General features: G+C 44.3%; 6 protein-coding genes and 1 long non-coding RNA gene across 9 annotated transcripts in view; 3 read left to right on the top strand and 4 right to left on the bottom strand.

Annotated features, from left to right (window-relative positions):
- Positions 1-5434, bottom strand: part of LOC142767281 (uncharacterized) — a 19711-nt gene extending 14277 nt beyond the window's left edge. Inside the window, exons 1-2 of the mRNA XM_075868668.1 lie at positions 5248-5434; positions 272-474 (exon numbers count right to left, since the gene is read on the bottom strand). Coding sequence (XP_075724783.1) covers positions 272-474; positions 5248-5434 — 390 coding nt within the window. The remainder of the gene's footprint in view (positions 1-271; positions 475-5247) is intronic.
- A 104893-nt stretch (positions 5435-110327) lies between these two features.
- On the top strand, positions 110328-111937 carry LOC142817387 (uncharacterized). Its single transcript, XR_012895206.1, has 5 exons — positions 110328-110450; positions 110690-110734; positions 110901-110935; positions 111095-111151; positions 111905-111937. It is a non-coding gene; the product is annotated as an uncharacterized LOC142817387 (long non-coding RNA).
- A 3655-nt stretch (positions 111938-115592) lies between these two features.
- LOC119188037 (ribosomal protein S15) lies at positions 115593-117811 on the top strand. Its single transcript, XM_037436049.2, has 4 exons — positions 115593-115732; positions 116003-116094; positions 116454-116688; positions 117671-117811. The coding sequence occupies exons 1-4, from the start codon at positions 115724-115726 to the stop codon at positions 117782-117784; spliced, it is 450 nt and encodes a 149-aa protein (XP_037291946.1). The 5' UTR covers positions 115593-115723; the 3' UTR covers positions 117785-117811.
- Positions 117812-124220: 6409 nt separating this feature from the next.
- LOC119188022 (long-chain-fatty-acid--CoA ligase 5) lies at positions 124221-189395 on the bottom strand. The gene is made up of 21 exons (XM_037436047.2): positions 189043-189395; positions 185870-185966; positions 174070-174137; positions 164246-164344; positions 157517-157616; positions 155580-155752; positions 152686-152718; positions 151257-151308; positions 149816-149889; positions 148246-148320; positions 145263-145397; positions 144138-144220; positions 140763-140913; positions 138557-138629; positions 138015-138103; positions 137157-137273; positions 133908-133961; positions 130868-130957; positions 130500-130607; positions 130282-130353; positions 124221-126933 (listed from the first exon to the last, which is right to left on the bottom strand). Exons 1-21 carry the CDS (start codon positions 189196-189198, stop codon positions 126784-126786), a joined length of 2049 nt encoding a protein of 682 aa, XP_037291944.2. The 5' UTR covers positions 189199-189395; the 3' UTR covers positions 124221-126783.
- A 441-nt stretch (positions 189396-189836) lies between these two features.
- Positions 189837-190639, bottom strand: LOC119188009 (mitochondrial ribosomal protein S7). The gene has a single exon (XM_037436042.2). It carries the CDS (start codon positions 190598-190600, stop codon positions 189902-189904), a length of 699 nt encoding a protein of 232 aa, XP_037291939.2. The 5' UTR covers positions 190601-190639; the 3' UTR covers positions 189837-189901.
- Positions 190640-190974: 335 nt separating this feature from the next.
- Positions 190975-214274, top strand: LOC142817334 (protein PRRC1-like). 3 transcript variants are annotated; one of them, XM_075894371.1, is made up of 8 exons: positions 190975-191108; positions 191435-191542; positions 194433-194802; positions 196301-196342; positions 197839-197983; positions 199945-199999; positions 200953-201226; positions 209605-214274. In XM_075894371.1, the coding sequence occupies exons 2-8, from the start codon at positions 191440-191442 to the stop codon at positions 209903-209905; spliced, it is 1290 nt and encodes a 429-aa protein (XP_075750486.1). In that variant the 5' UTR covers positions 190975-191108; positions 191435-191439; the 3' UTR covers positions 209906-214274. The 3 variants fall into 3 exon arrangements, with proteins under 3 accessions (XP_075750486.1, XP_075750492.1, XP_075750490.1); XM_075894377.1 differs by lacking the exon at positions 209605-214274 and adding an exon at positions 207443-208447; XM_075894375.1 differs by lacking the exon at positions 196301-196342.
- LOC119187993 (NADH dehydrogenase [ubiquinone] 1 alpha subcomplex subunit 2-like) lies at positions 214263-216519 on the bottom strand. Its single transcript, XM_037436041.2, has 3 exons — positions 216400-216519; positions 215865-215971; positions 214263-214430 (listed from the first exon to the last, which is right to left on the bottom strand). The coding sequence occupies exons 1-3, from the start codon at positions 216492-216494 to the stop codon at positions 214339-214341; spliced, it is 294 nt and encodes a 97-aa protein (XP_037291938.2). The 5' UTR covers positions 216495-216519; the 3' UTR covers positions 214263-214338.
- Positions 216520-288358: the final 71839 nt, after the last annotated feature.

Here is a 288358-nt window from a genome sequence, read left to right as displayed (position 1 = left end):
GTACGATGTTCTGCTGTCGGGCTTGCTGCTCAAAATATGGCAGATGGCTCCTTGGGAACTTATGCCTTGATTGCTTGTTTGTTTTGATCCATTAAAATGTGGGCCTTTCGTCCCTCGTGCTCGGCTTATCTTCGCTGGTGAGCGAGATTGATAAATTTGTGATAAGCAATGACGCGCTATAAGCAGCGGCGCGAAGAGTCTTCTGCGGATATTCGGCGTTTTACCTCGAGCTTCAAGAGCTCCGCTCTTAAAATACCACGCTTCCGCTTACCGAGTGCTGCTGCGGTTGCTGGTGGTGGTGTGGCTGCGGCTGCAGTTGTCCCGGCAGTCCTATGGAGTGCGCGTTCGCTTGTACGGGAGCCACGGCCGATCCCAGGGGTCTAGAGGCGGCCTCCAGAACCTGCAGGGTGGTGTGGCCCTGCGAAGGTGGCTCCACCGAGGGCCTCAGGGGCTCCAGATCGGCTGCCTTGACGGCTGCGCCACCCGAGCAATGTCCGCGTGAACACACACACACACACACACACACACACACACACACACACACACACACACACACACACACACACACACACACCGCACACACACACACACACACACACACACACGCGCACGCACACGCGCGCACGCACACACACGCACACACACGCGCGCGCGAAAAAAAAGTAAAAAAAACGCCAGGCCTGCGCGGAAGACGCAGCACAATCATAGCGAAAGCTAGAAGAGCGGCTTTGCAGAGCCTTTTCTGAACACTCATTATTTCTAGACACTGTACACTCATTGGATAACTGCTGCAAGCACACTTGCTTGATACCCACTGGGCATTAATAATAAGACAATTGTGTGTAGTAAACTGGCATTCGTTATGCTATTTATCGTCATTCTTCTGAGGAGCATTGTATTCGCTAAACACAAGCAAGGCATTTTGTGCCAATTGTTCATGCAGTGGCTGATGATGAGAAATTGTGCCTGAAGTGGGTACGCGCCACAGTTAGTATAGGTGAGCAAGAACAAGGTTTTGTAATGGGTTGGAGGATTGGACGACCCACTCGTTACGCTATTCGCATTGTGTGACGCCTCGTTGTTCTTTCGCTGTTTTAAAACGCTTTATAAATCGTATTAACGCTATTGCTTTCCCGACGTCAAGCCTGCCTAAGCCAAGTTTGCCTACAAGTCCCAAGCATAAGCGCGGCTCAGTGGCAGAATACTGGTGATGATGATAATAATTCCTGGAAGAATGGCACTACCCAACACGGGGGATCGGCCACGAGGCGTGCAGCAGTAGAGCTTGTGAAACATAATAAAGCAAAATAAAAATTAATAACAAGGAAAAAAATAGGAAAAAGAAAAGAGCGAGTATATGCGAAAAAGATAATCTAAACAAGGACAAAAATATTCGCTATAGTTTTGGTGTCCTTCAATGCAATGCTACCTAAAGATATGAACTAATTAATTGATATAATTAGGGTGAAAGGATAGATGAAACATTGTTTTAGATGTCCCGATAGATTTAACATGGCATCGTCCTTGAATTTTTTAAATAATTAAATATAGCCTCGTGAATTGCTCTGTCACAGTGCCCAACTGCTGACGACCCCAGGGAGAGCAATGTCGATGTCGACGGTTCAAGGTCCCCCCCCCCTTTTTTTTGTAAAGGTAGTTTTATAAATCTTTGCCTTAGGTCCTGATATCTTTGACACTCCATGAAGGAGTGCTCGATGGTTTTTGCTTCATTACAGAAGATACATTGGGGGTGAGAGGGGGGAATGTAACAAATCCAGGCCTGTGATTGATGCGAGTTTTTTTTTTTCTAATTTCGTGCATCATGGTTGCGGACACCGGTGGCGGCGGACAACTACGGCAGCACGAGACCTGAGTTTTGATTGCATAACAGCTTTCGCTGTAAAAACGCGTCCCCCCCCCCTACATTTGAGCAAGCTTTGTCTACCATTCTATTTGCTGGTGGTAACGTCCAATGTGATTACAGGCTAACTCCCAAGCGCCCTCATTCCCCCCCGCCTCCTTCCCAACGGTGAAAGATAGTCGGACAAGATTTAGAGCGGGCCCTTGCTCGGGCCAACATTCAAGATGGCACCGTAAAAGCCAATAAGAATAAAGAATGCACACCTGTGCTTCAATAAAAATGTTTTATGGCACGCACATTAATATACTGTTTTTACTGAACCGGCGAGAGTCCTCGTGTAAAATTTTATGCGTTATGACAACGGGAATATACATTGTTCAAATGTGTCGACAATTTGTGACAATTCAAAATAATACCCCCAAGACACCCAACTGTAAGAACTCCAAGAAACTGTCCACATAGCTAAAGGCACTCAGAGCTTGGGTTCCTGCTCCCAGCTGCTGCAGGATTCTGCACAGAAGGACGGGTGAAAAAAAAAAATGAAGGGCAACGGCGGTGGGGGGGGGGGGGTGGCATGATCGAACATCGGACTTGCTCAGACTTTTACGGTATGCACAGAACACTCTTCTTCACAGATCAAGTATGCCTTGGGTTCCTGCACTAAATCTTCAGAGAAGATGACCAAGTTGCGCTTTACATTCAACCGTGTGCCGAAGCATCTGTTATTGCGCGTCGTTATGCGATCCTTATTCGAGTGGTGAAATCCAAAAGTACGTAGCTCTGCAAATTGACATTAACTTTTCAATAAATTTTGTTATTATAAAGGGACGGCAAATAATCGAAAAATGATGACACTGCTTTTTGAGACTTTAGGGTGCACTATGAGGTATGCCTTATTAGGTGGCCATATTTGCAAAATTAAGTGCACACATTATGTATAGTGCCTGACGTACTGAATTTTACGTATGAGGATGTTATAATATATATGTATGTACCCTTAGTGTACTCAAAACATTAGTTTTAGTGATCCTTGACTGAATAAGCGACGAAGCAGGAGAAGAGGAAAAAAAAAAGATAGAAAACCCCAACGGGTGTGGCCTACAATAGGACAATCAAAATCAAAACACTAAGCGTCCATGACACGTGCTGGGATTTTATATCTGTGTTTCTCGCCATAAGGACTTTATACAGTGCAGGATAAATTAAAAAACGCTTCAAATGTAAAACACTTGTACGCTTTATAAAGACCAAGGCCACACCAAAACCACTAGCGATTTTCCATGAAGTGTGAATTAGTTTTCCAAAAGTATTCTCATCTACTTAAGCACACCTGCTTTTTGCGAGCCCCTCGATGAAACACACATAAACGTGTCCCACGTGACCAGCTGGAAGCGTTCGTTCCTTGGCAATTGACACTAACCGTCTCACATTCCAAGGCGCTCAACGAAAACCCCGCTGCCACTCTCGCAAGCCCTGAAACAGTATTATGCCTGATACGAGGCCGGGCGTCTTCCGACGCGGGACATAATGAGCTTTGCTGAGCACTTCCTTTTCTTGCTGGCTCGATTTTTTTTCTTCTTCCCGAAGCTCGGAGGAAAGCGAGCCGAGAGAGGGGAAGGGGCCTTCCAGCGACCAATCGTGCCCGGAGAGGGAACCGTTGCCAGGGCAACGTTGGCTCTGTTGCCTTGACAACGATTTCGAAGAGGGAGAGAGGTCGGGAAAGGAAAACGGTGACGTCACAGATGAAGGCTCCACCCACTAAGCCGCCGTTGCAGAGGTAAACGGGAGCAGTGGTGTGCTCGTCACCAGGCGAAGGCGCCCGGACTCGGAAATGCACGCGACAGCGAAGAGTTACGCTATGAGCGACGAAACAGGGCGTTTGCGAGACGCGTCGCTTGGTGGTTTTCGCGCGATCGCTCGGTTTTTCAGAAAACTTCTTTGCCAAGTAGGTTAACGCAGATTGAGTTGTCCTGGTAAGGCCGCAGGAAATTACGAACGCATTGCTTATTGCATAAGGAAATGCGAAGAGCAGAGCTTTCCCCGAATAGTGAAAGACAAAGCTGTGTTTCTTATTAGTAAGTTTTTTTGTTGTACGCGTGGAATATATTGGTTTGAGAAAGCAGGCTTAGAAAACATTTCCTCAAAATTAATTAGGTCGATCATGTTAGGCAGACGCTGTGTCTACTCAGCAACACGGCAAGTCAGCAATGTTCCTTCTATTTGAACGTTTACACGCCATCAACTATAATATACATGCATGTATACATGCATATATATAGCAAATGCATATATGCATATATAAATAGCAAATGAGCAACGCAGTTTTTATAAATTAATATCCAACTCAAATAATTTCGTACAGTATTGAAAAATCTCTGAATATTCTACTTGGAAATTACTGCTAACAATGTATAGATGTAATATAGACGCTACTACTTTTTATGGCACATGAGCGTGTTGGAAAATTTGGCTTGTGACGTATTCTTTACGTTCAATTCGTACTAGCTAATTATTGCTATACGTAAACATCATGTCATGTTTGTCATGGATCCTCAACTAGCTTATACTCTCAGTCCAGTGTTGTCTGCATCCATAGGCACATTAGCTATGGATGTATATGCTCTGTTTATTCGTATTCCAAATTAAAGAAAAAATTACATCTTCCGCTAAAGGGAGCCATGTGTTGAAAGAAACCTGGGGAGCGATGGAAAGAAACCTGTGGAGAAGCAAATCACGCAGTGATGGACCGTTGGGCAATGATAGACAAAAGACTCCGTTTGCACACAGAGTCCGCTTTTAGTTAACGCGCGCGCTGAGAATATTTACTGTTCAACAGCGCACAAGAGCCCTCTAACCAGCACTACCATGGAGGTCAAGATCCAGCGCCTATATATACGGGGTGTCCAGTGAATGGTTGTACAGCGTAAGCAGTGGGTATTTTTTTAAATCAAGAAGCTTGCTAGCAGACGCTGCCTGCGTTGCGAGGCAAGAGAGGTAGCGTAGGAGAGGAAAAGGAGGGGGGTCGCGCATGCGCAATGGGGGTGTGAACGCCACTGGGAGGGACGCCAGAGGACAGAGAGAGGGAGCGAGCGTCACTTAGCAGACGCTGCCTGCGTCGGCGTTGCGAGTTGAGAGAGAAGGGCGAGCGTAGGTGATGAGAGAGGGGAAGGACATGCACAGTACGGGTGGTCACGCCGCACACCGGATTGAACTCGACCATAAGATACATCACATCTCAAAAGTATTCTTCTCAAATATAACGGCTCACTAACTAGTCCATCATTGCATATTATTTAAGTAAATTCATTTTTCTTAGGACATGTACACAAAACGGATCGTATCTGGACGACAGAAGAGTCTCGTGCAAGAGAGTTGTGCATGTCTACCTTCGTGTGGCTGCTGCTGCAAGCCGGCGTTGTAGGAGTACTTGAGCAGGTGCAAGCTGAGCTGCTCGAGGGCCCGTTGTCGGCCCCCGTGGAGGTCGGCCATGGGGCTGCGCATCTGCAGCGGCTCTGCTGCTGCTATGGCGGCCGGCTGCTGATGGTGATGATGCACGGCTCTCCTCACGTCCATCGGACGAACGCCGCTGTCGTGCGTAGGACATATGTATACGTCTCAGAGCAAGGGCGCAAGATTCGCATTCATGCACTGACATGGACAAGGTACTCGCATGCTTTAAATGGAGCAGGCGTTAAAAAAGATTGCTCCCGTGCTGCGTGCTTCGCTGCAAATGTCGTCGAAAGACGGTCTGGTCTTCGGCCGGTCGTCTTTTCATGCATAGCGTCGCATTTTTAGCGCAGCGTGAGAAACACTGTAGGGTTTCGAGAATTACGCATACCTATGTATATTTTAGTAAAGGAACACACCACCTAATACTTGCGTATTGATGTTGCGCCTCATATAGGCATAATATTTGCTTTTTGATCAACAATGTTTACAAGTATCAACACAGTCACTATAGTTCTAGATGTCTGGGTGTCAACAAGTGCTTAAACTTTGGCCGAGTGGCTGAAGTTCGGCCAAGTGGCCACATACACTTGCCGAGTAGCCACATAAACTTTGGCCGAGTGGTCACATACATACATACATACATACATACATACATACATACATACATACATACATAGATACATACATACATACATACATACATACATACATACATACATACATACATACATACATACAGAGCTAAAATTCTACACGCAATTATCCCAAGAAAGACTATCGACTAACAAATCAGTATTTATTGATTATAGCCTTGAATCCGTAATTCAAATGTGTAATTAATAATTAATCAAATGATTAAATATAATGAAACACCTAAATACTACACGAAGTACGACTGCTGCACGATATAAGAATATATGCTCGTTTGCAACGTAAAAAAACATGCCCGTTCCGGCTAGTTTCTCCGTTACTATATACCGAAAAAGTCGTTTACTCAACGACGACGTCAGGGCCCCATCAAAATTTCCGAGGACGTTCAATTTTCGGTCCTTAATGAGCGACAAATAGGCTTTCTGCAAGTTGGGAATTAAACAATCTGGAATAATTGAGAAGTGTTTGACGTCACATAAATACGTATTACAGGGTGGAGCAGTTATCGAAGTTCCCATTGGGAGGAACAGTGATGGCTGGAAGTGAAGCTGAATTGTATTTATTAGCTTGTAATCCAGTATAGTAGCTGTATACAGGGGTGACGTGCTTCCGCTTTCCGTTCTCGAACTGCGAGATCACTTGGACAAGTTATTGACGGTGAGCTGTAGCCTACATCGCGCTCAGCTGCACTTCAAGGGACCGAATTGTCGGCGATCTGTAGATTCCCTGTGGCGCGTTCACACTTTCTAAAACATCTTGGCTCAAAACTAGATGAAGAAACGAACAAGGTCTGAAGTAACACAATCAACAGAAATAATCAAGACATTAAATCAATAATTAACCTAATATTGCCGAATACGCAAGTGGAATCGGTTGGTGCACGCGTGTTACGCATATACTCGAGTTTCAAAGTCCCTGAAGTTTCAAAGCGTGAGACGTGGTCAACGAGCTGTGATACGCTGGAGAAACGTGGACGCAAACTTTGCGCCATCTGGCGGGCACTGAGTACACAATTTTCCGCGCCGCTCACGCAGCTTTGCGACCTTGGCTGGGCTTCAAGTAAGTTTCCTTGTAGCGGCACGTAAACAGCAGGAAGAAACGAAGGCACATGCAGACGGACAGAACGCCGTGATGGCGCTATCGTCTACATGCGCCTTCATTTCCTCCTGTGTTTTACGTGCCGCTACAAAGAAACTTACTGAAGATGAGCTACCGACAAGCCCGCATCGCATCTGCCGTGCACGCTTCAAGGTCACATTTACGGAAGCCAGCGTTTTTCGGATTCTCGCCACCCGGAGGAGTAAAATCTTAAAGTAACTTCTTGCTGGGCGTGTTGGTGCATGTCTGTGGAATGTAACGTTGATAGTTTGCGCTCTTTCCATTTGCGCATCTTTACTTTCTGTGTTCGTCCGATTGTATGCGCAACGTTACATACCAGAGGAGTAAAATTATCGTTCTGAAACCCGACAGATCTTAAAAAAAAGAGAGAGAGAGATAGAGGAGAGATAGAGAGAGAGAGAAAAGAATTAAGAGATATGCGGGCAGTTTGCGCTAAGTCGCTACAGTGAAGCACAGGCTCGTTGCTGCTTGCACAAGTCTATAGCTTCGAGATGCGCGACTTCCTCGGTGTTTACTCGCTCCCATTCCAACCCCTCCCTTTTTTTATTGCGATAGCAACTATGTGGACACTCTCGACTGGATTTCGTCGCCGGCGTTGGCGTCGATGTCATGCACCTATATGTATACGTATCTATATATATGAAAGCACCAGAAATAAAGAAGTCCAGAGATAAAACTCTAGCGCGCGGTATCGAACGTGAATACAAGGCGTTTACCACTGAGCCACCGAGGAGTACATCCTTCGACGTTCAAACGGCGCTCTATTTATATCTACCACTTACCGCGGTTGGTGGGCGTTTCGGAGGAGGGGGGTAACTGTCGTGTTTTCAATATTAACAGCAAGCTGGCGCAATGAGCGCGCGGTGGCTCTCATCTTTCACGCGTACTTTGGCCCACAAAGAGGAGGAGAGTGGATGATTTCTCGTGCGCCTTTACCTCCCGGTGGGGAGGATCGTATATGCGCCTTGGCTGGCGTTGGGCTTGCACTGGAACGATTCTGTTGTAGTTGCGGGGCGCACAAAGGTCACTGCAATCATTGCACCACCTCTATTTGCGAAAAGAGCGTACTTTTCAGACACAGCGAAGTAACAACTGAGACGCTTGTTCGAGTTAATCTGTACATGTGAGTACGTTTCGTGCGTGAGAAACGCGGGGCACGTTTCGACCTGCCTGTCATTCTGCGCGTGACCTTCCATTTTGTTGCTATCGCGTTCATTGCTTCACCTTCGTGGCGGACTTTTTTTTACACCCCTAAACTATTCAAGACTAAGCTATGATCTGCTAGCGTGCCTGGATAGCCGACTCTTGCCTTCGAATCGAGGGTAAGCGGGTTCGAATCCCACCTCGTCAACAATTTTTCTTCAGTAACTTTCCATCTATACCTTATTTTCAGTCTATGTTTCTCTTTTTCTCTGTTCAAGTTCCGATGGGTTTTAATAAAGTCACGCAGTGGCGAGTACTGCGAGATTTCCTGAAATTCTGTGCCATGTAACCGCTTATGATGATGATAGCTTTCACGCATGATTACACACACCACCTCTACGCCAAGATGGAATAGAAGTGGTATTAGCATGCGTGTTACTTACGACGGATGCATCGCGTTACCTATATCCGCCAGTTGTTTTTTTTAACGTTGCTAACCCGTCGAAATGAACAAACTGGTCTGCAGCTTTGTACCTTTAAAAAAAAGGTCCGCCTCGGTGCAACAGAGGTCACGGAGCGCGGCTGTTGACCCGAAGGTCGCAGGTTCGATCCCGGCAGAGGAGGTCGCATTTTCATGGAAGCGAAATGGTGGAGGTCTGTGTACTGCGCGATCTCAATGCACGTTATACAGAACACCAGATGGTCAAAATTTCCGGAGCCCTCTACTACAACGTCCCTCGTAATCATTTCGTGGTTTAGAGACGTAAGAGCACAGGTATTACTGTTACTTTAAAAAAACAGAGAAACTCATTTAAGAAGTGCTAGTGTGCTAACATACCTAATTAAATTAACAATGTTGAAACAATGTGGATAAATGCAAAATAAGGGCTGAGATTTAAAGTATGCATACGGAACTTAAGATATATGCGCTTGCCGTTATGTTTAGCGTTCCCGTTTTTGTTGGTAAATACCAAAGTATAAATCAATGAAGCAGTTGATTGTCATTTATTGGCAAGGGCTACCGCTTATCACTTGGTGAAAAGAAACAAAATTACGCACATGATTGAGTTCAGTCAGTGCTCATCACCTGTAGCAGTGCCTTCGAAGAACCGTTGAAGGACTTTACCCGTGTGTGTGCGCGCGTGTGTGGCAACGAATGGGCCTGCAGTGTCTTGGCTAGTGAACAACATATATCTCCAAGTTGTCATTTGAAATAGTTAAAAATAAAGCGTCGATAAGGCGATCACAGGACTGCGTTACGTGTTGAAATATGTTGTGTTTGATACGCTGGAACACCGGCTTCAAACACCTTGTTTTTTTTTCTTTTTTACTTTGCGCATGTTTATGCGCACGGCTATGGTCCCAAGTACACAAAAGCAGGCAAACTAGAGAGCACCGACATATGTATATATATATATATATATATATATATATATATATATATATATATATATATATATATATATATATATATATATATATATGACCATGACATAGACTGCAATTGAAGATGCGTACTCCCACTGCTCGAGATTGACAGGTTTCATAAATATACAGACGCTATATCTAAGTAGCGTCAAGGGCGATTGTCCACTGAAGCAGCGTGCTATCTTTCTCTCTCTTTACAATGTTTGGAGGGTGAAAAAACAATAATAAAACACGAATATCTATAGCTCAATTATTGAAGTCCTCGAAGCCGGAAACGAAATAAAGCAGTGACGATAACTGCTTAACAATTATCGTGTGAATATTTGTTCTACTAAGAAGTAAGAGAAGAAACAATTGAGAGAAGTGTGTCAAACTTCGTGGCCACGTATTATTGGTGAACATAGCCGTGGGTGGCACGATTTAATGTGATTTTACAGTAATTGCGAGAGCATACCCGAGTTCGCGACATCTGTTGGCATACGACGCATTTTGCGTGGTGGTGGTGGTGGTTAGAAGAGGAGGAAGGCACCAAACCTCCGCAGCCCGGTAGGGAGCGCATGCATCGCGCGTCGCCGCCGACAGGCAGCCCGGTAGGGAGCGCATGTATCGCGCGTCACGTGACGCCGCCGACAGGCAAGTCGGGGGGGAGGGGACTGCCCTCTTGTGTGCATACGCTGCTGCGCTGAAGAGGCCGCTGCCTTTTGAAGTTGTACGACGGGGGCTTTCGTCCGTTGCCTCCTGGGCACTTTCGTCGGACATTCTTGTAGGGTGGTTCTGGTTGCTTCGCCTCAAGTATAGCGTAGCGAGAATCCATTCTTTTTTAGTTTGTTTGCTTTTTGTCTGATGAGTGACTTCTCCGACGGTGAAGTGGCAGCCGGGAAGCCGATTGTGTTGCTAGTGTTCATTTGGCGCCACTGTGTCGCCGTATGCACTACCCCTTTACTGCTCTCCTCCAAACAGACAAACAAACAAAAAAAAACATAAAAAGGTTCTCCGTAGAGGCGCCTGCCTTTGTACTTCCCTACAACAGTACTGAAAGGGGCTTCGTGCAATCGAAGAGAGGAATTTAGGCTGGAAAGTCGTTCCAGCCGACGTGCTTACCCACGTCTCCATCTTTCCCTCCAGGCACTGCACCGTGCTCCCGACCGGGTTGCAGAAATGAGGTGCCTCTTCTCATCTTCTAACCACTACCACCATCTTTCCTCCACCAAGGTCCACAATCCCCCAAAACTCTTGTAAAACTCCACCGTAGTGTAGCACTCGTCTCTTGGCGATTTTGGACATGCATTTCGAAGTAACGCGATAAATTATCGTGTTCACCGGCACCGGAATTAACCACGTGTTACGTTAGAACATTTACGATTACAAAAGAAAATGCTTGACTGTGAAGGGATTAATCGTTGGAAGAGCTTGAAAAGGCGGCATTCAGGAAGTCGGCAGCCAGAGGAAGAAAAAATAGGTAGGAAATGCAATAAATGAATGAATAAATAAATAAATAAATTAGTCGCACGTAGGAGAACGCCTTTAGCTATGTATTACGGAGCCGTAAAAATATCGGTGGTAAACTTGTCACATACCATGACTTGGGTAAACATTACAGAGAGGTCTGTCTAGTTGGGTAAGTAAACTGAGAAAAACTATTCTATTTCCCGTAAAAGACGTCCGAAAGCAACGCGGTAACGGCGTCGACGACGTCCGGAAGCTGTACAAAGAACGCAGCGGCGTCGCCGAACATTCTGAGACGTCTGACCACAAGATAAACTTCAACGAAACGAGCATCCCAGGAAGCGCGACGAGCCAGAAGAAAAGATTACTATACTCGAGTCGCGGCGAACGGCTTAAACGTTACCTCGGAACTATCTCGCTCTTCCAGTGTATACATGCGCGCGTACTACGCTCCACGGCACAACGCCGGGTCGTCAGCCACCAAGCGAGCGCCTTCAAGGCGCTGCTGCAACGTCGCCACAGTCCCCCCTGAAGAAGGAGCCAAGTCGGCTCCGAAACGTCGGGCTTTCACGTGTTTTTACGTCTTCCCTTTGGTCGGTAATGAAATAGTTTTTCTCTGTATGCGATGACGTTTGGCTGCAGCCACCGGACACTCATCTGTGCAGACTCCCACGAAAATTAACAAGCGCTTTGTCTGAAAATCGTCAACGTCGTCATTTTCGGCCTGTTTACGTCCACAGAATGACCAACACCTCTCCCAATGATCTCCAGTTCACCCCTTATCATGTACAAACTGCACGGTTCCATCTTATCTTTGTAAACTTCTACATTCCGCCTACCTCACTGCTTACCTCGTAAGCGTTTCCCATCCCTTGGTGAATATTCTGTTGTTTCGTATACTATCAATTAGTTGTATGTCCTACGGATGACGTGGCCAGCCCGTACCCATTTATTTTGCATTATGTCAACTAAACAATATTCGATGCCCCTGTTTGTTTCCTCACCCATTCTTCCCTCTTTCGACCTCTTCATGTTACTCCTACCATTTTCAGTTCCATTGCACGCAGCACGGTCCTTAACTTTTTCTAGTTCCTCATTATCCATGTTTCAGCTCCATACGCTGAACAGGCATTATGTAGAGATCGTGTACACTTTTCGCTTCAGTGACAGTGGCAGATTTTCTGTCATTATTTAGGAGTGCCTGTCAATTGTGCGCCATCCCCTTCTTATTCCATGACCACCTTCCTTTTTGTTATAATGAATTCTGCTTATAATAGGCCTTCCGGTTACACTTTCTTGAATACTTGTTTAGTTTCTAAACGCGCATTATTTTTCTCTTTCGCCAGATTATTCAAAAGTACATTTTATTATTTTACGCCTAGCTTGATACTTTCCAAGTTTAATCCCTCAATTCATTTTTCGAATTGCTGCTCTCTTTATACTTCACAGCACAATGGCATTGGAAAATTGCGAGTTGCTGAGATATTCTCTGTTAACTAAGGTGTCTGCCTATATTTCCAGTAAGTTTTTAAATACCTAAACATGATGTGAAAATATGTGGTTTATATATCGGGACACAATCCTCCGACAAGTATTAAAGCTATATCTTCAACATGAACGCCTCTAATGTTCAACCTCTCACAACGACTACAGCCCTTCACTAATAAAAATAAGCCAATTAACGACCTACTCGTATTCAATCTGCAGTAAAAGACCGCTCTGCTGTCATGGTTTTTTAAAACTTAAGAACCTATTTATACATTCAAATAGCCAGACTGACGTGGTTTCCGTACGCGTACGATCGTCCAGACCACTGTGGCCTCAATGGAGTGTGTGGATGATTACGTCACACTCTTTCTCAACGGTAACATTTTACCGTCACTTCCGGTGACTTCTGCCAGTTCAACCTCCCTGCATTTTCTCTTTAATCTATTGCTTTCTTTCTCTCTTTAGCGTCACTGCTGATGTTATCACAAGGAAACAATGGGAAGTAGCCAATGAAGGATTTGAGCATGCTGGAGAACACGTGTGAAAAGTTGCAGAGGAAGCAGTGGTATTCAGTAAGTATTAGACTATGTTTACAATCTAAATGTAAGTCTGGAGGAACTTATAGCGTAAGAATTAAAATTTGCTCTTTAGCAGCTGCTTAATTGATTTCTCGGCTCGACGCGGTGCCCGGCAAACGGCAAATGTAATCAGATGCATTACTGAGGCAAGTATCTTATTTCTAATTGATTGTTGCAACGTGCGTAAGTTTTATTCAAAACCATAATTACCTTTATGTTTGAATTATTCGTAATACAAGGACTCGACGCCAACTCTCTCGGGTGAGGGTTTTTTTTTAATTGAATATTATAAATAACTTTGGCATATCTAAGATTAACAAAATGTTTACCAGTCCTAAGATGATAACACCAAGTTACATAAAAGCCGTTTCCGGTTTACACTGAGTTTAATAACAACAACAACAACAAACATTAAGTGCGCCCACGGTGCCTGAGAGTCAAAGCCGTCGTGTGTTCGAATTCGAACAGTGCCGTAACTTGGCCACCAAGCTTAGCACGTTTCGCAAACACGCTTAAACACAGAGTACAGAAAAGTGAGAACCCAAGAAAGAACATTGTAGTCCTTTATACAAAACGTGCATCAAATGGATCAGTTTCACCAAGAGCAACATAAATTTACCCACATCCTCTACACGGTCACACGCAAAGCCAAGCAGAGAAACCCCCCTTTCTAAAGCCTCACTCCTTCGTGGCTACTGAGAAAGCAGGAACGTTTCTTGAAAAAAACGATAGGAAACAAAAAAAATAAATAAAATAGAGTTGCAGTGTGGTGTGGCAATGCAGAGCTCGTGCCTGCCCGACATGCGCGGGTGGCTCCACTTAGCCGGCGCCAGGCGTCTTCGGGTTGCCATGCCAACAAGTTTTTGTCATTTCCCGTCCTTCGGTGGATAATGGAGGCACGTATACGCGCGGGGCCCCTTCAAAGCAGCCGCGAACAACGTCGCTCTTTCATTCAACAACGACGTCTCCCATGTCGAGAAAGAAGCTTCAAGTTTGTAAGTGTGTAGGGATTAACTACCTCGCTACCTTTGACGATGGTTTAAAAATATGAAAAAAAAACGAAGAATGGACGCCAGAATGACGCGAAGGTTTAGAGTGTGATTGCTTTGATCGGTCAAGATGAATATAAACATGCAAATCGGACATAAAAGCAACTTTTGTTTTTTGATGTTTGTGAGCGCTTCCGAACACACTGATCACTGCAGCCCCTGCTGATACCTCGATGTTTTGTGACCTGCCCATGTTTTTGTACAATTGCTTTCATCGTTCAAGTTTTTTTTTTTCACCATCATCTTGTGATTCTGTTTTTTTCCACTATGTGCGATATTGCCTGGTTTGTACGCGACTGTGTATATTTGCTCACCCCCCTCCCCCCTGTATGAGCCTGAGAAAGGCTTACAGTATTAAATAAATAAAATATATAAATAAATAATTTTAAAAGAAAAACCGTAAGAATGTCAGCGGGTGTTCGGTTATCTTGTTTGGGAAACAAATAAGTACTGGTTTCCACTTCTATCGATCAGTATCAAAATGAGAAAACACACAATTGGTGTGGCAACAAGATAGCTAAGCCCAGATAACAATAAGTAATCCACTTATTTCCTCGATATGTCGCTAACTTAACACACGTATGTTAGAACAACAAAAAAAGCTAGATATGTAGGCAAATGATGATAATTTCTATAGTATATAGTTTCGCGAGCCAAAACCACCATGGTATAACATGAGGCACGTTGTGGCGGAAGGCTCCGCGTATTTCTAATATAAGCTTTGGGTAAAGTGTCGTTTAAAAATTGGAAGGCATTATCATTGTGTTCTTTTACCGTATGCATACCGTATCGCATGCTTACACGCGATTCTGTAAGCACACTTACGCCTGCCCTTATGTGTGTTGTACGTTTTAAAATTACGTCAAGCAACACTGATGTATTGTCAAGTTGTATGTCGAATTTCTGTCAATATATTTCTTTGTTTTCACTCCTGCATGGGCCCGAGAAGGGGCTGCACTATCTGTAAATAAAAAAAATTTCGACCATCAGGTGTGTTCTTTAATGTGCACTGACGTAGCACGGTACACGGAACTATATAATTTCGTGTCCGACAGAAAGCGACCGCGCAGCGCTGCCTAAATCCAATTAGGAGTTTCTGGTCAGCACCGGAGCACCGTAACTACTTGATCCCCAATGCGAACAAAGCGAAGGGACACTGTACTGAACATTAACGCATTCAATAGGCTGTACACATAATTTGAAACCAAGCAATCACTTCGGAACACTTACGAGAACGTAAGCGGCTGAAACATTCAACGGCTGAAGCTTCCGACAGAATATAAAGTGTTCCCCTTATTGTTCGACGAGTCGCAAGCTCGCCTGTTGTTGATAGAGCTTCGCAACAGAATATAACTTCCGATGAAGATATATTGAATAAAGAAAGTAAGACTCAGTCTCCATTATATATATATATATATATATATATATATATATATATATATATATATATATATATATATATATATATCGTTCCTACCAAAATGGCCCTGCGAATTCAGTCTTCACACGACAAGTGCGCAGTTGCTCTTTTTTCTTTCTCGCTCCAGCTGTTAATTATATCTGATAAGGCAAAGGGCCGAAATTTGTGTTCTACACACACATACGCACACACGCAAACACATTGAAGAGGCGCAATATTGATGTGCGCGATAAAAGAAACAGGAAAACAAAAGTCGCGGTAATAAATTCAACAGTATAAGGATGCAGACTGTATACAGTTCTGCTCAGCTCAGAATTATAGCGAGCTTAACATCTTTAATGCAACTAAACCTGAAAACTTGATCACTTCAAGCGCCCCAACAGCGGCGGTCCTGATATGCCGGCAAATCGCCATATATATAAAATCCTCCGTTGGTCCTGTCAACGGACGGATCGGTCTTCACTCTTTCTTGCACCCGACTGAAGGAACAAGTCGGCGCGTGGCCATTCAAAGAGGTTCCCAACGCGCACAACGAGGGACTATTGTGCTTTAATTGCCGGAATTTCATGGTCGTCACAGCGTCGTTGCAGCTTCCTTCCTAGTCCTTTAGGCACAACTCGACGGGCTTTGGGCTCTTTTCGGAGGACAGACGGGGTGGCGGCAACCGCTTTCGCCGTTTCAAGTACCATGGACTTCCGTTCACGCTGACGTCACCCTCTCTTCTTCCCAGCGAAGAAGACGAGAGCCAGACGAGCGGTCTGTCTGACCATCACGTGCCGCGGTGCCCGCCGGTGGCACAAACGAGAGTGGACAATGGCCGAAATGGTCAGATCCTTAGAACGGCGGCTCCAAACTGGCGCCAGTCGCTGGTAGGACGTGAAACCAACCTTGAGGAAACGAAAAGGCGACGCCGGCGTCTTCCGACATAAGTCACGCAGGAGAAGAAAGGCACCGACGCCGTGTAGGTGGCCGGCCTTTACACGCACATATGTTCGTACAGGCAGGATTTTCGGAATCGCGCCCCCCCACGCAGAGTACACATATGGGTTACCTTCTATACAGACTGCGGGCTGTAGCACCGTCTTTCTCTCACTTCTTAAATTGTCGGCGGAGCTAGAGCTAAGGAAAGAGATAATTTTCTTGGTCGTTTGCGAGCTGAAGAAAAAAATAGCAACGACCCGCACGGAATCTCGTCCGGGACGATAGCGCGAGAACAGAACGAGTTGGAAGTTGGCGCTCGTGTCCTTCGTGTCCTTCTTGCCCCTGTGTCGTCGTTCGGTTCTCGCGCTATAACTATCGTCCTGTCATACCAACTAGCCCGAGATACCGCTGCTCATCTGGGAGTTTAGTTGAAAGCGTTTGCTGTTAATGACGTGCTGCTTCGTAGCCCCATGCTGGGTTAATGCTTGAACCCACACAGCCGCTAGATACGGTATATTCCTTTCATGTTGTATAGGGGCATCGGCAGTGCACTCTTCGTTTCACATGACGGACTCCACTATGACACGTTTCTATTTCTCTGCGCTGCATCCTACCCTGATACGTTGTCCGAATTTGTATTTCAAGTTTTCTGTTACAATCTCAACCTGCACTGTACAAGAGAGTATATTATTTGCAAGAAAGAGCAGAGTTTAAATATCTATTTTTTTATTTTAAGCATTTCACGGGCCCTCATGGGCTCTGCTAATCAATAACAAGGAACAACATAAGCAATATGCATGGCTTGTGGCGGCGATAAAATGTGAAAAGTAGAGCACTTCCTAGGAAGGCCTGGGTAGAACTTATCGCTATGGCTAAATAAGCACCCCTCCCGGAATGACATTTAAAGCCGACATAGAGATTTTGTACACGTAAGGATCGTTTTGTCTTAGCGCAAGGTTAATGCGCAAGATGCCCCATATACCCTATGCAGCATTCTCTGATACGTTGATTTATCATGGAAAGCAGCAGATACACATCTTTAGGGTATATGTAAAGCCTATAAGATTGTAACAGAAAATTGAAAACATAATTCGGAAAACGGTCTAAAAGACAAAAATATAAGATTAACATGCAGAAAATGAGTTACCGAAATATTATATAGTGTGTACGTGGTAAAATCACATGGCAAAAATTAAATATATCGTTAGCAAAATAGGTGTAAATATGGTTTCGTGGTTTTCAACTCAATCGAAAGGTGGTATGACGGTATAGTTATAGCGCGAGAACAGAACGACGACGAAGGGACAACAAGATATAGCGCTCGTATCCTTGTGGTCCCTTCGTCGTCGTTCTCTTCTCGCGCTATATCTACCGTCATGTCATACCGACTCGCCCAAACCACCACACTCGGAAGGTGATCTCACGAGTGGGCGAATACTTGGACCTGGATCCCGTAGTAAGGACATTGCGTCTGCGTATGAATGGGCCCGCGACACCGTAACTCGTAACAACTGCGGCATTGATGAAATGGTTCAACGTATTTTGTGCTACGGTTCGCACTATACTGTTCACAAAGACAGCCGCTTTGAAACGCGCTAGATAAATCGGACGACTGAGCTCTTTCAGAACGTTAGAGAAGAAGGCTGTGCAGGGCGCTATTGCACTTTCGGCGCTCAAATGGTTTTCATAACAGCTCTTATTGGGACGTCTACACGCGTTTGGGCGCGTGGTAGTTTTATTTTTTTTCCATTTCTCTCTCTCTCTCTCTCTCTATGTGCTCTTTTCGACTCCTACTTCTTCCCCCCCTGTGCCGTGTAATAAACTAGTCACTCGTACCAGTCTAGCCTCTCGGCTTTTTCCCGTTCACATTTTTCTATCTTGCTTTTTCGTCGACCGTAGTTTCACTTGAGGATCATTTTCATTTCTCTAAAAATGTGAAGTACTTTCCTTTATGCTTCGAGGTTGCTTTTCGTTGTCTGATGACTTCATAAGTGTTCGTGTGTGTTCTGGATGCCGAACTGTCTTCATGCATCGAGCTTCTGAAATAGCTTCTATACAAACTTGTAAAGTTCTTTTACCCATCTGTGCAGCTGCAGACAGATCTTCGCCAAAGATACTTACATTTAAGTCTGCACGTGTCTTGCCTACGTACTATGTACCCGGCCCATGTCTATTTCTTCTTCTTGATTTCAACTATGGTATCCCTAATCCCGGCTTGTTCTCTGACCCACTCTGCTCTCTTCTTGTCTTTTAAGGTTACGCCTGTCATTTTCATTTCCGTCGCTCGCTGCTTAATTCTCAATTTAAACCAAACCATCTTTGTAAGCCTCCAGGTTTTCGCACCGTGCGTAGGTAAGTGGCAAGACGCAGCTGTTACATACATTTCTCTTGAAGGATAGTGGCTATCGACCAGTCACGATACGAGAATGTTTGTCGGATGTGATACACCCAATCCTTATTCTTCTAGTCATTTCCCTCTCATGGTTGGGCTCCGTGGTTACTATCTGTCCTAAGTACATAGACATATTCCATTACAACTTCCAACACGTGTCCCCCTATCGCAAAGCGCTGTTTTCTACCGATACTGTTTCACATTACTTTAGTTTTGTGCATATTACTTTTCAGACATACTAGTTTGTTTTCCGCGTGTCCAGTTCAATAATCATGATCTGTAATTCGTCCCCTGAGTTACTCATCAAGGCAATATCAGTGAATCGTAGATTACTAAGATACTCTCCATTAATTTTTATCTCTAACTCTTCGCAATCTATAGGGCCGTGAAACCTGTAAGCACGCGATGAATAATATTAGAGAGATCGTGTCTCCCTGCCTTACACCCTTATTTATTGGGATTATGTCGTTTACTTTATGGAGGACCATGGCGGATGATGCTCCACCATAGAGTTCTTCCAATATGTTTATGTAGGCTTTGTCGATGCCCTTATTCTGTAGTACCTGCATCACTGCCGATGCCTCGACTGAGTCAAACGCCTTATCGTAATCTATGAAGGCTAATTACAGGGGTTAGTTTTATTCCGCGCATTTTTATATTACGTTGTTGATAGTGTGAATATGGTCTATTGTGCAGTAGCCCGCATAAAATTCTGCTTGGTCCTTTGGTTGATTGAACACTAATGTTGGCTTGATTCTATTAGCTATTATTTGTGTAAATAGTTTGTAGAGATGCACCTGCGAAGCAACTGTCTAAGAAGGCGGTAAGATCTGCGACGCAGTGGAGGGTGCTGTATAAAAATATCTAGGTCCGAAAAGGCCACCATTGGATTGTGAACTTGGCTACGTTATAGGTGCTAGAACACTATCTGGTATAGCTAATCTATAAATATGCTATTAGAGGAATTAGAAGATGTTAAATGGAGACTAATAGGGCTAAGTGAAGTTACAAAGACACGTGAGGCTTATACAGTGTTGAAGAACGAACACGTCATATATGGTTCTGTGGATTAGTTGACAGAAAAGAACTATAGGGTGGGGTTTAATTCTTATACACAAGAATATTGCAACATAGAGGAATACTATAGCATCAATGAGAGGGTGGCAAGTATCGCAAATAAGTTTAACAATGTACAAAATGAAGGTGGTATAGGCATTTATACACGCCTATATCGAGCCATGATGGTATTTTGGTTGAACGCTTCTATGAAGATGTAGACGTCAGCCATTAATAAAATACACAGTATACTATTCTGATGGGTGACTTTAATGCCAAAGTAGGCAAGAAACAGGCCGGAGACCACGCTTTGGGGGAATATGGCATCGGCTCTAGAAATTCCAGAGGGGAGTTATTAGTAGAATTCACAGATCCTAATAATTTACGGATCTTGAATACCTTCTTCAGAAAACGGGCTAACCGTGAGTGGACGTGGCAAAGTCCTAAAGACGAAATCAAAAATGAAATAGACTTCATTCCGTGTGCACACCTAGGTAAAGTAGAGAATTATTTGGTAAGATCCGATGCAGTGACCATAGAATGGTAAGAGCTCGCATTCTCATAGATTTAAAAAAGCAATGACAAACTGATGCGCAAGAAGCCAAATATTGAGCTAGCGGCGAGAGTGAAAGTATACAGAAATTTAGAGTTTCGCTTCAGAATAGATGCGATCTAGGCTCGAGATTTAAACGAGGTAACCGACGTTAGCGTAGACACAATGAACGATAATCTTACCAGTATCATCAAAGAGCGCAATGAAAAGTCGGAGGTACATAGTCACTAGACAGGACACCAGCAAACTATCTCAGGAGACAAAAATCTCATTAATAAATGACAAACCATGAAAGCCTCAAATGCAAAAGACAAAATATAGCTAGTAGAGCTTTCGAAGTTAAAATGATAGAAGTGAGGTAGCCGACATCAGAAGGTTCAACATGGAGAGAATTGAGCAGGCTGTAAAAAGCGACAGAAGCCTAAAAGCTGCGAAAGCAAGCTTGTACATAGGGCAAAATCGAATTTATGTATCAAGACACAAGGAAGGCAATGTCACAACCAGATAGGATAATTGAGGTGGCGAATGAGTTTTACAGAGAGCTCTAGGAAGCCGAAACAACCAAGGTGATATCGTAAGAAGCAATAATGACCCAGAGAACATACAACTCCTTGATTCCAAGAAACATACAAATCAAAAGATCGGGCATTCTTCCTTGTCCTTTTCTTGTACGGTGTTGCGTATCTTTTTCTGGTTTGTTTGCTTGTGTGTGTTTATGTGTGTGTGTGTGTGTGTGTCACATGTATGCGAACAAGCTTTAGTATACGGCTTATTTACTGCTGCTTCAGACTCTTATCGCTGCATCTTGTCTTCACAGTGTTGTAAGGTTCTAATCAAAGGTATACACGACAAAGCATTGTTATTCAAAGCGTAGCAACAGACACGTATATAAGACAAAGCATTGCAAGGACTAATTCCTCATTGGATTCAACCTTCGCGAGTGACAACAACACTGGGTCAAGCGCCGCCGTAATCTCAGGTATCGGGCACTTCGATACCCACGTGGTCAATTCGGTACAACAGGCGGATAAAAGTTACTTGTTTAAAGCAGCGAAGTAAGGGTCACCAAGAACTACAATAAAATTACGAAAGTCCTTCAACGCTTTTTTGAACTTTACTGCATCACGCACTTTCAATGGTTGTGTGTGCTCACCGTAAGGGGACAGTGCTCAAATGAGAACTTGTCGATTGACAGATGAAAAGATTGTATTTTTCGTAAACATTATATTATTCCTAATAAGCGAGTGAAAGGACGTAGCGATCGCCAAGAAATGGCAACTGCTTCATTTATTTTGGTTTCAATGTTAAAGAAATAGAGGGGCGGAGGAACGCAAATCGAGGGGCCTGTTTTTTTGTTCGAAGGTTGCGGCTTCCGTCACCACGGGTGGCAAGTGTTTATATTTGTCCACTTTTAATTGATGTTTCATTCGCTATAATTGCTAAACGTCGACGAAAAACTACAAATAATGCCACATAAGCTTCGTAACCTTTTTTGGCTCCATGCGAAATCGGGAAACAGCCGGCAGTTGCTCGATTAAAACCTCGAAGTGTGGCAGCTTGGGCTAGTTGGTATGACATTGCGATAGTTATAGCGCGAGAACAAAACGACGAAAAAGAGACAGGAAGGACACGTTAGCGCTCGTGTCCTTCGTGTCCTTCTTGTCGCTTTGTCGCCGTTCTGTTGTCGCGCTATTACTAGCCCAAGCTGCCACACTTCTATAACTATCGTCTCGAACCCTCAAGCTGTACGTACAAAAAAAAAAATAAACGCGAACGCTAAGTGTGTCGCATCGCGAATGCACAGACGTGTGCATGATGAGGGGGGGGGGGGGGGTCAGGTTGGTGGCTGCCTCCTGTAGTTACTTAAAAGGGAGGGGGGGGGGGGCGGCGCCATGTCTGCCCCACGCACTGACTTGAAAGGGACCATGCATCGCGCCCCCGTTCCTGGGGGAGAGACCTGCGCGCGCATATGGTCGCATGACATATGAACGCCGATCCCAAAAATCTATTCTATTCTTCTTATCCCTCCTTCTCCCCACCCCTATAAGGCACTGCGTCGTATCGCCTGAAGGCAGACAGAAATTAGGTGCCTTTTTCCTCTTTCTTCTAACCACTACCACCCACCACCATCCCAAAAATCTATCTCTTCCCGCGAAGAAACGTGTCACGCCGCGTGGAAAGAAGTGCAAGGGCCACATCGACAGGAAACGACCACGTCGTCGTTATTGAACCTCCCGACAAGAAGCGCCGGCCAGTGGTTCGCGGAATCGGCGCGACGATTGCCCGCGGAAAAGGGTTTCCTCAAGGGCGAGAATAAAGAGAGACCGGAAAGAACGAAGGCTCCGATGGCTTCGAGACGAAGACGTGCGTGTCGGCGGCATACGGCAACGTTTGGCCGCACCGCCGCCTATCTTGGGAGACAGCTGCAAGCAGTGACGCCGAAAGGTGCTGCATTTGAGTAGCCCTTTCGTGCCGAGCGTATGTCTCTCCCGTTTGCTCGCGGAAAGGAGGACGGGGTTACACTCGGGCGTTAGCCACCGCGAACGGGGAAGCCGGGCTGTCCATTCATGCATTGATAGTGAGGCCCACAAATAAAAATGCAATTGTGATGGAATTTCGCAATGTTTCTTTGCTGAAGGCACGTTCTCATCCTATTCACTATAACATGTATAATATTACACTCAATTTTGTATAGAACAAAACGCACTTATATGAAGGCTAAGGTGTTTAACGTTCTTAGAAATTAGAAGCTAGCGCCTCCCCTTCCCAACCACTTGTTGACTTCTCTACAGTGGCGGCTAACCGGAATATGCTCTATACATTGAAATGTGCATGCTTCTTTGGCATGTTCCATTGGAATTTCCGGATAGGTGAAAGCGAGCTATTAAAAATAAACTGAGGCGCACGTTTTTTTTTTTTTTTTTCATGTTCAAACACCTTCCTTTGTCCTGCTGTGAACCTCCCTCTCTTGCAGCCACGCCACAAGAACCTTACGAACGTAAAATAAAGAAAGATGTGTCGTGTTGTGGTTGCTTCCTTAATTGGTGCAACGGCTGTAATTCGTAACATATATAGGCAATGTAGTGGCCATTAGCTATCTGCAAATGCATTGCGGGAATCGAATTGTCTGTGATGTAAATCATTCGTGATATTGTGTTACATGCATGCTTACAATGGAGATAAAGACGACCTTTTCATTCAGAGTATTGTGTTCACAAACTGTCTTCGTGAACGCGGAAAAAAAAAGATCACCCTGACCTGCTTTATTTAGGAGCACAATTCTGCAAGTCACACGTAATATCATTGTCATCGTTGGCTGCTGTCGCCGCGCTATCCCCGTTCATAAAAGGGTCAATTGACGCATCGTCCTACACCGCCGCTTCACTAGATACATGGTGCCCCGCCATGGTGGTCTAGTGGCTAAGGTACTCGGCTGCTGACCCGCAGGTCGCGGGATCAAATTCCGGCTGTGGTGGCTGCATTTCCGATGGAGGCGGAAATGTTGTAGGCCCGTGTACTCAGATTTGGGTGCATAAAGAACCCCAGGTGGTCAAAATTTCCGGAGTCCTCCACTACGGCGTCTTTCATAATCAAATGGTGGTTTTGGGACGTTAAACCCCACAAATCAATCAATCACTAGATACATAGTTGCGCGGAGTATCGTATTCTGAACGATTACGTCCGATGAACATTGCGTGCAGCGCTTAAATGCAAGGGGTGCTCCACTAATACAAATATATAAAGGGGCACCACCAATGCATAAATATGTATAGATATATGCAATTAATCTTCCAAACACATGCATACAAACAATCGACGTGATCTGCCTCCTCCCCCCTTCATGCCCTCGAGCAAAATTGGGGCATTTTTGAACAAATGAAGCCATTGGGCACTGTCTGGCGGTTATCGAAGCCATCGTTCAAGAGCCAAGTCAAGGATTGTTTGGTCTGGGCGACACGATAACTTCTGGATATTTTTCAAACAGGAAATGAAGGTGTTGTCAAGACTGCTGACAAGACACATCTCGTAGAAAATCTTAACACCAAGAGAGGGGTAGAGAGGAGGATAATTGACGTCACCGATATCGAAGAGTTCAAAGAAAAAGCTGTCGACGTAGTCACGACAGCATTGAGGTAGCGGGAGGAACCGAGGAAGGCGAATTTACATGAAATGGGAACACACGGAAGTTGGTGGACAATATAGAAGCAAAGAAAGCATTTTAATTGGTCTTATTACAAAAATCACCGCAAAATCGCAACAAAAGATAAATACATAAATGATCAAGCTTTGCAACTCATTTTATACTTGTATATACAGGGGTATCTTTAATGTTACGCTTACATTCGTTACTACGCGTCTAAAAAGAAAATAAATCTACGCAAAGCTAAATAATGGTACATACGTATACCGCATTCTCACGGCTGACAGATGTAACTCTCCATTATAAAAATTTGATCATTTAATCAATGTGCAGAACTCTCGTTTCTTGCTATTCTATGAAATTTGATTGTTATGTGAATGTACAAAAAATAATGCATGGAAAATTACTAACTGCACCGACAGGTATGCATATGCTCAGATAACTAGGATGACATTCAGGAAATTTCACGCATGGTATACCATATTTGGGATATATAACATATATATATCTAAACATTTATGTAGATTAACGTCAGAAGGTCTAAATTTACGCGTATATGTGTTAAAAGAACAATCTATTACTGCCGTTCAGGTGTTTCTTTACATATTCTTTAGTGTTCCATTGCTGTGTGTCACTCTTCGCTCACGCCATGGTGTTGGTGGTGTTTTTGTTGCCACTTATTGTGCATATAACTAACATGAAGGAGGACTGCAGCAACTTAGCAACATGCACACACCTCGAGTAATTTTTTATGGCAAAGTTTGCACCGGATGATTAATCCAAGGCAAGGTTTATTCTACATCCCTTTTCTTCATTACATCTTATGATGTGCATAACCCTGATGCACCGCTTCAAAAACTACTGATAAGTTTTAAAAAGGTGAATACCGCATGACAGCATGAGAAGAAATATTATATCTGTTTTCATAAATCTGTTAGTAATGCTCAAGACCTAAAATAGGAAAGTATATAATGGTGCATTCAGATTTACTTTCTCCAACGCATTTATTTTGATTAAAGTATCAAAAACAAAGCAGAATGCTGAATTGTTGGCAAGAAACGGGTGTTTTATGAATACGGCGCTGTTAATTCCTCGAAACAGAGGACAACCCTTTAGAACAACCAGAATGGCTACGCGCGCTAATAACATGTGAGCACACACCATCATTACTTCCACCTAAATCTCAGTAAATGGCAGTATTCGCTGAATAGCAGACAGAACGACAGTCGAAACTTCAAACGTGAAACTTATTGAAATCTCTATCGCGAAATATAACCATGGAGTGAACAGAACCAACGGCAAGAAAAGTACTCTTTATAAAGGCGCGTAGTACACAACACAATTGATTTCTTAAATGCGATTAGGGTTCTTCAAAAACTTTTTGTTGCAATCTAAATCATCTCCCCGATTAGGGTAATCTAAGGCAAAAAAAAAAACAATTGATTTTTTGCATAGTCATTCACCATTTTAGAGACAGTACTTGAAATAAAAGCATATTCCAAAGAAACATCCAAAAGTATATCTTCATCATGCTTCAAAGTGAGATCACGTAGTTATCCACATATTCCGACCTGTTAATGTTTACTCAATGGGCGAGAAAGACTGGTTAATTAGGTGGTGAAATAAGCACACTGTGTATGCTGATTGAAAACGTGTCCTAGCTGGGCACAAATCATGATTATTGACAGACCGCTGCGAATACATTGCGAATAACACTGTTTCACTTACACTTTAAATAAAACGTGCGTCTTAAATTCGCTTCCGATTTAGCCCTTGACGCCAACTGCTTCGGAATGAAGATGAGCGTGCCAAGGGGCGGTGAAAAGTGTACCCTTTTAAGGGAAGAAAATCGTCAGAAGCGGCACTTCGAAAGAAAGCGAGAGAAAAAAAAGAAAAAGGCGAGGATGCCCATTTACGATGGGATGCAGCAACGGAAGCGGAGCAAATAGGCGCATTTACGGCGCGCGAATGCGTTAATCCAACAAATTTAATCAGTTCCTCCCTTTCCCCAGCTATCAAACCTAATCAGCAATTAGCGGGGCACCCCCGACCGCCTTCTTTCCCATCTCCTCCCCGCTTCCCCGTTTGCCCCTGTTGCAAGAGTGTGAGCTTCTCCCTCCGACTCGGGGAGATTCACAAAAACGAGATCGCTTTCATCGCTCACCTGATTTCCAGCGTTGCTGACCGCAGAGGCGATCCGCGTCACGTTGCATCGTGAAGGCGTTCGGATGTTTCACGTGATGGCTGGACTCCCGGACGCTTCTCGAGACCAGCTGGCGGCAGCCACGACCGACGGGGTGAAGCTGCGTGGCGAGGCGTAAAAACAAACACCACTCCAGGCGCTTGGTGTCGCGGTGGCGGCCGCCGGTGTGCGGGAGTGCCTGCGATCGGTCAGGTTCGCTATCCGGGCGATTGCACGTAAAGGGGAAACTGTTAGCGTTTTAGGGATCGAGCTGCTCAAGCTCTTCCTTCCATACCGGTCCCGATGGCTGGCGTTGCTGGAGGAGGAGGAAAGGGGAGAACGAGCGCGCGTCCTCCTTCCTCCTTCCGGCCCGGACCAATCGAAAGCAGCTTGCCGCCTCGCTCCGCCCACGGTTGCCCTCGCCACCTGGCTCGTTTCCTTTTCGGCAGACATCGCGCGGTCCTCTCCATCTCGGGACACCCTCACAATCTGACGGAGGCGCCTGCGAGGATTTGAGCGCGGGCGAGGAATGCGCGGGAGACATCCAGACGCCGAAGGGAGAACGTTTCAATATGGCGTCGACTGCTGTACTCGCCGCGCTCTCTCCTTTGGCACGAGGCGGTGCAGGAGCATTGTTGGCGCTTGTTAGCTCCAGCGCGGACCTCGGACAGCGTGTAGGCGCTTCTTCCCGGGTCGCCGCTTTCCTCCTGCGTGTTTCGGGACAGCAGCACAGCAGTTAGTACGCCTGCCTGTTCGCAACTGGACAATGGAGGCACTTGCATCGGGAAGAACAGCGAATGCAAACCAATAACTGACAAGAAAGGGGGGGGGGGGGGTTCGCAAAGCAATCAATCATTGGCTGCTATTTTTTTGTTTTTTTAAGCTGTGAGTCCTCGTATTTTTTATACACTTTGAACCTAACCTCACTATATATAGCTACTTCCGCGAGTGAGCGCGAAATTTCGCCATCACTATTTGTCTCTCCCATACACGCGTGGGCAAAACATCGGCTGTCAATTAAAGGCTGTGCAGAAATTTCGTATTAGCGTCTGCCTGGAAACTTACCAGTAAGCTCAAGATACGAATATTTTGATGGGTGTTCTACTCATGCAATCACATTATTACGGCTCAATTGACACAATGCGCTGCGTTCACTAATTTGCGATGTTTCAGTTGATTTATGCTTAAAATAATGTGCAGGTGCTACTGTTTTTCCGAAACGTACAGTTTGAAACACCACGACTTGAATTTCGATGAACAAAACCTACATAGCTTGAAAATAAACGAAAATAAAGTATTGTAGCGTAGTATGTGTTGTTCACTACATTTATCCCTCTGGCTTAAGGTGAAAGTGCACTGAACTAGAAAGTTTGTACACTCTAAGAAAAAAAAAGAAGAGATATTTGACTCGATTTTGAAAGTTACAGCTTGTCATGTATATGACTTAAAAAAAAAAGCACGTGAGCTCTCTCCTGGGTAACACGTCTCTCAGAAGATCGCATAATGACCCCCAAAAGGAGTTGACATTTCTCTTTAAAGGGAGTATATACGCCGCAAGCCAGAACTCTAAAAAAAAAAAAGAGTTAAATGTTCTTTTTTTTCTTACAACGTACGACATTGGTCGCTGTGCTAAAGAATGAAGGGCAATAAACGCATCGATCTGCACAAAACGATGGCTCCTCCTCATATTTACTTTAAAAAACGACATAAAAAACCTAAGCTTTCTTCCAGGAAGGAACAAAAAAGAAAATTTGTGGTAGGAAGGAAGCAGGGGCGCTTATGTGCGTGTGAGTATAAAAAAAGATTTTAAAAAAGAAGCAGGCCCGAGAGAGGAGACGATTTGAGTCTTGTCTTGAAAGTGCGTATATAGCAAAGTGGGAAGTTGCGGCAAAGTGGGAAGTTGCGTAGCAAAGGTTCGGGAGTCACTCGGCGCTTCGAGACAGAATGTCAATTCTGTCGGTTGACGTTTTAATGCATCTCAGCACGCCGCTCGTCGAGCTTCTTTCTTTCACCGTCTCGGCGCTGTCTTCCATACTTGCTTTTTTCTTTCAAACCTCACTGGGCTTTTCAAGACTTTTGTTATTTCATGCTCAGTAACTGCACTGCGTTCCGCTTTCGCCGTCTGTACTTGGCAAGAGTGAATCTTGGTGCTTTAGACTAAACTACTCTTTTGAATCTTAAGCTATAATATTTATCGCCTTTCTTATTTCTTCCTTGTTTCATTCTACAGCTGCAGTTTCTTTTTGGCTGCATTAGATTGCGTGAGCTATATGTGTGATACATTTAGTTTTTGTGTGTAATTTTTAACCATACAAAAGTCTTCATATTTATTCAGATTTTTCACTGACTACGTTCGTCTCCAATGAACTTCTTGATCACATAGAACTGAATAGTGAGAGCGATTTTGTAAGAAAAATTTTGTTTAGCTCGAGTGTGAAGCATCCATTAGGTAGGGGTCATTTGCATATTATGGTATTAATTTTTTCAATAACTGATCAGTTATTAATTCAGCACCCAGCCGCGATTCTGCCAGCACTGTACGAAAACGCAGTGTTTTCTTCACAGGTATTGCGCGACCTCACCCATCAATTAAGAAGCCTAATCAATAGTTTCCACTAACTCCTATAGTGAAAACTCTTGACTAGGCTTCTTAATTGACGGGTGATGTCACGCAATACCTGTGAAGAAAAAACTGCCGGTTTTCGTATAGTGCTGTCGGACAGATCGAAGCTTCTTTCGGTATGCTGTTATCTCCTCCTGATTTATCTTAATTTTAGAACAGACTTAAATTTCAAAAAAGACTTAAAAGTAAACGTACACGTTTCGTTACAAATTTTGCAGTTCTGTCCTGTTCTTTTCGGGCTTTCGTGTGGCAAGAAACGTTTACAGTAATGGGCCTTGTTTACTGCACGCTCTCACTAAAACTACGTGAATCAGCTTCAAAGCTTCTCAGGTCATTAATAGCCCGCCTAGGTGTCTGACATTACGTAGGAAGATATGAGCAAAGGGAACACCTAACGAGCCTAACACGTGCGAATGACTTGTGAGATCATGAAAAAAAATGTATCTATACATATCAATCAATCAAATCAATCAATCAAAGAACTTTATTTTCACCAAAAACAAAACATTCATGGTGAAAAAAGGTGGCCGAGAAAAAAGCTGTCCAATGACAGCTTGACAAAGCCCCAGCCACCCATCGGCGGCTTACACGTGATGTGAAAGGTTGACGTGAAAGGTTGATACGATGTGAAAGGTTTCACAACAGTAAAAAGATGCACGAAATTAGAAATGCTGAAATGAACATACGTATGACGTCATTTATCTGCACGTGTAAGCGGAAGCAATAGGCGAACCCGGATAACCGCAACCAATAATAGTGCAGACTGGTATTTAAACTCGGCGTTTCGTCATGGTACACTCATTTCTGAAACATACTGGCCAGTGATCGGAACTTTCGCAATGCTCAAATGACCTCGTACATGCATGCATGCATGCATGCATGCGCACACGCGCACGCACACGCACACACAAACACACGCACACGCACACGCACACGCACACACACACACACACACACACACACACACACACACACAAAATGTTCACGCTCGCGTTAAGCGAAGCACAATTAACTTCACGAAAGTGTATTTAATTATCAAGATTATTTTTGCAGCGGATGCACTGAGATGAGCGCGACTGCAGAACAAAGACGCACCAGGCTGAGGGTGTGTCGTCTTACGCAATTAAGCAGTATCATTTGCCTGATAACTACCTTCCCCCCCCCCCCAAAAAAAAGTACTGTGCGTCTCGAAAGTTTCGTGCGCGGCGAAAAAAAAGAAAAAAAAAAGATCAAGAGAGCGAGAAGCTTCGACTCAGAAGCAGTAAGCAATACCTTAGAAAAGAGAAATATACACAACAAAGAAAACACGAGAAGTCAAGCTTCAAGCTCATGCAGCCTGATCGCGGGGCACGAGCAAAAAAAATATTCGAAAAAATTAATGATAAAAGAAAACGGGCGATAGGTCTATACAGTCATCGTTACCAAGATTCAGAACAAAAATAAAACCGTAGGAATCAAAAAGAAAAAAAAAAGGTTGACATGGTATAGCAGCACTCTTCTCAGACTCTTCTGGCCAACACTCTTCCCATTTTGCCTCGACTTGCGAGTCGCGGAGAGCTTTTCTTAAAAAGCAAACGATTAGAGTGCGCGATCGAAGTGAGATTGAAAGGACGTATAAAGAGAGACAGATCTCGAGAAAAAAGAAAGAAAGGTAATTCAAAAGGAATTCGTGTCGCGAGAGAGTACAGATGGCTCCAACGTACGCCGAAGGGGAGCGAAACGCGCAGAAAAAGTGTCAAGCTGCGCTGGAGCTGCTGCGGAGGCTCTGGTGGTTTGCGTGAAAAGTTATCTTCTTCAGCGCATTACAGACTCTTCCTTCGTTTTATTTCTTTTTTTTTAACTTGCACGAAAGCACAGGAAGAGAAAGCTGTATGAGGAAAGGGAGTGAAAGTAAAAAATGGAGAGGTATACCTTGACACGATATGATTCCTTAACGAAGATAAATGGGTGTGAAAAAAAGTTTGGCCTTCTTGATTTAGGTGTGAACTTTTAATTGTGTTTTTTTTTCTATTCCTTCACTGCTCTTTTAAATGATACTGGGGTAACTTTTCTTTTTTTTATTCTTTTGTTTCTCACGTGTGAGTTTTATTTCAGATTTCTTTTTGTTCGTGATTGTTACCGCCAGTTTGTGATTGTTACCGCCAGCTTTGAGAAAAAAATGTTCCTTTTTTCCGGGCTTTGACGCTAGAATCAGCTCTAGAGAGGGGCAGAGAGGGAGAGGGAGGAGAAACATATTTTCATGCCAATTTTACATACATCGTCCGTGCACGTCTCATCTCTCCGCAGAAGTTCGTCAAGCATATGTGCTTGATACAAAGCACTTCATAGTTACATCTTTATATAGCCAAAATAAAATTAAAAATCATCCTTCTCTTGGATGGCTTTTTTATAGTTTGAATGCTCTTCGAGTGTTTTATGAAACACTTGCTTATGCCAACGTAAAATCAACTTCCGCCTTCATGCGTTTTTCTGTCGTGGGGTATACAGCTTTTCTGTGACGTAATTTTTTGTCCCTTGTTTCTGAAGACGGTGTTCAACTAGCATCAGTAAACTATTTCTGCCTTAGCTTTTTTGTTGGTTTTTCTCTTGTTTTTCAGTGCTGAATCTAGAATGAGATCAATATTGTACGAATTAATGAATATAAAGTTTTGCATATTGTTGGCAACATTTTTTCCCCCTTGTGATTAAAGCAGAGGAGGGGGTGTTTAGTAAAGTCGCCTTGCAAAAGCGGAAAACGCTCAGTTTATTCAGATGCCACTGAAAAACCGTAGTTAAGATAATTGTGATGCCTTAGTTGGCCTTAAACGCCTTCCTTATTATTCATTTAAATATATAACTTGTAATTTACCTTCAGCGGTAGCGAGTAAGGACGCCATGACGGCCGATCGTAATTACATCGAGTGTAAAATCAGTACTTTTGCACACAAGCTTCACAAAGCTGAACTCCTGGAGACTGGAAACAACCTGGTACTCGACCACTGTGAAGTCAGAGGCAATGAGCTCATACCTCCGCCCGAGTTCTCTTACACCGGAACCTATAACTTCATTGTAGGGCGGTGGACCCACCTAACCGCGTGTAGTGATATATTACAAAACTGATGACTTGCGCGGAAGAAATATCCTTTTTCCCCATTACCAGCTCAGTAAGACCGCACAGGTAGCCTGGCACCACTTACAAAGCGTTATCATATCCCACGTCACACGTACCCTCGAAAATAGACCCTGCCAAGTGCCCCTCACCAACATGCAGGCTATACAACGCTAACCCAGCTCCAATCTACCGCATGTCGTCGGTGTGCCAGAGCACTACATCCAAAACAGATGTCTTCGATGATTTCCGTTGAGATGGGTGGGTGGTGACACTGTCCTGCCCGGACTGAGAGGCCCAAGAGGCTAGAGCAAAGACCAGAGCTGTAGTCAATGGGGCCCCGGACTGCGGACTCAGGCAATTCATCAATAGATATAATAAGCGTTTTACAACGAGCCAACCAGTGGTGGCGAGTCAACAATAGAAGTTACTAATGACTAAAATAGCCCAAGGTTACTCTGCTACCAAAAGGATATTCGTGGCCTGCGCGAATATCAGAGTTCCTAAAGATAGTCAAACGACTTGAATAGTCTTCGAAATTCGCTTCGGCGTGAATTTAAATTTTCAAAAATTCCGAACTATTCGAAACTAAAGAATTCACATATCTATAGCTGCAGCTAACTCACATGTAGAGAGGGTTTCACTGTATGATAGAATCGATGTGCCACGAAACTTTCTAATTAACAAAAATATGCACTGCTGCGGAGCTGAGTGTTATAATAATAACAACTTTCGGAGTTAAACGTCCCAAAACCTTGATGGGATTATGAGAAACGCCGTGGTCAAAGACTCCGAAAATATCGGCCACCTGGAGTTTTTTTAACGCGTACCTAAATCCGGGCCTCGAGCCTCCATCGCAAATGCGCCCACCACCGCGGGAATTCGATCCCTCGACCTTCCAGTCAGCCGTCATGCACCATAACTGCTATAGATAACCGGGGCGATTGTCGCACTTTATCAAGTGTGCATATTATAGCTGCAGCCCGAATAATCTTTCAAGTTTCCAGTGCTTAAAAGCGTGTGATGCGGGCTCAATAATTTGGTTAAGTACATATGGCAAATTGATTAAACGTAATGAACTTTGCAGCTTATAGCGGAAACTTTGACCGTGTAACAGATCTGCTATAAATATTGGCGTTGTCCGTGGGTGAATAAACTCGATGGGTGCAAATAATAGAAATCGGGGGTTCGAGCAGGAATCTAACCTAGACATTCCGCGTGCCAGTCAAGTGTGCTCCACCACACAGCCGTGCCAATGCTCGAAACTGCCTTCAAATTTATTTATTTATTTATTTATTTATTTATTTATTTATTTATTTATTTATTTTTTTATTTATTTATTTATTTATTTATTTATTTATTTATTTATTTATTTATTTATTTATTTATTTATTTATTTATTGCTGTCAACTGCCGTTGACTAGCTAAGCCAGCTAATCACGCGCTCTTTCTTACACCCTCTTTACTTACCCCTTCTCCTATCAGAGATATCGTCGAGGTTTCTCTTGCCGAAACCCTTGCATTCCTGCGCTATATATAGTGCATCGATGCTATAAATAAATGATGTTCCACCACCAGCTAGCATGTTGCTTACGCTGCTTGTCACAGCGGGTTACTACAGAAAAAAAAGCACTGCACACGTGTCACTTTGTGCGAGGAAGCACGTTAACAAACGCAATATTGCGTGGCAGAAGCGTACTACAATCGCACCAGGTGTCATACCGTGGGAATTGCGCGAAGAACGGGTGGCCTAAAGGCTTAGATTTGTGGGGTTTAACGTCCCAAAACCACCATATAATTATGAGAGATGCCGTAGTGGAGGGCTCCGGAAATTTTAACCACCTGGGGTTCTTTAACGTGCACACAAATCTGAGTACACGGGCCTACAACATTTCCGCCTCCATCGGAAATGCAGCCGCCGCAGCCGGGATTTGAACCCGCGACCTGCGGGTCAGCAGCCGAGTACCTTAGCCACTAGACCACCGCGGCGGGGCTAAAGGCTTAACCCACTGCAAAGTGGTCAACCATAATTCTTCTTCGCAACCATCCACAGAAGCAACAAAGTGTATACAGACACTTAGGTACGTGCGCGTATTTCCTCACAGACGCGGAGCGGGTACTTTATTACTTCGCAAAATGGCGCATAAGGTGTGGGGTAGTGGATGGGTATATTCTAGTGGGCACTAGTGTAGTGCACGGGTAGCTATTGCACCAGGAATGCTCACAATAGTAATTGTTTCTTCTCTGATATGAAGAATGAGGTACCCACTGAGAAGCATAATCGTGCCATTCAAATGAGAAAACGATGCGAGCGCAGTAAGAAACGTTATCACGTTCCACTCTCAAATGATAAGCTTGAGCATCGTTGAATGTTTCCGCATGAACGTACATAGAGCTTCGTTGAATGCTGATCCATCACTGATAAACTAGTCGTTATGTCTAAAAATGACTACAAATGAAGGCCCCTGTTGTTTGATAGTGACATTCTATAGCGGCGAAGCAGTAAACTTAACCAACCTGTTGAGAAATCTTATCACGACTACTTGTTTGTACATCGCAAAATAACTAAATGGTCACTAAGGCGTCAAAACGCAGTGGAATCGTTAAGAAGTCTAGAAAATCAGTGACTTCCTCGTAGAACACCTTTTCAGCTATATGGAATTCATGTATATAGCTGAACAGCGTAACATTACTGAGCGCCGTGTTTGTCGGCAAAATTGTCAAGTATTTTTGTATGCTCTAGTCACTCGTTTCTGTTCAACCCCAATGTGTGAACGTGTACGTCTAACACGAGTTGAAAGTCACCAACACTGGCAGCTTTTATCAACCTCTTCATTCTGAGTACGCCAAGGGCTCGGTAAGTGCATTATATCTCCCATGTTCCGCAAATCAACCAGGTACATGTGGTTGTCTGCCACGTTATACCAGCGAATTTCTCAATCTCATCGGCCCACCCAACTTCCTGTCTCTTGTGCATTGCTGTTGTAGTAAAAACAACTCACACAAAATTCTGGCTTTCATGAATTCTCCCTTCCCAACATTTTCTTGCATGGACCGACGTGACCAAGAAATTTTGTTATATAGAAAGAAAAAAAAGAGGGGGGGGGGAGACGGTGCCTTTGTCTGCATGAAAAAAAAGGAGGGAAAGAACTGCGTTACATCTCGCTATGCAAATCTCCATATTGTAAGAATAATTTTCCCGTCCCCTTCTAAACAACTTGACCTATTATAGTCGAATACAGCTTTCAAAGTCAGTGGCGTTTCGCTCTTCAAAGGCGGATGCATACATCATCATCATCATCATTACTACGCCCACTACGTTATACCTGCGAACCCTTTAATGCCATCGGCCCACCTAACTTTTTGTCTCCCCCTCACCGTCAGTCACGGTTACCCTTAAAGACCAGCGGTTATCCTGCCTACGCCCTACATGCATGCCAGGTCTATTCCCGTTTCGTCTTCTTGATTTCAACTATGAAATCCTTAAAACCCGCTTGTTCCGTGACCCACTTAGCTCTCTTAAAGTTATACATATAATTTGCATGTAATGTTATAGATATAATTTTCCTTTCCGTTGTTCACTGCGTCGTCCTCAATTTAAGTTGAGCCCTCTTCGTAAGCCTCCAGGATTCCGCTGCGTAGGTTAGCACCGGTATGATGCAGCTGTTTTATACCTTCCTCTTGGCCTTGACGTGGCTGAAGGCAGGAGACTGGATGGTCAGATCAAATTGTTTATTTGGGTGAACCTGTGCCCGGTAAACGGAAAGTCAGGTTACAGTATAGCAGACTTGCACTGACAGCGGCGAACGGAGCGTCGGCCGTCGATCAACTGACAAACGGCGAAGCATGTCGGCATTTATACACTTGCCATCGAACATGCTAACGTTATCGCTAGCTGTGACGTTAGCTCCAGAAAAAAAACTGTACTGTTCACGAAGTGGGCGTGATCTTAACAAAATGATCTACTGCCGTGCCCAATCTTCTCGAACAGTCTATAGGCGCGGTTCGCGCTGAGGATGGCGTACAGCGTAACGGGGTGAGAAGAGAACTTGAAGGAACGTGACACTCTGGCTACAATTCGTGACTTGAGAATGCTTGCCGAACGTGCTCCACCTCATCCTTATTCTTCCAGTTACTTCGCTCTCATGGCTCGGCTCTATTATACGGTTATAACAGACATTATCCTTTACAACTTCCAGCGTCTTTCAACCTATCGCAAAGTGCTGTTTTGCTGCGGATACTGTTGAACATTACTTTAGTTTTGTGCATATAAATTTTCTGACCTACTTTGCTGCTTTCCGTGTCCAGTTTAGTAAAAATGAGCTGTCTCCTGAGTTACTCATCAAGGGGAATGTCATCAGCCAATCGCAGGTTACTAAGATACTCTTCATTAACTCTTATCCCTAATCCTTCCCAATATATAGCCTTGGAGACCTTCAGTAGACACGCGGTGAGAGGCTTTGGGAAGATCGTATCTTCCTGACTTACAACTCGCTTAATTTGTGTAGCACTTTTAGTGCAATCATAATCAGTACAATTTGTTTGAAGATATTGACTCGTATGTGGGGTTTAACGTCCCCAAACCACTAATTCATTATGAGAGACGCCGTATAGTGGATGACTCCAGAAATTTGGACCACATGGGCTTTAGCAGCGTCCCTTTAACAGCAGACGGTACTGTACGTTCTCTTTTACAGTAGCATGGCTTCTGTGACTCGTAAATTATCGAGACCAGTTGCGCAGAGCAAAGTTAAAACAATTTCATACAAATGATTTTACTCATCACTGAAGTTAAGGGAGACTTTCTGTTCTTGCTACCCCCTGCATCTCCTCCGCTAATGTGGTCTATTGGATATGTCGCAGACCCGAAAGCCAGCGGGATCGAATCCCGGCGGCAGCGGTTGCATTTTCGATGGAGACAAAAACGTCTGAGGCCCATGCACTTGGATTTCAGGTGTATGTTGAAAATACCCATGGTCAAAATTAGCGCAGCCCTCCACTACGGCTCATATCATAATCATATCGTGATTTTAGGTTGTTAAACCCCAGATCAGATATTATTATTATTATTATTATTATTATTATTATTATTATTATTATTATTATTATTATTATTATTATTATTATTATTATTATTATTATTATTATTATCATACACAGCGTCTGTAAGGCCTTACGCTTTATGCTACTGAGAGGTGAAAGAAGAAAGTTGTTTCTGCGTACATTGTCTGCGGGGATGAACGTCATAGTGAGTGACATCCAGAATATGCGAACAAAATAACTCAAATTTAATTTATTTTCCAAGTAACAGAAACATTAAAAGGTCTTTGTATAAGTGCTAAAATTAAGGTGGCCAGGATGTGTACAAAGCACAGCCAAGAAATTCACGCTGCTGGATTATCTTAACCATAAAATATGGGCCTAATGGCAGTTCATCGTGAAAGTGGTCATAATAATAGATTTATTGATATGTGGGGTTTAACGTCCCAAAACCACCATATGATTATGAGAGACACCGTAGTGGAGGGCTCCGGAAATTTAGACCACCTGGGTTTCTTTAACGTGCACCCAAATCTGAGCACACGGGCCGACAACATTTCCGCCTCCATCAAAGCAGTCATAATAAAGCCTTATAATTGAGGACACGCACCATGGACGAAAGTCAAGCAATACCCCAAAAAATTAATATTAAGAAATAAAAAAATGGCAGCATATCTACGGAGTGAATGATGGAGAGTGGGGCGAAGCATTCGTCCGTCCATGCGTCCGTCTGTGTGACCGTCCATGCGCATGTTTGTGCGCCCGTCCCTGCGTTCTTTCGTGCATCCGCCCCTGCGTCCGTTCATGTGTCCATCCATGCATCTGTTTGTGTGTCCGTTCGTTCATCTATTCAACACTCCAAGTCCCACCATCTCGCATCTTTTTATCACATATTCCCCATATAGAAGCACCGCCATCCAGCGGACATTCGAAGGACTAAACGAGAGGTGGCACACGCACACTTTCTTACGGCCTGCGCTTTGGGTCCACTTCCCACCTTTAACCACCTCGAGTTCATGGTATATTCTAGTTCACTGTATTCATGGCACTGCGACCAAACGCTCGCTAAACCTTTCGAAAACCAAGGAGGTTACGCCCAGCGAGTATAACGTAGCAACCTTTCCCTGTCAGATAGGGCTCAATTTACATGCCAATGGCTGCTAATGAGAAATGAGAGACAGCAGAATTCGGCTTTTACTTTCTTACGGCTTGCGCTTCGTATCTACTTCTCATTTTTAACCACCTTGAGTTCATACATGGTATATACAAGTTCATTGTATTCATGGCACTGCGGCTCAACGCTCGCTAAACCTTTCTAAAGCTAAGGCGGTTACACCCAGCGAGTATAATGTAGCATCCCTTTCTTGTCCGATAGTGCTCAATGTACATGCCAATGGCTACTAATGGGGATCGCAGCGTGCGCGTTGACTAAAAGCCGAATGCTCATGTCTCTCATTCCCCATTAGCAGCCATTGGCATGTACATTGAGCACTATTTTTTATTGTTAAACAACGCACAGAAGAAATCTCTCACTGGCACCACCTTGGAGGTCAACTGTTATACCTATTTCGGGTATGTGCCACTGGTGTTTACATACGAGGGACGCCCAAGCCACGCCATAAGGAGCTTCGTTCTTAAAAGAAAGCGGAATTAGGCAAGAACAAAAAAAAAAAGAACGAGAACGACGTGCAGTCAGTCGTTCACCTAAACACATCACGTGACCGATCACGTGAACACATTGAACGATAATCACGAGAAAACCAAGCGCGGGAAATCGTCGTCGACTGGAATACATCTCAGCAGTTCTCGAATCGCGTGGCAGGAGCCGGCAGCAAATCTTTCCGTTTAAAAAGAACGTAAATAAAGCTTAAAAAACGAGGGCCAACTCCACGTGGGATGGCGAGAAGGTTGAAGTATCAAGAGACGGCCAAATCTTCCCGAGGAGTGCACTAATCAACTCGATAAAGTCGTCGACGCGCGCGGTAAATAATAGCTGCCAGACCGAGTGACACTTTGGGCGAGCAGCGGCGCTTGCTGTAGCGCGAGCGGCCGATGGCTGTCTGGACGTTGGCGCTGTCGGTTAGGGCTAGGCTCTCTGCGTCCGTGTCTGGGATCGTTTCTCACCAAACTCGACTCGCGAAACGACGAACGCAGAGGCAACTAAAGACACATCACGAAACGAAAAGATACGCTGGCAAGGGAATCCAAGTTGGGGGCGGCCGGGTTACACGCTTGCCGCTCGCTTTACTTTTGCGGAACGATTAATTTCGATAAACGCGGCTTAAAACTCCACAAAGTTTGTAAAAACGGGATCTGCCGAGAGCGGGCCTCGCGCTTCGGCTCCGTCTTTTGTTGGCTTTTTGAGAGGAGCGAGATAGAGGGCGCTTCGCGCGGTAAGATACGAACGAGTGACAAAGAAAACGGGCATCTATACTGACAAATTACTTTCTCGGCTTCCTCGTGGGTGAAAGCTTTTGTTAAGAGCCGCCGCTGTTTTCAGAGCGCGGTGATGGAGCTATCGCTGCAGACAGTTCTGTAGCTGTCGCTTCTGCCTTCTCACTTTTTTTCTTTCACGGCAATCGAAGCGCTCGCATCGTCGATTGCCTTTGCGCTGTCAAGAACCGGCGCTTTGCTGCCGTCCGTTAGTACACGGTTCCAGTTTTTTTTTCGGCCATCAGAGAAATAATGGGTCCCACTTGATTTGGCGCGAGTCTTACTGCCCTTCCTTATAAGCCTCGGCGGAGCAGCGATTTGGCGTCGTTCACTCGACAGCTCGTGACGTTTCCTTCTCGGCGTGTAGTTCAACGATCGGCGCTCTGCGCTTGAAATCCTTTGTTCGCGGAAGAAAGTAATAACAGAAGTACGTTGTCGATATAGTGTTGTGTTTATTCTTATCTCTGTGCTACTGAAATGTCACAACGCTTCAGTCAGTCCGGAAGTCAGTCCACTACACAGCGTTACCGCGTCCGCCTTAAACACTTGCGAGACGAAGACAAGTTCCAGACCTCTCTGTTAAACTCCACATAAACGAATTCGTCCAACACTTTAACACTTGCTCAGTGTATAGTTATGAGCAATTCGGTAAGCACGATAAGATAATATAACACGCTGAATGATTCATTGTTGCTAGCCGTACTGCAACAGAGTACAAGGGGCAATATTAAGGGCCCTTAACCACCTAAGCCACTCAGATTTCACTGGAAGAGAGAGTGGTTTCTTTGTCGGCTTCAGTACTCTTCCCATAGGTGCTATTTTCTCCTCGCTATTCCTTTTTTCTATAAACGTGAAACCCCAGATACTGTTAATAATAAATCTAATCGGGGGTGTGTATCTACACGGTACTGTCGTCGCAATGGCCGGTAAGCTCGAACGAAGAGACACAATCTTCCGGACTAAGTCGACTCAGCCAGTCACTCACACTGTGCACGCTTTGTTAGCTTGCAATGGAACGCTATAGGCTGGGTCAGCTGTCTTCGGTTGACCATCACGGATTCCATGTCAATCCGTTCTCGATGAGCCGTCACAATAAAATTCCAATCGTTCCGCGCTCCACCAATCTGGTTCTAAGCACAGGGCTACTACGCTATCCCAGCTTAAACTGCACCACGAGGCCATGACAAAGCAACGCAAAAAGAAAAGCAACGAAGAAAAAGAGACTTCATCCGGGTAATCCACGTGCTACGCTACCGTAGCATCTGCACAGCCTCCCTCCCTTTTCCTGCTACACGTGTTGTTCTCGGCGCACAAGTTGGCCCGCACCGCCAAGCACACTCGGCAATATAGTTGCGCGCTGTTTTGTACGTTACGTTCATATCTTACTTCGGTACTATCGTCCGCCTCCGCCCCTCGTCACCGGGGCTGCGCGACACGAACTCGTGGAATTTATTCAATAAAGGTTACCTAGCTGTCGCGAGGAGGGCGGATCGAGAGGTTTCGAGTGCGCGGGAAGTCCGACGAGAGAAAGGCGACCGGCTCTCTCTCCTGTTCTCGGCGTGCGCGCGAGTTTATTACGAGCCTGGAATGTGCTTCGCCCGCCGCGCATGCTCGGCATGCGGCGCTGCCTTACTCGCAGGAGTTCCGACGGCGATCCCGAGCTTCACTTGCGCCCGCCATATCAGCGAGCTGAGCCCCCACAGACGGTTCCGAAACTGTTGCTGCCCTTTGCTCCTCGCTTCACCCTCCCAGATCGAGATATTCCTCGCTTCGGCCCTCTCGTATCGCTTCCAACTCTACAGTTCGCTCTGCAAAGAGAGTAGCCCGCATGCCGCCCAGCACTGGACACGGTAACTGTCGTATCCAGGTTCTAGCAGTCGTTCGTTGTGTACGCATAGAGCGACTAAAAAAGAAGAAGCGAAGGGAACGGAATGACCTCGTCGCCACCATTTCACTGCGTTCTCCTCTTCGTTCTTTAGATTGACTTATTTTCTGTCTCTCTTAAAAAACAAAGACAGCGTGCCCAGCAGCTCGCGCTGGTGAGGATAGAATGCGGTGAGAGGGAGAGTGAACCTTTAAAGAATACAATACAAACTGAGAGACGTGGCAATATTACCCGCTAGGGAATTCAGCGAGTTGCAGCGCACCTTAGAGTAAGTGATCTATTTTTTTTTTGAAGAATGCATTTCTACTTTCGAAACGCAAAAATGAAATTCATAACTATTTCGTTTCATAATCTAGCCGGTTGAATGCAAGAATCTCGCGCATGGTCCGCAGTTTTGAACTGTCACTTGGGAAGGCAATCGGGGATGTGCGACAGAATTTCGGGGAATCTTCACAACGCAAACGAACTTCGCCATGGCTTTTCGGGAAGTGTGTAGGAGGTTGTTGAGGAAGGGGGAGGTACTGGTGCTTTTTTATTTAACGCGGTGCGTTTAAAAAAGGGGTATACGAAAATTAATTGTAAGTCCAACAAGAAGACTACAATAACGCAGGCACAATAGCACTGATAGTGATATCTTGTGTTTTACGTACCAGAACCACGTTTATAATGATGGGGCACACGGTAGTAGACGGCTCAGGAAATTTCGACCACAGGGGTTCCTTAAGATGCGCTGACATCGTACAATACTCGGGCCGCAGCACTTCGCCTTCATTGAAATGTGACTACCGCAGCCGGGTTCTAACCCACGACTCTCGGGTCAGCAGTTGAGCAGCCTATAACCGCTGTAGCATCATGGCGGATAACAGGATCGCATTCACGGGGACTAAAGTTGGGGTACATGTTTGTTCCGCTTTCTCGTGAAATTGTATCGCGCCGTTTTTACGTTCTTTTAAATGTCGTTCTGGACAGGCGACTGGTCTTCAATCGAGAAGGAAATGACGTGATTTTTCAACCCATTCAAGTGTTTTCGCACTTGAGATAGCACGGGGCAAGGAACAGGGAACCTATAGACGTATTTTATGTTTGTAAACAGGGGTAGGCGCTGTCGACATATTATGGCGCTTGTCACGGAGCGTGGGCTCCCCCGATGCGCTGTGCTCGGAGGCAGCTTTGCAGCTGCTGTGCCCATTGTCGCATGATGACAGAGGGCGGTGGCGAGCTTTGGGTTGGGCGGAGTCTACCAACACCACCTAGACTAGGTGGTGTTGAGTCTACACACCGCGATGTCGCCATGCGCCTCAGCATGTCAACGGCACCTACCCTTGTTTACAAACATGAAGTAGGTCTTTAAAAATCGAGATGAAATAGCACCGTTACAAGTTTAGAGGAGAGGAAGAACGAAAAAAAAGAGGATTGCTTCCGCCGATACTTGACAGTAGGACTGTGAAAAGAAAACAAGCTTATGGTATCTTTTTTTTTCATTTACGCTGTGATTTTCAAACACTGTTTGATCAATAGGCACCATGTGCATTGCAGAAAATAAGAAACTTGCTAAATTCTCCGCCTTTTTCTCTCTCTGTGTAACAAAAAAAAACAACAACAAGACTAATATCCGTAAGAGCATTAGTAGCAGTTACAGATGACAACAGAAAGTTAAGCAGGGAACAATAACAATAAAATGTAGTGAAGAAGATGAATGTTACTGAAAAAAGCAGTGGGTATGATTCATACAAAGAGGAGGACGTTTGCTTGTCTCCTTGCTTAGGCTGAATCCGCCATTAGACTAATTGTCAAGACTGCTGTTCTGTTTTATAAACCAGCGCTGCTCCTTCACACATTGTTTTAAAAGAAACAGATGTTCAGTTTTGCATTGGTCCTCGATTTTTCAAGTGATGCGCAAATAATATTTATCGTTGATTTTCAAAGAAGTGTAGCGCACCAACGTGCCCCCCCCCCCTCTTCTTTTTGCTTTTCGGGCGCCTTGCTTCATTCCCCTGGCTTCCGAAATTTTACAGACATTGCACCATTTTTTTTAATTGTTTGAAACAATAAAGCGGTCTGAAGCAATCAACACCAACTTCGATTTGGTGGCGCTTTTCCTCGAGCCACTCGATTAGATGTGACCGAGTAGTTGATTTCCGTTTATTCTAATGCAAGTCAACCTAGCTTAGTTCTTCAAAACGACTCGCTTCATTGCCGCTGAAAGAAGACAAGGGTAAGAATGAGCTTGTGTCGTAATCGTACGTTGGTTTGACAAAAAGAGCTCGTTCATTCAAGCGTCTATCAATATGACTACCTAAGCGTATGATTTCATTGTCCCGTTTCAATTTCGATCTCTGTCTATAATGCGGTAGAGGGGCGAGAGGCATATCTAATAGACGCGCGTAGCGAATCAAATTTCCTGCACGCCCTGGTGCCCTCGCATAACCGCATCCGAAGTTCACCTATATCTGCGTCTCTTGTGAGGGCGAGCTTGTTTTGTATCTCACATTCTTGGCATTTCAGTACGAAGCAGGTGCCTCGTGTAGAAAGCGTACACGTGCACGACCGCAGTGAACGTGCCGCCACATTTCCTTATTGGGCACGCCCGCCCGCATGCACCGGACACAGTATGGAAATAGAAAGATCGAAAAATGCGTGAGCGTTGTCGACGCGAATGGGTATTCATAATTCGCGTCGAATTTCATGGAAGGTCCCCGTCGGGAAACACGCGCGCTGTGATGGAAGTGCGTGGTTTCGTAAGAATTTCGTTAAATCGAGTATTTTGTTTTCATGATGTTACGAGGTGAGCATTTTTAACAAAATCACACTTAAAACAAGGCTACTGTGTAGAATCTACAAGCATTCGCTGGCATAACGATTGATTGATTGATTGATTGATTGATTGATTGATATGTGGAGTTTAACGTCCGAAAACCACCGTATGATTATGAGATACGCCGTAGAGGATGGCTCCGGAAGTTTAGACCACCTGGGGTTCTTTAACGTGCACCCAAATCTAAGTACACGGGCCTACAGCATCTTCGCCTTCATCGAAAATGCAGCCGCCGCAGCCGGGATTCGATCCTGCGGCTCAGCAACCGAGTACGTTAGCCACTAGACCACCGCAGCGGGGTCCGCATGTGTGATGGAGCGTCATTGAAATAAAGAAGAAATAATAACAGTGACAACATACGTATTTGTGATCGGTTTGAATGCTATTAGATAATACTCTAATTTATTGGCAGTCTCTAATTTAGACTGTGAAATAAAATAGATAACGAACGCTGCAAGTGTGACGTATAGCGTCCATGACTAATAATGGTAAGCGGATTAAACTGATGAAATTAAGTGCAGGGAGCAATGCACAGTCGTGAAGGTAATTGAAGTGAATGCTTTTTAACCGATTTCACAACTCATGGCTACTCAACGGTCGACTAGTTTCCCCGAAAGTAGGTTTAGTTGGCGGTTCATTACATATTAGTTTGTGCATTCATCAACTTTCGTGAGCCAATCACGATAAAGACGCTTTCCAAGACGTGCGATGCATACGTGAAGTACCAAGTCACAATTCCACAAGTGTGTTCCTTACGGTTCATGTGGTTACGGTTGTCGTTCAATATACGGGCGTGTGGCAAGCGTGCGCATCGTGTTAATTGCTTGCTGTAAAACGACATTATACGGAGTTGTTTACGATACATACGACGCGTCAAGTAAGGCGGCAAAGATTCTTCTGTTTTATCCCGTTCTCAGCTGATGTAATTAAAACCAACTCGCCATATAGTGTGAGGTTCCCGATTCAAAAATTTAATTACATCTGCAACCGCTCACTTACACTCCAGCAATGAACGGCGCGTAGAGCTCTTAAGAAAAGATAACCATCACATAGATTCCAGTGTATTAACTTGAATCGCATTAAAACCTAGAGGATAGCATTTTTGACTGACTACACGCATACCACCTGCGCAAACTGAATGCAGGCACAAACCGATGTCCCCCCCCCCCCCCCCCCCGCCAATGCAGTGCAACACGGTATGTCAAACACAGCGAGCAAGAGCAAGTATCTTCCGCCCCTCCGTCCTTGCTCAGCCCGCTTGTCGCGCACCGTTAGGATGAAGCACAACCGCCCCACCTGCACTATGTAGGCGTGGGCAGAGCGGGAAGCATCCATCAACAGCGACTAGTGGTAATAAATAACGCAAGAAAAAAGAGAAAAAAAAAGAACGCTGGGCCTCGGCCTTTCGGTCAGCGCTTTCCGCGGAGACGCCGACTCACGGGTGGGCCGGGTTACATCCGGGTTGCATCCGATATTGCTGAGTCACTCAAATGGAGACGACTTTATTAGACTACCCGTAGCGCTGGCTTGGCTTCCCTGCGCCCGGAAAGGAAGCGCCGCGCTTGCGTCAGGGGCGCCCCGCAGCGGCTGGCGGCTCAATTAAACGGGAACCCCGTTGCACGCCTGTCACGCTTCCGCCGCCAACGCGGCACGGCAAAGGTCGTCGCGTATCACGACACGTGACCTATTGCGTACGCATCGCGGGACACCACGTTTTCCCCCAAAAACGGTTTCGCTCGGCCGTGCCCCGCACTCGTGTGGTCTATAAGCTGCTGCGGCACCTGCATGTCGACGAAATACGCCAGGCAGAGGGCGCCACCCGAAAATAATGTGCGTCCAGCCGTCGGGGAAGGCAGTGAAGAAGGAGTTGATATTCAAGTGATCAGTGCATGCCCAGGAGGCTAGAACACAGTATCGTGTTTTCTTTGGAGGCTTATTCAGTCGCTTGGATGAGAGCGAGCACCCCACCAGAGGAAAAGATCCTGAGGCCTTGGCCTGCGCGTAGTTGCATCCACTGTAGTACGAAGTCTATCCGTTTGTAGAGTGCACAATTTTGGAAGGGAGAGAAAGCAATACAAAAATAGCGATAAAGCGAAGAAAGAAAAAAAAAGTAAATGCCAAGCTCCGCCCGTCTGCCAGGCTCGGCTCCACTAGTGCAAAGCTGCCAAAATTATTTTTTTACGTAGCCTATAGTTGTATAATAACTTTTTCTCTCCCCAACTCTATACAGCCTACCAGCCCATCCTTGTTTAACAAGATGAATTTTTTTCTCTTTCTTCTGGCATGGTGCCTGTCACAAGGTGCTGTTTTCTGCCGAGACTGTTGCATGTTACTATAGTTTATGCATATTAATTTTCAGACATGCTCGTCTGCTTTCCGCGTGTCTAGTTCAGTAATCACGAGCTGTAATTCACCCTTGAGTTACTCTTCAAGGCAATGTCATAAGAGAATCGCAGGTTACTAAGGTATTCTCCGTTAACTCATATCCACGACTCTTCCCAGTCTAGGGTCCCGAATACCTCATGCAAACACGCGGTGAATAGCATTGGAGAGATCGTGTATCCCTGCCTTACGTCCTTCATTATTGGGATTCTTTCGCTTCCTTTATGGAGAAATATGACGGCTGTGGATCCACTGTAGATTTCTTCCAGTATGTAGGGTTCGTCGATGCCCTGATTCTGTAGTGCCTGCATAACTGCTGATGTCTCGGCTGAGTCAAATTCCTTCTCATAATCTATGAAGCCTTGTGTATAGGGGTTGGTTGTATTCCGCACATTTCTCAATCACCTGATTGATGATATGAATATAGTCTATATTGTGGAGTAGCCTATACGAAATCCTGCTTGGTCCTTTGGTTGATTGAAATGTAATGTCACCCTGGTTTTATTAGCTAATATTTTTGTAAATGGTTTGTAGAGAACGGACCTGTAGCTGATCGACCTGTGATTTTTCAAGTCCTTGACGTCTCCTTTCCTATGGATTAAGATGATGATGGCGTTCTTCCAAGATTCTGGTGCCCTTGTCGTTCGGAGACACTTCGTATATATATAAGTAGGCCAGTTTTTGTAACACGTACCAGGTCCGTCGTTACCTTATCCTCACCAGCAATTTGCCTCTTTGAATTTTCAGGGCTTTCATTACTTCCCCTGACATTACCAGTAGAACGTCAAATTTCTTTGGAGTATTATTGCTTCTTACGATACGATCCTGGTTTTGTTTCAGCTTCTGTACAGCTCTGTAGAACTACAGCTCTAGCCTCTCTGTAGAACTACAGTATAACAATTTCTGGCCTGTTTAGTATCCACTCACGTTCTATCCCTTTACGTTGTAATTATCTGTTCGACACTCCGCCATCACTAAGAATGTCCAACTTTTGTTTCTTCATGAACACAGACGCATCACTTAAAATGAACCATCGATATGTGTCAGCTGGCCGGCTGCCTTTCTCGAAATCTGGCATGGCGGCGGGTCAGTGGTCATGGTGCCCGGCTGCTGACTCGCATGTCGCGGGTTCGACGCCGGTCGTGGTGGTCACATTTCGGTGGAGGGGGAAGGCTAAGAGGCCAGTGTCCTGCGTAATTTCAGGGCCCATTGAAGAACACTAGATGATCCGAAATTCCCGGACCATTTCATTACGTTGTCTCGCATACATATATCATAATTTTCAGAAGTAAAACCCAGGGGATTAATATTAGTTTTTAACGAAAACGGCTCACCAGTTTTAAAGTATATTTGTCCAATAGTGCTCAAGGGAACAGTGTAAAAAAACGGGACAGAAAAAGAATTAATTCTCCGCCCAGTTTTTGTGCTGTTCTCCTATTAACTAGGCCTTTAAGGCACCCTTGTCTTATAGTTTTAGCAGTTCTTTCCTGGTTGTCTGGTCATAACATTTTTGTTCAGTGAGTGCCACCACTGGATCAAGCATGAAATGTATCGGAGCTTTTAACTTTTGGGCAGTCGTGGGAAGTCGAATAATTTCTTTTATCTCATATGGCGCGCTGAATAAATGTGTGATCACTAAACAAAAAGTTCACCAAGAAAATCGAGGATACGTAAAAGAGTGTGCTTGCTGCAAGCATAATCACACAGTCAGTACCGACATTATTCGCTCATTCCAGCGACGCAGGCGTCGCCATGTAGCCGTGCTCCGAAGCTGTCACGCGGTGATAAAACTGTGACGCAGTTCAGTCTTTCAGTAGTCATAAAACCAATGAACGCGTCTTCACGCTCTTCGACGCTGACGTAAACGCTCGCGATATCGCCGTCTCGTCCGCCATTTTGACCTTCCGCTGCGCCACCTATGGTCGCTGAAATGACCGAATATGCAGCCTCCCTGCCCCCGCAGTATGGGTGCTGGGCACCATAGAGTTTCTCAAAATTAACTAGAGGGCACTTTGGCGCTGCTATCGTTCAGCGACCTTGGGAATGATGGGTAGTACGCACATTTGCCTAGTCTTTGTACTTGCGGGCGGCGAATTGTACTTGCGGCTTCGTTTATTGCTGTGTTTTGATTTTGTTTTGAAAGAAAGATTCAACCCTTTTAAACTTCCTGACCCATTTTCAAAAGGTAACTAAAAAATAGGGTGGTGAAGCGCAATCGCTGAACATTTGCCGATTTTTGCTTCATGAGAAAACAGCTTCAAGCCACACGAACACACACGGAGTCAAAAGCAGGCCAGAAGTACGAAGTTTAGACAAATGTGTGTACTATACCCATCATTCCCATGCTCGGTGAAGCGCTGTGTGTTGCAGCTCCCATAGACACTAGCGCCAGAGTTCCCTCTAGTAAGTATTGTGAGAAACTCTATGCTGGGCACAACGCTGAAACGTGGCATGTCCCGCGTGCCGTTATTAGTATGAGCGTCGGGGTTGCACCGTCTATAGGAAGGTGGCACGTGTCGCACACGTGTTTGGCGCCACCGGCGCATGTCGCGCGATTTTGTCCGACACCGGCCTACACGATCAGTCGAGCCGACGTTCCAGACCCTCACGGGCGGGTGGCAGCGAGAGCGTAGCGCGCTCGCTTAGCTGCGGTTTCGTCGCTTCGATTAACGCCGATCGTATTTCGCTCGCTCTCCGGCCCGATCACATGTTTTCCGCGAAACCGCGAAGAGATCTTGATTTCAGCTGAGTTGGCTCACGAGAGCACTGTGGATTTATCCGGGAGTGGAGGAATCAAATAACACTACAAAATGTACAAATTACAGGTGAAAGCTGTGGATATTATGATTCCGGAAGCAAGTGCTCGATTAGCCTTTGGTTCATAATCCAACCACCAGTGCTGAATTAAAAAAAATCAGACAAACAAACGCCAGACTTGCGCGGAACAAGCAGCACAGTCACAACGAAAGATCAGCCTTTCAGAGCCCTTTCTAAACATTCTTCGCGTAACTGATACAAGCGCACTTGCTGGGTACCCACTACGCCATAGATAATCATCATCTTTTTTGTAGTACGCCGGCATTCACTATGCTATATACTTTGTCATTCTTCAGAGAGCGTTGTTGATTGATTGATATGTCAGGTTAACGTCCCAAAACCACCATATAATTATGAGAGAGACGCCGTAGTGGAGGGCTCCGGAAATTTCGACCACCTGGGGTTCTTTAACGTGCACCCAAATCTGAGCACACGGGCCTACAACATTTCCGCCTCCATCGGAAATGCAGCCGCCGCAGCCGGGATTCGAACCCGTGATCTGCGGGTCAGCAGCCGAGTACCTTAGCCACTAGACCACCGCGGCGGGGCTTCGGAGAGCGTTGTATCCGCAACACACTTGCAAGAAATTTTGTGCAAAAATTTTTTTTTATGCAGTGGCGGACGACGATGAACAGTTATGCCTGAAGTGGGTATGCACCACAGTTAATAGGTGACCAAGAACAAGCTTTTGTAATAGGCTGGAGCATGGGAAGACCCACTCGTTACGCAATTCGCATCGTGTGACGCCTGATTGTTCTTTTGCTGTTCTAAAACGCTTTATTACTCATATTAACGCGATTCCTTTCCCGACATGAAGCCTGCGCAAAGCAGGCTTGCAGACTACTGACATGCACCTGCGTGGCTCAGTGGTAGAATAGTGGGTCGGCACGCAGCGGTCCCGGGTTCGAATCCCATTGTGTCATTGGTGTGTTTAATTTGACGAGATTTTTTGTATTTTTTTGTAATACTGGTTATGGACACCTGTAGCGGCGGCGGTGGACAACTACGGCGTCGCACGCGAACCTTGTTGTGACGATTATAGCTTTCGCAGTGAAAGGAAGGTTGCTAATCCGCAAGCTCCACAACATACTATATCCCAGTAGCTTAAATGAAGTGCATACTTGTACGCGAATCTTGATTGCCTTCCGGTTTAATATACTGAAGAATTCTTAACATTCCACATTTCATTAGATTTCGGGCTCGAGTGCAACGAACCAAACTAATTCAAACAGCCGTAACTGAAAATCAAGATTTTTTTTTGACCAAGGCGGTTCGCATTAGTGGTGCCAAGCCTGAACCAAGCGTGGAACTGAGCAGCCTTCTTTGTTTCTCTTCGTTTCTCTCTGTCACTCCTCCTATTTTACTTTTCGTTTATTTTTCTAGTTTATTACAGTTAGTCCATTTATTTTTTTTCATTTTTAAAATTTTTATTCCTATCGCTTCCTACTTTTCTCTCTCTCTTTCTCATTCTTGCTTTATTGCCCCCAGCTTTTTTTAATACGTCGCTTTGCCTGCGTTACGCCAAACAGCAACAGCATACGACTGCCAGGACCCCCAAAATGTTCCCCCTATTATCATGATCAAGTTATTTATAGTGAGCGGATACGTCACGTAATCATACATTATCCCGATTATACGTGGCATTGTTTTTCGACTTCATTCAAAGAAATTGAAAGCTATAACGTCACAGTGGTATTAATTTCCGGGGCACGCTAACATAACTTGTCTACTGGCAGTTACCATTCTCACAGATTTAAATGGCGTTCGCGCCAACTAAGCTACTGTAACACTGTTTGCTGAAGTTGCTAAGGACATACAAAGCCATAGAGCAGGCAGTCTCTCTTACTAAAACATATTCTTACACCATGGTTAGTAACGACATGCTGTCGAAATTAAGTGCACTAACTACAGGAATAGCGTAGTCACACTACTCATGTGTTTATCGAGTTCGTTATTGGGTATAATAGTGCAATTTTCTTTGTGACGTAGAATAAATGTTCTACTTATATATTATCTGAATGTTGCACGTTCAGCCCCTGACACGGGCAGGTTGTCTTGTCGTCCACTTTACATTCCTAAGATCGATATCACAGTAATATTTACGGTACACATAAACAGTAAAATTAACGTACCATATACCTTTCTTGGCTTCAATAAATGCCTGTGTGTTTTTTTTTCATCTTGCACACACAAAAAAACAAGCCCTCGATATCCCCTTCCCTCCTCCATCTTTCTTTATACGTTTAGATGCTGCACCTTAGTACTACCATGCTTGTGAAAAAGCACGCTTTACAAGCAGCAAGCCAGTGGTGTTTATTATGTTAGCGAGACGTGAACATATATAAAAAAATCAAGTGGTGTCGAGCGCTATAGGAAATAGAACTGCAAGTGCACCTTGATAGGCTTCTTAGAGTGAATCATATCAATGAATGATAAACTCGAACGAGCCCACGCAGCCCATCGTGGTCTCGGGGTTTGCGTGGCGTGGCGCATGTCTCGGAGGCGGGGTAGCCGACTGCTCCGAAAACAGCGCACGCCCCCCAGGAGGCAAAATTTCAGGGCAGAATGCGGATTCCGCGCGGAAATTGGGGCCAGCGCCGTCGGAAGTCAGGACAGGAAACGGGTGGATGACGACACCGGAAGTAGGCGGAAGCGCCGGCGGGTGGCTGCGTTCGGTTCGGGAGTTAACAGCCGCGCCAGGCGCAGTTCGAACGACACTGCGCACTCTGCGGTTATTTGTCCGGACCTCGTGTTTTAATAGGAAACCACTGGGGGGCGCTGACAACGTTTGTTACTTTAATTAAGTCAGCCCCTGCACGGAGGAATCTAACAGCACACGACCGGCAGAGGCTGTCATTAAGTGGCTGCGCCCTCTTTCGCAACTTCTGCCATTGCCCTATTTGTTTTCATCTGCGCTTCCTTTCTGTTTGGAGATGACCTATGTACGTGCAGAAAATCGGGAGCGATAATACACCACCCAAAAAATAAACGCATCGTCCCCGTCCATTGAGCTGATAAGCTTCAGCAACTTGACAACGAATGTTTTCATTCCTCTCTTTGAAAAAGTTGAAGCGCATATCCTGACACCGTTGTATGTTACGCCAGCTCTTCAGTGAGCGAAATGGAAGCTTAGTCGACCGGTAAATAACAAACGAGTTCATAACGTTTTAGGTCGATGTTCTCTGACTTGTTGAATGAATTTGAAATTGTTTTATTTATTGTAGTCCCCGAATGCATGGGACGTTCAGAAAAAAAAATGAGCTGTGAATTTTTTTTTGTTTATGCTAGACATATAACTGCAAACGAATAATAGTTAAATCTTCAATAAGGCTAATATTTTTAACTAACTTGTTTATGTTTCAAAACTAAAGGTGCCGCATCACTCATTCGTCTCCCTGCACTGCTGACGAGCCGAGTCCATCAGGGTTAACATTTGGAGAGATTAGATACATACTATGCCACTCGTTGATTAGTTCGGAAAAGATATTTCGAAGTTGAAAAAGTTTAAAAATAAAACTTGGCGAGGTCGAGCGCCCAGATTGAGTCACATGCAAGGAATATCTGACGAGAAATGAAAGGAACAAGATATAGGTGGCAAACTCTAATGAGAGGTTGAACAGCTCGCGCCCGCGCCTGTCAGTATTAAAAAAAAAAGAAAGCGGGAGCTAGGATGTGGAGTAAATGAGAACGTATGAAGTGGATACAACCCTTATACGGCGAAAGTTTCTATGGCGCTGCATGGGCGTCGAGGCATGTCGAGGCAGGCTGGGTTAGCTGGGAAGCTGACGCCCTCCGGATCGAGCGATGGCTGTGAAATGTGCCAGAGCGATGCGAGAAAGTAAAGTACGTGAAGTTATTCTTCACGCTGAGAGTGGAAAAGTTTTCCGGCTGCAACCTATATTCTGAGAAGTTCCGCCGATGAACATTGAAATATACTAATTCATTGATTGATTGATATGTGGGGTTTAACGTTTCAAAACCACCATATGATTATGAGAGACGGCGTAGTGGAGGGCTCCGGAAATCTCGACCACCTGGGGTTCTTTAACGTGCACCCAAATCTGAGCAAACGAGCCTACAACATTTCCGCCTCCATCAGAAATGCAGCCGCCGCAGCCGGGAATCGCACCCGTGACCTGCGGGTCAGTAGCCGAGTACCTTAGCCACTAGACCACCACGGCGGGGCTACTAACGCATTGACAACGTGACGTGTTAGCTTTGAGACGCAAAAAAAAAAAGCTGTACGCCTTGTTTGGTAAATGTTTGCCTCCGGAGAAAAAAAAAAGCGGTATTTTACGCATGCGGGATACGGAAAGCGAAATGATTAACTTATAGAGGGAAGAGAGGCATATAGATGGCATACTTTCCTTTTGAATCCTCTGGATTTATTCTTACACCAGTAGTAGTATTTGCGTTGTTCCGTAGTTCGTGTCATTTAGGACATCTACTGCTGAAATTAAATTTTATGTTTGCTTGATTGCTAAAACAAAATGCTGTGCGCCTGGGGTGTGCAAAACACAAGGCCTAACCCTAAGCCATGCCTAGATGTTCATTCTGATATTTGGGCGGCCACAAATATCGCAACCAATTTTTGGCAACAGTTCATACATATTCGTACCATACGTAAAAGCCCCCTCCCCCGACACACGTTTTTATATATTTATGCTTTATTCTGTATGAACCAGCGTACAGTTTTTTTACTTGGAGTTCTCCTGATGTGTGTGCGTCTCAGTTATAGAATATTTACTGTTACGGCAAACATTAGTCAAAACTGTCCCCAGTAATCGTAGGTGTAACACTGTTAATGCTAATGTACTAGGCATCACGCACCTCACGTGACGAAATGAAGAGGTTAAAAATTCCGGAAAAGCGTATGTTTCAATACTCAATGTAGGCGGCCAAAAACACAGCCATGTGGACAGCAGTCATCTTAAGTACCATTCTAGTTTTCACTTAGAGAAAACGACAAGAAGGAAGGCAAAGACTTTAACTAGATAATAGTCCGGATTGCTATCCTGCACTGTTGATAATCGAATAAAATTTAAAAAAGAGAAAAAAGGGGAGATAAGTGGAGCAGTGTGCATGCAAATAAGTACAATCAGTCAGTTTTCACTCAGTCGTAAAAACAGACAGCTACGTGAAGACTGCATCGAAAACGACTACGATTTGGGCTTCATTGTTGCCCAAACAAAATGGCGGCTCAGGAAAATGCTCGGATCTCGCCGGTATTGTCGTATGCACGCAAACAGACGCCGTTGCACGCGCTGAATGTAAGCTAGGTTTAGTTTCTCCCACATTTGAACCTGAAAGAAGTTAAATAAATTACAAGTATGTTTGTTTTGCCTTAGCTTTCTGTTGTCGATGCAAGGTGGCGCCATGTCGCGCTGACATTAATGGCTGTGTTCCGATTCTTAGACAGCACGTAGACAGTCTACGCAGACTGCTTAGAAGAAAGCACCAAGCCTATGCTTTCCGAGAATGGGAACACGTCTGGATGGCTTTTACGCGACGATGCGCCACCGCACGCCGAGAAGAAAAAGCTTAAATAAACAAACGTAAAAGTTGCATTTCCTGGCTTATTTACTGTTGAAAGCAAAAACAAATAAACGTTACTCACTTTGAGCGTCTGGGGAAGCGTCTGCTTGTGTGCAGACGACCGATTCAGCGAGATTTGATTTATTTTAGCTATTCACTGAGCCGCCATCTTGTTTAAACAGCAAAGTAGCCTGCATCGTATTTGTTTACGACGCGGTCTTCTCGAAGCCGTCTAATTTTCCGGCTACGGGAAAAGTGGAATTAGACTTAAGATGGCCGCTGTTCATTTAGCTGTCTATTTAGTCGTCTACGGTGAGTATTGGGACACACTCATTGAGACGATTTACATTTCCTGGGGTACTGCAGGGCTCGATGCTGCCTTCTAAGCTGTTAGCGTAGACTGTCTACGACAAACTCCAGATTTATAACGCAGCCTAAAAAACAAAAATTAACGACATGATGACGATGATGCTCGAAATGTGTAAGAGTGTAAGCGCGCGCATTTCAAATCTAACGGCAGATTAGCGGCATCACGTGATCTTGCTAGCCAATCACACACACTCGCTCGCTAACAGCTACGCTGTTCGAAGAATTTCTCGGCGTGGCATTTTGGCTGAAATATTCCTTTTGTTTTATTTTCGTAACGCCAAGACTGAGTCGATTACTGTGTGTTGTGCTGATAATAAATTTATTATTATGCGACCACAACCATGCATTAATCGCATGTTTGCACACTTCTGAGTTGTGACTTCTTTATATTTGTGTTTCCGGTTCTGGGGTTGCACTAGAAAAAACTGCTCATGCATACGTTTGAGCAGCACAGCACGTAGTCAAGAAGCGAGATCTTTCAGATATACAGACCACGCTATCCCTACCCCGGGGCTATAGTGCACTGTACTGCTGTACAGTTGAATCAAGCAGTGACGTCACAAACACTTCATATCACTTTTTTTCTTTTTTTACACACTAGGCAAATTATGCTTGGTCAGTATCGCCGAAATGTTTTATCCGCTTTGTGAATAAGCGGTAGCAAAAAATCTTCGTAGATGCACTATAGTAATTGATTGATACGTGAGGTTTAACGTCCCGGTTGATTGATATGTGGGGTTTAACGTCCCGAAACCAGCAATTGTTATGAGAGACGCCCTGATGGAGGGCTCTGGAAATTTCGACCACCTGGGGTTCTTCAACATGCACCCAAATCTGAGCATACGGACTTGCAGCATTTTCGCCTCCATCGAAAATTCAGCCGCTGCATCCGGGATTCGATCCCACGACCTGCGAGTCTGCAGCCGAGCACCTTATCCCCTGGACCACTGACCGCGGCGGGGCGCGCTTAAGTCAAGCATGAACCATTGAGTGAAGTGATTCTTAAGAGGGAGAGAGAAGGAATATAAGAAAGAGGTTAACTATACTACGTCCGAGTTCGCTACTCTACACGGGGGGAGAGGGAAATGAGGCAGTAAGACAGAGAGAGAAGGAAATGCGCATTGCAGACCACAAACACATTGCAGGTTTTACAAAAATATACAATTATTTCTAGGTGCGCGCGTGCCACTGTGTACGCTGTTGTCTCACCGCAGAAGTGCTGTGTCGATAAATTAAGCAAAAGCGGTCTTGATCCTATGCAGTGTCTTTTTCAATGTACGGCAAATTGTGAATTTTCAAACACTGTTTCTACATAATCAGTCCACTTCGCTACTATAACAACGTATTTGCCATCAGTAACACTTAACCCTAGCGCGAAGCAGACACTTTATACGCTAAAGAATCCGAGACAAAAAAAAAAAAATTGAAGGAAGGTTTGTTTTGTGTGCGACAATGTACAATAAAGAGAGCATGCTTTATCACATTGAAGCTTTTTAGGTTGCATTTGTTGATTTTCCCAGAATTCGGTATTAAACAGAGCCGGTAGCCGACACAAATACAGTGCTAGTAATGGTGGTTACACGAAACTGATTCGTTTTGCACGTTCCCTCCGTTCTTCAACTACTCAGCTGCAGAACAGCCGTAGTCCGCGTGGTCTGGTATGCCATGCAAAGATGTTTACACTTCAGGAATAGGTGTTTACTCTTGAAGATTGAAGCGCGATAAGAATGTAAGCTAGGTGTTCTATAAATCTATATATGTGGTCGGTATGCTACCAATAAACGTGGCACGACGGCCATATATAGCAGGCAAAAGAGCACATGCGCACAGCGGAGACAGTAGGCTGGCAGCTAATGTGCATATTAGAACACCGCCGGATGAGGAACGTCACGCACCGAATCACGTTGTCTATGTCACGAATCACAGTACATTTAAGTCAACGGAAATTGTTTTGCGTTTTTCAGAGCCCTACAAATGTTCTTTTTTCTTATTTCAACATAAAATTATGCTATTAACACGCCTATGGCAATTTGAGCAACTATAGCATAAAGATAGTTAGCACAGTGTTACTCGATACCATCACTGCCTGCCGTGCAAGAAGTTTGACTTGCTCAGTCACTCGTCAGCACTATTCATTTGATGGCCGTTTACTTCCTCTTCGCATACATACACCACTCTTGGTCTCCTACCTGGGCCGAAGTTTCGCGGTCATCGACATAGTGGACACTTCATCCACCGGGCGCGTCACACTTCCCCACGCGTCTCCCTTGCCTTCGATCCGGCCGCGACTCGAGCAAACGTTCTCCCACGATTGCGAGGGACGAGATGATCGAAGTCGTCCGGAGGAACGAGCCAACTTCGCCGCGGCAGTAAACGCAATAGAGGGCAATAAACGCCACCGTAAATGGCTATACTAAGGGTCCCTCCCCCGATCCCCGCCTCGTACGTTCTATACGAACCCTCGGCTAACGCGTGGGGTTTCTCTTTTCCGCGTGTCCCATAAAGAAGTGAGGGCGTAGACACGAACGCTTCTCTGGTGCACGTCGACCACTTTTCTGCTGCTTCTGAGCACGCAGACCGAGCCAAGTGGGGCGCAGTGTTTGGGTGAATACGGCTCTCACAGTCGACGACTTGAGTCTCCATGTATACGACAGTGAATGGACGCTCTTAAAATATGTCTTTGCGCACCGTGAACTTTACTGGGAAGTTGCCGTGCGGGCATTTCATCTGCAGACATTCGGTAAAGTGTTCATGTAAAGCCAGAAATAAGAGCTAAAACGTAACTAAACCACACAATTTAGCAGTAACTCAAGGTGTCATTAATTGTTCTAGTCAGACACTACCGCAAACTATCTATTTTTTTTGTTCTGGAAGATGTAAAAGCGTTATAACGTGGGTAGCTGTGAGCGTCTAGTCTACACCGCGCAATATACACAAGCAGTCTCCCCCTACAAACGTCTGAGTTCAATTAACGCGATACATATAAAGCTCTGAATATGGTTATTCATAGTTGAGTAGCTTTCAAGTACATGTAATTCGTTGTAGGTGTCGAGTTACTATGAGCCTGACATTTTTTTACGTGTCGCCCTAGCAATTGTGTGCGACCCGAGCAATATTTACCCAACGTCTGTATTCGTTTTTTTGCATCTTTATCGGTATTTGGAAGAGAAGCTCTTTCGAATGGCATGCGAAGACGGTGATGGTCATGGCAGTGATGGCGAATTACGATCAAGCTGAATGGGGCTCACGTTAGACGGCAGCATTGGGCGCAATCTGAAAGAAAGAAAGGAAGAAAAAAAAGAAAGAAAGAAAGAAAAAAAGAAAGAAAGAAAAAAAGAAAGAAAGAAAGAAAGAAAGAAAGAAAGAAAGAAAGAAAGAAAGAAAGAAAGAAAGAAAGAAAGAAAGAAAGAAAGAAAGAAAGAAGTGCGTCAGGTGCGTGCAGGCCAAGCTTCGCTTGGCCCCATTTTCACTTTTCAAACTTTTTCAAACTTTTTTGAAAAACTTTTTTTGAAACTTTTTTTGAACGGGGCTTTCAAACTTTTTTTACGTATCAGCGCGCAGATACTGCGCATCTTCAAATAACAAAGCTCTTACCACGTATAGGTGCATGAATCTAGTATTAGTAATATGTTGACGCTCGCTTAACGATTCATTCACAGTCGAAATTTCGCCCCGTTCGTTGTACTTCTATACAGATCACGTGTGACCGGCGCGATCGCCAACAAGGCTGTCAATCTTTAGGCCCCTCCGCAATAATAAAAAAAATAAATGTTGTCGAGACTTCGTGCGCACTGCCAGTTTTTTTTTTTTTTTGGCCGGACGCTACGGCATAGCAAAAACCAGTGCAGTGCACAAAAGTTCAGCAAGAACTCTAAGGTGTCGGAGCAATATTCATTTCATGAGCAGTTTGTATTTCGCGGGCGTTCGTTGCCGAGGCGCCAGTAACATGGCGGGATCCTCAATTCTCCTTTCCAGCAGCTCCTTTTTATGGCCGCTATTAAGGGAACTAACTGCCTCGTAATGCGTCTAGCGCGTTCCCTGCTCCAACGGTGTGGACGTCCACTTTGCACGCAATAAAGCGAGCGGGTGCCGGTGACCGGATCGAGGGTGAAACAGTGTAGCGCCTATTCGATGCCTGTCCAACCAATGCCCGTGGAACTAGCACTGCAGTACGTGACATGATAACGTGTTCAGTAGGCACTCTCACTCGGCCTACCACAGATATGGTTGGTATCGGAACGCACGTGGAATGTTAACGCCGTTTTCAAACAGCTTTCGCCTATTCCACAGCTTCCTGTATAGTCTCTGTGGGGCTTCATCTCATCTCGAATAGTAGTTAGGTGGGCTGAATTTTGATGCGTTCCATAATTTACGCGTTAATGAATATTAGTTTGGTAAGATACAATGAAGGCTGTAGCTGCAGTGAGTGACGACGTTATTGCTGCAAAAAAAGGTAAATTTTTATCGCTCGTGAAACATATATCTTCTACGAATTTGTATTTCTTAATTTTGAGTTTGAAAAGTGTGGGTACAGAGTGCCGGAATCAAAAACACTGCAATAAGTCCGCACGTCCTCATCAGATATTCAAGATCAGTGAACATACTTGAGACTAGAGGTCGGATGAGGAAAAGACTAACTAGATGAGAGGAGATAAACCTATACAGGTAGTTTTCCTTTACTTCCGTGAATTTCGAAGAATCTTGGTTACTTCCCCTTTTTACTTCAAAAAAACTACCTTGTTTTGCATGCACAGGGTATAAAAATACACGTTAGTGTTGCACTCCGGAAGAGGAAAGTGTGCGTGTGCAGTAGCTTCTTACCCCGCTACTAGTTTTCCAGAAGAATAACTTTAAAAATGCGCCAAGTACACACGAGGAGACTTGGGGTATGTAGTAACCCTGCACCTTATTCAAGATGCCCATGAAATAACCTTGCTGTTAGAACACTGATTTGTAACTTCATCACGTCTCTCTAAAAGACACCATGCAGTTGCACTTTTGAAAGATTGGGGCAAAGTAAGCTTTTGAAAAAGTCCAGCCTGGTGCCGTCATCGATCCTGATATGCACTATGTCCCGATGAACAATATCTTTTCGAGTATAACACAACCATTGAGTAGTTAAATGGCTATTTTCATTTTAAGCGATAGTAGATAAACGCAGAGCTACGCTAAAGTAAATGTTTGCAAAAAGAAGGAGAAAACTTGCGCTTTCGACGTAGTTGGCCAAGCGTTTGAGCGAAGAAAGCTACATATTCGCTCAGCGGCGATAGCCGGCTTCAGGGACGTTGCCATAATGGTCGAAGGAACTTCCGACTCCGCACTTGTAAGCTTCATCGTCATCTGCGCAGCGTAACAGGTTCAGCAATGCTTTCTCTCTGTTAGGTTGCCGTCTATGTGTAAAAGAGTACCCATTAAAACTAAGAATTAAGACACGGGTGTGAATCAGGGCGACACAAATGCTAACTCAGTAAACTGGAAAGACGAACAGTGGCGGAAAAGAAAAGTAGGCGCAAAAGCTTACTCGCGCGTGCGCAAGTACAGAGCGCCACCTGCCAATACAGCTCGCGTGGGAAACTACGTGCAAGATAACTGCTCAGAAATAAGGTGTCATCTTTACGCAAGTTAATCAACGACTGAGTCACGCATGCGGTTTCATTGCTGTCGAAAATCTTAAACGTTTCCCCTCATTTATGTGCCCTTATAAAACTGCGCCTCACTGAATGCCGTCGTGCGTTTACACTTTCTACAATGTGAAGATGTATGAGCTGGTGAGCCTGTGTTTAACGATATCTTAAACTCATTTAGTTCCCGGTTAACAACGCAGTTCGTCTGCCTTTCGTAGAAGTGGTCGTAGCTATAAAAGGAACCTTATGCACTGTACGGCAGTCAGTGAGTTTGTTTGTTTGCTTGTTTGTTTGTTTGTTTCGTGAAACAAATATCAGTCCACCTGTTGTCTACTACTGCCCACTCATTCTTTCTCTGCATGGCGCCACGCATGTTAGCCAGTTAACACGATAGCAGCAAACGGTATGAAAGTCTTGATTCATACGCGTGGTGTAGTCAGCGGGGTTGTCGAATATGTTCCAGCCCCCTCACCCCCGGTTTGTTTTTTAGATTTTGTGCGCGCATATATACGCGAACACATATCAACACGCGCACGATAATAAAATGGGGCGGAGCGATCTTCTACGTTTGTTTAGCTTTGTTGGCAGATAGTGGGAAAGACACAAAGCATAGAGGTAACAGAGTGAAGAAGGTTCGTTTGCTTACTCCATTGATAATTGATATGTAGGGTTTAGCGTCCCAAAACCACCGTATGATTATGAGAGATGCCGTAGCGGAGGGCTCCGGAGATTTCGACCACCTGGGGTTCTTTAACGTGCACCCAAATCTGAGCACACGGGCCTACAACATTTGCGCCTCCATCGGAAATGCAGCCGCCGCAGCCAAGATTTGATCCCGTGACCTGCGGGTCAGCAGCCGAGTACCTTAGCCACTAGACCACCGCGGCAGGGCTTTTGCTTATTCAAAATAACAGAACGCGAAGCTAATTTTGTTGCGTTACCGTGACCATTCATTTTTTTTAAACTTACAAACATCTTTCCTTTCATAGCGGTACGAATGATGACGTTTATCGTTGAAATGCAAGTATTCAAAAAGTGAATGGCTCGCTCCTGAAGAACAGCGTAAGACCCACACGTCACGTGTTGCTGTTCGTCTTAACCGAAGCTTGCTTCCTTACATTGGCGGCACGTGCATTTCTCAGGCCAGCCGCCGGTAACCGGGGGGACCACGCTAATGAGTCCAAGAGGCAGGTAAACAATCAGCTCGTCGGGTGGGTGCAATTAATCACCGGCTGCCGTTGTGTTCACCGACTTCATTTATCTTGCGCACAACCGCCTAGAGGTGGAGGTAATTAATTAATTAACGACTCACGATTATTTTCGCTGCTCGTTAGCTCTTGCGAGAAAAAAACAATGAAACCAATGTTTTCTACCCGATTTGGGATTTGGGAACTCCAACAACCAAAAGACTGTTTCGAGCAACAGCGAATATTCGCAGTGCGTATGCGTTTGTTTTAATTGTAACGCCGTGTTCACGACTAACGGTAAGCTTTGCCGATTCTCAGGCACGTTTTGTCTAAATGTTAGTTGCGCACCATACACCATGCAGTTGTTCAAGTTGTTTGCACTGATCAGTGTACAAGCATGTGCTGCTGGCTTACACAGTATGGATACAGGAACGCGTGATTTGTGTGAGACCAAAAATAAATTAGAGAGCGTCATCCTTAGCAGATAGAGACAGATAAATGTAAAGAAAACACAGCGACGTTAACAAGAAGAAATGTCTGACTGGCTATCCTGTAAGGAGAAATGGGGTGCGAAATAATGCAAGAGGAGGAGGGAGTTTGCAACTGTTCTACAAAGCAAAGTCACGGCAATGACACGTGTGATCACGCCTTCCATGAGTGTGCATGAATATGTCGCACGCACTTTACTGAAGCGTAATTCGCGTGAATTTGTGAGCTATGCCTTCGTTAAATAAAGTAAGCTTAGAGATGAAAATAATTACAATAAACCTGTTCTTGCGCCAACGTTCTAACCTGTGTATGAAAAGCTTCTCATATGAGACGTAAACTGCACCGATCTCTTGACATTTTCACTTGAGTTAGTCCACCACGTCAAGTAGAGAGTTCAGTCAAGTCACTGGGAGAGCAGTGCAAGCGTGCCGAGTCAGATACCTGTCAGTAAGATGGTGAAAACACCGTCTAGGGCATACATGTCTTTTTTTTCTTCTTTCTTTTCAAGGACACATCATATTTTATGTCCATAACACGGAGGCGGTGGATACGCTCGCTGCTCAAAACTTCAAGAAAGCCATGCCAGAACATGGCACGGCTTGAAAAACAGTCACGTAGGCCAGCAAGATTGAAAAACAAAAAAACAAAAAAATACTAGCGAAGTGACCCACCGTAATGGACGACAAAGTCAGCAGCGCGAGAATTCTAGCCACCGTTTCGGAAAGCGAGGTCGCTTACGCCCTCTCCTATCAACGCTACCGTTACAGAGAGCCTCTAAAACTTTTAAACGGACGCGCTGAAAATGTAATAAAATCAAGCGTAAGCAACGACAAAAAGGAAGCACGCATAAATAAATAATAAATAGAAATAAAAGAAATCACACGGAACACGAGAAGTTCGGACGGCTGGCCCGAGCAAGCGGTGGGGTCCGTCGGTAGTGTGGACTCTCCGGCGATGTATAGCGAAGGTGACAAATCACGAGACGGGGGAATCATGAATGATGAGGCAGAGGGGTTTCTTCGCCGCTACGCACGCGCGCCCTGCTAGGCTGCATCAGCGAGGTGAAGCGGGCGCTCTTACGCCGAGCCCTCTGTAGCGGTGGTGGCCGCTTTGGTCGCGGACGGGGACTGCTACTGTAGGCGACGTCGGATCCCCAGGAGACCCCCGGCGAGTTCCCCTGGGCCGCCGGCACTGGTGAAGAGTGAGGGAGAGAGACTCCGCAGAGGAGAACCGAGCCAGTTCACGCTGTATATATATAGTAACTAAGCGGCAAGCAGTGCATATATACGAGAGCTAGCGTTAAGCACGGACGGCAAACCGAATAGAGACAGGAAAGACGAGATCGTCTGATAAGAGTAGTCGCTTTCGCGTAGCTCGTCCAACGCACGCGGTCTGATGTGGTTGTCGATCGTACTTTTGTGTTTCCCTGCAAGTACGCTAATGTAGCACGAATGGGTACCTGTTGTGAAGTCACACAGGTTAGACAGAAGTATACTTTCGAGCAGTTACTCTGTATAAACAAGAGTTTATGTGTAGGAAGATAAAAGGACGATAAGATATATCATTTCTGGTCAACGCCAAAGAGTTTCCTAAAATTAACTGGAGGGGACTCTGGCGCTGCGATCGTTCTGTGACCATGGGAATGATGGGTAGTACACACATTTGCCTAGTTTTCGTACTTGTGGGCGGCGATTAGTACTTGCGGCTTCGTTTATTGCTGCGTTTCGGTTTTGTTTTGAAAAAAAGATTCAACCCTTTTGAACTTCGTGACCCGATTTGGAAAGGTAAGTCTACAGGAATAAGTCGGTGAAGCGCAACCGCTGAACATTTGCTAATATTTGATTCGTAATAATACAGCTCCAAGCCACACGAACACGCACGGAGCCAAAACCAGGCCAGAAGTACGAATATTAGACAAATGTGTGCACTACCCATCATTCCCATGCTCGCTGAAGCGCCGTGCGTTGCAGCTCCCATAGACACTAGCGCCAGAGTTCCCTCTAGTGTATATTAGGAAATTATATGATCAAAGCCAGTGCCATATTGTGGAAACGAGATGCAGCCTGCCTTATAACATTAAGGATACCATATTCTTTTCCGAGTGTAACGAGAGCATTTTTGTTACGTGAACATTGTTCAATTTCGTGTGCGCTGCAAGTAATTGCCTAGCTATTTCCCTAAAGTTGCTTGCTCTTTTCTTCCTGCATTACCTTCATTTATTTGGTTTTACCCTCTTCGGTCATTGGTCGGTCAACTCATTTACAAGACTACTCGCTCGGACTCAATGAGTCTCAGATCGAGTCGTGAGTCTGAGTAACTCCGTGTGAGTAATATTCTGGCGAGTTTGAGTCTGAATGAGCCCGGCTGAAGAGAATTTACTTAGTCTCAGTGAAAGTAAGTTCTCCTAAGGAAAACTTAGTGAGTCTGAGCTCGAGTGAGCCCCTAGCGCAAAATATATTTCACGAGGGAGTCTGAGTGAGTTACACAATTCTTGCTGACTTACGTCTTCGGTGCATGATAGCGAACAGCCTTGGTACACATTTATTTTTTACTTTCCTATTCAACTCATAAATTACTCTATTCACCCTTCTTGGTGTTTAGCGGTGGAGCTGTATGCTCTTCTGGTGGCACAGCGCGGTGTGAAAACAAAGGGGTAAGCTACGTAAGCGGAGGGAACCTGTGCGCTTTGCACCCCGTGGCATCTGTGGAACGGCACACCCACTGTCAGTGGAGAATCAAAAAGAGCTTGAAAAAGGACAATTTGGAATGAAACCCTGTTACAGATTGCGTAACTGTGCAAGATCTGTTACTTCTTGGTAGTAATAATTAAGAGAAAGAAACAAAAAAAAGAAAGAAAGAAAGAAATGAAAAAAATTTATAACGTAAAGAAACTCCAATTTTTTGGTGGTTTACAACGGTTCCTTTTGTATTTTCTATATATTCTTCCTCACAATCTATCAATTTCCAAAACACCTGTCATGGCGTTCTCGTAGTTATGATGTCGGACGGCTGACCCAAATATCACGGGATCGAATCAAGGTCGTGGCGGCCGCTTTACTGTGGAGACGAAATGCTGAATCCCGTGTACATAGGTTTAGGTGCATGTTAAAGAACACATGGTCAAATTTTCCAGCGCTATCTTCTACGGCATCACTCATAATCATATCGGGGTTATGGAACGTAAAAGACCAACAATTGTAATTATTTACAGTGATAGTCACATTAAAAGACAGCTTAACGTTAGCTTGATATGGACTTTTACTTGCAGTGCCTGAATGTAGGAAACGCCCGGAATGGTTCTATACGCTATGGTTGTAGTAGCCTTTTTAGTGCATAATAAGGACCTAACTTTTCTCCTTCGATAAGCCTTTATTAATGCGATAGCGTTAAACAGCTAAATTAGCAGAAATTCCGGTGTGGGCGTCTGTGTCGGCGTTGTTGGTTGTGAGCGAAAAATCATCATCTTGTGTGTGACCAAAAAAAAAAATTGATTGATTGGTATGTAGGGTTTAGCTTCCCAAAACCACCTTATGAATATGGGAGACACCATAGTGGAGGGCTCCGGAAATCACGACCACCTGGGGTTCTTCAACGTGCACTCAAATCCGAGCACACTGGCCTACAGCATTTCCTCCTCCACCTAATATGCAGCCACTGCAGCCGCCGAAAAGTCGTGAAACATGCAAATAAAATAAATAATTGAAAAAATCTGGGCCCCAGTGGGAATCAAATGTGGGCCATCTGCGTGCCAAACGGGTGTTCTACTGCACAGCTGCAGGCATCTTTTTTATTTTTTCCCATCCCGTTAAACTTCCCACGCGGGATAATGAGGTAAATATATTGCAGTACACAACAAACCTCGCACAACAATTACTCCGGCTGTCAAGCAGTGCAAGCATGTCATACCTTGAAACTCATAGCAAGCAGGGCTTCTACCCTTTTTCTAAACATGATGGAACACATTCATTTGTTCTTACTACCTTGAGAAACGTTGATATGCTTTTTTCTCTCGCATTGAGTGAAAATAACTTCCTCCGCTTGCAAGTGCAGAGAAAGTAATTTTCATGTGTTACAAACATATGCGTCCTGCATAGATTCTTCACAACGCAGCATGAAATATGACAGTAATAATCCGTGGTACAAGCGTATATTGCCATCGGGCGTCAGAACATGTGATTATCATGATGAATTCATAGTTTAAAGCCGATCACTCGATACAAAAGGCACACACGTTACTGCGCCTATTTCCTTAAGGCCACGTAGTGCATGGGTGCTTAGCAAGTTCGAAAATATTTCATGCACTAAGTATTTGAACTACGCACTAGGGACAGAATATCGTTTAAGCTTACGGATCCTTCAACTTTTCTTTTTTGCTTTCCGCTGAATAAGTCGCTAGACTTCGGAAGATAGTTTGCTGCAGTGAAATAGTTGTGAGGGGTGGCCAAATTCAAGCCAGTTTTATACATAAAGCCTTTGAGCTTGTATCCCAGCACACCCAATAAAATAAACGTCATCGTTATCATATCTTTACACCTTTAATTTCTATATTCATTTTTTACAAATTTAATCTTACGATATAAACCAATCACGAGTTGCCCATTTGTAAAGTACGTTTAGGTTGTTGAGACACATCTGCGAAAATACCGGCACTCATGACAATATTTTTATGACAATATTTTCCGCCCACTTGGCTGACAGGAAAGCTTGCGGTATATGGGAAATAAAAATAGAGAGTTTTAGTACTGCGTACGCTGCGTACGTGGCGGCGTTGCGTACATAAGGACGCCACGTTTTGCGTAGTGCGCATGCGCAGACCTCAACGCGCACGTATCGCATTACGTACGCAGCCGCTACGTATGCACGCATGCATGAGATGCGTGCGTGCGTACGTATGAGGTGATCGCGCCGCTCTCGAACAAGTTCGCGCCAGCGCGAGACTTCGTTTTGCAAAATGGCGGCATTGAAAGCAAAGACAGACCGGCTCTGTGGCTTAAAATATGACCATAATCTGGCTATAACACTTGGATTGACTCACATTGGCTGCCAACAACACGTGCTTATATTTTGATCTACCAGATGGCGCAACACGCTTCACGCTCGTTACGTACGCGGGTACTACGGCGTACTCAAAGCCGATTAGTGGCAAACGACGCCACGTAACGCAAGGCGCTTGCGTGATGCGTACGTAGCACCATTCCGCAGTACTAAAACTCTCTAATGACATCATCTCCCACTAAAGAGAACCATGAGTAGCATGCGAAGCAACGCATGGGTCGACTTAATGTTCTAGTCATACCGGGCACCTCGCCCGATGTTAACACGTCCTTGCAAGTTGAGCGCACCATGAAATCACTGTAGTTTCTGTTGCTGTTACTCGTCCCGAATTCATGTTGTAGCGCTCCACGCGGGCTTATCGCCATGCCACGCGGGAGCAAGTTCGTTCCTCGTGCTTTTGCACAATCTCGTTCCCCTACGCCATTGCATGATTGCTGAGAGAGTGTAAGGAGGAGAGGCCACAGCGCCCGTACGGTTTGATAAAATAGTTGTATGAAACTCTGTGACAGCGCCTTACCCACCCCTTGCATAGGCTGGAATGCGCTATAACGCGCGAGCGCGTTCTGGCAGTGCTTGCGCCAGCTATTGCGCATGCGCAGCGAGAGTGGTCACGCCGCACACTGGATTCAACTCCGTCATAAGCTGATTCGCATCCTAAAATATTGGCAGATCCCTCGTACAGTAAGAATAGATTATGTGTGAAGCACGAATGAGAAATGTTGTTACGTCACTTTCAATCAGCACAATGTTACGAGGTGGAGGCAAATGATGCCGTACAAGACTTGCGTGCCATGATTATCATGTTTCGATGCGTCGTTTACCTTTGTCATCTTTCGCGTCACGTGATACCGAATTTATTATATGTGCATCAAGCTAGCGAAACGGCCGTGAACACGCTATGAGCGGGATATGTTGCAATGTTCTTACATGACAGGCGTGTCAGGATTATCATGTTTGCTCCAGTCATACATTTCGTCATCCACTGACGTCACGTAACACCAAACTTGGTATATGTGAAGCTAGCAAAACGGCCGCGAGCGCATCATGAGGGGCCCAATATACAGCGTTAAAGCGCGTGCACACTGGGCACAGCGACGCTACGTTAGCAAAACGCGAGAACTCCTTAGTCTGATGCAAGCCGCGACCAGCGTCCGTCGGCGCGGCCCGACGGCAACGGGCGCGAAATGCGACATGCTGCATTTCGCGCCGATGCGTTACCCAGACAACACTGCGTCTCCCTTTTTTTCGTGACGGAGGGACGCCGGACGCGCTGAGACGCTCTTGCGTCAAAGCAATGCACGCGGCGCGCGCGCCTGCGAGTATATGAAGAGACCGGCGCCTGGCGTGGCAACGCCGGCGTGACGCGACGAAATGAACGCCGGCGAGCACGCGCACCGCGTCATGTCGAAATGTATTGGCACCTTGACTGTGGCATGTAGTCATGTTCTCACATGAAACGCATTTCATGATTATCATGTTTGCACTGGTCATATACCTTCGTCATCTATTCGCGCCACGCAATACCAATTTTGGCATATGTGAAACTAGCGAAATGGCTGCTTGCACATCATGAGCGTAGCTAGTAGTCATGTTGTTACATGACACGCATCTCATGATTATCATGTTTGCACCAGTCACATACCTTCGTCATCCATTCACGTCCCGTAATACCAAAGTTGGCATAAGTGAAGCTAGCGAAACGGCTGCCAGTGCATCAGGAGCATGGCATGTAGTCATGTTGTTACATGACACGCATGTCCTGATTTTCATGTTAGGGTCTGTCGCTTGTGTTCGCCATGCAATCATGTCATACCATACCAGTTTTGAAATATTCCATGTGAACGAAGCGCTAGAGCTGCAGGACCATTAAATGTAAATCATGACATTCATGACATACATGTCATGATTTTTGTGTTATGACTAGTCAATTATGTTCTTCATACAGGCATGTTATGTCATACTAAAATTGGTATTGATACCATTATTGAAACGGCCAGGAGAGCTAAAAGTCGTAGGCGGCTAGATAGATAGATAGATAGATAGATAGATAGATAGATAGATAGATAGATAGATAGATAGATAGATAGATAGATAGATAGACAGATAGATAGATAGATAGATAGATAGATAGATAGATAGATAGATAGATAGATAGATAGATAGATAGATAGATAGATAGATAGATAAAAAAGGAAGAACAAGATTAAAAAGAAATGAACAATTAATGAGAACACACAGAATACGAATTCGCGCTTGTAGTTCACAGACGCTCGTCAAGTCTGTTCGCCGTTAGGTACCTGAGTAGTGCTTTCGTGGCCTTGTGCATACGCGACACCGTAGCCAAGGTCCCAGGACCCAATTTTCTGGCTAAAATCTTGCATCGAGACGGTCGAGCTTGTCTTTTAAAACAAGCCGTTGTGCCTGGTAAGCGTAAATTGCGCTCTGCTCAAAACCACATAAGTTGCATGCCGCACAGTTGGCCATTCCTATGAGACGAGATTATGCATTCTTAAGTGCCACAACACCCAACCACATGCGACCCAACAAAGTTTCACCTCGACGTAGTCAAGGCAGCAGCGTAGTAAAAGAGTGCGCTGCTAGAACAGCAGCGAACGGGCATGACTTAAATGGGTGAAATAGCAAAACAAATGTCAGAGACCAGAGACACAGCAATGGCGGTGCAAGACAACAGGCAACTAGAGGCTAGAAAACGTCCATCAAGTAAAATAGAAACCAACAACGATTACGCTGTGTACGAAAGAAACATCGACCCTAAGGCCCACCGTGGTATCTACGCGGTCAAGCTCGGCTCTACGATAGGCGGCACTAAATCAACCTAACCGGTATTCTGCGCTATGCATTCATAATGTCAGCGCGCCGGGCGCAGCTCATAAATCAGAGTGTTTGTGTTCTTTATTATGAATTGAAAGCGACAGCTCATTTTTACAAGTCCTATCCGCTCTAGAATCACACCCGTGTCAACATCAGCATGAGGGTGAGCCCAGTGGTGCTTGAGCGTATGGAATTAAGCGTTGCCTTTTCTGATGTACTACTCGTGTTGTGTGGATGCAACGCAAATTGGATTAACCTTTACTACGTTCACGATGAAGTGTTGTTTCGCTCATTTTCGGCTGGGGAATGTGGAGGTAGATAACATCAATGTTTCTATACACTCTCCTACAAGGCATGTTCTCATGTTATTGTCGTGGACTTTTTTTGGGTGTCGCATGACTGTGCACCTTCTCCTGACTTGGCATCCTGACAGCTACTCGTCTGGTATCCTCAAGCGCAGTTTTTTTCTTGAACACAGACATATTTCTATCAAGCACAGAATAATACCGCGAAGATTTTCCTCTATAGTACCTGTATTTTATCTTGACAACGTACCCCTGCGACCCTAGACAAGCTGAAGTCGCGTATACAGCTTTCAAGAAAAGTTTACGAATATGATACAGGACATAAACAGATACTGACGTCGACGACAACGACAACATAAATAATGTAATTAACACAGCAACGACGCCGGCGACCACAACAATCAACACATCCTGATGAATTAAGTTTCGCTCGTTCAAAGCACGAGCATGCTACCATGCATAAATGCCCAAGCTAGTGACGTGTTTTTGCTATTCACACAGAATCGTGCCGGACCCCCATATGACCACATCACACACCAAAATAAGCGTCACGATGGAGGCGGAAATGTTGTAGGTTCGTGTGCTCAGATTTGGGTGCACGTTAAAGAACCTTAGGTGGTCGAAATTTCATGAGCCCTCCCCTACGGTGGCTCTCATAATCATACGGTGGTTTTCGGATGTTAAACCCCACATATCAATCAATCATCAAAATCAGTGTGAGTCATCAGTAGTCTTACAAACGGCATTATATTCCACATGATAAAAATAAAAACCAGGCCAGACCAGTTGCATGCCAATTTCGCCACGCTAGATCCTCCGGCATCCCACAATATCCTAATCATAATCACTCATTTGTGATGTAACAACATACGAAACAGTGCTTCGTTCATCCAAACACTGTTGACAGTAACAAAGCCGAGGGCAACAGATCCAATTACATTTCATTTATTCAGAACTGTTCCGGAAACGACGACGAAGCAGACGACAAATGAGTAGTCAGGACAATGCCTCTTCTCCCCAACATCATTTCCCATATTCACATTCGATCGACCTAAAATAGGCCATCAGGTTAGTTGCTTGAAATTTAATGAGCAGTGTGGCCTTTAAGAATGTCTGGCAACATATTTTTGGAGCTTTAATAGGTGTCCGTAAGTGTTCGCACCCTCTGTATACGCGGCCTCAAGATGGTGCGTTTTTACAGGATTGTTTAAGTATATACACGAATGGGACCACAACGCTCAGCTCAAATCCTCGGAGGTTGCTTAGCGGCATATCCGTGTTTATTATAAAGCACCTGCATCTTCTTATACTATACCCTAGCTACGCTTTTACGTTCGCTCAAACACTGAAGTCATGCTTCTCTTCGGCCTCAGCCGCACATGTCTGCTTCCTTCGACGACGGCCTTCTCCCATACACCGCCACGTATGGACGCGGTGCGCTAGATCAAGAACGATGACACGGTGCGCAGTCTCGAACCTGCTCTGGTCTAATGTAGCCACTTCTCCCGACTCTTATTCTTCTTTTATTCGCGCGTGCCACGCGAAGTGCACGAGCGCATGGTTTCAGTGAAAAGAGCGGGCCAGGCCACAGGCGTTGTGGAAGGGTGATTTCATGCTTCGCCTTCTTGAGTATGCCGATCTCAGCGCAGCCTCAGGAGTGAACGCGGACGACACTCGCGGTTTCTACCTGCTTCCCCGAGTCCACCGCAGTGAACAAAAGTAAATATAAAAGGCGGAATGTATATCAAAAGCGGTTTCAGGGACGAGAAGGCTCCCCTTCGGCAGATGGGACCATCTATCTCGCTGCACCTCTCATAAATCCAGGTTTCGACGTCGACTCCGCAAACTTTTGACAGGTGCCTTCCACGCCAGACTTTGCCATCGAGTGGTTGCGAACTACACACTCCTTTCTTGTCCTTATTGCTCGTTCTTTTTTTTCTTTAGTTCTCTCGTCGTGCCCGGCGCTGAATTGACGCGCACTTGCTTCTGTGTCTGCGTGCGAACCGGGCTATCGAAGCAGGAGACTGGAAAAATACTCTCGGCTGCACGTGCTCGCACGTGAAATCCGTCTTTCTTTAGTACTATTACTCTTTTTTTTTGTCTCCGGGCAGGTTTCGGTATTGACGCGAAACGTAAGCGCATACGCTAAAAGCTGACAAATGAGAAAGGAGTGGCAATGCAGGAACCAGAAATGTGGAGACAAATACATGTAAGAAGTTCAAACAAGACGTGAAAAATCATCAAAGACTACAAAGTCAGGTTGAGTGTTGCCGCTATAGCTCGTGGCGCCTCTACCGGTGTGTTTATGCTGAATGACGGCGGGATAAAAGACCCCCTTCTTCTCCGCGTTCTCATTCGCGCCTACTCTGCGGTGTATAAGGTATACTATGCATGATAAATCGGTTTTAGCTCTAAGAACTGAAAAACGTGCACTAATATTATGTATATTGTTTCGCATGTGCGTAGTTAACGACTGCGTACTGCGGCACCAATAATATCGCTTCTATTTAGTGTTTTCGCAAACAGTATTTGAAACGGCAACGGAATGACAACGAGACATGAAGTAGAGTTTAGAGGTACGAACAGCTTTCTGCCTTGTGCATATTTGTGCATATTGTCAATATACTTCAGACAAAGCGTTCTGAGCACATATGTGTCGGGGATTTCACGAGTCGTCTATACCAAGAATTTCTCAGAAAGGCACTTCTCTCTAAACTTACACGCACACACGCGTATAGCGGGAAAAAAAAGTAGCGATAAAGTTGGGGTGCTAACAGTGAGAAAAACACCCTTCTGTCACTAGATAGATTACACAAAACATGACCGACAGCTTCAGCGTTTGCCATGCGACTTCATACGCGATAATAGAAATATGACATTTTTGAATTCAATTGAGACCATGCACTTCGCCCTTCGATGACGCATTACTGTGCAATACTGGCGGGATAACCTCTTCATTGAGTCAAATTCGCGCCTAATGTTGTGACTGGCGCCAGAGATGACGATGGAGTGGCGCTCTTTGGATCCTAAAAACAAGTATCCGACCGGCCGGCTGCCTATGCCCGCCAGGTATTGTTCCTGCTAGCCCGAGGGTGAGACGTCGTGTCGCCACGACGCCATAAGCCGTTCGAGAGTGGACAACAAATACAGTATCTTCCTTGGAAGAGACCGCGGCGGCCGCCACAAATCACCCCGCTAATTAGGCGAGCAGTTCGGCGGACCCCTTGATGTATGCTGTCATTAGCTTGGGACCCCTCGACCAGCGGCCCACATACACGACGAGGAAGAGCCCCGCTGGCGCCACCTTGGAAAACAGTGATCACGCCTCAATATTGGACGTTCACGTGGACCGTGCATGCTTGTCACCCTCGTCAGTTGTGTGTGATTTGTGAATTGACAGTACCTTCTGCACGTGTTCCCCGATCTAGTGATCTGGGGAGAACATACCTTTCATATTGTCGCGGTACAACGCGAATAAAATAGAGGTACACCTTGAGGCAACGAAAGCAGCGTGTTTTCAACAGCTCAGCCACAAGATCGTCTTCTTCGGTCTCGAGTGAAGCTAGAGGCCCACTACCTCCTGTCCACTGAATCCCCCATCATTGTTTTCGTCCACATGTAGACACGCATCATTTGCCTCCCTCTCAAAGAGCATCGCCCCGATGCAAAATCTGTAATGAAGTTTTGTTTTGTTTTTCACAAGAAAAGTCTCGCATCACTCGCTGACGTAAGGCTTCATGCGGACTATGTGAACGAGTTCAGGATGGTGCTGGTGACGCCTTGTACTGTGCGAACTGTCGGGAACAACTTCGTAAGTGATGTCACTCAGTCTTCGCAGCACTAGGTAAGGTCCAAAGTATCTTCTTAAAAGCTTTTCGGAAAGTCCTCGTTTCCGTACCGGCGTCCAAACCCATACTTTGTCCCCAGTTTGGTAAACAACTGTACTGCGGTGAGCATTGTAACGGCCTGCATCGTACTCTTGCTGCTGACTGATGCGTAAACGTGCAAGTTGCCTAGCTTCTTCCGCGCGTTCGATAAACGTGTCGGCATCCGAGACGATGTCGTCGCCTTCGTGCAATAACATTGCATCTAACATGGTTCGTACTTACCGTCCATAAACGAGGCTGAATGGTGTCATGCGGGTCGTTTCTTGCTTGGCCGTGTTGTATGCGAACGTTATGTATGGCAAGATTTGATCCAAATTTTTGTGTTGAACGTCTACGTAGAATGAAAGCATGTCTTCAATGGTTTTGTTTAGACGCTCTGTCAGCCCGTTCGTTTGCGGGTGGTAGGCGGTGGTCTTACGATGCTTTGTTCCAATCAGCATCAAGACATGGTCCAAAAGAGCTACCGTAAATGCGGTACCTCTGTATGTGATTACGACGGTCGGTGCACCATGCCTCAGTACAATATTCTCAATGAAAAATCTTGCCACCTCCGGTGCTGTACCTCTCTGGACAGCCTTTGTCTCGGCATAACGGGTCAGATAATCTGTCGCGACGATAACCAATCGGTTGCCTGCAGTAGAAGTAGGGAGTGGGCCCAAAATGTCCATGCCAATCTGGTGGAATGGAGTCATTGGGACCTGTACGGGTTGCAGGAGGCCAGCTGGTTTAGTTGGTGGTGACTTGCATCGCTGGCAGTCGAGACAGGTACGAACGTGGTTCTTCATGGCTGTGGTTAGTCTTGGCCAGTAATACCTTTGCTGTACCCTAGCCAACGTTCTTGTGTAACCCAAGTGGCCAGAGGTAACCTCGTTGGGGCATGCTTTCAGTACTTCGATGCGCAGGGCTGCTGGGATGACAAGTAGATAGGCGGATCCCGTCGACAAAAGAGTACTCCGCCCCGTAAACAAAACGATGACAACACTCTTGCGAAAACTCTTGGCGCCTTCCGAGAACTGCCATCCAAGTAGGTAATTAAACCAAGCAACTCAGCGTCGTCACGTTGTTGCTGCGCAATGGTGGTCGTGTCGAGGACACCGAGAAATGATGTTTCCTCCTCCTCGGGTAGGGTCGCCGACTCAATGGGTGAACGGGACAAACAGTCGGCGTCCATATGCCGCTTCCCTGACTTATGTACGACTGCCATATCGAATTCCTGCAGCCTGAGACTCCAACGCGCTAATCGGCCGGTAGGGTCTTTAAGATTCGTTAACCAACGCAGTGAGTGGTGATCGCTAATTACTTTGAAAGGGCGACCATATAAATACGGACGAAATTTTGTAACCGCCCATACCACGGCGAGACATTCCTTCTCAGTCATGGAGTAATTAGCCTCAGCGCGTGTTAACGTTCTGCTTGCATAAGCGATTACCCTTTCTGTGCCTTCTTGCTAGCTGCTGCACAAGCACAGCTCCCAGACCAACATTGCTAGCATCGGTTTGAAGCATCGTAGGGGCTCTCTCATCGAAGTGGGCAAGGACTGGAGTCGTTTGAAGTCGCTGGCGAAGATCGTTAAAAGCAGCTTCCCCTTCGTTATTCCACTCAAAGGTGACGTCTTCTCTCGTGAGGCAAGTTAACGTTGATGCTATGCGTGCGAAGTCTGCGATAAATCGTCGATAATATGCACAGAGGCCGAGAAAGCGTCTGACAGCCTTTTTATTGGTCGGCAAAGGGAACTGTTCTACGGCTGCGATTTTTTCAGGATCGGGACGAACACCTGCATAACTGACGACATGACCAAGAAGTCGCAGCTCTTCGTTGCAAAAGTGGCACTTCTCAGGCTTCAACGTCAGGCCCGCGGACTGTATGGTTTGTAAGACCACCTTAAGTCTCTCAAGGTGCTCGTCAGACGTTGCGGAGAACAGCTCCCAGACCAACACTATGACGTCGTCCAGATATACTACGCATGTTTTCCACTTTAACCCAGAAAGCACAGTATCCATGAGTCTTTGAAAGGTAGCAGGCGCTGAGCACAAACCGAATGGCAAGACCTTAAATTCATACAACCCATCTGGTGTTACAAAAGCGGTCTTCTCGCGGTCTCTCGGGTCCACCTCGATTTGCCAGTATCCACTCCGCAAATCCATTGAAGAAAAGTATCGAGCGTGTCGAAGTCTGTCGAGAGAGTCGTCTATACGCGGTAGTGGATATACGTCTTTCTTGGTCACCTGATTTAGCTTGCGGTAATCCTCACAGAAGCGCAGGCCGCCGTCCTTTTTCTTAACGAGGACTACAGGTGACGCCCAGGGGCTCTGTGTATGCTGAATGACGTCATCTTTAAGCATTCTGCCTACCTGCTGTTGTATCGCTTAACGTTCTTTTGGAGCCACGCGATAAGGGTTTTGGTGAATAGGTCTCGCCGTTTCATGGGTAATTATTCGATGCCTGGTTAGAGGCGTGCGGCCAATTTTTGATGCTGTCGAAAAGCAGTCTTGAAATTTGGCCAGTAGCTCAAGGAGTCTGTGTCGGTCGTCTTTTGGCAAAGTAGTGCTAACGTCCAGAACAGGCGGTGAATCAAGATTTAGCGACTCATCGACTACCGCCAAGCAGCCTTCGGCCTCTACGACATCGTCTAAGTAAGCGACAGCCGTGCCTTTAGGAAGGTGCCGGCGCTCAACACTGAAATTGGTCAGCAGCAAGTCCGTGCATCCAGCAGCAACTCTGACGATACCTCGTGCGACGGAAATACTGTGGGTGAAGAACAGCGAGCTTATTTGGTCTGCAACTCCTTCGGCGTCAAACTGAGCAGCGGCGGCTACCGAAACAAGCGTGCATGACCTAGGAGAAGAACCACGTCGTCATCAGTAATACGCAGTTGGTTTGGTCGTGCCTCTGGAGAATCGGGTAAGTCCGAACTGTTGCAAAACGTAATCAAGCTCTCTGGTATGTTGATGACGGCGCCATACTCCCGTAAAAAATTCATGCCAAAAATTACATCTCTGCAGCATGCGGCGATAACGACGAACGACGCAGTGAAAGGAGAACCTCTGATGTCAACTCTTGCGGTACATCTTCCAGAGGGCATCAGTAACTGGCCCCCTGCTGTTCTTATGTGAGGGCCCGTCCACGGCGTCTTCACTTTTCTGAGGCTGTCGGCGAGGTCCTGACTGATAATAGAGAAGTCGGCACCAGTGTCGACTAAAGCTGTCACTTTCTGACCGTCAAGAAGAACACTAAAGTCGGCAGTCACAATTTCATCGTTTTCATGGCTTATCGGCGGTATGACGTCATGCTGTGGGGGCTTCTTGTCGTCATCTTTATGGCCTGCAACCTTGCCCCCGGAGGTCGCCGCTCTCAGTTTCCCCGGCGCGGGCTAGGTGACCTTCTTGTATTAAGATCCGCGTATGTGCGGCGGTGCGACAAAGGCGAACGCGCGCTGGACGGAGAGCGGGATTGACGTCTCGGACTAGGAGGGTGAGCAGGCATTGCCTCCTCTGCAGTGGTACAGCCATCCTCAAAGTGACACGCGTCATGTAGACACGCGTCAATATTGAGCCACCCGGCTCATTCGAAGGAGCGCCATGTATAGGAACGCGATATTCGAGAGCTCGCCATATAAGAAAGAGCTCGTCATGTACGAGAGCTCACCATGTACATAATGTAAATAAACCCACTTCAAGTCTCTCTTCATCCTGCCTCGACAACTTCCTCCTGGACCTCCAGTGCCTGCAAAACCCGGTCGCAACACTAAGGACAACGGTGACAATCGACAACTCCACCTATATACCCTGAGCAAAAGCTATAGTTATAACCACAGCACACACACACACACACACTTAAAGGGTTTACAAAAATATAATGTATGACTTCCTCTGCAGTTCATATGAAGAACGATACAACAGTTTAGGTTTAACGGCGAAACAAGGCTTGCCACAAAGCAAGCCTGCCCGACTGCCTTCACTGTTACAGCAAGAATCGCGGACTCCCCATTGTATTATATGCGCGCACCACGCCGTCCAAGCCCGGTAGGTGTCAGTGGCAACATTCCTACGCAGCGCATGGCCGCGGCGTCGGCGCGGCTGATCCCCGGACGATTAGGCAGCCGGAGTAAGGCTTAATCCCGGATTAAGCACCGCCTACGATCGACCGCCGCCGTTCCCGACGCCCATCCATCAGGAAACCAGGGGGGCCGCGCTCCAGCAAGGCATCGCATCGGCGCATCGAGGGGAAGCCGACAAGCGTGGGGTTCGAGGCCAGTCAGACAGCGCCCTGTGGAGAGGGTTTATTACCACCTCCGCGACACCTCTTCGAATATCGCGCACGTGATTTGTTTTGTTTGTAGTTTTATCAGTGGTTCGACAATAAGCGGGTCTATACCGACCGCTGTCCATGCGTGCGCCTGGTTGTTTTTAGTGAGAACTCCATGTATAGGCGTCGAAGCATTACAAATCGCCTTAGCGCAGACAAGAATACGTGCTGCAGAATCACTCAATATGTATCTTCATTTTTTTTCCGAAATCAATGCATTCCATGCTCTGATAGGCCTTGTTTTGTATTCGCAGATGCGCATGGACAAAAAGCTGCTAACAAAAAAAGCTTCTAATAAAAATACAGCTGCTAATAAAAAAAGAGCCATGTTATGATGCATGCTGGTCTCATTTCGTTTCAATGTGTTTTTCTTAATTAAATCGATGTAACAAACATGGCGTAACAAACTTGTTCACTTCCGCGCGACTGACTTCATGTTTTTGTGGTTCTAGTTCACCTATATTAACTGTGGCTTATGCCCACTGCTGGGGCCAAGAATTGAGTGGTTTATAAAACAGTATGAAGATTTATAATAATAAAGGTATAGAAAGACTACAGGTTACATAAAAATTTATGGTGCTTGATCTAATGTATATGTTATACTAAAAAAATTTTTTTCTGCTGCCGAGATTCTGAGGTTTTTTTTTTCTTCTTTTTCTACTGCACCTATATTGATGGCTCATAACCGTATAGTAGGAATTGGCCGAGCAGTAGGCGATTTTTCAGTAAGTTGTACAAGGCAAACACTATTAGTCCCTACACCGGTGCTGAATGTTCTTGTTAACCTTCCACTGTGGCTCACACCCGCACTGACCGAGAAATAGAATTTTAAAATAACGAAGATTTAAAAAAAACACATTACAGACTTCATATGAAATTAGGTGATCACTCAAATGTACAAAAACAAAACTTTTTTTCATGTCTATTAACACCTTCCTTGACGCTCAGTTGCTTTTGACGGTGCCATTTTTCACCCCACAATAACAGACATTCTCACTTTCTTGATGTCCCATTGTTACTTTTTTTTGCTTGTTCATACCTGCATTTATCTCAGTGACACACATCAGTCCTGGTGGATCACACGATAATATTCTCCCGTGCACCCGATAAGTCTCTGTTCATGAACTGTGGGCGGCTTAGCTGCAGTTCAAGCGCATACAAGCGTATACAAAGACCTAATTAGCTTTATAAACTGCAAAACAAAGTCTAAGTACCTTATAATTCACACAATGGAAGCCTATCAGAGACATCGCTAACAGAGATTTGATATAGATGCTAGGGTTGTAATCTCGGTGCGCTTCGGCCTCGTTGAAGCAGTTCACAGCTCTACAAGTCGAAGTATGCGTTTCACTTATTTCACAGAACGGCTATCGTGACAATGTGTGCCGAGCGCTCCAGTACTCATCTTGGCTGTGACTATCACAATGGCCAGCTAGACATAGTCAAATACAAAGCGATGGGGCTAGTTTCTATAAGAATGGTTCGACGCGATCATGGGAGAAGAGCAGAGAAAGAAATAGAGACACGAAAGCTTAATTTAAATGTTTGCACGAGCACCCTAAGGTGGCGTGAATGAAGTGCACAAGATTAAGCAACACTTTTTTCATCCGCATCGGACAATTTCTTTTTTTGTGCCTTTGGAGTGAGCCCAATGCTTATGCTGCATTCTGTATTTCCTGTTCATGATTGCCCACGCTGGACTGGGCGGATATCAGAGGTCACTCGAGTTAAAAGCACTGGAAGGGCAACCGTTGAGACGTTTAACGAGGGACCATGCCCTTTGTTATCTTTATTTAAACGGGGTGCAACGCCACCAGCAGTCGGTCGTCGGAATGTCGGTCTTCTGTGCATGCGAATCCATTCGGTCTTCTCACGATCTAAGCGTTGAACGTTGCCACCACATTCACTGTTCTTGTGACATGCACCTGTTGGCAGCCGCATTGATGAAACCCCTAGTACGTTTGCATTTGGTATGCGGTAAGGCGCAGTGAAGAATATCTTCAGTATAGTACCACCGTAAAAGGCAACGACAACGCAAAGTGCTTTACATTCCAGGGTTCACACCCTCCAGCCAGGCGAGGACCTTTTCGTAACTCGAAGACCTGCGCCTTGGTGGTCGCGTTCTTTTGGTTAACGGCTCGTCACTGCCGTCACTGTCGCTCACTGAACTGACCGTTGAATGGCGGTGACGTCGGAACCCGCGTTGCCTCTCGTTGTCGAAAGTGTTCCGCGGCCTGCCCTTTGGCCGGCGTTGCCTCTTCGCAACGGGACCTTCGTCGCTGGACGTCGATGCGTTCTTGTACCTTCGCCTCCTGTCAGGCCTGTCGTTTCTCTCGCTGCTACTAGACGGAATGACCATAGGCGACCGGTACCTCTTGCGGCCTCGTGCATCACCTTCGCTGCACCTGCTCGGGATGTAGCTTGTCGACGCGCTCAACATTTCGGCAATCTCGCTTGCCGTACTGCTTGTGCTGCCATGCGACACATATTCACTCCCAGTGCTTTCACGGCTGCCGCCGCTTCTGTCGTGGCTGCTTTGTGGCGAAGTGGTGAGCGAGAGGCGCGACATCTTAGCCTTGTAGTAGGTGCTGCCGCTGTTGCTATCTACAGAATGCCGAGGTGCTGCGTCATTGTGCGTGGTTGTGCTACTCAACTGCACCCTGGGCGAACCCGGGTGCTCATCATCGCTGTCATTCAGACTGCAGGTGCTGTCCGATGAACCAACCGGGCTAAAGTTGCTTTGGGACCTGAACCGATGTCTGTAATATTTTGGGCTGGTCGTGGACGAAGTCTCCATGCTGTAACGAGACGGTGTTGCTGATTTCATGTGCGAACTAACAGCGAGCACCGAATCCTTTCCCGGTTGTTGCGTCCTCTTCACCTCCGTGGACGTTTTTCTCATCATCTTCGCGGTCCTTCGCGGAGAGTCACCCGTTTCTCCCAACCCAGCATCGTCTGTGGTGTTGGACTCGCATTCTGATTCGGTTGACTCTTCGTCAGACGAAGTCTTCGGTGTCCGCGGTCTAACCGCAGACCGTCTGTGAGAAGCTTTCGTTTTGGCTTTGCTCGCGGCTCCAAGTTTCTTGTTCAAGATCCCTGAGGATTTCGAGACAGCCTTGGACGGACCAGGCCGGGCACGGGACTTTCCACCCCTCGGACTCATAAAGCACGCTTTCTGCTCTTGAACCAAAAACAGGCTCACCCTTCCAGTTGCTCTCCAAGCTGCCCGGACCAGGCCCGCAGGGCAGAGATGCCGCTTCGCTGCCGGAACTGGCGTCCTTCAGTCAGAGCCGCATCGGTTCCAGGCCGCCTTCCGCGGTTACGATCTTTCGTCACGTTCGGAACGCGCCGCCGCGTGCAATAGGAGCACGTGCCTCTGCTAGAAGAAGACGGCTGTCGCTGAGATTAGTGTACTAATTTATATTCAACATACAGACTATACTGTCTGATCGGAATGGCAAAAAACAGTTATTGTGCTCTGACTGTTTTGAAGTACGCTTTTCCCTCTTTTTCTTAGAATTATTTAATACTTGAAAGCCATGAAAATTAATATTACCGATTCTCGGCCAATCCCCCTTAGTGGGTGTAAGCAATGCTTGAGGCACCATGTCATGTCTGGCGGAGAGCAGCCAATCGAGCGACGAGCGGAAACTGGGGTTTTATTATGCCAGCAACTTAAAACAAAGGGCGAACTGGATGCCCACGACAATGCCCGCGCCAGCTACAATGCCGGCGCTATTTAACCACAGAACAATGGCGACGACGCAAAAGGTGCCGCGGCGCGAGATCGCGGCCAAGCCTTATTGCGCAGCCGCACGACATATCTTGCCTCCAATAGCTTTGACTCTTGGGGGTGGGGGGGGAGGGGGGCTATGTGCCGTAGCGGTCGGGAGCTTGACGTTGACGCTGCGGATACCGGCGGTCTTGTTAGCAGTCAATGGCTGTTATACCAGTAAAACTTGCGTTGGGTATAGCACAATAAGTGAATTCTTTGGCGCAAACAATACGGGAAAATGAAAAAAATAAATAAAAAGAAGTTGAGGAAAGAAACAGATTGACGCCACACTAACAACTACTTTATTCTTCTCACAGCATCGCACATATTTGCCAAAACCACATACATTTTTCCCGTATTGTTTGCGCCAACGAAGTTGACTTCTTATTGGGCTGCTCTACCAGTTCGGTCGTGCCCGTAGGGTTCGTATTCACCGTCACGGGGGCCTCACGCGAAAGTCTGTGTTGGTATTCACCTCACACTATATGATTCCGGTGACGCACCCACTCGCACGCACCACGAGGAGTCACGACACTTACACGATAGGACGCTGGGCTGGTGCAAGCAACCACGGTAGCAATGAATCACCCTGGCACCCGGCGGAAGTTGCGGACACGCTCGAGAACACATTCACAGAACGTGCTCTCGCGACGACTATGGCGACTGGCTTCCCGGTTCTGCTTGTGGGCTACTGTGTCTGTGACCGAAGGCCTCACGAGGTCCAGCTTTGTTCTAGGGCGTTTCTCCAAGAGCAAAACAGAGGGTGCTTCTGCCATAGTCGCTTGCGGAGTGCTGTGGTGCGCCAGATCGGAGTGTTGCGGTACGTGAGATCCGATGGCGCCATGGAGTGGCTGGACTTGCGAAGGGTGACCTTGAGCATTTGTTTGAAATGTTGTGCCAGGCCTTCGCTGTTCGCACGTGCCGGTTTCCTGCTCGCTGCAGGTACTCCTGGAAATCTGCAGAAGTAAATTGAGTGCCGTTGTCCGACACCAAAGTTTCGGGGAATACGAATCTGCAAAGTGGTTCATGTATCTTCTGTGGTGGTTTTGCGCATCGGAAACACTTCTGGCCATTTTAACTGAGCATCCACCACTACTAGGTACATCACTCTGTTTATTGGGCCAGCAAAGCCTACATGCAGTCGCGTGTAGGTCAGGCCACACCGTGGGCCAGGCCCAAGGATGTAAAGGTGTTTTGGATGGAAAATTGTGGTGGGATCTTGTGGAAATTGAGGCTAGCCCACCTATTTTTGCCGTTCTCATGTCCTAAGATGACTCTCTCCTACTCCGTGGTCCATCGGAGCGGGGAGAGTGGGAGTGACGTCAACCCCTCTTACCCAACACCGGTTCGTACGGGATGTCAACGGTGGCGCTTCTCTCAAGTATCCCGTCTTTAAGTGGGTAGAAATAACTAGAAGGGAGTTATCTGATTGGTGGCTACAATCGAGGTACGAGTGAAAATGAAATCCTTCACTGCAAACGGCAGTCCTTAGCTTCAAAATTTAAAGGGGAAAAATTTTAGCTTGTGTTCACGAAGTAGGCTAGGTGGCGTCAGCCGTCACGCGACCTAAAGGGTACAGCCACAGGTACAGCCACATAACACCTGTATCAGCCATATCAATCCATCCACTCAACCAAGACGTTTCGCGCGCACGCCAGGCGGGAGTGAGAAGAGAGATCCTCCCTAGACGTCGAAGGATAAGCGCGCCTTTTCTTTCCGTCCGTCAGCTACCTTTGTTCTTGGAGCTCGCTCGGACTCGCCAACGGGGCCTTGCGCCCGCGGTGAACGCTTACCTTTCGTTGCCCCCTTCCAAACGCAAGGCCCGAAGAGTGGTGCGGTATGTTCGTGCGTGGTCGCGCTACGCCGACCCGTACGTCTCGAAGCCAACGCGAGCGGAATTAGCCCTCGCTCGAGTGATCGGGCCCTGTTATCACTGGTCGTGAGAGCGCGCAGCATAGTCACGAGGGCATGGTTCCCTCAGCGGCGTGGGCACTGCGCTGTGGTCCCGGCAGGGGGGCAGAAATTAGGTGCCTTTTCTCATCTTCTAACCACTACGACCACCACCTCAGCGGCGTGTCACCGTGAACCCTTTTGCCCACGGAGACGTGCTCGCGACACCCTTTGTGTTGTACTCTCCGCCCGTGTCGTGGATAAGCCTCGTTTGCTTTTCCGCCCCCTTTTGCAATGGGCACTGTACTGCGTTTTTGGTGTTGCCGAGGCAATAAAATGTCGCGGCTTGTTTGAGAACAGTATACTCAGTATTTGCCACGCTGCGCTCGGCGCCTTGGCTGCTCGAGAGCGCGTGTAGAGCGGCGTTTCACATATTCGCGTTTGTAATCGCTGTTGTGGTAAATGTCCCTAAAGGACCCTTTCATTTCGAGCTCGTGGGCGCTAGGGTCCGAAGTCAGTTGCCGCGTGCTTTAAGAGAATATCACGCTATTAATAAAAGCATGCCTCCTGGTAACATCGGCCGGAATAATGTTTTAATACGTGCAGCTTTCAGTAGTGAGTTCATCGCTGACGACCCTGCAGTGTCCACCCATAGCTTTCAAGGGTCGATAGTTGACGTTAAAAAAATCACGGTGTCGCAGTCATTTCTTCGTTTTAGGGGGTGAGAGGCTTCGTCACTTGATTGGTGCAGTCGTCGGCGCATGCTATCTCGAGGCACGGCCATCAAGTATGTACTCAGCGGCTGTGCTCGAGGCATCATGAGACTGCTCGTAAATATTCTGTGCTATTATCATCTGCTTCGCGCTTAGATAACTGACAGCACAAAAACCTTTTCGGCACCTTAAAGTGCTCTTAGTCCTTTAACCATGGTTCTGTTGAGTTACGCGATATCAGGTCCAAAAGATGCAATTCGTTAGTTCCCTTAAGCTCTGAGCAATGAACGTGATACCAAAAAATGGTATTGTTATAACAAGTAAGGCTTGACGTCATCTGCAAAAAGCACCAGTGGTGGGTTGCCATTTAAACAGCACGCACACTCGCCGCACGCGCAGAATGCTTGCTGCACGTACAGCGTTCCGTATACGGTGACTTGGATAACGTGAGATCCCCGGAACAGCTCTTGCTCTTGCACGACGATGTATACGCATCCCACTAACGGTGCATAAATTAATGGACCTTGAGTATGGTGCAACGAAGGTGTGGCCGCCTTGCGATCAAAGCTTTCAGCATACTGCCTATATATGGCTGCTCCAGGAAGGGACACAGTTTTCCAGTGGCGTAACTAGATAGGACGGCGCCCAGGGCAAATATATTTCCGCGCCCCTCATTATCCCCCCCCCCCCCATTAAAAGCGCTAATGTAGGCTTCCGCGATTGCCTACTGGCGCGCGGCGGGCCATTTCGGAGGCCAAGGGCCACCAGTTCTGATTTCGATGAGCTACGCCCGCGTTTTTGTATAGTATTTTTCTTTTTTTATTCAAACTTCCGGAAGTCCCTTACCCGTCATTGTTCTCTTCCAGTCCACACTGCAAAAAGCTTGACGGCACGGGCGCTTCCCAGGCCCAAGTTTCTCGTACCTAAGCTTTCGCGCTATTTGTGCATCCCAAGGAATGCAGGGTGAGTACAAAACAAAGCAACCAGCTAGACACCGCGCCCTCGGGTCTGGTATGGGGGTTAAACTGGTCGGAGTGTTCTGCCGTTTCGCTCCGTTCGCTGTTCCATTGATGGAGGTCATCCTTGTGCGGCCGCATTCTTTCAGGGAAGTTCTTGGTTTCTCCAACGTACGAAGCGGGGCAGTCGGCACATGCTGTCGGGTACACTACGCTCTGCGCTTTTTTCGCAGGTGCGTGTTCTTTGGGCCAAAGGATGAACCTGCCCATGGCGGTGGATGGCATGTGGGAAACGTTGACCCCCGCCCTTCTATTGCTTTGCTGGCGCCCGCGATGCAGGGAATCAACAAACGTCGCCGTCGTGTCACGCTTTCTCCGTCTTTCCTCCAGAGAACTCTGCGAATAAACGCCTTTGTTTAGCCTTTGGTGCCGAGGTCACGGATTATATTCGCCCTTCCTTCCGCCGCTGCGTGGACGATTAGTCGTTGGACGATCGGCTATTTCGTTGGAGTTTTCTGTTCTTACTCAAAAAAGGTGCATTCGAACTTTTTTATTTTATTTTGTTTACGTACGTGGTTGGTTTCAGGGAAGCTTTCAGTAAGTGGTTTGGGAGGCTGGTGGGGTTCGCTGAAACTCATCTAACCCAGTGCTGCGGAGCACAAAACAAAGCTTAGCCGAGGGTCATGGGAAGGCACGGAGGTAGCGCAGCAAAATGAAAATAGAGGATCCTTTTCCCGATGCAAAAGCCATTGCGGCAACCCTTTCCTTCACCACCATCCCCACTTCCAGTCGTACATTACAACCTCGCCCCTCCCCCCTTCCAGGCGGTTTTACGGAAAAAAACATTGACAACCTTTCCAGGGGGCGCCAACCCGAGGACTCGGCTTGGCGCCCCCTCCCTAGTGGCGCCCGGGGCACTTGTACCCCCTTGCCCCCCCCCTAGTTACGCCACTGCAGTTTTCGCACAGTCAGATCGTGTTTGGAGTACAATACGTAGGAGGGTATACTAGCCGCTATGCCGGAAAGGTAGAAATGGGCGATAGAGTCCACCCCTTCACGCTGAGACCGGGAACAGACGCTTCAATTGACGTAAACACAATTCCGGAGGTCGGCTAAGGAGAAATCACCAAGTATATCTCTTTTTTTTTGCTAATTATTTGACCTTCGAGGAAATGAAGGCGTTCTAGTGGTCCGAGGCATATAATTATTTTACAAGCAGTTGGGTCAAGAGTCTGACGATTCAACAGTTGCGAGATCGATTACGAGGCGCTTCTACTTGGCGAGGTATGTTGCAGGTTGTTCTATAGGGGCGAAGCTCCTTACGCCGTGGGTCATACGTCCCGTGTCGTCGTAGTAGGCTGTTGCATTGCATTGCATGACGACAAACAAGTGTTTGCAAAATTTTTTGTTACTTGGATGTGAAAGTTACAATAAAAAATACGGTTTCACAGCACATCCGCGGAGTGAATGATGATGAGTGGGATGAAGCATCCGTCAGTCCGTCCGCGCTTCCATGCGTCCGTCCGCCCGTCTATTTCGGGTAGTTTGGCCTCGCACTACTGAACGATGTTGAGCTTCTAGACATCCAAGAACGAGGAAGTGACGTTTGCCATTGCCTCGTTGGTCTTACGCACGCGCACTCGTATTACCACAAAGACGGGCTGCGCAGAGCTTCACCCCTCGTCATCATTCACCTCGTCGATATGCTGTGAATTTTTTTATCTTACTTTTCAGAGTGAAACAACGTATAATCAATGCGCAAGTTATTTAGTGTGACAATCCACTCCACTATTTTCTATCACTTGATCCCAAAGTGACATTACGAGTATTTTTTTTTCCACGTCTCATGTGACAGGAACTGTTCGTTTGTTATAGTTTGAAAGCTTGGCAATTTATTGCTCTAAAAATATGGAAACTCGTGACGGAGATTCATATCACTTGCCACGTAGTTATCCTAAAATTTAGGTTCCATACACTTGTCGCGTCGAGCAATGAAGGCACGAAAAAAACTCGACAGTGGCGTGCAAATATGATGGCTTAGCGAAAAGATGTCCTCAATGTTAATTTGTACCACGCAACACGTCCTTTGCAGGTGAACCATTCCACAAGGTCGAAAGACCAGCTTCTGCGGGTGTGGATCCTCTGCAAGAAACATAGGGTTGCACTTTGAGCCCTGTTACGTCAAAGAGTCCAGACCGAGCGTCATTGCCTTTGCAAAGGCAATCTGTGTCAAGGCCAGCGAGCGAGCCCGCCTGACGCCATCAGCTCAACGACGTCATCAAGCGGCGACGCCGGTCTGTCTTACGCAACGCATGACGAGCTCTGTCAGCCCACGGGCCCGATAGCAGCCCGATGAAGCAATCGGCGCCATCCAGTCTGGCAAGTCTTACGCAATGCGTGGCAACATCACTCGTCCTTGTGTGGCAACATCACTCGTCATGATCCTCCAATCCGGAGCCGCTGCACCCAGTGCAGCGGCTCCGGATTGGAGGATCATGACACCACCCAGTGACGGGTCCCGGTTTGAGGACGCTGACGCTGCCAGTGGTGGTTACGATTTGACGATGGTGACGTAAGGGATACCCAGGGCCTATAAAAAAACCAAGCAGCGCGTCGACAAGGAACCCACGTGTGCGTTAGAGAGATCTCGGCTCTTCGAGTCCCTAAGCTGTCGAATGCTGCTTGGGACAGAATAAAGGCGTTACACATACGGCTGCCGAATGTGTACCGCCTACATTTTGATGCTGTATGTAAATCTTGCTTTAACTCTCTGTCGTCTTGTCCGCTCGCCTATCAGCTCTGCGCGGAAGCAGTAGCGAGCTGAGAAACACACGCTACCAAACTGCTGCTGACCTTGGCGGCCCGTGACCTCGGCGCACTGCGCAACGGTGTCGGTGGCGGTGCGAGTCGTAACAGCCCGTTGCACGTGCATGGCAAACGCTATATCGGAGGCATGATCTCATGTTGCAGCTTGCCTGAATGCCGTAGAAACTGGTTTGTGGACGAGAATAAAGAATGTGCGGTAAATAAACAACGAGTGTGAGCAACAAGCTTACCTTTCACGAAGTGGGCGCCACAAAGACGTATGTCCGTCCTATCAGTGTCCGGATCAGTGCGTTTATCCGGACACTGATTGCACGCTCTTTGCTGCAAATATTTCTTATAGCTTGAGGAAGCATGGTGCGCGCACCAAGCTTAATTATTTTATTCTCGCTAAATAAATTAATATCATCTTTTTTATTAGGACAATTTTTGGTTTCTGGCTGCCGAACTGAGCTGCGACGTAGAATCGTACGTAAACATTGGTGTAGGTTGCTTGGTGACGTGACAACGCAAGGATGTGACGCACGTCGTGCTGATTATAGTTCGCTCTCGCACACGCGTGACATACAAGCATCTGCAAAACAAACGTGTAGCAGCCGCAATGCTTTGGCGGTACGTACGTGGCGGAGGTCTCCGGAAGTCACTCACCTCACTACAATTGGCGTGCGTGGGGCGCAAGGGAGCGGCTACTCCCGTAGTCACCTACGAGGGGGGGGGGCGCAAATACGGCCCCATATATTGACATAGAGGGCGCTCCATGTTAGGGTGAATGTGAAAAGTCAGCCCATGCATTGGCATAATAGGGAGGAGCTAGGTGTGATGCAATGAACCTTTGTTCGATGAACCCTGAAGGGGGAACCTGCGCACGCCTATCTACAGATCTGGTGGGACGTCACTACGAATTTCGTTGCCCCTTTTACAGGTATGCTAGCCACCATACTACAGGGCTAAGAAAGACCTGCACGCGCATGCGATGGGCATCGGGTGGGAGACGGAGCATATAGGTATACACTTGGGAGGTGAATCAAAACGTGTAGTATAAACGCTTGATGTGCCCGACCGTTTGTGTGGAGTGTCCTAGCATACGGAGGAAACCCACAAGAGGCTTACTTTAGCCTCGAAATCTGATACCACCACATACTTATTTTCGTACGGTCACAGTGATGTTTGGTGGTCATTGGTAGACGGAAAGAAAATTAGTGTTCGTTGATTTCGCCCAACAAGTGTGGTTGGAACAACCAACAACAGCGCAGATCACCATCGCGACGCGTCGAACGTTCCACCTACATTCACACTGCTCCGCCGCGGCCGCTGGCCCGCTTCACCAGCATGGAGGAATGGTATCCCAGTATTCCTAGGGGTAAGCTATCTATATCTCACTATCAAGGCTCACTCGAACTCGGACTCACTTAAGTTTTCCTAAACGTATGCAGACTGACTCGCCCTGAGACTCAATGAACTCTCCTCAGTCGGATCCACTAAGACTCACAACTTTGCCTCAGCCAGATTCACTCAGAATCATCATCATCAGTCTTGCTATACCCACTGCAGGGCAAAGGTCTCTCCCATGTATCGCCAATCAACTTGGTCCTGTGTTTCCTGCTGCATGCTTTTATCTTATTTACCCCCTCTAATTGTTTGTCTAACTGTTACGGGTTTGCCTTCTCTTGGAATCCAGTCAGTCACCCTTAATTACCAGCGGTTATCCTACATACAAGCTACGTGCCCGGTCCATGTTCATATCTTGTTCTTTTTAATTTCAACTATGAATGATGTCCTTGAGACCCGTTTGTTCCATTGCCCAAATAAAGTTGTTTCTCTCTCTCTCTCCATGACCCACTTTGCTATCTTCCAGTCTCTTAAGGTTACACATGTCATTGCACTTTCCATCGCTCTATGCATCGTCCTGAATCCAATTAAAGTTGAACATTCTTTGTAAGCCTCCAGGTTTCTGCTTCGTAGATGCAGCTGTTTTATACCCTCTGTTTCAGAAGGACCAGAGAGACCGCATAACCGATACGTCTTCGGTTTATTGTTGACAGAACAAAAAAAATGTGCAGAGCGTGACCCTGGCTGCTTCTTCTTCCTCGCCTCCGAGCTCCATCTTCAATCTGTTTTCTACATCTTCCCGCCGGCCAGATTCAACCGAATCAACCTTCGAGCGAATACAACAGTTGAATCGGCCTCTTGACTAATTTTCCTTCAGGTGTACGAAGCAAGCATGTTCTCACTAGTCCATCCTTGCCTGGAAAAATCTTTTCGATCTTGCAGAGTTTCCACCGAGTTCTTTTTCGCGCTTCTCCAAGCAGAAGTACATCTCCTTCTTGTACATTTGTGTGACGCTCTGTTTTTCTGCTGGCACACTTAAGCTCCCTCAGGTACTCCCTTTTCCATCTGGTCCACCATGTTATCATTGCCTGTTTTCTTGCACTCCAGTAATTCAGCAAACTGTATTCTCCGAGTCTGTTTTCTTCCTGCTTGTTCATTGCTTGCCTGCCTCCTATAACGTCCGCCGGTGTGATGGGTTGTGGCTCGTTAGGATCGTCATACACATAAATAAGAGGCCGGTTGTTAATGACTCCTTCTGCTTCAACAACCACAGTCCGTAGTTCTTCATCCAAAAGTCGAGCACCTATAGCTTTTGCCATGGATGTCTTAAAGCTCAATGCGTCATCTACGAAATTCCATTTCAGTCCCAAAATCTTGATTTGTCCCTCTTTTCTTATCCCTCGATCCAGATTCTCTCCTTCTTCATCAAAGAGTTTTCTTAGCTCGGCGTCATTTGAAATCCATTTTCTTAAATTCATTCCCGCATAGCGAAAAATATCTCGTGCTTCTTTGTATATCTTTGTCGATGTCGAGTATTCATCGGCTCCTAGTAAAACGTCATCGACGTAGATTCCTTTCCGGAGTTGCGCCACAACTGCAGGATATTTTTCTTCGAATTTATCCAAATGTCGATGAATCGTGGCCGCTAGAAGGAAGCTACTTGGTGTAGTTCCGAAAGTAACCCTCGTCATCCTCCACGTTTTTATCTTCGGGGTTGGCATATCTTCGCTGGGTATTCTTTCCCACCATATGAATCGCAGTGCGTCTCGGTCATTTTCATGTATCTTGATCTGCAAGAATGCTTTTTCCACGTCGGCTGACATAGCGATCTTGTGATGTCGAAAGTTCATCAGCATGCTTGTGATGTCGGGGTTTAGGTTTGGCCCCTTTTCCAAGCTGTCATTTAAGGATTCACCTGGATTCTGGCTTGACGATGCGTCAAAGACGATCCGTATTTTTGTCGTTGTTCGGTCCTTCTTGATTACTGCTTGATGCGGCATGTAGTATACAAATTTGTTCTGTATATCGGATCCAGCATCTTCTTCGACGTTTTCTGCTATTTCTTGCTCAAAGTACTCTCGAATAGCTTTGTCATAGGCTAGGAGTTCATCTTTATCCTTGCATAATTTTTTGGTCACCTGGATAAGCCTCTTCTCTGCAATGGTGGTGTTGTCGTCCAATGTCACGTTTTCCTTCCATGGTAGCCGCACTTGGTATCTTCCTGCCTTGAACTCCATTGTTTGTCGGACGTAGTCTAGCACATGTTCATCGTTCATCTTTGTTGCTGGGTTCTCCTTGATGCCCATGTTTTCCAAGTCCCAGAATCTCTGCAGTTGGTCCGCAGTCGTGTCCGACTTGGCACTGACCTTGAGTACCATAACCGTCGATGATTTCAGCGGCACACAATGAAGTCCTACAGGACCTTGGACCGTCCATCCCAATATTGTTTCTATTGCCATTACTTTTGGATGAATCTCGCAAATGCGACCAGTGACGACAGTCCAGTAATAATCTGCTCCAATTAATATAGAAGTTTCCATATTTTTTCTTTCTTTGTCCTTCTTCTGGTTGTCATCGGCCAAATGAATTCCCATCGATCTTGCTTTTTCGTGTATTGTCAATGTTGGCGATGGTAGCACGTCACAGGATATAACTTCTATCTCCAGTGCCTCAATCGTGACTGGCTCCGAGATGGGATCCTTCCTCACGCTGACCTCGACGACTTTCATGTCTAGTTCCATCTCTCCTCCTCCAAATGATCCTACAGTAATCCTTTCGGATCTTTTTACCTTGCACGCTAGTTTTCTTGACAAGCTTTTGAGGATGAATGTCCTCTGACTCCCGTTGTCCAGCAGAATCCGTGCGTAGCACCCGCTGCCTTCTCCCTCCGTCCACGAAAAGGCTGTCTGCAGTAGTATGCACTTCTGTTCATCAGACTGCTGTGCGTGCATGTTGCAGGACTTGCTGGTGTCTAACCGGTCAGGTTGCGCGCTTTTAAGCACTTGCTCAACATCCCCGCTTTGCTGCTGTGCTGACTTTCCTGCAGGCGTACGTGGTCGACACATGGATGTCGCGTGCCTTCCCTTGCATGTTTTGCAGCGTACGTTAGCACGGCATATCTTCGCCGTGTGGTGAGGTCTGGTGCATCTGAAGCACCTTCGTTCCCGTTGTAAGGCTTCTTTCTTCTGTTGCATAGTAATGCTTCTTCTGCAATCTTCCGTGTACTGTCCAGTCATCTCACAGAAGATGCATTTCTTAATCGATATGCTTTGAAGCGTAGATGTTCTAGTCCGCCTCATACTGTGCGGTGACTGGGTTACGTCGTATTTTTCCTCCCGAGTTTCTTCTCTGCTGCGTATATATATGTTTAAAAACTCCATAATTTCTTTCAAACTGCTTGTGCTGTTTCTTGACGCTGAGTTCGATTCCGTAGTTGCTGGTCTGTTGTCACCTTTCTTTAACTCCTTCATTTTCATCTCAATCCTCATATCCACCGGTAGCGCAGATTTTACAACAGGAGCTATCACTGTGGCGTAACTATCCATTTCCACTCCTAACGACTGCAGTGCTCGTGTGTTCACTTGCAACTTTTGGAAGAGTTTCTTCAACCCATCTACATCTTTAGGACTCTTCACTGCTTCCAAATTTGCAAGCTCTTTTATGTAGTTCTCTTTTAAATTATCTTCTCGTCCGAAGGTTTCTTTCAAAAGAGCGACTGCATGCTCGTAATTCTGATCAGAAAACTGCAAGCCTTCTATGAGGGAAGCAGCCTCCCCGCTCAGAGACGCCAGAAGATAATTAAATTTTTGATTCTTCGGCATATTGACTCTGTTATGCACCGATGTCTCGAACTGATGCCAAAACCTTGGCCATGCTGTTTTTTTTCCCATCAAACTTGATCATTTCAAGGCGTGGCAACTTAACAAGCTCTTGCGTCTCCGAGATTTGGTCAGTACCTTGCACTGAACTCGCCTGTTCTGTGACTATTCTCGTAGTCAGTTGCGTCGCTTGTTCTAACTCGCGTAATCGCTCCTCAATTTTTGTCGTTGCAGCGACGATCTTCATCTCATAATGCAAAACTCTTTCAAATTCTGCCTCCGCGCTGTCTTCTTCAATGAACGGTTCTATATGTTCGTTAACTTGTCTTAGCGTCTGTGACACGCTCTTCATCTGGTTTAGAAGCGTCATAAGTTGCGCTCGATCGGCGTCTTCTTCTATCTTCTTATCGATTTCGCTCGTAAGCGTCGTCACATTTGCTCGAAGCGTCTTCCGCTTCTTCGATAGGACCTCTTTATTCATGCCTAAAACGTGTTCAAAGAGCTCTTGCCTTTTTATGTGCGTCGCCAACAGTCGTCGGTCGTGGTCCTTCTCTCGACGGTTCGTCCTTGAGCCAGACGCCACTGCTTCGTTCTTCAACCCGTTGTTGCGAATGGGGTTGAAGTCTCTGCGTCTGTCTTCAGATCAACTCCTGGTTTATTGCGGCATCATGTTTCAGAAGGACCAGAGAGACCGCATAACTGATACGTCTTCGGTTTATTGTTGACAGAACAAAAAAAAATGTGCAGAGCGTGACCCTGGCTGCTTCTTCTTCCTCGCCTCCGAGCTCCATCTTCAATCTGTTTTCTACACCCTCCTCTTGAGGGATAGTGGTAGACTATACCATTAATGGTATGAGAATGCTTGTCGAATGTGGTGCACTCTCATAGTTCGAATTCGGGATTACTACCGGTTGTGCTTACTATCTGTTGTAAGTAGACGTACTTTTTTACAACTTCCACTGTCTTGTCACCTATCAAAAAGCGCCGTTCTCTGCCGAGGCTGTGTACGTTATTTTAGTTCTAAGCAGGTTAGTTTTCAGACCAACTCTTCTGCCTTTAGTGACCTGCAGTTCAGTAATCATCAATTGCAATTCTTCCCCGGGTTACTCATCAAGACAACGTCATCACTGAATCGCAGGTTACTGAGATACTTTCCAATAACTATTATCTTTAGCTCGCTGTTAAATACTGTTTAACCTATAGGGCCCTGAAACCCCTGTGTAAACACTCGGACTCAGTCTCACCGAAACGTTTCTAACCCGCGTTCACTCAGGCTCAGACTGAGACTCACGGCCCGATCTGACTAAGCTTGCCGACTTACGCACGCAACCGAAAAGATTCACTCTTGCGGCAGTGCGTGGCCCCAGCTGATGACTCTGGGCAATTTGAAAGGAAACGGAGCCACAAGGTCGCTCAGGTTGAAAAGCGTCGGCCGGAACAGATCAGAGCGAAACAGGGAAAACAGCGTCGCTTCGCGCTAAGGGTGCGTGCAAGTGATCGTGGATCGAGAAGCGCCTCGACGGCAACGCCCCCTTTTGTCTCGTGTGGCAACGGCACGCGAGCCCGTGGTCCCGCGCCCGCGGTACACGCGCTTCACGCTAGCCTATTGTTCCGCGCCACGGGGGGTAGTTAATAAAAGACCCGCTAGGGGGGCTCGCTACCCCCCTCTCACCCAGTTTATCTCCTTGCTCCCCCCTCCAACGAGGGTGCGTGTGCATGGGCGGGTGCGAGGAGCCCGAGATTGCAGTCATGTTTCGACCAGAGGCACGGCAGTGCGTGCATGGCTTGGCTCCCCCGTTCAGCGCTCTCCTGCCTCGATATCTTGTTGCGTACACTTCACGTCTTTATGGCTTTCCTTGATGACTGCTCCCCTTACGGGAAGTCACAAGCCAGGTAACGCGGACGGGGAAGATACGTCAGTGTGTAGAACAGTGCGGCAGGAAGCTGTTCACAGCAAAGAAAGCGGCAACGACGACGTCCACGCTAGCTGTAGCTGAAAATCTAAAGTACAATTTTGTGTTTTCTGCAGACGACTGTAGTATATACATAGATGGAGAGAAACGTGGCCACGTGGCCTACATTTTTGTTTGCTACTACGCAGCCGAGGGCAGCGTTCATTTATTGAAGCCATATTAGCAATAGAAATTGGTGTGAAAATGCTGCGGCAAGGAAGAAGGGAAGGAATGAAGAATATTATACGTCGGCACGCCCTCATCAAGCTTCGACTGCCTCTCTTTTCTCACTTGAGGAAAGCCTTTCGATCCTTCTTTGTTTTCTTAGTTTGTTTTATCCTTCTTGGCCATATATAACTTGGCGAGACCTAAGCAGCACACGAGCTACGGTTCCGGCAGACTAGTGGAGAGGTTAGTGATTGTGTGAGGTGGCCCCTTCTGGGCCTCCTCAAACTTATTCCCATTGCAACAGCAAGCAGCTTCTGATTTCAAGCATTGCGTTTGATTTCCAGTGCAGCATGTACACGTCGTCCCCCTGTCGATTCCCATGCTTGAAAGTATGCTCCTGCAGTGTTGGCACTCAGGCGTGCGCACGGGGGGGGGGGGGGGCAAAGTCAGCTTTGTACATTGACATAAATGGGGGGGGGAGTTGCTGCGAGAAACCTTCGCCCATCCGCCCGCTTGAAGGGGAATCCTGCCCATGGTTGTGAAACAATTTGCTGTTAATCATATGTTGAATAATACCTTCTGTCCAGTATTTTGTTCTGCAAAGCGATAAAGAAGCTTTTCTTGTACTCCCGCGGGTTTTCTTTTTTCTATCAGAAAGTGGGCTCAAAATATAAAGGTAAACACAAATACGCTGTAAATGAAAAAGAAAGAAGGAATCTTCTGAAAATGACATTCAGAGATTGTGTTACTAGTCCAGAATGCCACTGCATATGTAAAAATAGCAGACTGGTCGTGTTAGTTTAGCATAATTGAAGCGTAAGGCGCGACGATGACAATGGACAGAAGGTGGGTAACATGGCGTGGTACACTTCCAAAGCCTTAACAGCCTTGTAAAAAGCAAGTGCGTGCAAAAACATCCTTGCAGCAGCTAGTAATTGTTTGAATGGCTTCGCAGATATTTACAAAGTTTGGAATGTGTGTCATCTAAATCTGGAGATTCCTCAGTGACGATTTTCTGCCGTACTCTGCACATTGGTAGCAAGCCGTAACTGGCGTGGACGTGTCTACCGTAATGCGCTGTGGGACTACATACACAGGTGACCATTATCTCTCCCTCCCCTCTCTCTCTCTCTCTCTCTCTCTCTCTCTCTCTATATATATATATATATATATATATATATATATATATATATATATATATATATATATATATATATATATATATATATATATATATATATATATATATATATATATATATATATATATATATATATATAGACTATGTCTACTTAGGGCAGGTAATAACCGCAAAGCCGAACCACGAGATTGAAGTAACTAGAAGAATAAGAATGGGGTGGAGCACATTCGGCAAGCACTCTCAAATTATGACAGGTAGATTGCCACTATCCTTCAAGAGGGAGGTATATAACAGCTCAATCTTGCCGGTACTTAGCTACGGAGCAGAAACCTGGAGACTTACAAAGAGGGTTCAGCTTAAATTGAGAACGACGCAGCGAGCAATGGTAAGAAAAATGGTAGGTGTAACCTTAAAAGACAAGAGAGCAGAGTGGATTAGGGAACAAACGGGGGTTAAGGATATCATAGCTGAAATCAAGAAGAAGAAATGGACATGGGCAGGGCATGTAGCGCGTAGACAGGATAACCGCTGGTCATTAAGGGTAACTGACTGGATTCCCAGAGAAGGGAAGCGGGTTACGGGGAGACAGAAGGTTAGGTGGGCAGATGAGATTAAGAAGTTTGCGGGTATAAATTGGCAGCAGCAAGCACAGGACCGGGTTAACTGGCGGAACATGGGAGAGGCCTTTGTCCTGCAGTGGACGTAGTCAGGCTGATGATATATATATATATATATATATATATATATATATATATATATATATATATATATATATATATATATATATATAGCTACGCGATCACCAGCGATTATTATAGCACATGTCAGATTATCAACGGCCGACGCTCTGTTCTCCGATACCAGTGTACAGCGTGCACTGCATGCTGTAGTTTGAGATCTGATTTATCGGCCACAAGTTAAGCCAAATCTTGGACACGTCGACTGCAGACGTCACGGCCCCGTGAATATTCTGTGGGAGAACAGTTTGCACGAGACGAAAACACAAAGGCCTTTCCCAAAGGCGTCCTTGTTGCTAGAAGACTACAGTAACGACTGGTGTGTCTAATTAGTCACAGCACAACAGCTCTTCTAGATTATGCCATAATACGAAATAATGCAGCTAACAGCTCTAAATTCAGAAATTATACACTTGCGCCAGTATGGCTACACCGACGGCGCAACACAGCACGATTGCCCGACTCTGCTCTAGGGGACAATACACACACTCTATCCCGTTAAGTACTTACGTGGAATTTTTAGTATGTGAATTTAACTGTTTAAAGTATAATTATTCATTTGCCATGTCTTTATTGAATAAAATGGGAGACATCTTCCAAAACTCTTTGTTTTGATTAAAGATGTTAAATGCAGCTGCATTGCTGTATACAGTAGTTGTTTGATTTAGAAAACATAGGGCATGTTAAAATCAAAGTTCGAGACATAATTTTCTTATGAAATTGATTGTCTTGCATTCAAAAAGTCAGTTTTTGTCCAAACAAAAACAGGAAAATACACATAAGACTCGCCCTATATGTTTTGCATGGCTCCTAATGTTATGAGTGCCACTATCTTTCTAGCAAATAACTGCTAGAAAACACGCTGCTATTGTTTGTCATTACGTGAGGTGTTACATTTGTGAACAACGAATTGGTTGTAATGGCTACTGAAACATCCGAATAGAATCAGTTACGCGGTGTCGTGTGGCACTTTCAGTGACGATAAGCAGGAAAAACACAACGTTGCTAATCAACTTACATAGCTCTCACTAGACCTAATTCATTCATGACAATCTGGTAAAGAAGCAATGTGGTTACTGTATTTCTGCAGCTTTCGCTTGAGCATATACGGCTCTTGAAAGCTGCAGTGAAACCATACAGATTGCCACCAGAACGCAGTTGCACTGTACGCACATTGAACAAACAGAACCTTATTTACGTATAATAGCGAAAATAATAGCGAAAGTTGGGCCAGTTGGTGGTTCATACTTGGGAAGTAAAGAACAGCGCAAAAATATAGACGAGGACATAGGAAGAGACGACACAGCGTACATATACTACCGTATATGTACACTGGTTTTATGATTTTCGTCCATTTAGAATATTCGAATACCCTCTGGCCCGATAATAAAATTGCTAATTACCCCCAAAATAAAATGTGGCAATGATTACAGGTCTGTGAAATGTCATCACTTACATTTCAGCGAGGTAATCAAGAGATAGACGGCAGTTCGCCATGGCTAGGCATCGGGATGAGGTGAAGCGCGGCGACTGATTAAGTCTGATGAAATTATCCAACGTTTCGGAATCACATACGAATTCCTCGCTCTCTGAGCTGCGACTGGAAGTCGTTGTCAAATATGTAGCCAGTAATGCAACGAGCGTGCGCAAATGGAAGACATAGGCCCGTGTTCTGAAACGCTCCTTAGCTCAGTCAGGCAGCCTTAACTGCTTGAGGAAGCCTTATCAGGTATTATGGAAGGCTAAGCGGATCTTAGTCGTTGTAGCATCCGTTTCCCAGTTTTACGGATGAGACGATCTGCTGATACCGGAGCCCTCCCCTACGACGTCTCTCATAATGGTGGTTTTGGTACGTTAAACCCCACATATCAATGAATCAATCAATCAATCAATCAACCAATCAATCAATCAAATCAACGATCAGCAGATGGGCGTTGCAGCTCAGCTTCAGTCTATCCTGATAATTTCACCTCTAGTACCGAAAAAGGATACTACACCCAAGCTGAAAGACCAACACAACAACCTGTGCGCGTGCGGCCATACTTTGTAGTTCGAAGAGTCAGCGAGGCACACTCTCGCGCGTGTCTTCAATATGTACGATTTGCGCATTGCTCACGCCCGCACGAGCAAGCTCCGGAACTAGCTCGCGAACGTTAAAGCCAGGCCGTCAAGTGAGTCGTTCCCAGGTGCCGTGTATAAGCTAGATACTCTTATTGCTGTCAATTGTCTATTGGCGAAGCAGAACGTTCTCCCGGCACCTCAAGGCGCACCAAAATGACGTGACCAATAACAGTAGCATGACGTATGCCATTGCTGGGCATGCGCAAAACCAAAATCACAACATTGACTGGGAAAATGTTACTATCGTCGTTAAGAAAAGAAAAAAAAAAACGTGTCATATCCCGCCGGCTTCTATCGGACCAGCTACAGTGAATATAGGACGACATGAACTGTGCCTGTCATGTACGCACACTCGTTACTTGACCTACTGGCTTCATTATTGACGAAGACTTCCCGTCCAGCTCGAGGAAGACGAACCCGTACGCGGTTCCGAAACATCAGATAACTTCATTTATCAGTCTTGGTCAGTGACCGTGTTTCATCTCATTGCATTTATTTCAAATATACCATCTTCGAGCGAAAGAGGGACAAGATGCTGTGCTGCTAAACTAAAAAAAATGCAAGAAGAGGTAGGAACCTTGATCTCTTATATTCTAGTTTTGTCCTACAACATCAAATCCTTCAATAAGTGTAAACTAGCCTTAAAGATTAATTGTGGGACGCAAACACTATAGAAAAGTAACTAAGAGACAAATGGAATAAGGAATAACTAAGAGACAAAATTGCTTGTTTTGGTCACGATTGCATTGACGCAACACTGGTTCACTGAATGTGGCTTCGTTTGATTGAACCATGCATATGCAGAATTTGGATCATTTTAGATGCGGAGCATTTTATAGTCGCACCTACTCGGAAATCCAGCGTCGGCGGTGTCGTCTACCGCACACCCCACCCCACCCCTTGCGCATGCTCGCGTCCCGCGCCAACTGTCGCTTATTTAGGGGAGGGGAGATATTTTTTATGTGGAGCTGTGGCGGGGGGGGGGGGGGGGCGCACGTGTTTCGTAATACACCCCCATGCTGCGTCACTGGGCACGGGCCGCTGTCGTCGTTCGTTTTATGGTGGGCCTATCTTGGGTCTTCGGATACAGTGTACTAGAAGGATGCAGTGGAATGAACGAGGCGGCCACGCCGCATCTCGACTGATTATCCGGTGGGTGACAGTAGCGGTGGCGCTGCAGTCACTTGGTAGTGAAGATATCAGGAGCGTCTGCATTGGGAGCGCGCGCGCCTTAGGCTGCGAAAGCATGCAATTGCTCGTTTTTAGCGTGTTTAATGCGTTTCTGAGCCTTTATCATTGCATGCACACCTGCTACGCGCCATGGTGCGCAAGTGAATATGCAGGCACGCCGAAATGGCGTCGATACGTTCACTGTTTTAAGAGCCTGCCGAATCACACACACACACACACACACACACACGCACACACACACACACACACACACACACACACACACACGCACGCACGCACGCACGCACGCACACACACACACACGCGCGCACGCACACACACACACACACACACACACACACACACACACAAATTTCACTCGAAATTTGCAAGGATCCGCCTAGCTTCTCACTCTAGCAGCGCTTTGAGCTGCGTTGCATCATTAGTAGCTACTGGCGAACTACAAAGAGAGGAGATGTATCAAAACTGCGAATAAATCATACGCTCGCTTTGTCGGCAGTCTCTACGATATCCAGAGCACTGTGTTCCTCATATGAGCCTACATGCGCTTGATCGTTTCGCAAGAAACACGAGTATAAGTAACGTTGTCACAACATTTATATCGGTGACGACTCAGTTTTATCATGTCAGTTTTGCGGAAGATAACTATTCCTTATTGAAAGGCTTATTAAATATTGAACATACTAAACACAACACACATTCATGTTAAAAAGTGCCAATTGTATATATAGCCCATCTGTTAATCTGCGTAAATTCATTGTAACAAGTACTCATTCAAGTTGTATCGACAGCTTAAATTGCGCTGCTTTCCAAATACTCTATTGGCGTAACGCCATTGCATTAAGGCAGTGGTGCATCTTGTTTTGAGAAATTTAACTTGTATATGTAATAAGTATATCCACAACTACACGCATTTAAGTCACACGTCACCGCCCCATTAACAATACCCATGCAATGCCCATTAGCATAGCTACTACATTTAGGTGGTGTATTTCTCGTCTGACTACGCTAGACTTGAACTAGTTTTAGGACGTCATACTTTCAAAAAGGTGAAATTTACTGTGCGCGTTTGTACACAGACACGCTATATTCAGCTTCGCCAACTGTAAACCTTCGGCGCGAGGCTAGCAACCAGAACTGTTTTTAAGGGCGAAACTTCTTATAGCGGCACCCGTTCGTCCCTCGTAGTCTGTAACAAGTATAACATTTTGACCTCCAAGGGGATGCCGGTGAGAGACTTCTTCTGTGCGTTGTTGAACAATAAAAAATAGTGCTCTATGTACATGTCAATGGCTGCTAATTGGGAACGAGAGACAGGAGCATTCGGCTTTTAGTTAACGTGCAGGCTGCGATCAGGATTAGCAGCCATTGGCATGTACACTGAGCACTATCTGACAAGAAAGGGTTGCTACGTTATACTCGCTGGGTGTAACCTCCTTAGCTTTAGAAAGGTTTAGCGAGCGTTGAGCCGCAGTGCCATGAATACAATGAACTTGTATATACCATGAATGAAGTCGAGGTGGTTAAAAATGGGAAGTAGATACGAAGCGCAAGCCGTAAGAAAGTAAAAGCCGAATTCTCCGCCTCTCATTTCTCATTAGCAGCCATTGGCATGTACATTGAGCACTATCTGACTGAAAAAGTTTGCTACGTTATACTCGCTGGGCGTAACCTCCTTGGTTTTCGAAAGGTTTAACGAGCGTCCGGCCGCAGTGCCATGAATCCAGTGAACTAGTATATACCATGAACTCGAGGTGTTTAGAGGTGGGAAGTGGACCCGAAGCGCTAGCCGTAAGAAAGTGTGCGTGTGCCACCTCTCGTTTAGCCCTTGGAATGTCCGCTGGATGGCGGTGCTTCTATATGGGGAATATATGATGAAAAGATGCGAGATTACTTGGAGAATTGAATAGATCGACGAACGGACACATAGACAGATGCATGGATGGACGCATGAACGGACGCAGGGGCGGCTGCATGGACGAACGCAGGGACGGACGCACGAACAGACGCGCGCACGGACGGGCTGATGGACGCATGGATGGTCACCCTGACGGACGCATGGACGGACGGAAGCAAGAACGAATGGCGGACGAATTCTTCGCCCCACTCTCCATCATTCACTCTTGGATATGCTGCCATTTTTTCTGATTATTTTATGTAATTTGTTTTCCAACACCAATTTTATGTCCCGTATTTCGACCAGTTCAGCTGCTTCTTCGTTTCTCTTGTTGCGCTGTTTCAGTTTACTATTGACGAACCAACTTGCCTAATCCTCAAAGCAAAGTTGACATTTGCAGGTTGGTGATGTACAATCTGAAATATCATTCTGAAAATACAAGTTGTAACGTGCCAACATGGTCTAAGCTAAGATGCGACACAATATTTTTGCCCAAAATAATGTAACGTAGTAAACAAAGCAAAACAACAGATACTGTTTGTAGACATGTGATAGCAGAAATGGTACAAAGTTCACCATATTTCGAGAATACATTTGTACTTCATTTATTTGAGGGGGGGGGGTGTTCCAGCAGAACGACTAACTTTGGCAATTGATGGTCGCTCTGAATGCTTGTAAATATTTTAGTATACCCTAAAAGTTAAAACTAAGAAAAAATTCGTGGTGTAGGAGGTTCAGGTTTCCTTCTTCTCCCATCTCTACAACGGCTTCCCGGTTCTGCGTGCATTTGAAACAGTATTTTTTTCTAATCTCACAGCTTCCTGAGCACAGCTAACTTCCAATAAATCAGCTCAGTTATTCTGTATATTGTAGATGCCAAACCAAAGAAAAAAGAGGACAGAGCAAATCAGTATGTGACACGCCCTTTGTAAATTATTTTCGATCTCTCACAAGGGCTTTTTATGGAGCGCAAATTTAGTAGATTGGCGTGTCATACTTCAATTGCTATGGAATCGTGTGCTAGACACGAATGATAGGCAGGTACGAAGAAATCTGCATTAAGAAAGCGCTACGAAGGAGCCGAAGCGCACAGCAGTTCCTGCGCGCGGCGCATGGCTCTTTCAGTACTATTCGACTGCAGCGCCGCCGCTACGGGCAACACGGAAGGGATCAGGCGGAGAGGCGCGGTCACGCCACTTCACACTTCTAGTACACCCTACTTCGGATCCGAGCTATGGTGGCTAGAATTGGGAGGTGACGCCAGCGCCCGCATATTCGCCGAGCGCGCGCGATCCTCGTTTTCAAGCGCCGCCGCGACGGCCACCACGGCGCTCCTGTCGGCATAGTGATGCGGGCGAAGCGCGCGCTCCGCGCTCTCTCGTCGACTCGCCGCTGGGTTCGCTGGTTCGCCTCTGGAAGCGTGTCTGGGTGTGTGCAGTTTTCCGCGTTGATGTCTCGCTTATGGCAAAATGTATTTAGTTGCTGACATGACAGTGTGAGTGCCGACCTTAGGATGAACTCCAGCACTACGAAAGCGAGGCAACGCCACTGCTTTGCTCCTGGCTGCACGAGCGGCTATGTGTCATCGAGGGAGCAAGGTCAGCGTGCTTCTCTTTTCTCTGTTCCCAAAGACCCTGCCCTCTTCGAAGCCTGGCAACGAGCCGTACCCCGTGCCGACAAGTCGTTGGACGTGAAGTCGGCGCTATGTGAGCTTCATTTCGACGAGCAGTTTATTGAGCGTTTTTACACGCATGTGATAAACGGCGAAACTGTTCAGATTCCCCGAGGGAAACCGGTGCTGAAATCTGACGCGGTGCCAACCATATTCCCAAATGTTCCTGCGTATCTTTCATAGAAAGTGCCGAAGAAAAGGACGTCAAGAACATCCACTTGCGGCCTACCATCGAAAATTCGACGTCAGGAACCAAGCACGTCTGCTTGCGAGGAGACAGCTGGCTCGTACAGCACAGAAAGCGACAGTAACCAAATACCTGTTCCGAATGTGCCCGCAATTCCCGACGTCCGCAAGTGTGGTCTTCCCAGCGCTTACTGGGCTCGACATCTAATTGCTGGAGCCGACAACGCCACGGTGTTTACAGTTTGCGCACTAGATTGTGACAAGTTGACTATTGACAAGTATGTGCTAATGACATCAGATGAAAACAAACTTCAAGCGACAGCTTTTGTGCAAGCCACAAAAATAAAGACCCTTGACATTACCGACATCGAAATGGCAGAAAAGTTGCTTCGCGACGTCGACTCCATGATACCATGCAGAGGGTTTGGTAAAACTGGTGAATTTGGAGTGAATTTAAAGTACAAGGAGAAGACTTTTGATGGCAGAACCTTCAGCCCATCTTGCCGTGGGGTTGCTCCAACGCCAGAAAAAGCCTGCCCACAATGCAAGCACCTCAGTAGACTACTCCTGAATCGTGAGTCCTACAGGCGAAGAAAAGGCAAAAATGTGGCCCAGTCCCAAAAGCTTTCATACAGGCTTAAGCTGCGAACAGCGCAAGCGAAAAGGAGTCGCCTGAGTGTCCTGCAGGCTAAATCACTCATCAAACAAATGAAAGAAAAGAATGCACGGAATGATTCTACAGCATTTGAAGAAGCGGTGAAGGCCCTACCCATTAAGCAGCAGCAACAAGTCAAGGCGTGCTTTGCTGCGGCTAAAAGAAAATCCACGAAAGGGATGAAGTATGAAAGTGAATGGGCTCTAGAGTGCCTTATTATGTCCATGAAAAGCCCACGCCTCTATGAGCATATACGCAAAAACAACATCATGGCGTTGCCTTCTCGAACATCACTACGTCGATATCTCAAGCGTTACAGGAGTGGATTCGGCCTGAGCGAAAAAGTGTTTGCTGCTGTGGCGGAAAAAACAAAATCTATGGACTTGTTCCAGCGCCATGGTGGGCTGTTAATTGATGAGATTAAGCTATCTGAACACTTGAGCTTGGGAACCGATGGCACCATCGAAGGTTTTGTGGACCTTGGGAAGTTCACACCAGAGAGTGAGCGCTCCGTAGCATGTGACCATGGCCTTGTAGTATTGTTCGTGCCTTTTACAGGCACGTGGCACCAGATTATTGGTGTGTTCGCATCACGCAGCAATGTGAAGTCCGAGACGTTAGGCAAAATAATCCTCGAAGCAGTAGTCATGAGCGAAAACGCCGGTCTGCACGTAGAGTTTATCACCACTGATGGAGCTGCGTGGAACAGAAGCATGTGGCACTCATTCGGCATACACGGCAGGAAAGAAAACACAGTATGTAGAAGGCAGCACCCTACAGACCCAGAACGTTTTCTGCACTTCATCTCGGACTTCCCACACCTTCTTAAATGTGTGAGGAACACCTTTGTTCGAACGGGCGTGAAACTGCCAGAAGGCCATGCCAGTGTTGACCCTATTGACTGTGCCCGGAAGCTTGATGAACAGCATGACACGACTCTCAAAGCCATGCCTCATATTAGCAAATCGGTTGTGCATCCCAATGGCTTTGAGAAAATGAGGGTAAATTATGCAGTGCGGCTTTACAGTGATGAAGTCCTCAGAGGCCTTTTCTTGTACAATGCAACCATCGAAGAAAAGCATGGGAGCACAGCGGCGACAGTCAGCTTTGTGGAAAGAATGAGAAGGCTCATTGAGGCCATGACTTCAAGGTGCAGTTCGGGTGCACTTAAGCCTGGAGGGATGCACGAGAAGTGCATTCAAAACTTCTTGACTTACCTGGACGATTGGGAAACAGCTGCTGGCTCCGGAGGTTTCCTAAGCCGCAGTACAGCCGAGGGGCTTCGTGTTACCTTATCAAGCACGCTACACCTTCTCCGCTACCTGACGATGAAGTTGAACTTCAGCTATATGATGACATGCCGCTTGAGTCAGGACCCCCTGGAGAGGCTGTTTGGAATCGTCCGACAAATGTCTGGATGCAATGATCATCCGACTGCCTCCCAGTTCCTAATCTCGGTCAACACTTTGAGCTTCCAGAATTTGGCAAAACCACCGAAAGGAAGCAATGTGTCCTCAGGACTGCTGAGAAGTCTGCTGGGAGCTGACAACGGAAAGGACCTCACTCCTCGGAGGAAATTAGACGAGCTTCTTGACGTAGGAAACCTTGCCGAAGCACATGAAGTGCTCAATGAATACGGCCACGGCACCGAGCATGCAGACATGGTCGTGCAAAGCAGCGATGCCAGACTCATATTCTACATGGCTGGATATGTGGCAAGAAAAAGCGTTGCAAGCACCAAATGTGCAGAGTGCAGCCAGCAGCTCCTACAAGGCGAGAACGATCCATCTCCAGCTGCAGCATCCCTCACGGCTGCTGTTGACCGAGGAGGCCTGCTGTACCCATCAGTCAAGCTCAATGAACTCGTGACCACTCTCGAGAACACTTTTACCCACTGCTTCAGTGTTACAGAAGTCAAACCTGACAGCATCATGGACTTGGTTTCCTTCTTGCAGTTAAGAAAGCTTACACTTGTTGGCTGCCCTGACCACAGTATGTCCCTCACAAACAAAATTATCAAGTTTTATGTTCTTACTAGGCTCCACTTTCATGTCAAAGCCCAGAACAGCAAACGAAATGCTAAGCAGGAAAGAATGAAATTGCTGAAGCTTAGACGCGTGATCTGAGTTTGATATTGTAACTTTAAGCTCTATTGATTTTTTTTTGCCGAGTGGAAAGTGATTGTATGCCTCTTATTACTTAGTGCCAAGCGATGCGCTGTCTGTGTGCAATGTTTCAATGTTTTTAACTACTCCCGAGCGTATGTAAATGTGCGTATTTTTTCATTTTATTTTATTTTACCCTGTATTCCATGATGTGCAATAGATCTTCCTAATAATATGATGTGCAATAAATATTTGTTTTATTTTCCTCGCCCAGAACTTTGGTAATATTTTTTTTAAAAAAACGCCGTCGCCTTGCACTCCAAAACACTGCAGGGATATGCGAACGAAAGCTTTAATTTGCGCAGATTCAACGTCACAGAAGTCTTGCAGCGGCAGCCAATTTCTTTTAATGCTTGAAATGGCGTTCTATCAGCCATCGTCACAGTGAGTTATCTGAATCGCCAATTTATCTGAATCATGCTTCAGCAACAGCATCTTTGAAAGGTCCGCGCGCTCAAGGCGCGCGCGCGTAACTAGCATCACCATTCCGCCGACAGCGCCACCGCCGCGCTGCTCGAAACGAAGGAGCGGCTCCGAGCTCCCGTTGGCGTCACCTCCCAATTCTAGCCACCATATCCGAGCTGAAAAGAACTGCCTCCCTTAGAGTTTCCTAATTTTAGAAAACTCTATGCTGTCTCCCACCATTCTTTGTTGGGTTGCGTCTTCACGGCCGCTGTGTCCATACCACCCATAATATTAGACAAAACAGAGAGAAAACGGTCACTTGGTGTGCTACGCAAAATTAAAAATCGCCACTTTAATAAGTTGCATACTAGCGCCATCTAGCGATGATTATTACAAACTACAAGAACTATTTCTGGCTTCCGAGATTGCACCGTTGTACGTCGACAAATTCTTCAATTATATAAACCATAAAGCTATTTATTATTACAGTGTATCAAAACTACCATTTTTATTGACCAAAATTATTAGAATGTGCTATTGACACGCAATTCATTGTTTAGTGACAAAAACAAAAATGGTAATAATGTGGATAGATAACTAAGTATGTACCCTTCAAATAGTGTGGAGGTTCCCGTCAGATAGCTCCAATTCACAGTGAAGTTGAGTCGTTGAGTACTCAAAATTTTCAATTTCACTCTTACCTTGATTGTAGCTATTATTGTCGGAAACTTTATGCTTGTATCCAACCACTAATCAGAAAACCTTCTTATGATGTTTACAATGTATGATGCTTACAATGTTGCATGCGTTCACAAAGGATGGAAAGATTTGCGTGCGCGCGGCCCTGAGCAAGTTGTGCAGCTTCAAAAAGCGGACGTTGAAGTGGCAATTTCGTGTTTTGTATTACCAGTCCAAAACAACATGGCAACTTACAAGCTCCAGCAAAATTAACCATGGGACGTTTGGATTTTAAAACGAAATTTGAATTCTGACATAGAGTTTCATACAGTAATTGTATAAAATGCTATGAACGCTGGCATTTTTTTTTTTTTTGCAACTTGCCCACTATACTTTTTGTACACTTTTGGTCCCCTAGCGTCAAATCTGTCAACACAGAAGGCGCTGCCTGCAGCGCCACTGATGACTGCTGTGTATTGTGTCAGTGTATATAAATATACTTGCAGCACTGCGTTACCTCTGTTCACTTTGCGCACTGATCCTGAACGGAGCTGTTGGTGCATTCCGAGGCGCATTCTTCCCTGGCACATTTGGTCTCAATCCATATCCATCGTTCGCAAAATGAATTGGTAAGGATGAAACATTTCAATATTTTTCATCGTTACTATAAAAGCTAGCACTCCTGTGTGTTTTGTTGGATTTTACAGCTGAACTTAGAGAAACTTTTGTTCGTCAGTGATGATACTACACAGACCTGTTCCTAACTTTATTTGAAGGAATGCTTTAAGACTGAATCTTTCAATAATGCAAGCTTTTGTGCACGTGCCCCGCAATACGCTAATTGCGACTTGTTTTTCCAACATTGCAGTGTATCAGCGGTAGCGCAACGTGGCTTCATCGTGACACCACGTGTGTACGTATGCTGCCATTCTTTGGCTACATAGCTTATCGCACGTGATGCTTGTTATCCCTGTCCTACTAAAAGTGAGGAGAATGTTTCACTGATCAAAGTAATGTTGTTCATATTTATATACGTCAGCTACAATCTCTTACCTCGTATTTGCACGATTTGCTTACAGACTCGTGTACCTGACAGCTCGGCGGTCGCAGATGAGTAAGTATCGATGCGGTGGCTGTAATATTTTGCGCATGTGATGACAAACCTAGCTCACACCGAGTACGATGAAGATATGGACGTGGCTGACTGCGTGTTTTATTGTGTGATCTACAGCTTTCTCGCGGTTACTTCTGACGGCGAGTTTTTTTATTGCAGCGTCGATTGAACCTGTCGGCGTTAGTTGAAGCAGCGACTGAACGCTCCGGTTAAGAGGTAAGTGTAACAGAAGCAACTTCCTTAGTGGCTGTCAACTGAGTTTTTTTTTTTTCGTCATCGTTGTATTTCTCTCAAGCCCCAGATCAAGCTACACGGATACTTGCTAATGCTCGAGCCTACGCTAGGTGTTAGTGAAATAAAACTTGTTGGATCACGCAACCCGGTCGCATGTGTAAGGGAGGTCTACAAACGACGCTTAATCAAACAGTCCAAATCTGGCAAAGCTCCTAATATGCACTCGATGGTAGCTAAGCAGGTGGGCTGCCAAGTTCGACGACGCGGGTTCGATTTCCGGCTGCAGCCGTAATGAAAGAATGCCCATTTACCTTAATTTAAGTGCACATTGATGCTGCTGGCCAGCTTTAAAATTCTACATTAGTGTGCTTGATAATTTTGTGGTTTGTTAGTAAAGCCTCTTAACTGCAGTGCTTATATTCTTGCAATCAATATTCCCCCAATCTTAGTGTAGCAGTACCTATGGGTGTAAAGCAAATTTTCTAGTCGCAGCTGGTCTCTTGTGATGCCAGTGTCTCAAGTTTTCACAGGGTTCATGTTGCCTTTGTAAATGCTGTATGCCGGTTTGTTCTGCACTGTAATAGCACTTGACAGTCACTTTGTGCCTGTGATGATCAGTGACAAGCATATGTCTGAAATCATTTGCGGACACTCTAGGATATCTGAATGTGCTTTGCATTCATGAAGTGTGGTTGTTGTAGGTCTTGGTATTCATTCCCGTTGCCCCTATTTCAGCATGCTATGAGCTGTTCTTCCTCGTTTCAAAGGTGAGTAATGCAATGATTGTAGTTCCTTCTTGCATGTGATGAATTCTTTGTCTCGTTCGTATGAGTATACTGATTACACAAATCGGAAAGTGCTGAAACCTTGCATGCTTTGCAGAAGGTTGCATTTTCTGGACTGTTCTGATAATTGCACTTATTTTTCAGGACAGTTCTTTCAGACAAATTTGGGATGTCTGCAGGCAGTGCTTCTTGGATTTTGTCCTATCAAACAGGTTTGTTGATTTACTGCTGCTCGAGTTTCTTTATATGTATGATGATTCAAGTCCTCTTAATTTTTATTGGTGAAATATACTTGCCCTCACTGATGGTCAAGTTTTCTATAGCATTTTGGAATTCCTTTGCTATCGCTAAACTATCTCCTATGTTATTACAGGTTTGCCTAAGCTGCCCGATTGCCAATAGTGAATCTGCACTGGTGGATGAGATATCCCGGCTGCGGCGGCTGCATTTCGGATGGAGGCGGAAATGTTGTAGGCCCGTGTGCTCAGATTTGGGTGCACGTTAAAGAACCCCAGGTGGTCGAAATTTCTGGAGCCCTCCACCACGGCGTCTCTCATAATCATATGGTGGTTTTGGGACGTTAAACCCCACATATCAATCACTCAACTGGTGGATAGTCCCATTGAAAGGTTTGTTGATTTACTACTGCTCGAGTTGCTTCATATGTATGATGATTCAAGTCCTCTCAATTTTTCTTGGTGAAATACTTGCCCTCACTGATGCTCAAGTTTTTTTTATAGCATTTTAGAATTCCTTTGCTATTGCTAAACTATCTCCTATGTTATTACAGGTTTGCCTGAGCGGCCCTTGAAGTGTTAAGATAGCCAATAGTGAATCAGCACTGGTGAATGAAACTCCTAGTCCCATTGAAAGGTTTGTTGATTTACTGCTGCTTGAGTTGCTTTCTGTGTGTGATGATTCAAGTGCTCTCAATTTTCCTTGGTGAAATATACTTGCCCTCACTGATTCACAAGTTTCTTTCGAGAATCCTAAAGTCCTTTGCTATTAGTAAGCAATCCCCTTTGTTACAGGTCTGCTTGGGGTGTCCCTGAACTGTTGGACGGTTGCTTCAAACATTGCTATATGGGTGAGTACAAATTTTCATTTTATGGTTCTGTCGTTTGTGGTGATGAGAGCATACCATTTTGTACCACCCCAGTCCTAGTTGTCATGCGGATTGATCTATTCTGAGCTGTCTAGTGTTAGAATTTTCACCAAAATGAAAAATGTGGCTGGTGCTCATGGCATTTCACTCGTTTTAGGTGCTGTTCCCTAGCTCATCTGCTGGTGTAGGTGAGTGGATATTCATTTCAACTATTGTCATTCATGGTGATGAGAGCATACTATTGTACCGTCCCAGTCCTAGTTGTCATGCGGATTGATCTATTCTGAGCTGTCTAGTGTTAGAATTTTCAAAATGAAAAATGTGGCTGGTGCTCATGGCATTTCACTTGTTTTAGGTGCTGTTCCCTAGCTCATCTGCTGGTGTAGGTGAGTGGATATTCAACTATTGTCATTCGTGGTGATGAGAGCATACTATTGTACCGTCCCAGTCCTAGTTGTCATGCGGATTGATCTATTGACAGTCTAGTGTTCAAATAAGTGTAGTGAGAAGCCACTTGTACTCTTGATTCTTTTCAAGGTCATGCCAGGTGCACTTGGATTATGGCAAGCACTGCTGTGGATAGTGAACAATGCCTGGAGACAATGTTCGACCTCTTCTGGTGTTCAGTTGTCTTTCAAGATAACGTCGGCCCAAGAACATTCGAATCTCAAATAAAAAATTTTCCAATTGAACATGTGTCCTGTTAGTGTTTGGCACTCTCACTTGCTAAATGTAAGCTGAGGTGCTAGTGCTCAATAACCCCATCGTGCATGCAAGAAAAGACTTGAGCTGCCTAGCAATAGAAAAGTTTCGATGGCAGCATGCTGACCGTATGTGCTTCCGTTAGTTCATACCACCTATTAGCCTGTTCACGGCAGGACAAATGGCTCTCCTTACTACAGCAGATCCACTCCATCTTCGTGGGCAGGCCCTGCCGCTTGTCCGCTCTCTTGGTGTTCGCCTGCTTGCTTTAGGCACGTATTTACAAACCAACCTTGGCCTTACCTCACGTTTTCCTCAAGTTCCTGTACTCTCTACGTGCGTTATAAGCGCACAGAAATGGTAACAGGGTAAAATAAGATTTGTTCATGCATACGGGCCTACTTTGCTCATCAAGCGTTATAATGGATTGAAACCGATAAGGAAAACTCGAGGTAAGGTTGAGGTTGGTTTGCGGTGTACTAGGGCCACCCCTCAATGCACTGTGCTACCGTCGCGCCCTCAAAAGGTGGTGGTGGTAGTAAGAAGAGGAAGAGGCACCTCCGGGTAGGGAGCACGGCGCAGTGCCTCATGAAAAGGGAGCAGACTAGACACTGGGGTCTAAGCCCACCCCTCCGATCTGAAAAAATTAACGAGCATTAAACCTTTACCCCTCCGAAAAACATGGCGACGCCAGATATATGGAGCCAGTTTTGCAGTGGCTTTTTTTTTTTTTTTTCGTGCTAATCTTGCCGCTGGGACTGTGTAGAAATGACACACGTGGGTCGTGCAAGAGGGTCTGCGAGGGCTGTGTTCTACTACCACGTATCAGCCCCGCCGCGGTGGTCTAGTGGCTAAGGTACTCGGCTGCTGACCCGCAGGTCGCGGGTTCGATTCCCGGCTGCGGCGGCTGCATTTCCGATGGAGGCGGAAATGTTGTAGGCCCGTGTACTCAGATTTGGGTGCACGTTAAAGAACCCCAGGTGGTCAAAATTTCCGGAGCCCTCCACTACGGCGTCTCTCATAATCAAATGGTGGTTTTGGGACGTTAAACCCCACAAATCAATCAATACTACCACGTATCAATATTCCAAGTTCCTAGGTTACGCTGCCCTGGCCTAGGAACTCCGACGGACCCTGTGAAGTGGAGTAGCTGCCGGCAAGCATTTCGTTCAAACGTTTCGTTGACGCTCAGTCACTCAGACAATTATAATTATTTGTTGAACTCCAGATGTACCGTGTACTATGTGGAAAAAGCCACATTTGTAAAAGCGTCAGAGGGGTGTGCGCAACGCGCATGAAAGAAAAACTGTGGTAACTGGCGAGAAAGCAAAAAAAAAAAAAATACCCGTGCCGAGTTCAGTGTTCTAGATCTTGGAGGAACTTTCAAACACCTCAGCTGTGGAAGTATTCCCAGACATTAACAAAAAAAATGTTCATAAAAGGGCGACAATCATCATCAGCACGTAATGTAAAAATAAAAAAAGTTAGGAGGAATTCACAATTGAAAAAGTTCAGCGCGTACACAGCACATATTATGCACAAAACTATAAATAGTATGGCTTCAACCATGGAGGCAGGAAATGAAGTTTTAACTAAGTACACCATACAGTGTTATACGTAAAAACCGGGTTTCAACTCAACACCATCAACGCGCAAAAAAATTGTTCGAAAAAATGAAATCCGATGGCGGCGGAAATGTTGTAGGCCCGTGAGCTCAGATTAGGGTGCACGTTAAAAAACCCCAGGTGGTCGAAATTTCTGAAGCCCTCCACTACCGCGTCTCTCATAATCATGTGGTGGTTTTGGGACGTTAACCCCCACATAGCAATCATCAATCGAAAAAACGAAACAAAAATAGTTTGTTAAGAAGTGTTCACTAGAGGGCCTCACAATTCCCGTGGTTCCGCTTCCGCCAGCGCTAGGCCTTCCTTTCCTACCAAGCTCTTCGAGGAGGCTTTCGCCATGGAGGATGTAAGTTTCAAATCGTCAATAATCTACGGAATCTAGTATTTTTTAAACGCGATTGCTGTAGTGGATGTGACGTGGAGGCTCTACTTTATCTTGAATATTTATTATTTTCGTTTCTAGACGCTTGTTGACAGATTTAATTGTGTTGTAGCGGTCGGTCATGGGGGGTTGTTGCCGTAAATTAACGCTTCGGAGAACGAGCTCTTGGTGCTGGTTTAACTCAGTGGGTATGAAAAAAACTGCAGATGACATGATTGTTTACTTTATACGCAGGAAAACCAGCAAGAGTTGGCCAAGAAGAAGCGTACTTTCCGCAAGTACACTTATCGCGGTGTCGACCTGGACCAACTGCTTGACATGTCCAGGTCAGTAGAGTGCCTTGGCGAATTTTTCTGCGTTTGTGGAAGTGCACAGAACCACTAAAGAAGGCAACGCAACCAAAGCCGAAATATTTACCCTGACCACGGTGTTACCCCGGCTTCCGAGGCGCCTGCACGGTGTAAATGTTTCTAATCGAATCGCATTCATGGTGGCTCATAGCATAGAGCTTGTTTCCTATAGCAAGCTAGATTCCAGCTCCGAAGATGCTTTGTTTATAGCAACGTCAACGTCGTGCAGTAGAGGCATGTGACGTTGCCTTTTACTATGGAGCCGGCGAGTTGACGAAATGACACGGCTCGATGCATGCGAAGTCGCTGAAATAGTTTCGTTGCTATACTTTCAGCACGCAGTTGATGGAGCTGATGCACTGCCGTGCAAGGCGGCGTTACTCGCGTGGTCTGAAGCGCAAACCTCTGGCCCTCATCAAGAAGCTTCGACGCGCCAAGAAGGAGTGCGGCCCGCTGGAGAAGCCCGAGGTTGTCAAGACGCACTTGCGTGACATGCTTGTCGTGCCCGAGATGGTCGGCTCCATCGTCGGCGTCTACAACGGCAAGGCTTTCAACCAGGTCGAAATCAAGGTGCGTCAAATTCGAGCGTGCTGCTGAGGCTGCTCTCGATGGCTTTCGTGAAATCGCTGCATGTAAGCTTGGCGAATGCTGCTTTGTCAGGAAGAGGCTAAAGTCCAGCTGTATTTATCGTAAAATAGTGGATAAGTTCGTTCGCTTCTGCAGCGTGCGCTGCACCGGTTGCCTAGAAAGCTTATTTCACATAAATGGCAGCGCACTGCTAGCAGTTTTCTTTGTTTTGGTCTTGTTGAAACTATGCGAAGCTACAGTCCACAGTTCTGGGAGCAACTGTCTGTTATAAAACGAGCTTTCAGAGTGTTCGTGCGGTTTCCTCGTCGTAAACATGGTGATGCAAAGTAGGCGGTTCCTCTCGGAGAGTGAGCGTTACACCATTTCACAGTGATGCTTGAAGTGACCATGATTAAGGTGGTAATTTTGGCTGAAATGAATGTTGAAAATAGTGAGCACAGACGATGATGATGATGCTGCTATTGAGAAGCTAGTTGTATTTCATGCCCCCACGTGCTTTGTTAAGTTTTTCATATTTATTAGTCACTTGACTGCATTCAATGTAGGACAGAGTCGAGATCAAAAAGGCAGTTTTTCTGGTGTGATGTGTTGGTGAAAGTTATTGTAGATTTTAGGAGCATGCAATACAGGAAGTGAAATCAAGCTGAGCAAGAGGCAGAGGTGAATGTTTTAAGTAAAGATGTACTCTGCTTTGAAATTGTTCTGCGGCCACAATTCATGTTTCTAGAGACTGGTAACTCGGCGAAACTGTTGCCACGCTTGCTGCACGAGATTTTATTTTGCATTGACAGCCACAAGGCAGCTGCTTTCTGCACTTTGAGCCCTTTTGTGATGATTTTGTTCTCACGATGGTCTACCGATAAAAACCTGAGGACATCCAACACTAATCTGATGAAATAGCTGAAAAGCTGAGGACAGCCGCTTTTTGTTTATATCACTAAAGGTTGGTTGGTTTTTCTTGCAGCCTGAAATGATTGGCCACTACCTCGGAGAGTTCAGCATCACCTACAAGCCTGTGAAGCATGGTAGGCCCGGTATTGGTGCTACACATTCTTCTCGCTTCATCCCTCTGAAGTAGACCAATAAACTCGTTCCTCCCATTGTTCGTTCACATCCATTTATGATGATTGTTAAAAACAAATATACACTACATACAGAACCTGTATGTCCCACTAAATTGAAAAGAAAAAAAATCTTGGAAGGGTGCCGATAGTGTAATAATAGAAATCGACAATATTGGTATAAAGGCCCTGCAAAGCTATTTGAGCATGTTTGGAAAACGTTCATCGGTAGTTGAGGCTCCTGAGTACATGAGAGCCAAGTAATGTGTTGACGGGCAAATATCTTCACAACAAGCACTTAGTTTCATCAGGTCGTTTGCTTGGAAAGGAGTAAAAAAATAAAAGGCTACCATTATGGGGCTTTACACCAAACTCTATGGTTCGGGCATACTGTAGGCGACATGTAAATTTTAATCTGGAGTTTAAGTAGCACTGAAATTTAAGAATGTGGCTTTACTTTGCATGTCATTCCCATCTAGATGGGGCACTTTGCTAGGAATTCAACCCGTACCCTTGTTTGTACCCTTCAAAATTGCGTAGCTGCCATATGGTCGGCAACAAAATGTAAGCGTGCTCCACTTGTATGGAGCATGCTTTGTTCTACAGTGAAAGCTCTTCCGAGGTTGCAATAGCAAATTTTTGTGGCATTAGTTGTTCGCTACCGCCGCTAACTGCAATAGCTTGAAATAAGCAAAAATATTCAGGATATGATTGAATTCAAATGCTGGCCCTTTTTGCATGGCAGCAGAATATTGTTTACACAAAGCCCCAACAGAGTTCACAATGGGCTCCAGCAAGGCAGCTCTTCCATCTTTTACTGTGCCATGTGCTCTGCACAGGCCAGCCTTCTCTTTTGTTTATAATTTGTAAATGTCAAATCGAGGTGAGTGCACTTAATGAGACCATGAAGTTGACTGATCTGATGTATATATTGCCCTGAAATGTATTTCTAATTACTAGCAGGTACCGTTTTGCTGGCTAATTGGTTCTTTCTGAACTACTGTGTGACACAATCTGAATAAAAGAGGTGTAGAAAAAAAAGGAGATAATATGAAAGAGTGCAGACCACCAACAGTTTTTTTTATTAGCACTAGAAAGCCAGTGAAGGCAACATTACACTTGCATCATGTAGAGCCCTTCATTCTGCTTTTGAGTGCTAAACAATGGAACATTCTGATAGGCTTGTGCATATATTCGAATGCTTCAAATATTCGAACGAATAGTACGGTATTCCAATTTGGTTTGATTCGTATTTAAATTATTGAAAAATTTGAAATATTTTCAATGAATGAATAGGTGCATATTATTCCAAATGTACCGCCTGTAATGGCGAATTCCATTGAGAGAACAGGAGTAGAGGGGCAGGGCTCTGAGGAGTGGGGCCGCTCAACCTACCACAGGAATTCGCCGCACTCCCGGAGGGCAGGTGAGGTGACGAGTAGGGAGACCATGTGACTGAAACATTCGAAGCCCCGGCATATTCTTTGTGGGGCAGCAGCAGAATACGTGTCAAACCGGTCAGCCACACGCTTCATGCTTATTCTAATACAGCCACACGCTTATTCTAATACCTTGTATGTTTGTGCGACGATGCATTCGGCAGACGTCAGCTATTGTAGCCATCCGTACAAAACAGCGGTGTCAAAACAACTACACATGGTTGCTACAATTGCCGCCGCGCTCGCCGGCTGAAGAAAAATTCGGAGGCCGTGACGTTCAAGGACCACGTGACTCATCGTACTGCACCTACTCTGCTTTTCAAGCGAGAGCACTGCAGACTGCTCCTGGCTGCTCTTGGCGCTGCAAAAACACTCTCGCTCTACCAATGGATGACAGTGCTCCTGCACCTGTTGGACCACTGAAACACGGCGGCTCTGAAGAGAGCACTTTAAGCGTGCTTTTGGGTGCTCCTGCTCACCCAATGGAATTTGCCGTAAACAAGGTTTTACGGCAGTGTAGGGGTGCCAGACTGTGAAAGTACTTATCCAGGAGAAATCTACTCTGCTGCGAAGCCACCCTTCAAATTTAAAGGGGCCCTGCAACACTTTTTGAGCACTGTCAGAAAACGCTGCTCATCGCTAGTGGAGGCTACCGAGGACACGCAAGCCAAAAAAATTGCTCGCTTCTTGCGGCAAACGACTCCACAAGCTCGGAAAGCACGCCAGACGAATTTTTTTTCCCCATGCTATCCCTCCCTGCTTAGCTTCTCGGCACTTACGTCGGGATGAGAAGAATGAATGCTCTTGCAGCGTGCAACAAATTTTTGCAACGCCGTGCGTACTGGACGAATTTTAAACATTTTTGCGCCGGCGAATTAACGAGGCAATCAGCTTCTTTAGTGAAACCATTCCATAGCTACTTGAAAAAATGCTGCACGGCCCCTTTAAATGAAAATATTCCCCCGATATCAATTCATTTTAGTAAGCTTAAATGTTTGTTACGGCTTACATGCTCTAAGCAAGGGAGCAGACTGGTCTTTGGGACCAAAAAGACAAAAAGATATATCTAAATTTTCACACACCAGGAAGGGGTACTTTTTTTGTAATGTCTCTCTAACTGTTCAGATTTTAACATGCAGAACCTGCAAAAAAGTGGGGAACAGACTTTCAGGCTTCTTTATAATTTGCCGGCACCTGTGTTAGAAGCTCTGCTATGAACTTATGAGCACCTTTACGAGGATTCAACACATGCGCTCCAGGATTGTAGCTTTTTGAAGAAGCTGTGCGTTTTTTAAGTTTTTTCCATTTTTCTCAAAAAAGTAAATTTACGACTGTTCAATTTTGAGGCCTCAATATCTCTGCAGCTAGGGCAGGTACAACAATAATTCTTTTCGCAATGGAAACCTGTATGTGTGTAGAATACAAGTGTGGGAGCAGAATTTAGAGCACAAGCCTTTTTAATTAATTACTCATCGAAATTGTAATTTAATTGCAAATGCTTTGAAAATTCATAGTTAATTTTGCTATAAAATAACCCAAGAAGGACTAAAAACAACAAAAAAACTCTCACACACTTTGAATCTATAGTCATTAGTCGATGTTTACATATCTTAAATATAACTTAAGAACTTTTTTCTATGGTGGCCTTAAAAATAGGGAGTGAACTTAAGTTATCTCAAGAACAAGATGAGTTACAGAAAAACTAATTAAATATTTGAAATCAGTAGAAAAACTGCATAATCCTGTGCAGTTTGATCAAGATCACTGAAAAAATAAAAAAAAATGTCTAAGATCAGTCTGCCCCCTTATATGTTAAAATGTTACATACTTTAAGGGTTATGACTCGCATCCTGCCGAAAGTCGAATCCTGCTACTACTAGAAGTTGTTTTGACTTCCTTTCAACTAAAAAGGCATTTGCGTAGAGGCCCTATTTCAATTTTTAAAAATATTGTGCAGGTTAGTTAGGTCAAGATAAATATGCCCATTTTCTTAATGTTATTTATACTATTCAAATTTGATTTGAAATTATTTGACCAAAATCATTATTCCCTTCGAACCTAAAATTCACTATTCGCACAAGCCTAAACATTCAGTGCAGGCAGAACACAAGTTGCATTTTGTTTGTTGCAGATGCTCTAACAAACGCTATTATGGAATGAACTGCATTAAAGTGCTTATTTGGGCCGGCTCGAACATGATCAACAAAGCGAAAAAACAGCGTGTGTGTGTGCGTGCCAGTGCACATTCGATCCTCACCAGGAAATTTGACAAGTGAATGATTACATAATCACAGTTTTTTTTTCAGATGCATACAAATATAACAAATTCTACTCTTTCATGTCACTCTTCTCCTCTCGCTCCTCATCAAGTTTCGTGTGCTATATACAGCCCCATGTATGAAATAAACCTTGGTTGTAAGTCAGCGCTTCGTCCGTCTCCGTCATTGTCCTGTGTTACGCGTTATTTCGCTTCGTTGGCCATTACAGAACTGCAATATCTTCTTTCAGTTTAAATTTAATGGCTTTAAACTTCATTTTTCATTCTACAAAAGTGTTTAATGCCGTGTTCCACCATGGCTTCACTGATATATTTCCATCACGAATATATGACAGATTGCAAAGAAAAAAATCTAAAAAAAATACACCACCTCCCACTAAAAGGAACCATGTGGGGATGCGAAGCAGCACTGGTTTCTCACTTGTGTTTCCTATTGTATTTCCCATTTGTATCTTTTCATGTATGTTTCACTTTTCTGTGGAGCTGTGTATACGTTGTGTACCGCTTAAGATACCCCCCCTCCCATTTATGTGTATTACCGTGTGTGTGTCGCAAAGTGAACACGCAGTGCTGCTAGGAGAGTGCAATGGAGCGAGCACGTGTAGCATTATGCACGAGTGCACAGCTGTGGTGGAGGGATAAACGGGAGAGAAGAAATGAAGGGAAGGCTGCGCTCTGCCACCTCCTCCCACCTCCGTGCACTCATGCGAGGAGAGGGGGGAAAGTTGGCGCATGTGCAGTTGGGGAGTGTATGGTCGCTGAGAGACGGACACAGCTTTGAGCAAAAGCTGCATTACGCTTAAAGTTACGTCACGAGGCGTCAAACTTATGGCCCTTCGCACAGCGACGAGACACCACTTAACCACTGAGCGTACGATCTCCAGCTTACTATAGGCAAGCTATTTATATACACCATATAACATTGCCAGTCCTCTGAGCTCGCCAACTTCAGTATGTTTTTGGCATTACTAGCAAGACGGCACGCAAGGAACGCTTTGAAGGTCACTCGTTGCGAGTGCTTCTCTTGGCCATGGTAGCTCATACGTGCGCATCTTTCTCTTGATAGGGGCAGTTTGTATGTCTTGTGCTTTCTTCTGGAAGTTTGCACTGAAGCAACAGAAAGGACAAAGGTCACTTCGCTTGCTGCAGCAGCTGCATTGCGATGGAAGCGTGCTGCTCACACATGAAGTAACAACTGTGGCAGTTCGCGCTCGTCCTGTGTGTACTTGCGCATTTGTTTAGTGCGTCCTTCATTGTGTTTGAGCAGCGCGCTGCAAGTGTCGAGCTGTTACAGCTGTTGCTTTGTGCTCATCCTATCATTTTGTAAGTCCTTTCTGTATAGGCGTATCAGCGGGGGGGGGGGGGGGCAAGGGGGGGCTTAAGCTCCTCACTGAGAAAAGTTGGGGGGCTGAGCGCCCTCCCCCCACTTTAGACAGCTAAAGTCACAGTCGACTGCACGCTGCAAAAAAGAACAACCAAGGCAGAATTTTCCTTCACCACTAGTAATAACTCAATTATATTGTTAGGAGAAAAAAAACCAAGGCAAAGGTACATTGTAGCGATAATTTTTCAACATTTCAGCAGTGACGATTTTCCTTGAAGGCTTTTTGCGACGCTTTCTGCCCTGTGTAGTAGCACTGCAGAGCAGGCTAGTGTTTAACAGGTGCCCTATTAATTACATCACTTGTTCATGATTTTATACTACTGCAACTCGCTGATGCAGTTATAGATGGGAACGAACACACTCTTTATGGACTTGTCAAAGCATTTGCTGGTTTGGCAAAATAATTTTCTTTAATCAAAAAGGATTACCGTCACCGCTGCACTGTCGAAGCTGCTGTGAGCACATGACTGCAACTAATCTTCTAAATATTTTAATTTTACCACACTGGAAGCGCCAAGAAAGGTTTCCACTTTAATGTCCGATAAATCTGATCAGCCTTGCTTATGGCAACTTGGAGCGATGGAGCTCCAAGTTGGCAGCTTGCGAAGCCGGGACGAATAAAGCAGTGGACTAGAGCTCAGCGAGAAGCAAAAATAAGTAGATAGAAGTGTTCAAAATACCTTTGGTTCCTCAAGGAGTGCTTTACATTTAAAAACTGAATTTTTTTACAAGCTCTTTTCGGTCATAAAAATTTCACTAAATGTTAAAATATTTACTATTATAATTGGAGTCATGCCGAAAGTTGCGAGGTAAAGCATAAAAAGCGTCGAGTGTGATATTGTTACATGCGTCATACCTAAGAAACATATAAGTGTTGTCCCAGTGCATGCTGCTTAAAACTGACTGCCCTTTTTTTACGCTATTGAACAAGTGCTGTGTGTATTAAAAATGACATGAAAGGGTGAGCGCGTCGAAGAAGTTGTCTGCCTCCTAATATATATATATATATATATATATATATATATATATATATATATATATATATATATATATATATATATATATATATACTGGCTGACAGGTGTGGTAGGTTAGCTCCCCCACTCGCAAAAGAGTTAGTACGCCACTGCCTTTCTGCTTTAGGCGTGCGCTGCAAGTTTTGAGCTGCTTGTCGCTGTTTTTGCGACATTAAAATTTGTTGGTGTAGAATTCCTTCCTTCACCCTTATGGCGAAACAATGCACAATGACTGCTCAATTACTTATGAGAAGACCTGTTTGTGAAGACGTTGTGAAGACAAAAGACTGCTAACAATTTAAAATACTCCATAATGCATAATTAGAAGGTAGCATGTTCAGGAAGCACGTTTTTATTGCAAACATGTTATGTACAAATCACAGGACATCAGTAAAAACAGCTAGAGGTGCACAATGAAGCAACATACAGCTGTATATTTATGACTGGGAAGGACTTCACACCATTCCATCACACTGCATTTATTCTAGGAGTCCGACCAAGCAGATGGCATATGCCGGCTGCATAAGCAGGAAACATAAGAAGCTCTAAAAGGCCTCGTAAATGTGAACGATGCCATTTTTAAAATGTAAGAACTTGCTGTTTAGTGAATACTAACCACCTAAAACGTAACAGGTGAAAGAAACACACTCGTGACATTTAAATTGTGCAATATCAGGGTGGCAGTAAACTCCTTCACCTTTTGAGCAAAGTTCAGCATGACTGAAAAAATGTGCTAGCACTGAATTCTCCATTGCAGAGTTAAATTAACATGCAATAAACTAACTTGAGTGAAAAACCACCGAGCACAAAAAAACACCCAAGACACAAGAAAGATACACTAGGGACAAGGAGCACTTGCCTATTGTGCACCTTCCTTGTGTGTAGCATGTTTCTTGTGCTCAGTAATTTTTTATCGGTATGCACCAACTAGACCTTCAAAAAGTCCTATTGAGGTCTCAATGAGGCACACAGTTTCTTCACACAATATTTCGTCTAATTTTTGAACTTGGCAAAAGAAGTCAAGTGCACTTGCCCGGAAAAAACATTGCACTGGATAGCCCTTCATGTTAGTTATTAACTGCCTCACGTTAAAAGAATGTACATATGCATGCATTATGAATAACTGTAAATAAATGCTCAGAAAATTAGGGACTCAAGAAAACTGAACTTTCTTCACACAATCTCTTTGTCTAATTTTTGAACTTGGCAAAAGAAGTTCAGTGCACTTGCCCGGAAAAGAACATTGCACTGGATAGCCCTTCATGTTAGTTATTAACTGCCTCACATTAAAAGAATGTACATATGCATGCATTATGAATAACTAAATAAAAGCTCAGAAAATTAGAGACTAAAGAAAACTAAACTAGTCTTGAGTAGAGATGATTCTGTGGTTTTGCTGTTGTTATCTGTGGTTTTGCTGTTGTATAGGCCAAGCACTAGTGTGCTGCCCTATGATGCCACTGGTGTATGGTTTAAAGTAATAAAAAAGCAGCTGTTGAATGTACATGACGTTATTTTAGGCAGTGACAACAGAGTGACGTCTGTCTTTCACTCTCATCGTACCGCTCGGCTTAGGATACGACATGGTGTCGGAAGTGGGATGATCCTCCCATTCTCACTTGCCATTGTGACACTCGCCCTGCATTCGACCAGAATAATGGCAGCCCCTTCAGCGGCAGGCATTTTGCCACCGACGCCGTTCAACTTCGACCGGACTTCCGACTGGCCAGAATGGATCATGTCATTCGATGATTACTGCTATTCATCAGGCACTTCGGCAAAAGAACCTCGTGTTTATTCAACTGCCGTTTTTTATCACTTCACGCCGGTGAAGTCATAGAACAGCACACTAGTACTTGGCCTGAACAAAGATAACAACACTACGTTTCTCGCTTCCCGTTTTGGCTGAGACAATGTTTCGAAATTTTTATTGGCTATTCCATTTTAATATAGTACTTGTGTAAGAGCAGTAGCGCTCAATGATTTCTCAGCGCTTTGACACTACCATATAAATTCCATAAAGAATGCTTTAAACAGCTCCATTTTGAAGAAGCACAACATGCATTGAGTCATATTCGTACAAAAGTGTTAAAAGAATACATGACGGTTCAGTTTATAGGCACACATGTGCAACAACAATGTACCAGAAGCATACAGTGTGACAAAAAAAAAAGCATTCGGGAAGTGGTGACATATGCACATCGCAAGAATTCTGTGTATATGATGCAAACTAACAAATAGAGTGTTTTGCCTGTTTGTAAAGTAACAGACAATTGAGTAAATATGAGTTGTACATAGAAACTCGAAAAATATATACGTATACATATGCTCCACAAGGCCCTCAAAAACATTTAAAAACTGTGCCCCACATAGGTAGAACAAGTGTTTGATGTCTATGATCCTGGTACAAAACACCCCTGAAAGCACGACAGATGATAAGCACTCTTATATGTTGAAACCGAGCGCCAATAATAGCTGCCACAGAAACATTTCAAACACTACTACCGTAACACCTATTAACATGACGTAATCATCACCGGGTTAGCAGTATACACAGTGAAATGCAGAGATCTTTGTTCCTTATTAATGATAAGGCATTTTTGCTGACAACCTCAAGGACAGCAAGATGTAAAGGTCTTTGCGTGCACACCTCACTTGCAGGTTTAAAAAAATGATGGCAAACTTTGACATTTAAAATGCTAATCTCATTTAAACTGACTTTGAAGTTTGGTGAGTGGCGGTTTGGGTGCCAGTTTGGTGATATTCCAAGTAAAAGCAATGACAGGAGTGTTGAATAGTGACAGTCCACTAATATGATGTTTTCTAATTTAGTCCACTGTGAACGGTTTGGTGATCTTTGAAGCACCAACTATTTAGCGGGGTAGATGCCACTGTGGTGTCATGTACTAAGAAGTTGGCCTTCACTGTACAGGTCTTTGATGACATTAGCAAATTGCTGTCGTGCAGTATTCCGCTTGAGTTTGAGCGTGTTTGTCACAAGTCCGGAGGCCAGTAAGTCATTTTCTATGTGCAGGTGAACATTCTGAACCTAGCAAAATTGCAGGATACACAATCAAAATAAGGGAACCAGACATTTTCTGTAAATCAAGTAAGTCTATAGCCAGCAATGAAATCGAGCAATTAAGAATGAAGTATAAGCTAAGAATTAAGCCCCCCTTTAGTATAACAAATTTTTAGTTTGAGTATAAACAAATATATATATTTAAACTTAATACAAGCTTAAGTTGTACCGACAAGTTGTGCTACTGTGTTTTAAGATAGCCACTTCGGTGCCTGCGGCCTTGGTAAGCAAGACATGACTGTCGCTGAAAAATATTGGCACCAGCTTTGAGTGATCTTGGTAATGTCTGCTTGCACCTAGATTACGCTCAGGTACCTAAGCTCTCAACAACAAAATTTAGTATTAACACATCTGTTGCATCTTTACAATTATTGTGCCAAATGATAGGCCAATACCCTGAGAGCGTGGGAAATGTACTGGTAAGCATGAGTGAGCCCTGAAAAATTAATTACAGCATGCTTTTGAAAGCTTTTTTCAGTTCCTACTGTACCCTGACGTCACGACATGGTATGAGCAGCACCACCAGGCACGCGCAAGATTTCAAGATCCTTATACGCGTGTCGCTTTTTTGAACCATTCGTTTGCCCTCTGATAAGGGCATATCTTCTATTCGCGTGCAACACAGGTACGCTGGATGACAGTGACCGCACGACACGAGCAGGCGATCGAGAAGGCGCCGCCCAAGCTGTCATTTTTTTGTGTTTTGGTGCTTGATGTCATCTCAACTAGCGAGACTATGCGTGTAGTCATCAGGATTAGTACTGTATCCTGACGTCAAAGTTAGTCTATGTCGGTAAGTGCGCTGCGAGAAAATTGACTTTAATATCAAAATAAAATACTTTATCAGCATTTGCTGAGCATCACACTTGCTCACAGCCGTCTCTGTATGTAGAAGATTTGTATGGCAGAGTAAACTCGCCCTTGAAAAAAACGTGTCAGTACCCCTTTAAAAGAAACAGTAGCAAATAAGAATTAGTTCCTAAGAGAGCTTTGTCAAGTGGACCCCATGTGTGAGTACTCTGAGGAAATATGAGATATTGTTTTACATTGTAACAAGACTTCTTTCACTGTCTCTGTGGCTGCGATTCCGCACGGTCACGAACTATTGCGTGTCCAGGATATTGAAAAACACCTATCCAGCCATTTGAGAAGTGGGCCCAATATAAAGACTACTGAAAAACAGTGCAAAAAGAGAACATGCTGTGCAACAACGTATTGTTCCACAACATGTTCACAACTGCAAAAAATTTTCACCTACAAGAAGCACCTAGGACATCAATGCACCTTCCATCTTCTTTTGGGGAAAGAAAAAAAATTATCAGGAGCCATATTCCGGGTATGTCATTTTTGGCAGCAGCGTTGCTTCATGCAACTTAATTCTTACATGTCGAATGACTGAACCAACTAATTGCCAGTCTTTCCTCAACCATTCCAACAGCACGCACTGAAATCAAAATTATGGCGATATCTCGATTGATATGTCGGGTTTAACGTCCCAAAACCACCATATGATTACGAGAGACGCTGTAGTGGAGGGCTCCGGAAATTTTGACTACCTGGGGTTCTTTAACGTGCACCCAAATCTGAGCACACGGGCCTACGACATTTCCGCCTCCATCGGAAATGCAGCCGCCACAGCCGGGATTTGAACCCGCGACCTGCGGGTCAGCAGCCGAGTACCTTAGCCACTAGACCACCGCGGCGGGGCCATAGCGATATCTCCAAAACTGTCATAGAATAAGGATTCTGAAGTGCCCCAAGATGTCTAGAACATGTATAAGCATGTTTTCGTCAGAGCTATTTGCTTTGATCAGTATCGTAGGTACTGTAATTTTTTTATATTTAAGACTAAATTGTACTCTAAAGAAAAAAAAAATGTTCACTTATACATAATGCGCTTCATATCAAATAAAGCTGCAGAGCTGTGTGAGTAGTGCGGTCAGCATGTCTCACAAGACATTTTTTAATGCAATAGCATAAAAAAGCTCGTTTCACAGAAATTCCGGTGTCAGGATCGATGTTGTTGGTTGGGAGCGAAAAATGCAAGATAAATGCAAATTTAAAAAATAAAAAAGTCCAGTTTAGAGGTGAACCGAATCCAGACATTTGGTGAGGCAAGCAGATGTTATACTACAGAGCTACGGTGGTGCAAGTCCCGGGAAAAAAAAAAATGCCACATAATGTCATGCAGCGCGAGGAGTCTCCTTTATGCATGTAATATTGCGTGGCATAAGCATAAAATGCCACCAGGTGTCAAAGCATGTGGACTGTGCAAATAAGTGGTTGGTTTGAAATCGCACAAATTACAACAGGCACAGGTGTAACTAAACATTATTCCCATCAACAGCATCAAGAAAGTGCACACTTGCACAATTGCAGCTGTTACTTCATGGACATGTAGTGTGCGCTCTGCCCATTTGCAGATGGAAAAATTACGGCATAGTCAGCAAGCACTTCACAACTGTGCTGGAAGTAGGCATTGTAGGATAGGATAGTGAAGCCAGGCTAGTGAATGAGAAGAGTATGCGAACGGGGCCAAACTACATTATCGCATTCTATTCTTGGAAGCAAAGCTCAAGCATCCTCCAAGTTTTTTTTCAGAGTAGTTGTATTTGATTTGTGATGCATTCTGCCATAAACTTACTTCATAAGTCAACTAAAACTTGTTGACACAATGTTACAGCATGTAAAATAATATTCATCAATCTTCGTGCTGTTTTTATTCAATGAACTAGGTTTTGGTCGGAAATACAAGTAGTGCCCTGTGCTCATGTTCATAGAAATGTGCAATTTACTCATTTGGCGAAGTAATGTATAGGGAAAGTTCAGTAGTGCAGCAGGACCTTCCATGCAATAAATATGCCATAGTGTATTGTGAAGTAGAGGTGCGATACATACGAAATTTAATGCAACATTGATGCCTTTTGTTCCATATATAATGCACTATTTTTTGTGTGTGTGCGACTGCAAAAAGTGATACAAGTTTTGAGCAAACTGCTGGCTATGTATGGAAACATGTTTGTATGACACGCAAACTGGTAGAAGTGTACGAATATTTTGAAGATTTTTGAATAATCAATTGAATAGTGATGTATTCAACATAGCCAATGTTGCGCCACTTAAGATACAATGGCTTGTTTCCTCATTTATAATGCACTACCTTTGGTGAAACACCCTTAATGCCAAATTAGCATCCCTTAATAATAAATTTATATGCGTGTACAAGAAGTGCATGCAAGACTGCAATATTATCAGTGCTCCGGTACCATAAATTAAGGTGACCAATTAAACAACATTCATCAAAATTTTCCTTACCTGATGAAGAGAGCTCAAGCCATTTTCTCTGCCAAGTTTCTGCATCTCCTCGAGCAAAGTTTTGCGCACAGTCTGTAGTTTCAATGCAGACAGTACTTGCCAGTTAGAAAAACACTTTGAAGCTTCTATATAACAATTCTCTCAATAATAGGTCACTAGTACAGCTTTTCTTCCTACGAGCATCACAAAATAGAAGCTCGCAGGTACTTCTTACTTACCAGATTTTGACATATTTCAGGCAAAGGCACTTTCTTGCTAAGACCGCAGGTAGCAGCAAGGTCCCTTAGAGGCTCCTCATGAGGAATAACAATGGCAACACAAAATGACTGCAAATTTGGAATAGAAAAAAAGAAAGGCACTAATTATAGCTCACTACTAATGCATGTCCATCTCAATATTCCCTTTCAGCCTTTAACCTTTTGCTATTATTACAAATTGATTTTTGAGCTGGAAAAGCATGTGCTTCGAAACTGTTGCCTCAGTCTGGGACAGCACAACAAAGTTTTCTTGTGGTTATCCTTTCACTATATAGTGCTGAACACTACCTGTGAAGCATTAATAGAGCAACAAAAAAAAAGATCAGTACCTGTGTTGGACATCCTGTGACAAATATTGTTGCAACATAGTCCATCATGCTGTAGACACTTTCAATCCGATCAGGTGAAATAAACTCTCCCTGAAAAAAAAAACAAAAAGAACGCAAGTAGCTTAGTAATATTTTCGTTTCCAGAAAAATACAATACTGGAATTATTTCTTTGTACACGTACTTACTTTGTATTGATGATAAGCAAGAAAAACAAATACAATACCATGTTATAGTCAAGTGCCAATGGCTAACGCTCCACACTCATCGAACAAGTTAACTTGGTCAGCTCATTAACAATAATATCATGAATACACATGTTTCTGTCAGGAGCGCAACAGGAAAAATGTAGCCAGTGCGGCAAACCTGTTATCAGATGCATGTGACAGTCATGGAGTGTCAATGCAACATGTGACAGCACAGAGCAAGAAGTATTTAGGAGATGAAAGTCCCGTTAGAAGGGGCATAGGTGGGCAACCAGGTAATGTCATAAATATAACCTGCATCAATGGAGGCCCTTTCACTGGCAGTGCCTTCAGGACCATGCCTCCAAATGCTCCTGGGCAGCCATGGAGAAAGGCTAGAAGCGTTCATGAGCAGAAGACAACGGCTTTCTTGCGAGTTTATGCAAGAAGTCCGCAAAGCGAAAGGTAGCAGGGGTGTTGGTCTGCAGTGACTGAGCAAGAAACGAATGTTGCAGAACGCACTCTGCATTTACGCTCTGCGACTGTGGCAGAACAGGAGCAATACATGCAACCAGCTCCCTTGGCAACCAAAATGGCTGCAATTTTTTTCTAGCTGCGAGCCGGATGCTGCTGGTATGATGTGGCTCTCTGGCAGTGTGGCATTATTAGAACGCTGGAAAAAGCGGTGTTGCACCTCGTATATTTTTTGCTCCGAGTGTGACAGTCATTAAGAGTACCCTAATAGAAACTGTCAGTCAATATAAAACAAAATCACACTCAATTGGTACTGTTATAATGATTTATCAGTATTGCCACAACAAGTGACACCACCGCGATCCAATCTTGCTTTAGAGAGCCCAACAGTGGCTAATAATAAAAATGGCAGCATATCCACGGGGTGAATGATGGAGAGTGGGGCGAGGCATCCGCCCGTCCGTGCATGCGTCTGTCCGTGCGTGCGTCTGTCCGCACGCCCATCCGTGCATCCGTCCCTGCGTCTGTCCGCACGCCCATCCGTGCGTCTGTCTGTGTGTCCATTCGTCCATCTAGTCAACACTCCCAAGTACCACCATCTCGCATCTTTTCATCATATATTCCGCATATGGAAGCACCGCCAACCAGCGGACATTCGAAGGACTAAACGAGAGGTGGCACACGCACACTTTCTTACGGCTTGCACTTCGTGTCTACTTCCCACCTTTAACCACCTCGAGTTCATGGTATATACTAGTTCACTGTACTTATGGCACTGCGGCCCAACGCTCGCTAAACCTTTCTAAAACCAAGGAGGTTGTACCCAGCGAGTATAACGTAGCAAGCCTTTCTTGTCAGATAGTGCTCAATGTACATGCCAATGGCTGCTAATGGGGAATGAGAGACAGGAGAATTCGGCTTTCAGTTAACGCGCAAGCTGTGAATTTTTTATTGTTCAACAACGCACAGGAGAAATCTCCCACCGGTATTACCTTGCAGGTCGAAACATAAGACATGTTACGCACTACTATGAGGGACGAACGGGTGCCGCTTTAAGAAGCTTTGCCCCTAAAAACTATCACTGACGTTAACGTTAATTTAAAATAGGATTGTCGGGTGTAACATTCCAATTAGTCTCAGGCTATGAGACACGGCAAAAGGGAGAGCCCTGAATAATTTCAACCGGCTGGAGTTTTTTAAGGCGCACTAACGTTGCGCAGCACGCAGGCCTCTAGTGTTTCGCCTTCAAACTGTGACAGTCTTGGCCAGGATTGAACAAGCATCTCTGGGTCTGCAGCCAAGCACCGTGACGACTGAACCACCGCAACACTTCTTAAAGGGGCCCTGCAACACTTTCCCAAGTAATCGTCTAATGTCTTCATTATAAGAGCTTATTGCATCGCAAATCGAACGCAGTAAAAATTTTCGGAATTCGTCAAGTACGAGCAGAGTTATGATAATTTGTGCACGCTTCAAGTGCTCTCTCTCTATTTCTTCATAGCAGCGAGCGCGTCGAAAGTTATGCAGGGAGGGCAATGAAAAGGGGGCAAGAAGACAAGTCCCTTTGTCAGCACACATCATGAACTTGAGCCCATTTTCTTTTTTTTAACACGCGGCTAATTATCAATGAGATCGCGAATGTGTGTGCGAGCACGCGGCCACATCCTGCGGTGGCCAAGATAATTATACAGCTCAAGGTGCTTAAATCAGCCAGTGGTCATGTACTTTGGGCATATGGCATAGTAACTAGGGTATATGGAATCATTAGTTTAGAGAAGAGAGAATGATTCCTAGCCGACTGATAATTTATCGTGAATTCCAGGCTGCGTGCTGCGCTGTGATGTTTTGGCTCACGTTTTCTCAGAAGCCCCGGCTACTGATTAGCGGGGCCTTGTGGCCATGCTGAAGAAGTGTTGCGGGGCCCCTTTAATTTAAAATGGTATTTGAAGTTCTTAGCCCTATCAAAATGTGGGGAAAAATATACAGCATGGCCAAGACTACTTTATATTGCACGACTAAAAATGAAAATATACAAGAATGATACCTCTAGCAAAAAAATTGCGAAATTTAACGAGCTTAAAACATGTGGCATCACTATTCTGACCACTAGTTTGGCTTCTGCTGTACAGCTCTGCTCTTGATACTGTTAAACCACAATGATGTGCATGGCTTTACTGTAACATGATGCTTAGCTAACTAAATGTGTGCTGAAAGAACAAAACAAAAAATTCATGTTGCCGACAGTATAAATGAACACACCGAAGGACTGCAGTTCTCCATTTGTACTTTCTTTGCATTTTTTGAATAGATCAGATGCAATGTTTCACTATAAATAAATTTCGCTTTTGCTGTTTATGGTACTGTGGACTGGTAGTTTACTAACCTGAGAGAGCTTGAAGAAGTCCTTTTTTCGGTCGATAACCTTCAGTGCCCCAGTCTAACAGGCAAATAAAAGGAAAAAATATGATTAAGAAGAAGCACAGAGCTAACATGCAGTGCATAAAGACAATAATCCAGAATAGTAGACATCAACTGGGAAGCTTTCTCTTTGCATATCCTGCACAGTCTAGACATGCAGGTTCTGAAGCAATTTTATCAGACATTGACCACATGAAGCACAGCAAACTGTTTATTCTTCTCACAACCCTTGTTACTAGAGGTCCTAGCTTGTAAAGCTTTTTTTAAAAGTACCCGTCTTGCAATACCTCATGGCTGTGAACAAACACAGCTAGGAGATTCACTTGTCTCATTGGTCAAGGTTACAACATACTTGCTGGGTTGTCGTGGTACACAATGAGCAAAGACTGATGCTTACAACAAAAGTGAGAACTAATGGGATTGAATTTTAAACTTTTGCACAGGGACAGAACTGTTCATTCTAGCACATGCCGATTAGCAGATGGTAAAAAAATTATAAGTATGTTTTCATAAAAAAGCTTGTTCAAATGTGCTGATGCTGTCTGGTACATTCCCATAATTCCCACTCTGTACTGTATTCACTCAAATATGTACGTAGTCTCACTTTACAAACTTTCTGTAATCTTTATGGCTGTGCAAATATTCGAACTTTCAAATAATTTTCGAATAGGATGCTGCTCCATTCATTTCACAATTGAATTTTGATGATTCAGTGTGTTTAAACTTCCTAAAGGCAAACACAGTCAACATCCAATTACCTCATCATCATCATCATCATCAGCCTGTCTACGTCCACTGCAGGACAAAGGCCTCTCCCATGTTCCGCCAGTTAACCCGGTCCTGTGCTTGCTGTTGCCAATTTATACCCGCAAACTTCTTAATCTCATCTGCCCACCTAACCTTCTGTCTCCCCCTACCCCGCTTCCCTTCTCTGGGAATCCAGTTGGTGACCCTTAATGACCAGCGGTTATCCTGTCTACGTGCTACATGCCCGGCCCATGTCCATTTCCTCTTCTTTATTGCAGCTATGATATCCTTAACTCCCGTTTGTCCCCTAATCCACTCTGCTCTCTTCTTGTCTCTTAAGGTTGCACCTACCATTTTTCTTTCCATTGCTCGCTGCGACGTCCTCAATTTAAGTTGAACCCTCTTTGTGAGTCTCCAGGTTTCTGCTCCGTAGCTAAGTACCGGCAAGATACAGCTGTTATATACCTTCCTCTTGAGGGACAGTGGCAATCTACTTGTCATAATTTGAGAGTGCCTGCCGAATGTGCTCCACCCCATTCTTATTCTTCTAGTTACTTCAATCTCGTGGTTAGGCTCTGCGGTTATTACCTGCCCTAAGTAGACATAGTCTTTTACAACTTCAAGTGCACTATTACCTATCGCAAAGCGCTGCTCCTTTCCGAGGTTGTTGTACATTACTTTCGTTTTCTGCAGATTAATTTTAAGACCCACTTTTCTGCTCTCTTTGTCTAACTCCGTAATCATGAGTTAAAAAATTACCTGTGGCCCCCTTAAGATTTTTTTTTAAATGCTTAGCCCCAGCACACACTCGCATTGTATTGTAGCAAAGCTGCCTTCCACACTAATATGGTAGCAAATGTATTGACTCTAGAAAACGCTGGCTCCTACACGGAAATGCACTGCACTGTTACAGTGACCCTTTCATTTTTTAAAGACGATAACTTTTTTTTTGAACCTTCGGTGCCAAAACTTTGATCTGTCTGTTTTTCTTTTTGTCTGTCTGTACATTTGTCTGTCCGCAGTAACGATCCCCCCTAACGACATCAAACAATACCTCAAACGGCCAGCCCCATCTGCAGCACCTGCCAATATTTCTCACGTCTCAGCGTTAATAGTTGTGCGATTGTCAATTAAAAACAATGATTGCATATATCTGAGGCACCACATCAACACCTCGATGTTTTGTATGTGTGCCTTTTTACTAGAGAAGGCACACACAAGTAATTTTAAGGACCATAGTGTTAATCACGCTGCACTGACAGTGCAACGCGATGCTCAAAAAGACAAGTGTTTCCAATGCTTTGCTAAGACGACACGGTGGTGGCACCTGCTCGTCGCTTTGCATTCTACATCTTATCGCTTCCGAGACAGGTGCGCATCTTTCTCCATAGGCGTGCACGCCTTTTTTTGTATTCGAAGATTACTGCCAGATAGCGCTCGTGTCTAACGTGACTCGATGCGCTCGTTCACCTTCACTTCACGGATCGAGACTCTCTAATGCAGCACTTCCAGAATACAATTCACCGATTTTCTCGTGCAGAACATCAAATAAACATTTTGTTCACTCTCTCCACACCCAAGACTATCGTCTTTCGGCGACAATTGCACTGAAACATGCAGATACAGGGCCAATTTTTTTTATATGCTTCACCGCACCATACTCTGGTACTACGGCAAAGCTGCCTTTAATGTTGAGCTACGATCGTAAACGGATTGACTCAAAAGCTCTGGTTCGAACTTATGCAGCAGAAAATGTCATTTCAGACCGAAAAGTCAGAAAAAATGAGACCAAAATTTCGAGCATCTGAAATTTCAGACGTTTTTATACACTGACATCTACAGGGAAGGCTGAATAGCAACTTCATATCTGAAGGGAGCACGCCTTTTCCCACCATATCAGTTAGGCCTTCACACAAGTTGAAAAGGTGGGGGAAATAGTCATTTCCTTTCACGTGTAAAGCACTGTCAACACCGTGTTGGTTCTACCTAATCATGTAAATAAATGAAATTTGGTCTCTGCATTGCCTCATCCTTGATAAAACAACTAGCTAACACCATCTTTGTAACAGTTAATCAACCTAGCCAAAAGAAACACTTCGATGTTCCTATTTCATAAGAATGTGCTTAGGTATCCCGCATAACTTTTTTCTGTAACATTACTTCAATGTATCCGAAAAATATTAAACAAAAAAACTATTAAAAAAATATTAGGTTCGATTCGCACCCAAAATTTTGCTATTCCCACAGGTCTAGTAATCTACTAGAACTTTGGTTACACCCTAGTAGGCACACAGTTCTAATAAGCTCAAGGGACTATAGTGTTTTTTTTTTCTCCCTATAACAAATATTTCTATTTTGACTTGCCCCTTAACATTTGAAGAAGAATAGGAGCAGCAGTAACATCAACAAAAAGGCCTTTTCAATGGCGGCCACTTTCATTGAATTACATGAGTGGAGAGGGGTTTACCGATGTCCACATTCCAATGTCTCCTGTGAGCACCCAGCCACCTTCAAGCACTGTATTTGCAGTCTCTTGGGGATTTTTGTAGTAACCTTGGAAGGTCAAAGGGCTGCGAACACAGATCTGAAAACAACAGGGAAGGAATAAAAGAGAATACCATATTTCCTTTTTGTATGGCCTGTGGGTTCAAATTTTGAAAGACTAAGAAAAATAGAATAAAGTTTATGAAAAGGCTGCTATCAGTAATGAATGCACAAGAGTATCAGCACAAACTTGATGATGGTGATGCTGTGTAGCCGATGCTGTGTAAGCTTTCTTGGCATATAAGCAGTAGTTCCATAATGCACAATTTGTTAAACATCTGTAAGCAGGCATTCCTGAATATTTATAAATAAAAATCTCATTAACAGAATCCTTTTCTTGCTTTGGGTGAGCTCGTCACCCCACATTCCAGCAAGGATGCATAATCACCATGTCAGCCTTTAAATAAACTATAACGAGAATTTCATGCCTTGCTGCTTACCCCTAGCCTAAATGCGATTACCAGAGAATTCTTGACTTAATACGCTCTACGATGGAGAGAGAGAGAGCAAGAAAAAAAAAGGCAGGAACGAGTCCTGTATAGAAAAAAAAAAGAAACAAAAAAACTTTGTTCTGCTAGTTTGAAGCAGAGTTTATATTTTTGGAAAATTGATCAATTGGATCGTTTGTGTGCATGCGCATGCAGTGTCACATTTGTAAATTGCCCACTGATGAAGCTGTCAGGGCACAGCGGGCATGCTCTGCAATCACACCGTCATCTACAGATCCTTTTGTAAGAGTGCAAATGAAAAGAATAAGTAAGTAAAAAACAAAGCCTCTAACCTCGCCCTTGTCGTCTTTTGCAAAATAGTTCATCTCTGGAACGTCAACCAGCTTCATTTCAACTTCGGGGAAAAGGCAGCCAACATTGTCTGGGGGGGGGGGGGGGAGGATAGAAAGCGATTGTGGTTATATTGGGCAAGCCCTGCAGTCATGCACTCATCTCACTAATAAGGCATTGCAAATGGAGAGCAAACAGATAAAAAAAATATAGTAATGCAGCCACACTGCAGCCACATGGATTTTAAAAGTAAATATGATTTGGCCCTTGCTTACACCCTGGTGCAAATATTTCATCACTGGCAATGACTAGTGTAAGTGTGCAAAATAGGTTTACCTTGTTATGAAATGTACTGCTAAGAAATTTCGTAAATATGCAACAGAAAAATTATGAAGGAGGCAAAATTGGAGCAGTGTTCACTTTTAGCCAAAGTAATGTACTGAATACTGGCAAACAATGCAGTGAACAAAGAACACGTGGATAGATATGTTACTGTTTTACTAGACATCAATCACATAATGAAAAAATAACCATAGTCGCTCACCTCCTCCTACGAAGTCATATGGCAAGGTGCTTGAAATCACACTGGCTTCAGTGCTGCCATAAACTTCAACAAGCTAGGAATGGCAAAAGACAAAAAGCAGAGATACTTTTATTATAGGGCATATGGAGCAGAAAGACAATCTTTGGGCCTAGAGAGTACGAACACTTTTTTGCGACAATGTTGACAGTAGAGATCATATTGTAAAACATATGCATTTTAATTTCTTTTAAAATGTTTCACGATTCATCTATAGGTGGCTGCGAGAGCTTTAGATGCAGCCAAAGCTCGTGGCATCTTGAAGAACACTATATTAAGGAAGTTACGGGGGTTAGAATGTCCGTTTCCTCTAGTTTCAAATTTTTGTGCGACGTCACCGCCCTTCTCTCTCAGGGAGGGGAAGGCATAGCCCATCGTCGTGACTGGTTTATACCAATCAAACACTGTGTCAATGCGCATGAAAGGAGTATTGATCAGGCGTGCGAAAGGAGCACAGAAATTGTTTTTCGAAATGGAGGCTCTGCGCGGCGTGCAGCACGGTAATATTGTAAAAACACGGCTGCGGTAGTCTGCTCTACAAATTTCCGAGCTTCTTTCGGAGGTTTAAAGAAAGAAGTCAAAGCCTGCTGACTGGTACTTTAAGGTTGTGTGAAACGAACAAACAAACCAAGGCATTAAAATTATTTTCTTTCATTCATTCATAGGGTGGGTCTCGTTCTGGCAGACTTGATGACCTTAGGTATGATGCGGGGGCTTATTAGTCAGCTGTCCGCTTGTTAAAAATATCCCTTGCTTACGTGATGTCATCAGAAAAACGAAGAACTGTTCACACTCTCCATCATAGCTACGAGCGGCTCTGACTAGCGCTTCCAGGTTTGCATGCACATAAATACCTGAAAAGTGGATGAGAAAATAACTGGTACCGTAGAGTTATCTGAAGGTTGCAGCTTCAGCCCCTGCTGTAGGCAAGCTGTCTGTTCATCCTCTTTGTTTTCTTCTAGTGTATATCCCACTAACCAGAATCATATAAAACAGTACAATTAAAATTCCCTATACCAAGGCTCTCAAACCCATCTCGGGCAGCTAGCCGCAGAATTCAGTCCCGCAAGGTCCAGAAAGAATGTAAGAGCAAAGGTGGGGGGGTTGGGGTGGAGGTGCAGGGTGTCAATTTGTACACAATATCTGCAAACACTACCTCTAGGGGGAAAAAAAAAAAACCTTTCAGTATCTCATGTAAGAGTCATTTCTCAAGAAAATTTGTGGCCAGGATTCCATCCAACGGCATATCAATACTAGTCTTGTGCAAATAGTGAATTTTAGGTTCGAAGCAAACACAATTTTGTTCGAATAATTTCGAATGGAATTTGAATACTATATCATATATTATAAATAAAAATGGGCATATTTGTCATGACCTAAATAATCTGCATAATACTTTTTTTAAAATTTCAAACAAGGCCTGTGTAAATGTCTTTCTTTCTTCAAGGAAAGTGGCAACAATTTTGAATAATAGCAGTATTTGACTTTCAGAAGAATGCAAGTGATGACCTGTGAAATATTTCACACTTCAAAATGTACTATATTTCAAAGCATATAAGATATGATGAATTGATGCGAGGGTAGTATGTTAATTTAAATATAAAGGAAAGCTTCGCGGCAGTTGAATTTCTCCTGGATAACTGCAACTGCGATGAAACGACCTTTACAGGGGCTATATGCGGGCTGATATGCGTCTATTTGTTCATCTCGAATACTTCGAAATTTTCGATAATTTAAATTTGAATCGAAGCGAATTGGAAAGCTGTAATATTCGTTCGAATATTTGCACAAGCCTGCTCAATATCGATCTCAAAAATTAGCAAAATCTGGATGCCAATTCTGGAATACTGTTTTGTTCTACGGTTACGCTTCAAGACGAAACCACGTGAGGTGCCTCACAAAAGCAATGCTCTACACCAGTCATGCCTGCGTAGTTCATGAACGAACTTATTACGAAAAAAAAAAATTAACGAACATAGCCATATGCGGGCCATGGGCTGCATGCGAGAGGCTCACACTCTTCGTGTTTAAGACCCCTGCCCTCCAACTTCATTGGCTTTGTTATCCTTCGGCTTCCATTAATATACATAGAAAGTAGTCTCTATGAAAATATATACATCGCACGAAATATATGTTATGCTAAGGCTATATATTCAGCAAATACGCTTACATGGCAACCAAAAACACATCTGAAGAACTCGAGAACTTCTGCCCTGGCTGGTGCAGAGGTCGTCAAGCCATACTGAAAGCTGCCACCGAGCTCCTCACGTATCTTCTTGAAAATATACTTGTCCCAGACTGTGTCAGTTGTCACAATCCCCCTGGATAAATTGAACATGAAGCATGCATTGAACACGCTCAAACAGCAAAGGGCCTCTGTGCAGAGACATAACAGCCAGCATGATGGATAGAAAAAATTCAGTTTTAACTATTAGTTATAGTCATGGTGTTCTGGATTTCAGAGTGATTTGGGTACGAATGAGAAAGCAGTACATAAAGTGCTTAGTCAAGATTACCAGTGAAACAAACAAGCACTTAGGACAAATGGAGCACAGCAGAGACTATATATTTTTTAAAAACATAATGTAATTATCATCACCTAAATTAAGAGTACCATATTTACTTGCATAATGAACACACTCGCATAATAAATGCGACCCCTACATTAATCTGCTGCAGTCTTGCGAACCGACACCTGGCGCCTTTTCACCTGTTAGAACTCTTCCGTTTATTACTTTGCTGACACGTACCCCGGTCACCTCTGCTCACTCTCCCCACTCCCCCCTGCCCGTTGCCGTGTGCCGTATTGTTTTTCTTTCTATGAATGCGTGGCACATGCCCCATCTTATCTGTGCACCACAGTGGGGTTCACGAACTGTGCGAGTGTAGAGATGCAGCTGATAAGCACAAAGCGAGCGAAGGTCACGAAACTGCCCACGCCAATCGGCGGTTGCTTCTTGTGAATACAAAAAAGCACAACCATGTGCACCCGATTACCGAGCGACGACGACAGAGTTTGCTGTGGCGAAGGGTCATTCGTCGCTATCGCGCTGTAGATTTTTGAAAACCAGAAAAATCGCTTGTCTAAAAAATATTGCGTTGATTTCCGCAACTTGGTAGCACCCTTGATTTTCGCTTCGTTTGTTATCCGCGCATATAGGAACTTCTCATGTAGAAGCGAGGTGACGACCTTATTTTGTCGTTAACCTTGTTGTCGGCGGTTTGTTTTGATGCTTTGGGGGTAGCTTGCTGCAATGTTGGTTACTTGCTACAATGTTAACAGCGTCGTCACGGTCGTCATGCGAGGTAGCCTTGAAGTTGGTAAAGTGCTTTGTTGCACACGCTTTTTAGGTGCCCCTCGAGATCACAGAAGATACCACTGTTGCGGCTAAACAATTGCGAGAAAAGATAGCAGCAAAACGCTTTTATGGCATGCGCGGGCAGTCCGGGGATAGCTTGCAGAAGATGACGTCATTGTCACAAACGTCTGCAATCCTCGTTTCGCCCGCACGCCCCATCGTCCAAGGAAGGGCGCTTTTGTGTTAGGAAGATGACATCCGGCGACTGGCGATGCAGTGGCGGCGCCGCCGTGTCTTCCCTCCACCTGTACCGAAAGGAGAAACATGTGTCGAGAAAAAAGACATGACCTCGAGAGGAGACAGGACGTCCCGAAAGAGTTTGGACTGCATCGGAATGAGCAGTTGACGTGCATCTGGCAAGAAGTGCGCTCGTGGGTGTTGCGAGTCTCGCATAGGCGGCGAGCATGGAGTGACCCACGCAACGTATCGAGACGACTGCAATACCGGGCACCCTTGTCATCTACTAAGCTGGCGAGATCTTCAGCGACACCCTGTCAACTCCCCTACGTGTACCAAGAGCTGGCCTGGTCCGTATGGAACTTTTTATTGTGACTACTTTAAAACTGTTATTTTATTATAACCAGCCTTTAATTAAGTGTAGTTGTGTGCGCTGCGTTGCACATAGACATTCCAAAGCGCGAGCCTGAGATTTTTTTGTACATTTTATTGGTATCTCCTGTTGTTTCATAGTGTTGTTATTTTACTAACATTCCACAAGTGTTTTGTCTGTGCCAGTTGCGTTTTTTATAGCATTTCTCGTTTTGTAGCTGTTTTCTTCAATCGTGTATCAGTTTTCTTCCTTTTAAGTTAATTTTTGTCAACTCCTGCCTTTGCCCTTGTGTTAATTAAATGCTTGTTTGATTTGTATGAAATCTTTGTGTCTGCTCTACGAGTGCGTCGGTCAGGCCCATACCTCACCACAGGTGCAACCCTGCACGGGTCGACCGACCTGCGAATAAGTTTGAGATGTGCCACTTCGAGGCCTTTCAGGTGTCGCAGGCCAAAGTGTAAAGTAGAAGCCTGCGAGTCTGCCGCACGTCGATGTTGGGCCTCACCCGAAGTGTGTGACAGTCATCAACCACCGAAGGTGAGTAAAGTGCAACAAAGAAGCTGTTTCCAAACAGTGTATGTCGATTTCGAAAAGATAATGACCTAACTGTTTTTTTTTGCATTACCACATTTTTTGCTCCTCCCGATAAAGCTTTCATAAAATTTACCCCATGTGATAAACGCACCTCCCAACTTTGCTCCAATGTTTCGAGAAAAAAAAGTGCGTTCATTATGCAAGTAAGTACGGTAATTAAAATGGATAAAGAAGCACCCTTTTCGACGGTGACCTTTGAACCCATAAGCTTCAAATTAAGTGCTGGCTAACATGATTAAGGATTAATACACATAACTACCCCACAGAGGAGATAAAGCAATACCCTCTGCCGAAGCTCAATTGATAGAGCATCAAATACATAATTTTAAGGTTGTGAGATTGGATCCCACTGATGGGGAGGGTGCTTTTCTGTCTACTTAAATTAGTTCCAATGAAGGTCATTATTACTACATTACAGTTTATAAAAGACAAGAAATAATGTCTAGTATGTTTTTCTTGGCCTGACTGTACATTAAATCCATGGCTTAATAAAAAAAAAAATCCGAGCCTCTCAAACACCTCTTTTTTTATAATAGTCAGAATTGCCTGTGTTAAATAGGAATGCCTGAGGGATAATGGTGGGTTTCCAGCTAAAGTACACTTGTCAAAATGCTTGCTTCAACAAGACATCTTGTTTGACCACCGTTGTATACAAAACATTTTTAATACACTCAAACCTCGTTACAACAAAGTCATACCTGCCCTGAAAAAACTTCGTTGTGTCTAAGAAATCATTATAAATACATATTTATAGCACTATACCTAGGACAGAGCTATTTTTCATTTACTTTGTGATAGCTGATAATCTGTTATATCCAAGTTTGTTATACGTTTGAGTGTAAGACATGATAAGTGGATTTGTAGTCCCTTTAAATGCACATACACAAAGCTTCACTTTTCTAGTCAGTATAACTTTGCTATCAACAATATCCTGTAATTGCATGCAGTAAGCAGCACATAGCAAAATTGTACAACATTGAGATGGTATAGCTTTGTAGCATTACAGTGCCAATTAAATGGCAAAAATGTTTGCACCAATTACTTCTCAAGCAGCTTGCGTTTCCGGTTTACAGCATAGTTGAACACTGCTGTCTTGATAGCACTCTTGTGAATTTCTGAGTGAACCTGCAAAGAATGAACATTGGTGAAAAGAGCAGGGGGTCATTATTGTGAAAAGCAAGTACATACACACAAATAGAACTGGAGTTATGAACCAATGTCACCACTAAAGAAGAATGGCAATTATGGATGAGCCAAGAACATGGAGCCCTAAGTAAAATGTTTCTGTGGAGCTGAAAAAACCTTCTAGTGGAAGTAGCCTTCATGGTAATTCCCCAGAGAACTAGCTTGGGAACCCTTTTATATAAAAAAACATTAAGAAAATATCAAATTGAGCTATTTTGGAAGAGTACAGCACATTTATTTGTTGAGGATAGCAGTAGTGGCAGTAAACTCACTTGAATGCTTCGGCATCCATATTAACAGTTTGTAAACTTGAATTCAACAAAAAGACCATGTCTTTTCAGAAACAATGTGTTGTTTGTATAACAATGAGGAAATAAAATTACTATTACTATCATTATTATTATTATTTATTCTTTTCAAGCAGGAGGAAACTGAGCAATCATGCAGAGTGCACCAAATGTGGCAAGAGCTTTAGAGAGAGAAGTGGAGAGGAGAGCGGTAAATTTTGCAGACTTCAAGCAAACGGAAAGAAAGGAAGAAGCCTCATCTGTGGTAAGCCCCATGGAGCTGTCAATGCAAGCAGAGTTAGGGCACTGTTGCATTGCCAATACAAATTCACGAAACATTAATATGCTAGAATCAGACAATGCACGTGACCTGCATAATTCTTCATTAGCGACTAAACTTCCCACGGACAGCAGGGTTTTCCTAGCTCAACAGAGTACCTTGAAGACAGCACCAGCAGCACATCAACATCTCCGGTACTTGGATGCCATTCTAGAGCCTGTGCCACGTGTAAGTCTCAGTCACAGTGTATGCAGTTGTTTGACATGGAAGTCTTTTTTGCTTGCTAATTTTTGTTAGTGAAATTGGGAACTCGCACCAGTGTTCAGCTAGCTGCTTTAAATTAACTAGCAGGAATCATTCGCATTTCATCACAGTTTTTCTTTATATTTGGGTACTGCAGGGCCAGACACTGTACCTTGTAATAGATGCGATTGAGAAGACGGGGCACCATGGGAAGGTTGGAAGGTTTCAGTGCCTTCATATCATTTAAGAGAAGCTGCACATTCCCTCGGTAGAAGCCCAGGGTTGCACCACGCATCAGCGTAGTCACCTGGGAATTAAACACAGACAATGAATCGTCAAATTAGTTAAACTGGCTATGATGCACAATATCTGTTATCCATGAGCATTTAATATCTTGTACTTTATAAAGTAAACAAGTTCTTGAAGGAAGGAGGTGTTGTGGTGCCACCTGTGTTATTTTTAATCGTCTGATAGCACCGCCCGTGTCGGGGACTGGGACGGGGGTCTCTGAAAAAAGGACTTGGTTTTGTCGCGCTGACGAGTGAGGCCACATCTCTTGTGTCGGGCTCTAACGCATCTAGAGTCCCAGCGAACCTCCGAAACGCAACAGTTACCTTCTCTGTTGCCTCATGTGTATCACTATCTGACCACGCTTTTACTCCGTCCGACCTATGTATATAAGGTTGGAATTGTAATGGAACTGGTAACCGTTGAAAATGAGCCAATAAATGTTAGTGGAAATGGAAACAGTATGAGCGGGACTGACAGAATCAAGCACGCTTGCTGTTTCAATTTGAGCAATAATGGATTATTTGTAACAATCTGCAGGACAGCTTTCCTGTAAGATTTTAAAAAAAAATTAGCACTCCTGCTCAGAGATTTCTTTTGTCGCTTGTGATTTTGGGGTTTCTAATTCCAGTGTAAGTATGCAAACACCACGAATGCTTTAAAAACATTTAATGGGATTGTCATGCCTCGTTGCCGCTGGCCAGACTACGCTTAGTGAATGAGGAACCTGTTCAATAAAGTTGTTTGGAGGATGAACTTTTATTGGAACTGAAAGCAGCAAAAGCACTACAAGTGAGTAAAGCAGTCTGTGAGTAAGGATCTCTTGTTTGGGAGGAGGGGGGGGGGGGGGGAATCATTACAAGAAAGCAGACTTGAAGATTTTTGCACATTATCTATGGCAATATATTATTAGCCAAAAATGCTATACTATAGATTGCTATACGAGCTTCATTTAGTACACAGTTATATTCTTGCCTAAAATTACACAACTTATATTATATAAAGAAGTATTTTCACATCATTTGATGTGCATTATGCAGCTAAATGTTACGCTGGCAAAAGGCACTTTTGTGGCAACAAATGCAACAGCAGACCTGTGGCAAATTGTAGCATCCCGCATTGCATAATTATACACAAGTGCTTAGCTAAACTTAAACTTTTGACTTGGGAATGATAAAAACAGTCAAACCTAACAAAAAAAAAAGCATGCACTGTACTATCCATTATTATATAAATAAATAAAGCCTTCAGAAAACACAAAATGCACAAAAATTGCCTTCACAAGCAATTAATTACGTACAGCTAGGGCTCTTGAGCCAAGAAACTCTTGAGTCAAGAAAAAAGGGTGAATTTGGGGCCTTTCTGCCACGCAACAATAGTCGCTATTTGGTTGCTTGTATTTCCTTTCTCACACAATGTGTGTTTGCTACTTTCGCCCTTTTCTTCAAAGCAAATATGCCCTTTCTTCAAAGCAGGGCTGCGTACTAGTGGCAGCATGTAAAAATATCAAACTTATCACCACTCTTTCTAACATTTTTCTACCATACGACTATTTTTTCTGCAGGTTGAAGGTACTGACAAAAAATGTTTAACAAGTGTTTTGTGCATTACCACAATACAAATAGGTACACTGATAACAAGAGTTTTGTTGTAGAAAAACACTTGTTGCATAATTGGTTCTCAGTCACAATAATGAAGTTCTGGCCAGCAGAGTATTCAGCAACTGAAACACAAAGATTTAGGGCTAATTAATACACATACTTATGCTCCCAGCACCTACAGTTCATGTAAGATCAACGAGTTTTTACTTGAAAACTTACACCAGAGCCAAGATTACATTACCTTTGGTGGCAAATTTTTAGTGACATGACGTAGCTTTCGCGAGCAACTGTTCATAGCAATGTTCATACTAAAAGAAACGATGTTGCCTTTCAATCTGTAAGCACTGTACATATTTCAAGGCAGCCACTGAAGTCCTTAACGCATTTTTCGGACCTTATGTTAAAAATCAAGGCCGTAGCATGGCAATTGCAATAATTGGGGCCCTTTGGAGCCTGCTGCTACGGAAGGGCATGCACACCCTTGTGCAAACCTCTTTACTGTATAAACCAAAACGTATTCCATGAGCATTGTATGAAATATTTGAACATTGTTGAACCACCCTATGCAAAGCTTTGATGTCCAACTTTAGTTTAAGGCACAGTAAATTATATGCCATCTTCTTATATTCTTAGAGATGGCTTTTAATATGCCATGAAAAACTTGGAAAACAAAAGGAAGGAAAGAAGAAACAGGAGGGAAAGGAAAAGCAGGGATTTTAACCAATCTAGAAGGACTGGTATGCTATACTACAAAAGGGAAAGAGACAGGGGATATTCAAAGATAGAGAAAGTGAAAGAGAGCATGCATACACAAAGTCACCACTTCACAGTCATCCTAACACCATAAGTGTATAACTGTCGGTGCAACTGTCTGTTGCCTTCAAGAAGGTGAGCCCCCCCCCCCCCCCTTGGTCGCCGTCTTAAACGGAACTGCTCCTCACATGAAACAACTTCCTCTGATATGGTTGGTTTCAGACTTGCACTCTGCACCCCTGTTCACATCTCGGTCAACAAAACTTCCGTTGTATAGAACATAGTTTCCTGGTCTTTTCACACTTCATTTAATGACAGCCGACTGTACAGCCATTTTAAGCTTATTTACAATAAGATCACTTGTCATGCCATGAACTGAAAATGCTTATCAAATTTAGGTTGAGATTGTCACTGCCTTCGTTAACAGAATCAAGTTTAGTACATTTAGTGATGTGCTATTCCATTCTTAATTTTGCTTCAATGATAGCACACAAGAGTGTGTTTTAGACTTACCTCATAGATGTGCTCATAAATGTGGCCTGTCGGCAGATAGCAGAAACAGACATGCCCTGGCTCTGCCCTCATTGGCTGTTAATGAGAGAAAAGTGCATATGTTGAAGCCTGTACATTTGTCCTAATGCAGTGATAATATGACATTTCGATTTTTGGAGCAGATCCTGGAGCAAGAAAAATGGTGCTTTGAAGCAGCCTTTATCTTGGAGCAGAAAAAATGCTAGCCTGGAGCAGCTATTGGTGTTTTAGAAGCAGATAGCAGAATATTCCAAACGACACCTTGAGTTTAAAGCATCATTCAAGCCTTTTATGTATATTATTATTAAACATACTGCACATACAATAATCACTGCAAATTTCAATAATCATAATTAGGTAGATAGATGGTCTTTGAACACTAAGTGTATTTTTCATATTTTGCGAAAGTAGTCATTAAAATTTTCAAAAACAAATTAGCCTGAACGAAGTCAAAGCTGGTGAAAGTGCTGAATGCAGTCAGTCACATATCAAAGCTTTCACAGCAGCAGCTAGTACGACTAAGAAGTCTCGCACACATTTCACCAAAATAGTCTGCTTGTAAAGTACAAATATACAACTACATCAGACATACATATATATAGAAAATGTGAGAACGTGCAGCATTGTCAATATTCTAGTATACCCAGCTACTATACAAGCTGTATACTAGATGACAGTATACAGCTTGTTTTTGTTTAGGCTTGCTGGATGGTCACATGGTTTAACTACATTGTTTTAAGTTTCTTCAATGCCATTTCGGAACAGGTTTGGGGCAGTTTCAAACAACTGTTGCCCTTCGGAGCAACATCGAGCAGCATTTCTCTTTTAGAGAAGTTTAGTACAATCAAAGCAGCACTTCCATCACTGCTAATGAAAGCATGGAACATGCTAGCAACATTCAACTCTTCGTTTGTTTACGAAATTATATGACATTGTGTTGTTGCAGCAGATGCGGGAGAAACAACTAAGAAAACTGATGTTCTAGACCCAATTGAAGAAAAGTTAGGGTATGTTGAACATTTACGGCTGAAATTCCAGCTGGATATCAACACCCTTGTGAATGTTAAACATGTCACAAGTTCAAAACAATTATTTTTGTTTTCTTGCATACAGTTTTCATGTTAGATTACTGTGATACGCTGATTTATTCTGTAACCCCCTCTGTTTAGATGAGAGTTTGTTTTCAAAAAGCAGATAAAATGTTTGATATTTAGAAACTGCAGTACGTACTGCAAAAATAATTGCATATTTGAAATCTGCACAGATATAAACAAACTTGTCAAATTTTATCAAGAACTATCAATTGAAGAAATGTTTTTAAAGACCCTTGTCCACCGACAAGTGCTGTTACCACATGATAGTTAAACCAAAGTGGCCGCTTATTTATAAATAGAGGCACTGTGGTAGGTGGAACTAGAACCACTATGTTTCTCGAACCATTTGCATTCCATGTTTGCTCAAAAAAAAAAAAAAAAAACATATGCCTTTCCTTTGGCCCAGACTGAGGCAATCGTATCTTTGACAAATAAAGGCATCATGGTGTGACTCTCACCCCTGCCAGATGGTTGATGGTATTGGCTGTCTTCACGAGTCTCTTGTGTGTGACAGGCACTCCCTTGGGCATTCCTGAAAAAGGCATAGAATTAAAACACAATTCTAAAATCTCTGCAAGCTTAGCAAGCTAGGCTTTCTATGAAACAGGAAAAGAAACAGGATATAAAAGCAATACAACACTCAATTTTTACAAATTTCTTATTCTCTGGATCAGCATTTTTACAGGAACACCATAAGCACTACCGTATTTACTCGCATAACTTGCATACTTTTTTTTTTTTTTTTCACAATATTGCAGCTTCAAGAAGGGGATGCCCAAATTACGCGACGATTTTGCGAATGCATACAAAATAATGTGCAATAGTCCTAGCGCACGCAGTATGTACATTTAAAGAAATAATAATGATTTTGTGCACGAACGAAGTGCACTTGTTTATTTTACAGAATCAGTATGTACTTTAACCAGTCAGATCTGGTCACTCGCTGCCTAGTCTGGAGTCACTTATCGAAAGGTACAACCGGGAATAATTGTCGTGGCCGCTGTTACCGTACTCTCAAAGCGCATCGTCTTCGGTTCCTCCAAGCCCGTTTGCATGTCCTATATTCTTTAAGCTCTACACATCAATGTTGGGAGAAACTAGGTCACACGACACGGCAATACCGGAGGACCCCAGCGTTCGCACATAATTGAAAACCCTTCTTTAACAGCAGGAATTTTGTAATAGCAAACGTCCACTCTGCGAGCGATTTGACACCCAGATCCACCCGAACGACGCAGTAATCCTGAAAAAAAAAAAAAAAGGAACACTCGCCAGCGACTCCTCCAATCATGGCACATTCAGCAGACAGCAGGGAACATCAACCGCTCCACTGATACATAGCCCTTGCTCTACTGCTAGGGTTTGCGACGAGTCGCGGCTAACCTGTCATGCAAGCATGTATAAGCGCCGCACAATTCTGGCTTTCTCACCCCTGAAAAAGAAGCCGGCCTGGCATCGAAATGTTGGGTACCTGAATACAATATTTGGTTGGAGTCTTCCAATTGCCTCATTCCTATCCCAACCAGGCAGACTTCTGCCAAATGTTCACCTTTGATAACAAGGAAATGAACACTGCTTAGGTGATTAAGGGCTGACAAATGATGTTGAGCTCAGCTCAGCAAAATTTCCTTCTACTGACCTTTTGTTGTTAATATTTAATAAGGGCCACACATTTTCACCCTCCTGTTTAAGTTTAAATGTTGAACCCTACTACAAATAAGTATAAAAATGAGAACGGAGTGATGTAATAGTTGACTACACAACTGCAAGTGTGAGGGTAAGTCAATTTTTTACGCTATTATAGTCTGCCAATAAACAACAGGGCAACAATGACCACCGATGCTTTTTCTATTCCAGCTACTATAGTGTGGAAAAGATCTATTAAACATAATCACTTGCCTGTTGTTCCGCTTGTATAGAGAAGTCCATAAAGCATGTCTTCTGTTGGTGGCTGGTTGAAAGATAGAAACGGAGATATAGCACATACTAATGAGATATACGAAAAGATATGAAACACATCTGTCAGAATAAAATGTAATTACATCTATGCTTAAAAAAATAAAGCAAATCCCACACATTGTGGTAACTGATCTCATGTGAAGACGTCAGGGACTAGCAACCTATGCCAGATTTTTCCCGAAAAGGTATATTTTCAATGGCTACTGTAGCATTACACTGATCATCATCATCATCAACAGCCTAACTAAGCCCACTGCAGGGCAAGGGCCTCTCCCATGATCCGCCAATCAACCTGGTCTTGTGCTTTCCGTTGCCACGTTATACCTGCGAACTTTTTAATCTCATTGGCCCACCTAACTTTCTGTTTCCCCTTCGTGTGTTTGCCTTATCTGGGAATCCAGTCAGTTACCTTTAATGACCAGCGGTTATTCTGCCTATGTGCTGCGTGCCCAGCTTATGTCTATTTCTTCTTGATTTCAACTATGATATTCTTAACCCCGGTTTGTTCCCTGACCCCATCTGCTCTCTTCTTGTCTCTTTAAGTTACACACCTTATTTTCGTTTCCATCGTTTACTGCGTTGTTCTCAATTTAAGCTGAATCCTGTTTTTAAGCCTCCAGGTTTCTGCTCTGTAGGTAAGCACCGGCAAAATGCAGCTGTAATATACCTTCATCTTGAGGGTCAGTAGCAGATTACCATTCAATTTTGTGAATGCTTGCCGAATTTCATCCACCCCATTTTCCCAACTTCCCATGAACATAGCATTAACTAATCCTACATTTAGGAATGACAGAGACGTAGCCATAGAATATTCACCGTCAAAATCTCTAGAGTGCTGCATTAGCTGTCTGCAAGTGCCAGCTCTTGCCTGTAAGTGCCAGGTTTGAAAGGATACTAGACGTCCTTTTCAATGAAACTTTAATATAGGCTAGATAAAGTAATACACAGTAGATTGAAGTTTGAATAAATGTAATAGCTTTCAAGCACAAGGTAGATGCATTTGTTCTGTGGCTTTTGTTGAACGACTATGATGGTCCTAAACACAAGTGGCAAGTGTATGCAGGAAATAAAGGTAACCAGGTAGCAGAATTAGTCCGCATTTAGGCCTGAATGCAGAAGCATAGGTCACTTCAAATCGAGCAGAGGAGCTTTAAGAAATGCAGCTCGGTACAACATGTCAATACATAGCACAACAACAACAAAAAACAGTTGCTTCCATACATTTAGTTGTAGTTAATGCTTGTTAAGTGTGAAATTTTATGCTTGATGGTCCTCAATTTTATCAGCTTAGTGGAGATACTTTTTTCAAAGACCAATGGTTTGCATGCAATCGTGTAGGTTCTTAAAATATGCATTAAGAAATTCTTACGATAGGGTCCTGGACAGATTTTGAACCAAGTTTCTGCAAGCAAAATGAAACATTCGTAAGTAAGGCATGTCATGAGGAACAATAACATATTTGGAAATCGTTTAGTGCTCAAAACATTATTACCATATATCAAAGCATTTGACAGACAATAAACATCACCTCCAAAAAAGCTTGGAACATAACATAGGCCAGCATAAGCTGCAGTAAAACATTAACAGCATTTCCTGAATTTTATGATGTGGTCATCCACTGCCTTGAGTGGCCTATCCTGGTTAATGCTAATGGGGTACTACTCAATATAACAAAAAGGTGAATGCTATCAGTTTGTAATAGAAGCAGTAATAAACTAGAAATTGAGAAAATTTATAATTAAACAATCAAAAGTGATAAGTTACAGATATATCAAGCTGCCTGTTCAAAAATACTGTAAAAACCCGCACATAGCCCATTGTTTTTTCCTAGACTTTACTATGTAAAATTTCTGCCCCGTACTTTATGTAAATCCCAAGACTTTTCAGGCTAAATTCGTAGTTTTGGCAATACGTAATGCTATCATTGTCATCAGCTGTCTGCACGCTTCTGCGGTAGGTAGCGTTAGTGGCGTTAAAGTTACTGTAAATGCTACCTTTAGGTAGTTAAAGGTAGCATATACAGTAACTCTAAGTGATGTTAGTCCTACAAGCGTGCGACAATGGCCATTGCAACCACTTGACGCAAGTAACAACGACTATGATTTTATATCTGTGACTGTACGCTATGTCAGCTCCGCAAAGGCAGTATTTGGCTGCCTTTAACAGGAAGGCTATCTTAGCTGCTGAAACCATTGGTAACTGTGCTGCAGGGAAACAGCCTAGCGTGGACAAGCGGTGCATTCTTGGCTGCAGTCCAGTGAACACGTTTTCAGGGGTCGAAACATGAAGCTTTTCCTGACGTTCAACAAGAACTGGCGAGAGAGAGAGAGATAAAAGAAGGCCGGGATGTTAACCAGATATTGGCATTCGGTTTGCTACTCAGCACTGGGGGAGGAGGAAATAGGGGCAAGAAAGAGAGCGTAGAGAGAGAAAAAAACCCATCAAAAATGCATGTGCACTTATGAGAAAACAGATGCACACAGGAAGGGTGTTCTGGCTACAACCGTTCAAAAATGCTGGTAGATCCCCAAAAAACGCAGTAGCGCTTTCAGGGCCTTCTGCGATGGTGCATCCTGTCGATATTGTAAAATTCTCGACCTCTGTCAGAGGAAATTGCTCTCAAAGTTTCTGCTGGCCCAGTGAGGTTGGAGGCGAACTTTGTTCGGGAGCAACAGGCTCCACAGCTTGCTGTCAACATCGAGCTGCTGCAAGCAAAGGCAAGGGAGATTGCGCGAGATCAATGCATTGAGCAGGCTGTCTCTAAGGTGAGCAAGCATTGGGTGTCTTTCTTCATGTGTCACGCTGGATTCTCCCTACGTCGGCGTACATCAATCTCACTGAAGCACGTGATTTCCTTGTGACAGGCAGTGTCCTTTCAGCTGGGCTAGATAGGAAACACTGATCGGACGTCTGTGTAACTCGATATGCCCTCGGCTCTGATTGGTTGATATGTGGGGTTTAATGTCCCGAAACCACCATATGATTATGAGAGACGCCGTAGTGGAGGGCTCCGGAAATTTCGACCATCTGGGGTTCTTTAACGTGCACCCAAATCTGAGCACACGGGCCTACAACATTTCCGCCTCCATCGGAAATGCAGCCGCCGCAGCCGGGATTCGATCCCGCGACCTGCGGGTCAGCAGCCAAGTACCTTAGCCACTAGACCACCGCGGCGGGGCCCTCGGCTCTGACAGTTCATGAAAAAGGCTCCGGGCAAGTTACCGTGCGATCAACTGCAAATGAGATAACACGGGTGACTGTAATGCTAGCCTGCGGGGCAGATGGATAACTGCCACTCTACGTCGTGTTCAGACGAAAGATGCTGCCGAAGGGGGAGAAGTTCTTGAGAAAAGTGGATGGATGAATCGCTCGTACTTCACTGGATCAAGTCCTGTGGTGTCGATAGCCTAGAGCACTGCTAAGCTCCCATCGACGCTTGTGTTCACACATTTTGGTGTCATCTGGCGGACTTTGTGAAAAGATTGCTGCGTGACAGCCGCACCGAGCTCGTCGTTATCCCTCGAGGAATGACATCCCAGCTGCAGCCATTTGATGTGTGCAACAATAAGCCATTTAAGGACCACATCAAGCGGCTGTATATGGAGTGGATGAGGTACGGAGAGCCAAAAACGACTGAAGCGGGCATCGCCAGGGATGCTGTGCTCGTGGATAGTCGAGGCTTGGGCCTGTATTCCCCAGAGCCTGTATTTGCTGTGCAATAAAAAAGTGCTCTATTTCAAACTCCCTCGATGGCACTGACGACGAGGTGCCGTGAAGGGACATGTCCAACAAGGCAGCTTCGGATGAGTGCTCGTCAGATGACTATGAGTAACTGAGCCTAATTAAATGTATTTTGCTGTTTTCCTCGATCTATATTCGGGTGAAAAGTTCTTTTTCTCACATTTATAATGCCCGAAATACACCTCTGACTATATGTGGGTCCGATCTATACACGGGTTTTTACGGTATGTTTGTTCTCACCCACCCTGGTGCAACAAAAAGCACCTCACCACTTAACACAATATAATAATACAACTCCTTTGAACTCTAATCAATCGATTTCCTTTTCACTATAACAAACTAAATACACCTTGCGTTTTTGAGCAAGTACATCTAGAACTCATGGCCTTGTGTTGAATGTTAACACATGCCGCTGTGCCAAGCTTGTCAGTTAACACATACACGAAATTGAAATGACACATTTGAAAGTGTTATGATGTTGTAAACATTTGTTTTAGATTATAATGTATATTGACTTCTTACCAGACAGTCACTCCACAGCAACAACTCCACTCCCTTACTGCGACATGCTGCGGTAACATCCCGCGAAATATCTTCGGCACACACAATAGTTTTTAGTGCTGGAAACTGCTCCTTTTTGCTAATGAAGTACTGTACTTTGTCCGCAGAGTCACATATATATACGGGGCTTTCCACTGCAAGCAACGATCACAACAAAAGAAAAAAAAAGGGAACATGAAGTGAAATTTATTAAAGATCAATGGTTGATACAGTAAAAATAAACAGCAAAAAAAGAAGCAAAAAGAAAGGATGCAACACGACGTGTTTAGAGATATGTATGAAAACGAAAAGATCAGTTAAGCAGTTCTAGTAAAATGAATGCAATACCTATCTCAAGAACTGAAGTTACCTATCCCAAGAACTGAAATTACCTATCTCAAATGCATTACCTGGCTCAAGAACTGAAATACTTCAAGTAGCTTGTACAGTGAATATAATTAACATTGATGCACGATGGAAGCAGACAGCAGTTTAAAGGGCCACTCACCAGGTTTGACAGTTTCGAGCTGACAAACGCAATGCGTAGATGAGGCGTTCATGATCATGTTTGCCAAAATTTGAAACACTATGCACCGCGGAAATAGGTCAAATTTCAAGATGAACGTTGCTCTCCCTTCCTTTTTCGGGTGCGTTCCCAGAGAATGAGGGCATGACGTGCGCGTATGAATGGCCCTACGTACACGGCAATGCAGTGACATTGGTGCTCTACGTAGACGACAGTGGCACGTGACATGGCAAAAATGATTTAACATGACATGCGTAGTTTATTTATTGGTTGGTTGAAGAGATTAATAAATCTCTAGATAAATAATGAGAAGCAATAAGGGAATGTGAGCGTTCTCTTTATTTTTTAATTTTTTTCCCCCGTGAATTGCAACGAGATGCGGGGCTAATGTGCCGGCATACCGCGGTCAGTACATCGAGCATGCGACAGCCGTAGAATGCTTCTACGCATTCGCGCACTTATAGTGCTCATCTATTCTACCGCGCCTAAGCCAGCGCTTCCAAATCTACCCGCAGAAACAGGCAGTTGACCTCAAAACAATGCTGGTCAACAACAATAAAAAACGACAACAACAACAACAACAAAAAAAAAAAACGCCGCCCGTGTGCACGGTGGTTGGGCTTGTTCGGGGACGTCATGCGCACGTGACCTCTTGGTCGGATGCCGAAGAGGGTAGGGAAGAGATTTGGCTTGCGAAGGCTTTGCCACAATAGGAAAAAGTGATGAAGGTGAAACACACTAAAAATATGAAGGGGTCATTGTTAATTAGACATTAACAGTGTTTGTCTTTGGGATGTTTTAATAGCGAAATTCCAGTGCGAATATTCGCACACCCCTCTCTTAAACCAAACAAACATAGCCCTGAAAGCACAACCATGGCTAATTTCAGTAGCCCCTAAGTTCATAAATTAAAATGAAACCCTGAATTGAAACATAAAATGCAAGCATGCACACGCAAACTACAAACACCCCCCATATGCAAATTGCAGGCAGCTGTGAGCACACATGTTTTATGACTTCTGTGAATGCAAATATAAATTGCCAAGCATTGCTCAGTTTATGTGAAAGATCAAACTAAGTCCCATAATCCCCTTTATTTCTTGAAACCAACTTTGGCATTTTGTTCTTCTGTAACAGTGCCACAAGTTTTATAACGTGAAGCCATACCACGGATTTGTTCAAAGATCTTGCGTCTTGACCATATTAGAGATGGCATTGTTGAAATAAATTTACGAGATACAATCCGCTACAACAAGCTGTTCCCGGCAGTTTCTAATTGGCATTCGACAAAATGAACAAGGCGAACTGTCAGAAAAGACGTCTAATCTTGAACATTTCCATCCCGTGGTAACAAGTGTATCACATGAGTGCAATTATCTGAACAGCAACGAACCTTGTTGGAGAACAAACGAGGTGGCCTCAAGGTCGGCGTTGGCTGTGACTGGACAAGAAACCATGGAGTAGTGCGACATGGAGTAGTTTGAGATGACGTACTGCAGAAATATACGTCCAGTAAATCGCAGAATCTGGCGAGTCCTCAAAATTTCTAAACTAAACTAAAATCAATGTGGAAGTAAAGCATTTCATGTTATTCTGTGCTTTTATCATAACACAATTTCAAATGCTCACAGGTCAAAATTCAGAACTTCGCATAAAGATGTTCGGGAAAGAGATCTCCTGAATGTCAAATGTTAAATTAGTTTCAAAGTTCTGCTACCAAAGTGGCATTCTTTTTCTCCTTTCTTCTGTATTCAATGCTGTAAACCTTGTACATGTCCAAGCATGAAAAGTAAAAAGATAAAGAAGGCAAATACAAACCAAGTCGATAATGTTTTAGATAATAAATGGGGTGATAGGCAATAAAGAGTCCTCCCATTGTACTATAGTACGATGAAAAAAATGAGAACTTAGATAAATCTAGACATGCGAAAAATTGCCTCAGTGACTTGGGATGATGGTGGCAAGCAAAGAGGCTTGATTGAGTAATAGTAAGCATTGGCGAGTACGACTGTAGCTGACTTGCTATGACACAAGTGACTGTAAAGCACTTAGTGTTTGAAGGAGCATGGCTTCAGTATGTCAGGAGCTGCCTCACATGATTGTAGAAGGTAGCAAAGCATTAAATGGTAACCATCAATGAAAGCTTAAAGAACAAAAAATAAATAACTATTTAGCTTAAAATTAGCAACAGCATAATTACATGCTGAGAATGTTTTCACAGTCAAAAACTTGGCCGATACTTGTTGAGCCTGTTGGCTCCCACTTTATGAAGCCACTGTCTACATTGTGCAGGAGAAATCAATATATTGTTACAGCGAGTTGTGATGAAATGGTTTTATTTACAAGAGATAAGAGATGGTCATTCGCGGTACGTGCACTGCGATCTTGCCAGCCTCTTCGATTTTTTCCTTTCTCTTCTCTGCCTTTCACATGTCCGTTACATTCCCCCGCAAGCAGACGAAGCCCGTAGGGCGAGTCATAATGCACAAGGAGAGTAGAAAGGTTTCAGGCGAGAAATGTGAGTGAGCTGCGTTCGGCTCGCTCGTCGACCATTGGACAAAAGACGAGCTATTACGTAAGTGAGCTGGCTGAGACGCTCCAAAACTACAAATGGGCCTGAATATCGTGACAGAAGCTTTTGACACAATCCACGCTTGCGTTGCGGTGTCCAAAGCAACACCATGTAACCTTTTTCCAATGATACTGGTCCATGACGGTCGTCGTATCGTTTCTTCGAATGATGTTGAGAGGCCAGAGTCCAAAGACGAGCGATTCGGCGAACTTCTTCTGCGTGGCACAAGGTGTTCAATACAAAATCGTCCTTGTGTAGAATGAAGGGTACAAAAGTGTCCAGAGGGCTTAGAGGCAACCTGGCGTACAACAAATAAAATGGGGTCAAGTTCGTTATTTCATGTTTTGCAATGTTGTATGCGTACATGATAAAAGGCAGCACATCATCCCAGTTCTTGTGATTGAACGAAACGTACATGGCAAGCATGTTGATCAGCATTCTGTTTGTACGTTCAACAAGACTATTTGTCTGCAGATGATATGGCGTGGAATGACGGAACTGTGTCGTGCACATGCGAAGTAATTCTTCACGGCATCGGCAGTGAACTGGCGGCCCCGGTCGTTGATAATAACACGCGGTGGGCCATGGCGAAGGACAGCGGAGTGGAGCAAGAAGACTGCCACGGAAGCAGCGGTGGAAGAGGGAATGGCTGCGGTTTCGGCATACCGCGTAAGATAATCCACGCAGATGATTATCCAACGGTTCTTATTGTTAGATAACGGAAGTGGACCCAGAATGTCAATTCCTACTTGTTCAAAAGGCATGCTGAGTGGTGTTAATGGCTGAAGGGGACCTGGTGTTGCGGTGGTCGGGCGCTTGTGACGTTGGCACGTCTCGCAGCTAGCGATGTAATGCTTCGTTGCTTCGCACATCTTGGGCCAGTAAATTAGTCTTATAGAGCAACTTGTCTCTAGCCCTAAAGCGACCTCTGTGTTGGGAGGTAGGGGCGGCGGCAAAAAGAGGATCCAGGTTGAGATCGTTGCATTGTTCTTTCTGGAAGTCAGCTGTATCTGAGAACATGCTTGTAACAGCAGCAAGGCAGCCGTCAAAATTCTCAGAATCGCAGTCAGTAGTCGCAAGAGGAATCCGGGAGAGGCAGTCTGCGTCAGCGTGACGACGGTCACTCTTGTATGACACCGTAAAGTCGTATTCCTGAAGTCACAGCGCCCAATGTGCGAAGCGGCCAGAGGGATCACGCAAACCAACCAACCAGCATAACGAATGATGATCGGTAATTATCTTAAATGACCTCCCGTAAAGATAACAACGAAACTTCTGTACAGCGAAAACAGCTGCGAGACATTCCTGTTCCGTAACTGTGTAACTGCGTTCAGATTTGCTCAGGCAACGGCTGACATATGCGATGACATGCTCTGCGCCACTGTGACGTTGTACAAGCACCGCTCTTACGCCGATACCACCAGCGTCAGTGTGGACTTAGGTCAAGCAAGATGGATCGAAGTGACACAACAGTGGTGCAGACGTTAGTACAAACTTAGTTAGACGTTAGTACAAGTTGGGAGAATGCGACGTCACACTCTGGTGTCCTGTTGAAGGTCGCATCCTGTTGCAAGATGTTTGTTAGCGGGTACACGATCTCCGCAAATCGTGGAATGAAACGACGGAAATATGAGCATAGGCCTACAAATGAGCGAAGTTCTCGTGCTGACTGCGGTGGTTTGAAAGAGCTCACTGTTTCTATCTTGCAAGGATCGGGTCTGATGCCAGTCTTGTCACCTAAGTGCCCCAGCACCAGAGTGACGTTCGCCAAAGTGACATTTTTTGGAATTCAGAACCAGCCCGGCTTTTTCGATGCAGTCGAGAACAAGACTGAGACGGTTCTTATGTTCTTCAAACTTGCGGCCAAAGATCACATCATCAAGGTAGCACATGCATATCTTCCATTTTAAACCACGTAATACTGTGCCCATAAATCTTTCAAAGGTGGCAGGAGCATTACAAAGGCCGAAAGGCATGACATTAAATTTAAATAAACCATCCAGAGTTACAAAAGCAGTCTTTTCTTTGTTGCTGGCTTCCATAAGTATTTGCCAATAACCAGATCGCAAATCAAGCGTTGAAAAATAGGAGGCGGCATGCAAGCAATCTATGACGTCATCAATCCGTGGTAAGGGATATACATCTTTCTTCGTCACAGTGTTTAGACGTCTGTAATCTACGCAGAATCTCCAGAATCCATTTTTTAACTTGACAAGAATTACCGGGGCTGCTCACGGGCTGGACGACTCTTGCACGATACTTTTGTTCAGCATGTCCTTTACTTGTTTGGCCATAACTTCGCGCTCAGAGGATGACACTCAATAGGGCTTTTGGCGAATGGGGTGTGCAGAGCCGGTGTCTATTCTGTGATGAGCGCTGGACAAGGGTAACTGAAGGGGTGCCTCTCTATGCTTGAAGTCGAAAGCAGCAACATGCCAGGAAAGGACCTGCACCAGCTCTTTCTGTTCTGTTATACTGAGAGCCTTGCTGATCATACCGAGTATTTGACCTTTATTATGGCGAATATCGCAAGGAGAGGAAGGGGTGGTTAGGTCAGTAACTGGTGCCGCTATCGAGCTGCATGAGGCTTCATCGAAGAGAGCTATCTTCATCCTGCGAGGCAGCACAACCAGCGTGATAGAACAATTCAGCGCCCACAATGTTGCTACTCCTTTTTTCATGCACACAACAGAACAGGGCACAAGTATGTCCTTCTAAGAACAGTTCTTGCGCAAAGGCCCCACTACAAGGTCAACACAAGCAGCATCAACCGCTGTGGAAGAGACTCGAACGGGTGTCAGGTACCAAGATGATGCTATCACTGTATCAATCACACTAAGTGTGTTTTTGTCTTCGCCACGGTAGTCTTCTTCGGAAAGTAAGGGTAGAAACAAATTGTTTAATCATATTTCCCCACTACCACAGTCGAAGGAAGCACCGCATTTCCTAGAAAATCGATACCAAGAATGACATCGTGCGAACAATGAGATAGAACCAGAAATTCGGATACAAATACTTTCCCAGCCAATGAAACACTGACAATACATGCACCAAGAGGATGAATCCACTTGCTGCCTACACCACGAAACGTAATAGTATCGTTCCATGAAAACATGACTTTGCGACCCAAGCAGTTTGTCGCCCCAGTGTCAACTAACGCCATTGTCGGTATTCCATCTATCAACACATTCACTTTGTTTTTGAACATAATAAGCAGCGGCATATCTTGAAAAAACCGTCCAGCGACCTCACCTCCATTGGCCGCGGTTGCTAGTTTCCCGGCGGCGGAGAGGAAGAACGATGCAGAGGAGAGGGCGAGCGACGAGAACGGTTGAATAGCGTTGTCAAACTTCGCTCGGCCTCGTGTTAGAAACGATTCCTTGGAAACAAGTCGGTCATCCGCAGGTCATATGAAGCACCGGGTCTTGGTAGCGAAGACATGACAGGAGTCCTTCGTGACGGGTTGCGTTGTTGGCGGCAATACCAAGCGATATGCCCAGTGAAACCACAGTTGTAGCACACGGGAGGGTCGCGGTTTATACTATATCAGAATAATCCCGGACCACTGCTGTCGGCGAGAAAGTTCATTATCACACGAATAACGGGATTCTGCCACTCTATGGAATCCATTGTATTGGTTGTAAGTTTCATATTAATAGTAGGATTGGTTCTGTCCTTGCCGCAGCGGGACGCAGTCCGGCTCAAAGTCCTGAGCATAAGAGCGCGGCTGTCCTCGTTGTGATCGAGCGTCATAGGCGGGGCCTCTATTGTAGAGACGTGGCTGATACCGAGGCGCGGCACCAGAATCCTCAATGCCCTCCGCCACTCGGTGCGAAGAGAGAGATGAAGCAACGTTTTGCTCGAACTATGGTGGCAGGTAGGGAGGATGAGTGCTTGGGTGGTGCGCCACTTGCGCGAACAGGCAGAGTTTTTCACATACTATTTGCTGGATCGTTGACGCAAAATCAAGCGGCTGGTTGTTCTCTATACTTGCGATAGTCGTCACATTCATGACTTCTTTGCACAAACACGTACACGGACACAAGGAAAAGAGGCAAACAACACGGGCGCAAACTCACCGCTGGGGGGGCGTGTGGGCTACGTGAAGATATAAGTACAGTTCGTTGTTCAAAATAAACCAGTTGTGAGTTTGCGCCCGTGTTGTTTGCCTCTTTTCCTTGTGTCCGTGTACGTGTTTGCGCAAAGAAGTCATGAATCAGTACCAACTCGCCCAACTTTCAGTACTGTCGTCACATTGGCTAGCTAGCCTGCCAAACTTCGGCATGATGCGCCTGGTCTTCAGTTGCTCAAAAGTGCGGCAATGGCGAATGACATTGGCTACAGATGTCAGGGTGTCTTTCGCGATGAGGGAACTGTAAACTTCCTCAGCGATTCCTTTTAGGATGTGCCCAACTTTGTCTTCCTCAGACATTCCGGAGTCAATGATCCTACATACCTTTATAACTTCCTCAATGTAGGGCGTGCAAGTTTCGCCTGGCACTTGCGCGCGTTGCATTAGCGTCGGTTCTGCTCTTTTCTTTTTCATTGTGGGGTCACCGAAACGCTCTTTGATCTCAGAAACGAATCTGTCCCACGTCGGTAGCGTTTCCTCAAGATTCTCGTACTACACTAACGCAGTATCCGTCAGAAAAAACGCGACGTACGAAAACTGAGAAGTAGCATCCCATTTCTTGGCGGTGCTCATCCGCTTGTAATGAATGAGCCAAGCCTTGACGTCTTCACCTGGTCTGCCGGCAAAGGGACGAGCATCTCTCAATTGTGGAGCCGGACTGGTTGGCGCTGAAGTCGAGAGGGGTCGATGTTCATCTGCGTTGCGGGACATGTCCAGCCCAGATGGATTCAGTGGAAGTCCAGCAAGGCGACGGCTCCGTCGAAGAACTTGCGGTTCAACCTCAGTCTTCGGGTGTCGATTACCCAGCAAGTCCAACACAACTGTTACAACAAGTTGTGATGAAATAGTTTTATTTATGAGAGGTGAGCGATGGTCGTCTGTGGTATGCGCACTGCGATCTTGCCAGCCTCTTCGTTTTCTTTCCTTTCTCTTCTCTGCCTTTCACATGTCCGTTACAATATATATTTTTTTCTACTGTTTCTGGCATGATAATGTCAATTTACAGCTGGATTTGCAATATTATTTGGTACATGTCTTTAGGTGAGCTTTGTGTACAGATAGCTTTTTCATTCTGCCACTATTATCGTGTAGCTGCCGCAGACGAGAACTGAACCTTTGCGCTCTAATTCTCAGGTTTACTAATTCTCAGCTGTCAAGTGCCATCATGGTAAAAATGCTAAATAATAGTGTGGCTCACATTCGCTACACTAAAACCATTATATCAATGAAATCAACGTTTTTTCATAAAAAAACTCCATCCCTGTCAAAACACGAAGCTATTACCTACTTTCTCTGCATATGGGAATAAATGCCTCAACAGTAACAACCTGAAATGACACAAGTACTTTCTCAACATTATGAATGCGCACACAACACAAACATGTGGACTTGCATGTTATAACATGCTATGTACTCACCTCAAGGCCAGTCTTGCAGTTGATCATGGCAATGCTCTCGCGAGGTACTAGCCCCAGGGACAGCAGCCCAGACCCAAACATTTGGCATTTTTCCAGGAGCTGCATTTGGCAGATTAAAGCAAAGGTTAGAGGTATAGTCAGAGGTAAGAACTAAGGTCACAGCTAGGGATGTGCAAATGGTGAAATTTCATCTCAAATTGAATTAGAATTGAATAGAGCTGAAAAGTGGCCAAAAATGTTATATTTACACGAAACATGTACTGCCAGTTAGGACAAGACAATAAAAAATACATATGCTACGTCGTGTTGGCAGCTTTATTATTCACATGTTTTTTTCTTACTTATATTTTCAACTTTTGTAGGTGGAAAGTGTTTTAGAAGAGCCACCATTCTATTCAGCAGTGCCATTCCTAACACCCTAAACGCTCACAGAGGAGTACTGTCACTAGTTACAAGTTTGGAGCCCTTTAGGGCCCCAGGCTGTCTGATGCTGTCATATTATGTCACCATTTGCGGTCACAGCATGGTGCAACACAAGCAAAAACATGAATAGCATAGTAATCTACAGCATATTGAAAACGTGCTCGCTTTGCTTTGAAGCTTGCTTTGCACAAAGGCATTGCCATACCAATGAAGTGAACACGTGCTCGAGCCAAGAAGTTTTTATCCTCTTATACTTCGAGCACTTTGAATAAGCCAGCATGCGCTCGCGCCAACAAAAAAATGGCAGCATATCGACGAAGTGAATGATGGAGAGTGGGGCGAAGCATCCATCCATCCATTCGTTCTTGCTTCCGTCTGTCCATGCGTGCATCTGTGTGGCTGCCCGTGCGTCCATCCGGCTGCCCGTGCGTCCATCCGCCCGTCCGTGCGTGCGTCTGTTCGTGCGTCCACATGTCCATCTGTGCGTCCGTCCCTGCATTCGTCCATGCATCCGCTCCTGCGTCCGTCCATGCGTCTGTCTGTGTGTCCGTTCGTCCACTTATTAACACTCCAAGTACCACCATCTCCCATCTTTTCATCATATATTCCTCATATAGAAGCACCGCCATCCAGCGGACATTCCAAGGACTGAATGAGAGAAGGTACATGCACACTTTCTTACGGCTTGCGCTTCATGTCTACTTCCCACCTTTGATGATGTTTGATGTTTTATGGCGCAAGGGCCGATTCACGGCCAAAGAGCGCCAGTTCATCTTACTAAAAATATGGACAATGATTGTGATAAGCGGCTGTATAAGGGCCATAAAATTCCTCGCAGTAAGGCGGGTAAAAACATACAAGTAATAAAATCATGACCATGCCGTGAAAGGTGTGTGTGATGTGAACAGATGACAAAAGTTGGTGATAATAAAAGACGATGGTGGATATGTATGGCATTAGCACAAGTGCCTCACTCGTTCAAACCCTTGCGTCCAAGGGCCGTGAGGCATGTGCTTTCTTGTGTAGCCACCGCAGCAAAAACCTCTCTGGAGAGGTCATGCTACGGTATGCCCGGGTATATGACATGAAAGCTGTGAATTTCTTTTAAAAACGCTAAGAATGAATTATGACTAAAAAGTGGTTCCCTACCGACAAACATTGCAGGGTGTAAAGGTATATGTTGTCGGTAGAGTATTGGAAAATGTTGTTTTCTTAGAGTTTCTAAGTGTTAAGGACGGTTAAGGATTCACCACATCTGTCACACAATGGTGGATTGCCACCAGACAAAAGGTGTGTGTGTGTCGTGTATGTGTGTCCTATCCTGAGTCTCGTTAGTATTACCTCTGTATGACGCGATTTCGATACGGGCAGCCAATGACCAAGGTGTGGCTTAATTACGTGTAGTTTGTTTTGTGTGTGTGTATCCCACTTGCTCTGCCAGTAGTCCCTAAGGTTTCGTTTGAGAGACGGCTTAAGTTCAAGGACCGGGATTGATATGGATGTAATGGCGGTGCTCTCATGGACGGATGCAGCGAGCTGATCCGCCCTCACGTTGCCTTGGATCTCACGGTGCCCTGGCACCCAGCACACTACAACATGTTGTTTGAGTGTGTAGAGTGTGCACAAAATGGAGTAAAGTGAGACAAGGACCGGGTTTTTTTGTTTTTTAAGACTGTGCAGAGCCGTTACCACACTGAGGGAGTCTGTATAAATCACTACTTTTTGTATTTTTAATTGTTTGATGTGTTTAGCTGCCACAAGTATCGCGTAAGCTTCCGCTGTGAAGATACTTGTGCGTGGATGTAGAGGGCCAGCATCCGAAAAGGATGGGCCGACAACAGCGTAGGACACAGAGGAGTTAGTCTTGGAGGCATCTGTGAAGAACTCAGGACGTGTGTATTTGTGTTGAAGTTCCAAAAAGTATGTTCGGATGTGGGCAAGAGGTGCATGTTTTGTAACTTCTAGGAAAGACATATCGCAGTCTATAGTCTGCCACTGCCACGGTGGCGGATATGCTACAGGAGCCATTAAATTGTGTTCAAGTGATACTGCAGTTTCTTCAGCTAGACACTTCAGGCGAACTGAGAAGGGCTGCCTCACCGAAGGCCTGTTTTGAAACAGAGTTGAGCTCGACAAATCGTTAATTGTAGAGTATGAGGGGTGCTCCTTGTCTGCTTTCACCTTAAGAAAATAAACAAAGGACATGTAAGTTCTTTGCAGATGAAGTGACCACTCATTTGACTCAACATAAAGGCTTTCTACGGGGCTGGTGCGAAACGCACCCGTAGAAAGGCGGATGCCCAAATGGTGCACGGGGTCCAGCATCTTCAAGGCACTTTGAGTAGCAGACTGATAGACAACGGCTCCATAATCTAAGCGGGTGCGAATGAGGCTTCTATAGAGGTTCATGAGACATTGCCTGTCACTACCCCACGTAGTATGTGACATCACTTTTAAAACATTCATGGCTTTTAAACATTTTGTTTTTAGATACTTGATGTGCGGTACGAAGGTCAACTTGTTGTCCAAGATTAATCCTAAGAATTTATGCTCCGCATTGACAGACAGACGTTGACCGTTCAACTCAATGTCGGGTTCTGAGTGCATGCCTCTCTTTCGGGAGAACAAGACACACATGCTCTTTTGTGGGTTCAGTCGGAATCCGTTTTCCTCTGCCCATTTGGAGACCTTGTTTAAACCTAACTGAACCTGTCGCTCACACATTACCAGATTGCAAGATCTAAAGCCGAGCTGGACGTCGTCGACATATGTACAATAAAACATATTGCGAGGGATGGACAATTGCAAGGAATTCATCTTGATGAGAAAAAGTGTGCAGCTAAGTACACCACCTTGTGGCACGCCTGTTTGCTGAACGAAGGTTTGGGAAAGAACCGTGCCTACTCGGACACGGAATGTCCGGTTTGACAGGTAACTTTCGATTATGTGAAACATTCTTCCGCGCACGCCAAGGTGGGACAGGTCTCTTAGAATTCCGAAGCGCCATGTTGTATCATAAGCCTTTTCGATATCGAAGAATACACAGAGAAAATATTGCTTATGGACGAAAGCGTCTCTGATCTGTGCCTCGATACGAACAAGGTGGTCTGTCGTGGATCTACTCTCTCGAAACCCGCACTGAAATGGGTCGAGCAAATTGTTTGTTTCAAGAAAGTGTACAAGTCGGCCGTTTATCATTTTTTCGAAGACTTTGCACAAGCAGCTTGTAAGTGCAATCGGCCTGTAACTCGCAGCTAAAGATGGGTCCTTGCCTTCTTTCAAAATGGGAATAACAATCGCCTCTTTCCAGGAGGTAGGAATAGTGCCAGAAGACCAAATAGCATTGTACAAACAAAGTAAGGTTTTTCGGGTTTCGTTTGGTAGGTTTTTTAACATTTCATACATCACACGGTCCGAACCTGGGGCGGAAGTACTGCAGGAGTTCAGAGATGTTTGGAGCTCAGCTAGACTGAAAGCTTGGTTATATGCCTCGTATCTAGTGGATTTGTGTTCGAGTTTCTGCTTTTCTATTCTTGTTCTGTATTTTTGGAAAGTGTCAGTATAGTGGCACGAGCTGGATACCTGTTCGAAGTGTGCACCGAGGAAGTTTGCCTGATCTTCTAAGGTATCACCCTGAGTGTTTACGAGGGGAAGTGTGTGTACTTGTTTTCCTGCTATCCTACCGACCATGTTCCAGACTTTAGCCTCCTGTGTGTATGAATTAACCCCTGATAAAAACTTCTGCCAGCTTTCTCTTCTGGCCTGCCGACGCGTTCTCCTGCCTTGAGACTTTATTTTCTTGAAGGTTTCAAGATTTTCGGCTGTCGGTGAGTTCCGAAGCAGCCTCCAAGCTCTGTTTTGCTGTTTGCGCGCGTTTCGGCATTCAGAGTTCCACCATGGCACACGTCGTTTTCCAGGTTGTCCATTTGTTTGTGGGATGCATTTTGTTGCAGCATCAATCAAAAACGCTGTGAAGTAGTTCACAGCAACATCAATGTTCAAAGTACAGATGTCATTCCAACCTAGACTAGCGATAGTATAAAACTGTTCCCAGTCGGCTCTGTTTATTAGCCACTTGGGAACACGTGGTGGGCACTCGGTTACTGTAGTTGTGCTCAAAACTACGGGGAAGTGGTCACTTCCGTACAGATTACTGACGACATTCCACTGGAGTAGAGGGACAAGGGATGGAGATGCTATGCTTAGGTCTATGGAGGAGTAGGTGTTATTAGCGAGATTATAATAGGTTGGTTCTTTTCGGTTTAGGAGACACGCGCTGGACGATAGAAGGAACTGTTCGATCAGTCGACCTCGCGCGTCATACCGAGAGTCACCCCATAGCCTGCTATGCGCATTAAAGTCTCCAAGGAGAACATAAGGTTCCGGAAGTTCATCAATTAAAGAGTGTAAATCACGTTTTTGTAGCTGATAACTAGGAGGAATGTAAATCGTGCAGATTGTGATCAGTTTATCAAAAAGAACCGCTCGAACAGCCACTGCCTCAAGGGATGTTTGGAGTTGTAAGTGTGTGCATGCAATTCCTTGATTCACTATGATGGCAACACCTCCGGATGATGTCATGGCATCATCACGGTCCTTTCGAAAAATAACGTATTTGCGAAGAAAATTTGTGTGTTTTGAATTATGGTGTGTTTCTTGTACACACAGCACTTTTGGTGAGTGTTTGTGTAGGAGTTCTTGGATGTTGTCAAGGTTTCTGAGAAGGCCCCTGACGTTCCATTGTATAATTTGAGTGTTCATGGTGAATGTAAAATAATGCTGTGTGTACGAAAAGCGAGTGGCTTTTTAGACGGGAAGTTTGAGTTCACTTAACAGGGCCGTCACCAGGCCCTGTTATTTGCTTTTTTGTTTTCTTGGCGCGCTCCAAGGAGCCACGCCGCTCTTTCGGCACCAAGGGTGCCGACGTATCCATTGCCTCCTCAGAGGCACTGGGTGCCCGCACATGCGAGCTTGTGGTTCGGAGTTTAGGCCTCGCCTGGTGAGGGGAGGCCTTGAGACCCGAAGACCCTGGAGTCTCCGGCCTCAATTCGCTAGGAGGCGGAGTAGACTGAACTACTGCCGCCTTGGGGGCAGGTGCCACTGCCGTCGGCTCGCTCTGCGCTGGCTGGAGGAGTGGCGAGGGCTGGTGCGGCGTTGCCCCCTGACTCGCCGCATCGGCATATGTAGCGCCATAAAATGGCGACACTCTTCGTCTTGCTTCCTTAAATGTGATGTTTTCTTTGACTTTAAGAGTGATTATTTCTTTTTCTTTCTTCCAGTTAGGGCACGAACGCGAATACGCGGCGTGTTCTCTGTCACAATTCACGCAGTGAGGCGTAGTAACACAGTTATCAGATGGGTGGCCGTGGCTACCACATCTTGCACAAGTTTCCTGACCCCGGCAGTTCTGCGAGCCATGACCAAATCGTTGACATTTATAACACCGTCTTGGATTGGGAATGTAGGGACAGACAGAGAGTTTGATGTATCCTGTGTCTATAGATGAAGGCAGTGTGCTAGATGCGAAGGTGAGTATTAAATGTTTGGTAGGTATTTCTTTGTTGTCTCGTCTGATGACAATTCGTTTCACATCTGTGACGTTTTGCTCTTTCCACCCTTCAAGCAGTTCCTGTTCAGACATTTCAAGAAGGTCTGCTTCTGAAACAACTCCGCGTGAGGTGTTCATTGATCTATGGGGTGAAATAGATACTGGGATATTCCCGAATGCTATGAGGCTGCCAAGTTTTTCATAGTGGTGTTTTTAAGGTAGCTCAAGGAGAAGGTCTCCGCTAGCCATCTTTGTAACCTTGTATCCTGGGCCAAAGACCTCTGCCAGAGATTTAGCAACAAGAAATGGAGATATTTCTCTGGCTTGTTTTGTTGGGTTTTCGCTGTGCACAACATGGAATTTGGGAAAGCATTGTCTGGGTTTGCTGAAAAATGATATGTCATCGGTGCGTCCCCTCTTAGGCGGGAGACGATCTAGGAGACGGGGAAATGCAGGTGTTCCCATAGTAGTGTACTTTTTGTTCGGCAGCAATGGCGACCACCCACCATGGAGTCCAACCAGGGGACGCTGAAGCACTTAATAGCATAAGGCTGCAGACGCCAGCCGTACATTGCCACTATAACCAAATATAACTACTCAAGGTTGAGTAATTACACAAGGTTAACCCTTGCCGCCATGAAAAATTGGAAGTAAATGGAAGGGAGAAGAAGACAGGACAGATTTAAAGACGAGAAAAGACTAAGATGTAGGAAGAGAGAGATAGGAAAAGGCGACTGCCGATTTCCCCTGGGTGGGTCAGCCCAGGGGTGCCGTCTACGTGAAGCCGGGGCCAAAGAGGTGTGTTTCCTCTGCCGGGGGGCCTTAAAGGTCCAATCACCCAGCGTCGGCTCAACCCCCAGGATCCCCTTTTCCCCGGACACGGCAAAGCCACGCACGGCTAGGCGTGGGAGGGAGTAGAAACTCCCCCGTTAGCTCGGGTCCGTGGTGTCGCTACACACCAAACGCCTACTTGCGCAGGCGCCCCTGCGGGGGCTTCCCACCTTTAACCACCTCGTGTTCATGGTATATACTAGTTCACTGTATTCATGGCACTGCGGCCCAACGCTCGCTAAACCTTTCTAAAACCAAGGAGGTTATGCCCAGCGAGTGTAACGTAGCAACCCTGTCTTGTCAAATAGTGCTCAATGTACATGCCAATGGCTGCTAAGGGGGAATACGAGACAGGAGAATTCGGCTTTTAGTTAACAAGCACGCTGCGAATTTTTTATTGTTCAACAACGCACAGAAGAAATATCCCACCGGCACCACCTTAGAGGTCAAAATGTAAGACTGGTTACACACTACTACTACGACTATGAGGGACGAACGGGTGCCGCTATAAGGAGCTTCGCCCCTAAAAGTCTTTTAGGGGCGAAGCTCCTTAGGGTGTAGGTCTGTTCATCCTCTAAAGGTGTATGTAGCCACCAGTGACACATACCCGAAAGAGCAGTTCTTAGAATGTCCACTGGATGGCAGCTCATGTATATAATACATGATGAAAAGATGTGAGATGGCTGTACTTGAAGTGTTCACTAGATAGACGGATGAACATACAAATAGACAGACGGACTGATGGACGCACAGACAGACAGAGGGGCGGATGCACGGACAGACAGAGGGGCGGATGCACGGACAGACAGACAGACAGCGACACGAACGGAAGAACCCACGGACGCATGGAGGGAGGCATGGAAGGATGGATGCACCGATAGTCACACGGATCACACGAACAGACGACACAGACGCACGAACGGAAGCAAGAACGAATTGGTGGACGAAAGCACGAACGAACTGACGAGTGCTTCGCCTCACTAATCATCATTCACTCCGTGGAAATAGTGCGATTTTTTGTCACATCGAGATAAAGGGAGAAAAAAAAAGAAAAAAAAGATTGGGGGAATGAAAGAGAAAACCGAAGAGAAACAAAGAGGGCTGCCCAGGTTCGTGCTTGCTTCAGGCTCGGCACCACTAGTGTGAAGCTGCATCAATTTTTTTACACCTATCGTCACACAATACAGCTAATCTGACTACGGTATTGTTATACTTCATTACCATGGGAATTCCAGGCCCAAAAATCTTAGGGTGCCCATTCAGAACAAGTGCACGCCGAAATGATGGGCGTTTGCGAATGAGCGCTGTGATGCAGCAGTGGTGACTGCGTAGCATGGACAAATTTTCACATGTGAAGACAAACACTAAGAATATCATGGGCTAAAGTGGCGATGTCTTGCGGTGCTTGAAACGTAAGCAACTAAACTATGCAATAAGTCCGTGCCTTCGTTTCGTCATTGAAATTGTGAAAGGCTTGACTGTTTTTTGGTGCTTTTTTTTGACAAGTTTTCACATGTGAAGACAAACACTAAGAATATCACGGGCCAAAGTGGCGATGTCTTGTGGTGCTTGAAACTTAAGCAACTGAACTATGCAACAAGTCCATGCCTTTGTTTCGTCATTAAAATTGTGAAAGGCTTGACTTTTTTGGTGCTTTTTTTTTAATGTGTGGAAATGACAATCTTTTTGAAAATAAATACGCACTCACTTTTGAACTTCGATATTGGTGCAAGTTTTAGCAAAAGGCCAACTGTAACGATGTTTACTGACATGCTTTGGCCGCAAATAACACACACACAAAGTAAAGAAACACTCAACAACAAGCACAAGCGGCTTGTCGTTGAGTGTTTCTTTACTTTGTGTGTGTGTTATTTGCGGCCAAAGCATATCAGTAAGCAAGTACCTACTAGGCCAACAATCAGTATTGCAATGATGTTAGTGTTTGTTTTAGCCATCCACCCTAATCAAGTTGCACCATTAAGTTTTGTTGCATTTTAGATATTCGGCCAGTAGAATTTGAATACTAGCTATTTGAAAGAAAAATCAAATTATTCACTTAGGCATTATTCGATCAGAGTTAAAAATTCGAATATTCGCACATCCCTATCATAACAACATAATTATATCATTATATTTTAAGTGAAGCACTCTGCATGGAGGAAGCTACAGGCTATTGAATGTTAGTCATTTCCTTAACAGCAGTTATAAGTGGTATGTGCCAAGCTCTGCTTTTCATGAACATCTGCCGACACGTGGAAGGTTGTCGAGGTCACGCTCCACATGCTTGTCTCGTTAAGCTCTACACCATGAGGCTCTGCTAGAAATGTAGCTGCTGGCTGATCTACATAGCACAAATTTTCTGTTCTCGTGCTCACTGTGCGGCTGCAATATAGTAGCTACTCCACTATACACATTGGTTGCCTTAAACAAGCACAGAATGTTGCAGCTTGACCTATTGCCAATCTCTAAGTTTACAGCCCACAGCACTGAAAGGGCAATCCATGGCGTTAAAGGAAGAAAACCTCGACAGAATCACTGGTTGCACTGCTAACATCGACATAGAGCACATTCTAACACAAACAGCTGATGCTCGCCATCCACCGGAAGCTCAGAGCTGTAGTAGGGAATCGCTATTCCATATTTTCCTTCGTAATTTGCCTCACTGGAGCAGCTGTTTGCCCCAATGACATCGCTCACCCTGATAACGTCCCTTGAGCAAAGACCAGTCAAAACTTGGTGAGCGGGTACTTCTTGAGACCTGTGGGGATGCATGCATTTAGAATCTGATAATAGATCTTGTAGAGTGCTCAAACTGGTCTGCTAATGATCTGAAGGCCCACACGAAAGTGAAAACCAATTCAGTATCCCTAGTTTACAATAATGCCCATAATAAATGTTTATTATGCAGTCATGTAGGGAGCTAACATGTAGTGAGCTACCAATCACAAGTCAGAGCAGATATTCAAATTGCCCTTTTTGCAGAGTGCTTCTACAGCAGTTATAAACTTGCTCTGTTACGAACCTCTTCATAGCTTATCCAGTGAAGCTCTTTAAGGTCCTTGCTCCAGTAACCACAGGCCTTCTTGTTTTCTAGAAAAACGATAACACCAATGCTGTGAATAAAAATTCCATGTGCTCAGACAATTTATCATGCAAGATTGCACCATTAACAATGGAGATTTTTATCAGAAAGAACGAGAGAATACCTAATACAAACTGAGTGCACCATAGTGCACTCAGTGACATCATACTCTTGACATGAGACTTTGTTTTGAGATGTGCTTCTTGCGCATCTCACAGTGTCGACCAAGGAGATAAGATATACGGAGGACATTTGGCATTATATTTCAAGTCGTCTTGTATAAAGACAAGAGCCTTCAGTAGAACATAAAAAAATAAAATACTAATACTAGTGTATATGGCCCCATAAATTATGTGCTCTAAATTATAATAGTTTTACCATGAAAACCATAAGTATTTGACAATTACCTTTTTTATCTATGAGCTTTGATAAACCCTTCAGATAAGATTGTATAAACAATGAATCGAGAGCAGATTCAGCAGTTAAATGAGAAGTAGCTGCTCCTCTGGAAGACAATAAAAGCAGTCCTAGAAGTTTCATATCCTGGTTCTCAGCTCTGACAGCCTGAGATATCAAATGCATGCTGCATCGTGTAGCATGCCAATAATTGAAAAATATCAACATTAGCATTTCTCAGGTTATGATGAGATAGCGAATGGCTACATAGCAGGACTTTCAAAAGCATTACCATGCAGAAAAATTGTGAGATATGCTTCGGTAAAATGTTATCAAACAAAGTTCAAATGTATTTTAAAAAATTAGCGTTTCATAGAAAGTTGAATGGACAATCAGTTTTCTATCAGTCTGAAGTTTTAATGTTTACCATGTCAAAATTATAGCATAGGCTGCGTGAAACATCAATGCAAGCAAGAGAATAATGTTGACCTGCTTGCAGTTAACAAGTACCCAAAGCATATTAGGTACACCGGCATTTTTCTTTTGCATTAGATTCCAGAAATGTCTTAAATGTTGAACTATAGCATGGGGTTGTAGAAACATAATGGTAAGCGAAATAATCATTTTGACCTCCTTGCAGTTAACGGGTACCCATAGCACATTACGCCGGTGTTTTTTTTTTTTGCATGTTAAATTTCAATAATGTCTTGCATGTTGAAGTATAGCGTTGGCTTGTAGAAACATAATGATAAGCAAGATACTCATTTTTACTATCATGAACTTATTAGATAACTAAATCGCATTATGACGTAGGTTTTGTTTTTTATTTTTCCATTTTAATCTCTTTGGAGTGACTGCATGGCTAAGAATCAAACCTGTGATGTTGTGCTCAACAGCTCAACATGAATGAATCATTGCAACAGGGACAATAACAAATTTGGATAGATGGATGGATGAAAGAACATTATTATTGTCCAATAGGCTGAGCTAGTGTCCTAGCACGAAGCGGGCCGCTCCCACGTTGGGACTGAAAGACCTAGCCTTAGCCGCTTCCCGGGCCCATTGGACTGCCCATAATTGTCCCTCTAATGTAGGACTGCGTAAAGCTACGTGCCCCTATTCTTCAGTATTTTCCTTGTTGCTACGCAATGTGGAGCAATGCTAGAGCATATGAGCGAAATCTATGGTCTAATGGCATTTATCGCATGTTGTACAGAGACCACAAGATAAATCCTGTTAATTAACAGTGGTTTCGGGTAGGTTCTTGTCTGTAAGCCATGCTAAGAATTATAAAGCCAGTGAATAAATGAAATGCTTGAAAAATGCCAAAGGGGAGGACGATGACAAGAATAATGGAATAACAATACCAATAGGACTTAACATATAGAACAGGAACTTCTATTTAATGAGGAAGACAGTATAGACAACTAGAAACAAAAAATATTGTTGTGGATAGCATAGGATTATAGGGGAGTTGCAACATTATAAAGAAAGCAGGGACCTAGTGCGTGGGACAACACGGGACATGTTGACGAGGGAATCGAGACAAGTGACCTGCCCCTCTTTAGGAAACTAAAGAAGAATAGCGAATCACCTTAAAGCAAATTTTTTTAATCTATATTTTTTGTAATGTTGATTTTTTTAGTGAAAATAAAAGCTATATTTTCATTTTTCAATTTTTGAAAATTTCTCAGCCAGAATGCCAGATCTCGCACATCAATCTGAAATACCCAATTTTAACATTATTCCTTTCATCGTTATCTTTAAAAAGAAAGTATAATCTCTGGCCTAGAGAAATAAAATTCTTGTTGTTTACATAGGTTTCCATGCCGATTTCAAATATGCAATTAGTTGTATAGTAAGTTGCATAGTTTTCGTTTTGTACCATGAACATGTGACAATAGTTTTTTTACACTCTTCTTCTGCCAGTAAACTTTTATGGTTATGAGTCATTATAATGGTTCCTATTGCTCCAGATTAACTGTGGAATGGAAGTAACTAACTACAAGGTGTGTATAAGACATTTTAATCAACAATAAAAATTGTTATGCAAGAAGTCTTGCAATGCTCTGCAAATACTAACTGTTTACATTAAGATCGTAATAATTATGTAAGTGATATAAGGACTACGCTTTTCTCATGTAAAAAAAAATATGTGGGAAAAATTTCACCCCGTTCGGGCCATCAGAATTACCACATACGTGATGTCCAAACTCAAGAAGTTTCTCAAAACTGCGTCTTGAGAAAAACAACTTTTACACGTAGAAATGAAAGCTTATCTACTTGACTAAGAAATACATTTTAAGGGGAGATGCCATTCGGAAAAAATGTTGCGATAATCTATAGTCTAGGACAAGGAAAGTTTAGCTGAATATATCGGTTTTTATCCTGATTTAAATTACATAATTAGTTTTATAGTTCAATTCGCTGTTTTAGTTTTGTGCCATGACAGTGTGTAACGTATAGTTGGTTTGGGACAGACTTTTCATGTTATGAAATATTTACAGTTCTCACTAATTAATGGATCATTTTGCTGTACATTAACCATGCAAATAACCATCAAGAGAGTGTGTATAAGAGATTTTACTGGACAACATAAATTGTAATGTGAAAATGCTTAGTATCCTCAGTCCCTACGAAGAGTTCATTTTAGGTTTGCAATGACTGTATGGATGCTATCAAGATTTAAAGAAGATACTTGCACCTTAACAACTTGAGGAATATGCGGGCAAAATTTCAATCCGATCAGGCTACAATAACTATCAAGAACATGATGTGGAAACTCTGGAACATGCCTAAAAATGGGTCTTGAGAAAAGTGCATTTTAAACATATAAGTGAAAGTTCATATATGCAAAAAAAGTGTGTTTTTAAGGCAATTTCTTCAATCAAGATACCTTGACAATCATGGCTTATTTTGAGAACTTGGCTTTAGTGAATTCCGCATGTGAAATGCATTGACAAGTAGCAGGTGACAATTTTTAGGGGACTTGAAAAAATTAGCTTCTTCTAGTTTTTAGCAGCCACCTTGTGCTCTTTAAAAGTAATTTTAATGGTACTTCAAGTTTACTTAAAATTTTCAGTTTTTTTTTTGTCTTGAAAGTAGAGAAACTATACTCGTGAAAGCAAAGAAAAGTTAAAAATATGTAATTATGGAAACAAGTTGTATTTCCCAACTCACACCTTTCCTTAAAATGATTTTTGCCATCAGAAGAGCTTGATAATCAGAATTTTGAGCATGTGGTTTTGGTGAACTAATGCAAAATGCAATGGCAAGCAGCCGGGAAATAGTATACAGGGGACTCTAGACAACAGGCTCTTTGGTTTGTATTAGCCACCTTGCACTCTTTAAAAATTATTTTACCCTACATCAATTCTAACTTCAAAGTAATTTTTTTTTCTTTCTATAAGTGTAGTAGCTTGGGCTTGTTGGTCTGGGTTCACGATGGTGAATTTCACAGCGTGAGAACATGCTGTAAAAGCAGAGAAACAAAACTTGCAAAAGCAAATAAAAATAAAAAATATGTAACTTTAGAGGAAAAAAACGTTTTTTGAGTAGCACCTCTCCTTAAGGAAGAGGTTTTGAAACTTGCTAAGTTGTGCAATTGTGTTTCTCTGGAATGCAAAGTAGCCTTTATTCATCAACAAAGAACTAACTAAACCTGAATGTGTGCCGTCAAAACCAGTGTCGTGATGAGTTGTCGAGAAAAATTTGTGGCAGCAGCAATGTCAGATCTCCCATTTTCGTGCTTGATGCCTTCCCTCTGGTCAGAGCTTTCTTCTTTTTTTTTCAGGGGTCTGCTATTGCAAATGTATAACTCACCAACACAGGTCACCTCATTTCTTTTTCTCTCTTTCTCTCTCTTTTTTTTGCAGTGTGCCCAAATGAAATAGACTCGTACACCAATCAACTCTTACGAGAAAAAGCTAGTGACATCCCTTTTCTTCATTAAGCATTCATGCCGTTACTGTATGAAATTCCTTGCAGGGCCACACAGAATGTCAGTTCATCTGAAGCCCCATTTTTCTCCCTCCCAGCCGTGCAATGACATTGCGAGTGGTTTGCGATGCTGCTTTACAGCACAAAAGATGATGTTAGCTGTGTCTTATTTTCTTGCAGCCATTAAAATCTTTGTTCTTTTATACATTGCGACATGGGTAGCACACAAGTACATTTTAATGTCGTGCATTGACACTAACAGTTGTTTTCTTGCCCGAACCCTTTGCTTTTACTCCATCCGATATTTCATCCTGTAAGCCGACCTACCCCAGCTGTGCGCTTTCCATCACTTTTGTTCTCTTCCTTTGCAGTGCAGAAGGATCAAAATATGGGCCAGTTGGTAATTCATTTTTCTTCGTTCAGCGAACTGGGAGCGCAGAAAAAAAACACAAAGGACGAAGCGAGGAACCACACAACACGAGCGCTCAACTATCAACTCAATAGTTGATAGTTGAGCGCTCGTGTTGTGTGGTTCCTCGCTTCGTCCTTTGTGTTTTTTCTCTGCGCTCCCAGTTCGCTGAACGAAGAAAAAAAAAAAAAAAACTTCCTTTGCAGTCTTGCTGAGCGTTTTAATGGCATTACAAGGGTGTGCTGTAGAGACAAACTAAAAGCTCTTTTGTGTCAATAAATTGGCTATTCCTTCTATATGTCTCTAACAGTGCTTGTTTTCGAGTGCACTCTGCATACAAAATTTATAAACTGTTTTTATCACCCAAAAATAGCATTCCATGCACAAGTACGCATTAACGAAATAAAGAAACCATTGTGAATTTACTAGAGCAACAAGTCTGCTGAATATCTATGGCTTTATAGTGAAAAACTGACCTCAAGGACCTTTTCATATCCTTAAAAAAAAGAATTCTGCTTTCACAATTATTTTCAACATTTCAAAAATATGCTTAAGTTTCATACATCCCTCAGTACACTAACCCCGAAGTAGTATTGCTATGTTGATCACGGATTCCACAACTCACGTGTGAAAGAAATTTCGAGGTTTAGGTTAATATCACAAAAAAAAAGGCTCTATGTTAAGAGCGTATATTCAGAAATGAAAACTAAAATTTAAAAAATTTTACACAATCTATTAAAATAAAAACTGATAGGGCTGAAACTTACTCTTGAAAAAACAAAATCCCAAATGAAACATTTCCAGTAAATGTGCATGAGTCGTACATGAAGTGTGGATGTGTGGATGTGCTTAATAAAAGGTATAGTATAACAAAAGCTGCTTGCTTACGACAGAAGATAGCCTTGTCTGTTGTTAAAATGGCATAATATAACTGATGTCTTGATATGAGGTTTTGTTTTGTTACAGCAACAGCTGTTATGAGATTGTGACAATAGAGCTATAGTTGTTCACCGCCGCTGGCGTCTGTAAACTGCATTGCACAAAATATGTAAAAATGAAATGAGAAAAAAATGCCCAGGATTGGATGGGATTTGAACCCGGCCCTATACGAAGTAGTTGAGTATTCTACTACAGACCCCACTGGTGCTTGAAACTTTTAACACGAAAGTGTTTTATGTCGGGCTTTACCTAGACTTCAACGACATGTGACGAAAATATGTCACAAAAATGCGCCTTTCCGATAGGAAAATTACAATTTAATTTTGTCAGTGCATCACCACAACGCCAGGTGGCAACATTACCCTTAGTGTCGGCCTCGCTCATAGCATCCCTTCATACAAAAAAAAAAAAGTTACTCTGTGACACCTGGCTATAAACTCTGCGCTGTGCATCGACGCTCACTCCACGGAAAATCGCCACCACGGAAAATCGCAGGAGAGTGGCATTCAATACTCTTACGTATTGCGAGTAGCCAAATTTCAGCGTCCATACAGTGACAGCCCTCCTGGCTGTCACACTGCTTTCTCCGATTCCACTATCACCAATAACTACTACTGCTACCACAAGCATATATTGTCACGACGTCAAAATGACCACAGGGGTTTGTTTAATCAATGCTCATGGACGTCAGTCGTGGGAATGGAGATGTGTCACTAAAGCGTCAATGCGGGTACGTTCACGTTACACGGTGCCATAGCCCTCAAACATCAAGAAACATCGTGCAAGCTCTCTTTTACCAATGTACAATAAACATTCAACTGTTACTCTAAGGACAAGTTTCACTTTCTTTTTAATTATACCAATTCCTGTGATGAAGAAATAAACCATGTTTTTTTTTTTTGCGAGAAGACCCTGTACAGGCATAAATTTCGACAAGGAATTGTGTTAACATACATTATATGGTGTGGCTAAAGAATAAAATTCCAACAGCCGTCACACAATGCTAACTACGCAACGTGTGTGTTGTTGAAAGCTGTGCTGAGCCCTTTGCAGTGCTCAGCGATAATTCTTTGTTAACAGCCACAAGCAATGTTAACAGCCACAAGCAACCACTAATGCCTATAGATGTGTAGCAGGTATACCCACAAATGTATGTCCATAAATGATAACCTGCAATAGAAGTGCAGCAGGTTATCCATAAAAAAAAAGAATGACAGTGAGTGTTTCCCTACTTCCCAAAAATCATGATTTATGGCTTAGCGGGTACCCTGCATGCATACTTCTATTAGTTGCTTCAAGAAAGTTCGAACGGCCTCTAGATAGACCACTCTTCTAGCTTTCGCTGTGACTGTGCTGCGCACTTCGCGCAAACCTGGCCTTGTTTGTTTTTTCTTTTTTTATATAATGTGTATACATGCTTCATGAACAGATTTATACACTGAATTGGTTCAGTGAATCTTAGGGTTGTACTAGAGACCTACTACAGCAGGCAAGTGGGCACTGGAAAAACTGTTATATTTATTTTGTGCTTTACTTCAAGCACATACGCTTCAAGCCTTCTAATCTAAACTAAACTAAATGATGTTACTGTGTTCACAAACAATAACTGACCATCGCAAGCAAACATTAACAGTTTATTCATATTGGTGCTCTGACAGTCAAAAGCAACTATGTGAATCGTAAAAATAGATAAGAATTGGAGGCTAAACAGCTGGAACAGTGCCTGACGGCAACATACGCTAGGACATGTGAATAAATAGATTGCACACTAACAGTAACTTTTCAGAAGAGTACAAACGCAGCTGAAAGGACGTTGATGCTCAGTGGAGTCAGATTTGTTAGAAAAACTATTTACACACTGAGTCAGTGTTCAAGGGTGTTTCGTTAAACTAGAAACTTGCTGAAGGCAATAATATAACCTACTAGCCAAACTCTTGAAAACGGGGTCTCACTGCAGTCAACTGTTCGATAAGGGGACATGTCTTCAAGATTGCACCCCATATTCCAAGACTGTCACCTCTTAGAGCTCCCATCTTCCCCTGAATCTATGCCTTTTCTTTTGTGACTACCAGTCAGACTGTTGCATTAAGCATGTTTAACACCACTATTTAAACTTTCATTTCTACTGCAAGCAATGTGAGTAAGAATTATGCCAAGACGTGCTCTTACATTTGCTTTCTCTCATGGCATAAAAAAAAATAAGAATGGTGTTTTTTTTTGGGCATTGTCTCTCTATGACATATCTTGTGGATAAAGTTATGTTTCATAGCTATGCACGAACTAGCCCCTCAGCAGAAATTACCAGTTTACAAACTCAAAATAAGTTAGCTAAAAATGAGCAAAAAGTGACTGTTTGTGAATGATGTCCACAACAGACTGTCACTTGCTGTTAGAAGCCCGATACTCCGCGAGTATTTTGCAATGCATATGCTAATTTAATCAACTAAAACACCAAGCATAATTTCGTACAGGCAACTCCACGATAGACCATATTCATACTATCAATCAGGTGATAGAAAAATGTGCGGAATACAACCAACCCCTATACATAGCCTTTATAGATTACGAGAACGCGTTTGACTCAGCCGAAACATCAGCAGTGATGCTGGCACTATGGAATCGGGGCATCGAAGAACCCTACATACACATACTGAAAGAAATCTACAGCATATCCACAGCCACTATAGTTTTCCATAAAGAAAGTGACAGAATCCCAATAAAGATGGGTGTAAGGCAGGGAGACACGATCTCTCTAATGCTATTCACCACGTGTTTACAGGAGGTTTTCAAGGCCCTAGGTTGGAAAGAGTTAGGGATAAGAGTTAATGAAGAGAGTCTTGGTAACCTGCAATCGCTGATGACATTGCCTTGATAAGTAACTCAAGGGATGAATCACAGCTCATGATTACTGAACTGAACACAGAAGAGTAAGCCTCAAAATTAATATGCATAAAACTAAAGTAATGTGCTACAGTCAGGGCAGAAAACAGAGCTTTGTGATAGGTGGAGAGATGCTGAAAGTTGCAAAGGAATATGTCTATTTAGAACAGGTAATAACCGCGGAGCCGAACCATAAGATCGATGTAAATAGAAGAATAAGAATGGGGTGGAGCACATTTGGCAAGCACTCTCAAATTATGACAGGTAGATTGCCACTATCCCTCAAGAGGAAGGTATATAACAGCTGTATCTTGCCGGTATTTAGCTACGGAGCAGAAACCTGGAGACTTACAAAGAGGGTTCAGCTTAAATTGAGGACGACACAGCGAGCAATGGAAAGGAAAATGGTAAGTGTAACCTTAAGAGACAAGAAGAGAGCAGAGTGGATTAGGGAACAAACGAGGGTTAAGGATATCATAGTTGAAATCAAGAAGAAGAAATGGACATGGGCCGGGCACGCAGCATTTCCCGTGCTTACCTACAGAGCACTAACCTGGAGGATTATAAAGAGGGTTCAGCTTAAATTGAGGACAACGCAGCGAGCGATGGAAAGGAAAATGGTAGGTGTAACCTTAAGAGACAAGAAAAGAGCAGAGTGGGTCAGGGAACAAACCGGGGTTAAGGATATCATAGTTGAAATCAAGAAGAAGAAATGGACATGGGCTGGGCACGCAGCATGTAGTTAGGATAACTGCTGGTCATTAAGGGTAACTGACTGATTCCCAGAGAAGGCAAACGCATGCATGAGGGGGAGACGGGAAGTTAGGTGGGCCAATGAGATTAAAAGGCTCACGGGTATAACATGGCAGCATAAAGCACAAGAACGAGTTCATTGGCGGATCATGGGAGAGGCCTTTGCCCTACAGTGGGCATAGCCAAGCCGATGGTGATGATGCCAATCACACTATGTAGATACACATTTTCTTAGTAGTCCGAATAAAAACAAAAGTAAACATTCATTTTTTACACAGATATTATATCCAGTCATGAACATGCAGAGCAAAATGAATTATAAATTGCAGCTAAAAATGTGAACCAGGACTGCATCTAACAGGTACAGCCTATTGTAAATATTACATCTGCATCACTAGAATTACTCTTGCTCTCTCCAGCAATTTTTAAAAAATTAGAAAAAGCAAAAATGAATAAGGGAATGTTTAAAAAGCAACTGTACATTCAAAACACTAATAATAAAGTGGTGACTATTTGTGAACCACGAGGTAAACAGCTAGTTTCAGAATGCCATTGAAAAACTACAGAAGACTCTTAGCAAACGGAAATCTTTTAAACGCAACTACTTCAAGTACGATTAATTTCATACCTTGATACCTTGATTCTGCAACCTTTTTCTCTCAGTAAGCAGAACTCATGTTAAATGAAACATTTCTCTGGTCCCGTTAGGTTCTGCACAACGACAGTCTATTGAATATTGTATACTGTGAACTATGAGGCCAACAGCACTGCAGTAGCTCAGCAGCATTTTTTTTTTACCCTGCTAATCCATATATTGCAGCACATGAAGTGGGATAACTTATAGCTGTGTTATGCTACTAACTAACATTCCTGTTTCACAGAGACGAGTTTACGCATCAAAGAAAGATTATTCTATAATGTGCTCCTGTGCATATGCCTGAGTGAACTGGCTCACGATTGACCTGACTCCTTTGTCCTTTTCATTTGTATGGCCAATGGCAAGGAATGATTGTATTCATAGAAATAAACAACTAAGCAAGCAAAGGAACAGTGTATGTACAACAGTGTATTTATACTTGGATAGTACCAAGGCCTGACATTCCATATCGTGAGGCCTTGGCAACAGAATGTCTAAAAATATTACAGATAAATGACAAAGACCCCCCCCCCCCTTTTTTTTTCCTTTTTGGTAAAAGGGCATCCAGATGCAGCCGGATACAAGCACCCTCAAGATGGGGCAAGTGAGAAACTGAGCACAGCAGCACTGAAGTTGGAGTGTTTTTTGCAATTACAGATAAGACTTCGGATGAAACCGGACATGGGATAAATCACTGCCAAGGCCGCACAGATATGATGTGCACACAAGTAAAGCACCCCCATTCGAAGTCAACGAAACTGCGTACCGTCGGAGATAAACTACAGTAGAAAATGAATGACCCTCGTGATGCCAAATGCGTGCACGCCAGCCACAGGTTGTTTACAGATCACAAACTCGGAAACCCAAATTGCTTTATAAAGTGGTTAATTCAGCAATCTTGCTTTCTGAATTTCTGCAAACGCTCGTGGTGAAATTGGCTTTGAAAACTACGGAGTGACATTTGACCATTCAACTTCAAATTTTTTAAGAAAAAAAAAAGAACAAGGACAGATACAAATTTAGCGAATATACTTTATTCTGCTACATTTTTCACTGATGCAATGAACCAATCTAAGACACGTATTGAAGGAGAAACATAAACATTGTTTGTCCATATTATTATAGCTGCTTTTAGTTGTAATTAGTGAACATATTTAGGAGAGCTTTAATAAGGTTTACTTTTACCACATATGTACAGTAATACAAGAAAATTTGCTTTTTACAATGAGTGTAGTGGAGAACGACTGCATGCTTACAGCCTTAGTACACTTTTGATACAAATGCAGTAATGGACAGATGATAAAGCTAACGTGATTTTGCACCATGAGTCATAACTACTGATTAAAGAAGATTTTATATGCCATAATGGCATAAAAAAGTAAACATTCATAAATCACTCTCTCTGGCCAAATATTATTACAAATACAACAAAACAATTGATATTAGTGCTACTATAATGCGAACACCGTGGAGACAGAATACACTGTTCCTTGTGCATTGAGGCCTGCTGTAAAGGGAACATATGAACTATAAATTTTTCCTATGAGAAGTATATAATCAATGTGGCTTTGCAGCAGATGATTTTTTGTTTCATTGGCACCAAACTGATATAGCTTCAGCTAGGTCTTGCAGCTATATAAGAATTCATTAAGGGTGTGTCTAACAAAGAAACAAGCCCCTCAAACTATTCCCCATCTTGAGCCATTCGAGCACCACTTATTATGGAGTTCACATTAACATTGGATTGCTTTGTACATGTGGAATGAAAACAAAATTAGTATACATACTGTTCATGCGTTGTCCACTTAAAAGGGCTTCATATACAGTTGTCACCTCTGCTTCTGGTACGCTGCAAACATTGCCAACTCTAATCCTTTCAGGACCCTTAAAAAAAAAAAAGAAGCGAGAAAGAAATAAGCAGGTGAGTTTATCACAAAAACATGAATGAATACACCAACTTATCACTTCGTGACCTAGATGAAAAAAAAAAGTTCCATTTCCAGCAAGATTATTGAACCTTTCCAGCTGTAAAGATTTCCGGTTGAACAATTCAGCTTTATAACACAATCATTCTGTTTGAAGTCAACAAAAATCTACTTGGAATATGATGGAAACCCCTCCAGGAATTGATAAAGATTCAGCTGAATATTCATTCAATTCAACCTGAACTATCAAAGTGCAAGTCTTTCCAGCTGGAAAGATTTATGGCTCGATAATCAACCTGAATATGGAACTTTTCTTTTTTTGTCTGGAGACCTTCAGCCGTTTCTATTTGGGCTGTTGTATTTATGAGTAGAGTATGAGAAAGAACCAAATGGCTAGTATGTGAACAACAGGAAGTACAGTTGACTACATAAAATGGCTAGTATGTGAACAACAGGAAGTACAGTTGACTACATAAAAATTGAACACTTTTTTTACCAGACAGTGATCTAGCGTCTTTCCGCCCAACAAGAAAGACGTTACAGCAGTACATTGAGTGAAGAGCGAGGAAGAAATGGCTTGCATAGAAGTGACGCTTCCTTTGGAATAACTGAATAAACATTATTATCACACGGGTTGCCTCCTTTTCATTTGGCCAGAAAGATGTGTATTACTGCCAAAGAGAATAAAGATTTGGCGGTTAGCATTGCTTTTCTGATATCACTTACAGAACTTGTTCTGCTCTGTAAGCATGCATTAAAAAATAAGCACCAGCACTGCTCTAAGAAGAGGCACAGCACACAGAAAAGTACGAGGCATACGATGATGTGCACTTTCTCTTTGCCTCACTCGAACTGGCTTTTCTAAGAAGCAGATTTTTTTTTTCATCAAAGTTATGTGAACTATAATTAGAATGATTATTGTTTCACACTATATTCATAGAGTTACACTGGGAAAACTCGAACTTCATCTTGTTGTGGTCCTTTTTATCCAATTGTAAACAATCAGGACAATGAAAACAACATATCAATTCAAGCAAGGCTTCAAATCAAAGCCTCAAAGGCGCAGAGCTTTCACTCTTACAAAGAAAAACTTCAATACTAAGTTCAACATTCTTACAGAAGTTAGTGTCAAGCTCTTGCTGTGTTTTTTTAATAATAAATGTTGGGTTTTACGTTTGGAAACCACAGTATGATTATGATGGATGCCACAGTGAAAGGCTCTGGAAATCTTGACCATCTGGTGCTTAACGTATACCTATATCTGAGTACACGGGCTTCAAGAATTTTACTACGTCAGTATTCAGTCGCCACAGCCAGGGTTTGATCCTGCAACATTCTCCTCAGCAGCCGAGCACCACAGCCACTATAGAGAGCCATGGTGGGTGCTTTCATTGTATTTTGTCACTGCAATGTTTGAACATCACATAGACCAGACATGTTTTAAACTGCAATGACATAACTGAGCATACCTGTGGATTAAACACACAAGTCTGTATCCAATAGAAAGTCAACGTGCCATGGAAAAATGAGAGCACACAGTTCAACACAATAAACCAAAGAAACAGTGGTAAAATCGTTTATTTGGGGCTTTGTCAAATGCGAGCTTTTCCCTGACAGCGAACTGCCAGCCGTGGCGCAAAGTCAAGTGGGAGACACGGCACTAATGGATACATGTGCTGCTGTCAAAGCTATGTAGTGACATGCATGCGCGTTACGGGAACATATGTGCTGTATATACCTTGTTTCAATTAATCACCACATCCACAAAAAGGGCAATGTCACAATTTTTCTAATGCTAAAATAGCTAGAATAACAGGTGTCATCCAGTGGGGTGAACATTCAGGCACTTGGAAAGGGAGGTAAGTAATTCAAGAGGGATATGAGGCAGCCAGCACCCCTCATACTCTACCCTTCCCCAACACTGCTTCTGATGCACATGCACGGAAAACAAAAATGGGAACAGAAAGAAGCATAGTACAATGACACACACTTAGTTGTGCAGCAAGAGATTCCTCAGCCAGTGAATTGAAACATATTGAATATACTGTGCAAATGTGGGCAGAAAAACAGAGGCAAGATTCCAGATAAAAATGAGTGATCCCAGTGCTTAAAAATAATAAAAGACATCCATTACTTAATTCTAGCAAGGCTGACTCGACAAAGGTGCTGGCATAACAAAGATGCAATTAAAGTCTGATACTTGTGCTATGTGCTGCAATCAGCTCTACTGCTAGTTCGGTATTATTCGAGGCGTGGCATGCTATCTAAAACTTCTCTCTGGCAACGCTATCCATCAATTGTTAATTAAAAAAAAACTGCCTACTTCCAAATACAGTGCAGTAGTATGAAAGAGTGCATGCATTGGGCCTGCCACATGTTGAACATAATGTTGACAAAAATATTTTCTAGGACCCCTGTGCGCAAGAAGGAAGAATAAGTAGTGGATGGCCATTTGCAGAGAGGTGGTGTCAAACAGTTAAAAATAAAGACGTAACAAATGAAGATGTGACAATTACGCAATAAAGGAGCTTATTCGTTAACTTCTTAAAAGGCCAGCTTATACCTAACTAGCACGCCAATGAATAAAACGCACGCGTACACCCTCCCGCACATGCCTCAAGAAATACGCCTCTCCCGAGAACCGCAGACCTGCACTAGACGAACGGCGCAAGTGCTTGCGTCACCAGCAGAGCAAGAGAGGACAAACGTCAGTAGAGGAAAAAGCAGAGCCGCTGGCGTCCGAGGTAATTGTCAGTTTTCCGCTACCGACATAATAATGCAACCAACAGTCTGGTCTCGCACATCGCCAAGGACGGCGGCGAATTGAACGTTTTTTCAGCAAATATTTATAGCTTCACTCGAATTCGGAGCGCTCTCGGGTACGATTCGAATAGATTTCGAGGCGGCTCTTCTAAACACCGAAATGACATATTCTAAGCTTACCTTGGAAAATCAAGAACGACTTAACGACGAACTCATTGACTGGATAAAATAAAAACACTGGGTTGGCCGCACGTGTGTTCGGGTGCACTTACCGGCAACACCGTCGTTTGACAGCGGATGAGGTCGAAATCCTCCTTGCTCGCTGCACTCATCCACGATCGGCGGAACTCGGCGCGGCAGAGACGAGGAATAAGGCTCGCCCATTTCGAGCGTACGCCGGCCAATTCGGCCGCGACGAGCTTGAGCATCGCGTGACCGTTTGTGCGCGCTTCGGCGACGAAGACTGCGTGCCCGTGCTCACAGTCCGTGCGATGCACGAAGCGGATCAACTGTGCGTCGCGTACGCCGGCCGCTCAACAAGTGGCGGAGGATACTGGGAGAGGATAGCGGTCGACGCTCCCCAGCTCCAACCGCTGTAGGGCCGGCCGGCGGCGACTGTCAACATGCGCACTGGACCCGTTGTCGTTGGTCCTTGCGCACTACGCGCTAACGAACCGAGGGTGCAAGGCACAAAGTCGAAAAGCGCTCAATAAGCGGATGTTACGAAACGGGGTCGAGCTTATCATTACGCGCCCGCTGCAGAGAGGCCGAGCGCTAAATCGGCGACATGTCAGCAACCGTGGACGACGGAGGAAAAGCAGTAGGAAAAGGCAGCAGAGCGCGAATGATCTGTCGTCCATGGCACTTTTATAGGCCCCCCTTGAGTTGATTCACTTTCGCGGCACATTTGCGAGACAAGCGGTTGGCTTCGAAGCATTCAACAGTAAACGAAACCATTCAAAAACTTCTGCGTGTTTCTATACGCAAGGCTTTCACGTAAGATGCACGGTCGCTATGGCACCACTCTGGTCGAGCGACTGACCAAGCGGAAGTAAATGTGCAACGGTGGGATAGCGAAACTTATTTATTTTCTGTACAACTACGCGCGAATGCTGATGGCTTGGAGAAAGTCTACGACCATCTGTAATGGGCGTAAGCCTTGTTGGCTTCACACTGCTTGTGTAGCTCGTGCTTCTTTTTGACGACTCTTCCCTGGTTGTTGTACGCGTCCAGCAACTCTTTGGCGAGCTGATCACAGAACGCAACTTTGGGGTCCTTGTCGTTGACAGCATCGATCATCCATTTCATGGAGAGAAAACGAGCTCTGTTTTCTGTCATGGGCACAGGTACCTGATAGGTGATGCCGCCTCGCTTGATCGGGCTCAGTTCCAATACCGGGCGGCAGTTTTCAAGTGCCTTGTGCAGGATAGTCACAGGGTTGCATTCGACCTTCCTTTTCGTCTCTTCCTCAGTGGCCCTGTTGTACTTAGTAAGTTGTATACGCTTCACGTTGAACAGTCCAAGTTCAATGTTCTCCCTCGCGAGTGCCTTGTCACCTTTGCGCATCAACATATTTATGAACTTGTCCAGGGTGGCGTCGTAAAATAGAGAGGTGGACACATGGCTCGGCGCAGCCTTAACAGGCACGAACTTGTAGTCTTCCACTTCCCCTGACGTCTCCAGCTCTTCCAGTTTCTTCTTGTCGACGAATGGCTCTACGTGATTCTTATCATAAACGGAAGTTCGCACTTGGGTTGCGAAGACGGGGCATAACTTGCGAGCAACGACACTGCCAGAGCGTATCATGCTCTCACATGCGGAAGCGGCCATTTTTTTTTTTCTAAGGAACAGCAATGCATCGACATCAACTGCGCCATAACGTAACAATACAATTGTGCTTCAACACTATTACTACTGCTACTGCTACAAGGTAGAAAAAAAAAAACCTTGTCAAATAGACACATAACAGGCTGAGTGCTCTCTTACGAACATAAATGCATCTATAAAAATTGTAGAAAGTAGTACACCTAAAAATTTATCAACTTTTGCGAAGTTTGCGCTTTTAAGTTCTAATAAACATAATAATTATTATAAATTAAAAATAACAATAAGTATAATGCCAAATAACTTAAATTATTTTAGTTAACGAGTTTATTTGTTATTGCAAATTTAATTTGTACCTGACGCAAAAGAGCTTGAGAAGGTAACAACACTGGTTCAGACGTGGCTGCTGATTTCGTTTTCGACGTCCGTAAACTTGGTGCGCTTGTCAGCTGCGAAAACAAATTACCTTGAGATCGAGCTTTCAGAGTGACTTGAGCTGAACATATCAGCCCCGGTAAGTGCTCTCTTAACGCAACTCGCTTTTGTCGATGATCGGAGGCCGCAATATTTCGTGGCGATCGAGCGTGCACCGCCGTCAGTGGTCGCCTGCGCACTTATTTATGTCGGTGCGTGCCATCGCTTTTATTTATCGCAGGTTCGTAATGAGACTTAATTAGTAATAACACATCACATGCCCACCTCCGTGTTTCCATCTAGAAATTTTGCTTGATGACGCGATAGTCGCTGTTCCGTTAGCGCGCTGCCGACGTCGAAATGGGCCGCGTCGGATCGCACAGCTGCTGGAAAGCAGACATTGAAATCGCTCCTTTATTATTGCAGTCACCATGATGGAAGAAGCGGCCGACGATGCTAACGGAGATTCTACGTTCGAATTCGTCGCCGTCAAAGACGCGTCAATGCCCTCCGACACCACCGAGCCCAAGACAGGTATGGGTGTTCATTGCTCTGGCCATTTTCTGCTTTCGTTTTCTCTTGTGTACTTGGAGAGGCGTCCAGGAGCGGCACCTGGCCTTTCGGCACGTAACAGAAGCGTGGCATGTGCTCTGCGCTTTGCGAAATGAAAGCGAGATCTTCTGCCCCCAATCTGATTTAAAGCACTGAAGCGGAAAAAGAGAGAGACAAGAAGCGTTCAAACGTTATCTTGCGGAAAACACCCGTCGCGTGCGAAATTTAAATAGGTCATAGGTCGAATACTGAATGTGGCTGCGTTGGTTATAGTTTAATCGCATGCTTGCCCCCGCTGGAAGCACCTAGAGAAAGCTTCATACTCGTTCTTGGGATCAAATCGGAGTGTATGTTTTCGGTGCAAGCATATGTTCAAAGGAACTGGTGCCTCTTTGTGACCCAGTTGTGTCGTGAAACTTGCGGGCTCTCACGAAGTCTAAAGGACACTCGGCTTGGCGATGTGGATGGTACATAATTAGTTTATATTGAGTTCCTGTTACTCGACCTGATCCGACTGGAACTGCCATCACAAGCAAAAATATAATATGTGGTTTTATACGTGCGCATTACTGGGTGTACTCCCAGGTAGCTTAGGATATAGTGCTGAATTTTCACATTTTGAGTAAATCGCTGTTGTTCGCTGTTGCCATATGCTTTAGTATTTCAGAATTAAAAATTAATACATATTCTGAAGCTTGTGCCAGTTTGTTATCTTGGGATGGTAATGTTTAAAAAAATAATAATTTTAGATTCTGCCTCTACGAGACATTGTATGCTGTGATGTGCTGAAGACCATGTTTATAAATTGCTGGAACACTGCTACCCATAAGTCGGCAAACTCAATCATAAATCTACTCACTTAGGTTGTGTTAGAGTCTGCATCAAAGTATGTCAAGGTAAATAATATTTTGGTGAGTTTGAGTCATATTAACACCAATTTTTAGTGAGTTTGTTTGAGATAAATACTATTAAGCTTCAGTCCAAGTGAGCCGTAATCGGTGAATAGATTTCTTAAGTGAGTTTGACCTTGTATTGCGAACCTATGGTCCTGTCTACTAATCCTCGGCATTACTATTAGCCTTATATTGGCATATGTTTATACTGAAGTATATTCAGAAATATTTCAATGCAATAGCATTCGTGCACCACCTCAATATTTATTGATTGGATATGTGAGCTAGGCAGAGAGGTGCCATGACCTACCTCCACAAACTCTGTAGGGAATTTCTTGATTAATATTTTGAGTGAGTTACGTATTTCATAAAGATGTCCTTACTGGATTTGAACCACTGATAATTTGTATTTGAAGGCATAGGCGTGCCCCATTCCCAGAAGGGGCAAAGGTTCATTGCAGCACCCCACGTCCCTATTAGGTCAATAAATAAAGCAGACTTTGTACCCCCCCCACCTGTGCACGTGCTTATGTTTGAAGGCAGATCAAAAGGCGTATAGTGAAGTATCGATTATCAGAAACATCGACATTGAAGAGTATCAAAAAAACTAATTTTATGCTAAAATACACACAAGTGGACTCACTCAAGCTCGGCTAGAGCCGTGACATAGAGTGAGTCCAGCTGAGTAATATGTCTGTGAGATTGTGTCTGAGTGAGTTCGGTTGAGGAAGGTATTTGTGAGTCTGAGTGCGTGTAAAATATATTTCGTTAGTGAGTCTGAGTAAGCACCAATTTTTTTCGCCGACTTTTGCCGCCTTCAGTGTACAACAATATGTCAGACAGCATATCAAACAGCACAGAAGCAAGAACGCCTTACTGATACATTATCTCATAATATTGGCATGTGCATGAACCAGTAGCAAACCTAACTGAAAGAAAAATAGATTATAATTACTGATTTGGAGTGATAAACTTGGAGTGCATAGATTTGCTAAATAGATGCATCAAGCTAAACAGAACAGCTTTAATTCCACAGCGTGTGCATTCTGCAGTGGCTGCTTAACTCACGATTACTGGAACATAATGTTTGAACACAGTTCTTGAAATCATGAGAGGCTTTGAATTGCATGTGATATGAATAATTGTAATCTAGAACACATGAGGAGAAAGCACTATATGTGTCTATCGATTTCCTTTTTCTTCTGAACAAGAGTAGAATAAGAACAAACAGCAACAAAAAGGTAAAGATTAAAGAAAAACCCTAGTATCCCTTAGTAGCATAATGAAATGAAATACATGTAGAAACAACACACGAATAGTCTATATGCCCTATTTGCTCATTGTACTAGAGCATCTAATGGAGCTGAGAAAGTAATTGTTATTTATAGCAGCTAATAAAGAATATAATGTGCTCTGTATGAAGAAAAAAAGATTTCACTGCTTGGCAAAACAATGTGATATTCTCACGCAAACACACTAAAAATTTTCTCCCTCCTCCCCCCCTCCCCTCGTATGATGGATGCTGGAATGTAACACTTTATATTTGCAGTTAACCTTGTTTGGTAAAAACTTAATCTTAATTTATTTTATTTTTATCATAACGAAAACCATAGGGCTATACACTCTATAACACCTGAAAGAAAAACAAAGTTCATCAATCTCACAAGCACTTTATGTTTTTATGTCAAATTTGCCTGTTATTCATTACTACTTTGAGCAAAAACAATAAAAGAACAACCTGCAAAAAAAAACACAATATGCTGGATGAATCAACCGCTAATAGTACCCAGATGTTCATAAGAAAATGCACATTTCTTACATTATTTGTACAAATAAAAGAACATTTGGAGCATACAACTAATCATGTTTACATTACTTTGCACACTTAAGTGTAATTCTGAACTGTCATCTTGGTATGTATAATTGTAGACAAAGCAACTGATGTGGGTGTGCACTTTTTGCACGGCCTTGCCATCCAGATGACAGCGCAGCAGGAAGCGCGATGAAGACACAGCAGACAGTGGGAAGTGCAGAGAAAACGCAGCAGAAAGCAGTCCCGCCAAGCCCACCAGTGGTGACGACGGTGCCAACGTCTTTCCAACCAGCCATGCCCCCTCAGACACTGACCCAGAGCCAGGCACCTCTGCGGCCGTCACCATTCCAGCACACCCAGGTGTCGAGTGCCTATTCACCCGGTGGCACGCATCCGCCGCCAGGTGTGACAGCAACAGTGGTGGCTCCAGTGCCTGGATCCTACGCATCTCAGTTTCCACCAACCATGCAGTCGGTCTATCAACCGCCACCGATGGGAGCACAGCACCAATCACAGCCACCACCGCCACCACAACAGTAAGCTGGAGTTTGTTTGGTTCGGCTAGGACTTCCTACATGCGCTGTGTGTATTTGCTGACCATATTTTGTCTGTACACACCATCATGTGTAATGAGACATTACACATAGTGCAGTCGAATACCTTCGTAGCGAATGGTTTTATAAAAAAATATGAGCTGTATAACATGAAATTTCTTATGTGGTGGCTACACTGTGAGCGTTAAGTTGTGTGGAATGTACAAAGAAGCAGTCTATATAAAAAAGGCAGACGTTTGGGTGAAGATGAAAGTCGAGAAAATGAGAAATTCGTGACCATATGATGTCGCTGGAGCCATCGTTTGGACAAGCGAACGTGTCTTCCTCAAGGCTGCAACTGCTGCAGCTTTGAAGAACACAAGTCCACTTGTCAAAATGTCATCTTTAGTGACACACCATGTTCATGAACTTTTCATCTGCACATTACAGTATTCCTAAGGTATCCAGCACTTAACTATAAAGGCATTTAACCATGATGACCTTCGTGGTACATGCTGTGTACTTTTACATATTTAGCTCTCGCACAAGGGCTATAAATACTTTTCTGACTGCTGCTTAAATGCCTAATGGATATGAAGGCTCGAAAAGGTAAGTAGTGTGTCCTACGAAAGGTGTGTGCTCAGGCCAACTTAAAAAAAGTGTGTATTTCTTATACACCCTCCTTTGCGTTTAGTGTGCCTCCAGGATTTTAGCGAACATAGAAGCCGCCTATGAGCTCTTGCTTAACAGTTTCTCACACATGCTTAAAAGTGTCATGCAGGCCTATGTGGCCTCTGAGATCCACTTTGGCAGTGCAACGAAACATGTTATGTTAACATAAGGAAAAACACCAGGGCACAAAACACCAAACTGCGAGTGCCACAACCAGACACCTAGACCAAGGGTTGGAGTTGTCCCCAATTTTCTTTCTGTCATGCTTTGTATAGGACACATTAGAAAGTTCTGCGGTGACCGTGAAGTGTGGTCATTTACTAGAGCTTGATTTTTCTCATTGTAACTTGGTCTGTTTCACTCCACCGTACTTCCAAATAGCATTTTAAAGCGGTACTACTTTCTTTTTAACTAGTGACACAGTTAGTTTTTGTGTACATCTTGTGTTGTCTGACCTTGCATGAATGCATGTCAGCTTTTCTTTGGGGGGGGGGGGGGGGGCTAACGTTTTAGTTGGGTATTAGTGGTGAATTAAACTTTTATGACAATTGCATGGCTCTAATGTTCAGACAGTGCTTGTGAACATTTTCGTTGCTTAATAACCTGCTTTTATTAATAATGCATGGCTCTAGGAAATGAACGCTTTTGGTTGTGAGATTGTAACAGTTCATACATTTTTTGTCCAAACTGTATGCTTTGGTGTAAATAAATATTATATTTCTTACCATGCTTCTCTACCTCATGACTGGCTAAGCGCATAGCATGTGCATTGACACTGTGCTTGTTTTTTGCGTGCTAGTGCTGTTAGCATACCTGCATCTTGTTTCAGGTATTACACAAGCCAACCTAGCCACACCTACCCTGCATACTCGTAAGTGCTTGATTGCCATGAAAATAACAGCTGTGGTGGCATTTGGTTTTCTTACTGATATTAAGGGGACCCCTTGGGATTGGTGAATAAACACATTTTATAAACAGCAAGTATGGCTATGAACGGTTCAGGTGAATTTTGTAGTCACGCGCAGCATGTAGATTTTACGAGCAAAGTATGAAGTTTCCGCTTCCCCAAGCACCCTATTTTCATACAGAGGCCCATACTCGCTTTCTTAAAAGTGTCTGGCCTGAACTCTTATTCATCTTTTGGGTGAATGCTGCTATTGGCTGATAGCTGACAATCAAGAATAGCGTTTGTATTGGAAGTGCTTCTTGCCATATTAGGTGCTGCCACTTGCTGGCACCACATTTTATATTGAGCAAAAATTACACATCGCAACACTGACATGCACAGGTCATTGCTGGGAGTGAGCGAGCGCGCAATGTGTGCTGAAGTTCATGATACACTGTGTGCTCATCTGGATGAAGAAAAAGAGGAAGTGTAAAAAGCATGTAACAAATCCCTGTAGCTTAGCTTATTCCTGACAAATTCTAAAAGTTTTTGTGCCAGTCGATTTGTGAGGTCATAAACCTCGGTACTTAGGTTATTTGATGAGTACTTCAAAAAAATGTTTTCAGGACCCCTATAGGCATTTAAACGTTGGTATAGCAATATCTCAGCTATAGATGGTCAGCTGACAATGTTAAAGGGGCAATTTTTGCTGCTCCTATAGCAAGAGGTGACTAAACCCATGTCAAGGCGGGTGAAGTTTATTTTTCTTTCAGCAGTAAAGCAACTTCAATGAAAAGGAAAAGACTGCTAAGCTAGCAGGCACTGCACATTTCGTGCCTGTGTACTCATGTCTTTTGTCACCTTGAGTCAATTGATCGTGCTAAACCTCAAGTAACAGAAGGGCCGTTTGCATAAAAGCTTTGACCGCAACAAATGGTGGAAAACTTTGCTGGAAGTACCTTATTGCTACGTATTAGTTGTTGAACGAACTGTACAACTGCAGTGAATGGTTCGGCCATACTGACCTCTTCGACCCCAAATGAGAAATAGACATGATAATCAGGTAAAGCTCTTGATAGAAGGTCAATTGAACCCAGGACGGTAGTGTAAAATTGGGGAATAGAAACGACTGAGCACATAGCATGGATAGGTTACTGTACTGGCTTCCTCTCAGTTAATCAGAAGTGTTGAGGTACTGTCAACATGCTTGGTGATGTCTGTTAGGGTTATTGTGAGCCATGATTTGCCAGTGTAAATGTTTTACCTACGTAGTGATGCGTGGTATGTTCATGTGTACATAAGTCTCGAATGAGGAAATTAAAGGCATGACACACAAGAAAAAGCAAGTACTGCTGGGTTGTTGGCATTGGACAGAAATAACACCTAATGTAACTGTTCTTTCTGTCGCCCTTTGTTTCTTTATATTTTCTAGACCTGTACCTTGTTGTTTACCCAAAAAATCTTTGTTCTTTTTGTTTTAGCACTGGTTCAGGAGATCAGTCCTTCTCAGTCTCCCTTCCTACGGACTACGACCATAACCTTCCGCAGTTGCCATCTGGCAATAGTGGCATGTGGGGTTGGTTTAAAGGCAACGATTTCCTGAATAAAGTTGCAGAGAAAGCCAAGGTGGGTTGTTTAGTGTTTTATTTGTTAAAGCATTCACCTGTGTATGCCTTCTTTGGTTGGCTATATAAATGCTTATACTAAATTAAACTTGAGGAAACCTGCTTTGACCTCTAAATAAGAATAAAATAAGTTCGCAGCAAAGGCGAATTCAAGTTCTTTTTTTTTTTCCCATTAAGGCCTCTGCTGCAGCAAGTTCTAAGCAGCCGATAAAGATATTCTAAAACTGAATGCAATTGCCAGTAGCAATACTGTCAGCTCTGTAAAATTGATTATTTTAAATGTTCTATGCAAAAGCCAACATACAAGGCTTTTGTTGAGGCAATGCATAGTGGCAAAAGAAATTTGTGATGCCATAATGGGTTCCGCTCGACTTGCGAAACAGAAAATGCAGCCACCATGCACACAGATGCTGCAATTCAAGGGTTTGCTTTAATTTCATAAGATATTAGACAACAGCTCTTGCTTTTGTGGTGCATGATAATTTTCGATGTGTATTGACTGGACTGAAAAGTGGTTTATTTGATGATAATACCATTGTCATCACATCACTCAGTGCAATGTCCGAGGTTTTTTTATGACAAGCGACAGTGGAAGAACAGGTGCAGTAAATTTGTTTAGCTCGCATTACCACAGTGTTTCGGACCATAATTTCTAACGGTTTCGTCCACACAGTATTGGAATTGTGGTTACTGATTCTGAGGTTAATCAAAATTTTTAACATAGTTGGTTTGAGTTTTTCCCTATTGCACTATTATTTAAACAGTATTGTGCAATCTTTCATGTAAAAATAATATTTCAGAGCTTATGCCTTGTGTAAAACATTGAATTTAAATTTGAAGGAACTGACTGCTGATTTTTTCTGACTCAGTTTTTCACAGTGCAATAAGTTTCTCTTCAGTAGTGGTTAAACTTGTAGTAGATGATACCAGAAGTACGTGGACATTTTGTAAGAATGTTTCGACGTGAGGAGCCGCTAAAAATGTACAAATGCTTCCTCAAACAATGCTGGGAATTGATAGCAATTTGGATAGAACTTTTTACAAACTGTTCCTTACACTTGCCATGCAACTTCCACAAAAGTGAGTGCAGCGGTTGTTCGCCACCTTTATTTTGCCATTTTCAACCGGTTTTCGATATAAAAAGCCGGTAAAACATCATAGTCATGTGAAATCCCTTTGCCGCCTCACGAGTCCAGCACTTGCGGTACTGCATGTGCCTGACTGAGGCACAGGTGCCCTTAGTGCCTCAGATTACTTTCATGCTACTCGCGGCCTCCTCTATCAGTTAGTTGCTGGAGCTGAATGCGGAGGTCACGTGGTGCTGTTCATGAGCATCGGATCATACATCAAGCAAAGCATCAAGCAAAGGTGATGCCACTGTTCTGCTCACTACAAACAAAGGCGTATCAGCAGAGTCTAGGCTAGAAAAAATTATAACAAGAAAAGTGCACTGTATTTCAACTCTGATATACAGACCATTAACCAGGTGCACCAGTAAATGTTCTCATGATCTTTGCTTTTTTTGCCGCACGAGGCAGCAAAATGACGTAAATTTGCATCCACATCTAATGAGACGAATGGGGCCCACTTTAGTCAGCATGTGATACATTTTCCTTAGTGTGGTTGTATAAATTCGTGTTTTGAGCAATTGTCTGTCCCTTAACCAAGGATTTGGTACAACAAAGTAAATTGGCAATTTCACTGACCTTATTTTGACTGCTTCACTGTGTCTATTATATACAAACACTGGTTTCACTGTGTTTATTATGTACTTGCAATTACAGCAATATAGAAATGTAAAGCAAACCATGTTGAGTGTTCATTGCTTTATGCTAGGAGTTATTTAATTGTGGAGCTGAGTGTTGAATGCATGTGAATTCTGGGCATTTGTTCTGGTGGGAATCTTACAGTGTCGAGAATAACCACCGATGATTGTAAACTGAAATCTTTTATTGATTTCAGAACTCAGTTGACTCGATGATCACCACGTTGGACCCAGGAATGAAAGAATTTATTTGTGAGTGTCATAACATAAGTATCTGTTATAGGCATTTCCTACAGATATCACCAATAGCTATGAGAAGGGGATATGTGCTTGCCAACCTTGACAAGAAATTCAGTGCCATTTATGAGATTTCACTTGTGCAGTTGTGTTTTTTTCTTGCTTTCATTTTCTCAAGCTTAGTAATATGCCCCCTTTGCCCTTCCAATATATCTTGGAGTGTCTTATAGTGAAGAAAAAAAGTGTGAATGTAAGGGCTTGTTTTCTTTATTAGACACAATATTAATGAGACCTAACAGACAATGATGCCAAGGAAAGTATAGGGGATGTTCTTAGAAGTAATTGTAATGTAAATGTGAAGAAAAAAAAATTCGACAAAAAGATAACTTGTCATTGGCAGGCACTGAACCTATGGCTTTCGAATAACGTGTTTGATGCTCTACATATGTGAGATAGAGTCGTGGTCATCCCTTCATCCACTTCATCGGCTATGTGGTCTCATTGATAGACTTTATAGTGTCATGTTTATATTGGCAATGGTTGTTGTTTTTTGAGAACAGAGACCTCGTTGACACATGATAACTCTCTTCATAGCTTACAGAAGGTGTGCGAAATGCCACTGTAATTTGACTCTTAGTGTGTAATGTGTGGGAGACTTGTAAAGAGTTGCTGTGCTGTGCCAAAGGAAAATGTTACCAGTATTTGACAAAAAATAATATATCTAGAAGAGGCTATCAAAACTAACGTTAAAAAAAAAAATTCTAGAGGGAATGCATTGCTCCATCTCCTTACTCTACTAAAAATTCTATTCAAAAAAGTGTACCAAGTCTTCTATTGCATTTTCAGGCTGTGACTTTTTTTTTAAGTTCATCTACGCAACTCCACTCTGTTTTTCAATTTCATGTGAAGTTCATTTATGCGACTTCACTCTGTTTCATCTTTAACTTTTTTTTTTCCTTCAACGACAGATTCTGGTGGTGACATTGACATTCTTGTTGCCTCCCACGATGACCTCCGCATCATTGGTCCTGTCCGTGAGGCATTCCAAAAAATTTTTGGAAGAGCTACAGTGACAGGTGTTACCATGCCTCCATCCAACATGGCACCCCAGCCTGTTGGATTTGCAGCTGGCCTGAAAGCAGCTGAAGACAAGATCACATCACTGCAGATGACAGGCCGCATTCCTGCTGCCCAGCCCATCCTGGCTGTTGAAAGCTTTATAGTAGAGCTCACACCGGACAGGTATGTGTGCCGTACTGATCATTATCTATTGCGACTCTCCCCACGGTGCTCTAATGGTTACGGTGCTCGCCTGCTGACCTGCGGATCGCGGGATGGAGTCCTGGATGCCGCGGCTGCATTTTTGATAGAAGCAGGAATGCTTGAGACCTGTGTGCTTTGATTTCGCAGCGTGTTAAAAAACCCCAGGTGGTCGAAATTTCCGGAGCCCTCCACTATGGCATTTCGTAATTATATTTGGAATGTTAATCTCCGTCAACTATTATTACAGTAGACTCAAGATGATTCAAACTCTGATAATTCATACTTTCGGTTAATTCAAACAAAATTCAATTTCTCGGTTGGCCCTCTATTTTTTCAACGTATTCAAAAGCCTTTTCGTTCAAACTCCATCGTTCGGTTGATTCATGTATTTTGCACTTCGGTGCCAGAAATTATCTGCTGCTTTTCCTCTATTATTTAAAAATTCGTGTGCTTATATAATCCCTACAGTCAAAAAATGAAAAATAGGCCTGAGGCCTTCAAGGAAAAAGGCTTTGTAAGTAAACAAATGTTTGAAACAAAGCACACGCACGGTAAACCGTGATGCTTCTCAACTGGTATAGAGAGCTTTGTGCTGAAGGCACATACCTATGAAAATGAAGCAGTTGGCCATTCTCGATTTTTTTTTAAAAGGTCTGATCAGCAGTAAATGGCCAATAAACTTGTGGACTTTACACCTCTGCTTTCTGTTCACTGCGTGTAGTTAGGGCTGTAGCGCCCTCGTTCGGGCGGCGCGCAAACCGGAGAGCGCGCGATGGCGACAGAAGAAAATAAAGAAGGCGCTAGGCCGTGGCACGTGAAGCCACGGCTCACGTTCCGGGCTGGCATCGGTTATCGTTCAGGCGTGTCTTTCTTTCGCTCCTGTGGCATAAGCCTACATGTGGTGACCTCGGACGAAGACAATGACTGACTCGAATGCACCCTCAACCGAACAAGCCTCACGTCCGCAGGACGTCTCGGCCGTGCAACTGCGTCTCCCATCTTTCTGGCCACAGGACCCGCAAGTTTGGTTTCATCAGGTCGAGGCGCAATTCTCCCTGTACCGCATCGCCTCGAAAACGACACGCTACTACCACGTAGCCTCCGTCCTTCCTCCTGACGTTGCCAGCGAGCTCTCCGACGTCCTCTCCAACCCCTCGGACACTACGCCATATCAGCACCTTAAAACCAAGGTGCTGGAACGATTCATGCCTTCGGAACGCGTCCGCCTACAGCAGCTCCTTGCAGAGGGGGACCTTGGCGACAGGCGCCCCTCCCAACTATCGCGCCGAATGCGACAGCTTCTTGGGAAACACGACGTCTCTGCCCACTCAGCGTTGCTTCGCGAGCTCTTCCTCCAACGCCTTTCTCAGCCAATCCGCCTCGTCCTCGCGGCGGCCGGCGACGTCAATCTCGACTGCCTGGCGGAGCTCGCCGATCAGGTTCATGAAGCGACCTCCCCATCTGTCAACGCTGTCTTACCACCAGCAGACACAGCGATTTTGCGCCTTGAGGCCCGCATCGACGAACTCGCCGCCTCCATTGCCGCACTCCGGAGCCCCCTGCAGGAGACTCGTTCGCCTCGTTCCGGTCGTCGAGCTCTTCCACGCACACGAGATGCTCGGAGTCCCAGCCCTCCACCCCTCTGCTGGTACCACCGGCGTTTCCGACACCGAGCCACGAAGTGTACACCCCCATGTTCGTGGCAGGGAAACGCCTGCCGGGATCACTGATGGCGGCGTGTGATCTCCCTTCTCGTCCCAGCCGCCTTTTCATGGTCACGGACCAGCTATCGGGCGCCAGGTTCCTTATATATACGGGCGCGGAAATTAGCGTTGTGCCCCCGAGTAAGGCTGATCGTTCAAAGTCACAGGGGCAAGTGCTTCGTGCTGCCAACGCCTCGTCTATAGCAACGTATGGGCTCCGATCTCTCACCCTCGACTTCGGCCTTCGCTGCATTTTCCGGTGGGTTTTCGTCATCACAGACGTGGTTCAACCGATCATCGGCTCGGACTTCCTCTCATACTTCGATTTGGACGTCAGCGTGCGGCGGCGCCGCCTCATAGATGGTAAGACTCGTCTCTCCATCTCGGGAGTCCTGTCCGACATCGCTCCAATGGCCATCCGCATGCTGATACCTTCCTCACCGTTCGAAAAAATCTTGGCGAGTTTCCCGGAGTTAACTAAACCGTGCAACCTCACTCAGCCGCCTAAACATACGGTGACACACCACATCGTCACCCGGGGTCCACCGGCAGCCGCTCGACCACGCCGCCTGTTCGGAGACCGCCTAGCTATTGCTAAACGGGAGTTTGACCACATGCTGCAGCTCGGCATTATCCGCCCGTCGTCAAGCGCTTGGGCTTCCCCGCTGCATTTGGCGCCAAAGCGTGATCCTGGTGACTGGCGTCCTTGTGGGGACTATCGAGCGTTGAACGCCAAGACTGTCCACGACAGCTATCCTCTACCTCACATCCAGGATTTTACATCGCGCCTCGACGGCTGCACAATTTTCAGCAAAGTGGACCTTGTTAAGGCGTACCACCAGATTCCTGTCGAGCCCGCCGACATACCTAAGACCGCCATCACGACGCCCTTTGGGTTGTTTGAATACGTGCGGATGCCTTTTGGACTCTGCAATTCGGCTCAAACTTTCCAGCGGTTCATTTCTGAGGTCACACGGGGTCTTCCTACTGTGTTTGCGTACCTTGACGATGTCCTCATCGCCAGCCGCACACCTGAAGATCATGAGCACCACCTACGCGCTCTGTTCCAACGTCTTCAGCAGTACGGCCTCGTTGTGAACGCCTCTAAGTGTACTTTCGGCGCATCTGAGCTCGAGTTCTTGGGCCATCACATATCATCCAAAGGAATACGCCCTCTCCGGTCCCACGTTAAAGCAATTCATGATTATCCTCAGCCTACAACACTGCGCCAATTACGCCAATTCCTGGGGCTTGTAAATTTTTCCAGGTGCTTCATACCACAATGTGCCGAACTGCTACGACCGCTCACCGACCTCCTTCGGTCGACCGCCGGCCCGTCCTCCGCCATTCCTTGGTCGTCAGAGGCCCAGGCCGCCTTTGCTGCTGCTAAGCAAGCGGTCGCTAACGCCGTGCTTCTCATTCATCCACGCAGCAACGCCCCTACTCGGTTGATGGTGGACGCATCCAGCGTGGCCGTTGGAGCCGTCTTACAGCAGTGCATTAACTCCGAGTGGAGACCCTTAGTCGTTTTACTCTCGGAAGCTACTTCCTGCTGAGACCCGCTACAGCGTCTTTGGCCGGGAATTACTAGCCATCTACGCTGCAATACAGCACTTTCGGCATTTCCTGGAAGGATGCTCGTTTTACGTGCTGACTGACCATAAGCCACTGGCGTATGTTTTCCGCACTAACTCATTCAAGTACGTGCCCCGTGAACTCCGCCATCTGGCTTATATATCGGAGTTCATGACTGACATCCGCCACGTGAAAGGAGCTGACAACACCGCCGCAGATGCCCTTTCTCGTATAGCCTCTCCACCGCCAACCATCGACTGGGCCTCATTCTCCTCGGCACAGCAGGATGATAGAGAGCTTGCCACTTTTCGGGAGAACCCCCGTTCTCTCCGACTACGCCTGGTGCCTCATCCATTATCATCTGAGCGCTTGTGGTGCGATGTCTCAGCTGACCTTCCCCGCCCTTTCGTTCCCGCTACATTACGACGCACCGTTTTCCACTCCTTACACGACATCTGTCACCCTGGCATTCGGGCTACTCAGCGTCTTCTCACCCAGCGCTATGTCTGGCCCGGAATCAACGGTGATGTGCGCGCTTGGACGTGCATGTGCCTGCCCTGCCAGATGACAAAGGTCTCCCGTCATACTAAGACGCCGCCCCAACCTTTCCTTCCACCCGGCCGTCGTTTCGACCATGTTCATCTAGACATTGTGGGCCCTCTACCAGTGTCTCAGGGGTACCGTTATATATTGACCATGGTCGATCGCTTCACACGCTGGCCAGAGGCTGTTCCAATTCAAGATATCACAGCCGAGACAGTTGCCCGCGTTTTCATTTCTACGTGGGTATCCCGTTTTGGCTGTCCTGGCACCGTGACAACAGACCGTGGACGTCAGTTTGAGTCCTCGCTGTTTACTTGCCTTAATCGCATCCTCGGAGCCAGACATTGCCGTACCACGGCTTATCATCCCTGCGCCAACGGCATGGTGAAACGCCTTCACCGACAACTGAAGACCGCCTTGACTACCCGCCTCAATAAGAGCCACCTGGGTTGATGCCTTGCCACTGGTGCTCTTAGGTTTACGAGCTGTCATCCGGGCAGACCTGCAGTGCTCAACAGCAGAGCTGGTGTATGGCACTTCTCTACGGCTTCCGGGAGACTTCTTCACGTCAACGAAGCTACCAGACCAGCCACAGCAATTCCTACAACGCCTCCTCGACTGCGTTCAAGACCTCCGGCCCACTCCACCCAGACCTTCCGAACACAAGACCATATTCGTCCACCCTGATCTGGCCACTGCAACACATGTTTTCGTGCGCCACGACGCGGTCAGACCACCTTTGACTCCAGCCTACGACGGACCATTCCGCGTCCTTCACCGCAACCCCAAAACTGCCACTCTACTTCAGAACGGCCGTGAAGAGACAGTCAGCTTGGACCGACTCAAGCCGGCGTACCTGAAGACCGCCCTAGAAAGCCTCTCATCTACGACTGATCTTCCGTTGGAATACCACAAACGGCATGTCACATTCCGACTTCCAGTCTACGCGGGGGGCCCTGTAGCTCCCTCGTTCGGGCGGCGCGCAAACCGGAGAGCGCGCGATGGCGACAGAAGAAAATAAAGAAGGCGCTAGGCCGTGGCACGTGAAGCCACGGCTCACGTTCCGGGCTGGCATCGGTTATCGTTCAGGCGTGTCTTTCTTTCGCTCCTGTGGCATAAGCCTACAGGGCTTAAGAACGCTTACAAAATTTTTAAATGCGATAAGATCAGTGCCTAATCATAATGTGTGGTGTCACCTCACCCACAGTTATCTATGCGAGAACTTCTGATAAATAAGCTTACTTGCATGTGTATATTTCAGGTACTTTTTATGCATATAGAAGAGTGTACCTAGGACCAGAATCCTGAGCCTTACTTTATATGTTTAGAGTGATGAATGAATTGCAGAAAGCCACAGAACAAGACATATGCTAGATCTCTGAATGCACTTCCGGTCCCTCTTCCCAGTGGTTCCAGCTTTCAATGCACAGTCCTCACACTACAACGTGGACATCAAACAAAATGAATGATCACGCTTTATTTACAATGACCACCAGTTTCAGTTATTGAAAGTTGCCATTCAACTTGATCTCACGAACTTTGAAAATTATTAATGCAAAAGTGGACACTTTACCATAGCTGAATTTGTGGACCATTTCATAGCCGAAGCACTTGTATAACTTACTAATGCTATATCTAGCTGCGCCTGTGCATCAGCAAGGCTGGCTGGTCGTGCCAAAAGTTAGTGGCCCCGAGTTCTGTGACATGTAACCTTGTGGAGTGCATGCATCCACCTTAATAATGCCCTTCATGCACAGGGGGAGCTCGAGTGAAAGATGTGATTCACTGTGGCTGGTTGACTGCACGTGGTGCTTTCTGACGTAGCTCTTTCTCTTAAGTAGTAATATATTTTCTTTCTGCCATAGTTGTGTTTGTATTACCTATTTGTTAAGTGTGTTATGCATAGTATTGCCTATAACTGGTCATCTGATTGTTTACAAGAGTTCCTGGAAGCCTGGGCACATTGGTAATTGACAAGAAGAATAAAAAGAAGGCACGACCTGGATAGGCTTGAAAGAGGCACATACAGTATAAACACAGCAACTAATTTATTGCCGATTGCTTCTCCCCTCTTTTTATCCATGCAAGGCATTATAGGGCTGTTTGGATATTTACATAAATAAATCAAAATGAACTCAAAGTGAAGAAACAAGTAATAAAGCAGCTGTGTGATCACTTGCTGGCAAGTGATCATTTGATGAGGCAGTGTTCACTGCACCTAAGATGATTAACTCTTTTGGCGCTTGTGTCCTAAAAAAATACACGAAGAAATATTGCTTCAAATTGTGACATAAATAACATTTGTATTCAAAGAAGTGTCTGAGGTATCCTTGGTACACCTGCACAAACATAGGTTGCGGTCATTTATTCGCAGTGTTTTCGGAACTCCGCAAAGAGGCAAGCAAGATGATGGAAAGGACGACGATCTTCGCACCCGAATAATTGATTACATTTTGCTGATTAACTATTATCTTTGTAGCGATAACATCTTTTCTATTGTTTCTGAGATGTTCAACTGCTTGTTTATCATGTGGGTCTTTCATAACATGTTTGCGTCACCTGCACCATCACACAACCTTCACGATCTAAGTATAGGATAACAGGGTGCCCGAATAACATGCGTGCTGATCCAGAATTGTAGCGCATGTGCCAGCTTCCTATGTCTTGCAATTTTCTTCAAAAAACCAGCTCGGATTTCATAGCTGATCAATAAGGGGGCTCAGTTGGCAAGGTTGTACGTAATGGATCCGAATAAGCTTTGTGCGCTGTATGAATGGTGCTTGAGGAAGCTAGAAAATAATGACGATGAAGTGAAGTTTAATCGGTTTGCTCTTGCAGACATGGGCGAAAAAAATTTTGCTGCAGTAAAGCAGGATGTTAGAACTTGCAAAGCGTTTTTTTGGCAAAGACCAGGCAGAGAAGGACATGTACAGTAACGCTTACTTGCGACGAAAGTTTATTGGTCACACCATGCACTTTTTTTGGTGATGATGCTTATATTTCATTTATCCTTGACTTATTTTTGTTTCTTTTTTCTTTCATTTTAACTGCACAGGTATATAACGCACTGTTTGACGAGTGAACTTTTGTTGTAAGTCAGTACTGTTGTATACGTCCTTTTCTGCCTGGTCTTTTGTTTTTCGTGCTGTTTCCCTCCAATATGTCATACCAATATGCCCAAACAACCACTTTGGTTAAAAAGTGTCCAGCGAGCAGACGACGACCACTCGAATGCAATGTGATGCTGTGTATCACGACCGCAAGAACTCGCTTTTGGACCTTTCAGACGGTTTAACTAATGCATTGTTGCCGCATGCTAGCTTTAATAATATAAAATGTGTTAACAGGGTTCAAATAAAAAGAATTCACTACGCTGCCACTTGCCTGATGTCCTTATATATAGGAACTGGTGCCATATTTCTTAAATATACTATAGGGTGCCCAGAAAACATTATTTTCGTGCTCTTGAGGTAGTAGTATAGCCAAATAAGAAAAAAAAAACATTTCAAAGGCCAAAAACTGTAAGGAATTCTTCAAGAAAATTTTGCCACCTTTACCAACATGACAGTTGGCTACAAAAACTCATTTCACGCTGTTCAATGTATACTAACGAAGGATAAATTAAGGCACACAGTTAGTAACCAAAGATTATCTTACCCAGCTAGGCTGGTATAAGTTAATAACTTATGCCTACCTATACCTTTGTACGCTACTTCCACTTACGATGTCATACAGATTTTTTGGAAAGTCATTGCACTGCCGTGAAGAGAACACACCAAAAGAGTATATTATTGGCAGGGGTTTGTTTGACGCATGCTGGTCTTCTGCTGTGGTGACCACATTAACTGCAGCTAAGTGTTGCGTACTCCTTGGCAGCATATCATACTGGCGGCAAAATCAACCTTTTGACACTCAGTTCCTTTCAAGATTTAGGAAAATGAGCATAACTCGTTGGACGGTCTCTTTCTGTCAATGACTTTTACTGCGCTCATAATTTCGTTTAGTGGATATCCTACTTTTAGTACTATCTTCAAAGAAGCAAATATTGTATCTCACATATAACCCACTGCTGCCTATAATCCGTGCTCTTCACTTCTACGAAAGAAAAAAATGCATATAGCCACCCCAACTTTTTAAGCACATTTTTCTGTTTTTTTTTTGCAGGCTGTAGGCGAGAAAATGCGGCGCTAGTTTAAGCCAAACTTTACTTTGTTCTTTATGAGAAGCACTCGACTGGAATGTCGGTAGTTGCTGTCAATGGTGAATTTATCTTCATTGCGGACATATATTTTGTCGCTTGAATGTACACATTCACTGCTGCATACATTCTTTTCTGAAGATATCAGTTTGCATTGTATTGCAGTAGTTGTGCCTCAGGTGCCCAGAATCTGTGCCATCTCTTGTGAACAGATGCTTAGAAATGCATTGCACACTTCTCCTTCATTGCGCGCTCTTCTTAAGCGTAAACACTTCCCTCTTGCATTTCACTAGTGAAGTATATTGAGGCTTGCATATCTGCCTTTGATCTGTTTGCAGCTGGTTTGACATGCACTGCCTCGTACTAAAGGATGACTCATGCGGAGTGTTCCTGCATACTTTTGGCCAACCAACACCTGTACCTGCCGAGTTTGTTGCAGAGATACAGGACAGGACACCAGCCGACTACCCGCTTCGTTGGTGCGGCCTTGCGGTCACTGTTGGGGAAGTGGCCAGCCCTCGTCTGGTGGTGCCACAATCCGAGTGGAGAGCCGTGCTTGGCGGCATTCCCGACGCGCAGTTGGTTAACTCTGCAGCTTGCGCCCTGGCTTCCATGTACAGAAGGGCATTGCGCCGGTGACGTTGAACTCTGAACTTCCAGCTGCTTGTCTCTGTGTCGGCTTGTATAAAGAGTTGCTGTGCACCTGATATGAGGTCTGCTCGAGAGGCAGATGTTATGTATACGTCGCATGGGCAGTAATTCGTGCCTCGTGATACATAATTGAAACTTTGAGGACTATGGTTGCACGTGTGTAGAGCATTTATGAAAAATCTGAGTGGGCGTGGTATCCAGAGAAGGTGGCACATTCTCAGGCAAACATTTTTTAAAATAGGCACTCGTGTGGACCTTTAGTAACTGCTGTTAATGGTAAATTATTCTCTATTGCACACTTATATTGCAGCTTGACTCTATAAGTTCACTGCTGCAGTTTATGTTGGTGCAATACAACATGCATTCCTCTGCCTGCACATTTCATTTTTGTTCATAGAACAACATAGTGAGATGTCACAAATCAGTGGTCGCACTGATTTGTATCAGTCATTTTATGAAACGTGTTAGTGGTGTGTCAGTATTACACACCACTAACACGAGCGCAGGCGAAAAATTTTATCACTCTTGACAAGCTGCACTACTCAAAACTTGGGCATATATGACTGCTATACCCATAGCGCAGAGCTGGAAATTACCAGCAGGCACGAATAAATGCACATGGGAAAAGGGCAACATTATTTAGAGTGCAATTTTCGCTTATGATTTTGTCCACATTGAGGGCTCTCTCTTTGAATATTGCACATGGTACAGTAAAAATCATGTAATGCATGCAAGTAGAATAACTTTGCTTGAAGCAAAATTTTTACTCGCATACTTTGTCTCATCTTGCTGGAAGCAGAATTGCAGTGACATGGCAAGTACAGATCTTGCTCTTATTCAAAGTAACCAATGAGTATGTTAGTTTTAAGTGTTCAATGGTCGGTACGCTATAGCATCATGGTGCACTATAAAAGAAAGCAGTGCAGAATGTTTAACACTGCTAGGAATGAATGTAGATGTACGATGTTACTAATGGTTGTATGTGGTCTTACTCTTTCATCATTCATATATTTTGTAGGCATGGTTTACGGGTGTGCTTTTGTTGTATTCACGATTTTCCGAGAATAAGACATGAAAGCTCCACTTGGTTGTGAACAGAGTGCAATTTCCTTTAATCTTGTCAGCTAAGCTCAGGTGCATGCCTGAGCCAATCATCTCGCAAACATACTGGAGGAAGAGAAAGGATGAGACAAGTTGAGACAATATTTTCTGTGAAATGGCACGACTCAAATAAATGGTTATTGAGTGTGTTTGAATTTGAGATAAAAAAAAATATATTCATGGCCTCCTCGATTCTGCACCTGTACCAACTACAACTGAATAGTAGAGTTGAAATAAACATGTTTATTTCGTAAGGTGTGCTTTCTCTAAGAGTACTTTAGTTATAAATATGACAGAATACACCTTTGGTTTCACTTTACAAGCACACTTTGAAAACAGTTTGCACTCATTGAGGAGTCTTTTGTACCACTACAGTTGTCATCTGGCTTGCTTCCCTTCTTTTCTTAAAAACTTTGTGCTTGTCAGTTTCTTATAAAGAAAGCTATGTCGCGCATTTTGTGATCTGGAGCTACTAGACACGTGGTATGACGATTATTGTTGTGGTACGAAATGATACCTCGGAGGTCGCAACTTTTTTTTTGGTATGTAGCTAGATCTGTAAAACCAAGTTTTCCAGAAAAGAGCTAAAAAAAGAAAGAAAGAGAAGGGGAGCGAACACTGCTGTCTTAAGCTCCTGCTGCAAATACCCAACACTTCAATAGATTTTGGTAGCAGCTGCATAGGCCTAGTTATCAGTTTAGTAACAACAAGCAACACTGCATTAGAAAATGCCCAGTCCAGCAAAGCTATCCGAAAAATGTGAAAAAATCCACCAAATCTGTAATACGGTGACATCATCAAAAGGGTCTTATTTTCTTCTTACTTGTAAACAATTTTATATTCTGCTAGTGAATAAGTGCTAGAATGATAATAGGCTATTGAAAAGTAATTTACTAAAACAATATAATTTACTAAATTACTAACATCTCTCCTTGGTGTCGCTGCATTTGCTTATAGGTCATTGTGTGTAATGAAGTCAAATGTGCCTGTAAGTGTGAATTTTTTGGAGGGAGTGTACTTGCAATGTGCCGAGACATGGCTCATAAAAGCATAAGGAAATGTATGAAGTGGGCCGGGTAACTTAGGTGAGCTCAATAGCTTCAAGAGTACAGTGTGTACAATAATAAAGTTGTGTGTTAACTATGTCACTATGTAGGTACGAGTGTTGGTGTGATTCTATCATTCAAGCAGCCACTGAAGACCTTTCTCTGGTTCAGGACTTCAAGGTCTGTGGCACGGCTTGCATTAAGATATATCAAAAACTCGTCAAGCATTAAAGCATTTCACATAATGTTTCATGCATTCTTAGCAAGAGTTCGCACAGTAAACTTCTATTAATGTCGATGTCACTTAATTTCACTTGCTTGATACGAATGGACGGAAAGATCTAAATAGCACATATACATTTCTTTTGAAGGAAAGCCTGCTTAATTTGAATGCAAAACCGTGCTCTTTTATTGAACTGGACTTGCACCAGAATACCATTTCATGTGCAGCAATTACAGAAGCTTGGAAAAACAAGATATTCAGCAAGCAGAGCTACTTTATTGATATATGTGGGGTTTAACGTCCCAAAACCACCCTATGATTATGAGAGATGCCGCTGTGGAGGGCTCTGGAAATTTTTACCAACTATGGTTCTTTGACGTGCACCCAAATCTGAGAACACTGGCCTACAGCAAAGCAGAGCTACTGGTTTTGTGTAGGCACAAGTCTTGTTTTTTCATGGCCAATGCCTGTTCCAATCACAAAGCCACTCATTCTTTTTTTTATTTTTTAAGTCATTTCGCTTCCATGTTCAGCAGTCTGTTTTGTTTGTTTATGCATACTGAGTGGTAACTACATGGTGCTGTAGAAGTAGGAAACTGGATTCTTCAGGGTGTTTACATTAGTGTTTTATAGCAGGAAACGGATAGACGATAAACACAGCACGAAGAAAAACGTCCTCCTGGCACTCTTAGAAAACAGACACATTGTCACACTATGAATCTCCCCCGCATCAGTTATTTTAACGGCCTATGATTACATTTTCCAAAACTCACCAACTTGCCCATGAAAAAGTGTTATCGTACCTAGTAATCCGACTCTTCTTCTGATGCAAAATCGTCAAACAAAAGCAGAGAGAATTTCTGAATGTCTGCTTATTTAACATTCTTATGTCAGACGGAAAATGGCTGAATCATTGGGAATGTTTGCCAATCTTGCACGTATACCATAGTTGGCTTTGCTACTGGTTAGCTGTAGGCCAGTGTTCAGACTTGTTTTCTAGCATAGAGAGTGCAAAATGAAAGGTTTGTAAATTGATCGTCAGCATACTGTGTTTGAAAGCAACATTAGAAAAGGTTTAGGACGGGGCTACAAATTAAATTTCATTATCAAGGGCTTTCTTATTATCCATTTCGATGTAGCAAAAAGGGTGTTTTGAAATTTACCCATCATAGCAAACAAGGCCCTACAGCGAGAAATAATGTAGTGGAACGAAGGTATGGGCATTTAGTTTTGTATAAATTATGGAGTTTCTAGTGTGTGACTATTTTGTTGGTTTTCTTTACACACCACTTTTGAAGTATAAAAGTGCAATGTGTGCATTTAAGAAATGCCTATATACACATTTCATTTTCTACATGGTTGGCAATGACATTTCTGTTCATGTAAAATCTATTACTCTGTACATGTTTTTTCTCTTGCGGCCATGCCAAGTTATTAAACATTAAAAGACCATGGCTGAGTTATAGTATTATGTACACGGATGAATTACATCAACAATGTTGTGTACTGTCTCGCTATGGTTTTACGGTGATATGAAGGTTGTAAACGTTTCTAGTGCCAGGGGTGAGCTTTCTTTTTAGCTGCTTCCAGCTTTGTGGTGTGCACTCTGTTGGGCATAATCGACTGCAAGGCGAAGCAATCAAATAAAGAAAAGCGTGTCATGTGCCGATACTTCTTCTTGCAGAATATTTGCGGGAAGAATTTCGCTCAAGTGGTCAGTGTTGTGGTATGGAATTTCATTCGCTTGCATGCGAGTGCAGTCACTAGCCGAGTCTAGCTCTGCTTCCCACACTGAAACCAACAAGTGGTTAAGAAGTCAGTTGGCGAATTCCGCCAACAGGTAAAGCTATGTGCAAATCTTGGCCGCGAGCTACTCGACGAGCAAATATCCAGTGAAAACTGCTCGCAGTGTTGTCCCACAGTGCCGCCAAAACAGTGCTCCTGGCATTCCATACACAGTCAATGAATAAAGCAGTTGTCATAGGCAGCGTGTCTGATGCTATTGTTTATGACATTACAACACAATCTACAAGTACCAACTGGTGATCCTCTCATGCAGTCTTCTGCGCCATCTGCTGTATCGTAGTCATGACTTGATCGGCTGAGAGCCCAGAAAGTGAAGCATGACTCTCTTTTCCAAATTCTGAAACCAGAGCACACTTATGATATCACATACAAATGACTCGGCGACTTATTTGAGTAATTTAGGTGTTCATAAAAATATAATTTATTAATTCACTGATGCGTGCTGGACTTATTGGTACACTAAGAATTTTTTTTTGGATACTGGTGTAGTGCACCAGAAGGCAGACTCAAAAAAGCACAAAATAAATGCAAACGTGAAACTTTCCAATAGCTAATTTTTAGCTGCAGGGTAACAGCATACATGTAGCCTGCACTTGACCCTAAACAAAATGTGCTACAAGCAACAAGGCAACATGCATGAAATATGTCAGGGCTTATGTGATAAGTATTCACATCAGATTATAAAATTGCAGCTTTTTTCAGTTTAATGATATATATTGTGTGTTAATACATGTGTCATTATTGATGGCAGGCGATGAAGTTCAGTGATGAACCTTGTCACTTGACACTTTTACATACAATTCCAGCTGTTAACAAATTAAAAGGCCTTTGCAGAGAGACTAGACCAGGATGCACAGAACTGCCATGTGAAAATAAACACCGAGAGAAGCTTGAAAAGTGTGCAACTGGCGTAATTTACCAAATTTGAATCATCTGCAGAGGTAGCTGCATGAAGAAAACTGGCAGATGCCTCATCGGCGGGCTGCGTCAACATGAGAACAACCTTATGAAAGAGCAGCCCGATGATTTCCTCGCAATTCACTGCAAGAAGAGCACCTATCGTCTTTTTGCACTGATCAAGATTATTGCAATAGTGTAGATTAAGCGACCAGGCTCATCACTGAAGCTCATTACGTTGCCTTCTAAAGTGACACATATATTAACAGACCATCTGCATCATTTTATTCGGTAAATAAAAAATAACACTGATTGTCTAGCGTCACTTACCACATGAGCCCATGAGTTTATCGCATGAGTTATCAAGTAACTTCAAAGCACCGGTTAAGTTACAGTAATAATAATACCTGGGGTTTTAATGTCCCAAACCACAATATGATTACAAGATACGCTGTTGTGGAGGGTTCCGGAAATCTCGTCCACATGGTGTTCTTTAACGTGCACCAAAATCCAAGTACTAGAGCCTCAAGCATTTTCCCTTTCATCGAAAATGCGGCTATCGAGTTGAGTTACGGCTGACATCGATGGTTAATAGTAAACGTGTGTCTGTTTCTCGTTTGCTTATGTGCTGTGTTCTGTTCACTACACATTTATTTCGTAAGATACTCCTTCGCGCAGAGCATTTCTCCCTCTCAGGCACGCCAACAATTGCAACCAAACAAACTTGGAACAGTGAACCTGCGGAACCGAAACCTGACAAACCAATCAAATGGTGTTAGACAATTCCAGCTGCATACTGCATAAAGTCAAACGAAACCGGCAAAACAGTTTTTTTGGACACAAAGCTGTACAGTACGAATATAAACCGGCTTACCGTATCGCGCGTAAACTTTCGGTTGTACGCCGCTGCATTCACGTATGAGGATTGGCAGGTTTGGGTTGCTGTTCTTCACGCTGCGGTAGTGCTTCATTACAAACTCCCTGCACGCACAGAAAAGCAGCAAAGCTTAACCGTAATATCGCGACGACAAAGAGTAAAAGGCTTGTAAATCATTATTATGTTGGGAACTATTGCTTCTACAACGAGCGTCAGTTCCTGATGTTTAAGTCGTTCGTAATTTCAGACCTATGGTCCCCGATCAACCTTGTGCCTGTCCTTGACAGCTGTTAATATCCCGTTAAAGTGTGCAAGAAATCAACAGGACACAGTCATATCAAACTAAGCTAACTACTCTCGAATATGGTTTTTTTTCTTTTTTTACCAAATGTCTAACGAAGCGAAAACGGCAAACGGGAATACGTAGATAGTAGAAAACTCGGCCGCACACTTCAAAGCAGTCTACGCTTTCGCCGGTAATGCTGCAACGAATGGCCATCAAGCAAGATAGGCAGAAAGCAGAAAGTTTTACCGAGCACCAGCACTTTCAGCAGACTTCTGACAGAGGTGCAATCGTAGTTCCTTCAGGTGGCTACCAAATTTCGCCGCAGCCCGAGCACCGGCCATTTTCGCTAGACGGTTTGGATTGGATTGGCCGTGGTTGAACCTTCTGCGGCATCCTACGGAGCCAGCGCACAACGCGCTAAATTTGAAAGGCTACAATGCCCGGCACGCGCCGGTTATGACGGGACATGTTTGTCTACCTGCCACAACAGCCGATTCTTAGTTGTAACACTCACAGGTGGTGCCAAGAAACAGCATACCGACACCGGAGCAGTGGGAGGCTGCGCTATTTTGATAAAAGCCTGAAGAATAGCTCAAACTGATCTACAGAGCTCGCAAGATGGCAACGGCCCCAGGGGCCCTGGACTGAGGGCTCCACCTTCGCCGGAAGAATTATTTTGAAATAAAGTTTTCATTCATTCATTCTGAGTGTGGGTGGGAAAACAGTAATCTTTGAGTGTGAATCCAGTTGTGCCAGAAGCAAATATATAATTCTTAGCATAGTAAACATCGTTCCAAGTATTTGCTGCATTTAAAAGTCTTTGTCATTATACTATATCATTGCACATTACGAAGTTCGATTTATCAATACCTCAATGGGAGTACAGCCACTGTAACGGCAGCCTTGTAAATAAATGAACATAATCCTTCGCAACATGTTGACTTAAGCGATGAGAGATCAAACGAAGCACTTAAGCTCGAATCGTCGCTTTCAGATGGTGGCACTATTACGTCACATAATGTCATCAACCCTACTAAAATTCAGCTAGAACCAGTAACATATCCATAGGGGGAGGGGGAGGGGTGATCCCCCCCCCCCAGAAGTCTGTCAGCAACTACCCCCCACTCACTTGACTGCTTGTAGTCCACCTCGTCCTCATATACAGTTAGGAAAAATGCGCGAAACCACTGTGAGCTCATATTCTGGCAAGAACACACAGCTTTAATATAGATACCAATAGCGTAGCCTTAGGACAGAAGGGAGAGTTGGGGGATAAAGCCTTTTCCCGTACATAAAGTATGACTGAATTCCACCTCCCCCCCCCCCCCAAATAAATGAAAGAACAAAAAAAATAATTTCTGGCTATGGTACTGATCAACACACCGAACCAAACAATACCCATTACCACGCAAGTCCTGCTTGAGCGATATTTGAATGCGAATGAAAATCGTTTAGACGTAAAAGTTTGCTCCAATGACAGACTCATCATGTTCTACGTAAAAGATTTTTCTTGTGTGCTGTCGACTTTGTCAGGGGCAAAACCTACTACACTTGTGCTTGTTCTTGTTTGATTGAACGTGAGGGTAAGATGGAGGGAAAAGATTAATGGAAGGGTAAATCATAGCATAGCCGGAAGTGAGGGTGATGAGGAGTAAAAGAATGGAGAGGGCTGTACTACATCACAAATGAAGGCATTTTCTTTGCTGCCATGTACGCCCAACAGGCTGCACGTTTGCAACGCCTGTGCCCGTTTGCCCGTGAAGTCCAGCGTCACCGAACCACACCGCACTTCATAAATCAATCACATTAAGGAGAGCAGCATTTAATTTGTTTTTATACATCAATTCTTCACATAACTTCGTATCCACATCTTTGCCACCACGTAGGGTATCATCTCTTCCATAAATGTCATCTGATAGTCCGATAGTTTGATCGTTTAGCATTTTTGTTAATTCGATATTGTATTTTAATATAATTTTTCATCTTCTTCTAGTTTCATAAGTCGTTATTGCAAGCATCCGGTCACCCCATTTTTGGTAGATCCCCTTTAGTGGGTGGCCGCCATCAAGAAAAAGATCATCGTCATCAATCACGCACAATTTCACCTTGTGTTAAAATCGGTCTCATCCCCCATCGTGGGCATGCGGCACGATCAATAGGTGAACAAGAACAAAAATCGGTCTCAAACAACAAATTCATTACACATAGTTAAAATGATCACAGAAAAACTGCAATACGCTTTCTTGGCCAATCCTCCTGAGTGGATATGAGCCATCAGTCCAGGGAAACAAACAAACAAACAAACTCAACGAATAACCAGTCAACCACTATGGAAGATGACGTCTGACGACAGTAGCATGTCGTCCAGTGATGATGAGGCGTCCAGCCATGGTTCGAGCTCCAAGTTCAGCAATAAGCCGTCGAGGTCTGCCACGGCGACATGCCCTTCTCCGACGGAGCTCCTGCAATCCCCGCGCCTCGTCGTGCTCTGCAACACGCTAGCGGTGGGAACTTTCTGCCTCCTCGCCGTGGCACTGCTCATAGCCGCTGTCAACAGACAACAGGCGGCGGTAGCGGAAGTGCCAACGCCGCCCTCGACGCCTCCAAGTGAAGAGGTGGTTGAACGTCGCCAAGCCACCGAGAAGCATATGGTGCACGATCCCCCCGTCGTACCTGCCAGTGCGAGGTGACTACGCTTCAACAGCCAAGCGCTGCTGTACTCAGAGTTTCATGCAGCTATTGAACGTAACGTAGCGAGCCGTAGTTCCCAGCCGTCATAGCGACTCCATTCCGACGATTGTACAATGAAAGGCATAATTCCACACGGGCGGAGAAGTTTCTAAACTTCTCCGCCCGTGCTTACTACAGGCAGCGTATGAACTATTCTTATATAGGGTCATATTAAAAGAAAAGCGGCGCACAAAAAGACGGAGACAAAGAAGAGAACCACACACAGCGCTGCACTCACAACTGAAAGTTTAATCCTAGCAACAAGAATTTAAAAAGTACTAGCCGCGCATGACAATTGAGCTACAACGAGATTAAGTGATACGCTCATCAATAAAAGTGAACCCTTTTATGTGCAATGTAACGGAGGTCTGGCTTACGCAAGCATCACGTGACTTGTTAATATGATAGGCTTCAGGCACCTCACGGGTGAATTGATCGTGGTGCTTAAAAATAATAACAGTGTCAGACAGAACAGGTGTGCACCCACACGTGGCACAATGCGATGCCAAATGGGAAGGCGTGCCGTTATGCAAAGAGAGATAGTGCTCCCGCAACCTTATATTGACACAGCGGCCTGTCTGTCCCACATAATGAAGGCCACAAGATAAAGGAATGCAGTACACCACCCCCACAGCACTTTTTAAATTCTTGTTGCTCGGATTAAACTTTCTGTTGTGAGTGCAGTGCTGTGTGTGGTTCTCTTCTTTGTCTCCGTCTTTTTGTGCGCCGCTTTTCTTTTAATATGAATATACACCAACTCGCCCAGCTTTCTATTCTGTTACAATCTATAGGGTCATTAGGTTAGCAGCAGGGACGGCCCGGTACCCGTTGAAACCCTAATTTATTCTTGGCCACACAGCATGTAACGTCGCCTGGCAAACCCAACGCGACACAAACGCTTAGCCAGGGACACATCCAGTCGATTTTTTCAGATGGCGAGAGGGGAAGGCGTTTCGAAGAAATTGGTCCGTACGTTAATTAAAGCATAGATAATCAGCAGGCAGGAAAAGGGCTGCACGTGCACGACAATAACCGTGATAATATTTGATGGCCTCCCATTTCAAAAGTATAGAGACCAATACTTCGCGAGTGTACGATATAATCAAGTTGTTCGACTGTAACTACCGCACTTTAGCATTTACGTTTATATTGCGCTGTTATTGTGCGTTGAAACCTGGGTGAGTTTCCAAGTGTTCATCTCCTAGCAAACTGTGCTCCAGGCGGGACACAGTTGAAGAAGGATAGAAACGAAACAGACGAGTGTAGACTCGACAGATTTATTGAATATACGTAATCGACGCTAAATAGGGTCCAGCAGAGGGCAACGTGTCACAGTCAAAGTTTTAGCAGTGAACCGTAAAATGCGCACAAAACACGTTTAGTCTTGTTATTTTTTGTATTCCATCAAATTGATAACTGCCAATCATACAGTTATTTTTTATGCTATTTACGACATAAACTATAAAATGTTTGCTTGCTGTGACAACTTGCCCCTCAACTTCTATCCACTCTGCCTTGCTACGCTCGTGATGACATGAGATACGAGGTAAAACAGATGGTGTTTAGGAAGCTGCGGGTTGTGGTAAAGTGTCGTTGCATTTTCTCGCCCTGTATATATTTATTTTTGCGACATATATTGTGCACGTAGGAACACCAGTGTTACGTTGGAAGAACTGCTGCAAGCATTGTGCGAGACTTTGCAGTGATGCCTATAATTAAGCCGCAATCCATGCGGGTATGACAGCACCCTTCCATGAAGAGTAGCGCCTTGTTCGGCGATCGCGAATGGTCTGTGTATTGTGATCTCTGTGCAGGTTCCTATGCGTGTATCGAGAGGGCGTTGGGCAGGCGGCACTGGACGTCCGCAGCTTCCCGTACGCGTACTGCCACTACCTGGCGTACTGCTGTTTGAGCGTACTGCCATCGCAGGGAGACCGAGCTGCACTCGACACTTTGTCGCAGCTCGGCACCGCCATGGGAGGCACGCCTTTCTCAGTCTCCGTCATTGTCGGCGGTAAGTGCTCCTCCCTTTCGACCGTTGCGTCCGTCTTGCTCCGAACCTTTCAAACAAGGAAAGAGCAACTTTTCAACGTGGTTTATTATGAAACATCTCCGCAGACGTCGTAGTCATGCCACTCGGCTCTGAAACGAAGTAGCGAAACAGTAGGAGACTCGATTGCTAATTAGGGCAATATTGATGAGGGGATGATTTTACTACGTTACATTCCACATATAGGATTTCATGCTGTTCATCTATACCTATACTTTTCCTTGCCAGCAGGCCCAGCACTATATAAAATTAAGAAACCAGAAGCAATTTAGTTATGCCGGTAAATCGAGACATATTCGTTAGTATTATTAATCGACGTAGCGCGTTAGAATCATAGGACGAGGGAAGGGACAGAAGGGAGCGCTTTTTTTTACTTGCAACAAAATTTTATTTCGAGGAGCGTACATATATATGCTCACGAAATTCGAATACAACAAACATACAGATGAAAAACACTCTATTGTTCCTTCCCTCGTCCTATGATTCTAACGCGCTATGTCGATTAATTATGTCTTACCAACATGCCCAACTTTACACTCTAGTCGTTGGTATTACTTTACCCTTTATTACCTTTAGTTACCTTGATAATCAGTCGTAGGCAACTGCACCCGATGTTTGATCCGCCAACATTGTCCGATGCTGGTCAGCACTAGGAAAAATGCACGAAATATGCTAGTAAGTACTGTACCCGAGAGTGGCGGTGTTATCCTAATAACCGTATGTGTTAGGTCAGGCACAAGCCACAGGTCGACCTTACACAATCTTGCATTGTTTTTTTACGCTTTGCCACTCATAACACTAGAACATTAAACATTAGTGTCACGTAGAAAGTTACCTAAATATGGTACGCAAGTAAAGGAGGATAATACGGTACGTGTCATGTTTTTTTTCTAATTCGTAGCATTTTTGCCCCTTCTAAATCCAATGAAGGCACCCCAACACCACGATATGTGTTTAAAAATTACTGCGTGTTTGTCACGCCTCATTGTTGCCTGTCAATATATGCACTGTTAACATGTAGTTTGTGGGACGCGCCGTCACTTGAACTGCTAGTGGCAAAAAGAAAAGAAAACAGCGAGCGAGAAAGAAGAGCAGTACGGTGACAATATACCGTATTTTGCGTACCGTACTTACTTAACTTGCAAAAAGACTGTATTGTCGGCACCCCATCCCCTCGCAGGCTCCCCAGTGGAAGACCCCTACTTGCTAGCACTGCTGCTCGACGCAGATAGCGTGCAGCGGCTGGTGGAGCGGCTGGCACTCGTCAGTCGAAAACGGGACGAGAGCGGGACGTCGTCGTCGTCACTTTTCTCTCGCGTGTATCTTCACTGGAAAAGGCCGCGGCCGCGGTACAAGGCGGCGATCACGCGACTCGCAGGCGTACTTCGGGCCCAGCTTAAGCCTCACTCGCTGCGTATCGGTCTGGTGGTGGACGGCGACAGCGACGTGGCCGCGGCGTTCGACTTCCCCAGGTCACTGGCACAGCACTTTCCTTTCTTTCTGAATGTTTGCGACCAATTTGTCACTTGTTTTGTTCACATGCACACTATCAACAGTGCTACCTTACATATATAAAGGGGCGCATTTTCACACTACAAAACGCCGAATGGCAGATTCTGACTTATGAGGTACACGCAACTATATATTTCTCTCTCTCTGTGTGTGTTTGAATGTGTCGTGTGTTTGCGCTCAAACTAATTTTTGAAATATTTTTTATTTATTTATTTCTTTCTTTCTTTCTGTGCCAGTACAGAAAATGGAGCGAAGGCAAAAGGCTGAAAGCCTGACCCATATTCTACCAAGCAGCCCTGCAAAAAGTTATTTTACTATATTGTAAAGCATAGGCGTGCGCAAGGTTCGCCGTCAAAGAGCGGGGGGGGGGGGATTTCGTCGCCACGCCCTCATTTTCTATTATGTCAGTGTGTGGGGCTGACTTTCACCCCCTCCCTCCGTGTTAGCACCCTCACTTCCTACTTTGTCAATGTGTGGGGCTGACTATGCACCCCAGGGGGGCGGAATGACATATAGTATACTCTCGTCTTACCTTAAAATCAAGTTAACGTACAATACAAGGTCATACAAATTCGAGTCGTAGTGGTAACCCCTTTTAGGTCTCCCAAGCTGTTATGAGGCGTGGTTGTAGTGAATGGCGTTGAATATTTCCAACGCAAATTTAACCCTGAAATGTAAACTAACGTTGATGCACTGGAGGAAAGCTTTACAAACGAGTCCCCCGAAAGCTGAGCGTAAAATGCGTTTTGCAGCCACTCTGATTGCTTCACTCTCAAGATTGCCAAGAGAGAACGGCATGGTGTGAGAGTTCAGCGCACTGCTGTTCGGAAAAAGCAACCAGATGCCTAGCGACATTTTCATTTCCAAATACCCCAGAAGCAAGCAATATTTTGCAATTAAGGATGCTTCCTCCCTGCAGTACTGTCTCCTGGCTATTCAATTTACGCTCTAAAGTGCTTCGTTATAAAAAGACAGAAGTTATCGCCTGCTAGGTGCGTGTGGGTACAAACGCTTTTTTTTTCTTTTAAATTTTTTCAACCTGCAGTAGGATATGCCATTGACTTTTTTTAGTACTCCTGTCATGTTTTGCCGAATCAGTAAGTTCATGCGAACGTTTTTAAATGAATGCTCAATTTATGGCTCACATGGTACTTTATTTTCATGGTGTTTTTAGTGCATCCCCTTCAAAAGTTGCTCACTCTCGTGGCCAGTCTCGAATAAAAGCTGTTTACATTAGCGATTGACGTATCGCCGCCAACCATAAGCGAATGCTGTCTCACTTCACACGAGCGTTGTAAGCTGTAGCTGAAAAACTAAATGCAATCCCGAGTAAAACCCCGAGTCATTAAACAGCTCCACGAAAGAAAGATGCATCGTTTCTCACGGCGCCTCCATAAACTTGCTAAGCTAAGCGGGATGCTAGAAACATTTTAAACGACTGTAATTGTCCGCGATGAAAAATCTGTGAAGTGCCGTTTGTTAGGGTAAAGCCAGACTAAAAAGGCGCGCTAGCGTTCCTGCCTTGCGCGCTCGCGCGCCTTTCTTGTTTGGCCAGTGTTAAGACTGCTTCACCTGAATGCATTTACTTCTGCGGAGGTGCACCCTTTACAGTGTAGCGGGCTCAGAAAGAAGGGCGCTCGTGAGCCCCGAGAACGAACACTGGCGTCGCTGCGGTCGCGGCGATGTGACGTCACGACAAGGTCTCTCCTCCTCCGCCGGCGCTTGTCGCCTTTTTCTGAGCCCGCCGTGTAAACGCTCTTTAGCGATACGTTTGGTGATTACTCCCTAATTTCGTGACGCACATTTCTCAGGATACAAGCTGCAAGGTCTCACAACTAGTGAAAGTTTTTAAAGCTTTAAGAAGTTTCCATAATTTAACATTAGATGAGCACATCTCCCGTCCTGGCGGAAGATTTATTGTGAAAGTGGTGATGCAGGAGAAGACGTTTGTTGTTTTTTATGGCGTACATCACGGAATGGGTGCTAAGAAAACGTGCCAAGTGGTACTAACGTTATTACAACTAGGCATAGACTGCGGGATTAGAACATACCTGTTCCGTGGTACCAGAAATGAAATTGGGAAGTTTTCAATTCACTAAACACATTGCACTTTACCGTGCAAGTTACGCCTGCATCTGGGAATAATCCGAACGATTTGGCAGAACTGCGCTTTCTCCAGGAGGGAGACATTACACGAATAGGGCTGTCATAAGCACTCACCTAACATATTCGCCGAAAACAAAAACAAAATAATACTGCCACACACACAACGATTTCAGAAATAATGAGATATTACCGTTTACTGGTGATCGTGTATGTACAGGTTTCTTCTCAACAGTCGCCAGGCGTTATGTAGTCCTATACCATTATTTGCGTGAAATGCTGGAGTGTTCTACCGCCGCGTCACAAACGCTAATGGGAGCTTCACGTGGGAGAACCACTGATATTTATTTATTTATTTAATACCCACAGCGTCCATACAGGCATTATAGGTGGGGGGGGGTACAAGAAAAGAACATGAAAATTTGCAGGTGTACAAAGGTTTACCTAAGTTTCTGTAAAAAAAAGAAAAAGAGAAAAGAAGTAGATATGCAAGACACAAAACATACACAGCTGCACCTAACAAAACTGCGTCAGAAAAGTGATATGTATTAGAGAAAAAAATGCAGAAACCACAAAACTTGATGAAAATCCATGATAATTAAAACAAAGTGCAGCATTCAGATAGCAATGATTTCAACACAAACGCCAGAAAATAAAAACGAACTCTTTCTATGGCGCACTCACCGACGTGGCCCAAGCAGTGGCGCAACCAGGGGATGGGTCAACAGGCCCGTCCGCTACCACCCAAAATGTTTTCCTATGCAGAGAGTAAATGACCATTTCAAGGGTATGCCCTCCCCCCCGCGAAAAGAATTTCAGCCTATAGGCTTCTGGGCCCATGAAATAACTAAAGAACCTTCGCGTCGATGAGGCGATGGCTAGTTTCGCACGTCATGTCTACCAACAACTAATCAACAGGAAGGATATTTAACATACGAGGTGCCTATCTAAACTGGTAGTTGGGAACGCGACCGCACCGTTGCTACAATTTCCGCACCAAACTTCAACCTCACTAAACCGCAATAATTTCGGTCAATTAAAAGTTCAAAATTATTGAGAGAGAAACATGAAGCCAAACAAGAGAGATAAGAAGGAGATAAATAGAGAGGAAAGGCAGGGAGGTTAACCAAGCTTGGCTCGGTTACGGTTGAGTGAGCAAGTACGCGAGAAAAACACACGACAGCGGCGGTGGTATTCTAGGACGAGCGCACTCCGGTATATGTTGCGAGACTCAATACTGCACGCGAGCGTACGACCCGAGACACCTGCGAAGGCGCTTTCCATAGATACGTGTATTCCACCAGGACAAACTATTCTAGGGCAGGAGAAGCCCTGATATCTCCTAAAGGAGTCACCCATGCACATGTGAACCTAATAATGTAAATGGGGCGTCTTCATTCCTTCTCAAAGTGAAATGATATTGCAACAATGAGTTTGCTGTATCCACACAGAACCCGTGTTCTTGATTTTCACACCCGTCGGAATGGGGCTGTCATGGCCACGAATGGAATTGGTCATCGGGATTAGCAGCGCGACACAGACCTTCTCACTGCTTTCATATTGCTACACGATGCAGTGCGTGATTGTGCAGAAGCAAAAGTAGACTTTTTTATTCTTATACCTGAAATATTACCAATTCCGTTTTCTTCATTCACCTGGAGCTTGATACAAGCAAAAAGCGAACGCAAACTTTGGAACAACGCACGAAGCGAGCGCATCATTATGTCGACGCGGCGCGGCTGGCATTGAAGAGTCCGTGCCATGACGTCATCCGCCAGGCGGCGCCACTCCGACTTTTGAGTGTTATGTGGTCGCCAGTGAAATACTCACTAAACACTTTTTTATTTGTTTCAGCAATATTACGCATTGGGACACAATGCTGTTGAGACAGCCTGTTTTATTTTCTGTTTTTAGTCAGTACTTTGGATGCGCTTCCTTGAATTATCTTTTTTGTATTAAACTGAATATTTTTTTTCAGAATGATACAGCAATTCTTACAGCGTTCTAGACATAGGTGTGACAATATGGCCAACTCAAATGATAACATAGACGCACGACTCTCAGGAGATATAAATTAGATAAAGCAACAGGCAACTCAAAGTGAATGACTCTTGCCAGCATGCACTGAGTGCAATACTCTGCTGATTGCATTACGTATACACTGCAGGCTCAGCCCCATGCATACCCGATTCCTTTTAGTGTGCCGAAGTTGCGGACACGAAGCACCTGCATTAATATTAAATAATCTCCCCCAGGCACAAGCTGTGATTTCTGCAACGTCGCGCGGTCGTAGGTTACCGGCATCACTTATCATGCATTCTCCACTGCGTTTTCAGACTGTCTCCGCGGCGGCCTAATGTTAACAGTGCTTGGCTAATTCGAAAGACGCGTACTCAATCCCAGCCCTGGCAGTCGCGTGTTTCGGAGACAAAGCGCTTGGGTCCCGGGTGCTGGGCGACTTTCGTGCATGTTTAAGAAACCTCAGGTTATGGTTATCGAAATAATCCGGGGGTCCTTCACTACGGCGTGTCTCATAGCGAACGTGTGCCACTTTGGGACGTTAAATAACGCAAACAAAACCAAACTAAACCTCTTTCAGTCTCCTCGACATGCTGGGTGACCGTGCGCTGCTAGTGGCGCCACAGTCGCGGTCTGCGCCGGACCCGACGCGAGGTGGATACCACAGCACCGAGGTAATCTCACGACATGCAGATCTGGGGCGCCTCAGCAAGAACTACGGCGACCGTGTCTGTCATGCACTTCGTGTGGCCGCTGTGGCTGTGAACGGGTCCGAGGCTGCGGTCGATATTGCTTACGGCAGCACGTGCAGCATGAACATCACCAACGTGTACAGGTGAATAAATGTGGTAATCTGTGCGACGCGACAAGTGTTTAGCGATAGAATCCACAAGAAATGTGAATAAAAATGTGTACACGTATTCACACACACACACACACACACACACACACACACACACACACACACACACACACACACACACACACACACACACACACACACACACACACACACACACACACACACACACACACACACACACACACACACACACACACACACACACACACACACACACACACACACACACACACACACACACACACACACACACACACACACACACACACACACACACACACACACACACACACACACACACACACACACACACACACACACACACACACACACACACACACACACACACACACACACACACACACACACACACACACACACACACACACACACACACACACACACACACACACACACACACACACACACACACACACACACACACACACACACACACACACACACACACACACACACACACACACACACACACACACACACACACACACACACACACACACACACACACACACACACACACACACACACACACACACACACACACACACACACACACACACACACACACACACACACACACACACACACACACACACACACACACACACACACACACACACACACACACACACACACACACACACACACACACACACACACACACACACACACACACACACACACACACACACACACACACACACACACACACACACACACACACACACACACACACACACACACACACACACACACACACACACACACACACACACACACACACACACACACACACACACACACACACACACACACACACACACACACACACACACACACACACACACACACGCGCGCGCGCGCGCGCGCGCGCGCGCGATATATATATTTTTGTAAATTAGAAAGTTACGAGCAGAAGTATTGTAGTGAATAAATTTTTATATATTGTTGCCCTGACAAGGTGAAATCAAAACTCTTGACAAAATAATTAACAGATCCTCCCCGGTGATAAGAGCAGCTGCACGAAACGTGCAAAACAAAGTCAACAGAAGACTGCGATAAAAACTACGTAAAGCATTATACAAATAAGCGAAAAAACAATACGCGAAACCCCCACATGCGCTTCTCTTTAAGCCATATAAACAACAGTAAATAATCGTTTACTAAGAAACATGATACGATTCAACAGGAGAAGATAAGCGGATCTCACTTATAGTGAGCGTCACTTGTAACGCCTTGACTTGTAACGCGCTACTTCCAGCACTGCACTCACTTCACCATTTCAACTTGACTGCTTCTTCAACAATGTCATGGTTCTACTGTGAAGATGCACCGAAAGACGTGAAGTTTGAATGACCAGCTTGTACATATAGCATCAGATTGCTCCCAATGAGCGCACGCGTTGCACATGTGCTAGCTTGTGCGGACAGAACAGCTGCCAGTTCTGCTTATAATAGGTGGTTCGGGCTTTCCTTTTTTTTTTGCTTAGTCGCCTGTGAAATTTTTCATTCAATTGTCGCATATTTCGGGCTTATTTGCATTTTGCAACAAATGTTTCATATCTTTGTGTTCATCACGCTTATTCATAACACGGTTGCTGTTCACCAGTAGCGCGTTTGTCGACGACTTTGAGTAGTTGTGTGTTAACGATATTGGTAGCGTCTATGAGGACGTAAGCAGTTCGTAGTCGGTAAATAAGAAGTGCATGTCCTATGAGGAAATAAGAAAATAAACATACAAAACATCAGACAATTACATTGGACTAACGTCGCCAAAATATGAAAAAAAATGCACTTCGAAACGCATTACGTTACGCGTGGAGATTTCAGTGCGATTAAAATTTTCAGCGTAAAATGTTATCAACATAGCCGATTCACTGCTTCACCCTAGCGTCCTTCGAAGCACAGCCAGGTGACGCATTGTTTTCGGAACGCAGCCGCGGACAGGCGACCGTCGGGGTGACCGCTTTCGGCGACACAGTGTCCTTCCTGGAGCCACCAAATGCCAGCAAGTTCGTGGCTTCCCTCTGCAAGGAGGCCAAGACCGACTGCGTCGCCTTCTGGGACCCGGAGAGCGACGACTACGCAGGAACATGCGGAGGCCCGTCTTTCCCGCTCATCAAGGCTGTTGTCGGCATGCCCGTATAGCTTGAAGCCCACTTCGACTTCCCTCACCCTTCTCAGCAGTTGTATACAGTAGCGCAACATTTTTCGCCTTTCAGCGCGAACCCCTTTACGTTGAATTGGAACGATGAAACAATGCAGGACAAGACGAAAGGACACAGACACGGCACCAACGATCACATTTTATTGCGTTTGGGCGTCGATATACAGGGTGTCCCACGTGTATTTGACCAGAGTTTATAATATGCCGGAACACGTAATCACGACGTGGCCAAATGCATGTTCCTCAAATGCATGTTGCCTGGAGTTAGTCAGACTATCTTTTGGGTACTCAAATATTGTTTAATTAGATATGTTTAATTAACTAACTTTTCAAGAAACGAAGACAGATAAAAAAATTCAATGAGAAAGTTGAAGATCGGTTTGCAAAACGTCCGATTAGACAGTTTTGAATAGGTATTAGTGTTTTTCTGCTAAATACAAATGCTCGTGAAATACAAACAAAAATACCACGTGAGAAAACCGCTCGTGCGCCAGGGCGCGCAATGATTCTAGTGCTCCATAACGTTCCACGTACGAACGACCATAGCATTTGCCCCACTGTGCTGTCTCGGCAGGGCCGCAACGATGGTGGTGGCTTTACGATGAACGCGTTTTGCTGTCGGCCACAAAAAGGATAACCGCTGTGACTGCTTATCGCTGTGATGAACCGGTGCGAGGGAAGCGTGTCGTTCTTTGTACGTTAAAGTGCTCTTTCTACACTTAAAGGTTGCCACGCATTTCAACTAATTTCGTGGTTCAAGAAGACACAACTGCGAGTGTGTACAATTACTGCGCAAGCCTTATTTTGTTCCTGTTTTTTTTATCCGCATAATATCACCCCGCATCAGCTACGATATGCTTTACTTACATCGATCGAAATGAAGAGCGACGGCTGTGACACTCGTGTCTACGTCGTGCAAGTCAGACGAAATAGCCAATGTGGTTTTATGCAGGATATTTGAAAGAAGCGTGGGCAAGCAGAAAGCTCATTTTTCGTTGTTTTTGCGCTTCATTCGTTTAAAAAAAGACATAAAGAAATGGCGTAGAGTGTGAATGAGAACGAAAAAGGTTATGGAAGGAATCTAGACGCAAAGTGGCTAACGGCTGTGCAACGATTGATGCCACAAACAATTTTTTTATTATTGTTATGTTATTTTTCTTTTTTTTTTTGCACAGCTTGCTAGTGTGCGTACGGCCAGATATTCTTGTCAGGTGGCAGACGCAGACCATAGTTTTCGTGGTGTAAGCGTAGCAGGTATTTCGAAAGCGCCGAAGGTAAACGCAAAGTAAACATTTCGACGTATTGCGACATGCTTCGAGGGAGTGTATACTTGGAAAGCTTCGATGGGCCACGAGTGTGGATACGCTTCGGTTGCGAATGAACGCAGTACTCAGATACGTGAAAATAGCAGGTGCTGACTGAAGCGTACCAAAAGCCCTTCAGAAACTTCGAACACGCGGAATTCAATCACAAATAAACGTTGCAGTAACCTTCAGTTTCGACGAGCCACCTTTTAATATGATCGCCTGAAGCGTCTAGGCGCTGTTCATGTTGCACCATGCATGTGTTCCTGAAACCTTCTGTCATAGTGTGTGGGCTTCTGCTGTTCACGCTGCACAAACAAGGGCAGCTGCGGAATGCCAGGAGAAGTCGTTGCTCGTATGCCCGAGCTTCTGAATAAACAGTGATGCAATGGTGCCAGAAAAAAAAAAAGAGTGTGGTTCGCATTTCAAATAGAAAAAACGAGGTTGAGGACAACAAACGAGCCCCGCCGCGGTGGTCTAGTGGCTAAGGTACTCGGCTGCTGACCCGTAGGTCGCGGGTTCGATTCCCGGCTGCGGCGGCTGCATTTCCGATGGAGGCGGAAATGTTGTAGGCCCGTGTACTCAGATTTGGGTGCACGTTAAAGAACCCCAGGTGGTCAAAATTTCCGGAGCCCTCCACTACGGCGTCTCTCATAATCAAATGGTGGTTTTGGGACGTTAAACCCCACAAATCAATCAATCAATCGAGGACAACAAACGAAATCGACGTGAATTACAGCTCACGTGGTTGCTTGTGCATTCGCCTAAAACGACTAGAAGGCAGAAGCTATAATATCTTTCTTCTCAATCAATTTATATCGCGTGGTCAAAAGTGTGTTAAACTTAGGCGAAGTCGAAGGGAAGACGATTTCTAAGATAAGATCTCAATGAAACAGAAACACGAGGTCCCAAGTGGCAAATTATCGTGTGGTAGCGTTTTACTTTTGTACCTCCTAAATGAAATAAAGGTTGGTTGCCATTCTCTAAGTTCATTTACATTTAACGCCGCCAATTATATTTCATGATGAAAAGCATCGACATAGTAAGCTTGGTTCTTCAATCGAAGCGATCTCACGCATCAGCGCCGCATTTAGCCGGTTATTGAACTACAGCACATTTGCGTTGAAGGCGCAAGTAAAAGACAGCTAGTACAAAGCACTGTAGGCATAAACGCGGTTCGGAACTATTTTAGAGGCGAAGCTCCTTAGGGCGTGGGCTGTGCGTCCCCTGTAGCCTGTATGTAGCCACCTCTAGTTTAGTTCTTGCAGTGTTCACTAGATGGCGGTACCATCCCCTGTATCTAGCCACCTCTAGTTTAGTTCTTGCAGTGTTCACTAGATGGCGGTACCGTCTCCTGTATGTAGCCACCTCTCGTTTAGTTCTTGTAGTGTTTACTAGATGGTGGTATTTGTAGCTGATGATGAAAAGATGCAAGATGTTATAAACTAGAAAGCGGTACTTGTAGTTGATGAAAGACGCGAGATCTTATAAAATAGGAATGATGTCACATATGGCGCGTGTCATTGGTTGAAGGCAATCGTTCGATTTAGTGCGGCGACGTACGCTAGGGGGAGCGATGTAATAAAATCGAGTGGGCAAAATGTACAGAGGATTCATGGTTTACCAGGTTTACCTCCGGAGCTTCGCCCACTCATCATCATTCACTTCGTGGATATGGCGGAATTTTTTCGTTTTGCAAGTATCAATTTCGAAGTGAGGAGCGTTACCGTGGAATCTACTTAGCATAAAACGTTTTTTTTTTCTTTGCGGCGTTGCTCGAGCTTGCTGTCATATTGCACGTACCGAGAAAATCTTCCTTGTGTTTCAAGCAAAAAACAAACAAACAAATCAATTGAAGAGTTATCCCACGTAGAACAACAACTTCTTTGCAGCATCGGCTAAGATTGAGGCGTTTACTATAGTCTCTTGTCACTATAATTGTTTGCTCAATGATCTGCATAACGAGACGACGAAGCTGGTAGAAGATACTGTACCACAGAGGGGGGGGGGGACTTTCACTTGGGTATCATGCTTTGTAAATGCTCGCGAGAAGCTACATCCGCGCTCTTTCTTTGCCAAACACGCAGGCTACGACGTATTCACTTAACAAAAAACACAAGAAAGTTTTGCTTAGAGGGGCGCTGAAGTGAAACAATTTGGTTTAAATTGACTGATCGAATGATTGATTGATTGATTAACATCTCAGGTGTAACATCCCAAAGCCACTATATGATTATGAGAGACGCTACCGTGGAGTGCTCCGGAAATTTCTACCACCTAGGATTTTTTTAACATGCACCCCAATCTGAGCACACGGGCCCTACAGCATTTTCGCCTCCATCGAAAATGCAGCCGCCGCAGGCGGGATTCAATCCCGCGACCTGATTAATAAATTGTACTCTTGGAACTTTGATGCCGCTAACTTATACCTATAAAATAATAGAGGAGAAATTGGAGCTCAGAGTTTGATTTCTAAATTTGGCACCCAAATCTACACGCGTGATGTCATGGATATCAAAGTGAATTTTTTTTCCTATTCTGGTGAAATCGCCGCAACTAAACTTCCTGAAACTTGGTATGCCAAGTATGTGACCCAATCAGAGGACCATGCTTTTCCCTTTTACAGATCAGGAACTACATAGGAACTATCGAACGCTGTCAAAATGCATTATGTTCCGGCGTTTGGTGCGAGAATTTAGGCGTGGCGTCGTCACTCACATTCGACCGTTTTCTCGCTTAACCGTCGTCTAGCGGCGATCATGTTGACTTGGAATTTCGAAAGAGTAATTCACCGATTAAAAGTCGTCACTCTCTTTAGTGTCCGTTTAAGACTATTTTTTCCCCTGGGCGCCACGTGACTTGCTTGAACAAAACTTGCCGTCTTCGCCATCATCGTACAGAGTTCCAAATGATCTGAAACATGTCCCTGAAGCTCCTGCAATACATGTACGTAAGGGAGGTGCAAAATTAGCAGTGCACCACGCTCTCTTACGTGTAACTACTAATCATAATTTTGGGGGATTAATGTGTGCCAGAACCACGATACGACCTAGGCACGTTGTAGCGTGGGGGTAGGGGGGCGGAAATTTGGACCATCTGGTGCTCTTGAACGTTCACCTAAGTACAGATAGCGTTTTGCCTACCCCAAGACCACCCCGATGGGTTACGTCTAGGAACAACGCAGAAATTATTTTCCAGTATGAACAAACCAGAAATGATTTATGAAACTAAATTTTATAAAACGTTTTGTTCCTTAGACGATACACGTGACATCACAGTAAGCGGAATCGAGACTGTACTTAAGATATACTGGATTAACAGTACGTTACAAACATTACCGTGGCATGCGAGGAGATTAGGAGATGGTACGCTCTGAAACAGAATATAAGGTTCATTTAGTTGCTGACTAGGCCTACACACAATTCTTGCCATACATACTTCTTGTGAGGAAGGTGTATTGTAGCGCTGGAAACGGCTTTTTTTATTTAGACATTCTTCCACTTGTTATTCTTTAGGGGGGTCAGAAGACAAGTGAAATTAGGTGCAGTATACGAAACAGTATAAAGCGGTACAGGTCGTACACGTGCGACAGATTACACGAGACGCCACAGCTGTGTGTCCACGGTTACCTACTACGCTTCAGAAATTCAATTAGGCACGAGCACGGAGGGCTTGGGGCCGGTACGGTTTGACGAGATAGGGAGAACCAGAGCCGTATGAAGGAATGTACATATACGGTTCTGGGGAAAACCTGTGACCGGTGGTATTTTGCGAAGGACCACTGCGACAGTAAAGGGACGAGAGGTGGGTAAGAGATGCGGCGGTCTTTATAAATTTAGCCCCTTTTCTCTGCAGTAGGCGTAGTCAGGCTGCTGCTGCTGCTGCTGCTGCTGCTGCAGATGATGATGATGAACATGATGATGATGAAATTTAGCTCCACTAAAACGTTGAGCTGCCCCACTGAAACGCAGAAAACTGAGTTTTCAATTCCAACTTACGTTTTTTTTTTTTTTTTTTGCAAGGAACAGCTTTCGCGTGATACGCACAGCATAGTGCGGACAGACAGGTATTTTAACGTGCGGCTGCAGGATCCCAATAACAAACTTCGTAATGCGGCAGTAAACGGACAACAGCCCATTTTAACAAAGAGAGAGAGAGAGAGAGAGAGAGAGAGAGAGAGAGAAGTCCCGTATGTTCGCCTTGCCATCCGCTTTTTCAACAGTGTGTTGCTTTGATAACAATAATATTATCTGAGGTTTTATTTCCCAAAACCATAATATTATTTCGAGAAACGCCGTAGTGAAGGGATGGAAGTTCGGCCATCTAGTGTTATTTAATGTCTACTGACATCGAACAGTACACAAGCCTCTCTACCTTTGCGCCTTCATCGAAATGCGACCGCCACGGCCGACGGAAACAATATCACCAGTGAGAAAACCGAATCCTTCGAAACAGCTCGGGCTGTTTCAACCAACATGCCGCCAATAGCATTGTTGCCGTATTGTTCCCGCTTGGCGCTTCTCTTTCTCTTTTCGGTGGCCTGTACATTTCCTTCTCTTGCCGTTTCAGATAATGTACTTACATACGCGCACGATCTTCATTGATTGATATGTGGGGTTTAACGTCCCAAAACCACCATACGATTATGAGAGACGCCGTAGTGGAGGGCTCCGGAAATTTAGACCACCTGGGGTTCTTTAACGTGCACCCAAATCTGAGCACATGGGCCTACAACATTTCCGCCTCCATCGGAAATGTAGCCGCCGCAGCCGGGATTCGAACCCGCGCCCTGCGGGTCAGCAGCCGAGTACCTTAGCCACTAGACCACCGCGGCGGGGCGCGCACGATCTTCAATGAAGTTTTATTGAACGTAATTAAGCGCTTGTCCAATCGTCCAGTAACCTTTAATACGCAACGTATTATGCTGAGCGGCACATTTAGCAGACCACAAGAGAGGAAGAGAAAAAGGAAGGAAATATAAGAAGGTCAATCAGACGCCCGCGTTCGTTTTCCTAGCCCGCAAAATGCCAAACATATCGAATAGGGTGAAATCGCTTTGGAAACTAATACTCAACCATGCAACACCGAGAAAATACGAACATAATTAATGAACAGGTAACGCCGTAAGAAGTTTAGTTCAACACGTGCCACACGTGGAAGCCATTCAGGAGGGCCTATAGGGTGACATCCTTTTAAATCTTAACGAACGTCCACACGTGCTGGATATATTGTGGGTCAGGTAAAGCAAAGTCCACTGAATCGCTATTTTTATACCCATTCGTTGTGATGGGACGGTGAAAGAACGTGTCACCATGTGCTATCGCATTCATCGCTTCGCCCTAGCGGCGAAACTGTGACTCTTTCACACGAAGAGCTCATGTATCAACAAGTGGGGCGATTTCTTTGTTTGCGTGGATGGCGACAGAAAAGCAATAGAAAAAAAATAAGCTAAGCTGCTTTAGAGAACAGCAGGCGCTCGGAAACGGAAGCCTGTTTACAACTGAGAGCCGATAAGTGAAGAAAGAAATCTCGCACCAAACACGTGCCGGGAAAAACACAATGAAGTGCGCGACACACGTAAGAGTGACGCAGAAGTCCGCACGTGTGTATGGGGATAAGTTGTTGCCGAGTTTGGCACATTTGCTCTCCAACCTGCCTGAACGAAATTATTCAATCCATGCATAACATGATACGTTCGATCCTTGGCTCTACTGCTGCGTCGATTTTGTTTAAGTATGTGTTGTGTGAAGAATGATGTTTACGTATGCGCATACTATTGAGCACAACTTATATATGCAGTCGCGTAGTCACGTAGGCAATCTTATACATACATTCATGTAATCTTGTGTCTCCCAAGTGGAACACTAGATTAAGTGCATTTGTATATTACGTCGTCATTAATGATATGCCACACGTACGCACCATTCTTCCGCAAATAGATTCACGGAGAAAATAACCACGACAGGCGGCATAGAAGCCAAGAGGAAGAACATTAGACTTGATTGATTGATATGTGGGGTTTAACGTCCCAAAACCACTTTATCAAGCAACTTTATCATTGGTGGCACTGCGGCAACCTCTGCGGCAACCCCTGGTCGCCGCGACGTTTATGTAGCGCCTGACGATAGTTACAGAGCGAGAACAGTAAGCCGACAAAGGGACAAGAAGGAGACGCTCGTCTCCTTCTTTTCCCTTTGTCGTCGTCCTGTTCTCGCCCTACAACTATCGTCATATCATACCAACTAGTCCAAACCGCCCCACTTCTAAGTTACGTAGCGCGTTTAGTACTGGGGCATCTACACTGCTAGGGAGCATTCATGTGCGTGCGTCTCCACGGAGACACGCGCACTTGAAGGTTTCCCATACAGTGCTAGGGAGCCTACATGAACGGCTGTTCATGTAGGCTCCCTAATACAGTGCGCGAGCAGAGCGCCACCTCCAACTCATCAGCTGTTTAAACTAACTGCGAGTAATCCGCGCGACACGCCACGAGGCGAAAACGACTTTACAGGATTGATAGCGACCTGCCAGCTTTAACCAGTGGCGTAGCCTCCTCCCTCCTGCCACCTCGATTTTTTTTTCAATTTTGTCTGTTCACATATTTACGCACACGTGCAAACACATGCACTAACATACATAAAGTTTGCTTGAACACCCCTTGAAAAAAAAAAAGTCTGGCTACGCCCATGACTTTTGTAACGGTGCTGGGCCCAATTTGATCTTTGTTGCGTCTGCCACTGTTTTCGCCATCATTGTCGTTATCATCTTCATATGACGTTCTTCACAGTACAATGTTGCCAGAAAAAAAAGCTATTTGGCTCCACACAGTCGCCGTCGCTTGCCGGGCTGGTGGCGTATTCACCGTATGTGCGGTCGGCGTCCCCATTTCGGCCTTCTTTTTGGTTTTCATTTCGAAAAAGCTTGGCCTGTCCCTGCCACATATTTTTTGTCTTGCACAAACATTTTCTCATATTTCTGTGCCAAATCACAACAAAGAATTATCCACCGCATTGCGCGATCAGTGTTTTTGAGTGGAGCGAGCAGACTCGTGCAAGATCGTTTCTTTCTTTCTTTCTTTCTTTCTTTCTTTCTTCCTTTCTTTCTTTCTTTCTTTCTTTCTTTCTTTCTTTCTTTCTTTCTTTCTTTCTTTCTTTCTTTCTTTTTATGTGCCGTAGAGTAACCAGGGAAGTATATCAACGAGGACTCCGAGACCTCCAGCTTGCCGTTTGCCGTTGTGGCCGACAACTTTGCGCGACAGAGTTATTTCGAAACCAGACAGTGACTCGTGAGACTCGGACATGTCTACCGCCCCCACCGCCTCCATAAACTCCCGAGAAACAAAAAAAAGAATACATTAGGCAAGAAAGCGAAACTGTCACCGACATACCTGAGAGCTTGCGTACTTTTGCACATTCCCGACCACACGCACTGAACATATATTTTGTTCCCTAACATCCACTCATGAAAAAAAAAGTAGACAGCTACGCTGACCTCAGAAAAAAAAAACAAGCAAGTGTTCATCATACAGTTCTCAGAAAGCCCAGTAATCTCGTTTTATCGTGGTTTGCGAGCATTCGAAAGAAAAAAAAAAGGCTATATGTCTTGATAAAATTGCATCGCAGTAGTGCAGGGGACTGTGCAACATTTGCTGGTCACGTCCGCACATCAGGCGCACTCCTAGGCACAGAATGACATGCAGCGTTCTGACGTGCCAGGGCGCAACCTGTCGCGTGGGCCTGTGAAAGACGCGGCGCACCGTTGAACTGTTGCGGGGCGGGAGCTTTTGGTGGCACCACTGCACTGCCCACGTGTCGCCGCGCAATCGATCTCAGCATCCCTTGGGTCATGTCCATCTCCAGACGGGCCCGCGTGAATACGTGGCCTCTTAGCCTATAATACGACTCGAACGTGAAGACCACCTCCTTCTTTTTTTTTTCTTTTCACTCGTCGTATCGCTCCTTCCCCGCACCCCTCCTGAAGCTTTCTCCACCTCACCTGGTTTTGCCCTGCCTCTGGGATCAGAGGCAATGCAAGTTACACGGCCGGTGGTACACGGCCTCTGCGATCGGCACTTCTTGCACCAAATGACCATACCCGACGATGACGTCTTTATGTGGCGTCTTGTTGTGTTACACGAATTGAACTGAATTTTATTGCTCACAGTTGTTAAAAAAAGTTTGCATACACTTTGTGAACTCATAGCTTTATGCTGGTTTAAGTAAAAAAAAAAAGAAACATTCTATAATGGCCATTCGGAAAAGCATAACTAGAAAAGTTACATAATTATATATCTAATAAAGAATCCAGAAAAAAACACTACATTATATGAGATAACCATATAAAATAAAAAAAATAAAAGCTGTCAGAACAAAGAGGGTAAAAATGAAAGACATTGACTTGCATACCAAAATTAAAACAGCCGTCCCACTAAACATTACTGGTCATTAATAAACAAGAAAGTTCTCTTAAATAGCGTTTTATATAGTGTATTAGAGAAATTTGAACAAACTTTTATTTCAAAAGGTATAGCATTCCAGATCTTAATACCTGCTAACTGTGAAGTCCGTTCACGATATACGTTGTTAGTTCATAAAATATTCGATTTACCAAAAGTTAGTTGTCTGGTAGAACGAGAAGGAGCGGAAGACATCGACACGCTAAAAGGGGTGGTTGTAATTATTAACTGCATATACATATTTCGCTAGTTTCAATTTCAAAGGCCCATCGAATGATCAAGTGTGTCATCGGGAGAAGAGAGGTTTGCTGTGACCATTATATTTAGAATTAGTAATGATTCTTGCAGCTGGACTCTTACATCACAACGACGTCACAAGTGTTGACAATCTGTTATGTTATTGCGAAAATTCGCGAGTTTCCAACGCGCTTGAACGTAAAAAAGTCGCTAGTGGGCATATAATGAACAACGGTAAAATATGCCATGTTAGATACTTTGTGCATTTGTTAGTAAATGTTTAAATTGTAAAGACTGGACAAGCTCTCGATTTTTGAACGGGAAGAGCAGAATGCTGATAAAAAGCGCTAATTGAAAGTTTGCTCCTAACACACCACCCTCGTTTCAAACATGATTAGAAAGTGACGTAAGGACTTACACGTGCTGTTATGCATACGCTCAAGACTACTCGAAGACGAATGTCATGTGTACTTCTGTTTCATGTCAGTCGATGTGTCGGTCCACCCCCACAACCAGCCTGTGAAAGGTATCTGTAATTGACATGATTTTGCACTGCCCCCATGATCGACCAAGGAAATGTCATGTGATGTGACGTCACAGTGTCGCCATGACAAACGGCACACATTATGCCTATCTGTGATATCGTTATGACATCACACGGTTACGTCATCACGCGATGATTTTCGCAACGCCCACGTTGCTGACGCCGACTACGCCAACGCCAAATCTCAATTTTCACGTTCAAGGAGGCATTGAAGAATTTCGCCTCAATAACACATGTTCGGGGTCGGCAGTGTTCGAGCAAGTGATCAAGTCAACGTACTTATTTATTTATCTGATCTGCATACAGATGTACTTAAGGACACAGAGGAAATAGGGAGAGAGCAACTGGAGGGGCCAACACCTGCTTACTTTTTTTGGGGGGAGGGAAGAGATAGAGGAAAGGAAGGTGGGATTAGATAAAAATACCTAGGATAATAAATCAAAGAGATCCGCTTTTATGATTAGCGAAATTTTATGCGTATATATGGTGCCTGGACCCGAGAACTCCACTTTTTTTTTTCTTGGGCTATTCCCCAGCTTTATCTATTGGGTTAACGCCCTCTAGGAGCCTGGATGGAAATTTTAAAATGGGACGTTGCTGACTAGGAGGAACAGGTTCAAACATTTTTTCCGAGATCTGACAGGTCATCTGACAGATCTGACAAGGTGTCTTTTGAAGTGAGATCTAACAGTCCATGAAAAGCTGACTTATTTTACTTTGGAAACAATAAGTTTCTTATCTGTATGCCTGACAATCTAGACAAATGTGTCAGACTGATTCTAAAGTACCACAACTGTCACAGTATGGATCAGTGGTCAAACCAAGGCAGTTTGTGCAGCACTGCAACTTAGCTTACTTCATCGCCATCCCGCGGAGACCTGCAGATATCACGAGCATAGTACTTTTTTCCCTTTTGTTTCGTTCTCTTTTAGGGGCGAAGCTCCTTAGGGCGTGGGCTGTGCGTCCCCTGTAGCCTGTATGTAGCCACCTCTAGTTTAGCTCTTGCAGTGTTCACTAGATGGCGGTACCGTCCCCTGTATCTAGCCACCTCTAGTTTAGTTCTTGCAGTGTTCACTAGATGGTGGTACCGTCTCCTGTATGTAGCCACCTCTCGTTTAGTTCTTGTAGTGTTTACTAGATGGTGGTACTTGTAGCTGATGATGAAAAGATGCAAGATGTTATAAACTAGAAAGCGGTACTTGTAGTTGATGAAAGACGCGAGATCTTATAAAATAGGAATGATGTCACATATGGCGCGTGTCATTAGTTGAAGGCAATCGTTCGATTTAGTGCGGCGACGTACGCTAGGGGGAGCGATGTAATAAAATCGAGTGGGCAAAATGTACAGAGGATTCATGGTTTACCAGGTTTACCTCCGGAGCTTCGCCCACTCATCATCATTCACTTCGTGGATATGGCGGAATTTTTTTCTGCCCTCTTCCACTTGGGGTCTTTCTGTCCTCAAACCCTTTCCCCTACACAGAGCAGCATGTGGGCGCCTTATATACGTCGGCAGGATGCTGTTTTTCATTAAAGAAATTTTCTCTAGCTCTCCCCATGGTTTGTTCTTCCGTCGCTTCAGGTTTAATGAGGGTAGATGAATAGCATGAATGATAAGTTGTTTTGTTACTCCCATTATCATGCCCCTAGTCTTTCAACCAACGACATCGGTTAACAAGTGCTGCCAACCAAGCGGAAATACGTGCTACACTGAACAATCAAAACAGAAAAAGAGGGGGGGGGCAGATGCATTGTGTAATTCTTTTCCAGTAAAGGTCATTGTCGGCACTCTCCAAGGAATCTCCCAGGCGGTAATAATGCGACACCGCAATTGGGTCAATTTTGGCCAGCATACAGGGCTCAGACAGGAACCCTCTGCTGCTTGTAATTATTCGTTAGGGTCTATCCGACGCAAGGGACGTTTTATTGCACCGTTTTCGTTCTGCAACTCACGATAATGTCGATGGGGCTCAGTGAGAATTCGGTGAGTTCTGTGAGGTTCAGTGGAATGCACACTCGTGTATGGTAATAGCGCGGCGAAAATCGTGACGCGGAACTCGAAAGACGCCATACAAGCTCTTAGGCTTTCATATAGTTTCAGGAATCCCATGCTGCAGTTAAGTTAACGAGCTTTGGTGCAACCTTATCGAAGAAGAAGACGCTCATTATGCCCAGTGAAGTGGACGATTTCGAAACAAGAGATGAGCTAACCAACTCAGGTGTCCTTTAGAATGGTGTCTCGTCGATCGGCTCGTTTTTGTACGGCTCTCAGAAATAAGGACCGGACGATAAAGTGCTCGTTAATGCATTGTTGGCTTATAACTAAACGAGAAATTTGCTCTCCGGTATCGCCTCGTGGGTTTGTATACACTAACTGCAGTCACGCGATCTGAGAGAAATGGAAAGTTTTTTCCAGAAGTTACGGTATACAGTGTCTTCGCAGCTTAACTAACGTAAACGATAATGAAAATCGTACGCTATCTACGCAAAACACGCCTGCTGAAGTGGTTTATGATGCGCTTTAGGAGACGCAATTTTCGCGACAGAATCTTTAAACGTGTAATTTGCAAAGTGATGTAAACATTCTGGCTGCTGTTATGGCACATTATTATTATTATTATTATTATTATTATTATTATTATTACTATTATTATTATTATTATTATTATTATTATTATTATTATTATTATTATTATTATTATTATTATTATTATTATTATTATTATTACTATTATTAAGCCTGAAGACCACAATGCTTGGAGATTTTCACCCATTAGGTTATTTCGGAATGCTTGTGTTCGGAGATATTCCCTATTAAATCTCAGACGACCAGTTTCTAGGGGTGTGCGAATATTCGAAAATTTTGAATAACGAACGGCATAGCAGTGTATTCTATTCGGTACATTCGAATTGAATTCATGATAATAAGGGCTGCAGCGCGAGCACGAATGTGCTAGAAGAAACAGACGAAAGTCGAGGCACGGAAGGCAAAGAGGACAACACGAGCGCTGTCTGTTTCTTCTAGCACATTCGTGCTCGCGCTGCAGCCCTTATTATCATGAATTCAAACCAACTAGCCCAAATCGTCATTCTTCTTCGAATTGAATAGCGCATAAGCGAGATACCAAATATTTTTTTCAATAATCAGCAACGACTAATAATGCTCGAAGGAATGAGACGTTAGAAAAGCGGGGGGGGGGCAAATTATTCTGTTTTCGTTATCAAATTACCCATGGAGCACGGACTCATGTACTTAAGCAACTGTCGACGCCATAGTGATCGGAAGATGAAGGCGTTTTACTTAAAACTCCAGTACCAGCAGTCGACTATTTTCGTTGTGACTGAATTCATGATAATCTTAACTCATGAAAATCGCTTAACATCTAAATATCAGTGTTACTGAAAAGCTGTTGACAAATTACCTATTTCAACACTGTAGTCCCTGCTATATTTCAGCTTAAGATACAAAATATGTTTTAAGCTCTATAGTTGCTGCCCATTTTATTGTTGGTTAGAGATAATCACGATGTTCATTGGTAATATTTATTTCAAATATGATGCGGAATTCTAGGGGTGTTTTGAATAGTATCACCTTAGCAGTCAAGGTTTTTTTAAAATTGTTGCCTAGCTATTTGAAAACTGTTCGGATAGTATTTCATTTGTATTCGATTCCGTGTCATCACTGTTTTATTCGTACTCGATTCGGTTCTCACGTGCACTATTCGAGCAACCCTACCAGTTTCGCGTTAAGAAGCGTGAATATCATTATCATGTCAAGCATACTTCACGGCTTCATTTGCAACGCGTGCCTCTCGTTAGCATGCACTGTACGAAGAGGGCGTAACAACAACACTCTTACTTCCGTGAAAAAACAACAACCAAAAAAGGAGAAATCTTTTTTTTCCCTCTACGATTTCCTTTACGCGAGCTTCATCGTAATAATCGGGCTTGTTGCCTTATCAATGATCTGTAGCTTATCAATGCGGTTGAATCTCAGGAATTTCACGAACGCTTATGAATCTGGCTGAGCGTAATATTTATGATTTATATCTCGAAATACGAGGGCTAGTCTACGGTAATCAAAGTGAAGTTTCTTCTCTGATGCGATACCATATTGAACAAAGTAAAACAAGAACAAAAAAAGCAAAACAAAACAAGAAATGCCAGTCAAAGTGCAAAGTTTTGATCCACCAGAAAGAACGTATGAAACGACTGTGACAAAATAATTTGCGCACCAAGCACCAAGAGAGAAAACAAAAACATTAACGTCAACTTCGAAAACCATGTATATGCAAATCGTTTCCCACCACTGAAATCTGACAGCCACGATACATCTGCAATGTTACTTAATATCAGCCACGTTACCGCGTCGCTTCGATGAAGCAGTCTCTGCTGACTTATAACTGATATTATAACCGATCCATGAATCATATCACTATGTGAGGCCGCATACGTTCAAAGGCAGCGCACAGAAACGTTGGGCAACGTAGATCACTGCGTCATTGAATCTGGTGCCAGTGCAGAAACACATCCTCCGCAAGTGATTGCGCTTCATGCCACACGATGCAAATCATGACATCGCGCAACACAGTGCTCGGCGCTGTAATTTTCGGGTCGGTATCGCATCGCCTACATCATGTTGCCGATCGTCTCAGACATTAGAGCTCATCAATATGTCAAAGGATGTGGACACGCTATAGGTGCGTTGTGCGCGTTGACACACTGATAATCTTGTAGTTGGGCGACAATAGGGAGTTTTAGAATAGCTCACCGCGAGCCCTTGCGGTGCGGTTGCTGCCACTGCGCATGCGTCGTAACGCGAGTCGGCGTTCGCGGACCACACGCAAAAAATCCGAAATTGCATGCGGTGATGGCGGCCAGCATGTGGCCCGCAGGCGCTGGTTTCGAAGCTACGGTGTCGCTGTGATCGTGCGTTGCGGTTCGCAGCAGGGCAAACGCTATTCTAAAGCTCTTAGGGCGCCCGCTTCGCCCGCAATGCCCGCAGCGCTTGCAAACGGTATTAAAACTCCCTAATAATCAAGCAATACAACCATAGCTCCCAACAATTATGTTGGGAGCTATGGCCGCCTTCTGATGAAGCTTCTGCTATTGCTTTCAATGAGTACTTCGCTTCTGTTTTTACACAGGAAGATTTTTCCAATGTGCCATTTGTTCCAGATCACCCTTTCGCTTTAATGGCCCCAATCATTGTCACTGCCGAAGGTATAGCCCAACTCATCACGAATCTTAAGGTTTCTACTTCATCAGGTATTGATAACATTAACTCTAAAATACTGAAGAACACCACATATATTTCCAGCCGCTTCCTCTGTCTCCTATTTAACCAGTCGCTATCATCAGGCAAACTGCCCAAGGATTGAAAGATTGGTAAGGTGATTACCGTATTTAAGTCCGGTGACAGGCACTCGCCCCGTAATTATCGACCCATTTCACTTACATGCATTTCTTGCAAACAACTTGAACATATTGTGGCTTCTCATATCTACGATCACCTTGAATCCCACAACTTCTTCTCCCATCAGCATGGCTTTAGAAAAGGCTACTCATGTGACACCCAGTTATTCGAATTCACGACTGACCTTCACTATAATATGAACGCTAACGAACAAACCGATTGCCTCTTCCTTGATTTCGCCAAGGCATTCGATACTGTCCCTCATTGTCGTTTAATCTCTAAATTGGCCGCACTCCGTATCGATTCATTAATCCTGTCTTGGCTACGAAGCTTCCTCTCTTCGCGTGAGCAACTTACGGTGATCAACGACATTTCATCTAACCTTTGCGACGTCACATCCGGTGTTCCCCAAGGCAATGTAATAGGTCCGTTACTTTTTCTAATATACTCTAATGATTTGCCCGATAACTTTTGATCCACAGTTATGTGTTTCGCTGACGATTGCGCCATATACCGCAACATTAAATGTTTTAATGATCATTCCGCTCTCCAAAATGACCTTGACCTAACCATCCGGTGGTGCGAAACTTGGCAGATGTCCCTTAACGCCTCTAAATGCAAATTAATCTCGTTCACTCGAAAGCATACCAATTCAGCATTTCGCTATAAGATTAATAACGCCGTTGTGTCAGCTACACCATCTTACAAATATTTAGGCGTTCACCTTACATCGGATCTATCCTGGACTACGTATATAGCAGCTGTCTCATCGAAAACATCTCAATCTCTCGGATATATTCGCAGAAGCTTGCGCAACGCTCCTTCTAACGTACGCGCATTATCATATATTACTTATGTTCACCCACAGCTAGAGTATGCATCATCCACATGGTCACCATATCAAGATTACTTGGTACGTATGTTGGAAGCCATCCAGAATAGGGCAGCGAGATTCATCTCCGGAAACTATACGGCTATCATTCAAGTATTACCCTAATAAAACAAGACCTTGCATTTCAGTCACTAGAAATACGCCGCAACATTGCTCTTTTATGTCTGTTTCATAGGTACATTTATAGTAACGAAATTCACTGTTTGCCACTTTATTCTCCTGCGCGCACTTCCCAGCGCATTCACAATGCACGTAGTTTTATGCGCATTCATGGTCACACGCAGGCATTTAACTTATCATCACTACCTCGAGCCATTGCATATTGGAACGATCTTCCGGATCATGTTGTATCCATTTGTAACCGTGAAATTTTTCGTGACAACCTGATTTCATTGCACTCTAGTATTGTATAACGCTGTTGCACCTTGATTTTTGTAATATTATATATATATATATATATATATATATATATATATATATATATATATATATTCGTCTGCTTTTCTCCTTTATTGTTATTTCGTTTGTATACTGATGCCACCCTTACTCAATGCCCTTCAGTGGGCCTGTAAGGTATTTTGAATAAATAAATAAATAAAATGTCTAGAGTATAACGCACAAAAGTAACGATATGATTATGAGGAATGCTGTAGTGGAGGGTTCCGAAAATTTCTGTTATGCACTGACAATGCACAGCACTCAAGGCTCTAGAATATCGCCAACATTGAAATGCAGCCGCCGTGGCTCGGATCAAATCCGCGACGTTCGGGTCAGATGCCGCCGAGCAACGTAACCGCTATACCTCCGCATGAAAACCATTCTAGCTTCTATAGAGAAGAGACAACGTTATTAACACAGTATCCAGAGTTTCAAAATTTCGTTGTTGTTTCGTGCTTGTAGACGCAGCTGATGTTCAAAATGCGCGAAGGTCTGTTTTGTTTGTGCGGTTCAAAATGCATGAACGTTTTTTGAAATGAAGGCGTCCTCATTTCAAAAAATATTGATGTGGTCGTGTAATTGATTGGTTTCAAAACAAATAGCAACCGTAGAAAAAAAAAGTTATGCACCATCTCCTCGAAGGGAACCCTGATGGGATGCGAAGCAGGAGCGATGCGCACGGCGTTGAAACTGTTGAAACGGGCGTCGATGCGGGTGCTGGAAGAACAGTTTGAAGTGAAACTCGGTGTGTAGCGTTTACCTGAGTAAACGTTTGTTTGAAACGCAAATGCATGGGAGGTGCGTTGGGCTGCGTGTACCTTTCATCGCTGATAAACGAGCCGTAAGTGTGTTTCCGCTGGACGTGAGGCCGAGCATTGCGAGTAGTGGAGAGGGTGAAGAGAGGGAGAAGTGAGTTGCGGCCAGAGGAGCCGTCAGCTGTGGGCGCTGTGGCGAGCAAGCTATGGTAGAAGAAGAGAGTGACGTCTGCGCGCACTTGCGAGAGAAGCATGTGAGGGGAGCTTGACGTCAAAGCGTAGCTGCGGCGTGACCTACTTGGCACCGCTCCAACACCTGTGGTGAGGGAAAGGCGTTGCGGTGCACGCACGTACATACCGCGTTACACGCGTGAGTCAAAGAACTGCTTCGCATAAAAAAATGGAAAAATACATTACCGATGCCACTTCATTATTGGTGGCATATCACTGCAATAAAAGAGAGACGACGCAACTCCCATATAAAAGAATCACCAATTCCCTCATACGATCATCTGAAGCGCACTCATTGCAAATGTCGATGAGGCTGTATATATGCGTGCACAAATAAAGGCGAATGCGGCATCCTGGCATGTGCATTAGACGACGTGACCACAAACAGGCCATCCGTGATTGCGTTCGTACCAGCATCTGGACGCGGCCTTCATCAACGTATATACACGGCCCATGCTGCACCGGATTTCTTCAGGAATGACGTCGCCCACGGTGTCGATTCTACTCGGCACACACACAAAAAAAAATTTGGAACGGTCGCGTAGGAAGCAAATGGTGTCTCTTTCACGGAGGCAGTGCTTGAAACGACTTCACTTTTTTTGTCTGCGTACCTCGCACCGAGAAATTATAAGAGCGATAAACAAAGCAAAACAACAAAAAAAAAGAATGTACGCACTCCACGTAAGAGAGCAACACGCAGTGGCAGGTGCCGTATCATCATTTTTTTTTATGATCAGAGCTCGTTGTCTTCTTTTTCCCCTTCGGGCTCTCGATTGAACGCAGTGCGTGTAAAAAGGCTAGCTTCGGCGTTTGGAAATAGACACGTGTGCGGCATTTGGTCAACACACGCGTGTTTTCGCATTCACAACAAGCGCCGCGCTCTGTTGTTTATCCGTACACTTGTCTCCGTGCATGATTTTCTTCACGCGGTGTGCAAGAAGAAACGAAAGCGCGCATAAAATATTTGTTTCTCCTTCCGAAGTGTATACATACGAAGAAGTTCAGTATCACTAAAAGGAACTACCTCTCGATATGAAGAGGGAAAAGGAAGAGAAAAGACGCGTTTCATGTCCTTCTTTCGTGTTTTTTTTTTCGCGCCAGGTATATAGTAAGAATGAACCAACTCGCCCGACAAGTCACTGCTGAAAAGACGTGTGAAAAGAAGCGATAACCGAATAGCTCATACTTTTATGTCATTTAAAGGCCACAGAAGCAGTCAGACAATAATGTTAACAGAAATGCAGAGGAAATTAATCGTCACCTGCCACGGTGGTCTAGTAGTTACGTTGCTCGAAAGGTAACGCGAAGGTTACGGGATCGAATCCCACCCGCGGCGGACACATTCTCGATGGAGGCGAAAATCCTTGAGGCCCGTGTACTTAGATTCGGGGGACGTTTTAGATCCCCAAAAGACGTGCCCACTCTGTATAGCACTGTGCAGAACCATCTGTACAGTGCCAATCTGTCTTCCTAACCCCACTTAGCCCTATTGGATCCCATTTAAGACCTTCTAGTTCCTCGAATAACACAAATAGGCTTGCCTCACTAGAGGAGGTTCTAGCATTCAATGTTGCCAAGTTCAGGTTCCAATGGCGGCCAGTCCGGACGCAGAGATTCTTAGCCCCCTCTACTGCTAATCTGACCACCGCCATGGTCCCTTGCTTCGCAGTCGCTGGTGACTGAGGGCTGAGGGTTAGTTGGTGTATCCATAGTCAAAATCAAGAAAAGGAAATGGCTGTGGGCTGGGCACGTAGCGCGAAGGCAAGACAACCACTGGCCATTGAGGATTACAGACGGGATTCCAAGAGAAGGCAAGCGGGTGAAGGGGAGACAGAAAAGGAAGGTGTGCAGATGATATTGCAAGTTTGCGGGTATAAAGTGGCAACAGCAAGCACAGGACTGAGTTGACTTGCGGAGCATGGGAGAGGCCTTTGTTCTGCAGTGGGCGTAATCAGGCTGAAGATGATGATGATAGATCCCCAGGTAGCCGAATTTTTCCGAGCCCACCACTACGGCGTTCCTTCTAATCATACCAAGGTTTTGGGACTTAAAACCTCAACAAAAACAACTATAATAATAATAATAATAATAATAATAATAATAATAATAATAATAATAATAATAATAATAATAATAATAATAATAATAATAATAATAATAATAATAATAATAATAATAATAATAATAATAATAATAATAATAATAATATAATAATAATAATAATAATAATAATAATATATTATTATTATTATTATTATTATTATTATTATTATTATTATTATTATTATTATTATTATTATTATTATTATTATAAAATTATTTCTCATGTTTAGTTGAAATGTACAACTCGATGGGAAGCGAAAATGCCTGAGGCCCATGTCCTTAGATTACGACGCACGTTAAAGAACCCCACATGGCAGAAATTTCCGGACCCTCCGCTACAGCGTCTCTTATAATCATATGGTTGTTTTGAGACGTGAAGCACTAACATTTATTATTATTAGTTGAAGTGTAAAAACAACAATGAAAAGCGCAGTGAAAGTAAACAGGAAAGTTGACTTGACGAAGTGGGGTATAGGAACCCATATCTCCAGTTTATTTTATAGTATAAAGCGTGTGGTTCTTTATTACTTTAAGTTACTCCTACGCCATTATTCTCTTCGTATAAAATTATCAAAAAAACACTTGTAAGTAACGTAAAATTGCGTATTTCTTGACGAGACAGGGGTAATTGTTCTAAATGATTCACATTATTTATAGGCAGGCAATCATTTATCACATGCAATGCATTTAACTCCGAAAATAGTATATATAGACAGTGCGTGGCCACTTCTTACGACTGTGTCGTAGGAAAAACAAAAAGAAAGCAAAAAAATTGGGTTACAAGACATCCATGCAGAGAAACCAGACTAATACAAAATATTTCGGATGCTTTTACCGCCAGGATCAAGGCCGATTTCGCTCACTTATGTACTGCCGTACTAAAAGTTCTGAAACTTTTCTTGAGTGTGCCTATCGGCCAACCCTGCGAAATAATTCAAAAAAAAAATTACAGTTAAGTCGTGATTATACTGCTCGTTCAACGCGCTTTATGAGGTTCATAAGTGCGACGACGCGGAATCCAGTACGAACAGACATAACAGCCTCAGCAGTTGTCGTGTTATTTCTTACACAAAGTTGTGTGTCCTAACTATACGCCGCCTGCGTGCCCTTTTAACGTACGCTTATCACCCCCCCCCCCCCCGCCTCATTGTGTATTTGGAGGCCACAAGTAAAAGACTCCATCAATCCATCAGTGACCGACAATGTCTCCGCCATGCACGGCTGTCCTCAATGACTCGTGAAGCTCTCGAGTTCCCAGGCTCCAGAAATGTTATCTCCCTGTACGCTTGAACTTGAAGGAATGCGGCCTTACACCATTTGTCACGGATTACGATCGGCTGCCTGAACGAGAAATCTCGCAAATGGCCCATGTGCGTGCGTAAGTTCACGAGACTTTTATTTCCTGGTTGTCAAGGGGGTAATTACCGCGTAGCATGAAGTTCATTTTCACTCCGCCTGCAATTCTCATTCACGAAATTAAACTATATTGCGATTGTCGATTATGCAACAAAATAGTAGCAGAATGGCGAAAAATTGTTATATAAAACAAGACTGAAAAATAACTTATTGGAAAAAGAATATTGAATAAACGCAGCATTGCGTTATAAAACCCGTCTGAAGCATGCCCCGCCACGGTGGTCTAGTGGCTGAGGTACTCGGCTGCTGACCCGGAGGTCGCGGGTTCGAATCCCGGCTGCGGTGGCTGCATTTCCGATGGAGGCGGGAATGTTGTAGGCCCGTGTGCTCAGATTTGGGTGCACGTTAAAGAACCCCAGGTGGTCGAAATTTCCGGAGCCCTCCACTACGGCGTCTCTCATAATAAAATAGTGGTTTTGGGACTTTAAACCCCACATATCAATCAAACCGTCTGAAGTATCTAGTAACTGCCACGTCATATTTTTCACTAAACTTTTTGTATCTATAATGCGTTTTTTAGTTCTCATTGTTTTCATTTCTCATTGTTTTCATATTCTAAACACACACACACACACACACACACACACACACACGCACGCACACGCACACACACGTGTTATAGACCACGATAGCTATAATGGTTACGGTGGCCCAGCGCTGACGCGAATGTCGTCGAATCAAATCTCAGCCACGCCGGTCGCATTTTGATAGCGGTGAAATTGTACAAGCTCGTGTACTTATACTTGGTGCATGTTACATGACACCAGCTGCTGAAAATTTCGTGGGGCACTCTTCACGTACAACAGCGTCCCAAACATTCACATCGTGGTTTCAGGCCGCAAAACCTAGATAGATATTATTTCCCCCCAAAAAAAGCCTTTAATCGCCTATACGTTCGCACACGCACATTTTATAAAACCGGTTGTCACACATCGACAAATGCATCGCGATGAACGCGCCAAATATGAAGCGCGCTTTATAGAAACAGAAGCGAAACATCTATTTTTATTTGTCAATGCGAGCCCACCACCACGTTTACTTTCATTTTTATTTAAAGCGACCTTCGTTTTTTTGAACGCAATGCGTTCACGCACGCGTGAACAAATGATGATGATGATGATGATGATCCTTGACACTCTGGCGCACACCCACAAAGGGGGATCGGCCAAGAACCGTGCGGCAGGATCTTAACTAAAAGGCTAATGGTTTTTCAAAGAAAACGTAATAAGCGTGAACAAATTTTCGGGAATTTATTATTACTTCTTTTTTTTTACAGGAAGTGGCGTCATTAATGCTGTAGATGGCAGCGCCATCAATCTCTAGCCCACCAAGTCGAGCAAACGCTGGCGAAACTTTTGACGACAACACAGTTTTGCATTCGTTGCGCGCTACTTTCCGGCCTCTTTGTCACGCTTCGACGGTCGGAAAAGTAGCAAGTTCTGCGCGCGACTATATATGAATCATATGTCCGCCTCAAGACGTCTCACCCAACAGCGGGTTTAGTTGTAGCAGTGCTCGTTCCGTTTTTTTTTGTTTTTTTTGCTGGCATCTTAAATCATCTGGCATTGCCAACATATTGTGCCTTAACAATTTTCCTTCTTCCGGCGGACTGCTATTGCCAAATCTAAGAGCTCTTATAACTTCGCGTTCGCTGAATTTAGGTACCCTTCCTTATATCAACGTCACGGAAGTGAAAAAAAAAAGAAATCTCGATAACTGACGCACTGTCACACTTTTGTATAACCTGAAACGAGTGCGTTTCGAAATTAGAGTACGAACTTGAGCTCTCACGTTCCTTATTTCTTTCTTTTCAGCTTATTCGTTACGAAAGTCTTATTGCGTGCCATTTTTAATTAGTCCTCTCTACAGATAAATAGTGTGCGCATATGCGAACGCGGTGAAAAAGTGGTGCACGCGCCGTACAGTTTGCTGCGATGTTTTTCCGCTTCCGTATTCATTTACAGGTATGGAAGTTTTTTTTGTTTTTTTGTTTTTTTTAATCTTGCGTTTTCGCTTTCGCATTGTACGTGAAAATAATAAAGACGACATCATGCTGAGTAGCTCGCAAGGGCATGGAAAGGGCACGGCTTAGCTTCTATTAGCTAGCGTCAGGATTTCCGCGTATATACATCTTCACCGCCTTACGACCAGCCATTTCGGTCACGGCCGGCAAGGCACCCCGGGCGTATCAGACGGATTCATGAAGTAATATTTTTCCCGAAAGAAATATTTGCAAACATGATTACTCGTTGTTTTGGGCAAACCGTTTGTCTTCACGGTTTCTTTTCGTGTGACATTCTTCTTATTTTCTCGCGCGCTCGCACATCAGGGTTCCGTCTTCGAGCGTGAGCCGCCACCGCCGCCGTGCACGTATACCTTTTACCGGCAAACCATGAATCATCCACTGACCGCGTCCGTCCGTCGTCTGTCTGTCTGACTCTGTTTGACACACGCACGGATGAACGGATGGACGCATGGACGAACGCATGGACGAACGCATGGACGAACGCAGGTACGGATGCATGGATGGACGCACGAGATAACAGACGGATAGACGGATGAACGGTCGCATGGCTGGATGCACGAATGGACGGACGCATGGACGGACGCTGGATAAAAGCAGGGACGGACGCATGAGAAGACGGACGGACGCATGGACGGACGGACGCTGGATAAAAGCAGGGACGGACGCATGAGAAGACGGACGGACGCATGGACGGATGCACGAATGGACGGAGGGACGCACGGATGAACAGATGGACGCGCGGACGGACGGAAGGATGGACGGGTGCACGGATGGACGGGAGCAAGAACGAATGGACAGACGGAAGCACGGACGGACTGATGGACGCTTCACCCCACTCATCATCATTCACTCTATGGGTATGCTGCAATTTTTATCATTTATCATACTACAAGTAACGTCCTCTAGTATAGTACCATTTGCATGTTTCAGCGTATAAGCATTTCGTTATTTCGACAAGTACCACCCTCTCTACGGCTGGTTCAAGAACTAGCGAGAGGTAGCTACATACGATTACAACAGGACGCTCAGCCCACACCTCTAAAAAAGAATCACGCTTCTCTTTCAAACGAGAGGCACGTGCTTCTTATTGAATGTTCCCCATACAGAGTAGCATGTAGGCGCCTTACATACGCCGGTAGTTATTCTTAAATGAAAAGCAGAGAAAAGTGAGCCCCGTAACTGTCTCTCATGGGGAGGACACCTCAACAGTACATCACAAGGGGTGGGGGTAAAGAAGGGATTAAAAGGATAGAATTAACAGGTAAAGAGATATATGGAGAGAGGAAGGAGAGGGCGAGGCGCACGGACAGCGAACGACAGAAAACGACGGAAGTAAAGAAGAGATATGAAAGATTGACACGGTTGCAGCAGTCCGAGGACGCGGCACCACTTGTCGGCGTCAGGAGATGGCGTGGAGCCAGCCCAGTCGGCCAGGGCTGCGCTGTCGTCGGAGACCACGGGGACACAACCGATCGGCACGAAATCCAGAGAGTGAGTACATACGCCGGTGGAATTTTTTGTGTTCGAGTTTTAATGAGTTTGCTCAAGAGACACAATATTCAACTCTTTCTTAGATTGGACGAGGGTGGGTAATTACGGCTTTATAGATTTGTCATGCGGGTTTGATGGGAGTCGATTTGAATGGGCTGCGCCACAGAAACGGTATTAATTTCTCACGATTGTGAATCGTCGTGGAATAGTGAAAGAATCCATGTCTTCAAAACAATCTGAAATTTTTGAACGTTTCGTGCTGTAAGTTTCAAGTTTCAAGTTTCAAGTTTTATTCAACAACGATGTCAGTTTACAGAAAAGAGCGTACAGGATTGGTAACACACACAAGAAGCCCCAAAGTTAGAAACTGTCAGGGGGGCTCCCATACATAATGTTAACGGGAGAAGATACAAAATATGCAACATTCAGTTGTCACGGTATCTTCAGTAAGAAAAAAAAAGAACAGTGCGAAAAAACGAAAGTAGAAAATACATATATGTTTAGCAAGGAAAAAAAAGAAGAAAACTTTGAAGAACAAACAAGCGCAAGCTATAATACAAAACGTAAGGACAATATAACATGTTGCAATTGTTATTGCTACATTAAAAAGCAGTTGCTAAGATGAAGACAACTGTTGCAAAATGATTTCTTTACTTGGTTTTTGAATGGATGTTCTGTGGTTGATGATTTTATTACGTAAGGAAGGGAATTCCACAGCTTGATTCCCGTAAATCGATTCCTGCTTGATTCCCGTTCAACCCAATCAAGAATTGACGACCATACGGCGCTTCCTGCGTTCGTCAACGTCTTCTTTTATCACCTAAACAAACGAAAAGTGCTTTCTGTGCTAACGCACTGGCCCGATTACGTTCAAATACCAGCCATGTCACATTATAATGGGCAAAATTTGCCTGAAAAAACTTCCATTCCAGCTTTATTTGCAGGGAGAGTTCGAATAGTGCAGCGAGAAATAAATACGAAGTTTGTAAAACCATATTTTAACCACTGAGCGCGTGCACCATGAGTACGTCATTGCGACGGTACAAACTTTGGGCTTCTCTTTCTCTGGTACTTAGTTCACCCGCTGCGGTGAAGCTTCGCTTTATGCCGATGTCTTGTTGTAATTAAGGAGGCAGGTTCGATTCCAAGCAAACCACAATACGAGACAGGTGTACCCCCAGGAGAACCTACCACAATTTATTTTGTTCTTATACATTTGGTAAACAGCTAACAGTTCTTGCTTCTCTAATCGGAGTTATATTCCCATTACATACAAATTCGTCACGATGTAGCAGAAACGAATAATCTCTTTCTTCACACAGCTTCTCTAACACCTTGGCGTGGAACGAGTTCGAAGAGAAGCCAAATCTATCTAGAGCAAGCCACATCTGTTGAGGTTCCGTTCTAGTTCTGGACAGCATCGCAAACAGTTTGCGCCGACAGCTTATAAGACGCCATCAAGCTACAATACTCCGAGAAATGATGAATGGATGTATGGAAGGCATGAGCGTCTCCTTCATAACATGTGGCGACATGTGTGGCACAAGGCTCAAAAAAGCAAAAAAAAAGAAATCGCAGCATATCCACGGAGTGAATGATGATGAGTGGGGCGAAGCGCTGGAGGGTTTCTTCGCTGAACTGTGAACCATCCGCGAATATCGCTCGCTACATCATCAAATATGTGACAAACACTGTATATATTTATACAAGATATTTTATTATTCGTAAGTCGATTCCGCTCGCTTAGATACGTCGATTCCATTCCCCCTTCATTTTACCGGCTTTATGGTCGGTGAAGTGGGGGATTGGTGGTGGGGTGTAGTGGAGTGTTTGCAAGAATGAAGTAGCCGGCAGTTTGTAAAGGTGGAACTAAAGGAGGCCAAGTACAAACAAGAGGTGGACAAAGTGGGGGCAATCTATGGTTCTTTAACACGCACCCGGACACAAGTACACGGCCATTTCGCATTTCACATTGGCTACTTCTAAACAGTAATTGCTTTATGGTCGGTGAAGTGGTGGATCGCTGATGTGGTGAGATGTTTGCAAGGACGAAGTAGTAAGCAGTTGGCAAATGTGGAACTATAGGTGGTCACGTACATACATACAAGGGATAGACAGACCCATGCCTTTAGGAGCTTCGCCCCTAAAAATTCTTTTTTTATATTGGCCTAATTCCTTGTTCTCTTCGATTAAAATGTATATTACAAAAAAAACAAAAAAAAAACTTGAGTTCAGAGCTGAACTCTCTGCCCCTCTCGTGAGAATGGCCTTCTCACTATTTATTTGTGTTAGTGCATTTTGCCTCCATAGAAATGCCACCACCAAGGCCGGAATTGAACCTGCGACCTTCGTGTCAGGAGCCGAGCACCATAACCACTGCATAATTGAGCTGGACTACCTCTAATAATAGTTAACAACTCACTCAGGAAACCACATGTATGGTAACGGTAACCACGTATATAGGTAACGTTTGCCATGCTATTAAAAAACAAAACAAACTTCACAATCTGAAAGTTGATTCAAGCGCGAACACACGGCACGATCACTCACTCACGCACACACCCAGGCATCAAATACACTGCGCGCTCGAATGAACTTTTAGAAATGTTGTACCAACTAGCCCAACAAGTTCTTTCACAATCTGAGTTCATGAAACGAGCATCGCCCGACTCGGCAACGTACTCTGAAGTGGCAACCTTTTGGTGTTAGTGTATTAGCCACCTCTGTGACCCGCTTGTGATGCTATGCTACACAGTTAAGGGGTGGTTGCCCATTAAAACACTAAAGGGATGTATAATTCATTATAAGGGTACACCGGTTCCCTGCACATTGGTCTCTTATCGTCAGCGCGCGCCACATGTTTCACGTGCTGAGTGAAAAAATAAATATGGAGGACTTTGCAAACCAGCAACGTTTGATCGCGATCGCTTAGAATGCGAGAACAGCTTTCCCATCTATATAGTCACGTCGTCAAGCCGGAAAAACACTGGTTCGTTAGTTTTCTTCAATTAAACGGATCATTAGTATATACAAAAACGTCCCGAGGACAGAATAGGACTAATTACCGAAGACCATGCTCGTTCCATAAACTCAGATATTGAAGTTTGCTTTATAATAGCATGGCAAACGTTACCTATACGCGACCAAGCTATACCATACATGCGGTTTCTCGAGTGAGTGGTTAACTATTATAAGTGGTAGTCCATCTCGTGGCGTCATCACGTGACGTCACAATGAGGCCGAGAAATTCCGCAATCTGTGACATTGTGCTGACGTAATGTGGGGACGTCACTACACGGAAGCAGAGCAACGTCGTCAGATGACGTCAAGGAGATTACCTATGCATCGTCACTTGACGTCATGACATAATGATGATCTTTTCTATACTCGTGTTCGCGCCGGTGGTCAATTTTTTTGCGTTTAGTGAGAAAGGCTATCGCTCTAGTGACTTGCGCTCAAAGCTTCTGTAAGAGGACGAAAGTGGATCACTAACACCGTTACAACGCCATTCCATGTTTCCGTGTTCGAACGTAACGCAAACGCGCTATAGCGTGACACGTATAGCTGAGGCCCTTCGGGCTGTCGTTTATCCCAGCGAAACCATTCCTCATCTTCGGGCCATTTAAGCGCCCGAAGACAGCTGTGCGTTGGCGTTCCCGAGGCTATCTCGAGTGCTGCAGTGCAAGAATCGAGTCGGCTGATTGAAATGCGTGAGTAGAAGCGACCGGTCGAACAACCTACCCTGCGTGCCCACGACGACTGGCGTGTTCCTTTTTCGAAATGGAAAGATTGATGCCAGTTGTCAGCAGTTACTTTTCTTCTGAGCTGCCTTTATTCGTTTACCATTTAGGGTGGGCCAAATGTACATTATTTTATTGATTTTTTTATTTAGAAGGAATCTTACAGGCCCTGTCGGGCATTGAGTAAGGGGGGTATTGATACGATAACAGTAAAATACAACAGAAACCGCTCGAAAATACATTTAAAGCAACTGTACACTGAAAAAGAACGCGGTAAACAAGCAGAACAGTACAATATGGTAAACAAGAAGAATAAAAGTCAATACATATTAAGTAAAAAGGGCGTTGAGACGATCACGATATATCTTATGATCGCTTATCGAAACAATTTCATCAGGAATATCATTCCAGTAAGATGTGGCACGAGGTACAGCTGATAAATTGAAAGCAGTAGATTTACCGAAAAATGCGCTGGAATCTAAGATGATTATGTAGTCTTGATGATGTGCGTGTTGGCGTTTCGAGTGGTGATATACAAAGCTTATCGGAGTGGACATGCTTGAGAAGCAGACAAAGCAAGGCAATGTTTTAGCGAATATCAAGGTGCCGAAGATAAATATTTTTGCCCCGCCGCGGTGGTCTAGTGGCTAAGGTACTCGGCTGCTGACCCGCAAGCCGCGGGATCGAATCCCGGCTGCGGCGGCTGCATTTCGGATGGAGGAGGAAATCTTGTAGGCCCGTGTGCTGAGATTTGGGTGTACGTTAAAGAACCCCAGGTGGTCGAAATTTCCGGAGCCCTCCCTTATGGCGTCTCTCATAATCATATGGTGGTTTTGGGACATTTAACCCCACATATAAATCAAGAGAAATATTGCGCTTACTCTTTGTTACGGTGGCGCACCAATCAAAATTCTGGGCAGCCCTATTATGTATGCGTTCAAGCGTGGTTATGAGCTATTCTGGGTATGGGGACCATATAACACATGAAAATTCTATTTGAGTGCGTACAAACCTCATGTAAGCTGACTTACGAATGCCAGTAGTTGAATTTTGCAAGTCGCGCCTAAAAAAACCAAGTGTTTTCGGTGCTGTGGCACAAATATTGTGAATGTGCAAAGACCAAGAAAGGATAGTAGTGAGGTTCACACCAAGGTATATATAATTAGTGGTAGATTACAATGCCGTTATATTTAGGCTGTATGCAAATGTGGAAGTAGTGCGCTTGCGTGAGAACGATATAGTTTTACGCCCCGCCGCGGTAGTCTATTGGCTAAGGTACTCGGCTGATGACCCGCAGGTTGCGGGATCGAATCCCGGCTGCGGCGGCTGCATTTCCGATGGAGGCGGAAGTGTTGTAGGCCCGTGTGCTCAGATTTGGGTGCACGTTAAAGAACCGCGGCTGGTCGAAATTTCCGGAGCCCTCCACTACGGCGTCTCTCATAATCATATGGTGGTTTTGGGACGTTAAACCCCACATATCAAAAACGATATAGTTTCACTCTTGAAAGGGTTCAGAAACATTTTCAATTCGGTGCACCAGTCAGTAATAATGTGAAGGTCATGCTGCAGAATAGTGTGATCGTTAGTGGAATAAATAACTCTGTGAATAACGCAATCGTCGGCAAATAGTCGTACGCCGGAGGAAACGCCGGAAGAAATTGCCCTTCGATATGACAACATTCACAATAGAGATTACAAATCTATGAGAAGGGAATTGTAGAGAGGAATGTGAGGCAAAATACGTTTTGGTGACGCCTGATCATGGATTACAAAACAACGGAAAGTTTACAGACAGCTCTGCCGTCGAATGCAAAACATTGCAGCGCATACTATACCGTCACCACAACGGACAGAAAAAAAGAAATATAATATTGAAAGAAGTCTACACTTAACACTGCCAAAGTTGCAAAAAGTGCCAAAGTTGCATCAAATTGCAAAAGTACCAAAAAGCATAAAAGAGAAGACAAGCGTACTTCCTAGCGTTTAAACACTAACTATATTTCAGACCAAACATGCTGCTCGACGAATTGTGGCAATTGTTCTTTCCATTCGCAATGCAACAGGTTTCAAAAACCTATTAGTTATCCTTGCCCTATTTGTATATGATAAGCTTTCGTTCAAAAAAGTGAACTAATAGTATTAATCAATTCATTGCCACGTTCTATAACGGGCAAAGTTTTGGTTATGAAACGAGGCTGGCCGGATAGCGAATAACTCAAAACAAGTTTTTAAAGACAGCTGCTAAATCAAAACCACTCGACCGATTTTTTTTCTTACGCTCGAGCCTCACTGGACAATTCCAGATTGAGGCTACTCAGGCTCAGGGCTGTCCAACGACCCCCGCCCCCCCCCAAAAAAAATCCTCAAGAACGAAAGGGAACAGTTCATTTTCCATCGCCACAATCTTTCTGGGAATCCTTCAGAAACGGATGCGTAAGTGTGGTCCACTGCAGTCGATCTCGACACGTGCAGGCTTGGCGTGGGTCTCTCGAAGCCTTCCATTACGCTCAATGGCGCCAGACCGCTTTCTAACAAAGCGTGCCATTAGGATTCGAGAGCAGCTGCTTCGGACTTCCAAAAGGAGAAAATGGTGAGTGATATAATACCACTGAGACGAGTCGCCATCCGCTGCTGCCTTGGAGTCCTACGGGTTGCTCTTCGCGGTGCAGTCCTCTTATCCGCAAAAGAAGTGGGAAACGTGAGCAAGGGATGAAGATGGATCATGCTGTTACTATCGTGGCGTACAATTTACTATCGTTCACCCTCCTCGCAGGGAATCTGTGACATTCTCGCAATACCAAACTATAGAGAGAAAGACAGAGTGCGGAGGGATGCAGAAGAGGCGTCCGATTCGGGCGCTGGGGTACATATAGACAAAATATAACTGGGGAGCCCCCCTTCTATCCATCGCGCCACATTTTGTCAAAAAACAACAACAACAACAACCTCTGCAATGCTGGGCGAGAACAAGACTACGCGGGGATTCAATCTCGTTGGCGTCTTTCATATTCAAAGACACGATGAAGTAACACGGTCTGTATGATAAGGGACAAGGCGGTAAAAACAATGTTTTCTTTCTGGAATGTCTTGTAGCACAGCGTACCAAGACACGAGAAAGGCGACAAACGGTCACAGGCGCGTTTTCAGTCAGCGGGGGTTCACTGCAGCGTCTATGAAGCCAGAAAAGCATGAACACGCACTCAGATTAACGACATGCAACAAGAAAGGTCGATTCTGCTTGCAATCTTCGAGGCGATGCGTATTGGTCTGCCCTTTATGTGGTGCGATTGGGCCGGAAGGCGAAGCTTTCAAACCGCTTTCGAAAAACCTTTGTTCGCCACGGACGTGTACGCTGTGGGGTGAGTTGAATCGCCTGTGTTGCACGGACGGATCCACGTACACATTTTCGTGAGAATACTTCTTCGACGATGTTGCAATGCTGATCGAATTCTCCTTATTCATTGTGCACTATGGTGGACCGGCTGTGTCTGGCTGTATTCACCTCTGCTTGATGTCTTTCTTTCTTTCTTTCTTTCTTTCTTTCTTTCTTTCTTTCTTTCTTTCTTTCTTTCTTTCTTTCTTTCTTTCTTTCTTTCTTTCTTTCTTTCTTTCTTTCTTTCCTTCTTTCTTTCCTTCTTTCTTTCTTTCTTTCTTTCTTTCTTTCTCTCTTTCTTTCTTTCTTTCTTTCTTTCTTTCTTTCTTTCTTTTCTTTCTTTTCTTTCTTTCTTTCTTTGCAGGAATGCACAGGTCTTGAGCAACTTTGATTCTGCTGTGGGACCGAGGTGGGCTGGCTCTTCGGGCCTGTTTTTCACAACATCGGTGCACTGGGCTTGTCTGACTCGGTTCTTGCTACAGAGGCTGTATTCTTGACTTCTGGCATGGGTAGTTTCTCACAACCTTTAACGTTAAGATTGCTTCGCAAACCGTCTAGAATACTCTTTAGTGCGGCTGCTGGATGACGCTGCTGTATTCAAGGACATGGAACTTCACGGAACTCACGGACGCATAAAAACAAAATTACGTACTTGTTTGTTTTATGTGCATTAAATATTAAACCAAACGTCAATTTGAGCCTTCTTTAAGTTAGAACTTTGAAAGCTGTGAAGATAGAGGCAGACAGACACATACACACTGTTATGCCAGCGAGTCCTCGTCAAACGTCCGTGCCTCTGAAAAAGGCAATCTGGGTCCAGGCCAGCCCGCAGTCTGCCTGGCGCGAACAACTCAACGGCGTAAACACGCGCGGCGCTTCTCTGGCCCACGTGCAGTGAGTCCGCGGCGCACGTGACAGCGAGCCGGCGTCCTCGTGTCTGGTGGTCTGACGCATGGCGCGGCGACCCCATTGGAGGAATCTGCCCTAACGACCAGCGGCGCTTCTGATTGGACATTTTGGTTGGACCCGGTGTAAATAAAAGAAGCCCTGCGGCGCGTCGCGATCGGCGGTCCTAGGAGAGAGGAGCCCCGTGTCGGAGAGCCGGCATGTGTGTGAGTCGGCGGTTTTAGGCGAAAAGCTGACCTATGTGTTAGAGAGGAGAGCTCGGCTCTTCGAGTCTCTGTCGGCCCCAGTGCCGAAATTGTAACGCTTCTGTATATATGCTGTACATAAACCTTGTTTAACTCACCGTCGTCTCGTCCGCTCGTCTTATCAGCTCTGCGCAGAAGCAGTCGCGAGCTGAGAAACATACGCTACCAAACGGCTGGTGACCTTCCCGGCGGAGTTGAAAGCAGTGGCGCCTGTGGGACCGGGTTGGCGTCGCCGTCTTTCGCAACAGTGGAGGTCAGCGGTGGGATTTCGGAGGTGGCTTCGCAACAGTGGTGGCAGCGGTGGGATCGGCCCGTCGTTCGCAACAACACAAAGGAGAGCAAGGTAAATAAAAAAAGGTTGCCAGCTGCATTCTTTCTTTTTTTCTCGTGAAGTGTTTATTTTGTTATCAGTAGTTTCGTTTACCGGCGGAAGGTACGTAATAACATAAAGCTCGCATGGTTATAGAAATTCCCGTGACTTTATTAAGGTGAGCAATTGGATGTAGCAAACACCGACAAGCAAGAAGGACCACTTTTGTGAGGTCGTCACATAGTTTCACGGATGATATGCGAAGGTAATGTTTGTCTGGCAATCGCCTATCGTTACACCATCTCTTTGTGTCGCAGACACTTACTTTTGAGACATCGTTGGCACGTGGGGCACCTTTCAATGGCTTCACGTTGTTGCGGTGCGTATTGCAAACGTCGTCGCTGTTATAACGAGGTAGGCCATGCCAGAGTTTAACAACTGAGTCGAGCTCTTGCTGCGGATTTCCACGACACGTGCGACCTTAATTAAGGGCGGTGTGTATGCCAGCCTTTACCTGGGACGCAGACAGATTATTGCGTAAGTACGCGAGTATAAACAGGGTGCTCGAGACGACCGCGAAACACACACACACACACACACACACACACACACACACACACACACACACACACACACACACACACACACACACACACACACACACACACACACACACACGCACACACACACACACACACACACACACACACACACACACACACACACACACACACACACACACACACGAACAAAGAGGAGAAGAAGAAATAAACGTTTTTATTTTAGAAACATCGAGATGGTGTTCTTTCTTTGTCAGAAGTGGGTGGCTTTCTCGGCCCAGAAAGCCGTTGGTTAACGCGAAAAGAAAATTTTGTAAAACGGCAGATACTCGGCACTGGAGAATACTGAAGCCAAGGAAAGCGTAGATGATCTCATTCATAGTTTTTGACTGAGTTTCAGTAATACTAGAAACAACAAATAACTGAAGTGGATGACGAAGCAAGTCACTCTCATTAGAGACTCAACTCTTAACATTGGTGTTGCACGTTATTCTCTGCAATCTTGTTCCCCCATCTGTTTTTTTTTTCTTGCTTCTCTATGCATATATCACGTCAGTGGAGTTAGTGCCACTTGTGGCGTTACGGAAGCGAATGCGACTCACTTTTTTTGCCAGATGGTGTCGCGTAGCAGAAGACCTGTGTACAAGCTGAATGACCCATCAACTTCCGTATGCTACGCACGCACGCGCGCGCGCGCGAGTGCGCGTGTGTGTGTGGGCGTGTGCTTTCGTGGTGTGCTTTCGTGTGTGTTAGTGTGTGTTTGTGTTAGACAAAACAACGGCCGATTGTTGCGTGGATCATCATACACGTGACCATTTGTGGGACCTGTGTAGTCGTCTCTTGGCCGGTTAAGCAGTGCTCTGACTCCAGGATCGACTCGCTTGCTCCCACATTGAATCGAAGGGAGGAACACAACATTTCGAGGGAAGTAGTCGTAGAAGGCTTACGCATGAAAAGCAGGCAAGTACGAACGCCAGTCGGTCGGTCGGTCTCTAAAAACTCGTCTCTAAAAACGGTGGTAAGTCTCTAAAAACGGTGAAACTCTAAAAGTTCGCTTCCATCGAAGTTCGACCATGATGGCCGGGATCGAATGCGCATCTTCGGGTCAGCAGCCGAGTACCGTGGTCATTGTTGCTCCGAGGTGGACAGGTTTATAAGAATAGAAGAGAGCACAAAAAAAGAAAAGAGAGAGAGAGACAAGAAAAGAAAGTACGGCTTAAAAAAACACGTACTAACGGAGCAATTCCAAAATGGCTTCATTATTCTTTGCCGGAGTAGTTACGGCTTTGCGAGCAAAGCAGCCAATCATACAGCTCGTCCATCGTCTCTCGGCAGAGCTCTCGAGTCACCCAATCTCCGGGACGCGTCGAAGGCGCAATGCGGCCGAATAGGAGGCACGCCGGCAACTTGCAAGCCACGTAAAGCAATACGTCACATCGTTCCAGCCACATACTCGAGACGTAGCCCTTAAGTGCTAAGAGCTACGCCATCCCCGAGCGAAAGCCGTACAACTTAGAACTCGGGAGAAGCCGAAACTCTGCACTCCCGAATGCATATTCTGTGTCGTATAGAATGAGCGTGCGAGGTGAAGTGCCTGAACCAAATACTTGAGTTTCGTATCACTGCCCTCCTAAGTGTCCGTACAAAGCCCTCTAACATGATGTGTATTTCATCAGACACTCTTCGGTCGCCTTGAGTGCCTGAAATGTTGCACCCGTGGTTTATTCATAGTTTGAGGCATTCACCCAAACGTTCCTGTCTAGTAGTTTGTGCACTACTTCATATATACCGTCTGTGTAAATCTACATTGTTAAAGTGTACCAGCGTGCTTTGCTAGAGCTCTAGACGGCATATAGAAAAAGTATTGCAGCGCATAAGGCCATTTTCGGCATCCGCATAACCAATCATCATCGCCACAGAGACGCCTTCTGTCGCAAAAATGAAAACAACGGACAAATGGTTTCTCGCAGTGCCCGATTTCTAATCTTGCGTCTCATTATTTTCAGAGACACGACTCCCTCTCCCCGTCTTTCTCTTTGGCAGTGTTCACGCGTCAGGTGACATTGTTTACGCGTTTATACGGTTCATCCTCGTGACATGTAGGGTGAACTCAAGATTCACACAATTCTTTCTTCGTCCATTTGCCTAAGACAGCTGCAATGCAAAAGCCACCTAATGATGATGATGGTGGTAATGATGATGAGATTATAATAAAGCCTGTAGCAAGGCTTGTACTCACTCAGAGGCATTGGCCGAAAATCGGTTTCTTATATAAATTTCTGAGACATTTTCAGTATTGAATTTCGATGACTAAAGAACAACCAAACCAACGTACCAAAAAAAAACGCAATTTTCCCCGTCCAGATCAGACAGTATAGTCGCCATATAGAACAAAAATTGAAGTGATTAGAAAAATATTCTTTTTTCTTCTTCCTCCCCCTTTCCTAAACACTCTGTGCGGCCTACTTGATTTTGCAGTTCCTCCGGAACCGGCCCACCTCTGTCATGTGATCACACCAGGACGTGCATGGCGTCATATCAATGCCATGATGACGTCACAATTTTTGGGCAACCTGTGGCATTCAGATGACGTCATCTAAATCATCGCATAATAATTTCTTGCACGACTCGTGCTCACGCCGACTTCAACGAGTCACTTTTCACGTTTGATGAGGCCTCTAAAGATTTTGCATTAGAAAGCGCCAATGAGCTTTTAGTAAAGCTTATTCATCCATTTAAAGATTATTGCCATAAATTTCATGACAGTGAAGAAATAATTGCTGTGTACAAATGCCATGTTTATTTCCACAGAATTGTACTGCGTTGAATAACCCTTCAAGCTGCCGGATATGGTCGAGTATACAGTATGGTGTGCAGTTGCCAATGGAATTATCGGGTGTCGATGGTATCAATGCAGGTGTCCAATGAAATTGGAGCCGACACCTGAATGAGCGAACATTCTGAGACATCGGCGCCACATCCACGCTCGGGTGTAAGAACTATTCGTTTTCTTCACTAATATTAAGCTACTTGTGCCCTCTTGGTTTGACCACTGTGACAACTGTGGTGCTTTATAATTAATCGAACATATTTTGTTAGATAGCCCGGCATAAACAAAAGAAAGATCTTGTTTCCAAAGTAAAGTAAGGTCAAATTTTCATAGACTACTAGATAACGAAAAAATACTTGCACCTACTCCTCCACCTCAGCAACGTAACATTTTAAAATTTCTGTTCAGATTGCTTAAGCACATTAGCCTAATGGATAAACTGCCATGTAATTTGACATCATCACCACCACCACGTGGAGATATGTAAATATTTCTAACACAATATTTTTTCTTTTCTTCCCTTCTCTTTTCCTGCCATCCTCCTCATAGGGGTTTTCTGTCCTCTACCCCATCCCCCATACAAAGTAGCATGTAGACGCCTTATATTAAAAAAGAAAGTCACAGCTCTGCCGCAAAGGCACGGCAATGAACGCGATAGCAACGAATTGGAAGGCCACGCGCAGAATGGCCAGCAGATCTAAACGTCTCCGCGTTTCTCACGCACAAATAACGCGCGAAACGTACTCATGAGTACAGATGAGCGCGAATAAGCGTCTCAAATGTTTTATTTCGCTGTGTCGGAAAAGCACGCCCTTTTTGCAAACGGAGACTGTGCAGCGAGTGCAGTGACCTTTGTGCGTTCGGTAACTACAACAGAATCGTTCCGGTAAAAGCCCAAGGCGTGCGAACACACGTGAGCACCCCCCCCCCCCTCTAAGCGGGGCAAAGTACATGTGGGAGATTAGAGAGCACGCCGCCGCGTCGTGACGATCTGGCGACAGGTGACACGCACTCATTGCGCCGTTTCGCTGGTAATCTCCGAGATGCCTATCGCCGGCGGCAAGTGGCAGAAGTAAAGAACTTGCCGTTTCAACGTTGAAGGAGGTGCTCCTTAGTGGCTCAGTGGCTAACGCCTCGCACTCACATGCAAAAGGTCGGGCTTTTGATTCCGCACGCCGGAGTCATTTATAGATTATTTTTCTTTCTTGCGTGTTCATATATATATATATATATATATATATATATATATATATATATATATATATATATATATATATATATATATATATATATATATATATATATATATATATATATATATATATATATATATATATATATACATATACATATACGGTGAGTAATGGCGTCGCCGACGTCAATGCCGACGTCAGCGGAAAAAATTGAGCCGAGAGTGTCCATGTAATTGCTATCTCAATAACACATTCACACGGGTGCCGACGTACTTATAGAACGTGCGGAGGAAGCCAGGCAATTCGCACGTTTACGAATCCGCCCCCAACATGACTGTACTACGCAGGCTGCTACAGTGCCCACCCTATAACCTACGAAAGCGGCGACTGAGTGTGGGTTTGAGCTCCCATACGAAAACGTGGACCATACGAGAAACTCTTAAAGTGATACTTCGAACCATATCGAGTATCGCGACAGGTGAGGGACGTCACCCACGAGGTCGTCCCAGACAGTCCCTATATATTGCACGAGGCGTCGCCAGAATCGGCCTGGACTTGTACATGCAGTATACCCACGAAGTGGTATATCCATGTCAGTGGCTGACTACGTTTTCATATAACGGCACATCCGATGTCACATCGGGGCGACGCTCCTATAAGGAGGCACAAGTGACACATGTATATACGTAAAAGACAATCACGACGGAGATGTTTTGCACACTCTGGCTAGTGGATTGTAGGTTTCGGGGAGAAACGCGAAGAATGTATTATTCTGTGAAGATGATTTTGAACACACTGTCACAAGTTGTTGCTATTTTCTGGTCGTGTTGCACCCCCTGTTTACGTCCGTTTAGTGAACAGCGAAATGACGTCTGAACTTGAAGCAGGCTTTGAGAATAGCAAGCTGCGCTGAAGCACAGTGCGTCAACGCGGTCGTTAACCCAATCGTCGTGAAGCAGTATCGTCCTGACAGCAGTGAACTTTTTTGAAACCCTACTGTCACTGCTTTCATTGCAGGGTACTCTTTATTTAAATACCCCTTCCCCCCATCCCTCCCGCCTCCTCATAAAATCTGAGGACACAGAATAAAATGAAAAGAAACAAGCATCGCTGTCTTATTCGCTTGTTTTTTTGTCGAACAAATATATAAAAAAATGAAGGCGGGTGTCTCTTTTTATTAAATACGCGAGGGTTCACAAGACGCACCTGACACATCAGTGACGCATTCGCGTCTTTTCGAGAATGGTTACCAATGTGCTCACAGTGGCTGCAAAGAGAAGAACAAACAAAAAGAAAAGAAAAATAAAACGAAGGAAAACCGTTTTTCTCCTTTTTAAGGCAACGGCACATGCCTGAAGCCATTCGTGCGCAAGACGCGTAAGAACTGCCTTGTACGTTCTCGACAGAGATGGGAAAACAAATAAACAAAAAAGTTATTCCTTTTCTTCGAGCGCGCAGCTGTGCTTTCGGCGACAAACCCTGCTGCTTTGACACGTATCCGAGGGAAGCCTTAGAGAACACAGCGTGCCACGTTAAGCTCAGAGAAAACAACACCTACGCGTCGAGTCAAAACTCTTCTCGTTTGTTCATTTCTTCTTGTTTTCGTGGTTCAGGTAAAGTCTGCTAGGATCAGGCGGATGTGTCGATTGGGCTGTTTTCACCATTCGTCACTAACGTCCACTACAAAGACGAATGATCTTTACTTGCCATTTTAGTGGCCAGCTTGCAAAAAAAAAACATACCGACTTTCACGCGATTTCTTGTTATCTTTTTGTTGATACAAAAAATTTGCGACAAAACTTTAGTTTTTGTAGCCACATCTATTCACTGGTACTATCGCAGCTGCTGGTACCTGTACTTCAGACACCACCGTAGGGCTAGGACGAAAGATCAGAACATTGGCTCAGTATTCGCTGAGAGTCGTAAGCCAGTTCCAGACCCAGAAACCCATTTCCACTGCAAAATATACAGAAATAGAGATTAAAGTACGAATTTATCCGAACATGCGATAATAATTATACTTATCCCATCACTCTTTCCTACATAATGGCCTTCACAACAGGTAAAATGAATATGTTCGAGGCTGACCCTTCTGACATCACTGAGAATACTTTTCCTTCGGTTTTTGATTGGTTTCTGATATAAACGTCTCCACAGTAAGCCAGTAAAATTTGGCTTGCTCTGGAGAGGCTCAGGTGCATATAAATCAATCAATAAATCAATCAGTCAATCAATCATAACTTATTTTCAGCTTCAAGGACACTCTATTTATTAATTTTTTACTTAGTTTGAGTACATAGAGAACACGAAGACAGAGGAAATAGGGAGAGAACAGGCTGACAATAGCCACTTATAGGGGCAAAAAACCTGCCTGTTCCTTCGGGAAAGGAGGCATAGAGGAAATAAAGAAAAAAGGACAAAGAAAATAAAAGTTAAAAAAGAGGGGGAAAACACGCACACGCAAGAAAATTAAATAGTCACATGAAAAATGTCTATAAACGTAATGATCGAACATTTCACTGCAGAACGAAGAGGCGGGGCTTTCAACTGTTCATTACTGTTTTTAGTGAAGGTCGTCGAGAGCGGGGACGAGCGCCTCTAAAAGCTGTTCTGCGGCTAGTGCTGCTAGTGTCTGGCGACCGGCAATCAGGGATCTAATGACATAGACCAGCACCTTAAGTAGGATGATGAGCTGGGAATCGTCTTCGACAGAGTCCGTTCTGTTTGCAATCTTTTCCACTGTAGGCGCTGGGGCCTTAGTAGAAGCTGCTTCGAATGCTTTGCGAGAAGCGATTTTTTCAGAGACTGCCTCGGACATTTTCTGTGGAAGCGCCGGCCACGATGTTGCCGAGAGGGAGAAGTTGCGCTTCTGCTCTTCCCTCTGACGTACGTTTTCAGTACTATACTTCAAAAGTGCATTTACATAAGTTTTGCCTTCTACAGCGGGCAGACGCGTACTGCGATTGAGAGTCTTTTCTCCCGATGCTTTATCTTTGGCTCTTTTTTTTTCAGCACCTTCAAGTTTTTTCTTCAGGGTGGGACATTCTTTGTCTGTTGCCAAGTGCTCGCCGTTCCACAGTTAGGGCACCGAGATGTCGAGCTGTCACAAATTTTTACGTTGTCCTTTCCGCCACATTTGGCACAAACCAAAACACTTGTGCTGAAACTCTGCGCATGCCCAAGCTTCAGCATTTACAACACTGTAAGGACCTTGGTACGAAGGGTCGAACTGGGTATCGCGCTAAACCAGCCTTCATGTGACTAAGAAGCTTTTCACACCTAAAAACAATTTTTACACACTTTGACGAGCCTAGTCTGCGGGCGCTGATGATTTTACATGAAGGCGTGCAAACGGTAAGGCTTTTCAAAACGTCCTCTCGAAGTTCCAAGTCGACGTCAGATATAACACCAGCTGTTAAATCGTGTTCTGGAGTAAAAATATCCGCGTGTTGACACCGCCGAGATTCGATAGACCAAGTAGGGTTTACACCATCTTCTGATCTGTCGTGTCAATAGCTATGATATTCTTCCGCGGGTTCACACGAACCTCTTGAACAAGACCAGGGGCCAAGTTGAAGAAAAAGTCATGTAGCTTCTGCTTGGAGATAGCATTGAAGCTTACCGTCACGTCAAGAGGCACGTAGGCTATACAGTCGTGATCTCGATGCTGTTGTATACGACGGTGTCCTCACTTGAAGACGATGTCAAAGAATTTAGTCTTGGACGACGATGATTAGCAGGTATGAAGGCTTCTGAGTAATCTGATGTAGCATCAGACTCGGAATCGGGAGCTCCCGATGCCATGAAGAGTGTGGCAGCTTGGGCTCTGTGTCGTCGTTTTGTTCGCGCGCTATAACTATCGCCACTGAAGAGCTGAGGCGCTTTCTCGCGGCGGGAAGTCGGTCCCTGCTACAAGGCGCTTCCACTACTCTATGGAGCATGGTGGGTACAAACAAAAACCTCGGCTACGATCCGTTTCTATGAGTTTTTCAACAAAAAAAAGGTATCCAAAATAAATAAAAATGAACAAGTAAAGAAATGAATACATGAAGTTTCGGAGTATAAGTGTCCTACTCTATTCTCACGGGTGGTTTCATAATGATGAAGGGAAATACGTTTGTGTTTTCACTTCCTCGACAAACAGGGGTTAGCCACTCAATAATTGTTATGGCAGACTTGTTACAGCACTCGCAATTATGCTCCTCGCAGGAAAAAAAAAAGCTTCGCATTGTGTTGGAACAGAACAAGAATTAGAAAGGAGAATGCACAACTTTAATTATTACTAGTGATGAATAAACAGCGCACGAAAACGAGGGATGAATTAAAAAGAAAACAACAGGCACTAACTCGCAACTACAAGTATAATAAGATACAATTTGAAAATATATACAGTTACATAATAGACAAGAGCTGTTTTTTCAGGGCCACTGTGTATATTTACATTTCGCATCTCAATATCCTTAGCCTGACTACACCCACTGCAGGGCAAGGGAATCTCCCATGCTCCGCCAATCAACCTGGTTCTGTGATTCTGTTGCTGCGTCATATCCGTGAAGCTCTTCACCTCATTTGTCCACCCAATTTGCCATCTCCCTCTGACGAGCTTGCCATCTCTTGAAATCCAGTCAGTTACCCTCGATGACCAGTGATTATCACAACTTGCTATTAAGCATGTGAATAAACATAACAGCGAGTTAGCGCCTGTTCTGTTTTGTTTTCATCACGTACATTGTATTTATTCACTGTTCTTCATGAATTCGTATCGACTTGTCAGCCTTTGCCCTTTAGAGGAGTCTAATTAACAATGTCAGAGATATTATGTCACTAAAATTACGCATATTGTTCCCAGACTGCACCACGTGCTGCGCCGTATCACACGAGCAGTAACTGCAAGCTGCGCCACAGATGTCACCGACTTCCTCCTATACAGGGCGTGATTTCGCAGCATGGAGCTCCCCGCCAGGTGCTTACAGACCGTGGCCGCAGATTACCATTGATGGTCATAGCCGACATCCTGCAGTCATGTAAACCCTGCCGCGGTGATCTGGTGGCTGAGGTATTCGGCTGCTGACCCTCAGATCGTGGCACCGAATACCGGCTGCGGCGGTTGCATTTTCGATGGAAGCGAAAATTCTGTAGGCCCGTGCGCCCAGATTTGGTGCACGTTAAAGAACCCCAGGTGGTCGAAATTTCCGGAACCCTCCGCTACGACATCTCTCATAATCATATGGTGCTTTAGGGCGCTAAAGTTCACATACGAATAAATCAATCAGTCATGTGAAACGAGGCGGAAAATCACTACTTCGTGCGATCAACAGCCAAATGGACTCACGGAGTGCCTAAATAGAGCAGCCATGCAGATATGCTTCCAAAGCATGTTTCTCCGGTGCAGCCCCGGCGTATCCGGTGCGTTCAGTTTCGGTATCTCTGGTATTGTGTCCTGGAAATTGGACAGTGGAGATGAGATCGCATGGTTGCCTACAAGGAAACCACAAATCATTGTCGATTGGCAAAGGCCCGGTATCTTCCCGCGCACCACACACTTAGCAAGCAGCAAGCGGTCAACTGATGCCTCCTTCAAACAAACACGCACTCGAACCCGGTGGGCTACAGTCACTGTTAGCCAGGTCAGTACATAGACAAGTGCAAATTATGTAAGGAAAATGCGGATATACCTCACATTCTGTGGGCCTGTCTTAAGGCGGTCCGACCGGATTGCAAAATTGACACTGATGACCAGTGGGAGACCATGCTGCTCAGCTACGACCCAGAGGAACAACACTGGGTAATTCGAAGGGCCGAGGACGCCACCAAGGCGCAAGGGCTTCTGGCTGACACCTAGGCGTAGGATCCACACCAGCGAGGCCACCATATTCTGAAAATAACGTCTCTTCTTCTTTCTTCTCCTCCTCCTCCTCTCAGACTACGCGAGGCATTTTCAGTTTTAAAAACGTTTCTCGCCATAAATTGAGACGTACAACAACTTCTTCACACAAACAACCACCCTAATATTGATAACAAAAGTTAATTTAACAATCGTTGTTAAATTAACGTTTGTGAGTGATCTAGTTATAGTGGCAGAATATGTTCGCCTCTGCCTCGGCCCGGAAATAGGCTGCGGAGATGACAAGTGCCTTACTATAACACTTTTTGAATAAACACCTGTGCTGCTTAGAAAAAAAAACCCCAACACATATTACCACCCAGCTTATACGTCGCTGCACGCCATTCAAAGCCACCTTACGTCCCTGCAAACCATTAAAAACTGAGCCATTCACCTAATAACGTTTTCTCCTCATTGTGTTAATGCCAGTCACTTATTGCATTCCCCTAATATTGTAAGTGTATCAAATCACCATAGATATATTCTTGCTATTCTTGTTTATAGGGCACTACAGAATAACATTCCTACATCCATAATACCGAAGACATCCCTTGTTAACGCTATTGATACTAGATTCACTGGCATACACAACTTCATCTTACCCTTAGTCCGCACCAACTACGGCAAATAGTCGTTACATTTTTCAGCACTCGCTTTCTGGAATACGCTACCATTCACTTTAAAATACACTTTAAAACTACTCATTGCCAATAGCTTTGCTCTCAACTAAAAAAATTTCTCTTTGATTCATCTAACCCCGTTGTTTGACTGCTATAGTTTGTTTTTCTCCGATATTTTTTGTTTAATTTAAAATTTTCCCGGATCTTTGCGTGCTATTTCTGCGATCTACTTTATGTGCATAGTGTAGTTCGTTTATTGCCTACGTTTTATTACCCCTTGTACTGCATTTTACTTTTAACTTTTGGTTATGTTCCGCGCCCTCCTCTTATTACTATTATTGATTTATAGCCCAATCCTTTTCTTTTTTTCATTATTTTCATTCATGCTGTTTGTTGATTTGCTTTTTTGCATATATCACATTAGCTTATGTCATTATTAAGTCTCCATATTGCCATTTTGTATATATTATTCACCATGTTACCATGCACAGGAGGTTCCATTTCAGTATGTGAGTCTGGGACCTTCTTCTGTATATTCTTACGATTTGTTTGATTTAAAATAAATGATTCTGATTCTTACACACCATTGTAAGGAAGCAGACAGCTGTTGTATTCTGTACCTCATCTTCCTCTACTTTGCGCTAGCTGCCCGCGCGCACTATATATATATATATATATATATATATATATATATATATATATATATATATATATATATATATATATATATATATATATATATATATATATATATATATATATATATATATATATATATATATATATATATATATATAAAGAGAGAGAGAGAGAGTATATCGCTGCTCCTTCACGAGTGAGCGTGTATGACGGAAATCGAATTTTCTAATCGTGTTCAGCTTTCTGTGTGTGTGTGTGTGTGTGTGTGTGTGTGTGTGTGTGTGTGTGTGTGTGTGTGTGTGTGTGTGTGCGTGCGCGTATGCATGCGTGTGTGTGTGTTTTGTGCTCTGGCCCTGTCACAGCGGCCGTGGTGCTTTCCATAACGAAAAACAAACGAAAGGCTGGATCTTTTTGTGGAAGGACCTGCCTCGCCTTTCGTTTCGATTGAATGCCGCTTCGCTTCGCATGCTTTTATGAATAACAAATGTGTCACTTCGGCAGCGAGAGTATTCACGGCGTCTCAAGAAGGCAGACGTCAATGACACTCGATAAAGAGGATGACGTTGCGGGTGTGGCGGTGGTTTCACGCTCGAAGCACCGACCTTTTGTCTCGGAGGTTAAACAAGAATGTGACAACTTTCGGGAAGCCAGCGAACGAAATTCTTGCGCTGCTACCCCGGGCCAAGCACGCGCAAACGCAACTGAGTGGCGTGGCCCTATTGCTGTTTAGAAACATAGTTGCTGGATGGCTTCCGGTTCTGTGTGCCGGCGTGGCCTAGCAGTATTGGTGAGGAACAAAAGCCTTGACGAGTGGCCAGTTCATTTTCAAGAGTTTTCTTCCAGCGTCTGGTCAAACAATTCGAATACACATTCTTTTAAATTAGATACAACAGCGAAAGAAGAGACTTTTTTTACTCTATGCCAACTTAAAACACAAGATTTTCGTTTTGGTGTGAGAGAGTAATAAATAAAATGACCGGCAGTTCTCTGAGCAGTAGCACGCGCTTGTTTGTTTGTTTGTTTGTTTATTAATACTGTCAACCCCAAGCTGGGGTTTTTACAGGAGTGGAAAACAGAAAGAAGAAATGGTCATGAAATACGTTACAAAATAGAGACATACAGCGAACACAGGCATTTACACTAAAAGACAAAATTAAACACAGGCATGTGCACTTGCATTCTGCGCATTGAAAACAACAATTAACAAAGCGAGAGGCAATATACATTGACATCGTGAATTATAAAAAAAAAAAAAACTACTATGACGCATCTATTTCGGAGAAAATAAGCGATTCTAAAGCTGCAGAAAACGCCGTGATAGAGGAAGACATCGCGACTCTGTTTGGTAGTTCATTCCATTCTTTAATTGCCCTCGGAAAGAAGCTGTATTTAAATGCGTCGTTTCGGGTGGCTGGTGGCTGTATATATAAGGTGTGTTTGTGTCTAGAGCGCGGATCTGGAGAAATTTCAAAGAAATCTAATGAGTTGATTTTAACCTGACTACGAATAATAAGGAATAGAAATTTCAAACGGTCATACTTGGTTCTAAGTTCTAAGGCTTGTAGGTTTGCACGGTTGCAAAGTTCGGAAGCAGAGTGCATGCGTTGATATTTATTGAATATAAACCTGGCAGCCATTCTTTGAACTTTCTCCAGTTTATATAGGTTAGTGGTGGTATGAGGGTCCCATACTATTTTACAATATTCAATTATTGGTCGTACTAGCATTTTGTACGCAAGACTTTTTACTTCGGGTGTTGCGTCATGTAACCTTCGCCTCAGACCCCATAGAGTTTTGTTTGCCTTTCTACAGGTGACGTCTACGTGAGTATTCCACCTCAAATCTGGAGTGAATATTAGCCCTAAATATTTATATTCTGTTACCCTTTTTAGATCGTGGGAACCAATATTGTAATTATATTTGAGAGGTACCTTTTTTCTTGTTATGCTCATGCAAACTGATTTTACGGGGTTTAGAACCATCTGCCATTCATTACACCATAGTAAAATTTTGTTTAAGTTGTTGTTCAGGTCTACCTGGTCTCTCAGGGATGTGATCTTGTTATATATAACGCAGTCATCTGCAAACAATCTCACGGGAACAGACAAATCTGAGGGCAGGTCATTTATAAAAATAAGAAATAAAAGAGGCCCCAGAACACTGCCTTGAGGCACACCGGATATAACGGGTCTGGACTTTGATCTAATTTTATTTATTTCTACGTACTGTGTACGAGAATGGAGGTAAGAAATGAACCACTGAGTAATATTTGAGTTTCTGAATATTTCATTTACTTTTAGTAAGAGTTTGGGATGCGAGACCTTATCGAAGGCTTTGGCGAAATCTAAGAATATTAGATCAATCTGTTCCCGTCGATTAATTGCCTGCGCAAAATCGTGAACTGTAACAACAAGCTGCGTTACTGTAGATAATCCCCTTCGAAAGCCGTGTTGCACTGGTGATAATAAATTGTGAGTGTCTAAATAATTAGAGAGATGCTTACACAGTATATGCTCAAGCAGTTTGGAGCAGGTACTCGTAAGAGAGATAGGCCTGTAGTTACCCACTTCTGAAGTGTTTCCACTTTTGTGAACTGGTATTATTTTAGCTTCTTTCCAGGCTACAGGAAATGAGGCTTGATTTATTGAAGTTTGAAAGATTATAGTAAGATACTTTGCGACCCATTGAGCATATCTATATAGAAACTCGTTCGGAATGCCGTCTGGACCAGCGGATTTCTTAATGTCAATGTGTAGAAGAAGGTTTAATACTCCTTCTTCGTTGATTAACGGGTCGGATACCGGAGGGCGATTGGAAGCGTCAGAAAGGGACGGAAGGGCACCATCATCTTCGGTGAAAACAGAAGAAAAAAAAGAATTGAAATTTTCCGCGCGTTCAAGGGCAATTTTTTCATCGACCGGTTTATTCTGTTTCTCGGACGGGTTTACATACCTCCAGAATTTGCTAGGTGCTTCGTACAGAAATTGTTTCAATGTTACATTAAAAAATCTTTCCTTAGATTCCTTGACAAGACGATTTAGATCAAGCCTCATGTTATGAAGTGCAGTCTTGTTCTGGGCACTTGGATCACGAGAACAAGCTTTTCTCTTCCTTTTAATCCTCCGTTTGACATGAATTATATCTCTCGTGATCCAAGGGTTATTTCTTTTACACTTTTTAAAACTCTTAGGAATAAACCGCCTAATGCATTCCATTGTTATATTATGAAAATATTCCCACAAGCAGTTAGAGCTACCATTTGATTCATAAATAGCAGTGAAGTTACAAAACGACCTTTCAAGAAAATCCAAAACACTAACATCATCGGCAGCTTGAAAGTTCGGATAAGTGATGCCCGATTTCTGCTGTGAGGTGCACGACGACATGCTCATGGACAGTATAATCATCTTGTGGTCTGATAAACCCTCTTCAACAAGGCAATCATTCACATATGAAGTCAAAGCGTTGGATAATAAAATTAAATCAAGTACAGAGGACCGTGTTGCACATACTCTAGTGAACTCATTTACAACCTGATGTAAATTGAAAGAGAATATTAAGTCGAGAAATAAGTCACAAGAAGCATCATGTGAGCCGACGGCCACATGCGAATGCCAATCAATAGCCGGAAGATTGAAATCACCTAGTAAGATGATATTGTCTTTTTCTCTAAAGTGGCTGTCCATGAATCTTCTTAGTTGCAAAATGTACTCAACAGGGGAGTTTGGAGGTCTGTAGACCCCACCTATAAACACTGTGCGATTATTTAGTTTTGTTTTAATCCATACGGCCTCAATACCATCTGCTGCATCCAGGGAACTATAAATAACGCCTTTCTTGACTAAGAGAGCAACTCCACCCCCTCTTCCATCACGATCCCTCCGAACCATTGAGTAACCGGGTGGAGCGATTTCAGTATCAGGTATAACTTCGTGCAACCATGTTTCCGTAATTAAAATAATATCAGGTTCGTGATCGATAACCAAGGCTTCAAGCATATGTGATTTATTTGATACACTTCGGGCATTTAAATTGATTATTTTAAAATTATCTTTCTGACCCTGTGCCTGTCACTTATCACGTGTTGCATCATCGTTTCCAAGCTTGCTTCTTTCGGCACGCGCTTCATTCCAGCAGTAAAGAGTATTGTTTACCTTCAGCTTATCAAAAACAAGTTTTACCTTCTTTCCTGCCTTTCTTTCTTCGATAGCAGAGTCCCAAAGTTTTTTTCTTATTCCCTGTACTCTTTTCGAGAAGTCCTCGCTGATACTATAATCCGTATCCTTCAATCTTGAGCACCTCTGCAAGACTTTCATTTTATCCCTATGGTCTGCCAGCCTAAGGATGACAGGGCGAGTTTTGCCAGAATTTTTTTTTCCTATCCTATGAATTCTCTCAATAGACGTTATGTTTACCTTTAGGGTAGAGCTAAAGATTTCATCGTTTACTTTTTTTAGTAGAGTTTCTTCTTTTTCATTCTCATCTTCTGCTACTCCCCTTATGATAAGGTTGTTTCTTCTCGAACGATTTTCCAAATCGTCCACCTGATCAAGCAGACTAGATGATTTGTCACGACATTCAGCCACAATTGTTTCAAGAGTTGCGAGCCTGCTGCGAGTCTCATCTAAGCTTTGCACCTTAGTCTCAATAACAAGAAGTCGATTTTGCATGTCTAGAATTCTAGTTTCAAACGAATTTTGCTTTTCTTGAACCGCTGTTAGTTTAGACAAGATTTCTTTTTGGTTCTGGAGCATTTCTTTGCATACTGCGTCCGTTATAGGCCCCGGATTCAGCTCGACATCGCCAGAAAGACTCAACAACAGACCCACAATAGAAAAACAGTCACATACACAGTCAGCCAAAACCTGTGGACACGGCAGCACTATAAGAGCTATGAAATCGCTACGGAAGCTATCCTTCCGGTCACCAACCTGCATGAACAGCGGTACGTCAGGCGACATTGTCACGGCGATGCCACCGTGTCCACTGAGGCAGGTAGGCGATGGTCCCAGATTTAAAGCATACAGGCGGACCCTTGTGGGCATGCGTGTTGACGTCATCGTGCTCCCAGGTGGCTGTCCGAAATGGTCGTCGATGTAACCAAGCCGTCGATGTAATCGACCAAGCCGTCGATGTAACCGAGCGCTCCTGCTATTACTGCGTTGAAACCGACCGCAAAGGCGAATACGACGCACACAAAAAACCGTGCGCTCTTGTTCACAGTCTCAACTAATACTCCGAGCCACTGGTATTCCAGGTAACGGTTTTGAGGTAGTTACCGTGAACTGAAAACAACGAGGTTGTGAAAGGACACGCCAGAGAACGTAACGTTGCAAAAAAAAAAATCTCTTGGACACGAAGCCACAAAATAAAGTTTGTCGAGCTGTGCCAGCGCTGAAAGAGTCAGTTTAAGCTATTGTTAGCAGCGAAATTAATTAAGTCGGAGGTTGGGCCATCAGTTATTCGCGGAACCACCTCGGCAAGCGATGGCGCCACCATGCGCCGCCTAGCAACGCGTCGGAGGAAGGAAAGTAGGTGGAGAGGAGAAGCAGATGAAGTAAACAAAAGGAGATAAAATTTTTCGGCAAGAAGGGATTCGAAGACACGTACGTATGGTTTAAAGGTGAGCCTTGTAACGACTTTGCTATCGAGGCACACTATAGTAGAACAAACATTTATAGTAGAACAAAAGTGGGTTCCGCGAGCCTCTGATAAATTCGTCAAGTCACTTATAAATGGTGGACCAGAAGTGCGATTTACTTAAAAAACCTCCACCACTCCCCTTCCCTTCCTAGTGACAATGACCACATATCATTACAGCAGAAAACATGCATAACAGAAAACGTGCGAGCTGCGCCAGCAGCTTGTAGCCAGCCAGGCTCCAAAAAACGGTGCCACGTGGTTAAGATGGTGCACGTTAACTTCGGAGACCTCATATTACCCCCATGCACAGTTCTCCTATTTGAAGATAAGTTCCGAAGGCAATGAATATGCTGTGGCCATTTGAAACAACATGTGCTTATGAGCAGTCATTTTTGACACTAGCCCATCCCATAAATAAAATTGTATTGTAGTAGCAGCTCTACAACGGTAGGAAGAGACAAAATGAACAGGAAAGAACACTGTCAACCAACACACCTGTAATTAAGTTACTGTCGCTCCAGAAATAAGCAGAGGAATCGGCTGAATCCAACAGTCGACATTCGGCTGGTGCGTGTGGGACTGATCCTTGCATCGATTTGTTGGTGCTAAAGAAAAGCGAGTTCAGTTGCATGTTAGTGAATGATTTTTTAGCTATCTTTGCTTTCCAATTCATTGCATGTGAATGTATAGCGTGAACCAAATGAAGAATGCTTGCATAAAAGCGGAGAAGGGGGGTTGCAGTTTCCTTGCACTTGCAGTTTTGCAGGGTTTCTTGTGATACTTGAGAACTCCCGGCTTATAGGAACCATATGGTTGTGTTTTTACGGGTGGGAGGGCGAGAAAAAGAGAAAAACAAATAGACAGAAAGCAGCACATAGAAATACGCAGAAAGAAAGAGATAGAGAGTAAGATAAAGAACGACAAAAAAAAGCATAGCATAGCCGTTTATATATAGTGTCGTACAAAAAGTGAGCAAGGAAAGGAAGAGTGGGGAGAAGAGAAAGAAGGAGCGAAATGACGACAGCTTCGATGTTTTCAGTCTTCGCAGCACTTGTGCATCAACCCCCTTCCCCCCACCTTTTTTTTTGATAAGTGATTTCGTGCACGGGCGTGGTTCTATAATAGAGCACCTGCTTGACACGCTCAAGTGCTAGGTTCGAATCCTACTCGAGCTGTATGTTTTTCGTTATTTCTTTATTCCTATATATCTCGATCATTCCATCACTGAATCTTTTGCTCCCAACCAACGACGCCCAAACGCCAACAGCGGAATTTCGGTGATACGAGCTTTTCAACGTTCTCGCATTGACGCTGCCTATAAGGTGCTCTGTAGCGCACTTCGACGTCTGTTGCAACGTATTAAGGAACGCAACACGGAGGAATCGAGATAATGAAAAGCACTGCTGCTTGAACGCATCAAGCTGTAGTCTGAAACACTGCTGAGCTTGAACCGATAACGTAGACGACCACTGTTTCCAACGGGCCTGTACCGCTGCGCACCTGGCAACCATTGAAGGCTTACAACGTCCATGGGATGCCGCGTTGGAAGGCACAGTGACAGGTTTTGTTTGGTGGAATTCTTTGATGTGCACCCGTGAGCATAAGAGTGGCGGTGCCTTGCCATCGAAATGCTGCAACCGCTGTCGAAAATACTGCGCGACCTCGCTCTTAGTCGCATATTGTTTTACCGGTTTAAACACTGACGCAACCGGTTAAAACGAGGTTGAATGAGTGGAGCGACAACGTGAATAAGATGGCGACGTAACGACGATGGAGTAAAGGAAAGGAAATATATACGCGCAGTCAGCTCGAGTTTTTCGATTCCCGCGCCACTCCGAAAGAAAAGAAAAAGAAAGAAAAGGTGAGGTTTACGGTGACGTTAAGATACTTGTATAGCTGTCTGCCCGACATGCCATATGACACGACGGATAGAAAACACGAGCGTGTCAGCACAAGGATGTCACCTTACCCAGTTTTTGCAAAAGACGACCGTTCCACGATAATTTATGCTGTCGATAGTAATAAAAGATAAAAAAACGCGATTTGCGGTCGCAGCTGCTTTCGCAGAAAAAAAAAATAAACTTCTGTTTTTTTTTTCGTTCTTCTTTCTTTTAGCTGCAGCGTTCCCTGTCATACTGCATTAGTTCCACGGATGGAATCCAGCACGTTGTCGTTTCCGCACCAATGGCGGCATGAATTTTTGCCCGCCGAACGGCATTGCTCCCTTCACGAGCTGCACGCCCCACCGCGGTGATCTAGTGGCTAAGGTTCTAGTGGCTAAGGCTGCTGACCCGCAGGTCGCAGAATGCCGCCAAGGCGGCTGCATTAGCGATGGAGGCGGAAATGTTGTAGGCCCGTGTACTCAGACTTGGGTGCATGTTAAAGAACCCCAGGTGGTCGAGATTTTCGGAGGCCTCCACTACCGCGTCTTTAATAATCATATGGTGGTTTTGGGACGTTAAACCCCACATATCAATCAATCAATCAATCAATCAATCAATCAATCAATCAATCAATCAATCAATCAATCAATCAATCAATCAATCAATCACGAGCTGCACGAAGAGAAGATCACGTGTAGTTTTTAGACGGGCGCAAATGTGTGATTCCAAACTTTCCATCGTCATTCCAGGTCAAGCGCATGCCCGGACAATTACAGATAACGCCATAACAGTACGCCTACAGTCACACATAGTGCACGTTTACAGTCCGCGGCATCGCGCTACGGGCTTTCTGCACCAGCATGCCGACGTGATAATTATGTCACTTAACTTACTTTGTGTTCCATTACTTACTGCCCTATATGCTTGCCCCATTAAGTGATGAATGCAGTGACGAGTTGATACGGGCTTACATACTAAGAACATCGCTCGTTGTAATGTCTCACGCGGCAGTGTTGTCCCAAAGCGACGAAACGGTACAGGCTGTCAACGAAAGCGTCAGGTTCGATCCCGTATTAGTGCCTGGACCACACACACGCTCATAACGCTTGTGCCTTGAGAACACACACATGCGCGAGCAACAGCCACTTTCTTTGCAGTGCAGAAAGCTGGACGCACACAGACGTGCGCGCCTCAATGCGATGTAATAACAGATATTTGAAGTGGGCAGTGTGCTCAGTACTCTCAAAACACGACGAAAGAAGTGCTCAGAAGAAATGCTATGAGAATGCAGAGGGCACTAAGAAAGGATGGACGTTCTATTGACCGCCCACCGAGGTCATCGATTCGCGCGAGTTTTAAAGAAAACCTGGAAAGAAAGCAGAGAACATTCTGTCTTCACGCGTGTTCTTGCCTGCACATGCACGTATGCTCTGTACAAAATCGCGGGACCCGTACTTATCGCTGCCGTGCAAACGAGAGCGCTGTATAGATCGAGTTGCTGCTTATCGACTCGCGTTCCGTTGCTCAGCTCAATCCAAAACGCAATTTCGAAGACATTTTTTCTCGCACTCTCTGCTTCCTTTTTGTAACCTCTTTGTTCGCCGGAGACTCGCTATCTCTTTTACTCAGCAGCTTTGAAGCCCCCGAGCAAATATAGAGGCGTATTAGAGGACGTTCTGTGAACCGAAGGCGGGAATTCGCCCTGTTTTGCTTGTTCGGAACTGGTGCAGCCTGTGCGAGGGTTCAGATACTCTTTAGAAAATTTTCGGTTTGGTGCTTAACGCAGGAGACGTGGGCGTGTGTACGATGTATTGTTTGTTAGACTTGTTCGCCTTTCTTTGACGCTCTGCCTATAGCTGACGAGTACAGTTCCACTAGACACTTCAGTAAATAGAGCGATTTCAAAAAATAATCGTGATTCTTTATGGAACGAAGCGAGCGTCTCAAGCTACAAAAAGCTATTGGGCGCACAAAAATACACTTGACTAAACAGATACCCTACAAAATGTTACGATTTAGTTTGAATATAAAGCTACTCTTTAAAACGCCTATTATGTGCTGTGAACGGGCAGAAAGTAGACCGTAATGAACAGATTATTTCCATCAATGTAATGTAACAGTTTCGAAAAGGTCGTCTGTTGGAGAAAAAATTCAACCAGTATATTAAAACCGCTACTGTATTTACAAGCAGTGCCGTAACTAGAGGAGTTCGGCGAGGGAAGTTCTGGCACTTTCCAAAATTTTTTTATGCTTTACCGTTTCAGGTAATACTTAAGTCTAAGTAGTTACATCGCCTCCACATCGACCATTAGTTGGCAAATCAAGCCGTTCTACACATAACCCTCCCCCCCTCACCAAAATTCCTAGGTTCGGTCGTGTTTGCAAATAATTTTCGCAAGCAGCAGTTCAAAACACCATAAGCAGTTAATTACACTTCAAGAGAACGAATAAAGTCGACCTATTTTGGTGAAAAGGAAGATTAAGTACAGGAGAGAAAAAGTGCGTGTTGAATCGACTCTATACCGTATGCTTTGAGTTACAAATCAATTAGACTAAAGAGAGAAAGAAATAGAAAGAGATAGAGAGAGAGGGAGAGAGAAATAAAGAAGTGTATATGCAAATCAAATTTATACAGAGGCTTACCTCAGCAGAAAGTAAAGTCTTCAGAACGTTGAGCAGGCTCGTTAAAAACCGATAACTCATTTTCATCAAAGATGTCTCTATTTCTCGAGCCGCATTAAGAGTGCAAATTTTAAACTACACGTCGTTTTTCTTTTGCTTTATATTCTGAATTTCTTTTCTTCTCTTAATACGGCGCTCTTTACGCGAATGCTGCAGAATATTCAAGAGTTGGCTAATTCAGTTCCACAAAAAGCTGTTCTGGCTGATTTTCAAATAAAAAGAGGCGATTGCTCAAAGGGAGGGATGAATTTCGCCCGGCCTGCGTAATTCTTGAAATCGTCTGTTCAGCTTTTTTGGGAACAAGCTTTGAGCTCGGATTTGCTGTGAGGGCTGAATGTATTCTACTGCCTTGTTCGGAATCACGGCTTATATTGCAAGCCACGACGGTCGCCTTTGAATGGGAGGGCATATACAATAAAGCTCCTCCTACACGCATAGGATTTGGTTCACGTATAATGCCCCAGCTACCGCCAGATGAGCGTCGCCACTCAGCCACTCGGAGAGCAGTGGCGGTGGTCAGGCAAGTTTCCCCTGCTACGGCACGTAGTTATTGAATTTTCTTTGTGTGCGTCCGTACTACGGATAGTGCTGACAACCACCGTTTTATCAATCTACGATGTTGCTATGGGAAGTTATTTTACAGCGAAAGCTGGTATGAGATCGGAACTCGGGACACGCGCGGCGCCGTAGTTGTCCGCCGCCGCCGCCGGTGCCCGTAACTAATATCACGAAATAAGAGAAAAATACCCTAGCACCAAGGACACAGTGAGGCTCGAACCCGGTCCACTGCGTACCAGCCCAGTACTCAACGGCAGAGCCACGCCAGTGCTTGAGACTCATTTGCAAACTTGCCTTAGGCAGGATTGATGTCGAAAAAAGAACTGCGTTATTATGGGTAATAAAGCGTTTTAGAACAGCAAATGAGCAGCGAGACGTCACACAATGCGAATAGCGTAACGAGCTGGTCGTCCGACGCTCCAACTCATTACAAAAGTTTGTTTTGGTTACGTAATAACTGTTGCGCATACCCACGTCAGGTATAATTCCTCATCGTCATCAGTCACTGCATGCACAATTAGCACAAAGTTCCTTGCAACTGTTTAGCGGATACAACGCTCCTCAGAATAATGACAAAAATAGCATAGCAAATGCTGGTCGACTACCCAGAAAAATATTATTATTAATGCCGTAGTGGGTACTCAGCAAATGGGCTTGTAGCAGTTACCCAATCAGTGCCTCTGAAAGCCTCTGAAAAGCCTCTGAAAGGCCGCACTTCTAGCATTTGCTGTGACTGTGCGGTGCCTTCTGCGAAGGCCTAGCGTTTCTTTTCTATATTTGTATGTATGCGACGCGTTACACGTGTAATCACTGCCTTGAGCCGCGTGCAGCACTGGAGTATGACAAAATATTTCCGAAATTAGTCTGTTAAGCTTGGGCGCCCGACACGAACCGTATGGCTTATTCTGTTGTGTACAGTTTTTAGGATTGCACAAAATCCTTCTTTTTCTCGATCCACCAACAATAAAACTAGAACCTTCGACGCCATATTTATATGTAAAAAAAAGTCTGATGCACCTCACCTTTAATCATATCAATGACAGCTATCAGTGTCGCCGCAATCCGTGTAAAGTGAGTACTGCTTGTTCTTTAACTTTTTGTTCTTAGGGCACAAGTTTGCCCAATAACGAATTTTGTCTTTATAGTCTTGTAGTACGAGTGTCGTATTCTGCGTCATACCACGACCACGTGACAATATTTGCAGGGTACCTCGTCGTACTAATGAAGTTTCGCCGTTGAACATGATTTTCCAGAGCTTGAGAAGACATTTCAGCCTATGCTAGTAATTCAATGTGCCTCTGAGAACCGAAGGTGCTAACCGCTGAGCTATCGTTCACCAACATCTCTAGACTGTTGCAGCCCGTTGCTGTGCAGCGTGCAGACTCTGAGGATACGGGAACGGGAGAATGTTACACTGGACGAGATTTAAGCTCTGCGCAATGCATGACGATTATCCTTCAAAACGTGGCATGCAGCGCGTTAGCTTCAAATTCTGATGGCTAACATATTCTGTGACGACGCACGCTACCGAAGTCACCATAATGTGCAAGCAGCCAAGCATCTCCCCTTCGCCCCTCAGCGCCCTGGTCACGTTACTGTTCGATGCCGAGCTAGCACTGAACCAATTAAAGCGAATTACGACCCACTGATCTGCACAAGTCAACTTTCGCGTCCGGAAATTCGGAACCACGCAGTTCACAGCCACAACCATTAAAAAAAAGAGCAAAAGAGGAGGACGAAGGAGGGGAAAGCAGGAACGCGGCAGTGCGTGGCACGACCTTTCTTTGTTATTACCGCACAAGAACACTTGTCTGCCACGCTCCAACTATTGTCGAGAATAATTATAACGTATTTGGGAGTTAAGCTTCATGCACGCTGTAAGCCGTGAAAGAGGTTTCCAAGTAACCGCAGACTGAGTGTTTGGGTTTCCTCACGATTATCTCATTACTAAAGGGGCACGTGCGCCTCATTTCGAAACATTTCGCTTCGCTCCTGCTTTGCGTAAGGATCCACGTCGACACGATCGTCTACCGAAATGCCACGCGCGTGTTATTTTATCCGGGGAGGGTAACGTTGCGGACATGAGTGCAAACAATGCACTTTCTACAGCGAAGCTGCAGATGTAGCTTGCTGTAGCTTGCCGTAATTTGCGTGGTGTCACCAGAGAACTCCTTACAACTTGGCATGTGCAACAGGAATTAGGCAAGCTCCATTGCTATGTGAACACGAGCGAGTGTCAAACAAAAAGAGTCACGTGGAAAACAAAGAAAAAGGACGAGCTAGATCATAGAGAGACAGAGAAAGAGAAAGAGAAAGAAAGAGGAAGAATTGATTGATATGTGGGGTTTAACGTCCCAAAACCACTATA

The sequence above is a fragment of the Rhipicephalus microplus genome, chromosome 1, assembly GCF_043290135.1.
Source record: "Rhipicephalus microplus isolate Deutch F79 chromosome 1, USDA_Rmic, whole genome shotgun sequence".
NCBI lineage: Eukaryota > Metazoa > Arthropoda > Arachnida > Ixodida > Ixodidae > Rhipicephalus > Rhipicephalus microplus.
Note: the sequence above shows the minus strand (reverse complement) of the source record. Positions and strands in the feature narration are given on the sequence as shown.

Bases quoted from the DNA above. Each gene is read 5' to 3' on its own strand.
- LOC119188009 (XM_037436042.2), bottom strand. From the start codon at position 190,600: ATGGCCGCTTCCGCATGTGAGAGCATGATACGCTCTGGCAGTGTCGTT.
- LOC119188037 (XM_037436049.2), top strand. The intron at 116,095-116,453 runs GTCAGTAGAGTG...CTATACTTTCAG, and splicing joins CAACTGCTTGACATGTCCAG to CACGCAGTTGATGGAGCTGA. The intron at 116,689-117,670 runs GTGCGTCAAATT...TTTTTCTTGCAG, and splicing joins TCAACCAGGTCGAAATCAAG to CCTGAAATGATTGGCCACTA.
- LOC119188022 (XM_037436047.2), bottom strand. From the start codon at position 189,198: ATGCTCAAGCTCGTCGCGGCCGAATTGGCCGGCGTACGCTCGAAATGG. The intron at 138,630-140,762 runs GTAAGCGTATTT...TGCCATTCCTAG, and splicing joins GATGTGTTTTTGGTTGCCAT to CTTGTTGAAGTTTATGGCAG. The intron at 130,354-130,499 runs GTAAGTAAGAAG...TTGAAACTACAG, and splicing joins CTGAAATATGTCAAAATCTG to ACTGTGCGCAAAACTTTGCT.
- LOC142817334 (XM_075894371.1), top strand. From the start codon at position 191,440: ATGATGGAAGAAGCGGCCGACGATGCTAACGGAGATTCTACGTTCGAA. The intron at 196,343-197,838 runs GTAAGTGCTTGA...TTTTTGTTTTAG, and splicing joins CACACCTACCCTGCATACTC to CACTGGTTCAGGAGATCAGT. The intron at 200,000-200,952 runs GTGAGTGTCATA...CTTCAACGACAG, and splicing joins AGGAATGAAAGAATTTATTT to ATTCTGGTGGTGACATTGAC.
- LOC119187993 (XM_037436041.2), bottom strand. From the start codon at position 216,494: ATGGCCGGTGCTCGGGCTGCGGCGAAATTTGGTAGCCACCTGAAGGAA. The intron at 215,972-216,399 runs GTAAAACTTTCT...CTGTGCGTGCAG, and splicing joins GCTGAAAGTGCTGGTGCTCG to GGAGTTTGTAATGAAGCACT. The intron at 214,431-215,864 runs GTAAGCCGGTTT...CTCTGGTTTCAG, and splicing joins GAAAGTTTACGCGCGATACG to AATTTGGAAAAGAGAGTCAT.